Below are 269,020 nucleotides of genomic sequence, written 5' to 3' on the forward strand. Positions count from 1 at the left end.
TTTCTGGGTAGAGTAATAGGGTGACAATTTTTTCCTATAAATAAATACTCTTGAAAAACCAGTATACTTAAACAGCAATTATTTTCAGATGCCTTCAGAAGGAGTGTGAGACAGCCTAAAGACCTGGTTGGTTCCTCTGAGGTTGTCTGAGATCTCGTTGTACAACTACTGTTTTACCTTCACTTGCTTTATACACCTGCTTAATGGGACAGAAGTATTTTGGGGTATCCATTGGAGATCATCAAGATTTGAATACTTTGTAATTACTTTTTTTCTGTTCATCTCTTTGATTTGTCTTGCAATGTGCAAACTCTTTTAGGAAGTCACCAAGTTCCTTAAAAGGGGAAAAGTAAAGGACTCCAAGCCAGTCACATCATGTGAAAGTTGACATTTAAAATCTCGTGTTAAAGAAAAGTACTGAAAGCAAAAAGTGCTGAAAGTTTCCCATTGCCACATGCTGGTTCCTTCTTTCCTATTTGCTGTGGGCTCCCTGGCACCATTGCTTCTGCCAGATTGTCACTTCATATGGCCAGTGTCAGGAGGAGTGGGAATTATGTAGCCTGGTGGGCAGGTCCACGCTCAATAGGAATAAATGCCATTCCCACCTCTGCGTCAGACTCTCTCTAGGCCATCGCTGTCAAAGGCTGATGTGGTTTGGATATGACGTGTACATTCACCTGGTCTTGCGTTCTCTCACAGTGGCTTGGGCTTCTGCACTCCCACCCTTTCCCTCTCTTTGTTCATAAGCAGGACATGAAATGGTGTGTTTGCAGTGGCTGCTGCTGAGCTAGGCAGACGTCTCTCCAGATTTCAATGCAACAAGTTCAGAGTCATCTATGTATCTTCCATTTAGCTGTTCATTGTTGGAGTCATGATGGTACAGGTACACGGGGACCTCTGTGATTGACGTTGCAGTGTAGGAGGTAGATCGGGTGGAACAGTGCTCTCGGCGCCTTTGGCCCCACTGGGTTTTGTACTGCATCCATTGCCTTTTCAAAGCTCCTTGTACCTGTTAAAGATATGTTTAGTTAGGGTGAGGCACGACCTAGACTCCTAAAATTGTAGCAATTTTAAAATTTGCTGCAGGAAATAGGGAAAAAAAAAAAGAAAAAAAAAATAGGAAACGACACCAGGTGTAATTCTATCAGATTGTCTGCCTCTCTCCTTCCTTCTCCTCACAGCTCCAGGAGCAGAAGCAGTTGCTCAGGTCCTGGCCTTAGGTCCCTTCCTGTGTACCCTATGGCAGCAATTTTACAGTTTCTGCAGTGGTCACTGATTGTGATGAGAGGGTAGGTGCTAGCTCTTCCCATAAGAGGTCAATGTGCAGACTGCTGCATGGGAACACAGTAGGATGCTGTGGTAGAAGAGGGAAGAAGAGGAAGGGATGAATATTACAACCCATCTGATGCTGCACCTGGATCCGTGCCCTTGGAATGGCAAATGCGAAATGATCATCTTGCTTGAAGAAACTTAACCTGGAGTAAAACTGGCCACGAATGGCGAAATATAAATACACTTCAAGAGCTTGCCAGGGCTAATTTTTTAGAGAAACAGCTGACAGATTAGTACAGATAAACTGAGATTTTGTTTTGGTAATTTATGAACAGGTTCTGCACTGGCAAAAAAATAGCACTGGTCATAGCCCTCTGCATAGCAGAGAATTTCAGCTTTTAGACATTCATCTTCTAGGAGAAAAACATTTGATTCAACATTTACGTTCAGAGTCATGTTATACACTGCACTAGGATATGACTTAAACTGTTGAGTTCTGCCAGGGAATAAGAAGCCCTTCTCCAGTTGCACGTTCGGGTGTGCTGGCACTGGCTAGTTCCTTCCCAAAGGAAGTGCTGAGACATGAGCAGAGAGTGGGCAAACCCTGGCCCTGTTCATTCAGTTCAGCTATTCCAGCCAGCCAAATGTGAGAACAGGAGCAGTTTGCCGTAACAATGTGCTGTAAGTTACCACCCCTCTGGAGGCAGGAGGATGCAGGTGATGTGCTGAGGCTCAGCAGAGTCCCGGAGCTCCGTGCACCTGCTGTGGTGGGCACTGTGTCTCATTCCTGCTCAGGGAGTTGTGCGAGGTCCCTCCCTAGGCTCTGTGCAGAGCAGCACCTTTGATTCATGTAGATGAGTCTGAACAACTTTAATATTTCCTATGTCTTCACAATCCTAATCACTCCATTAATATGTATATAGTAAAATGCTATCTACTCCCCACCCACAGCTGCCTGCCAGAAAGCTGCTTCATGTCACATAAGGACAAGGCTTCATAAGGAATTGCTGTGAATCCGAGATGCTTACTGAGTGACTATGCAGCATGCCAAGAACGGATATTTCAATTGCTTCGGCTTTTTGTTTTTAAGCCAAGGCACAAACCAAGGCATGGGGATTGATGTTATAAATCCTTACACATGTAAGTAGTTGCACTGACTTTGGAATGCTACTTTCATGAGTAAACAAACATTGCTGGACTAGTCCTTTAAAAATAACAGAAAATTATATCAAAGAAAATTTTCCAATACTAGCTCTTTTTTTGCTATCATTTAGCTCAAGGCAAAGTAGTTAGGAGTTCTTATCACCTGAAGAAATATATTCCTGTTCACCTTCTCCTAACACATAAAGAAAACAAATGGTCAATGCAGATTAATTAGATATCAAGCACAGAAAAGGCATATAGTTACAAAGGAACTTTAATTACCAGGGCTGTGAAGAGAGCTTATTTAGGCACTGAAATAGGTTGCCCCGGGGAGGTGGTGGAGTCACTGTCCCTGAGGGCGTTCAAGGAAAGGTTGGACGCGGTGCTTAGGGACATGGCTTTGTGGGTGACGTTGGTAGTAGGGGGATGGTTGGACCAGATGATCTTGGAGGTCTTTTCCAACCTTTATAATTCTATGATTATTATGCTAATATCAAGATTTAAGAAAATGGATGCATGCACGGATGTTTCATATCACACCCATGCCAAAGTTTATTAGTGAGAAAGAATTAACAGCATGAAAGAGTAATGCAGTTGTAGCATATGATAAGGAAGTACAGGAGGTAAAACCTGTATAGATTTTAGACTCTTCAAAATTGTCTTTTTAACATTGCAGTGCTCCATACGAATATTGTGGACTGGTCAGCCTAGAAGCTATGGGGAGGGACTGGCAGAAGAAATCTTCATAAAGATTAAGTCAGTGAATTTTCCTAGTATCATAAAGGGGCTGGTTGCAGGTGGCAACACCATGCACTTACAGCCCTCCTGTACTTCCCCCAGTTCCCCTTCCCCTGCACCCTGCACAGACCCCAGGGTCAATGGGAAAGGCTTTGATTGCTTTTTCGTGGGGAGAAGAGACACTGTGGGGGTAATGAGCTCCTGCTGAGCTCTCAAACTGCTCGCATTAAAAAGGCTCCATGGAGCAGTGAGAGCACCAGGTCAAAGCAGCTGTGTTTTTAGTCTCCACTGCAGTTCTGGCCCATACCGGAGTCTGGCTGAAAATGGCTAGCAGGCTGTAAGAGCTGCTGCACTTGAGTAAAACAATGTGTTAATCTAGATTTCAGCCCCAGTTCCAAGGATCTCAGACGATCAGAGTTCAGCGCCAACTAAAACTGTTCATGCATGGATTTAAAATGTGTAAGCAGTATTACTGAAAATCACATGCACAGCCATAATGTGTTAACCACAGAGGCTCCTGCCATGCTTTCCTCTGTCATTGCAGATGAAGGGAAGAGAACCCTAGAGAAATGAGGAGTCTGATTTTCTTTTTCTCTGCTCTTCAATACTTTAAAGGTTTTCCTGTTCTCTATTATCCATTCATGCCTCTTTGGCACATGACTGTTTTTTTTCCAAACAGACTTTCCATTTTGTTGGCCAGCCGTGCAGTCTAGAAGTAGTCTCAGGCCTGGAAATATGGTCTGGTGAGCAGACTGTTGAAGAGACCCTGTATCATCTGCACAACACTGTTGTTATTGGACAGAGAAACTACCGTGCTGCTGGACACTGAGATTTTATATGAAAATGCATGAGAATATCTATAATTTATTATAATTATATATATATTATATTATATCATATAAATTATACATATATATAATTATAATTATTAATTTATATGAGAAATCTATAATTTATTAAGTCCTGGGGAAGTCCATCGTTTATGTGTTCTTCCACATGCATGCAGACATTAGTACAACTTCTTAATAGTATTTTTACATTTCCTTCTATATATAGGCTTATGATAATAAAGTGGAGCTGGTGATGTAGCATGCAACAAATGCAATATAAAACACTGTCAGGTGGTACTGAGTTTAGCACTGTTTGTCCTGGCAAATTTCATATATTTCAGCCTTGAAGTTAAATATTCCACTAAAAAAAAAGGCAAATCCCTGAGTATCCAGTCTCCTGTGGTATTGTATTTAATCACAGCATCACAGAATGGCTGAGGTTGTAAGGGATCTCCAGAGATCATCTGGTCCAGCCCCCGCTCAAGCACGGTCCCCTACAGCACATTACCCTGGATTGTGTCCAGATGGCTTTTGAATATCTCCAGGGAAGGAGACTCCACAGCCTGTTCCAGTGCTCTCTATATCTGCAGCTCATCTGTCTGCAGGAATAAATGGACTTGGAAGAAAGGGGTCATAATCTTTTCATTCTCTTTTCTGGCACAGCCCAACACAGCTACTCTAGTATGTGATTGCTTGATATTTATTGATAATGTGGTGATGCAAGTAGCACCAAACTGTCTGAAGCTACATGAGAGAGGCGTCAGTGTTGGCTCTCTGCCCACCTTAATGGGAAATTCTAAAAAAGCTTCCCCTGAATGGTGAATAACATTTCCTATAAGAAAACAATGTCAGGGTTTCCCAACATCTCTGTTGATGGCCATGTTAGACAGCCTGCATGTCTGCAGCAGATACAACAACTTTGAAAATTGGAGTAGTGGTGAAAAGAACTCAGGCACCAACAAAAAACACACTCAGTATGTCTGGGAAACCTGAACCCCCAGGGCTGTTCGTTCTTACTGCCTGACCCTGATGAACATTTCTGATCAGCCACTCCATCGAGGAGTCATTAATCCTCCATGCAGTCTGCAGACTTTTCTTTTTTCTTCTCATTTTGGGCTCTGTCCTTTCCAGATGTGTGGCCTCAGTGATGCCTCACTGACAATCAAAAGTGGATGTCCAGATCACAGCCTTTCATAAGGAAGAGTTTTGTTGTCTGTGTGTGTATGTGTGTGAGTGTATGGACCACCATATGTGTCAAAACAGCTTTTGGAGGTGACTACGGGTTTGGTGACTATTGCTGTTATTTGGGATTTGTATTCAGACTGTGCATCATCAGTCTGTATAAGGACCACTGGCTGTTATTGCAGCTTCCTAACAGCAGCTCAATCAAAGCAGAAGTCCATAGAGTGCAGAGTGTCTCTGAGGTTGGATAACTGAATATCATGTATGAATACGGTGTATTTACTTAATCCAAATAAATATATTATGAATTCTAAATTAAGTGTAATCCACTACTTAATAAACAAAGGAGACCCATGCATTTATTTCACACTGCTTCATTCCTGGAATGTGGCATTTAATTTTCTGCCTAATGTTCTATAGTTAGTTCATATGACAGGTAAACTCCTTTGCACCCTGAAATCATATTTTGAATTAATTGACATGCATGTCTACCATGATGTTGGCAAGCAGATGCTCCAATTATGTTAATTATTGGGTAACTTGAAGATTGTATTACTGAAGTTGTAAAGGTGGATATGTTTTTCTATCATTGTGGCTTTGCCAACAGTACTTTGTAATTAGATACGTGATTAAAAATATCTAAGAAACAATCTTTAAGATATGTTTTCTGTTCATTTTTCTTGTTGCTTTTCTTCATTTTAGCACTGCTACAGCCTTTAATCTAGGCACAAATCCATATGTTTTCATTAGAGTTGGAGAATTACAGAGTAATTGACCTTTTACCCTAAAGCTATAAAATATAAAGCAAGTATGTTTTGCAAAATCTGATCTAAAAAAGTTGCAGGTGACCCTGGGGGGAATGAAGGAGAAAGAAAGTAATGCTGAAGACCAGGATGGGGGGGTAACACATTGTTTGGAGGCAAGTGAGGACATACTGGAACACCGCCTGTACATAGCTCTGCAGCCATTCCTACAGGGAGACGATGTTTCAAAAATTGCCTGGCTGTTCCCTTGCTTCTTCATGCCAGTTCCTCCCTACCAGAGGGAACCAAAAGTCTTTCTGTATTTTCAGGGCACAGAGACTGGACTTTAACAGAAAGTGATGACAGTGAGGAAGGAGGAGAAAGGCGGTGGCAGCCTGCAGACTCTGGGGACAGATATTTGGTATGGAAAAAGAGTTGCACATCTCCAACTTTGCTTACTTGGACCCATCTCTGAAATGAAAGTGCAACTTTTTGTAACATGATCTTTAAAGCTACCAATTCATTTTAGGTTTTGATGTCGTTAACTACTCATGTTTTGTTAATACTTTTTCATGTCGCCTGAGAAGCCATGCTACAGAATTTCAGCAGGACGCTGCTCATCGTTTCTACTGTTTCATTTCTCTGTACATTTATGCAGCGAGCCAGCCAGAAGCAATGCATAATGATGTCAACAAGAGATGGCAGAATTTAATACTCACTGCCATCCCAAAAGTTAGCAAACCAGCTGGTAGCACCTTATCAATAAGATAACTTGCTTCAAGTCACCATCAGAACATCACCATGGTCACATCATTGCTGGAAATTTGCTACTTGCTAATAACATACAGGGATAAACAGAAGCATAAGTATCTCTCTAGGGTGACATAGAGTGTTAGCATCACAGATCTTGCTCTGTGTCTAATTCATCTGCTTTGGATTCAAAATTTATTTTTCAAAGGACTTTAAAGCTTTTCTAAGCTAATGTGGGAGCTTATTTCACTATAGCTAAATGCTCCTGGTGTAGTGAAAGAGCATTTTTCTGTTCAATATATTTTGGAAATGGCTTACTGTAGGAATTTAAACCATAGAATCATAGAGTGCTTTTGACTGGAAGGGACTTTAAAGGCCATCTAATTGTCACGGGCAGGTACACATCCCACTACATCAGGTTGCTCAAGGTCTCATCTGACCTGGCCTTGAACACCTCCAGGGATGGAGCATCCACAGCTTCTCTGGGCAACCTGTGCCAGTGCCTCACCACATTCAGAGTGAAGAATTTCTTCCCTATATCTAATCTAGATCTACCCTCTTTTAGTTCAAAAAGGTTATCTCTACACTCTTTGACACAGAGTCCCCCCCAAGCTTTCCTGTAGGCCCCCTTATAGGTACTGCAAGGCCGCTGTAAGGTCTCCCTGGAGCCTTCTCTTCTCCAGGCTGAACAACTCCAGCTCCCTCACCCTGTCTTCACAGGAGAGGTGCTCCAGCCCTCTGATCAGCTTTGTGGCCCTCCTCTGGACTTGTTCTGATACTTCCATGTCTTTTTGTGCTGGGGGCCTCAGAGTGCTCCAGGTGGGGTCTCACAAGAGCAGAGGGGGAGAATCACCTCCTTTGTCCTGCTGGCCACATTTCTTTTAATGCAGCCCAGGATACAGTTGGCTTTCTGGGCTGCAAGCGCATATTGCTGGCTCATGTTGAGCTTCTCAACAATCAAGACCCCCAGGTCCTTCTCCTCACTGCTGCTCTCAATCCATTCTCCACCCAGCCTGCATTTGTGCTTGGGATTGTCCCAGCCCAGGTGCAGGACCTTGCACCTGGCCTTCTTCAACTTCATGAGGTTCTCACAGGCCCACCTCTCAGGCCTGTCCAGGTCCCTCTGGATGGCATCCCTTCCCTCCAGCATGTTGACTGTACCACACAGCTTGGTGTCAGTCAGCAAATTTGCTGAGGGTGCACTCGATCCCACTGTCCATGTCACCAACAAAGGTGTTAAACAGTGCTGGTCCTAATACTGACCCCTGAGGAACACCACTCATCACTGATCTCCACCTGGACATCAAGCCATTGACCACAACACTTTGAGTGCGACCATCCAGCCAATTCCTTACTCACCGGGTGGTTCATCCATCAAATTCACATCTCTCCAATTTAGAGACAAGGATGTCACATGGAACAGTGTCAAATGCTTTGCACAAGCCCGGGCATATGATGTCAATTGCTCTTCCCCTACCCACCAATGCTGTAAGCCCATTGTAGAAGGCCATCAGATTTGTCAGGCACAATCTGCCCTGAGTGAAGCCATGTTGGCTGTCACCAATCACCTCCTTATCTTCCATGTGCCTTAGCATAGTTTCCAGGAGGATCTGCTCCATGGTCTTGGTGGGCACAGAGGTGAGACTGACTGGCCTGACTGGCCAGGGTCTTCCTCTTTCTCTTTACAAAAATGGGGATTATATTTCTCCTCTTCCAGTCAGTGGGAACTTCAACAGACTGCTACGACTTCTCAGTTATGATGGACGGTGGCTTAGCAACTACATTTGCCACTTCTCTCAGGACCTATGGATATATCTCATCATGTCCCATGGACTTGTGCACCTTCATGTTTCTTAGCTGGTCTCAAATTTGATCTTCTCCTACAGTGGGTAAATGGCTATTGACTTGTTTTAAACAACTATTTTTACACAAAACAACAAAAATGATGACAACAACAACAACAAAAAACACAACATAGTGAAGTGGACCTAAAACCACTTGTAAGTATGTAAAACATTGATTCAGCTGGAGGAGAAGGGGAGACATCTTTGACTTATGCCTTTTTATTTCTTAATCACAACTTGAGAAACATTGACCTTAAAAAGGTCAGTGCTAATCCTCAGAGGAGGGAAGGGAGTTGGCAGCCCTGCAGGCTCCTCTGCTCTGCAGTGCTATTGGAGACAGTACCTTTGTAATATTTAATATAGAATAGGAGGGGAAGTGCAGTGTTTTAATCCTTCACATTGACCTCTACCTTGTGTGATATTGCAGATAGCAGGGGGAGAGTTCCATATCTGTGCTGCATTTGGTGCCATTGGGTTTGTAATGGTAACTCTCGTGACTCAGAGACATTCAGGTCACACTCCACACAGAGCTTTGAAAAATGCAATGGTGCTTGTATATACAGACTGAAAAATGACTTTCTGTGCTTTCAAAATTTGTACCTCTACACGCTTCATTTTGGTACCAATAAACAAAGTGACTATTTTTCAAGTTTTGTTCACTCTGTTCTATTTCACATATATCTGTTTGAAATATGTGTGAAATTTCTGTGGGAAATACACTCTCCATACTTCACTTACCTCACCATTGAAGAAGCAGAATATAGTCGCCACAAGTAAGCCCTAAAAGAAAAAAATTTAGAGATCAGAACATACATATATATACTTCTTCTTTGTTTGGAAGTTTGGACTTGAGGGATGAAAGAAAAAATCTTTAGTCTACTTCCTCTGCATTGTGGACATTTCGCCTAACCTGCTCCTAGCTCTTAGTTATGTTATTACATTGATTTTTGTGTTTTCTTATCAACACATTTTACCATTTTCTTCCATATTACTGACATTTCTAGATGATCTATTCCAGCTATAAAGTTATTTTTGTATGAGAGGTCTGGAGAAGGAAAACTAAGTAATATGTAAGATAGACGTCTTGCTTACAATGGAGTAATCCCCTGATACTGGCTTTGCTGAAGAGAAGGCAGAGGAGTTGTCCTACATGCTGACACTTGTTTGTGAGAGTGCAGTTACCCAGTTAAAAGACAAGGGAAACCCAGCTGTGCCAGGAAGGCTTTAAATTGAAGTGTATGTTAGGATAAGTGGACTTTTATACTTGCAGCATCGGTATGTGAAAAGAGGTATTAGTGGTCAGAAAAAAGGGGAAAAAATAATAACAATAAAACAAACAACACAAAACTGGGTGAATTAGAAGGTAAGGGGGAGGGGGGAAAAAAAAGCGAAAGAGAGATTGCAGATCCTAGCTTGGACCTAAACTGCTTTAAATTAATTTAATTATTGCCATGGTCATTCAGGTATTTCATTACCTCTATAAGATTAAACAAGGCTAAGCCAAGAACATGAGGTGAGGAAGTATAAAATAGGTAAGAGAGAAAATTATTGTGCATAGGGCCTGCCCATCAAAACCCCAAACCCAAATAAATCACGCAATTACACTTAGTTTTCTAAGCAGCACTAGCTGTTATTAAAATAGCAATACATAGCAACACTGGGAGCCACATGCCTTCGTATTAGATTACTTAAAGCAGTTATTATAAACTAAACTTACAGCAGTTTATGAAATTGAGGGAAAAAAACTATCCAGTACAATAGCTTGTATTCCCAGGGGCTGCTTTCAAGAGCTTTACAGCTGTACCTTTTTTATAAATCCTCATTTAACTGATTATCAGTTAAATTGTAGCTAACACTTCGTAAAATGTCTTGGACTCTCAAGTGAATATTATGGACCGCAAACTTAGGGTAAAATAAATGTTGTAACAAAATGCTTATATATCGGGAACACACAGAGGCTGGTTCAAAGAGGTGCTGATCACCTGAATTTCTGCAATTATTTTACTCTAATAAATTTTCTTTAGTACGTAACGTGTAATTTGGCATGACTTCAAATGTAAAGATAGAGGAGGAGGAAGGATAGTTGGAGTGATAAAAAGAAAGAGTCTCTTCATGTTTTGGAAAAATGGTATATTCGGAAATCTCAAATCCCAGAACACAGTGTGTAAAGCCTAATAGTTTTTCGCTAACCCCTGGTTTGAGAAACACCACAAAGTCAGCCAAACCTTATTCCTCTAAAGCAGAATTTTGGCAGACCACAGATGCTGACATCCAAAATTTATGCAAGGGGAGCAAACCTTGCACTTTCCTGTAGTGATTATGCTCCTGCACTGTGTGTGCTACGTTAATTTGCACTGTCTTGCAAAACATCTGCTGTTCAACTGCATGCTATATGGTCACATCAGGGGTTTCACCATTCTGCTAGAATGTGTCTATATGAACAGCAACCAGCCACAATGGGGAATGAGATGGATTTTGATGTCCTCTAGGATTAGAGAAGCTTGATGGATGTCCCATATCCACACAGCAGATATGAAAGACATCAGAATGAGAGAAAGAAGCAAAGTAACTTTTCTACTTCTGTTCTTCAACAAAATTGTTGCCCCTTTATTCAAAGAATTCTCCATCAAAACCCCAAACCCAAATAAATATTGTGAGGAACAGAAATGGACTGATCACTATGCAGGGCTGGTAAGATAACCTTTCTTGAAGTTGGATGAGGTTTCATGGCAGATGGGAGTCTAACGATTCTGAAGGAGAATAATGGATAACCTATATGGCATCTGCCCATTTACAGACAGCAAACTATGGGATCAGTCAGCCTTCTGTGCAAACACAGAAGTGATGTTCACACAACTGGTGAAAATTATTAACATGAGAACGAAAGAAAACATGCAGCAAAGATCTGGAAGATTAAAAGTGCAAGTAAACTGCTTGTTGCTTTTAATTAGAGTAAATACTAAAATGGTCCTGTGCCTTTACAGAATTTTAAGCAATATCTCAAGACAGTAGGATGCTTAGCCTCACTAAGAGTTGCCACCTCACTGTGTTTTATGAAATACATATATCGCAGCTACAACATGAAGCTCTGGCACTAATAGATTCTTCAAGCCTACTCATTTCTATCGTGCCTTTATTCTAACATCCAACATGCTTTCCACTAGAGTCCAAAAATGCTGTTACATGAACAATTATTTCTATTTCTATTTCTATTTCTATTTCTATTTCTATTTCTATTTCTATTTCTATTATTACTATTTCTATTTCTACTTCTTATTTCTACTTAATTTCTTCTGATTTCTACATATATTTTTCTCATAGTTCAGAGTACTATGTATATCTCCACTTGCAAAGCTACAGAGACATCAGTAGCAGATATCAGCTTTGCCTCTTCTGAGCTAGGAAGGCTTGGAATGCTGATAATTTTACAGGGGATTATTATAACCTGTAAGAGACTGGATGAAGGTTGATCATGCCATGCAGGGCCCACAGGTTAATTCTTCTATTTCTTTGACATATGTCTTCTGTATTCTCTCTATCCACTGCTGTATTTTGCTCAGGGTGCAATCCTTGCTAAGAACAAGATCTCTAGGTCAATTACATCTCTCTGACACTGTGTGGGGTTGATAAACTGACCTGTGACATACTGCCCACTGACAGGAGGGTACCAATGGTTGTAGGACTGAAAGCAGGGACAAGGACTACGTTTATTTTGAGATTGAGGCCTTTAAAGACTGTTTCTGAAATTCTTTATTTTATTTCTGGAACCATGTGAAGATCAAATGAACATGTCTTTCTAGTGAATCATACCCAAGGGACTGCTCAGAATCAGCAACTCTCAGATCTTCATGAACTTTATTGACCCCACAGTGAGTTTTTCCCTGTGTTTAAGTCCCAGTATTGGTCCAAGGACATTCTCTGCTTGACAGGTATTTGACTTGTATTTCACTCTCCTACATTTACTGTGGTTAAAAACAAACAAAAAATCATTATGTGGATACTGCAAATTTCTATGGGTTACTGATACCTCATTTGTGTTTCTTCTAGCTTATGTCTCCAAAAAAAACAATAAAGCATATATAAGTATGCTTACTTTTGTTATTCCTGAGTTTCCATGACTTTAGTCTCTGCTCTAATTACACACCCTATAGGCTTTTATGAGATAATATATTTATTATCAATAGTAGAAGATAAGGGTAGAGGTAAATGTACAGATGGCTATTGTATAAAAGATCAGTTTCTGTTTCTCTTTGTGGGCTTTGGTCCATGTCCATCTGCTTCTGGATCTGAATGGACAGAAAAAAAAATAAAAAAATAAAAAAAAAAACAGTCAACAAAACAAAACATGGCCAAGTGCTTCAGTGAAGTGTTTCCCATTCTCTCTCTCTCCCATTCGGAAAAGAGCTTTGAGAAAAACAATGCTGTGTTCTTCATCATTTTCATTCATAGTACATCCATACAGCACCTCTGAGGTAAATGATTACCTTAGGAATTGTTCATTTATGTTAGATTAACAACAACAACAACAAAAAAATAGCATTCAGCTTTCAAAAAAAAAAAAAAAAGTCCCAAAGTTTTATTGGCTCAAAATTTTAGAAAAATTTGAAATTACTAATAATACAAAGGAAAAAAAAGAGAAGAAGAAAGACAAATAAAAGAAACACTTAAATTCTCAAAAGCAGTCCTATTACCTTAACTTTGCACAGGAGAGAATGTTTCTGTCTGGTTTGACATTATAGAAGATATTTATTTCCCCTTATATGGAGAAACAGATGAAATGAATTCCTTCTCAAATGGATTGAAATATCTTAGTATTTTTAAGAGGTTACTTTTAAATGGGTTACTTTTGTCCTTCATAAAGGTGTAATCAAGATTATCAGCTGGAATTAAATTTACAGCTTGGAGGCAGGGTGGGTATAGATGTGTCTCAAACCCATGCCTGAAAAATGCAAAATAACTGTGATACAAAGGAGGCCCTCATGAACTGGACCTCCTGGCCTAGCAGGACAGGAGCTGCTGTCCTGAGGGTGCTGCTTGGAAGCTGCTGAGCAACACCTGAGGAGAAAGAAAGCTTTGATTATGCTCTATGTAATAGAAAAAAATCTATTGTTTGCCAGTAACAAGGCCATTATACCGAATAGCATTGTCATTTCTCATTAGAGACAGAATTGCATGTTTATGGCCGTAGTAAGCAAGGTATGGAGAACATAAGTAACCTTATCTCAGCCCTGGAAGTGTTCAAGGCCAGGCTGGATGGGGCTTTGAGCAACCTGGTCTGGTGGGAGGTGTCCCTGCCCATGGCAGGGGGGTTGGAACTGGGTGGTGTTTAAGGTCCCTTCCAACCTGAGCCGTTCCGTGATTCTATGATTAAGCACTGTAGATTTGTGGGCTGTTTCTGTATCACATCAAGCAGACCTCCATGTCTAGGTCTTCTGTGGCCTAGTGACAGTGCCATGTTAGTCTCTACAAACCCAACTACAAGACGCTGGAGAGAGGGTTCAGTAAGAGGGGATGATTGGTGGAACGAGCCCATAGGCATGAATGTGTCAAATACTGGGCTCGTTTGAGAGCATTTGGCTGAGGGGGCCATACATGGGACTAACTGATATATCATCTTCCCACTGCTCCTTCTTTCTTGTGAGGCCTCTGTTATGGACCAACAACAGGAAAGTGAGATACCAGGATGCGCTCACTGGTAGCAGGCCTACTTGCAGAAGCTGAGCACCCCATCTCTTTGTACCTGGGACTCTCAAACCTGGTGGGCCTGCTCGGTGGTTCCTGAGGCTGGGGGAGACACCTGTGAGCAGTTACACACAGGGAACAGGGCTGCTGCTTCATACCTTCACAAGAGGCACCTGCTTGCCCAGGTGCGCCATTTCATCTTTGCTGGGCAGCATGATGGGACTTTTCTGGCTTTTGAGCAATGAATGTGTTCTCACATCAGAGGTGTGCAAGAAGCCAGTGCATCCCATACCGTAATGTTTTACACCCCAAGGAAGATTGTATCTTTCATATGCTTTCTGCATCATCTAACAGGATTTTGAAAATCAGGTCCTCTAGGGAAAGTCTGCAACTTGCTGTTCCGGAGTGCAAATGTTTGCTTTGTGGTGCCTACGTTAGGAGTCCTGTTTAATTAGCTGCTGTGTGCACCTACAGCTTGCCTCTCTGTGCATAATTTATTCCACTTAATGGCTGACATATCTTTCTTTTGTCTGGTGTGATCTTCATTTCAGCACAGCCTGGAGGCCAAAGAGCCAGTATTGGTGATGGTGAGGGGAGTTAATAATTGCTCCTTTTACAGCATCCATGAAGGGCTGGCTGGATGTGCTGTAAAAGTACACACATATATATTTGCAGCACAACAGCCAGGTTTTGATTTTTATCACTTGTTATGCATCTACTCTACAGATCTACTAAGAGGATTCTGGTCTGTGTAGTGAAAGATACACACTGAGCAAGGTAGGGTAGATATATAGCATCTGTGAATTGCTCATATAGCCTTATTTGAAAAAAAACCACTTTGGCTGAAAATGGCATTAATGATAATCCTGCAAAAAGGGCAGGACAATTCAAAACCAGACAGGCTCCTGTTATTCAAAAACGACTTTAGCAGAGGAAACCTAGCATGTAACACCTCAATGTATTGTTTTTCACCTAGGAAACATGTTTGCTGAAAGAAATACTATTACATAGTTTCTCGTGTGAGTAAATTCTCACTCACTCATCATCTTCAATCATCTGAATTGTAAAACAGACTGCAGTGCTAGCTTGCACCATTTCTATGTGCATGAAGCTGTAGCTTATATGCCAATCTATTGTGGTCACTTAAGGCAGTGATGCACTGTTGAAAATCTGTCTCTCTGTTCTAGAAAAAGCATAAAATATCATCCTTTAGCCAGTGCAAAGATGGAGAATGTATTTAATTTTCCATAAAATAAAATAAAATAAAAATGCAGACACGATGCCTGCTTGTGTATGACTGACATACCACTGGATGTAGACAATAATGGCTGCTGCTAGTTTATGGAGAGACAGGCAGTAGTTTATGAGAGTGCAATAGCTAGCAGGGAAATATAGCCATTACACAAGCTAATACAACACCTGCTAATTACATAATCAGTCCTAGAAGAAAATGAGCACCGGAGGAGAGATTATATAGCTGGCTATCCTAAATATGCATGCAAGAAATGCCTGGGAAAGGGTTAAGGAGGTTTATTTCAGAATACAATTAAAAATCCACTCTGGGTAGAAAAGGGAGTACCACCATTAGCTGCAGTTGGCAGCCCAACTTCATAAATCTCCTGAAATGCCAAATTTTACCTGCTTCTGGATGCACACTGATATTATCCTACAGAGCTTCAAGAGCTCTTCTGCAGGGTCAGGCACTACGCCTACACCAGCATGCCCCAGCCAAGGCTCTGCATCGTTGCCCTGGCTTTTCATGATATTTTGCTTTTGTTGCTGGTTGCCTTTTAACCCAAGTTTGGTGACTTTGTATTGCAAAATGATCATCATTAGGATCATTAATTAACATTTATTTTGTAGTTCTCTGGCAATCTTGCAGGAGTTGGAAGATATTTTAAGAGTGAAATTATTGTTACACTCTGTCTTATCTTAATGTACTAAAAGTGTAAGCAACTTGTCACCAGAAAACTTTTTTGGAGATATTCCGTTGTAGCTGTTGAGGTCCCTGAAGTGACAATGCAAAGTACAGGTAACAAAGCAAGAAAGAGATTTTCTCATTGCTGTTAATCAGAACTGTAAAATAAGATGGCATATGCTGCAAAAACAGACAGACCTATCGCTTCAACTATTCTATGCATGCAGCATCATGCACACTCACAATTTTGAAGGGATACAGGTGATATGCAGAAAATAGTCTCAGATGACAGGATGCATAGATTTTGGTAGCATCTTTTATCACCTCTTTTAAGGAAAAAACACCACTGAATTTTTAGAGTTGTTTACTTACTACAACTGTAAAATAACTTCTGCATTTTGCTTCTGCATGAAGGGAAACAAGAAGTGGGTAAATGTGATCACCCATGTTGTCCACTACTCACAAATGTATCACAAATCTGTCTTTCCTGGTCAATATAGGACTGGATGTTACAGAGAGTAACCAGATAACCAAGCATTTGAAGTAATTTAGTTTTTTTTTGGTTTTGTTGTTGTAGTTTTTTTTTTTTAATAAAAACAAAAACAAGCCAGCCCTATTGAATGATGATATATTTTCAAAGCATTTATGAATTCAAAATGTCAGTGTTACATTTTAATTTAAACTATTTAATAATGTAATTTTAACTCCTGAATGAAGCTTCACTGTCTTCTGTGTATTGGCATTCCCTCTGTACAATGGTTTGCATACACAGCTGATTTTAATATTAATCTCACAACACCAGTTTCAGTCAATTTCAACACTTCAGCAGAAACAGTGCTTTGAACATAAAAGCCCTCTGTGATCTCAGTTCTCCCTACTTTGTTCAGAAATAGTGCCATTTGATCATTTTTGTTTCATTATTCATTGTTTCCTCTATCTCCTGGTTCTTCTTTATACAGTGATGCTACTTGTGTTGAGGCAGATAATCCAGCAATGTGAAAGTGGTTAGAAAAGAAATGCAAAACCACAGTCACTCTCAGTTTCAGTGCAAAACAACTGGCATCAGCAGCTTTGGCTAAATTAGCTTAACAGCAAGCACCTCACCACAGCTGAAGTTGCTATTATATAACATACCTGGTAATGCATTAATATATGCATGATGTAGTCATATATTTCTCCAGCAAGGCGGTTTTCTGGTCTCCAGGGAATAATAACAAATTGAATTCCTAGTAAGGGCACCAGGATTAATGTGGCTCTGACAGCTTTCATATACATGTTGGACTCAGCACGGTGGGTGTCTCTTAGCTTTGTCACCAGAACTCGGACAATGTTAAGCAAAAAGAAAAAATTGACCTGTAAAGCAAAGCCATTATATGTGAAAGCATTCAATTAAATAGGCATTCAAACTGAAAATGCAGGACAAATAAATGACTTTAAAACAAAACTTTCTAGCTTCATCATTGCTCATAATGGGTGCCCTCTTGGAAGTCAGGCCTTGGAAAGTACCTGAATATCTTCAGAAAACAGATGTTAAGCTGCTCTACAAGCTTTCCTGGAGACCTGCCTGAATGGATGTTTAGGACAGGCACGGTGTTTTAATGTTGATGTGGTAAAATTCAGGATTTCTAAGAAACAAAACACCTCATATCTATGTTGCAAGGTTCAGTAGGGTGGATGAATTGTTCCCAGAGTAACCACTTCTCTCTTCTTACCGGGGAGGTCCCCAAGGTATCTTGCTTTGGTCTGCACTGAAGATGTCTACAGCCAGGTGAGACAAAATCCCCAGGGCATCCCTGGACATACGGAGCCTGCAGGGTCATGCACATTCTCTGAGGAACACGCTCTGGCTTACGTGGGCCACTACTTCTGGCAAGTTGGTTCTTGAGAAAAATCTAGGCTTATCCTTGCCTCGATGGGACTGTAGGGATCCCACAGTACAAGGCCCACAGGTAAAACTTAAAATGAGTTGGATCACAGAAGAAATGCCAAATAACTGAGAAAGTTTTGCCTGTGACCATTTTGGTCATCTATTCTGAGTAGCTCAATATTTGATTTCCTGAGTTATTCCAGCTGTGGGTGCTTAGCACATGTATATCTGCTCTCGGCCCTGGCTTCATAGCTCCTTGTGGGATGTGCTGAGAGCTTGTGATGGAAGAGAGTTGGCAGACACCGGCCAGTCATGAGCCCAGTAAATACCACAGGTATCACAGGCTTTTGCTCCAGTGTAACCAGTTCACTTTTTCCCAATCTGTTACAATGTTATCAGGCACCTGTCCTTCTGAACATTAAGAGAGTTTTCTCCAAATTATTATTTTTTAAATAAGTATCCTCTTATTGCATAACTAACATAGATATTTTAATAGCCCCAAATCCATAAATAAATGAGAAATCTCACTTGGATCTTTCAGAACAATAAACCATGAATCAGTAAGTTTCAGTAAAGCATTTCATAACTTCTTAGCTACTGAGAGACCTTTCAACTATTTTACATTTGTGCTCTACCGGAAAAAGGGAATAATGAATGACTTCTGAGGTCCCATTCAGCATTAAATCTAAACCTTATTCTCCATCTTCCTCTGACTTCCCTCACTCTGCTTAACCTTCAGTTTTAGAATTTCTTGAAGTAACTGTGAAAGGTGGAAAGAAGACTCTGCAAAGGTGAAATTCCTCAGCTCTTCTGAGTCAGGCTGTCACTATGAGATTCTTGTGCCCAATCAAGCAGGACATTCTGTGAACACTGACATCTTTACAAGAAAAATAAAACTGGAAATGGCATAAGAACAAGCCAGAAATTATAATGCCTTATTTTTAAAACAGTTAAAGATTGTTCTTTTTCCATAAAAGCAGCCCCTCCTCTTTTCTTTGTAGCTAAGATACATACTTGTAGCTTGGTGACCACAGAATCACAGAATCATTAAGGTTGGAAAAGACCTCCAAGATCACCTGGTCCAACCATCTGGGTGACACACTGAGATGAGTTTGCGACTTGGGTTGAATAAAACCTTTCAGAAAGGTCAGTGTTACAATGCCAACCATCACCACTGGCACAGAACATGCTATATGTGTACACATTGCTGAGCTGCACCTTGAATCTCATCCTGTGTTGCTCCTGACAGCCCACTACAGTCCCTTTCCTGGCCCTACCACTGGACCATACCTGTGCAGAAACCAGTAAAACTAGCACTGAATAACCAGCTTGCACTCCACTCAGCCCAGCAAAGGCATTGATGTTTCATTGATGTCACCTAAATGCAGTACATTTGTCACAAAAATGTTACAATGGAGTCGAGTGACCACGTGGATTTTCAAAAGCAATTAATGGTTCAGTTTGCTTTAAAATCTGGTTATTTTCTGGGAGGTCTTTTTACAGGTCCCATTTATGAAAAGTATTAAGAACCTGTCCTGAATAGAGAAAATCACTAACTACTTTGACATTTTGACCAGAATACTTAAAGTTCAGAAATTTATATTCTCTACACGTTAGCAGCATTTCTAAAATAATTATTAAACTGTCGGTTTCAAATAATATTCTTACCAATAAAGCTGCCATTACAGGTCCATGAACAATATAAAGCAAGTAAGTGTCAACACTCATCCAGCAGCTGGAAGGGAAATACACCATTAGCATTTATTATTTACTCAAATAAAATGTGTTACACAATGAAATAATGGTAAATTCCTTCAAAATCAGACATGGTACTCACTTGTCATTGAAGTATTTGGCTCTTGCAACTGCATGAATAGATGCTGGCACTAAAGGGAACCCTGAAATGATTAAAGGTATAGGTCAGACTTGGTGTTTTTGATTTGAATTTCAGGTGTCACTCACACTACCAACATCTCTTGTCCATAAAACACATATATGTGAAATCCCAGCTTTCACAAAGAACTGTAATCCTATTACACTCAGAACTCCAGCATGGTGTGATGCTCCAGGCAGGCCAACAGAAGAAGCCAAGTCCATGGGCCATGCTCTCCTGGAGCTCCACAAAGCTCCTGCCAGGCTCCCCTGTGCTACTGTGGCTTGTGCAGGAGGGAGTGTGAGCAAGCAGTGTGAGATGGAGGCAGAGATCATTTGGTTCTCAGTACGGCATTCCCTCAGGAAACCAGGGATACTTGTTATAACCATGTAAATTGGGATTGAGAAAGACAGAGGCACATTAACTTGCATGCCAGATTATGGAGCAGTAAACAACAGAGAGGGGCTGCTTTTTGGAGGCCCACACAAAGAGAAAATGTGTGGAGCCAGGACATTCATAGGAGTGGGGATTTTGGATAGCTTCTGCAGATTCCCATCCCCTGTGCCATCAAGCACATCCCATGCAGGTTTATCTCGGCAAGGAGGGGAGCTGGGGATACTATAACTTCACATCTCCCGCTTTATCTGTGAAGCCCAGCTGATGTCTCAGGAGAAGTCACTGTGTTGCCAGGGAGCTGAAGAGGGCAAATTTGCATGAGGCCAAAGGCTTGGGAACATGCCATGCTATACTGAACACCTCAAATCATAGAATCACAGAATCATAGAACCATAGAATCACAGAACATCCTGAGTTAGAAGGGACCCACGAGGGTCATAGAGTCCAACTCCTGGCTCCACACAGGATCACCCAAAAAACAAACCATACATCTGAGAGTGTTGTCCTAATGCTTCTTGAACTCCAGCAGGCTTGGTGCCGTGACCACTGCCCTGGGCAGCCTGTCCCAGTGCCCGACCACCCTCTCAGTGAAGAACCTTTTCCTAACACCCAGCCTGACCCTCCCCTGTCACAGCTTCATGCCGTAAAATGCTTGTTTCCACCCCGACATTTTAAGAGTGGCAATGTGGTCCACTCCTATCGATCTTCCTTCAGCTTGCTTGTATGCAGTCTCCCTTTCCAATAGGCTAGAAATCTGTAATAGGGGAACCCATGCTAAAATACTGACCCCACCTTGTATAATCCTACATATGCAGACAGCTGGAGTCATCTACTGCCTTGTCTGTCCTTTGCAGAGGGCTTTGTGGACACCTTTGGTGTTACTGCTGCCTGCTCCCTATAAACCATGCATGTTTGTTCCGACCAGTGGATATTCTGTAGTTATAAGAAAAACATGTGAAAATGTCCTGCTGATACAGTGATTAGTCACAGACGGAGGAACATGGCTCCTTGTTTCTTCAGGTGTTAGTGATTTCATAAACACTTTTAGATGAGGCAGAGAATCCTTAGCCAAATTCTCGAGTATTCTTACCGCAGAGCACAGGCCAGACAATGCTGGAAAGAGACTGAGGTCAAAAAAGTATATAAGTAGGACACTCTGTGGTATCCAGGTATCTCTAAGCAACAACTTGTTGCTCTACTTCCAAAATAAGTTTTTACTGCAGTTGTACTTGAGAGGACAATGCAGCTGTGGGAGAACAAAGCAGATTGCCTTCTCTTTTATATATTGTTAGAAAATGATTACTGCGCTGCTGGCTGCAGAATGAATTTTTAGAGTGATGATGCATGGTAGAAAAACAAAAAGCTCAGAACAAAAAGAAAGGATTTTCCAACCTCAGGGTGACCTTATGGGATTGACAGCTTAAGAAAATCCTTTTGCTTTGGAAATGAATCAAGTCTGGGGCAGTTTTGTTGATGGACAACATAGACTGAAATGCATTTTTAAGGGACCAGTCTGTAATAGAAAATAGTCTTCATCTGAAAGCTCTGGCCTGGAGTATTGTGAGTAGAGTGCACGACATGATGCCACGGGGCCTCCTTCTTCTGTTAAATGCATTAGCCCAGAATATTTGGCTCAACAAATTCACATGCAAATCTGAGGAACGCAACGGAAAGTTTTCATTAATCAGTTGCAGGGTAAGAATCTCTTGACCATCTATGGCTCAAATTTCCAGCTGCAGGCTAGCTCATATAGCTAGATGTCATTTTTCCCTTGTCAAGGGTCAGAAAGCAATGAGCAGTAAGAAGGGGAGTGCCAAGAAGGCCTGTTGGGCCTTGGTGGCCCAACATGTACCTTATCACTCCAGGGGTCCCACCTATATCATGAACAGTGAGCTATGTAGAAAAGGTTCCACCCCAGCCACCACAAGAAAAGGTATGACATATCCCTTGAGGTCATGCCAAGTCCTCTATATAGAATAAATAAATAAATAAAATCTGGCAATTATGCTTAATTGTATTTCCAGTTGAACTGACAATCTGCTTCAGCTCTGTCCAAATACATGATTCCCTCTTCACTTTTATGGGGATGAAGCTGCCTGAAGCACCCAGAGTAGACTGTAGCTGGATGCACCCATCTGAAGCTGTTTTCTTGCTCTGTATAAGGGTGATTTCCTGACCTGCTGAAACAATAACAAATGAAAAGGACATTCCCAGTAGCAGCAGTTGCCAGAGAGGATGTCACCTGAAGGCATAATTCTTGAAATACATCTGTCCATGTCAGATTCCATTCAATCATCTGCAACCTTTTGTGGAAGTGTTTTATATTTGCTCAGATTTTTTTTTTTAATAAAGCCATTTTACAAATGTCATTAGTGATTTTTCGAAATAAAATAATACAGATCTTCTTGCATAGGGATTAGTTATAACAATGAATAATGAGTATATTCATCTCATGTTGTACATTCACCTTGATCTTTTGAATTATAATTCAGAGCACAACCTGCTCTGGTTGCTCTGCATTGCCCTTTGGAGAAATGTATCTCTCTCTATTGATTAACATAGCTAGATGCTTAAAGTTAGACCTAATGTGAGCACTGCTTCTGGAAACAGTGGAATTACACTAATTTATGCAAATTTAAGGGGTGGCCAGATAGCCCTAATTAGATCATATTGCTAATAATGACTTCTACTTTAGAAACAAGGTGCTAATGATTACTTTTGTGTGGCAGTATCAATTTAGTTTCATTAATAAGGCTGCAGACTTCATAGACAGAGTTGTGTCCTTTTTATTAACCTTTTCTCTCTCAAGATATCATCATGCTATTCCCACAGTGACCACCCTATTTACTTTCAGGGCAGTGCTGCAGATAGTGATAAGCATCTTATCAGTTATCTTCACTGAGTTACCCACCATGATGCTCTCAACAATATTTCAGCTAGCTCATAAACTTTAACGGCAGGCCATCTGTCCCAGTTGCATTAAATTGCACTGCCTAAAGTGAATGTTACTTTAAAAAAAATACGATAATGCCCATTTTTCTCCTGCATAATTCAATATAGAATGACAGTACTTCCAGAAGGCTTATGCTGCAAGACATGAAAACAGCAAAAGTTTTATCTGGAAGGAAGTGTTTGAAATTACTCTTCAGGTAGGGCTTCCATTTCAAAAGTAGAGCACTACCAGACTTTGTATATTCAAATATTCTGAACTGTGAAAACTTTCAGATAGCACAGTTGCTTGCTCCACAAGGGCTCAGTTACTTGGATTGACAGAAAAAGCCCAGAAACCTTAACTCAATTTATGGTTCTTCAGGAAGGTTTTTAACAGCTGGTGATGTTCCATAGAATTTTCATTCCAAGACCATGACAGCTCCCTCTCTTCTCAGAAAAGATGCCATTCTCAAAAAAAATAAAATAAATTCTTACATGCTTGGATACTGTTCTCTGGCACTATACTCCATATAAACTAGAAAATTGTGCTTAATTTTCTAGGTATTTAATGCAGGTATCCAGGGAGTACTGTCTTGTGCTATAAGAGGAAAATACGTTACCAGTCTTTTAAATGAAAAATCCAAATAAAGGGGGAACAACTTTCTATTTTGCTGTTACCACCTATATAAGACCTGGTATTGGATGCCCAACTAGCAGCTGATGTCAGGGTTTTAAAGTTCTTCAGAACATTCAGAACCAGGTCATTTTTCTCCCATCTAATTAATTCCTAATTTTCCTCTGTCTAAGCAGAAGGGCTGTTTTTTATTTTCTTGCTGGAAATGAAATAATGTTGAACAGGCATAACATTTGCAAAGAGGATGGAAAATACAGAGTAAATTCTACATGCTTCAGTCTGGAATTGCAAGAGATAAGTGCCAGTGAACATCCCTAAGTGCTGTGGGACAATGAAAAAAGATCCATCACTGCTGCTTGGCCACACCAGTGGGGTTTGAGATATGAGGCCTGGCTAACCAGAAATTGGAATGAGGCCAGAAATTCACAGTTCCCAAACTGGGAAAAACCTATTAGTAATGATTTTCTGTCAGCGCTGGTGTGGACTGGATTTACAATAGTGACTTAACTGTAAAAGAGATTGCACTCCACTCTAATATACTGGTTGTATTTACACGGCTTTTTACTGGGCCAGGCAGTCCAAAGGGTAGATACCCGTTGCTGCTACTAACTGAAAGGCAAGGACTCCCTCAGTGAAAAGAGAAGAGATCTGCATACTTGAAGATGTTGAACCAGACTTAGTCATGGTTTCTTGGGTGGAATGCACGCGACTACATATAGTTTGCATAGTGTGTGGGTTTGTAACCTCTGTCATAGAATATCACTGAGATTTGCTTCAATGATGACTGTACGGTTCTCTGAAATGCTTTAGAGATCACTGCTGTAAGACAAAATAAAAGTAGAGACGTTATCTACTCCTGTGTGGGTAAAATATCATCTGTCAAAGCATATCCGATATTGGATTCAGTTCCAGAGAAGCTCTGGTTCCTCTTTGTATGTACCTTGTTTTTCACTTTGGGAGACGCAGATATTGATTTTCCTCTTTTTCCAGAATACTTTTATAGGCAATGTTGCAGTTTAATATTTTTGCATGTAAAGTGACAAAACTAGACAAGTTTTGTTCAGACAACAGATGTGCTTCGATAAAAATCTATTTATCTCCCAAAGCTTTGCTTAACAAAACTTAAGCATTTCTTTCAGCAAATCCCAAGATGCAGCAAATAATGGATAACGACTCCTGCTGATTTTCATGAGTCTCTAGGCCGATCCAAATAAATGCACTCAAATTTAGGACCCAAGAACTCAACCCTAGGCTATGATCTACTAGCGTAAATAAAACAATTCAGGTGTCTAAGTGCTAGAAGAATTCAAACATCTGAAAGAATTCACTAGCTTGCTATAAATCACGCCATACATACCCCAGCCCAAGAGGTAATACCAGTGCAAACGCTGCTCCTCAGCAAACACTGCCACCACAATTAACGTGTGAAGGTAAATCCCTTCGCAGAGCATCCAGAAGTAGTTGCAGCCCAGCATGTACTGGTGAAAGAATTGCAGCACTTTGCAGCTTACCTGTGAGATGAATGAGAAAATGTGACACACTTGACCAGCATTTTGCATCTAAGCAGGCAACGATAAATGTTAATGCTAACATTTGAAAATTAAGAATGCTAACATAAGAAAACAAAGTGAAATAAAAATGCCCAGCTCTTGTTGGGTTTGTTCAGCCTCTCAGTGACAGGGATTTTAAACTTTTGTAAATGAGACGAATGGAACAAACAACCTTCACAGAATTGTAAAAAATGTAACAGCACTCCAAAAACTGCTATGTAAAAAAAAAAAACCAACAAAACTTTCAAAAGCTGTCTGATGATTTCAAGAAGTGAAACAGGCAACTTGATCTAGAAGGACAAGAAAAAACAGTAACTTGGAGCTCCAGTTTGGATTACTTCTTTCGCTTTTAATCAAACTTTTCTAAGGCTTGCTCAGCTCTCCCAGTCGCTCACTCTTTAAGTGACACCCAGCTCTGAACTCACTCATTTGGGAAGGATAAGTGCCGCAAGCAGCAGAGGTATTTTTGGTAGGGTACGCAGGACACTGGCCTGGCCTCTTTGTGATAATATAGCTTTACTTTATTTTGTCCAAATCATGAAAATATACATGGAGCTAAATGGAGCTGGTGAAGCTGGCAAGTGGTTCCCACTTGTGGTTCAGATAAGCTTGCAGACATACAGTGAGAGATTGTGGCTTTGAGTTGCTGGTGGAGAGAAACATGCCGTGTCCATTCACCAGCTGGTGTGGGACAGCACCATTCCTCTTCTGAAAGGATCTGATGTCCATCCACTTTCACCGTGTCCCCAGCAACCAGGCGGCCCAGGAGGAGCAGGAGGGTGATGCTGTGCCCGCAGAGAGCTCCTCAGGGACCAGCAGCAGCTACGCAGAAATCTGAGGTCACTGCAGTGATGGCAAAGTGTCAGTTGTCACCTGTGGCCACAGGAAAATATTCCTTCCCCTTCACTTCTGCAGATTTTCCCAAGCTAATTACCTGGACTGGAAGCAAAGTTTTTAGGACTGACTTGTCTCTCTGAAGTGACATTTCGTCCATTCAGCAAGGAGAGGACTGTGCACTCTGTATTTGTCTGAGGGACTCAGGGTGCCCCTCTGGACCAGAAAAGTGTGTTTGAGAGCCATACGATGCACCATCTTCTATTGCTGAAAAACATTCCTGAACCAATTGCCAGAACATGGGCCTTTAGTTCTGTAGTTCTGTTTCAATTTTACAGTTCAGTTTGGTGCTCATGAAAATACAGAAATATTGATAGGATAGGTTACAGGGTTCAGAGAGGAATAACTTGAAGGACTGTTTGTTTTGTTTTGTTTTGTTTTTGCCATTTCACTTTTTTTCTGCTCATCACACAGGGCAAAGCAGTCATGTTTTGTTTTTTTTTTCCCACACTGTGTCAGAACAGTTCCTACAGAGTATGCTGAAAAAAAGGTTGTACAGTGGTCTAAGAAGGTTAAAATAAATAAAAAAAAAGGATGAAGAAGGATTTGCTCTTTTCTGATGGCCAATGTGTCCATTACGGTTCTTTAATCATGCTTGGACTGTTTTTCACATGTCTGGGTCAATGTTTCTTGCCTGGCTCCCTTGCATGGGCATGATGCAGCCCCTCAGCTGGCCTCTGGCCTCCCTCCATTTCCCACATCGATCGCCAGTCCTTGCAAGGACTGCTGCCTGGCAGGAGCTTCCAAAAGCCTGGCCATGCTCAGGTAGCCCTCTCCCTGACATAAGCCAGCTCTATCAGTCTGCAAAAAATTAGTGAACTTTCTGAGCAATGACAGCTGTTCCCCAGACAGGTCCGGTAAGATCGGCCATGTCTCAGGTTCGTCCAGGGCCGGTCCCGTGGTCCCCCGTGGGCTTCTCCTTGGAGAAGCTGCTCTGAGCACTTCTTTCTTTCCTGTGCCCTCCACATGAACTATCACTTGTGGCTTTAAAAATAAAATGAAGTACCTATTTTTTAGAGTAATGGCTATGCAGACAGCTCATGACTCTTTTAGTAATGTAATCGCTTGCTATGGAGTAAGTTACAGACTACCGTTGGCAAGACATGAAGGATGTGCATGGTTAGTACTTGGATCCACATCACATTAATTTTAGAATGAATCTGAAAAAGTTAACACAAATAGTTTAAGCACAGCAATGCACTGAGATGAATTATGTTAAATTTCTATTAATCAAACTACAGTGAAAATTAATCTTCACTTTGGATGAGCTAAGAAACGCAGCAGGCCTCAGCTGTGGCTAAGGTCAGCAGTAGAAATATTTTCCTACAATGAAAAGAGAGTGTTTTTCTTAGATCAGAGCATGTAAATGAAAAGAACCTGTTACTGATGAGAACTGGATTCATACATGGTGTGAACAAAACAAGACAAATGTAATTGCACATCTCAGCATACATTAGCCTTAGCCAGGAAAATTGCAGAACTAGTAGGTTTTATGAAGTGTTTATTCTTACAGAAACGAGTAAAATGAAACTGCAAGATGATACAGGAGCAAATCTTCCATCACCACCATGCTCAATAACTTTTTTAAATAAAAAAGGTCTAGGTGTTTGTCTTCTGTTGAAATCAAACATGTTTTGTTGGCAAGTTCTTTGAGGCAGAGGCTCTGCACTTATGTCTCATACAATGTGCAGCAGTCAGATCCAGGACTCAAAGAATTATCACAACACCAATACTACTACTTCTACTACTACTGCTACTACTAGCACTCATGATGGAGAGTAAGATGTCATCATCTCTTGGTGTGTGGGTGTGCAAATGACTTAAGCTACTGGTGTTTAATTCACGAGCAGGGCAGGCTGAAAGGAAATAGCTGGTCCTTTCTCCTGCAGCTCTGTAAATTTGTTGCTTTGGCTGGTGTGCCTGTACTCTCAGCAAAGGAACAGAGAAATGCTCCTCCTGTAAAGAGAGTGGAGACAGACAGCATTATGCTGCACAAGATGGTGGTCAATTATGCTGCACAAGATGGTGGCTGTGCAGCAAAGGAAAGTGGGATACAGTTATCAGGAAATCCCCCAAACCAGGTAACCAGCTCAGAAAGCAGCTCCTTTGTGTTTCTGGGAGGACAGGCAAGAATGAGACATTATTTTTGGCAGAATGCTGCCTGTCAAGAGACAGGCTCTGTGAGCAGGGAGGTGGCCTACTGCTATTTGTTCTCATGGCACTGATGAACACAAATGTTCAAGAAAGTTCTTCATAGATCTGCAGGACAGCACCCAAGATCTCCTTTATTGTTTATTTTCTGTCCTCATGAAAACAACCTACAGTGGTCCTAAATAGGTCTGAATTGGCCATCTGAGCTGGCAGTCCCAAGCACAAATAGAGGCTGGGGGTGTTGGTTGATGAGAAGCTCGACATGAGCCAGCAACGTGCTCTTGCAGCCCTGAAAGCCAACCATATCCTGGGCTGCATCAAAAGCAGCGTGGCCAGCAGGGCAAGGGAGAGGATTCTCCTCCCCTACTCTCATGAGACCCCACCTGGAGCACTGCGTTCATCTCTGGAGCCCCCAGCACGAGAAGGACATGGAAGTCTTAGAAGTTAACATGGAAGTTATTAGTCAAGAGGAGGGCCACAAAACTGATAAGAGGGCTGGAGCACCTCTCCTGTGAAGACTGGCTGGGGGGGGGGTTGTTCAGCCTGGAGAAGAGAAGGCTCCAGGGAGACCTTACAGCGGCCTTCCAGTACCTAAAGGGCCCCTACAGGAAAGCTGGGTAGGGACTTTGTCAGGCAGTGTGGTGATAGGACAAGGAATAACAGCTTTAAACTAAAAGAGGGTAGGTTTTAGATTAGATATTAGGAAGAAATTCTTTACTCAGAGGGTGCTGAGGCACTGGCACAGGTTGCCCAGAGAAGCTGTGGATGCCCCATCCCTGGCAGTGCTCAAGACCAAGCTGGATGAGGCTTTGGGCAACCTGGTCTGGTGGGAGGTGTCCCTGCCCATGACAGGGGGTTGGAACTGGGTGATCTTTAAGGTCCCTTCCAACCCAAACTATTCTGTGATTCTGTGGTTCTGTGATAAATTCTGGCTAACTGCTCAGTGGGAAAGGGGGCCAATAAGAATATGGTCAGGCATATTTTCCTGTCTTGCAAATATTGCTAAGATTTCTGTAACTCTTATGAACACCTCAGCTGCAGAATGAGCTAATGAAAGAGCTTCAAAAAGATGTTGGAACAATTTCATGGGGAAAAAAGAAACCAAAACCAAAACCAAAACCAAAAACAAAACATTCTCCTTTTACAAGAAGGAGATAGAACTGATGCCTGTGATGTTTTTCAGGTTTTATTAGTGTATTATAAATTCTGTTAATATTGCAGACCTGTCAGGGGAATCCCAAAGTTCCATCTGCCTGTGCAGGACCCTGCAATGGCACTGCAGTATAATTGGCATGACACTCTCCTTGGCTAAGTTAACAGCCCCTCACCACAATGCACATGCAAGTACATGTCATTTCCATGTTAGGACTCTCCCTTGGTATTGGTTGACGGTTTATGGACAGAAAGCATCAGCATTAATCACCATCGCTACCCATTAGGGCAAATCAAACCAAAACCCTCAGACCACATAAAGGACAGAATACTGCTTTCAACAATAATAACAAAATGTAACATAAAATTAACTGCTAATTGTTTTTGAGCAGGTCTTCCTAGTAATTCAGTTAGAATAAAACCGCTAAGATTTAGCATAAGAAAGGAAACTCGTACAGATTCCTGTGTGTCCATGTTCCTGCAATGGGTGAGGGGACCGAGGCTGGCATGTTGGAAGGTCTGTGTTTCACACCAGTCCTTGCCAACTCTGCAGAGCCTGGCCTATGAAAAATGAGGGCAAGATAGCCTGATAGTGTGCATAATGAAGCCTCTCTTCTCAGTTATTCTCCATCTATTGAAATGCCCCAGGCTGACATTTGAAAGAAATAAATTGATAAGAATAGGCCAAATAAGGTTATTAATTTTCAACCAAGCCAGCTACATGGGCCATCACTACAGTTGTGCATTTCTTTGTTTAAAGGGAAATAAGCATATTCACCCTCTCTGAAAATCAGTCAGTGAGGTTCCTCTTCACTTCTGCAAAACACCCCAGTGCACAGCAGCTCTTCTCAAGGAGAGTTCATGCTGCTTGCCACAGAGGCCAGACATGATTTATTCCAATTCAGTCTGAAGGCAATAAAATGCATTCTCAGACATTCTTAACTTAGCATGTTGAAGGAGTAATGCGAAGTTTGGTTATTGACCTGCCTTACACATTATTTTTGCGGTTATTAGAACACTATTCTATGAAAATGTTCTTTAATTCCCAGTATCCATATGTTACACAAATAAGCAATAAAAGGACTTTCCAAAGCAAGACAGTGCTAAGTATTGTAGCTGTAAATCACCGACTATCAGAACATCATACCATTATACAATATATCTACTATGAGTCATCTGTTAAATTGTGTTCCAGTCAGAAACCTGGCACACAGGGGCTCAGGCTAAGATTAATGTTTTAATATACTTTTAAACCATTTACAGAACAAAATGTACACAATTGTTCAGAGGGATCCTAGGTTTTGTGTTACAAGAAGACAAAATATGGAATTATGCAATGAGAGATATTTTTAACAGCATCCCTGTCCATGCCTACACTCCAGAGAAGCAGCCAGCCCAGAATTAGGCACCTCGGACAGTGATTAATCCAGCCTCATCCATGCATCCTGCCATAGCGATTGCTCTCCTGGGGCTGTAGCTTTGAATACTTCAGGACAGGGCCGAGCTCCCATGGGGTCCATGTGGTGCACCCAGCACTGCTGGTGTGTGAGGGACACTGGTACCGCAGCAAGCAGGGTGCGAGGCGGAGCAAAGGGCAGCCTCCTCGTGCTCAGCTGGTTTAATTAGCTTGGTCTCTGAGCAGGCACCGGGGTTGTCAGAGGCAGGCAGCTTTTCAGGAAGGAATCTCAAAAAGAAACTGGACTGACAGAGGCAGTCAGGGTAACCTAAAAAATAGTAAACACTTGACCTACTGTTCATTTGGACTGGAAAGGAGTCAAAGCACTCACAAGATCCACTGCCATCTTTTCACAATGATGGGAGGTCATCCTCAATGAAAGGGGTAAGAGCTTGCATTATTTCAGGCACCTCTCCTCCACTGTCACACCTGAGCACAAGTCACTGGACAAAGGAGGCTGGGACATGGAAGAAGTTACTACCCAAAAATGCTCATGCAGTGCCTTGAGCTGGTTTTGCAGCCGTACCCAAGCTCTGTCTGCTCTGGACATGCTGTTGTCACGCCCTGAGCCAGTCCAGTTTAATGTTGCATGGAGTACCTCTAGCAACCTATATAATTATACTTATGCTTAGGTTTGAGGTGTGAGATGTAGGCCTGTATTTCCTGCGGACTAGATGCATATATAAGCTTGATGACATGGCTATAACCACTCCATGATCCCGTTAAATGCTCCAGGGATTTTCTAATGCTACAACTAGGATCTGTGAGATGAAGTACAGATACCTAGGTGGTCTCTCCTGTAGTCAAAAGATACTGACTCAGTACGGCTGATGGAGATTAAAGCAAAAATTAACTCATCCTAAATGAGATATCCAAAATAAGCGAGATAGATTGTGCCTTGAGTGTGCTTATGTCTACCTTTGGCTAAAAGGAGCATGGGGTGAGTAGCTCAGCTGTACATGTCTACACTATAGGTGTCCAAGTGTAAGTAAGCCACACCTGAGCTTAAACACTTATGGATGTTTAACTCTCTAGATACATTCAGACTCTGCTCCAATGTATTTTCTGGGGTGACCTGCTGCCAGGGGTTGGTGTTAGAAATCAGTCAAGCACAACTCCACACTATAAAGTACCAACAGCCTTCCAGAGACTACTGCTGTTCACTTCTCAGGGTAAAATATGCACACCTTTCTTGTACAGCCATTCTGAGTGAACATCATGAATTTGAGCACAAATCTATAGAAGATCCACTCATCCTGCACATACAGCCAGAAAGTGCTTTGCTATGACAAGCTCATGTGAAACCCCTGGTGGCTCCTCATGGCCACTGTGGCCAGATGAGAACTGCTGGGTCAGCTGAGGAGAGCAAACTGGAGAGGTGGCTTCCCCTTCTGCATACTAGATAGCCTTGTGAGCTTAATGGAACTGCTAAACATACAGCACGTTAGGAAGGATTTCCTGGGAAACAACAGCAGGAAATTTAACGAAAGGTGTTACACAGCAAGACTGGGGATGCAGAGACTTTGCTGATGTTGGCAATGGTTTTTCTGGGTGTGCTCACTTCTCACTGCCACGGTGGAAGCACCTTCAGGGTCCACAGACAGTGCAGATGTGTAAAGACTTGGCAGACCGACAGGTTAAATCAGACTTTTCACGGGGACATTTAAATCTGCAGTTTGGTCCCGATCCATGCTGAGTGTGTGGGTCTTCCTTACCTAAGCAGAAAAGATGCAGCCCAAAGACCTGGGAACAAGCCCCAGCATCTGATGCCTTCAGCTTCAGGACCGTGATGGATTTTGCAGTACGAGAGGCCTTCCGGAATCACATTTCTGGAGGAAATATCACTCAGCCTTCTAAATGAGTGGTCACGTGTAGGAAAAACACTGCAGAAATACCACCCAATGGGCCTGATGGAGTCTGGGTTATTTTGACAAGAAACACCTTGGGGCTGGGCTACATGAAAGCTATCATCCCTTCCTCCATGATGCTGTACCAGTTTTTATACCTGAGCCTACTAAAAGATACTGCTTTAAAAGAAGGGAAAGCAACTGCAGTGTAGACAGAATAATTATTGAGGAAAGCAAGATGAGGAAATCTGTCCCAAAATAAATACTTATTCTTAGTCTCTTAAACCTTTTTTTTTTTTTTCCCTTCCTGATGCCAGCTGTTAATTTGATGGTGCTTTCCCATTGAGAAAGCAATCATAATAACTTTGTTGAGAAAGCTCAGATCCTTCTCAGAGATGGTGGCTGACTGACTTCTTTTCAGTCCAGATATAGTTGTTCCATACAAACCACAAGTGTTCTTCACAGAAGTGTCATTTCTGAATGCTGTGAATGTCCTTTAATCATCCGTACTTCATATTCTGGGCATGGCATGGCACATCCCATCAGTGAATCTGACACCACCAGGATTACACGGTACTTTGTTTCCTCCATTACTCCGGGAGTTTTGAGCATATAAACAAGAATATAAAGACCTTGGGAAAAAATGATGGGAATTACTGCTCTGTTTCATGCCATTTAGACCCTGACAGCTCTGTCTTAAAATGAATGCAGATATTATTCCAGCCTGAAAATTTGTTGGAGTTCTTTGAATATTGGCTGCTTCTGAATTCACAATGCCCCTTATTCTGCATTAATCTAATTGAACTGCATGGAAGGGAGAAGACTTGATCTTTCTGAGGATGGAAGAAGAAATTTGGATTTACATTTGAATTACCGCAGTGTTATGCCATTATTACTCATCCTCTTGAAGGTGAATATACATTCCTGAACCAAAGCCACAACCATTCTCTGCCTCTGAGGAGGGTCACTCCCCCTTGGAGGAAACCTGCCTTTGTTCACAGGCACAAGAGAGCAGCAGATCTCCAGCAGGAGCTGGAGAGCAGGAGATCCTGTCCCTGCACATCCTGCACAGTACTGCTCGGTTTTCCTCACCTCTGTGTCTTAGCAGGGCTGGGCAGGATTGGTGAGGGAGAGACAGTGAATGCTGTGAATTATACCCTGAGAAATGCAATTCTGAGAAAAGAAGCGAATTATACCCTGAGAAATGCAATTCTGATGATGCTAGAGAAATGCAACGGTAGCAGGATGGTTGCCTCCTGAGGGACAGTGATAGTGAATGATGCCCCTCTTATCTAGACACATGCACATCAGGGACTGTGCCTGTCTGCACCTCTCACGGGCTCAGCCACTGCACTGATGAACCTCAGAAATGTGACGTAGTGCTTTGTGGTACAATTTGGAAATGGTCCTTGGCTCCTGATCTCCCTCTCTTTCTACTGATTTCCCATGTCATTACCCGTGACATCCTTTTTTCTTAAAAAAATAAATATATATGTGTGTATATATATATATATACATATATATATATAAAGATGTTAGGGACTACACTGGTTCCTGTTTCAAAAGACAGTTTGTGACTCTCCTATGTATGGTATAGCATTTACTGTGTCAGGAAAGACCTTGTACCAGTCAAATACCTGCTTTACTCTACTTTCCTGGCAAACGCTAATTACGAGACAGGCAGCTGTCACTGGGGAAACTGGGAGGGGTGGGATACCTGAATTCTGAATGCATCAGCCTCAGCTTGAATGCTGGTGTTCACGTACCAGCCCAGGGAAAGGAAAATGGATGGGATTTGGTTATTTATTTGAAATGTCAAAAAATATTATTTTGGGGCACCTGTAGAGTCCTAAGCACAGCCTCAGTCCTTTGCTTGTAATTGATGGATTAAAGCATTTGGTTCACTTGCCCACATAGGCACTTGTGCTCACTTGGGAGCAGAACAAAAGGTACCAGAATTTCATCACTGAACACAGCTTGGTGAGACACACAATTGGTGGAAACCCTTCGAGTTCAACAGAGCTTGCAACTGGCAAAACTGGAGACCAGCTGTGTCTCTCTTTGACTTACACAAAAGCAAGTAATACATTTTATTCTCCCCAGGCCAACCTTGCTGAGCCAGTTTGTACTAGTGAAGTTAATACACAAATATAATTTGCAAATGCACAAAATCTGTACAAATTTGTACAAATTCACATATATCTTCACATATAGCCTTCATGAAAGGCTCCTAGGGAAGGCAACCACAGTTTTCACAAGAACATTGACCCTTTGTAGAAGATACACTAGAAGACTCAGGAGACATGACCACTAGGCGCTGGTCAGTAATTCCTGCTACCAGTTTGGTCTTTGTTCCCTTTTGCATGTATACAATACTCTAGAATAGCTTTCAGTAATCTCTTTGGGGCTACACTGGCTGCAGAGGCCCCTGTAAGCAATCTACCTACAAATAGGATGAAGAAAAAGATGTACTAAGATGAAAGCCTCTGGAGATGCTTTGAGAGTGACAGGAAAGCTCTGAAAATAGTTACTGCAATGAAGAATCAATTTAATTTAACAAGAATGGAGCCTCCTGAAGCTTTACCCCAAGCATAGCACGTGAAACAACTCAGAGGATCAAAGTGCCCTTCTTTGTGGAGCTCTACCCTGATGTCTCCCTTGGGGACTGCTGGGACTACTGAGGCAAACACAAGTCACACAGACCAGCATTTTTCCGTTTATCTTCCTTGGTATCAGCCATGGATTTCCCATTTAAGAAACACACATTTTAAAAGCCCCAAGGCTCTGCCAGTCTACATCAGAAAGAATTGAAAACAAGATACAAAATGTGTCAGTAATACTGAGGAAGATAACACTTATGTGGTGCAAAGGCCTAAAATTAACACTGTTCCTGAAATGCTGTGAATCTCCTTTGTCTTCTTGGCTCTCATTCCCTGCTTATTCCTTTGAGAATAGGGAAAGTCAACAGTGTTGAAACCCCATAAATCACAGTAACTACATTTTGTACACTCCATCTTTCCACACAACTCAGCTTTTTACTTCCACTGTTTTACCCTGACAGGGAGGAAAGCCTAATATGACTGGGCAGTCATAATTTTCAGTTTAATTAGTCACTGGTGAGATTATTGACAGTGCTTTAGTGTCAATGAGAATACTAATTCTTTAAAAATTATTACTACCGTGGCCTTGCTTTATAGACAGAAATGCTAACGGGAAATGCTTGGGAAAGGGAAGGGACTGCATGCTGCTGGTCCTGTTAGAGGGAGGAAGAACACACTGCTTCATCAGGTAGAGTGGTAAACCAGCTCAGGATCTTTAAAGTATACAAGGAGGCAAGAACAGGCATCAGTGTTTCATACTCCATGTCTGGGGCATTTTCCATCTCAGCAAGAGCTGAGCCCACACAGGGCTCCCAGGAGCTCCCAGGGGAGCACTGCTCCTTGATATTGACTCTGTAAAACCAATTGAATTTGAAACTTTCACGCCTCACAGTTCCAGAAGCAAGGGGGAAACTCCTACACAAAAGATGAAGCAGCTACAGAACTGCCTCGAGAAAGAACGGGTATTCTTTCCATTAGAACAACAGAGGGATAAAAATGCAATAAGATCTCTTAGAGCTCTTCCTTAAGCATTTCTAAATACTGACTTGTGGCCAAACATAGTCCCATCTACAAACATATTGGTGCCCATGGAGCTGATCAATCATTTGGTTTCTCATTAGCAGAGCTATCCCTCCAGTCTTTAGCTGTATCTTCCTTTATCTCCATCAGTATTCAGTATTAAAATTACCAGTCTGTGGAATAAGAAAAATGACAAATACAGATCTGATATATGAGGCTGAAATTAAAAGATTAGGCAGCAAGATTTTTATTTATATTTCCAGACTTTTTAATAGAGAACATAATGTGTTGTTCACAGATCACCCTTCTTCAGTATGTCATTCCCAAAAAAGAAGATACACCTTCCTATAAAATCTGTTCCAGTAACATTATAATTAATGCAGTTGCTACTTCAGATACAAGATGCAAAAAATTAGCTCACACAATGCTTTTCAATATATTTATGCAAGTGTTCATGTATGTGTTCCTGTTTCTTTTTGTTCAAGTGCCCCTGAACCTTTTTCTTTGCTTCTTGTACAGCCATCTGGGCTCACATCTTCATTCTCTTCCCTAATTTCAGATCCAGAAAAATCTGAGAGAGAGAGAGAATTACATAACCAGAAAGCAGGAAAAATGAGGAAAAAAATAAAATTAAGATGTATTGAGAAAGTGGTTTGACTTACCATTTTACATGAGTAGAACAATCGTAACAATCTTTGCAGCAAACTGTATGTAAGGATGCAATATGAGCTCTCCTCATGTAAATGATTCTTTGGATTGTGTCATGTCTTTTGTATCTAGATCCAGGGACAATGGTGTTGCAGATGAATTTCCTCTTTTCCTGTCTTTTCTCTTGGTTATTTAACAGAACCTTCTTTCTTCTTTGCAAAGGGTATGGATTTGTTGATATCCTTGTAAGTATGTATTCATTGTAAATCTTTTCCCATGACATTGCATATTTAAAATCCGTTGTGAAACTTTAGGCAGGAAAAAGAAGCAGGAGATACTGGGGTGGAAACACATTTATTATTTTGCTGAGTAAGTACTATCAACTTCATCTTTGTATATGGCCATAAATAAATGGTATCTGTGACTCTTTGAAATTCCTTCTACAGACTTCAGTATTTCTGTGTATATTTGAAGTAGGAGCCACACACACACAGGCCTGTCAAGCTCAGAAGACACACAGGAGGAAAGTGGATAAATGCAGCAAACTACAGAAAGTCACAAGTAGTTGTCTTAAAATGGACTTAATAAAGCAGAGGATGTAGCAGGCATGGAAAAATACAAACTATAAAGCCTTCATTTGCTCTGTTAATCAGCTTTAAAATAAAAATGCTATGGGAATCTACCTGGTGGAATCTTTTTTTTTTTTTTTTTTCAACATAAATTTGTCTTCAAATACTCATATTGAGACTAGATGTGTTTTCACCATGGCAGTTCATTTTCTTTTCCCAATCATGTATTTACAAGTCCACTAAAATAACAGAATACACTTTCTAGTCATGCTGGTAGACACATTGGTCTGGTTTGAGCACGTTGGTTTGAACACATTAGCAAGTGAGGTAAGACCAAGCAGTGAGTGTACTCTCATCCCATATCAGAATGAAAAGAGTAGACTCCAGGTCCTCTTTCCCCCGGTTTTATATCTCACCTCTAGACAGCAACTCTCTGCTGAGCCAAACACATACAAATTGTGTTTGGAAGAAGAAAGTGCAAAATAAAGCCTTTGTTCATCAAAGCAATTAAGTATGTGCCTAGCTGAACAGCCGAGGCCAGGCTTGCTAACCCAACATCAGTGAAAGGCATTCACTTGACTGATTTCCGTCTGTTGATTTCTTTGGGATCTGGAGTGCATTGAGCAGCCTGGGCCCTCTCTGTAGTCTGGCCCGTGACCTGAAAGGTGACTGCATGCATCAACCTCTGCACTGCTCTGGGGCAGCTCTGGCTCCGAATGTAATCACTTCTGTAATCCTATAGTGCCCACTGCCATAGCAATGGAGGTGGGGGTTTTCATCCGGTGACGCTCAGCGCCCCATCATCTGTGCTGTGCCTACGTGGCTTTAACAAAGCCTCTGAGAGGTTTTTGTCATTGACTTAACTGGGGACCAGAATTCACTCCAAAGAAGGATCTAGCCCCAAGGCACTGGATACAGATTTTTAATGAAATCTTACAGGACAGGAGTCCTTGCTGTGACCTCAGCTTTTAATTGAAACCACTTCAGATTATTTACTTCTGCTGTCAGGAAGTATCATTCTTAACCCTGAGGTAAAGATCTTCAATTTAGGTGCCCGATACTATGTGCCAGCATTGTATCTTCAAATATCAACTGTATTTTCACTTCATCTCTTGCAGAGGACGTGCACAGTTGATGCTATGCAGTAAAGGGAAACAAAATGTGTGATATTTTAATTATTCTTTTGCTGTTCTATTTTTTTAATCTCCACATGGTCCCTGGAACTGGTGATCTTTTCTTTAGTCTATATATTTCCTGCTTTAATTAGCTTACTTAACTGGTAGCACACGTCTGAGACACACATGCGATCAGATAATATCAGGTGCCAATCTTTAATTGCTTTCACAAAATTGGAAGCAGATAAATGGTTGAGCCATAATTGAACGATCTTATTAGAAGACGAGCTGATCAGTGTTGTGACATAACTTGAGAGATTCCCAGGCTCGCATTAATTTCTCATCAGCCAGGGCTGTGAGCACAAAGCAGTGGCTCTGTTAGAGAGCAAGATCAGAGCTGGGTGACTGAGATCTGCCATGAATATTTATCAGCTGAGGGTTGGCTCTGTTTGTACTGCTATCTAAGAGGAAGGAGCCAAGCTACCGCTCTGATTTAAGAAAAAATGCAGTGAACAGATTTTGAGGGGGGGTTGAAGAAAGCCATATCCCTCTCCAACCCTGCCATGTGTGCCTGTGAGAAAGGCCAGTTGGCCAGCCCAAGCATCTCTCTTGGGGGGGCTTTGCTGGGAAATGTCAGGTAGCTGCTGATAAGAGCAGTGGGGATCTGACACAAAATTGCATGAACAGGCAGGCTGGAGCAAGTCTGAGGCTTTTTCCTCTTGTACCAAATTCAAAGACTTTTATTGCTGGGTGAAAGATCTGAGAAAGGTCGAGTGAGATTCTCAGAATCTGTGCCCTCTGTGCCTGTTTCACCAGATGGCTATCATTAACTAGTGAATGGGTATGCTTGGTTTTGTGGCCATAGCAATTTTATTTGGGGGTTAAGAGGAAAAGAAGGAGTCATGCAGTACTTACTGGATCCCTCTTTACAAGGCCTGGGTTAGGCACAACAGCGATGAGGTGGGCAATTGTAAACACGGAGTTCAGCACATAAGAAAAAAACAAATTCTTATGCAGTGTTATCCTTTGACAGCTGAGGCTCCTGAAAAATATGTAGCACACAATGTAAATTAGTATTTTTCCTCTGAAGTCACTTTAACAAGCTCTTTCTGGCAACAGTTTCTCAAGAATGCCTTTTGGCAAGTCGTAATTGGAAAATACATGCCTTGCATTGCAGCCATAACCTCTGACAAATTTCTTTTGTTTTTGTTTTTACACCTGTTTAGTACCACATGCTTTTTAGACCATGGTGTAAAGAGTCATCTGGCTACTTTCTCAGCCCTTGATGCCTTTCTTTATTTCATGGTAATCAAGATATTAAGTGCTGAAGCAGAACCCTGAGAATTATTAGATGCATGTGATGCAAGCAGTGAACATCAGGAATACTGCTCGATAAGTAACCGTTCCCTGGAGACTTGATTTCCCAAATATTCAGATGAAAATTATTTGCTACGTTAGGAATTAGTGGCGAGGCAGGATGGGAACATTGTGCTTGAATCCCCTTAAATTTCAGGGGGATTTGGGATAGTATCCTGCATGTTTCGATGGCAGCTGAGATCCAAAGCCAGAAGAGGTTGTTTTCCAGCTCAGAGGGAGCAGCAATCAGGGGGTGGAGGGATCCCTGCTATTGTGGGTAGCAGAATTTCACAAGTTCACAGAATTCTTGTGCAACCAAATCGTGACTGCACTTTCAGATTTGAACCCTCTTGCCTTTCTAATTCCTACCCAAATCCTCACGCCAGCTCCTCGGCTACCCCTGAGCAGAGAACAACGCCTCTGCAGCACTCCACACCCGGGAGCTCAGCCCAGGTCTGGCAGGAGGTGATTGCAGAAAGGCAAGTCGTGGAGTTGTTAGATAATGCTGTGATGTCTGCCTTCAGTGATCACTGAGACTAAGCAGGCAAAACCTGTAGGTAAAAGAACAGCTAAGAAGAGCAAATATTGCTTCTCAGTGAGGCAAGCCTCACCCTCGGCAGTAGCAGTCAGTCTTTTATTGTCTGAAGCTGTACGCTGGCTGTGACTTTCAGCTGCTCTGTGTGTGGAGGCTAATGCAGAATGCACTTTTTCTAAAATTAGAGAGCTAATCTAACCAACTGAACTTTTTTTTCTGCTTATTTGCCTGTTTTTTTCTTTTTCTTTTTCTTTCTTTCTTTCTTTCTTTCTTTTCCTTTTTTCTTTTCCTTTTCTTTTCTTTTTTCTTTTCTTTTCTTTTCTTTTCTTTTCTTTTCTTTTCTTTTCTTTTCTTTTCTTTTCTTTTCCTTTCCTTTCCTTTCCTTTCCTTTTCTTTTCCTTTTCTTTTCTTTTCTTTTTCTCCTCCTCAGTCACGGGCCATTTATCCTTACTTCTCTTTGCACCTTTTTTCTGAGTCATGGGATGGAATTCTTCCTTTAGCCTGAGATTCTCTTCCTGGTTATGGTCACCATCATCCTGCAATGCTCATCAGTGTTGTCATTTTCCTTATTCACCAAGAACCTCTTTGGTTCGGAATGTCCAGGAGATGGAGGCTCCTGGGACTAAGAGGAACAGTATCTCTTTACATTTACCCTGATTTTGTATTCTTTCAGCATCATCTACTGTGAACTGTTGAGCACAAGATATGGGGCTAGGCACTCCTTTAGTTTGACCAACTGTAGGACAGGATGTTGGGCAAAACAGACTGTTCTTTGGACTGACCTTTCCTACAGTGTGTTATTGTGCTTGTTCCACCTGTATTCGTCCCTACCACAAATCTAGCCTAATTTTCCTTTTCGGCTCCTTGGCTCTGGTAGTATTTGTCTAGTCCAGGTTCTTCCTTTCTTCCCATTCTCCATCACCTTTATTGAAACTACTGGTGCCACTTGTCTTGAGACACTACCATGTACGCTTTACCCTCTCTCTTTCTCTCGCAGTCCTGGTAACCCCCAACCAGTCCCCAGTAAAATAAAATTTCCCTGTCATTTAGAGCAGCTTCTTCAGCTCCTAGCCACAAAGACAGCCCTTGTCTGTCCAGGTGCCTCTCTGTGTGGCCACTGGTATGGAGGGACAGCCTTTTGTGGTAATTTCTGCCATGTACGTGGGCTTTCACTCCCATTCTTGTCATTCCTCACTTCTCCTTTTGGCTTTTCCCAGTCTTACTCCTCTATGAAATTGGACTGTCCTTCCATGCACGTTGCCTTCATCTGTTGTCCATGCTCCTTTCCCTGCCTGCTTTCCTCTCCTAGTTTTACTCTTGAGTTGTCCTCATCCTTTCCTCACAGTCTCTCCCACGTTTCTTCCTTGATTCCAGCTTTCATGTTAATGATCCATCTGGATCATTAAGTTTATATTTCCCTAACCTCACTTTTTTATTTGACTCTTAGTGTTCTCCATCGAAATGGCAACAGAACCCTCCTGACTTGGTCTGCACTGAGAAGAGAACTTCCTTTGCTCTGTCCTGCCTGCTGCAGGGTTTTCCCGCTCCAGCTGGCTCGTTTCCTCCTGAATCATGCTTGTCATTCATTTGCCCTTCCTGGTCCATCGGCTGCTCTCAGTCTCATCTTCCTGAGATATTTGGTTGCTGATTTTCTCCCTGCTTTATTTTGATCTTGTCTTTTTCCTCCCTTCAAAGTCCATCCTGCCAGCTCCCAATGCCACCATGCCCCAATACTTCTGCTTCTGCTCTGCTTGTGCAATTTTCTCATGGAATGTCTGCAGTGAGCCTGAATTCTGCCTACAAAACCGTTCTCTTTTCCCTCATCTTCGCCATCCCCCACGTAAATGCTTCTTTAATCTCTTATCTTCTGCCCAAATGATCTGTTCACTTAGTTTTATTTCTCAGTCCCTCTTTTTCCTTTACCTTTCTATCTCTGCACAGGACTGCACTTCCCCCTCCCCCTGGAAACTGGAAATCAGTTGCAAATATGGAATACACTACATCCACTCCCATTTTCTATACTTCTCATTTACTTCTGTAAGCCCTTCTCATCCAGTGCCCTTCAAAACATCAATCTTCTCTTTAACATCTCTTTCTCAGCTTCTCCCCTTACAAAGGAAAGTTTGTCTTTTCTAATTTTCAGCTGCACCTGTGGTCCAATTTGTCTTACCAGTTGTAGAGGGTAACTACCCTCTATAATTCCAACTCCTTTCTCCTATTGATCTCTTATCTCATTGAAAACAAACAAACAAACAAACAAACAAAAAAAACAACTCCTGTCTGTAAATCGTCTTTTTCAGTTCTAGTCTTTCCCATCTACCCATCTTGCCTTGCCCATGAAACTATTCTCAGCAAAGTTTGTAATATTTGTAATACTACCTTCCTAGTAAAGCCAAGCTCATCCTCGCTGCTGGTTTTGACAATCATCTGTAATGTTCTACTTCTCTGATCTCTCTTAGCTCAGACTTTTGGTGTCTCCTTCAGTTTTTCATGTTTCTCCTGTGTTTCACTTTTCTCCAATTTTTCCTACCTACACACAGACACTCTTATTTTGAGTTCCTGTCTCCACTTCTCTGTTGCATTTATGATATCGACCACCAAGGGCTTTTGACATTATTTTCTTTATAGATCTGCTCTTTGAATCTGTCATCAGTTCTCATTCATGAATATTGAGAACACTGATTTTCACCCCCAGCCAGTTATTTTCCATCTCCTAGACACATGTTTAGTCTTCAAACAATTATTTTCATGCTTTCTACTATGTTCTCCCTGGGGAAAACTACAGCAAACTACTACAAATCATTCTTCCATACATTATTTTTCTTCAACTTTCTTTAAAAGCCACAGCAACAATTAAAACTGCAAGTACATTCACAACACATCATCTATTGTTCTGGCAAATCTAAACTTACTGTACTCCCAAACTATCTTTACAAAAATGCATTTGTTTTAATAATTCAATTGGAAGTGATTTGGAGCAAGAGTCCTTTTTTGCTTTTGCATTTTACCTTAGAAGATAATGGGGTGTCAGTCTGCAACTATAAAAATATTGCAACACTGTTATGGTGCATGTTACTGTTAGGCAATCCACTTCATGAATACTCTGTCTCCTGTTATAACTGAGTATTGCTTAGCAATGCTCATCGCTACTGATTCAGTATTCCCTTCCAAACTTACTGCAACATCTGTGGTGCCAGATCATTATAACTCTAGATACCCCAAACTGAAACAAAAATAAATTTCTGCCAGGAAAGACTTATATGTGGGAAGAATTTTCTCTCACATTTTGAAACAGCAACCTCTGCAAGCTATTCATTGCTGCCTCTGCAGTCAAAGGCTACTGTAAAGCTCTGAAACCATCTCTTGCTATTCGATCAACCATCTGATTGGCAGCTTGCCTTCTACTGAAGGTCAAATAATCTATCACTGCCATATCCAGAGGAAATAGGTGAAGGTAACAAGAAGCCTGCTCCCATGCAGCTTTACTCTAACCTTCTTATGATCTTAGTTTGGTTTCCTCTTTGTCCTCCCATTTTGCAGTGCTTTGTTTTAATTCCCTTTTCTACTTCTTCCTGTAATCTTTGTGTCATGGATTAGTCATTAAAAGCAAAGGATAAGTAGGAGGAAAAGGAGGAGAGAGGAGGTGTGCTGCTGTCAGGAAGGCTGTTGCAAGATGAGTCTCTGAGCATGGCTTGGGAATGGTCAGGATTGAGTCCATGACTCAGAGCTCAGAGTGAGTCAACCTGACCTTGCTTTGCTCACTGCAAGGTCTCAGAAGAATGGAATCACCTTTCTGGACCATTTTGGGCAGCTGTTTAAACCAGATCCTGTCCTTACTGCCCCAAACAACTCTAGAACCTGGGTTAAAGATTTCCAATCAGATTAAATTTTATTATTTATTCATTTATTTATATCCCCAGTTTTCTCAAAGCATTACTGTGGCTGTGGTTTTGTGCTCTGTATCTTAGATGGGAAGGGAATTCATCCATTCATTAGCCAGTGTCTAGCTATCTCTATATTCCATTAACACACATTATCACAGACACTCATCAAAGTACTCCTCTGGAAATTAGCAGAATTCATAACCTGTATTTTTGATTCACCTCTTTGAGCTTGTAGTCTTACAGACTCTTCTTATAGCCTATGCAGAGTCAAGCCATTGCTTTTTCCTGTTTTTAACAGGCCTCTCAATTTACTAAGCATACCCTTTTCCAGCATGTATGGATACCCTCATCTATGGTGTACCTTCTCAGGGACCAGCAGCAGATGAAGTAACCAGGTAGAGGCTTTGCATTACACTACTAAGAATGACTATTAGAAAGCACATAACCTGAACATACCCATGTATCTATGAGTCCACCCAAGATATAAAAAAAAATCCTACCACACTTCTGCGGTGACCCAGCCAGTAAAATTACTTGGAGTTTGATTTAATTTGTTCAGAATATCCAGGTCCCCTTGACCCCTGATTTGTGGCTTTTCACTGAGTAATAGGGCATCTCAACCTCTCTTCTGAAAATATCCTCCTTCAGTATTAGTTGGTTTTGTACCCTCTCTCATTAAATTTTTTTCTCTTCTGTCTCAAGCCATTGTTTTCTGTTTCACTTATTCCCTCTTTGCGTTTTCATGTGTATGTACCAATTCTTTACTATCTCAAAAAGGAAATAAGTCCTCTGCAAAAAGATGCAAAAGATCCAGATGTATTTGGCACCATTAAGCTTTAACTATTGGCCTGTTTAGAGATACATTTCCCAGATTTGCACCTGGATCTATCATAATACAAATGCAACGAAGATTTCAAAAGACAGCCATGGTAAATATAGATCAAAGTTGGGACCAGAAATAGGCTAAGGTCCCTCATGTAAGATTTAGGTTAAATAATACACGAACTATCTTGCTACAATTGAAAGCAATTACAATTAAATTACAATTTAAGCACTGTAACAGGTATCTTGTGGAGCACCTTTCGTTGCAGATTTTTAAAGCCAGACGACCATCCCTTGTGCTCTAGATATAGGGGTTCTGCAAGGGGACTTTTTATCCCCAAATTTCTGCTATTACTATGCACATGTAAGCTGGAATTTTGTGTTTGGTCTGTGATAATGATTCTACAAATCTTCATATATGTATTTGTGTCCAAAAGCACATCTCAGAAGTTCAGCTAATGAAATTGATGATATCTCATAATCCAGCATGTAAAGTTTGTCATGTTGTATTTCACTTATGCAGCAACACATTAGATCTACCAATTCCAAGACATTTAACATATGCCAGTTGATCTAGACATATCAAAAGTCTGCACATCTAGACATATAAAAACTCTGCACTACAAGAGTCATAGGAAATGTTTTTAACTAAATGGTCATAAAAGAATATGTACTACATGTACTTCATAATGATTACTTGGCTTTACTGGTGTTAAGAAGTTGAATGATTACCAAAATACCCTTTGTTTTCAGTTAAGGCTACAAGATAAAGGAATAGAAAAAAAAATGCCAATTCTTCCCTTTACAGACTTGGAAATTTCAGTATGTGAAAAACTGCTTTGGAAAATAAAGATTCTATGGAGAATGTATCCTCTTTTTGAAAACGAGGCATATACAGATTCATGATTTGGCATGAGTGGGAAGGTGTTAATTTAGAACCTGCTCATAATTCACAGTTACTATTTTCATCACTAAGATCTGAAAAAAATGTATTCGGTGTATTTATTATATTTGAGCTCCAAGTTGACAGATTTGAGACTTTTTTTTTTAATTTTTCCAGAAATATCAACCAAATAAAAATAATAAATAATGGCTTGTATACAAAACTCATGCTCTTTATATGTCTGCTGGGAAGATAATAAAGTATCTTTAGAAGTATTCTACACTTTTGGATCGCAAATATGTCTCTGAGCTTTTGAAATAGATTGATGGGTAACAAATCAATATCATTTATCTTTCTATGAGAATGATGACAAATAAATAAAAACTGTATTTTGAATGCTCATCAAGCTCTCAACTCTGTTGACACTCGTGTAAAAAAAGCTTAATGCTACTGTCACACAGGCCAGCATAATCAACAAGCTTAACTTTAAATAATTTCTTGCAGCCTAAATTGCAATCTCTTAACAATACAGTCTTATAATGACAACAGTGATGGACTTTAATTACCATAGGCTGCCATTATTGTGCAACTATTCTTTTTTAATCCCTATAAAGAAGATCGTGGATTAAAAAAAAAAAAAGTGTTCCTTTTACCTTGTATTCCTGACTGCTCAAGGAATGACTGCATTCTTCAGAGAGTTTGGGATTTTTCTATGTTCTCGAATGATATGATCTTTTAGGCAATAAAATTCCAGCAGTTTACAAGTCTGTTTATTTATTCAGAAGCAGTTGTATTTGTTTCTTACATTACTCTTGCCTTGTTTCCCAATGTGCAGTATCCTATCAACTTGGAAAACTTTATCTGGCCTTTTAGATTACATTGTAGTTATCTCCAGATATATTCTGCACCTGGTGGGTGCTTCCCTATCTCTGGTCATGAAGTAATGATCTCACTCTTACTGCAAATAACAGAAGCACTGTGGCTGAAATCAGTAAGATAATACAATCCCACCTGGGCCATTTTATTGGATATGTCATTCTATTGCACCAAAGTATTTGTGAATGGACATCACAATCCCATTTTTTGGAAGTCTGGAGTTCACAGTAATGTTACAGTAAGGTAATGACATATCTTAAAAAGTTTGCTTAAAAGAATATACCTTATGCATGTCATTGTAGCTCTGAATGCACAGTAGTTCATGGCCTTGTCCGGTGTTTATTCTCCAGTATTTTCCCCACAGTAGTCTCCCAGTGCCATCTAATATAGACATGTTTACAATGACTGGCATTGCGAAATCCTCTTTAGCTAGAGTGTGGTTTAGTTATGTCTAGATACTTCAACATTTCATGTGATTTGAAAATAAAGAAACAATTGGAGACCTTAATCTGCTACAAATGTGGTGCCTTTGGTGTCTTCCAGTGTGCTTAGCATCTCCCTGAGCTGAAAACAGATTGCCCCTCATTACTGATAGTGACTGAAGTTGTGACTACATGTCTGAGGGCAAATCTGAGCTCCCTCCACTCCTTCACTGCTATAATAAATAGTGTGCAGACAGGTTCACTAAATGACAAGACTGAAATGCTTGAGTTCCCACACAGTAGTTGCAATACTTTCAGCAAATATCATTTTAGTTTCCTTTAAAGTTCTAATTTAGCAAATTACTATTTTTCCTTTGAATGACAATGAGAGGCTACATACTAGTGCCAGATTCATCCATAGCAATGAGTCCTTGTAAGCACCTGCCCAAGTCAGCAGATCAGTCCTTCAGCAACAGATGAGGGTATTCCTGTCCTTTGGGAGCTGGGGGCTTCAAGCTACTGCTCTGTGCAGTCACTGCAACTTCCAGGGGCTGGGCTGGACATGCCCTCCAAGGAACAATAGGCAAATGGTAAATGAAGGGCCTTACCACATCCACAGTTATGCCATTTCCCTATGGGTTGCACTTCTACACAATTCTTGATAAATCTAACATAATGATTTTGGCTACATATCACTGGGAGATGTCACAGTGGTGAGAGAACACTGTGCTGAGTTCATTTAATTATTTATTTATTTATAGACAGGATTATATAAAAAGGCACTCAGAAGAGCTGGCCATGTCCCCTTCCAAGCTTTTCTTTGGTTACCACATGAGATCCCTTAACAAAAGAAGAGAGAGTGTTTGTAAGAAACACTTACTTGAAATAGAAGAAAATTGCCAGGGAAATCAACAGGGATGTTATAGACAAAGCATGGCCAACTATCGCCATATAATAAAGTATGAACGCCATCTGCAATTTAAAAAAAGAAAAGTAAAACATGAGCAACTTGCAGGCACTCATTTTTTTTCTCATTGAGGAGGAATCTACAGAATCAACATCCTATTTTGTACTTCTTTTCTTTAAAAAGTTCTTTTGCAATATTCTTTTAATAGCAGCAATACATTAAATAGTATGACTCAAGGTCTAAAGACGAGATAAGTGTTTCTTACATAAGTTGATGTGTTTCTGCTGCACTGAAGTCACTGGCAAGATCCTTGCTCACATCGCTAACTTTCCTGAGCTCTAGGGGAGCACAGCAGACATAATACACTTTGATTTTCAAACGCCCATGACAAGTTTCCACACCAAAAAATATTAAGGAAAATGCATGTTGCCACAGGATTGGAAGAAAGGTTTTATCATCTGAAAGCTGCTTAAACAGCAGGGAGTAAAAGTTTAATGGTCACTTTCGGATGGAGATGAGTCAGTTAGGTGACCTCAGGACTGGTATCGGGGCTGGCTTTTTGTTCAATGGATTCATTGATGACCTGGGGATGAGAGGATGCAGAGAAATCTCTAAGTTCCCAAACGATACTTAGCTCTTCTAGATAATAGTAATAGATTCCAGAAGGGCCTCAGATAACTAAGCAAGGGGACAAGAAGATACTATGTGAACTTCAACATAGATAAAAGTAGGGATAAGCAATCTAAACCCTGCTTAAACAACGCCAAACTCAGAACTGGCAACCAAAGTCAGGAACAAGATCTTGAAGTCATCCGGCCAGTTCTCTGAATCATTGTCTCAATCTGTAGTGACAGCCAAAGAGTAAACAAAATGTCAGCTATGATCAGGAAAGGCACTGAGGATAGAGCATCATTTTGTCTCTATTTAAAACTTATATCCCACATCTGAAACGTGTGATTCTGGCCTCCTCACTTTAAGAAAGACACGTCACAGCTGGAAAACATGCAAAAAACTCAACTAAAATAACTGAGGAGGTAGAGTAGCTGTGTTATGACAAGTGGGTGCAAATGTCAGATTCTCCCTATTGGAGAGTACAATTCCAGTGACTCCTGGAGCTTATGACTAAGGTCTGTGAAGTCATGAAAGCAGTAGATGAGCTGAAAACAGTTCAGCAGCTCCAACCACATTAGAACAAGACATCCAGTGACAATTCTGGTTTTGACACTAATGTGAACCTCACCATTGGGCAACTCAATAGTCTTGCGTTGCTGGAAAAAAAAAAAAACACACACAAAACAAAACAAACAAACAAAAAAAAACAGGTAATCAGGCTTTCACTTTGACTAATATCACTGAAATCTAAGATAGGCCTATGCATATTTTGTATGCCAACAGTGAAGCAAAATCACAGGACAGCGCCTTGGCTGCAGAATGCTGTGGTATTTAAATGTCATACTTTGGTCTCAGCCAAGCTGTTAAGCATCATCCAGCTGTCAGAATACTGCGGGAGGCTAATGGCATGCCAAGATCCACCAGTCCCTTTTTTTTCTGAAAGCACTAATATACTATCAGCCTGTCCTGAAAAAAAGACTAGATAGAAGGTTCCTCTCTTGGATTTATCTTCTATTTCATTCATTTTTCTTTTGTTATGCAAGAGTGATTTTCCTTTTTCAACAATTAGATGAATTTTTTAAGATCACCCTCCTCCATGAACAGTTTGCAAGTACTAGTGCAGCATTTTGCACATTGTTTCTTTATTACTCCCTCTTTGCATCTTTTGTGTGTTTTTGGCAAAGGAAGAAGAACAAAGGGATAAGGAATGTTTCATACAACTCTTTTATTTCAAGCATACTCAGTTAATATCTGGCAAGCTTCTAATTGATTTCTGTAGTCCTAAATTTTGCTGATAGCTTTTTTTTTTTTTTTTTCATTTCCAAGGCAGCTTAAAGTTGCGGTTGAAAACAGATATGAATAAAATTCAGAAAACAAAGCTATTCTACTTAGCACAAGTGCACATCTTCTTATCTAGCTTATTCTTCAGCCATTGCACAACTTTGGAATCAGCTCCTGCTTTCATTAACCTAAGTGATATGGTGGCCTAGTTCTTATTTACAACAAAGTATCACTCACCAAGATTTATGGGAATCCATGCATATTAACTGAAAAAGCTCTAGGTCTCCTACTTTCCCTCCACAATGACTAACCACAACATTGCTAGTGTCCACAAAACCCCTGAGAAGGCAGATCGGAGAGCAGAGGTGAGACAGATTTCTGAATACAGAGTAGTGGGAGAGTGCATGTGACATTTCTTCCACTGCATACTAAGTGGTCGCTATATGATATTAGATTGATATAATTTTAAAGCCTGAATTCAATTTACAGAACTGTTCATAAATGTTTTGTCTTATTTCTGCCTCTGCAATCCATCTCAGAAGTATAGCACGTTGGTATTTTCAGTTAATTTCAAACAAGCAACTATTTTATTAACCTGTACACTCCTTGAAATGGCAACCTTTGATGTTCTTTCTGATATATAGGACTTATGCTGATTCACCAAATTTTTAGTTTATACACGTTTTTTTCATCCTGGGCTTAGAATACTTGAAACTGAAACACATAATTGATCTTCCCCCTGTCTCTCTAGAATTCTTGTCTTGAGGAAAGAGAATCTTCTGATAGAGATACCTCATACTCAGTTAATTAAACTATCTATAAGTGCATGAAAATACTCTAGAAATGAAGCATACTCCTGGTTTTTGAAGACTTGGACTAAAGGTCATAATCCAACTTGGCATTTCTGTAAAGATAGATTCTTTCTGCATTTTCCATTATTATTATTATATTTTTTGTTTCAGAAGAATCTCAAGGTACATATAATTTTCCTTTGTCTATCTGCACTTCGCTTGAATGATATTCAAAATTCTTCTTCTGGAAGGCATGGATAATAGGCAACAGAACTACATTTTTTGCCTCCTTACATGGGCCAACATCTGGAAAAATTATATTTTTATGGGGCTTCCATTTAATGCTTCTGTGAGCTGAGTTTTTTACTAATACTCTGTCTGACACATAGGTGAGCCCCATTTTACCAAGATGATTCCTCATGCTGTAAAAACTTTTAGAATTCACCTCCTGCCTAGTCCAGTAGACTTTTCCAAGGCCCTTTATGCTGGATCATTACTAAATATAACCACATACTGATTTTTGGCTGTGTAAAAAAAGATTCTCCAAGACAAACCCCAAATCAAATCACTTTCTGACTCTTTTCCCTCCACAATTCCAAATAGTCACAAATTATTCTGTCACAAATCTGTAATCAGATTTTCCTGGAGCTCCACTCACATTTGAGAAATATGTTTATTTTCATGAGCTTCTCTAACTTCTTTTTTTAAAGCTTTCTCAGATTTCTCTCTCCTTGTTTCTTTTGGTGCTTTTAGACTTTGTTCTCCTTTTTCAGCTTAGCAACTCAATTTTGGAAATACTGATGCAAATGCTTAGTTTATTAGTGTAAATAGTCACATTGACTTCAATCAAACGATTAAAGTAAAATGTGTTCAGACTTGTAGGATTTTCTGGCATGATGGTACCTTCATAAATATTTCTTTTCAAAGGGAGTGAATATAGAGCGATGTTCTTTGGTTATGAAAAATAATCTTAACATATCTTAGGATTTCCAGCCCTGCAGAGATGGTATCTACAGCTTGGAAGATACTTTTTACAGAAAGCAAAACTGAAATTTTAAAGGATCATTTTACAGCTGTTGGACAATCAGGAAAAAAAATCACAGGAATGAAAAAATGCATTTGAAAAATACAGCAAAACTGATCACATGAATTGCTACTAAATTATCCAGACTGTAGCAAACCTATATTTAGGTTTGAGAATTCATCAGATAATTTTAATAGGTTAAAATCAGGAGGACATTGCTATTCAACTCTTGCGCAACAAATAAAGCTAAATCATTAAGACAATCCTGACCTATTCATATGTGCCTTGCTGCTAGCCCAGCCTAAAGCCATTCCCAGACAATCACTGAGTTTTTAACTGTAGCATACCTTCAGTTTTTCAGAGGTGAAAGAGTTGCACAGGGTGTAGTTGGACCAAGTGCGGTTGCTCTCAGGATGGCGGAACCAGTTTCCAGTTTCATCGCAATATTTTGAAGCTCTTTCTGATAATAAAGCACAATTAGAGTTATTTTAGCATGTTACACATTTTAAAAAACATTAAAAAGAATTAATGTTTAGAAATAAATTGCCTGCGTAACAAAACCCAAAGGGTTTTCAAGTTGTGTGATTAATATACATTTTTCTGTTTCATTTTTGTCTCTCACAGAGTTATCTGACACAAAATTTGTCATTTATGTGTCTCCTGTTGTCTTGAATGAATGCACTAGAGTATATATATCCAACTTTCATTCAGATGCAATTATTTCTGTGTTAATAATTCATTTAAAGAGGCCATTGAAAACTGTTCAGACCTGACACTCTCAGTAAGATGCTGGTATCCCTACACAGACACTAACAGACTGAGTCCTGCAGCAGTGTTTCACATATTAAGGGGAATAATTGAATAACTAGTTAAAGACAGTGTGTAGTAAAAGAGTAGCAAGCGGTGCATGAACTGGAGCCCAGGTGCTGGAGATGGTGATAGCCCCGACACCAGCGGTGCGTTTGCACAGACTGGTGGAAGTGTGCTGCCCAAGCTCCATGCCAGTGGTGAGCAGGAACACTGCTTATTTCCCTTTGAGGCTGCAGAGAGAGAAACAGGCTCTCTGTTTAAATAATCTGATGTGCATTTAGCTCCTCTACGTGTGTCTCTGCACCACAGGTGGCTCTGACATCCTCGCCAATGTGCAACAGCTTCATGCTTCTTTGCACGTGTCCTTTTTTTGTGATCGCAGCACCATCAGGATAACTTGGAGGGATGTCTGGAACCACAGATGTATGCTGTGCAGGCATCCTCCTGTCCACATTTGCATTTCTGTCTGGGAAATCCTGGACGTGGAGCCACAAACAGTCACTTCTAATCACCTGTCAAGTCTTGGACTAATTCCTCTGGCCTTCCCTCAAGCGCTGGCCATGGGGGAGTCAGTGGAAAACTTGTTTGAGTAACAAAAGTGGGAAATGGATAAGATCATAAATTATTTGATGTTCTCGTAGATAGTGACACAACTGTTTATTTATGAAAAGCACAGTGTTTCAAGTCTGACTTTTTGACATTCTAAAAATTCTTTCTTGACAACCCTTTGTCTACTGTAGTTTTATAGATATTGGCCCTATATATAGGTTATCAGCATTTCCAGTCAATTTACTTTTAAAGAGCCTACTACCATTTGAACTTACACATTTTCACTGTTTGTGTCGAACATCTGCATTTATTTTTCTTAATCATTTCTGATAATTAATGGTTCTAGTAATTTGGAAGATTCATATTCCCTTTTTACATGCTAAGAAGAGCATTTGATCATACTGGCAAGGTAAGGATCGTACAGAACAAGCTATCTTCCTCTGACTAGAAGTACGCTTTGCATAGTACCGTTGCAAAAAGAAGACAATCCTCCAGAACACAGCATACTTTTGAAATTACTGTGAGTTTCAAATCATTGTTTTGGGGGACCTGCTGAAAATCAATATGTGCATCAACAATACAAAGAGGAACAGTACATGCTATCTCAGCCTTCCATCACTGCAGCTTGGAGATAATCTCAGACTGCCTGTGTAGCAATGTTCCCATTGTACTCTTTGCCAGATATTATCTAAAGCTGGAAAAAGTTTTCAGTCATAGATAAAAGATTAATCGTTACTCTACCATGGAACACAGTGTACAAACATCATGCCTACTATCCCATACACTGTGCAGAATACGTGGCTTTTGTTAATATGCTATAAAGCATAATGGTAATACCATCCATCATCTCTGTACTTTAATGCCTAGGTAGGCACTCTGCCTAAGTATAATGTGACCTTTGTAAGCCAGAGGCAAATCTGTTGCCTCATGCCTTTCCTTGAAGCCAGACAAACACAACTAATCTTAGTCTGGAAGTTGCTATGGCCCACTGATTTCTTGCTGTAATGTCCGAAAAAGGGACTGGGGGATCAGAATCCTAGATCATGGGGTCCTGTTGTCAGAATATGCAATTGTGACATACCCACTAAATATGGTATGTGTCTTTTTGAAATATTTAATTATGAGATGCTAGTTAGATTGGAAAAACGGTGTGGGCTAAAGTTTATGATACAAGGGACGTTTTTTCATTTCACTGTTCTCTCTTCTTGGTAGATCACAAATAAAGAGGATCCATTTAGGTACCTGGGTGTCCATCAACTGTGGTGCCCCTGAAGTATGATGGGTTGTCAACAGACTGGCTTTTGAAGAAGCTTCATATGTGTTTCTCTTATGATAAAATAGATGCTTGACCTTGTGCACTATAAGCCTCTGTACTGTCCAATCCAGTGACTCACACTGGTACAACATTTCTATGGTTTTATAGTATAGAGAAATGAAGCAGTGAGTATGTAACTCAACCACTGTTCTACTGCAAGTTCTTCTGTGGTGGCAGGTTTGTGATTAGGAACTTGGGCACATGTTTTTTATGCTGACCAGAACCATCTGTAAAAAGCTCTGAAGAAATAGCCAAGAGTGTAAGGATGGGTAAGATAATACTAGTAAGGCAAAATGGAAGTATGTGCTTTAAAATTATTGAAATACTCTTTAAATAATTTTTTGGGCTCTGTCTGTACCCTGTCAGCCTGGATAGCATACCATCAGGGTATCACATTATTCAGAGTGGAAGAATGGTGGCATTGTGTTGGATTCATTTCACCTAACTTTAGCTATAAAGTTATACAGGCTTGCTGTAGTTAGCTGAGAAAGACAGACACTTCAGGAGTTGTCTGGGAAAACTGGATGAGAGAAACCTTACCCACAACAGAAGTTTCATTGGAGTGGTGAGGTGTCTAAAAATATTAACCCCTAGTAATTGTTTTGTATATGTCATTGCTTGTGCTACCAATGGTGCTTTTATGAATCTTATTTTCATAAAAACAAATAGGTCAATTATATGTAACAAATATCTTAACCCAATAACTTCGGAACAAACATGAGTACTCACAATCATTTTGCTTGTTTGTTTGTCTGTTTTTTTACAATTAGCCAAAGCCTATGGCTAGCAGATGCTAAAAGAGTGAACACCAATTTTTTAATTGCTGAGTTATACACTGGAAGTAAAAAGAAGTTTTCCTCTGTTGCAGTGCATGCTCAGCACATACCAGACACTGGATTATTTGCCATTGTTTGGATTGACCTGTACAGTACTTAGTTTTGCAGATGAGAGAATAGCTGATACTTCTATAACACATCTGATTTACTTCCTCAGTGAAATATTTCAGAAGATTTTTTTTCAGAAATGAAAAAATCATCTGATATAATACAACAGAGACCCTAAAAAAGTTCAGTTCCAGCATCCTAGTAAGTAAAGAATTCTTACTATCATCAAAATGCCTTATTCTGCAGAATTGGAGTCAGTAGAATAAAGTCAAGTTGTGCACTGGGGGGATAAGAAATGATGTTTAAAATGTAGCTGTTGAGATTGACATATGGAGCATGACAGAAATACACAGACGGGCAGGAAGCAAAAGAAGCAGCCATAGAATTCAGATTTGTTTTATCTATCCTTGTCTATATTACTTCAAGACAAAAAAACAGAGCCAGCAGAAATCCAGAGCTGGCTTTTTAGGTGGAGTCGACAAAATGAGATTTAGTGGCAGCAAGAGAAGGTCTATCCCCTCCCTATGCCTCTCAGGGTGCTCAGGCAGCTCCTGGGGACTCCTGCTGCTGCTCCTTGCTCACAGGGACTGTTGTGGTTTAGCCCGGCTGGCAGCCAAACACCACACAGCCGTTCGCTCACCCTCCCCCCTCCCTCTCCGGGATGGGGGAGAGAAACGGGAAAGTGAAGCCTGTGAGTTGAGATAAGGACAGTTTATTAAGACAGGGAAAATAATAACAATAATAATAATAATAATAATAATAATAATAGTAATAATGTGTACAAAGTGATGCACAATGCAATTGCTCACCACCCGTTGACCGATGCCCAGCCTATCCCCGAGCAGCCGGCCCCCCCACCCCGGCTAGCCACCCCTATATATTGTTCAGCATGACGTCAGATGGTATGGAATACCCCTTTGGCCAGTTTGGGTCAGCTGTCCTGGGTCTGTCCCCTCCCAGCTCCTGCTGCACCCCCAGCCTGCTCGCTAGCAGGACAGAGCGAGAAGCTGAAAAGTCCTTGGCTTGGTGTAAGCATTGCTCTACAACAATTAAAACATCAGCATGTTATCAGCGCTCTTCTCATCCTAATCCAAAACATAGCACCCTGCCAGCTACTAGGAGGAAAATTAACTCTGTCCTACCTGAAACCAGGACAGGGACATCGCCACATTGAGGCATGCCGCCGGGTGGTAAGGGGCAAATGATGGATTGGGCACGAAGGAGGGGAGACTGGGGTTGGGAAGCTGCTTGAATTACGGGATGCCCGTAGAAGTGGCCTCCCTGCCTACTTGGAGCTGCAGCAGCTGCTGAGACCCAGAAGGTCTCTCTCTCTCTGCTTTGTGGTTTATGGCCATGGTTTCTCATCTGCAATGACTTCTTCCGTCGGCGTGGCGGCCTACTCAGCTGAATGCTTTGTGCATTTTGCCCGCTGTGAGCACGATGTGCCTGTGCCCATAAGTCCAGTCCCCTGTGGTCATAGGGTAAGGCTGTCACAACACAACTTGTACATTCAGCTGCATTGCTGTATGTGGCTGTGCCAAATTCATCCTGACCAAATACAGGACGGTGGCAACATGTCAGTGCCCTGCCACAAGCCCCACAGGCTGTACTCGGCACAGGGCAATGGTCTGCCCCTCGCAGTGGCCCCAGTCCACCTGCCATGATGGAAGGCCATTTACATCCACAACTTATTTCCCTTCTATTTTATTAGCAAGAGTATTACCAGCATGAATTACATACTATATATTTCTATCAAATTCAATTCCTATCAATTTCAGCATGACCTGGAACCATTTCAAATGGATTACACAAGAGATTCACTTGAATAAAACATGAATATAAATACCATTCAAGGGAAACTGTGCACGTTGCCTGAATATGGGAGTACAAAGCTCAGCCCTTCTCAGAGCCTCAGTCAGGAGTGGATGAGACAATGAATTTCTTGCTGTCATTGGAGTTAAACCAGTACATCTCAGTATGCTTTCCCAAAAAGTTGATTTGTTTTTATGCATTTCCACATTGCACACAATGCTCGTTGTAAAAAAGAGATTGCTGCAAGAGGCAAGTTGTTTATCGAAAAGGACACAGTTGTCACAGCGTGTAGAGAGAGATTTCTGTTTGTTAGCTTTAAGGTACTCACTTTAACAAGATAGAGCTTCATTGGGTGGGAAAAGAAATGTAGGAAGCGCCAGCTAATGGAGCAGACTAGGTTATCATGGTCTTTCTTACCTCAACACATGGATTTCTGCCTAGTATGAACGGATTTAAATTCAATGAAATAAGTAGAGTTACATTTGGTTAAATTAGTTGTGAAGTCAGAGAAAACTAACTGAGCACTGAGCATGTTGGTTCTTTCTTTCCCTTTCATTGTGATTCTGAGTCATTTTCTCCAGAAAATGATTTCATCTGATTTATTTTCTAACAGACTTTAACACACACTCTTGGCTTGGATACTGAATGTTGAGGGTTCACATACAGTGAGATGTTATGCAGCACCCACAGATGCAGATGGGAGGAAGATGTGATCCTATGCTGCCAGATAATGTTTGACTTTTCCAGTATGAATGGCTTAAGATTCAAAGCACAAAAAGAAAGCTGAGTGGTATTTTGTTCCAGGACTTGAAGCTATACCTGGACCCAAAGAGAAGAAGTAGACATCAGGGAGCTGATAGGCAGCAGTTCTGCAGGTGTCAGTGCAGCCCAAAGCAGCATGGTGTAAAGTACTTGTTTCAGAAGTCCATGAGTTTACTTGCATACCTAAAATATATGCTGAGGTGTTTGATATTATAGGGCCTTAATGAGAAGGAAGCCTGACAGGCACTGAGGTTTTCGACTTGTAAAATCATTGTTCCTTAGGATGAATTTTCTGCTTCTCAGCAGAAAATCTGGCTGCATTATGTTTAACATGCAGAGGTTACTGAACGAAATAATGACTTGTGAACAAACTTGGTAGACTTTTCTCAGGACAGTTGAACCTGCACTTTTGGCCACTTCCAAGTGGCAGCCACTTCCATTAGCAGCTGAAAGATTTCTCGTCACCCCTACAGTTTCTCGTCTCCTTCTTGCTTTATTAAGCCCTGGTGTGACAATCAGCCACCTGTATGGCAAAGGCAGGCTCCGTGCTGGTTTTATGCTGCAGCTGTTTCCTGGGGTACTCAAAAGATATTCCAGGAAAGCAGCTCTGGCTGAACCAGGAGCTGTCTGAGACACAGAAACACCAGCCAAGAGACAGACAGAGGTGCCACAAAGGATCAGAGGAAAGTGTGTGTGGGGGAAACGCTGAGTGTGGGAGACCACAGGTATTGCTCCTACACAGGACAGCAGTGAGAACAGGAGGAAATTGATGGACAAGGCTTTTTATCCCCTGTGGCTTCATACAGACAACAGGAACACTTAAAAATAAAAAAAAAATCTGCAAACTTTAAACCACAGCAGAAGGAAAAAACACAGTATGTACCTGTTGTCACAGGCAAGACTGCAGCATACATTTGTACACTAAGGAGCCATTTTCAGTCACCCCAACAAGTCACAGATTTCAACATAAATAAGCATTAATGACTGAGAGAGGTGCTTCTCCATGGATGGCTTAAGTGTTACTTTGAAGAGTGCTGTTGGAATGGAGTGATTAGTTCAGAACAAGTCGCTGGAGACAAGTGGGCAACCAGAAAAGCCGAGAATAAGTGGCTGGAGAGTGGCTCCATAATCACCCCCTCTCATTGTGGGATGAGGACCTGGGAGTGGTGAGGGGACTTCTGTGATTACAGAGCTGTCCACCACCTGCTTTTGCAGGAATGTATGGAGTATACATAAACCAGTGCTGTTGGTATTGCTTTTTTTTTTTTTTTTTTTTTTTTTTTTGTTCCCTAAAGAAAACATGGAAGCAGGGAAAGCAGAAAACTTGTAAATTGTTCTATTCATCAAAGCTAGTAGCCACTTGGGGATGGTATCGTGAACAAAATGGGGGCTGAAACAGAAAGTACTGACCCCATCCAAGAGGCACCCCTGCTATGAACATAGGAAAAAGCATGTGTAACCTCAGGATCCAGAGCCTTGAACTCTCTGGATGCGGGCACTTCTATTTGAGAACTGAACCAAGTTTGGTCAGTTCTTTTACAGTGCTCTTCTGGTATCTTTTGTACAAATAGCTTAATGGTTGAAGCAGTTGTCCACTGGAAAGGGGGAGGTTCCTTCATCCAAGTTAGGATGCAGGTTTGAATCCTCTCAATCTGGGGCTGATACTGCAAGTTTCCCATTTCCAGGGTGAATTCTCTAACTGTGGATAGCTTGATTTAGAAAAAAAACAGGAATATCAATAAATCTGTTATTGCAAATAGGATTTAGTGAGATACATACTGATCCTACCTGGAAACGCCTCTGTTTCTAAATAGATAATCTCAACAAAAATAGTTTTAGCTAATGGTACTTGGTAACTTACAGCTATGCAATAGTATGTTCTTTATTTTCCAATTCAACACATAAATTTTGTTTCAACCTTGTTCAAAATGTTTAGTTTCATATTTTTTAACTGCAGTTGGTGTGCTGTGTTTACAGATGATTGAGGACATCGTGGCATCAACCACTGCCTATAAGCAATATATCCTGAGAATGGAACACACAACGGTGTTTTTCTTCAAGCAATACCCTCCCTGGAGTTTTACTTCTATCTAATATTTCCTCATATCTGTTCAGCAATATTTGTCTCGTTTTCTCCTTTCATTTGTCTTTTTAAAGATTCTTGATTTACTTCTTTTCGTAGTCTACACGGCTGCTAGTATTTGTATGAAGAATTCAATGAACAACTGAAACTTTGAGACTGAAAGAACATCACTTCTGCTTATCTTCTTCCATAAAATATTTTGCAATAAAAACAGAAGATTCTGATAGACGTTTCATGCCTATGAGTACTTACTTTCAGCATTTTCTCTTCATTAGAAAAAGTCAGAATGAGGTGTTAAAAATGTTTTGAAATCATAAATAAGTAGTTAATACTTCCATATTTTAATAAAATGGGTTCCATATGTACAGCAGTCAAAATTACATACATAGAAATGCATATAAAATACTGTAAAATAAAACTATATAAATTAGGCAATCCAAAGACGTAATGTATTTTCATCTCAGTCAAACTCTCTGAAATTTCACAATGATGCAAAAATGCATATGGAAACATGCTTCCACTCAATGGCATGAATGTTCCTCTGAAAGATAAGATGATAAAAAGAAATACTGTACCAGTTGGGTCAAAGTCTGGAAAGTAATCTGGACAGTTCTGAGCAGTGATTCTGCCAGCAGGTGTGTCGTCCCAGCACAGCCAGCCATCCCAGGTTCGGTTGCAGAACAGACCTGGACATTTAAAGGAATTCAATAGTCAATTCAACAGATTTGTTCCTTATCCCATTCTGTTCTAGCCTCCCAAGGAATATTGCCATCTGCAGACAATAAAGAGCTTTTGCAGTAAAAACCCTTGCTATTGCTATGCTTTGAGTGGCATTCAGGTGCTAAAGTGTACTTGTTTTTTGCTAAAGCTGGTTGAACTGAACTTTGAGTGTAGGATCTGATCCTACACATTCCTGTTCTTGATTCTCAACATTTGCAACAGACAGGTACCTGTAAATTCCCTTCTGTAAAAGTAGCATTGTTGGGGCTGTATCCCCTACAAGGATTGACCCAGAAAAGGCAAAGTGGATGAGAAAAAAAAAGTCTTTCCTGCCAAACTAGGGAGGCAGAATACTACTCTCTCTTGATTCCCATTATGTAGATGTTACGTGGTCCACAGAAATTGCACTACAAGACTGCTTGCAGTAATATGACTTCCTCACTTGTTGTGGGTTTATTCCAGTAACTTGTTAAAAAAAAATCTTGGTTATTTTCCATTTAAAATCAGTTTGTGTTGCAGAAAAGGTATGGAAATAGTGAGAAGACACATCTTGCCATTTTTTGCACTGGTCCCAAGGGAATTTCAGAATTGCTGCTATGACCATGTAGGTTGTTTTTGAAACATCCATATGGAAGGTACCCAATAGCCATTCACATTTAGTAAAATATGGTCAACCAATTCTAGCTGCACTTGGAATTATCCTCAGATAGTCCTTCTTATTTAGACTTTCTTAGAAAACATAATATTCACAGGAGATTTACAAAGCTGTAAAAAGATGTCTGGATTTTTTAAATTTGCACTGGTAACTACTGTTTTAAGTCAAAATAGCTGTGGATTAAAAATGGAAAACATAAATCATTCCAAATTAATTCTTTCCAGATTAGATGCATGGCAAAAAGCATATTTTTATGAGAACTTCTACATTAGCTAAGATTTTATGCACAGATATTTTGCCATTGTCAAGTTAGATGTGCTAAACACTACTTGTTCACCTCATTAATAAACTGTTGTATCAACAATTTGTTATCTTTCAGGCACTCCCATGTTCTTCTCTGTCTTTGAGATAAACTTGAAAGACTTTTAGGACTCATTTTACAACATCAAAGAAAAAGAAGAGTAGAAAATGTTTGCAACTTGAGCTTGTTTCTGAAAGACAGTGCAGGAGGGGGTTGGTAGGGATTTCAAGCTTTAATTTTCAATCCTTTGGCTTGCCTTATAAAGACAAAAAATCACTGACATTGATCTATACAGTGTGGAATCTCTCTTTCAGGGTCAGAAACAAGATATATATATATATGCATCCATCCATCCATAAATAGGCACACAGAAATATATGGATTCAAAATACATAACATATATGTGCTTTTGAACTCCTGCAGAAAATTAAATGGTCTAAGTCATAAACCAGAAAAGGTAGAGTTGAACATCATGTTGTTGAATCACTGGCTGAAACTATTGCGTTTTTGGATGGACAGGGAGCGTGGGAATGCTGTGCTGTCCCAGAGGGATGGTTAGGCAATTCTGTGTGCCTGAGCTGCACATTTCATTACTTCATTATTGTTTAAGGTAATCAATTCTACCTTGAAATGGACAAGATAAATGTGTGCACACAATCCGTGACGTTGGCTCTGCTGACACAAGGCCACAGCAATGCTGCCGCAGCTCACTTGTATTACACCATCTCCTGGGCTCCTGGGGATGGGATACCGTGCAGCTCCTGGCAGTTCATTGCCATCAACTTTGAGCCCCAGGATGATGAAGCATTTAAACTACATTTGTGCAGGTCTACAGATTGGCTACATCGGGGACTGCAGACGTGACAGAGGAAAGTTAGCCATGTCTGGGCTGGCTCTGTAAAGTTGTGCCAGATCCTGGGCTTTCCTGGACATCTCAGTATGAGACTCCACAGCTGCTTGTGACAAAAATGCATACCCAGTGTATGTTTTCAACTCATATGTTGGGCTTTTCTTCTCAGGAGACACCCCTACAGTTGCCCTTTGCATTAAGGGAATTACCCATTTCATACCGTGCTCCCTTTCAAACTTACAGCCAAGAGATTTAGACCCTTACTCACCTCCAACCCTTTATGAGATATAGATGTTGGAGGACTGCTGATGGCCCTGTAATTCAGTCATGACTCCCAGAAGCAAGTCCACAGTGAAAGCACAACTTCAGTAGTGTTGGCATCGTTCCCTATTCACCTATTATCTTCATTCTGAGTTATATATGAATTAAGTGCATGTTCCTATGATCACAGCAGTCTCCAGTGGCATCACTTAAATCCAGCTGCCAGTCAAAGGAATGCAGGAGCTGCTGGGCTGTCTCAGATAGGTGCTGGTCTCCTATTGCTGATCTCCTGGGACAACTCTGCCCCAGAGAAAAACACATAGAAGTTCACAGCCAGGTCTTCACGTAAGTGTGCTGGAAGGTACAACACAGACCATTCTGGAGAGTGGTACTCCCTGAGCAGGAACACAGAAATTCAAGCAGCAAAGCCCTGAGACAGAAATGCACTTCCCCTAGTTGATGAAGGTATCGTCTGCATGGGAGGAAGGAAAAGCTGTTCATTCCCTGGGGTCATTCTAATCTTTCTTCTTTCTTAGCATCTAAGAGGATGGAAAGTTAGTGTGGACTTGACTGCTGCGTGCTGGACAGCAACTGAACCCCAAGGAAAACTATGGGTTAATATATATAACAAAAGGCTTCTTTATATTGATAAAGGCAAACATGGCAATATACAAACAGAAATTTTAAATCTTTTTTACCTTTTTTCCTATATGGAGGTGCTCTGTTCATCCTCTCATAGCATTTGAACTGTGAATCTATTATCTTCTGTCGTATGACTGAATTTTCAGTTACTACAGGCTCTAATGTAGGATCAGTATAATTTACAGTAGCAGTAAGACTTGGAACCATTCTCTGTACAGAAAGGAAAAACAGTTAGTAACAGTGAATAAACCAGTAGGATACAATAAAAAAAAAAATATCCATTATGCATTCTTCAAAGACCTATTTACACATGTGTTTAGTATTATGTTAGACCTTCTAGTGCTTGCAAAGTAAATGTTGAATTTTTACTAAGTTCACCTCACTGTAAACTCAGGATTTTAACCAAGCCCTTTTTCCTGGCAAAAGGGAAGACCACTAAATTCTTGATAAAGTCTTTAAAATCTTTTCATTTAGTTTAGTGATCTGCAAAAAATCTTTGTATGAATCTGCCCAAAGTTACACCCATGTATTTCCTCTCAGTGGTGCTGATTTCTCTCTAGACTACTCAGACAAAAATACCTCAGTGCCACAGTCTAGAAACTAGCTTTTTTTTTTTTTTCTTTTTTTTTTCCATATTTTCTGTCATTTGCTTTGAGCTCCTTCAGCTGTTAAGGTCAAGGCAGAGTTTAACCCTCACAGCCTGAGCTCGGTTCTTAATTAAGCACCTAATCAAAGTGTTCCTAAATTTGAGAGCCTGAATGACAGTCCTCTTTGATCAAGTGGCCTCTTCTGGATGTTTCCACTCTGAGCTGCCTGGAGGGCATAGAGAAGGACCTCTAAGGCAAAGATCTCAGGTAGAGAGGTCAGTTATCTTTTCTCCATCTGTCCCTCTTGCACAGCCCAGGCCTGTGAGCCAGGCTGGAAATGAGAGCGTGGAGCTCCAGTTAATGCTCTTCTGCCTTAATCCTGTATAAGGACACTTCTCTGCATGAAGGTGATGGGAAAGGATTAGTTCCTCTGCTTTCCCAAGCAAAATCAATGCTTCTGTGGCACTTTTCTTGGGTGACCCTTTACTTTTTTACTGCAAAGCTATACTTAAGCCATTGTAAACAAATACAGAGTCATTTACAGCCTGCCCCAAAGCTTAGGACTCCTGTAAGCACACAGGCTTGAAGTTCATGTGAATCTTTCTTATTTAAAGCCTGGATTTCCCTAGACAAGTCATGTAAATAATGTAACTAAATATTTTTAATATTTTCTTCATATGAACGGATGTGTTGAGGACTTTCAGGGGCATGCTTCAGATTATATCGATTATATACATTTGAGTCTGTGAGATTCATATTAACACCAAATGCTGTTACAGAAATCTTTAAGTAGGCATTTACAGTTCAAACAAAAAAACATGACAGGTTTTTAAAGTTCAAATATCACCCTACTTCTTAAATTGTTGCTTCCCTACTTTTATTGCACATCCAAAGCAACTGTATCTCATTAATACATTGATTTCTTTTCCATTAGCACAGCTAGAACACCTTTGTAAAATACATAGCAAAACACAGTATGTTTGACTTCGGTGAAAAAAAAAAGTCATTACTTTATACAGGTATTTCTGTGCCAAACCATCTCAGTTTAATCTTTTTATGCTCTTTTATCTAACCAATTATTTTTTCATAATTTAATCCAATCCAATTTTTCCAATTTAATCCAAGATAATGTTATTTTAATTTTGACCTGTATACAGCTACTATGTGAAGGCTGGAAGACGCTGATGGTAGCTTATCTCATTGTTCTTAAATAGGAGCTTGAAATAAAAGGGGGGGGGGATGGGGTGGAAGAAGGAAGGTATTTCCTGGTAGAGACAATTTTATAACAATTTAATGTGTACTTGTGTGTGTATATGCGCATGTAGAGATAAATTTAAACAGTGAAGTATTTCATCTGGCCATACAAGTGAAAACATTAAGAATCTAGAAAGCCAGAACAGAAAATACAGAAGCAAAGCCAAACATATCTGGGATCCCTCATTTATGGGAAGATTAAAGGGGTTAGCAGGTGTCCATGAGGATTGTTTAAAAAACAACCAAGCAATGTCCCAAATCCAGCAAGTAGTGCAGGAAAGTAAAAATGACATTCTTCCTTGGGTCTGTCTTTGTGTCCATGTATAGCCACAGGCTTCAGTGCTTCCCTGAAGTGATTCATAGATAGCCCACGCTTATTTTTTTTTTCATTCTTATTTTGAATAATACCTTAGTTACAAACAGTTTGTATTTAAGAAAGGAATAATGCTATAGTCAAAGATAACTAGGGGGACTCTCATGTCACTGTCTCTGTTCTTGATGATTCCTCTGCTATTGGGGGCCAGTCTGGGAAGGCACCTCTTTTTTGAAAGCATAACCATATGATTATGCTTGGAAAACATTGCCAATTTTCTTTCCCCCAAAGCATTATTTTTATTTGATTTTTGTTTTCTTCTAGGAAGGAGATGATCTGTTCTTCAGATCTGTTGGACCAAACAAGATCAATTCACACTGATTAAGTGACCAGAAAGACCGGGGTTGCTGGTCATAAATACCATTGCAGCTTCTCTTGTTTTATCTGTACAGAATAAAGCACAACATAACTATGAAATAATTGGCAAACTTCAGCTACAGATAGAAATTGCAAGTACTTTCAAAGTGCTTTGGAACATCTTTCCCTCCCTTTAACTTGTTTTGGATCATCTTTTACCCACCATTTTTAAAAGGACAGACTTTTCCCAGAAGATTGCACAGTACAGAAACATATAAATTTAAATCAAAAGTAAAATGTCATCAGAAAAGGAATGTTCTATTTGTATCTTTTAGCTGGTGAAGATGACACAGTTTGTAATGAGGGGTGATAATTCTGTGGGGTGGGATACAATACAGAACGAAGACACCTTACTCTTCAAAGTCAGTTTCATAACTTGCTGTATGTAAGAGACTAATTCAATTCCTGAAGGAATCGGCTCTTACTGGGTATAGATTAATGAGAATACTTTAATATTTGGAGGCAGAGAGTTACTGTGGTGGTGGATGGGATGAACCTTTTGGAGTGTGCCAAAATTATCTAAAGTGCTCAACCACGTAAACATCTTACTACCTCTGAGCAAAGCAATCATGGCCCAGATTAAATTGCCAGCAAAATTCCTATTGCTCACATTTGGGCCAGGAATTCACTCAGATTAAAAAGATAGATAAGAATGTGCCACTAAAACTCAATGGAAATTACTTCGTCGGGGGAATCACTTAATGGCCTACAGTAAATCTAAAGCAACTTAGATAAAGAATGAAATATTACTGTTAGATTACAGCTGTCTCTTATCTCACTTTTTACTTATTATCAAACACAAAGAATCAGATTTTCAAAGTTAGTTGCGCACATATTTCCAGACAACTTTGATGTAATTGTATAGCTTGTGTGTGCAATCAAATTACAGGGTTATACATAGATGTGTTACTGGTATTGTTCATCTGTGATATGCCCTCCAAATATACTCTTTGATTGTTATTACTCATTTCTGTTTGCCTGGACTTGAAAAACTGGCTGTGGAAGTTTGAACAGTATTTAATTCTACCTTAAAACAAGATGACCATTTCAGCTGACTAACAAAAAATAATTCTGCTGGCTTGCAGGAGGGTGAGCAATCATACCTCTGTTTGCAATATTAGTGTTTTCTACCATGTGCAAGAGAATCGCGTGTCCACCACCACGCCGGTGCTTGGGGCCTAGCGCCTGACCTCCCTGAAGCCAGGGGCAGTCTTCCCACTCAGCTCAGTGGGGTGATGATCCAGCCAGGTACTCCTTCTTGGGGCTCAGTCAGACAAAGATGTTAGTACAGTCCTGATTTGCTTTATTATTCCGGTACTCCTTACCTTAGGGGTGAGAAAAGGGCAAATGGGGCAGAAAGAAATATCTGGGTCAATATTCTCTTATCGGAGGTAGAAGAAGCCTGGGCTTGGCTACATATGGGGAAAACTTCATGTGCAGTATGCTAATGGGAAAGACTGGGAATGTCCCATGAGACTAGGTGTATATATCACACCTCATATTACATTTTTTTTTGATTATATATACTTACATTGGGACTTAAGTTTTAAAACATGTATTTTTACCATTAAAATCCAAGACTAAATCATTTCCACCTGTTTAGTACTTATAGTGTAGATAAATTTTGAATATTCAGCATTCATTACTGCAAGTTAAAAACCTTTCCCATCCATCCACTGGTTACTTCAGATGGAAGTGTAAATGGTGTTGATACAATAAAAGAATTCCTCACTCATTTACAAATATTCTTTATTAAAGAGAAATAAATAATTCACAACTTAATAATCAGGATGTGGTGTTCAGAGCCTGAAAATGATTGGTGTGATTTCTTCAGATGAAAACTGTTTAAGTGATGTCCCATGCAGCAGTTTAGCAGCCGTACATATGATGTCACTCCTAGAAGTCCAAGTAAATGACGTCATACATACGACCACCAAGCCACCACCTGACAAATGACTGTTATAAGGAAGTGAATTATCATGACAAAGAGAAATAACAGGCTGATAGCAATGCTGAAGGTCACTTTATACGTAGAATTGGTAGAAAAAAAGCAATTTGGATTCATTATTAAACTATGCAGAAAATAGTAAATAGTGCCCCGGTTGCTGTAAGACAGATACCTGCTATTAACATATGCAAGACTGTGTCCATTTCTGCAAGAGAGAATCCAGATAAAGCAAGCATAAAATTAACTTTTTTCCCATAAAATATTGGATACGATCCACAAATATTTTTCTTCCACCATCAAGGAGCTTGAACTGTTGACTATACATGACACGATGGAAAAGAAGGTATTTGTAGTTTTCCTTCCTTTTTACTCCTCCCCCCCCTTCCATTAAATGCAGCAATTTTGCAACGTTTACTGTTGAGCTCAGTCAAAATATATTTCAGATTCTGGATGCTACAACTGTTTGTTATTGATTTTGATAGCTCAAAAACACACTTGGCACATTTCTCTTAAAACTGCTATGTTTAGTCACCACTTTGTGGGTCACTAAACCCCTGTCCTTCAATATATCACATCTTTGAGTGAGAGGTCAGCATGACTCAGCCTAGTTGCAGAGCCCCCATTGTACCTTGATTGTGTTTGAAACACTTTTCACAGCTACGAGTGTCAGGACAGAGAAGAAAACCACTGTGATGCCTTAGGAAGGTCATTAGCAGAAGGTACTGAGTAAACATAGCAATGACTTCTTATTCATTATAAATGTGCCTAGAAACAGCAGACAATTTCTCTGGGAGCAGACAATTTCTTTGGGGAAATACCTCAACATGACATGTTTTGCTTAACCTCTGAATTTTACATTTTTTCCCTCCTCAGTTGCTGTTGAAGCAAGATGGAAACATCTCACAGTTAGATCCCATACAATTTATATTGCCGATTTTGGCAGCCGTGTAAAGCAAGAGATTATCATCTGCAGTAGATGAGGACAAGGCACTTTTAATGAAAAGCAGCTCACGACTCTCTGACAGTTCTTTTCCATTGCGGCAGTCAGTACTGCTCACACGAGGAAGCTTTACTCTCAGGACAGCCTGATGCAAACTGTGGGCGTAAAGGCAGGCTGCAGAATGCTTCATAGATTTTGTCTTCAGCTCTAATTGTGTTTTCAAGAGACCTCTTTGGGGCAATCAGCTACATTCTTATTTTATTAAAAAGCAAAGAGAGAGAAAAAAAGGTCCTGCTCACCCCAGAACCTCAGGTGAACAGAACAGAGCAGGGCACTCCTCTCCCTCCTGGAAAACTGTGTGCAGCCTGTGTCTGAAATTCTCAAAATAATTCTCATCAACTTTATATCATCAGCAAAGTACTTTCCCAAATCTTTCTTGCATGAGAAGAGCTGTGGAATTTGCAAGTCCACTTTCTTACAGCTTGAAGCAACCCATAGCTACATAGGAAAATATGCACTTCTTCAGCACCTCTTCTGCCCTCTGAAGGGTGGGACCTGCTCTGGACCAGATGCTGGAAGAGTGTTTAAGCAGGAGGAGTCTTATGCATACATTATCTGCATACATTATCTGCACAGACACGGCTTTTAGAGACCTCTGGTGAAAGCTGGACAGCAGCAGGAGCTCAGGGAAGGACATGGACATGCCACCTCACTGGTGAATACATCTGACTGGTAGCTGTGAGGGATCGGACGCGTGCGCCATGAGCTATGCCCTCATCACAGTGGCAAATGTTTTACTAATTGGCTTCTGGAGACTCCAACCTACTAAAGCCGTGCTCCAAAATAAGCCAGTTTTTGCAGTTACCTAAAATTACATTTAGGCTTTCATGTAATTAATGTTCCATGTTTTATGAATTGAAATTATTCTCAAGCCTTTCAGGATCTGACACAATGCACTAGACCGTGTATAGTTTAGTGACCGAGGCTTGGTAGCAATTTGACAGGTTTGGACTTAATGAAGCTGTACAATTTGTTTTTTACTCAAAATGATTTTATTTTAAAATACAATCTTGGTCAAATTGATCTAATTGAATAATGGTGTGGTCTTAAGCTACAGCATTCATTTTGTCCTTATTGAGCACTTTGTGGTTGGCTCAGGACAACAAAATCGCAATATGTGAGAAAAACTACTGCATCCATCCTCATTTACAGGGCAAGACCAAACTACCATCTGTAGAGATGGAATTCTCACTAGATGAGAATTCTTACTTGACAAAATGAGGTAGAAAATACAATTCCCTTTTCTCAATGTCCTGCAAAATTGATCAGTCACACAGGAAAAAGACCCAGGCTTGTTTCCTCGTCCCTCTCATTCTCTGCAGTTTGATGCCCCTGGACACACCATGCTGATGTTCTGTCTTTCTTGTGGAGAGAAATGTGCACCTAGGAGATGAACTAATTCCTCCAGCACACAGGGGCTTGATGAAACATATCTCAGTCACATTCTGTGGCTCTCAATAATTACTGAAAAAATATTACTAGGGATAAAGTTAACTAAGAAATACTCCCTGAGAAGAACAGTTAACATTTCTAGTGGAATTCACTTTGAATTACAGAGCAATATCTGGTGATGGTGGAAGCATTGCCATCACTGCACATCCAAAAGCAAGGGGAGCCGTCAGAGAGAGAATTAAAAAAATCTTCATTTTTAACAAGTGAGTTTTGGAGCAACTAGTGCTTTAAATATTTTTGTTTGGCAAAGGACAATTATTATTGACCTCTTCATAGAAGGATAAAATGCTATCTATTCTATGTAAAAATTACATAGGTAAGAGAGATGGTTTCTATCACAAGGTACCAAAACCACTTGAGGACTGGTCTAAACGCTGGAGATTGTGGGGAAGGGACCCTATGGACACCTTGTAACTAGGGTCTAGGACAAAACATGCAAGGAGAGATACAGGACTGGCACTTACACCAGAACAAACAGCATAATCAGAGGGCTTGCAGCCCAGAGGGAAAGCTAGGACCACATTAGGCTGTGTTGCTTTGGAAGAATTTGCATTCATCAGTGCACTGGGAGTGCAGGACACAGACAATAGGACGACCGTAAACTATCAGTGCCACCAAAAAAGAGAATCTGGAGAATGGTTTGCAGGGTGGGTAGAGGAAGGGGCAATAACCCATATCACAAATCACTCTGATTACTCCACCTTCCTCAACCTCAGACAGTGGCTGACATGGAACTCCCATGGGCTTGTGGCACTGGGAACCAAAAAGTGATTAGAAGATCCAAAAGAGCAGGAGCGGTCTTTTTGGAAGAGAAAAAGAGACACCTTTTTCTTATTACAGGCCACAAATAAAATGTAAAAAATGAATGCCTTCTATGAGCTACAGGTGAAGAAACTTTTTGGAAGGATGGCTGCTGCCAAATATTTTTCATATTTGATTTAACAGCAGTGTTCTGGCAAGTGCTATCAAGAAAACAGTTTGCTCAGGGTCTCCTTCTATGACTGTAACTTATCCCTTACCAGAAGATAAATTGATCTAAGAGGTGTCTAACTAGATCACAGTATGGCCACTGCAATGGAAAAGGATGGAATATTGAGATTGGAACAGTGAAAATGTAAAGAAATTTGTGCTTAAGTTATCCAGACAGGCCCTCTGGCACACAGATGTCTAAAAGGAAGGGGATGCAGATCTCACCGCAGAGTTTCTTAAAGAAGTCCTAGCCCCAGAACACTGCGTTAAGGAGCACAGAACCAATACTACATGCATGATACCATGGGTAAGAGATTTAAAAAATTGTGGATAACAGGGGAAGGATCAGCCCAATCCTTCAGGGCTGACCTATAAATCCATGCTGTAGGTCAGAACACCTCACTCAATAAGATCTGTTGACAATTCTAGTTATCAGGATATTTACAGTCCTGTCATTTGTCTGAGGAAGAAAAATAACCTGGAATTGTTCCTTCAGTTGGCTTCACTTTGTTATAGGAAGAATTGCAGTTCTTTGCCAAGGCTCCTGTTATGCTATGTAGACCAGCCAGGATTATTCAAATACAGAAGGAAGCTGATGTCTGTTGGGCTCTTTGGCTTAGAGAGATCTCCGAACATGCATGATGTCCCAGCCAGAGCATTGCTACGTGCATCCCTTGCAGGGCTATATGTAACAGCCACAAAATGCCACAAAAACCAGAATACTCCGATATGCATCAAGGGAGAAGATTTTTGCCAATCACAGGGATGATTCCTCAGATCATTAACTAATTCTGTGTTAGTTACTTTTGAGACCAAGTTAGCAGAAATACGTCAACTCTCCTTTGTTCTTCCTCCTGCTCTCTAGTTCTTCTTTGGTTGAAGGTCCTAATCCTGAACTATGAATTCAGTATTTTACCAACGTGAGGTGTTCTTTGCTGTTCTGTTTTCTCCATGATCTCATTTCACTGTTTTATTCCATTGTTCTCTTACTGTTCTCTGTTTCCCTAACCTACTTTTTGTTCACATAAATGCAAGTGGTGAACAGCACTGCGGGCAAGTTATGCTAGTCTGAAAGAGAAGGAGGGACGCAATCCAACAAACAAATCAGGGAGAGCAGTCTGCTGTTCCCCAATCTGTCTTATAGCCCCATTTCTACAATTTATACCCGGAAAGGGTGTGAGCTGATGGGGAGACTTCTACATTTAGCTGCTGGAAGAGAAGATGAGAAGCAGAGGGGTGTGAGGAGCTAGCCAACAAAACACAATCAAGAAGAATAAGACATGAACCTTTCTTCAGGAACAAAGAAACAAATGACTGGGGAAAAAGGTGGCATCAGGCATGCAAGTGACTCAGACAACACTGAGGCAGAGAGATGCTTATTCCCAGTAACATCATTCAGACATATACTGACTGCACTGCAGCTGAAGATCTGAGTAGTGTCCTCATTTCTGACTACCTGCAATGTCTTTGATTTTATCATAACTGTGAAGCATTTGAGGTTTCACAAGCAGAGGTCAGAGAAACCATTCAACTTACACGAGACATATTTAGTCAAGTAGAAATTAATTTGCTACATATTTAGAATGATAATTACCTGGTCACATTGCAGATATTGGAGTAACAGAAATATTGAGATTAAACAGTTGAAAGTAGTGTTTGAACCAAATAACTAAACTTTACATTGTAATTTGCCATTTCTATTGCTTTCATTGCTTTTTTTGCAGAGTAACCATAAACAGTGAAAATTCACAATTACTTAAGTCAGTAAAAGTCTCACACAACAATGTTAAGGAAGTTTTCAAACAAAAGTTTCCAAGTCAATGATATGCTGTAGTCTGTACTACAGTTCTTACAAATAAGAAAATGAAAAATCACGTGCATTACCTTCTCATACTTGCAGTTCTGTTTCACCAAGGAACAGTAGCTTCAATTTCAAGCTTTTATGAGGTATCTTGTTTCGAAACTTTATAAACCTTACTTCAAAATTTATCAGCAAAGGAACTCATTCCTTCTGTACTCTATAACAAATATAATCCAGTACTCCTTATTTTTCTGAACATCACCACAAGTTTAAATTTGGCAGGTGTCATAAGCAGTTCATTTTTCTCGTACTTACAATAAGAAGGATAATCGGTAAGAAGCAACTGTGGGTTGTTTTTTTCATTGTGGAGTCTTCCTGGAGAGACACGTTGTAGCTGACCCTTCTGGGAATTAAAGAGCAAAAACAAAACCAGCATTAGACTTTATTTGTTATAATAAATTCCTATAGGTAAATAGTGGGTTTTCACACTACCCAGTGCAGCTAGCTCAGCTGAACTGTGGGCAGACACATGGCAGAGTAACCCTCCAACATCAAAAATGACTGCTTCAGCCACACAAAGTACTGGAGAAATAGAGCATGGCCAGGACTCCACAGGCTTGGAGGGAACTTGATCAGCAACTTTCTGTTATTCTTTTTTTTTAATATATCAACACCCTTCTCTCCTTTCTAGGAAAACTATCCATGGGTCACCTTACATCATCATACCGCATGGCAGTTGTGTGAGTTAAAGTGAGCGGAACTCTTTGCATTAACACATCCTTTGCAGTTTTATAAAAACAGAACTTCTGCATTAGAATGAGAAACACGGCTTTTGTGAAGACACTGTGCCTACTAATGTTGTAGAGACTGCTCGGAGTGTGTGGACCACAGGTGAGAAACATGTCTATAGATCACTTTCTGTCACAGTAAGAAAGGGATCTGTCTACCACACCCTTACTCTTGAAGCATCTCAAAAATTAAGAGTGAGGTGTTTTCTACCTGAGCAAACAATGTAGAGAGTACCCTACATATCTAAACCCCAGAAATTTAATGGGAAAAAGGCACACCAACTTGGATGCTTAGTCTACTTTACATGTAGTGAGCAACACAATCACTTGTATAACATTTGTTTCTGCCACAGAACTGTAACAGCTTTTTTCATCTTGAATGGAATGTCACCCATTTCCAGAGGGAATTAAAATATGAGACAACTGTCCTCATCTAAAGAAGAAATACGCAATCTCAAAATGTAATAAAGGTGTGTCACTTCCACAGCAATCTAATACATCTGGATGTGATCTACAAATGGGAGTGTTGCAGTCATGTGTCACTGAGATTACATAAACAGAAAATGATGGAAAAGAGGGTTTAGAGGATTTGCCTCTGATAAGAAGTGGTCTTGTTACTGTCTGAGCCTTGCCAGAAACATTCTGGTGTGCCAGAGGTAATGGGACAGGCAAATGACACAGAAATAATACATAATTATGCTGTCAGCCATATATTCATATTTGATCTGCAATAACAGACAACTCAACTGAAGCAAAAATTGGACAGCTAGATCTGAGGAAAACGCCTGGAAAACGCCATCTTCTGTATACTATTTCCTGCAGTGTATATTGGTTAAAAACTGCCAAAAAAATCCATGGGCGTATAAACAGTGGGCCTTGGTCAGCTGCCCAATGAGCAGACACATATGCATAAATATGTGTATCCATACAATTACGCACTATAGTATAAAGCATTCTGTAATGTGGTGTAAAGCCAGTCTTGCAGGTGCCTCTATTCTTCTTGCTAGCCTTGTTACTTCTGCTGCACTTACAGGGATGTACTAAACAGTAGGTAAAGGGAGGACTTTGCCCTACAACCAGTTGACATTTTTAAAACACACACCACTTGCTATAAATGGCACAGAGATGAACACGATGTTGTGATCTAGAAAGCGTAAGCCAAATCCATATCAATTGAAGTTAACCTGTGATAATTCTACTTTTCCTGCTCTTAATGCTGGAAGTGCTTGCAGCACTATGTTGAATTACAGCTGTAGCTACAGGTAAATTTTAGCCTAGTGAGATTCTGTGAACATTTGTAACTATGTACTGAAGAAGCTATTTAAAATACTTCTTGCTCCCATACCTCCTAATTAAAAAAAAAAAAAAATCTGTAAAATATTTAACACATTATTTTTCCCCGTTGTCAACTGTGATGACTGTGCCACATGATACTACATGCAAGTAAATGAATAAGAATTATTTCCCACACAAAATCTTATATAGTCTTGGTATTTCTAGTCTTTCTTCTTCGAGCCAGCTCTAACCACAGGAATGGCTGACATGCTACTTAAAATCCAGTACCTCTTTTTTCTTCCTTTTTCATAGGAGTCTTTTCCAGTGACAACAATTTTAACAAGCTAGATTTTAACAATGATAGTATAAAGCTCCTGACTGAGAAGTAGCTTTTCTCTACTCAACCATATGAATGGGCCATAGCACTACACACGCTTGGGTTAGCATCAGTATTGGATGAAGGATAATGAGCACATTGAAATGAAAAGGCAGGTACAGGGAAAAAGTGCTGATATATAGGCAGGGCAGAAACAGCGTGGAGGCAGAAAGATTCACAGAAATGGGAGCCCCAAGAGATGGACCCTGTCAGACTCTGGACAGAAGGGTGGACCACCTTCACCACAGCTCTGCCCCATCGCCAGAGATCCAGGCTCAGGGTTGACATGACAGGTAAACTTGGGTGTGCAAAGCGGCACACTTAAGTGCCTTGAGTTTGAGACTCTTGTGCAAAAAGTATGGCTCATTTACATCTATTCCTGTTGCTGCTATGGGCAGCCTCCTTGCAACTGAAGGAGGCTGGGAAGCCCAGAGCAGCCTTAAGCAGGGCATAGCTGCACTAGAACTGTGCTACCATGAACACACAGGGAGAAATCAGAAACAAGCCTGGTTCTTAGCACATACTCGTGTCACGACTCTACCACATTCTGGCTTTGGTATCTGTCTTTCGTCTTCTTCTGGCTGCTTATTGCCACCTGACTTGTGCTACCCCCACAGCCACTTGATAGGACCATGCAATGAAGTAGGTCAGGAAATTATTTTTAAACTACACTTTAAAGAGAACATGTGTTTGCTTGTTTCTTTGTTATTTACCAATAGAGAGGGAGGAAAAATAAATTCTAAAATTTTAAGCTGTTTTATGCATAGGTATTTTAGATGATTCTTCACTGCAGATGTTTCAAGGTATTCCTGAGGATTTCCTGAGACGATGCTTATTGCAATAAACATCTTGATTTTTAGAGAATATACTGATAGCTATTGGGATCACTGGAGCTAACATGAGAATGGTTATTATGTGGATCAAATACCCCAAATTTTGTTTCATTTGCTGAAGTTTTCAAGCAGGTTTTAGGTGCTGTCCCAATTCATGTTTCTCTACAGTTTATCTTTTTTCCTCAAGTCAAGCAATATCCTTGCTTGAAGTTAAGATAATATAATGTGCTTCATACATTTAAGGTTCAAAACATCCATATGTAGTGATTAATCATAGGGACACTGTTAAAGCCCAGTACATTTCCATGATTATATTAATTCTTCATCCTTTGTTGCTTGTAACAGTTATGTATGAAATCCCAGTCTATTTTTTAAACTAGAATATTGTTCTCTATTTCTTTGTTAATGTAGCATAGTTCATTATGTGCTAAGATATTCCTCCTGCCTCAGCTATATAGTGGACATGGACACCTTGGGATTAGTCCTGAAGCTCATCTAAGGACCAGCACAATATCCCATTTGGTAATGGCACCTTTTTTGGCTTTGTCCTGATTTTCTCAGTTGTAATATTAAACTGAAAAGGGCTTTAATTACAATTATAATCTGTTTACCCAAAAGGGTAACAACACTACTCAGTCATTTGCACAGTCATTTGCACAGTCATTTGCACAAGTGGCCTGAGATGGCCAATAAGGAGGGTCAAATTTAGTCAGAAAGTGGTGTAAGAGGGAAGATTCAAGAGAGGGCAGCAGATCAACATTTATTTGCTGAGGTCTGAAGAAAAAGAAAGAAAGGCTTTTTGAAGGATGAACTGGAAAAAACTCATTTAATTATTCTGCTCTGATAATTCTGCAAAGCCATATTTCACAATACCTTTGGAAGAAGAAAAGATTTTAATAGCACAAAACAGGACTTGGAGGATTCGTGACAAAGTACAGAAGAGTGACGTGAAAATACCACTTTTTCTGTGATTGTCTTACCCCTCAAGACTTCGAAAATTCACTTTCTACCTCCTTTCTTGGCCTGCATGTTTTTTGATGGCTTCCGAACCATTGCTGAGAAGTTTTCTCAAGGCGAATAGCTGTGTAGCCACCTCTAACCCCAAGGTCTCTAGGATTTCAAAACTAGCACAGAGGCTTGTAGATCCTCTTGGGGAGAATCTTGCCACCCAGCGCAGGAGGACATCAGCCTGCTCTGCCTGCATCAGTGCTGGAGCAGGAGAAAAAAGGGAGAAGCTACTCAAGAAGACACGGGCAAGATAGCAGCCCCTGTTGATGAACATTTAGGGAATTTGGATCCTAGGAGGAGGTTGCAGGTCCATTTCATAGAATTGTAGAATTGGCTTGGAATGGATCATTAAATTCATCTAGTTCCAAATTCTAGTTTCATGGGCAGGGACACCTCCCACTGGACCAGGTTGCTCAAAGCCCCATCCAGCCTGGCCTTGAACACTTCCAGGGATGGGGCATCCACAGCTTCTCTGGGCAGCCTGTGCCAGTGCCTCACCACCCTCTGAGTGAAGAATTTCTTCTCTATACCTAAGCTAAATCTACCCTTTTCTAGTTTAAAACCATTACTCCTTGTCCTGTCACCACATGCCTTTGTAAAATGTCCCTCCTCAGCTTTCCTGTAGACCCTTTTAATGTACTGGAAGGCTGCTGTAAGGTCTCCCCAGAGCCTTCTCTTCTCCAGGCTGAACAACCCCAGGTATATCAGCCTGTCTTCACAGGAGAGGTGCTCCAGCACTCTCATCAGTTTTGTGGCCCTCCTCTGGACTCGCTCCAACAGGCCCATGTGTTTCCTGTGCTGGGGGCCCCAGAGCTGGATGCAGCACTCCAGGTGGGTTCTAGTGAGAGTGAAGTAGAGGGGGGGAATAAACTCCCTTTACCTGCTGGCCACACTTCTTTTGATGCAGCCCAGGATACGATTTGCTTTCTGGGCTGCAAGTGCACACTGCCAGCTCATATTCATTTTTTTTTGTCCACCAATACCCCCAAGTCCTTCTCCACAGGGCTGCTCTGGATCCACTCATTGCCCAGCCTGTATTCATGTTTGGGATTGGCACAATTCAGGTGCAGGACCTTGCACTTGGCCTTCTTCAACTTGATGAGGTTTGCACAGGCCCACCTCTCAGCCTGCCCAGCTCCCTCTGGATGGCATTCCTTCCCTCCAGCATGTCAACCACACCACGCAGCCTGGTGTCATCAGCAAACTTGCTGAGGGTGCACTTGATCCCACTGTCCATCTCACCGACAAAGATGGCAAATAATACTGACTTCTGAGGGGCACCACTCATCCACTAGTCTCCGTCTGGACATTGATCCATTGGCTGCAACTCTTTGAGTGCAACCATACAGCCACTAAGTGGTCCATCCATCAAATCTATGTCTTTTCAATTTAGAGACAAGGATGATGTGGGACTGTCAAATGCTTTGCACAAGTCCAGGTAGCTGACGTCAGTTGCTCTTCCCTTATGCTCTAATGCTGGAATCCTGTTGTAGAAGGTCACCAAATTTGTCAGGCAGGATTTGCCCTTAGTGAAGTCATGTTGGCTGTCAACAATCATGTGCTTATTTTCCATGTGCCTTACCATAATTTCCAGTTTGCTTTTGTTTTGCCAAACACACAGTCTAGGGTAAAAAGTATTAAAATTCTCCTCTTATTTCCAACTGGATATTTTACCACCAGTTTCCTAATTTAGGCTATTGCTTTGGGCCAAGAGTCAGCCGTGCAATCACACTTCTATAATCCCAGGTCCTGTGCAGACCAGTACCGCAGCACAGCAGTTACAGCCCCTTCAGGCAGAGGAAATACCATGAGTGTGATCCCAGCTGCAAGAAAGAGACAAAATCCCTCCTATTTTTCCAAGCACATTCTCTATCCATTAGCCTGCAATGATCTACCGGTGGTTTAACTGCCACCATGATCTTCTGACAGGCCATATTTCTGAAGGAAATGGTAAGCTTTGCTCAGTTCTTCCTAACATGCCAGAAAGCTGGTGACCATCTGTCCCAGGTGGAGAAATGAGGTTCCTTACAATGTTTAGTTAAGCATCTATGAAGCTGAGGCAAGGCTGAAGATGTATTGGCTACCTTTACACAGCTCTTTGATCAGTATTTTTGTCTAATCCTCCTGAAGTTTTCATATGAAAACCTTAGAAATATAGGTTCCATATTCTCAATTTTTGGTGTTGGGCACCTAAAGGTATTGCTACATGAAAACTGCAGACACTAGGTCACTTGCTAGATCTTATCTCATTCCTTTGGTAGTCTTGAAGATAATGTCATTATCAGGGAGCCAAATGACGATTGGTTTGATGACTATCCAGTTGTTACTCAGGCAATTAATTTCCATTATCTTGCCTGTTGGGGAGGGTGAATTGCATGTGTAGAGCTGAGTGGGTGCTAAGTTCACAAGTAGAAACTATTAGCTATGGCAAATAGGCAATTTCAGAGCTGCACAGATCAAGTGACCAAATAAATCTACTTCATCGATTCATTTGGATTACATGGGAGGTGCAATGTTTGAGGCTTCATTTTCCTACTGAAACACAGTGAACAGGAAGGGTCTGTTTTACCTTAGGTTTTCTTTAACCAAATCCTTGACAATAAATTGAACAAACAGAGGAAGAAAGAGAAAGTAGCTGTAAACTTGGCTGTACTTACTTTTGGGGTAATCACAAGTTTTGAAAAGCTCACACACTACACATCTGGGCGGTCAAGGTGATCATACACACTACAGAAAATGAGGAAGATGGCTCTTATTAGACTAGATGACAGACAACTGTATTTTGAAAGAACAAAAAATACAAGAAATGTGCTTTGAATGAGAATTATATACTGTGCTTTTGTATCCTCTAATGGCGGATGCAAAGGGACAGGATTCGTATCACATAATAGTAGCCAAGAAAACTACTACTTTTTTAGTACTTAGGAAGCTATCCCTCATCCCCCTCCTGGCTGTTGGTCAAGAGCTTTTATGAGGCTTAAAAGAAAGTGGAAGGAATGAAAATTTCACAAAGGGACTAGTAAAGTGCTTTGGCGGATTTCTTGGTACACAGGGTTTGAAGTACTTACAAAGACTGGATTCTGTTGTTTCTTTCAAATGTACTCTGGGAAGGTGTAAAACATGACATATTTTAGCCCAGGACATATTTTAGCCCTCCATTAATGGAGTATTTGAAGCACTTCTGGAGGTTAGCCTCCACAGGACTCCCTGTCCCTTGTTGTACTTTCAGTTCTCTGAAGTTGGTAAAATCATTCTGTTTTACATAGGAATGGGTGTAGGAACAATGTATAAAATCCTATTTTGTAATCATAGTAACGGATCTCCGGTTTTGGCTGGACATGAAGCTATAGCTATCCCAGGTAAAAGTCATCCTTGTTTTTTAAAACAGAAAGGAAAAAAAAAAAAGAATAGAATGGAATGGAATGGAATGGTATGGAATTTAGAACAGAACAGAACAGAACAGAACAGAATAGAAAAGAATAGGATAGGATAGGATAGGATAGGATAGGATAGGATAGGATATTGTAGAATTGATCTTTAAATATAAATGATAGACATTTACAGCTGCAATAAATATCATAACCAATTGCTTTGGGGGTTACTGTGCCTCAGCCACATGTCCCTAGCTTTTCCTTGTGCTGGTGTTGTGAACACATGTCCCACACAGCTACTCCAGCAGAAGTTGAACTCTGGAGTGCCCTGGCATGAGTGATGTTTTCTGCCTCTGCAGCACTCTGGACTTCCCACAGGCTCCAGTGATACAAGCACTGGTAAAAGGAAGGGTGCAAAAAGATGTTGTTGGCAGGAGAGGGAGAGGAAGAGGAGCACAGATGCCCTGCTACAGGTCAGTTTAAGCTTTTGTGAAATAGAAATTAAAAGAAAAACGACTCTGGTACTTTTGCAGTGTAAGGACCAACAACGTGCAATTACACTTGTACGCAAGCCATAATGGAGTACAGGCAATGGATCACACTGTCTCTGGAAAATGAGCTCATCCTCTTTAGCCTGTACTCAAAGTATACACTCTTAAAATAATCTCACTGTAACAAAGCCATGATGGTTCATGCAAGAATTAATTCAGATTCTCAGCAACTTTGTTCATAGCAGATGCTGAGGCCTTTTTCTTTGTTTTTTACAATCAGATTAGTATTGCTAATGTTAAATAAAATCCTTAAATATCTCAAGTATGGCTTATCATTTTAGTAGCTCTTTTTTTCAGTAGTGGATAATAAGATAAAAACATTTTAAATATACTTTTTAAACAAACAATCAAACAACAACATCAAATTTTTAAAGAAACCCTACTATGTGCCAGTAAATGTTGTCACGTTAAAGTCAAATAATTTCTAGCTATAGAACAAAGAAGAAGAAAAAGATGTGAAACAAAGCATATGAGCAAGGTCTATAGAGTAGCATTTCTGCTACTTTATGAGTGCTTAAATAATGGGGTTAAATGAAGCAGCTTTGGCTAGTGGTCTGCCACACAATGGATGAAAGCAACCACACTGCACAAATGTCAAGTTCATCACTAAACATTCCTTAAAGCACAGTATTTCCTTGCCATTTCGCTATGCTGTGAAGCTGTGGTTTATGGTCGCACACAGTAGCATAGAACAATCTTAGTCTTTTAAGCACAGTAAGAAGAGGTGTTTTTTAAAGTGCTTGCAATTTTTTTGGAGATATCTACAGCAGTGTTTGCAAAAACAGCAGGTATGCTATAATCTAATCTTGGTGACACTGCAGCTTGCACACCTCCAGAAGCTTGGGATGAATATTACCATGCAGCAGAGCAGTGACTTCAGTGGAGTTGCATACATTTATGTCAGATTAGAATCTTTTGCATATCCTGAAAAATTAACTCAGATAGTTGGAATGAATCCATATCTATCATTCTCTTAGTTTTCAGAGTACTTATCATCTGCAAAATAGCATTTGAGGCTAACATTAATAATATTAGTATACAGAGAAAATTCAAAGAGAATTGTGAGGGGTATAGCTAAACGAGCATTGTTAAATATACTGAAGCATATTACAACAGGTTAAGTCAAAACTCTGTGAGGGAGTTAAAGAAAAAAACACCTGCTTGGTTGTTCTATGATTCTCCCAGACCTGCATCATGACTGTACTGTACATGAGACCTAGTCTGTATGTACAGCACAGTCCATGCCAGTCAATGCATTTGGAAATATTTTAACATGTTCAGTGGAATAACAATATCATGACAAGGCAGTCCTAGATGCACTTTGAAAGTACATGTGAAAAATTTAAGAGAAGCAAGAAAAAATGCACGATAAGGGTTGAACTTTTTCCAGTTCCCAGATTCTTTCTGCGTCACATTAACAGAATCTTCATTTATGTGGATGAGTACAACTAAACATGTGACATTCTTCCTTCTAGGATCAATACTTTTTTGGATTGATACATTTTTTTTTAATTATTATTCCATCCATTGAAAATTTGTTAAAAGTTTTCTTTCAGCTTCAGCATATACTGGAAAGAAAAACAGCTATTTAATATTTACTTGTGGCCAATTCTTTTTCAATTTTCCATTCAAATCCTTCCCCAGGCAAACTCCCACTGGTCCTTTTTTTCATAACCATACATTCCTATAGATTATTTGAAGTAAGTGAATATTTTATGGGGTGGGCAAAATAGCAAGAAAAATATTATACTTTCTTATTATGTCACTGTTTTTATATAAATCATATGAAGTGTGAAAAATCATGTGACTGGATTGTTATAAATCAAATGCACATGACACACATTTAGAGCATTTTGTTCCCATTTTGGCATAGCCTGTAACAGTTGGATGTAGGTTTCATTTCTATCCTGACAAAAATGAGCCTGTGTTGAAACACTAACACTTTTTTCTCAAGTCTGGTTCTAATTTTATAGCAACTCTGCTAATAATGATTAGAAATCCTGAATATGATTTTAAGTCAGAATATGTTACCACTGATCTGGAAGGGCTGTTTCTAACAAGATGTTTTAAAAGACCTAACAGAGCCAAAGAAACTTCGGGGCATGCAAGTCATCTTGTGACAGTCTCTGAAGAAAGCTTTCCATGTTTGAGGCCTTGGCCAACTTTTACAGACACACCAATTGGTCTGCTTGGTGAGATATTACCTCTGGTGGCAAATCTTACCTTACCTATACTCTTAAACTATTGAGTCTACTGCAGCACTGATATTTCTGCTACCATACCCAAACTACAATAAATAGATGTGACCCAAAGCTGTCATTACGTTTTACACTATTTTTACAAACAGTGTAATGACAGATGAAGATATGATGATGTAATGATGCACATATAAGAAAACATGGTCGTGACTTTTACAAGTCAGTAAAAACAAAATTATCTCCATCAATTACTGTGGAATAATTAAATACCACAGCTGTAGTGCTTGACTACGATGTTTTCCTTGCCAGGAATTCCAGCACTATTACTGTAAAGCTTTAGATTGAATATTAGCAGTCTAAATTCCTAGTTTCGATTAGGAAAAAACCTGCATATTTTTCACTATGGCATTATGCATTCATTACAAAAGTTTAACACAGCAATTTACATATGATAAATTACTATGAACTGCTATTTTACCAAGAGGTAGTTATTAGCCATTTAAATTAAAATCCTGTGAAGAATTCCAGACTAACACACACAAAAAGTCTTTATTTCCATGATAAATACGCAGGCAAGTTTCATAGTGTACACACCTGCTCGGGTTAGAATAAGGGGAGGAATGGGTCTTTTCATCGACTTGCAGGGAGGAGATTAGCGTTTTCTTTACAGCTCATCTTTTCTTCTGTAAATTAGCACGGAAAAGAGATGAGGGAATAGGAATTACCTGAACAGTGAGAGAAGCCATTATTTGTGTAAATCACTCACATATGCCTGGAAAATTTTATAAAAAGACTTGATTCTCTGTCCCAAACGTCCTTCCAGGCCTGTACCCGAGGCATGGATACAGCAGCTCTGGCAACCTCTTAAAAAAACCTTAAAATTCTTCTGCTCTTAAATATTCATAAGCTCCACCTGTGGAGTTCAGAGTCTCAGCAAAGACCTTGCACAGATCTGCACACACTGGACTACCAATGGCCAACCACCTCTCACAGAAGCTTTACTGGTCCCCGGGTATTCAGGTCTTTGGAAGTTACTTTATTTACTGGCACACCAGGTGCCAGAAAATACATGTGAATGTAATGTTCCTAAAAAAACATCAAAAAAAAAACAAAAAGCAAACAAAAAAAATCATGAAGTAGGAGGAACCCAGTACAACAGAGAAATAAGCCCTTTCACAGCTGGACTGATAGGGACAATGCTGGACCCTGTGATGGGCAGACTACAGGCATTGGATTTGTAGATGTTTGATTGCACCTTTCTGCTAGGATGAGCTACCACAAATGAGTTCTTGAGGATTTAGTGAATCTTTGCTTACATTAAGCTGTACTTAAGAACTCTTTCTATCCTGCAATCTGAGGACAAAAGGAGCTCAGAGTTACAATGAGAATTTGGGCAGCCTCTCAGACTGCAGATAGACATTTTGCTCTTGCTGCTTACTATGTTGGGGGCTGTCTCAGTGCTGGATCCTCCCGAATGTAAAGGTTTTCACCATCTTCAACAAAACCTGCAACATAGATGCAAGCCAGCAGGACTGCTTTTCTGTGAGCCCAGGGTTTTCCTTCTTCCGTTATACTTGTTAAATGGAGCTCTGGGACAGCTGTGGGAAGCTAACCCACTCAGTTTCAAAAGGAAAATGGCACGGCAGAACTTGGAAATGACTTGTTATTGTCAATATTGGCAAAAGTGGCTCCTCAGAACCTGTTACATGTAATACAGATCATTATTGGCCTCTTGGCACTGTCACTGTCCCACTTACTGTGGTTATTTCAAATTCATTTTCTGATTTTCCTTTCCTTTCATGCATCGGTTCTGTACATGAGATTCTAGTCAAACAGAAAATGCATAGCCTAATTTTGTCTTAGGGCATGGGTGGGGAGCAAGGCCTGCTCTGAAGCGTCTAGTGAGCCACAGCCAATGAGACACATGGTGGTGGGTAAATCAGCATCTCGTCTGGCTTGTACCTGCTCCACTGTTAGGACTGGAAGCCTGCGGGGCCATTGCAATTCTCAAGCAAATCAGACAAGGCCCATTTATGATCACTTCCAACATAATGTATTTTTTAAGGCTGCCAAAACTAACTCTGAATGCTTCCCTGTGCCAAGGTTTGCTTTTGGTAAAATCTTGATACACACTGGCTAATGCCTGTGTTTAGCAGGGATTTATTTTGCTGGGGCTGTTAAACTGAATTTCTGGCTCCATTAGGCAAGGAATTCAGAAGCAAATCCAAAATGTCAGCTGAAGTCACTAATGAGGATTAGCTTCCAAGTTTTGAGTCAGCTGAAAATACAGAGGCAATTTTGCTTTTCTGAGCACAGCCTGGACACATGCAGGTGCCATGGGGCTGTTCTTCAGTTTAGCCTATAGAGCACTTGGACGCTTTTGGACAGCTAGGAATAGGGTTGCCCCAAATATTCCTATCAAATCCAGCTGCTGAGATAAAAGATAATCTGGACTACAAATGATAGAGTCAAATAGGAAAAGAAATGCCTCCAATATAGCAGCCAAATTGTAAAGCTTTTCAAAATAAAAACCTGGAAGTAGTCTGTAATTCTCAGCAAGATTTTTCCTGTTAAACCATGGGTTGCCAATGTTAGCATTTATTTCACTGGCAACGAGTAAAAAGACCTGAAACTTTAGCCTCTCAGTGCTGTTAATAACTTCAAATATCCATCCATGATCAAAAGCTTCAAGTGGAAAAATAATAGATGGTCTCTTCCATAAATTACATTGCCAGATAAAGTGCCTTCATATGGAAAGTACTTTATATAGCAGACAGAGGACAAAAGGGAAGCTTATTTGGATGAGCACTAAGATCCAGAAAAGATTTCTGATGGCTTTGGAAAGAAGTCAGCACAGTCTATTCAAGAGCAGCTAGGGCTGACCTTGCTTGACACCCCGACTGTCTCGTTGAATCCATGTGTGTGTGTATACTTCTGAAGGGCTGTATAAAAACTCAAGATACAGGGAATTTAAGACAGCTTAGCTTGTATGGGCTCTGCAGAGTTTGTGTCTTGGGGTTTTTGCCCTCCTTCCAGTGTTGATTTGGCCTGCTGGTGATGCAGAGTTCAGGATTTATTTGCTTATAAGCAGCTTGTAGCTTTTGCCTAAAGGTTGCCATGCATTCATCCTGATGAGGCACTTCACCTTCCTATGCAGTATGTTTTTCAGACAGCACCAGTTTGAAAAGCACCTAAAGGGTTATTTTTGATGAGTTATCCAAGTCACCAAGGTAGTGAGAGGCCCAACTCTCTTTGGTTTCTTGGAGTAAGATCTAGTCCTGCATTTGATTGCTCAAACATTGCATATGCACAAGCAATAAAGCAATGTAAAATCCACATATTACTATTTGTGGACTGCAAACAGCATCTGGATTCCTTTACTGAGAGAAAATTTTTCCACACAGTTTAATTGTTTTTTGCTTAACTCACTTGATTTCAGCATGAGCAGAATAATACCACTTTTGGAGCCTCATGTTGATCCCATTTGAGCAGGTGTTTCACAGAGCTACAAGGCAAAGATGTCACTAAAACGACAAATGAACTCAGGAGTAGAGTTAGCACTCAAGAAGTTCTATGTTTGAATAGCTCTGCTGCCTGGATCTGACAGGGAATGGGTGGTCTTGTTTGGGAAGCAAGGAATGAAAGGGTCTACAAAAGCAATCTCTTTGTAGAATGAGTTTTACACGAGAAGCTGATATTTCAGCTGTGGAAAAACATCTCAACTATTCATATTTAAGAGCACATCTCACAGCAAAGAAGCAAGCAGCAGAACTTGTTTTTTCATGGTTTTATGTCCTAAAACCTCTTCTTTCAGCCCTTGTAGTCATAGTACCCTTCCTTAAATTTAGCACTTTCCCCCTACCCTTTATTTTCTTTTCCAGCTGGATCCTTTCCAGAAGATGCTATTCACACCTCTTTTAAATATATTCATACTGCAAGCCCATACTAACAGCACAGAGGTCCATAACATATGAGGCTGGAAAATCTTGTGCAACATTATAATGATTTAGCTTGTTGTCAGTGAATATTGTGCTAATTGCTTTCCATATCTATTTAGTAAAACACCTGTCTGAAATTTATCTCAGAAGTTTAACAGCATATATAAATGGCTGTATTGTGTGTCTGCAAATTCCTCAGCCTTTTGCTACAAAATTAGGCTAGGCTTATTGAGCTCTGGTTATAGATTTCTACTCCAGGAATCACATCATGCTTAAATCGTTTGACTTTACTTCTGCTCTTAATGAATGGAGTCAATAATCCAGATTGAGTTGCAGTCAGTGAGGAATCCCACATTTTTTTTGAAAACAAAAAAGCCGATACCAATGGCAGAGTATCTGAACAATCCTGCTGTTCCTATGATGTGACAAATGAGGGTTGCTTCTTGAAATTTTACGTAGAACTGGTGCCCAACCATTTGTCTATATTGAGTAATTTTACTAGAGTAGGCTCCTTATTTGACATTTGAGTTGAAACAATGGTCCAAAATCAAATAATCTGCTCATTTTGCTTCTGCCAGTAACGTAACATGGTTTCATACCATGTCTTTCTTTAATAATCTAGTCTACGTTCAGTAAAACTATCTTTTGGTATAGCACTACCAATGTCAGTCTAACTAATGAAAAGATCGGTAATCCTGCTTTTTTTAGTTCATTAGTGTTAGACTGCGCAACAGAAAACAGATGTTGGCTCAAAAGTAGTAATACCTGTGACTGTCTCATGAACTTGTTTTTTGATAATGAGCAGCACAAACAAGACTTTATTTTCATGAAAGAATTTATGACCTGAATTCTGCAAGAAAAAAAGTCAAAAATACATGGGAAAAAGCCTATACATGAAACGAACCACAGACATCACTTTTGTCTTTAAAGTCAGTGTAAGACACATTAAGATAATATATTTCTGCCATTAATATGGTTTATTATAATAATACAGATTTTAGGGTGTTGATATCTGGTAAAAAATACAAGGAATAGAGCAGATTATTCACCATGACCTACTTTCAGACCCAGCCAATGACAATTATAAATTCATGTGCCCACAACATATTTAGGTTAGACTATTAGCTTCCATTCAGGGAAAACAATGTAGTACAATTGCGAGAGAAGGCCAATGCAGTGAAAAGATTTGTCAGAGCCTTTTTATTTAAGTCATGTCACTGAAAGAAAAAAAAAAAAGTCTTATCGAGTACTAGAAAAGCTCCACTGGAGGTATTTGGGATTGCTCTTTACCAATATAGTTTTATTACAGGCAGAGAAAATGCACATCGCTCTTGCTAGTGCTGTACTCAGGTGTTGTTTGCTGTCCCCTTGCGTGACTGGATTTCACCTGAGCAAAGGTACTTTCTCTTCAAGCTACTTTTTCTCCTCAACTACAGAACAGGGCAGAAATACAACTGAAAATGTCCGCAAAACTTTTCTGCAATACCACAAGAGAGAATGTACACATATGTTCTGTGCTTAGAATGCAATTCAACACAGGTCAAAAACTGTGGGCAACTGCCTACAAGACTTCAGGCAACGCCTATAGTCTAACATAAATTAGCACAAATGCTCATTGTTTTTCACTAGTAACTACAGGGTTTTACCGTGCTTTCAAATCAATGGGTATGTACAGAACATGCAACCATCAAAGAATTATCAATGAAATATATAATTACACATATAAATATGATGTAAATATCATACAAACAACTACTGTAGTGGACCAAGCTTTTAACCTGTCTTCTGGCAATATTTCTACAGAGATCACTGAACCATGTCTGCTCCCTTTTCTGCCATAAATTTGGAAGCTTATTTAAATGTAAAAAGCTCTATTAAATGCAACAACACTCTTTCATGATTCCTTTGGTAGCATTAAGGGGTGAAATTTGAGTGCTCTGGAAAACTGGAGAGCATGTCCTAATTGGACTTTTAATCGAAAGAGATAAATAGCAAATGTCACTCCATTTAGAGCAAGCTCTGTAAGCTAACAACAAATCAAAATACACACAAGTTGAAGTAAAAGATGTCATTTTTTTTATTTATTGCTATTGACCCATATGTTTGTCTGCAACAGCAGTTGTTAAAGATACTTTATAGGTCTACAACCATGTAGTCCTGGCAAATGATTGCCTCCAGCTCTGAAAGTATTGCAATCTGTATCCTACTCTGTGTATAGTAATTTCTGGTACAGCATAGACACACACCTGTAGTAGTCACAGAGCACAGACAGACCAGCTTCTCCACTATTTGTCTTGTACCACATTTCTGTTCTCCCATGCCCTCATCTTCAGAGCAGAAAGAAAGAAAGGGAAATCTACAGACGCTGTCCTTTTGGAATGAGCCACTGCAAGGATCTAGATGGAAAATTCTGAACTTTGACCTTGAGATACAGGTGCACCATTAAGCTAAGTGTGTCTGACTGTTCGTTGCAATGTACACCATGAAACACTAGCCAATGGAGTTACATTGTTGTTTTTTTTGTGTGTGTGTGTTTGTTTTTTTCCCTCTACAAACATTTGATGGGGAGACATTGAGCCATGCATCTGTCACCTTTGTACTGTACACTCACAGGCAGTGGACTCTGGCTGACAAACTGCAAAAGTCAGGAGAGGATTTCCATGCATAAATGAGAATCCATAGCAAAAGCTGCTTTTGCATAATCAGGAAGATTGGGCTGAAACCCAAATAACATCACACCAGACTTCCATAGGGAAATTCAGGTGCATAAGTCATGGAAGATGACAATAGAAAGACAGATGCTTGGAGCTCTCACAATAGGTCCCAGACACTACCAGGGCTTCTGGTAACGAATACTGAACTAACTCCTTAGGCTAATGGCCAACAGGATGAAATACAGGTTGGTATCCTGATACTGACAATGTTCCTGTCTTTAAGAGGAATGTACACCATTAATGTACATCACACCTATTTGCTATGGTCGTATTTCAGGAGATGTAAGCATTACACACATGGCTATTGTATTGTATGTTAGTGAAGTGACTGATTCCTAGTCCACCAAGCACCACACTGTTAGTGGTATCCCTTTCTGCCTAGGCAGCCATAAGCCTTGCAGGGACAGCAGAAGCAGAAGGGCAGCTGAAAGCCACCTACACCCTGAACAGTGAGGCAGGCTTCATCACACGAAGGTGCTGTGATTTCTGATGACATCTGAAGTCTCCTCGAGGTTAAAGAATACCGCCTGACTGTGGGTAAGTTGCGTGATGTTTACTACTATTGTTGGGAAGACTTCCCTACTGAAACTCTTTCCTCACTAAGGGATCAGAGCTGGATGGACAGTGGTCACCTGCCTGTATACCAGGACGGAAGAACTTCCATCAGGATGTTTAATTGAAGGTGCTCCATTGCATGTGAAATAAATCATCTGTGTTTTGTCTTAATGTAGAAAGCAAAGTGGTGCAATTAGTGGTCCTGCTTTTTCAAAAGAGCTCTTACTGATACCCCATGTACATTAAAACAGCATGTGTCAAAGCTCTGAATATGAATCCTATGCAATTGAATTTTCCGTCCCTGATTTCTCAGAGGAGTATTAGTCTCTAACCTGAATTAATAACAAAATTAACTATTTTTATATTTCCATCTTATTTAAGCTATTTATTTAAGCTACCATTTAAGTTATAAATACCATATATACCAAGTAAATTTTGAATAAGAATAATACCTCCTAGCTAAAAGAGTAGAAAATTTCTTTTTATGTGATCAAGTTCTGTTGATTAAAACAAAAGACATAAAGGAAAGCTTGTATGAAAGCAAAGATTCAGCTTGGAAGATTAGGATGTTTTCAATCTCTTTTGAAACAGAGTAATGATACTTTTTTTTTTTTTTTTTAAATTTCATTTTCTGTGAAATATAGAACAAGACAAACACTTGGTTCAGCTGAGCTTATTATACTCTGAATTTCCAGGCATTGCAATTCCTAGGCATTTGGCCCTAGGAGTTGATAAAAATCACTGTGTGCAATTTTTCAGATATATGCCCATCATGAAAATACCAAATTCTTACAAATGTAAGTAAATGCTAAACACAAAAATGTGAAACAAAATTTAGAGACTATTAAAGACCAGCTTTAATTTTTTTCTTGTTCCTGTATTGAAGCCTGTGCATTATTCAGTAATTTTTAAGTAATACACATCTGAACCTTCTTATTTTTCAGATAGAAGTAGCTGAATCCTTTTGCTTTGAAACTGGAGGAATATATTTCCCTTTGATTTCAGTAAGCACAGGTCCCAGACTTCCTGCAAACCAAGGCCTATTCATTCTTATTATTCTTTTAGCACACAGGTAGGATTGAATATGATATCAGGCTACACGTGATCAAACAGTCCTGCATTATACACTTGAGCAAAAACAATGTGAGAAAGATGTTTCATAAACAGACTTGTTTAAATGATTATGTTGATCAACTCAAATCAAATACTTACAGAATTATTCAGTTAAATGTTACTGGGTTTATTTGCACTTTATATGTTCCTTTCTCAATTTAAGGTAATTTCTCTGAAACGGACAACATTAAACTGGTAAGAGACTGATGCTCAGATTGCACATGAACCACTGTCATCTCATGGCATGTTTGTCACCTCTGCATGTTGCTGTACAGGTCAGCTGAATGCTCTAATTGCTGCATTCCTGCAGGGCCTGTGGTAATAAGACCTGAATTCAGTAGCATTTCCAGGTAAATAATGTCAAATGTGTTATGTTCCTATCATTGTATTTTGGAATCTTAGTAACGTATTAGACTATCAAACACTGTGAATTACAAACAGGTTGGTATTGTCTGTGCTCTATTGTCTTGTCTCTATTAATCTTACCTATCCTAAGATATATATAAATCAGTCTTTTCATTCTCATTGTGAATATGGTTACTTAATGGGTTTGCTTATTGTATCTTTTTACAAGATGCATCTTTTTTATTTTTATTTTTTCCATAAATATTGATTGGAAAGCCATCAAATTTACTCTGGGGTAGTTAAGGAGTTACTGGCAGATAGACAAAAGTGATTTAAAAAGCCCTTCTGCATGTTAAGGGGTCTTGATTTTCTTCTAGGAAACTTCCGTTTGGATTTGTTAATAATCTGTGATGTATACTCAGTGCTGAGATTTTAACTGCCATTAAGTTGCTCTTTCAGTTTTTATTTTCAAAGGAAAGATGATGACTACCAGTCCCTCACACATGATGGTGCTATTTTGGAGCTGCTCTCAATGCTGGATACTCAGAAATACAGAGCTCCATCTTAGCAGAACTCCTGAGTGTTTTATCTTTATAAAGAGTCCCTTTTATCTTTGTACTGAGTCCCTTTTACAGTAGTTGCAGTGACAGCTCTTTGGAAAAACTGCTTAACTGGTAGGACTCATTTCTGGAAGAGCAGGACTGTGTTTTTTTCAGGCAGCAAGTCTGCATCTTTCTGTTTGAACAGGAGTTATTAACCATTGCAAGATAAGTGATACTGGCAGCGTAATGAACATTGGGGCATTACTGAGAGTTTTTGTGCCTGGATAGGTAGCAGCGGTTCAAGCAGACATTTATAATAAATATCTCATATGACATTTAAATTATAGAAATAACATTTTTGGATGAAATTATTTGGCAACTTCATTTTTAATATTAAATTCTTTAAGCTGATCTCAGTTTGGGAATGAGCATTGTCCAGCAGCATTCATAATGGTTGAACACCACCTCTGCCTGCTGAACTTCTGAATTTGTGAAGGTGGAACAAAGATTGAAAGACATGCAAAATATCTGAAATATGGCCAATTTTCTGGGATAAGATTATGTTCTGTTTATTTCCATATCGATGAATATGTGCACTTAATTGAACTGATCTTTAAGTGAAAAATATTTTGAAGTAGATTCATTTCTGAATGCTGTTTCAGGACTTAATTCCAGGTCTCAGTCCTTAATTATATTACATACTGCTGATTAAACAGTAATAAAATTTTGGCCCAAAAATGTAAATGAAATGAAACAACTTTTTAATTGCTATCAATTTTAAAGTTGTAAGAAGATTTTTTACTGATTTAACTTCGGCCTTACTTTAGGCCAATGGTGCCATTCAAACAAAGTCAACATTTGGTATTGATTTCAATGAAAAGCAGTTTGGAGCAGACAGAGGAAAAGGAGAATGCTGCAAAGAAAGGCCGGTCTCCCACAGTGAGCAAAGCTGACAAAGAGACAAACACTTTTACTCTTCCGAAAACGTTTTCCCTGATAATTGCATTTCTAAGCTGGGGCACACAACACTGCCCACACAACTATGCCTTGCTTGAACCACAGTTAATAATGAGGGCTTGGGAGAAATCTAACTATCCTGTTTAACTGAGGTCTTACAAATTTTAGCAAGATCTTCATACTGACTTTCTACAAAAAGTTGGTCTGCAAGAACTTTGTTTTCCCCCTCCAAATTCTTTCCACACATTGTATGAGCTAACGCTCCATCAAAGCCCGACAGAGGCTGCAAAGCCAAAACAGAGATTAGTTCCTGCAGTTTGCTAATAGCAGGGGATAAGCTATTTCTGGGGATACAAGATTCTCTGGGGGTTTTTCTGGGGATACAAGACAGATGAGTCTGTGTGAATCCTAGTTTTCTTCTAGAAAATGGCTTTCAGAAGCCAAACTTTTATATTGGCAGCTTGCCAAAGTTTGATGTCAGCCATGAAAATAATCTTTCTTATTCTGAAGAGATAGGACAAGAAAGCTTGTAGATTATTACAGTGTAGTATCAAAAAGAACAGTTATGATTTCTAATCCCACCACTGATGATAAGTTGTTTCTTTTTGCCTGGGTACAAATAAAGGATTTTTTCCAGTTTACTATCTATGACTTGAACAGGATGTTGCACCTGACTTCAAGATAAGTCAGTAAAAAATAATGGAAAAACTCCCCAGTGAGCTCAGAGACTGAAAACAAAGTCTAAAATGGGGATGAGGTAGTACTGTGATAGTAATGTTAAACACTCTATCAATACTGGTAGTTACATTCTTCTGAATTTATATGACTGCTTTCTATATTCAGATGTGCAGACTGTCATTCCTGCCTTGACATTTGTTTTTTAATAAAGTCATGTTAAATCCCTGCTTTCCTTGGAACTAAAACAGAAGGTTTATTGTACTATTGGAAGTATTCCTAACAACAACTGCATTTTCAAAAACAACCTGACAGAGATGGTCAGAAATATGTCTTGCTTATGTACAGCAGGCTGCCTCAAGATTCTGGTCACTATGATCATTTGAGGTATTAGAACATGGGAGTCAGCATCATTTTAACTCTATTTATGGGCTTCCAGCAGTAAACATTTGCTTTGGGATGCATGCCAACACATTGGACAGATTGTGTAATTATTATCAAAAATGCATTCTTGCAGAACACCTACGGGACTTGTATACCATGTTCTTTGAAGTTATGAAAGCTGGCGGGACAATGGCTCTCCATCTATGGCAACAGAAGGGATCAAAGTCTAGTTGGGTTTGCTGTTTTTGGCACTCAGGAAACAACTATGTTAGATAACTGTATGCCTCTTCAAGGACAGCAAATGTCTTTGAACGGTACCACAGCAGAATTACCAGTCCAATATTTGGTTCCCATTTATTTTATGAATGAAGGAAAATGGTTCAGGGAAATGGAAAGTCCCTTTTTAGTGTATAGGGAACTGAAGCAAGATAAAACTTTGAAAATTCCTCTCCCTATGCCCTCCCCCCCAGTATAGTCAGAAGACCTGAACCACAGCTTTCTGTGTTATGTAGAGAGGTGTTAACTCATTTTTCTTACAAAAACAAGAGTATCTCCTTCATTACTCAAAGCCATGAGGAAAGCAGAAAGCAATTTGCAGGGTTGGCACTGAGGATGTAAAATACGCATCACCCTCATATTCCAACAGCCTTGAGGTTTGCACAATTCTTCTCCTTGCCCAAGGAAAGCAATAAGCTACTTCAGGACAAGAGTGATATTGGGGCATGGTGCTAGCCAGAGACTTTGACTGAGGAAGGAAGGACGGTGGGAAAGGTGGTATTGTTCTGATCTTTTTTTTATCATTTACAGACACCTGTTCAGAATGGGAAAAATAGAGGACATGATACACAGAGTTGTGAGTTTTAACAAGAAATGTAAAACTAAGACCAAAGTATGTTGAAATTGCCATTAAACAATCTGCTTTTATTTAACTAAACTTAACATCTGCTACACATAGCATTGCTATGTTTTATGCAATATAAGAAATTCCTGTAAAATCTGATTTTTATGCATCCTTGGAAAAAAATATTCCAGCATAATCTTTAGAAGTCATTTATTTAGCTAACAAATATACCAGGGAGACAGCTGAGAGAAAAAAAGTTAAATGTTCAAGTAAGTATAAGCCATCTGAGAGACAGGCTCACTTTGTTTGCACAAAGTGGAATAAAAACTGTTTTTTTAATATCAAATGTAATTATTATTTTTTTAGAGCAGCTGATATGCAAATTTTTAGTTTGTTAATTTAGCCAAATTAACTAAAGCTGTTTAAAATTCACAGAAAAACAATACTTATTCTACCCCTCAAAATTATACCAAAAATAAGCAAACTGCACACAATATTTTCTTGAAGTCCCAGAATTAATGAAGTTTTGGTTCTTATTCATGTCCTAAGATTGATCACAATCTGCGTACACGGATTTTTTTTATGCAGAGACGTTTATTGTGTCCCATGCAGATAGCCTGTATTCTAACAAAGAACTTATGTGACAGTTTTCCCTGAAACTTGTGAGGAAATCTATTGACCCTTGAGATACATCCAGTTTTAGATAAATGGACAAACAGATTCAAAAGTTATCAACAGAAGACAGACAGGTCCATACACGTACAGCCAGGCAACACCATCGGAGAAGCCTTGGTTCCCAAGAAAGAAGTCAAATATTGCATTCTCTATTTATTATTCTAATTTTGTACAGATTACTTTTTACTTTCTGGGTCAATTTTTCAACTGACTTATAAAAGTACAGTCAAAAGAGATTATAAGTCTATCTGCAAACTACATAATGTTCACAATTGTACACATATACCTATCTATGCTTTTAGCTAGCATTTTGTCTGTAACGTTGTTGAATGTATTGAGATGTATTGAGGTATATTTACACAAACTTGTTTGCAAGTAACAGGGATACTCTTAAAGAAGCTAATTAAAACTTCTTCCTGTTCATGGTTTTTGTTTTTCTTTTCAAGTACAGTGACACTTGGCATACCTATCTGGAATCAGTATCTTTCTTTTTACTTTGCATATTTTATTTATTTTTACTAAGAATGACATAAAAAGTGCAAGTGACATAACTACTCCTTACTTTGTTTCCAGATAGTCTCCCCACTTGCACCCTTTAAAAGAAATGTGCTACTCAGATGATTCAGGTGGGTTTTGGTTAGTTGACTGGTAAATCTCATGGTCTCATTTGACTGATGTAATTTCTCACACTCTGCAAAACCTTATTTTTGTTTGGTGAGGCTGAAAAAGGCACATGAAAAGACTTTGGAAAGAGACTGATTTGGGGCTAATTGAAAGGAAGGGATCCATTCTCTATTCTGCATGCAGAAGTTGTAGTACAACTTGCCATTGCAGGGTGAGGCACAGATGTCAGCAAGACTCTTGCTCTTTTGGACATGACATGAATAAAAACAGTACAAGTTCCTTCTATACATCTCTCAATCACATTTAACTGTTTTCCTGCAGAACAGCAACTACTGCTTGCACTGAAACACCTACTGCTGGTAAAAGTTGCACAAAAGCCACCAGACTAAAGGAAACATAGAGCTGAGCTAGAGCAACAAATTCTGAATTATGAATCTTGACTAAAAACTGTTTTGTCTCCAATGAGTGGAATATACGAGAAAGACTTAATTTCTAAGATGCAGTCAGTCCTACTGCTGGCAAAAGAAATAACAGTCCAGATCAACTATTTTGCTTTATATACAGAGGGAAAGAGATGTGTATCATGAGGAGACTCAGTGACAAGATGATCCAGCTCTTCTCCTCATCTATAAAATTTACCTCTTGCCCTGGTTTCTTCCTGAACCACGTAGTAGAGAAGACTAGGACCATCAGCTAAAGAATGCATATCTACGTATGTATAGGTTCGTGCCTATATGGAGGCAGCTGATCAGTCCTCTATCCCATACCAAGCAGTCCCAGGAAAGAGATGCATAAGGGGGGTGAAGGAGCACAACCCATGCCATGGAGGTGAATGCCAACAGTGAGGCCACCCTGGGTTGCCCACCATTTGGCACGGCACCACCACGCTACAGCAGGATGGAGAGCCTCCCACCCACAGGGGACCCAAAGCAAGACAGAGAGGATTTCCTTCTGGCAATAGATCAAAGAGAGCTGAAAAGAGTCCCTCAAGGCATTCATTTCTTATTAGATTGTTAAATAAATTTGCTCTCTTTTTCATTAACATTTCTTTCTAATTCATCTGTTTGAGGTCTCAAGATCAGTTTGTTTATAAATGTAGTTATACAGTTATAAATTGGATAACTATTTTTTTTTCCTGTATATCCAGGCTAAAGTGAACCGCCAGTACAGAAATCTTGCTTCAGAGGGTTTATGAAATGCACTGACATGCTTTATTCAATTTCCTGCCAGTATATCTGTCCAACCAAATTGCACTGTTCAGAAGCGATCACAGTTGAATGCCAAAGCCTGTAAAAAAATAAAAAAGAAATCAATGCTACAAGCTTTAAAAAAAGTACCAGTCTTGCAGTCCCACACAGAACCTTTGCCTTGGAGACATAGGTGTGAACAATCTGAAATGTAATGGGACAGACACTCATCCGTTATCTCAGATAAATGGGAGTTAATCCCATCCACGCCAGTACTATCACTGCATGTATAGATACACTTTTTAATCTGAAGAGAAAAACAGCTAGGCTAAAGCACACAATCTGGAGTGCTTGATCCCTTAATTAAACCCTAGCTATATCTAAGAATATGCGTGTCCAGATTAGTGAAAGCATGATGAACAGTTCTCAAATACCCTCCTTGGAGCTTAAGTGTGAAAGGCTGTTGATAACTTTTGAATCAGGCTGTTCCACAGCCTAATTTCTTCATTCCCACTGAAATGTTGAGCATATTTTAATCCATTCACTATACACTGGAGGATTTTCCCAGCCAAGAGAAGGAAATGGCTTAAATATATATGTATTTTTCCCAGAATAAAATATAAAGTGTGCTAGACGACCATCTTGGTTACTATAACCTATCTTATCCTAAATCCTTTTAATTCAAAATCCCTTGGAATTCACCTAATTGTAACATATGTGTGACTTTATGTTACTGCTTATTACTATGTCACACAGGAGACAGATATACTTGGCACAGGAAGTCAGTGCATTGGTTTCAAAACAAGCAAAATCTTGGCAAACAGAATAGCCTAGAAATGTATAATACCAATGACATGCAAATTAGTGTCAAAAGTTGGCAATCACAGCAGGCACCGTTATCTCAATGGTAGGAAAACCTCTGTGACAGTAATTGATTTTGGCAGAAATGTGACGGCCTAATGTTACTAAGATTTGATATCCCTTCCTCTTTTAAATATAGATTCTCTTGCTTAAATTTTTAATGCTACCTCTGAAGTCCTACATCTTTGACTTTAGTAACACTTGTAATGCTGGTACACCCTTCTTAGACACAAGCAGAAAAGATAAAAACAAAACCCTTCCTTCTTTAAGGAGATGAATGTGGAAGTTGGAGACTTGGCTTCAGCACTTCAGTGGACCAGCAGCACTGTCCTGACCAAGAATAGAAAAAAAAAAAACAACTTGCATGCAGGGTTGCAAGAAATTTCTTCTCAAGAACAAAAAAAAAAGAGGCTGGCAGGAACAGATAATCCAAACCACCACTGCATCCCAAAGCTTCTCCTCTCTATTGTGAGACATCTGTGACAGTGTCTTTATCCAGAGATAAGTGTGCAGGCTTAATCTAATGCTTAATGAAGATGATTAATCAACATAATAGAACTTATCTGCAGTCTGAACTGTGACACAGTGATTCATGCTAAATAGCCTTTTACTTCCCAAGCAGACACATCAATTTCAATGTCAACATTCAAGGCATAAAGATCATCTCAGCATGAGCAAAGGTAGTGGGATCTGGCCAGCATTTCTTTAGTGGTGGTACTGCAGACCTATCCAGAGTAATCAGATATTAGAAGAAGCACAATCACCTTCAACAAAACTTCTTCCCAGAACCAGACTGACATCACTAGTGATACAAATTACAGTAGTAATAAATAGATAAAGCTGTACTGTATTGCTTTATGCTTTACCAAAACTGCAAGTGGGAAAATGTCTCTTTCTCTCTGAGGGAAAGTAGAGCATCATACAAAAAAGAAATGCTACTTCTCCTCCTGTAGCTGTTATTTTATAGTATGTAACATTTCTGAGCAATTTAAAATTTAGAGAACAAAGTGAATATGCTCAAATGATTATGCTAATAAGTTTGGGCCTGATCTTTTAGGAATATCTTATTTATAAAAGCATATTTTATCCCCCTTCCCCTGGCATGTCCTATTCCATTGTCTCTGAAAGCACTCTCAAAGGTTGCCTGAAATTAAGAGATGGACCCAGGAATATGAAATTGTCTTCTCTGAAAGATGCTTGTAAAATCTTAAAACTTGGTGCTTGGTATTAATTTTTTTATTTTTTTATTATTTTTTTAAGGTGAATATTAGAAGCACTACAACTTCACAGGGAGATGGCTGTATCTAAGCTATGCATCCATCGATCAATTCACAATCAGTTGAGACAAACAGGTACTTGTAGAACATGATTCATTCACATTCTATTTTCAATGTTTATTTTAGGTGATACAAATTGTTACCTTTATATGTCTATTTCTACATCATCTACAAATTTCAACACTGATCACATAAACACTAGCCCATAGCTCTGATGAAACTGCAAAGAGCATCTCAGAAACATCCGGAACATCTATGCAAGTACTGCCCTTGCTTGGTACAGGGAAGAAATTCTTTACTGTGAGGGTGGTGAGGCACTGGCACAGGCTGCCCAGAGAAGCTGTGGATGCCCCATCCCTGGAGGTGTTCAAGGCCAGGTTGGATGGGGCTTTGGGCAACCTGGTCTGGTGGCAGGTGTCCCTGCCCTTGGCAGGGGGTTGGAACTGGGTGATCCTTAAGGCACCTTCCAACCCAAACCATTTTAGGATTTTATGATTCTATGAGAATTATCACAGAAATGTTAAGATCAGTTGATGGAGAATGGGAATATCTGGGATTGGAAGCAGTGGAAAGAACAACTAACAGAAAAAAGGCGATGGGAATGGATTGTGCTGATGGCACATACACTAGCAGGTCACCAAGATGCCAGCACATCTACATGCATCTTCTCAGGGCAACCAGCACCAAGGCAACAAAGGACAGACTGAAAGAACATCCTAACACAAAGGCAGCCTACATGCAGAGTAAAGCAAAAACTCGGAGATGACAGTGAACAGAGTGGGAGCCATAAGATACCCACATAAGGTGACGAATGTTGGTGTACAAACCTGGATCATTTACAGAGGTGGGACAAGTCAGTGATGAAAAGTCAAAATTGCCGTTCACTCCTAAAGGGTACAAACAGGCAGACCTATTATTGGGAAGGGTTTCTACACTAAGAAGCACCCTGGTGAAGTGAGGAGGATTCAACAGCTGCCATCCCTTGTCCTTCAAGCAATTGCAAGAAATCCTGGACAGACCACCTGCCTACCATGTGGTGTCTGCATGCTGAACAGACAAGTTGGGCACACACATATTATTGCTTGTGAATATGTGGTATTAGAACGTGACTGAGTTAAACATAATTTTATGTGAAAATAAAGCCACGTTCCCCTAACTTGAGGTCTCCCATTGGGCTTTGCTATGCTGAAATGCCACAACATTACATCCTATATTCATGAAAATCAGTCTCTCTCAATTGGTTCAATTAATAATTCATTGTTCATACAAATAGTGAGAGTTTCAGCAAAGAGGATTAGCTAAAACCTATGTGTTTAGCATATATGCATCAGATGTAGGTGATATATTTCCTACATCTTGCTGTATCTGACTCAGAGTACACCCTTACAATCTCACACGTCCTAGTCTAAGCAAAGACATGAAGTATTTTCCGTTTGCTTGTAAATGGTCCATTCTGAACCTGATAGACTTTTCCACATAAGAAAGCTATAGAAATATTTATGTTCCTGAAGGTTTTTTTATTTCAACAAATTGGCATTGGCCACCAAAATAACGAGGCAGAAAAAAACATTTTGATAAAAATACCCAAGCAACTTCAGAAATAACAGAATGACCCATTATCAGTTATGTCTGATTCACACTAGAAATATATTTACATTCCCATATATGCAGTTATTTAGGAGACAACAAATAGATTACAGCAATTTACTGTAACGCAGTTTTATAAGATGAAATCCCTCAAATAAGCTACCTGTAGATCACACATGAAGAAATGATTGCACTGCACCACCAACCTCTACTGTCAAAGGGTCCATCAGTAATTTGTTTGTTGGTTACAGTAAAAAAGCCCATTTCATTTTAAAAAAAGATTGTGCACGATAGAAGCCGGATTTCTATCTAGGATTTTCAATACCCTTTTGAGCTATTTGAACACAGTTTCTATTCATTCATTTCACCTGTTCTATTATGTTCCTATTGGAAACAATTTCTATAATAATTACATTTTTATGAGTGTTGCCGGAAGGAAGCTCTAATAAGCAGCCCAGATTTCTCAGTATTAATTCTCAAGGTGTATTATTCCATGATATTACAGATAATTTAAACAAATACAAAGATATGCATGACTTGGCAACATTCTTATTTATGCTTTGATACTTAATGGTGATGAAGTCATTGTACTGCAATTATACGTTACATGATTTTTGACGTATTCACCCTTGTGTTTCATGAATCTATCTATTTTCAGCTACAATGCATTAGTGGCCACAGTGGGATTTGCAACACTGAAAACTAGGGCACAGTGGCAATGATGGCATTACATTTTTCAGAGGTCAAAATGTGCAAAGAGGTGAAGACAAGATCAAAGATAACTTCAAAGGCATCTTTTCATTCCTCTGGGATAAATACAGTTGGATATTGTACTGGTACAGAAAAGAGCTTGCAAATTTCCATTTACAAGGCTCTTCAGGGCCACTTGGGGTTTCACCACTCTTTCTTATGGTTGAAATTATAGTACTAGCTTTTCCAGAGCATGCAGAAGCTGCTACATTGACGTATGCCTAAGGTGTGTACTGTAATCCCAGTGAGAAAATTTAGTCCTACCTGTCTAGGCACAGTTCACATTTTAGTTCATTACTAAATGTAAATGAAATGAGTTCATTCTCATTTGACTCTCATACGTTCAAGCCCTTCTCTTGGTATCTGTTATTTGGGCAGATAGAGTTTGTAAAAGTTTGCTAGCAATTTCTGAGGGCACAGTTTATTATAGAGAGGTCTACTTATGGGCTTCAGAAGTGATTCTGTTTCTAGAGTATTGAACTGGAATATTAAAAACATGGTAGTGTCTGGATTTTCAAGGACTGAAAAGTAGAGTTTGACTGTCAGCATTCTTTAAAAAAAGAAAAAAAAAAGAAAAGAAAAAAATCTCCTTTCTTATGTTACTTTCTTGTTGTTGCTGTTCCTTTCTTGAACAAATGATCCTGTCTTAGAATAGATCTAGTGAAAAGGATAACTATAACACTGAACTTAAACATATGGCCTGAAAACATCTGAACAAATACATTAGTTTTGCCTCCAGTTGGTTTTAAACTTCACTTCAGTCAGTCAACTGAGATTTCACTAGGTGAAACATAAAAAAACAGCAATCTTTTTCTCTCTGTTTAAATCTCGTGAAATTTTGAAAACAAAAATTTAAAGAAAAATATTATAAGACATAAATCACCATTTACTACTGCTATTTTTACTTGAGATTCAAGTGGTCCCTTTCTGTGCTCTATAATATGCTGCGGACAAGCAGCTCATGCTGCAGCCAGCCTGCATGAGTAGGCAGCCTTTTCTGGATGCTTTGTTTTTATGAAAATAACATTTTCAAGCTCTATTTGCTGCAGATGAAGAAGACATGAGAAAGCAGAACAACATATCACAGTGACTGAGCAAATAGTTGTACATAAAGATATTGGCAGCTTTCAGGTTTGCTTGCATCTCATGGTTGACAGGTGCAAGTGCATGGTGTTGAGTATAGCACGTTCTTTCAAGTACACTTGTGAGACATATCTGTGAATATTTGAATGGTTTGTGAACAGCTCTTTTCACTCTGTCAGATCAGATCAAGAGCAGAGGTAAAGACTGTGCTGCTAACTTGTGGTAAAATAATACTGGAATAAACCTGTAGTATCTATGTGTTGTTTCCTACATATTTGTATTATTTTGTGACACACTGCTTATATCTATACCTACGTACCTATGAAATCTGAGTCACAACTCTATTGATACATAAATGTACAGATAAGCAGTGTGCCACAAACTACCACAAATGCACAGGAATCCTCTTATTCTGGGTTTCTACATTTGTAACTGATATTTGTCTTCACTGCCAAATATGCTTGAAGAGTGGCAGAAGTTCAGGTTGCAAGGATGCCATCTTTACCTGGATATTACTCATAATCCCAGGGAGAGTCACCTGTCACCTGCAAGCCACGCAAGGCTTGGAAGAGCAGGATTTTGCAAGACAGAGCTGATGTGAGCCTCTACTAGCAAAGACGTGTTCCAAGACCAATTCCAGGTCCTCTGTTACCACAGACCTGGGCTCCAATACTTGGAATTTTCCTTAGACACATAACTCACCTCAGTATTCTTCAGTGAAGCCTGGTTCTGCATTCCCAGTTCTCCCCCCAGATGCATGGGAAGCCATACATGAGACAGGAGGACATTACGTGCTTTAGGAGATCCTAGCTGTAAATCTCTCAAGAGATGTCTCAAAAAAGACTGCCCCAAACCTGGTTTCTAGTTAATGCCTTTCTTGCTAGTTGGAATTTGTGTCGTCTGTAGAATATTTGTTCTATACAGGTTGTTGACTTAACCTCAAAGAATTATCTAACTCCTTCACTCAGAACTTGTGCTTGCCCTTCACTGAGCTTGGGAACAGGGTTCACATCCTTTGCCTTTAACAGGGACTATGGTGAGGTATGGCAAGAAAGATGAGACAATTATTTGATCACAGGCATAGGAAAAGCTTCTTGATTATCCAGGTAGGAGACAGCTTTATCAGAACTTCTACCCAGTTACTTCAATCTTTGTCTTGAAGTCAGTGGTGCATAGTATACATGAATATTAGAAATATGCACCCTCCCTTATCTCCAGAGAGCAGTGCTTTTCTTTTATCCTGCTAGAATTTAATTAGGTGAAACATTAGATTAGAATTCTATAGCATATAAACTCAGCAACACAGTTTCATCTGTAATTGGCTCCATCTCAGGAGAATTACAGGAGCCAAATATGATACAGCAATTCTTTTCCTGCTTGCTAATAAGCGTGTATTAAGCTGAAGCACCATACCAAGAATTAGTAAACCCTTCCTAACCTTCTTTCCTATTTCTGAGTCTTTATTTTTCTCTTCAAAGCCAACCTCTGCCTTTCAGAAATGCCCTTTATGTCAAGAAGTTGCATTGAGTGAAAGGCAAATGCTGCTAAGTGACAGCTCTACTCCAGAGAAAAGCAACATCCATTCTGGAGTCAGCCGTTGCATTTCATGAATCAGTCAAGTGTTCTCCTAGGAGCCACCAGTTCAGTCAAGCTCTGGGTATATTTATTTCATGTAAACAAGGGAACATATGTTGTTATATTAAATAGCAGCAGTGGCTGCTTGAACAGACTGCAATAGAAAACTCGTACTTTAACTGCTCTTGCCAATGGGGCTGAACAGTGGTGTGAATCCTGCCGTTTCTGCTACGGAAACTGCAAGACCAGGCTGCCTTGAACTCACATTAGCAGAGACCAAGAACAAGTGGCCTCAGGTCTTGGTTCTATAACTAGAAAAAACTGAAAAATCAGACACGAAAGTCAGTTCATTTTATTTATGGTTTGACTGAACAATAACAAGTCCCAAGAAACATAAAAATAGTGCAAAATGAATTTCTTGTTAGTAACGCCACCATGAGTTTGATTCATTCTCACTATCTCTATTCTCAGTCCTCAAAACCATAGACTTAACCTGTGCCAGAACCGTGAGCATGGAAGGTAGAACTTCCATTCATATCAGCTCTGTGGGAATATGCTCAGCTTCTCCTTTTAAGAGAACAAATGCTATAATGAAGACCTATTCTAGCTTTTCATATTCTGATTACTTGCCGGTAGTTTTTCTTAATGCCTTTTCATATTCTGACAAAGAAGACTGCATGACAAGGAGCAAATCCTACTGTCTTTACTCAGTACTGAAGCAAATCTCAGCAGGAGTTCAGAGAAATCTGTAAAGCCTGAAGAGAATTTAGCCAAGAGCATTTTAAGGCGTCAAATCTGAAAGCACTTTTCTATCTGTTTAATATTATGAACATGAGCAGCCGTCAAGATTGCAAAAGTTAGTTTTGTTGTTGTTGTTGTGTTTTTTTTCTTTTTGCCTTGCTTATAAATTTAACCTGCCCATTTTAACTGAAAAAAAAAAAAAAAAAAAAAGCATTGAGCTGCTAAGAAGAGGGAAAAATAGAAAGCTGCAGAGTATAATTATATCAATTCAGAACAAGCCAGAAGCAGCACACAGGGCTTTTTTGGATGACTTTTCAAACACAATATGCAGACTATGTTCTCTTTTTACAGAAAGTTTTCAAAAACGTGACTTTTTCTTGGTTATGAAAGAACTGGAATATTTTCAGAAGTCTAATGTTCTGCATAGTAGAAAAAATATTCTGCATATTATTCCTAAAGCACAGCACAGATCCTACACATATTTATAAAGGTTTATCTGAGTGGTTAAACAAGGACTATATTCAGAAATTAATTTCATTCTTACTAATGTTACAGCATTTGAACTATGATTTCTGATTCATCTGAACAATTCGTCACGTAGTTCCCAGACAAAAATCAATTTAGCAAAACTAATTCATATTTCCCTGAAAGAGACAAGACAAGTGATTACAGGAACACTGAAATAGAATAGTCCTCCTGCAGCAGGTGCAGCAATCACAACTTGGATTTTCTTTTTTTAACTTTGTGAAAGAACTGGTTGGCTTTAATTTGACCAAAAGATGTGGCAAGTGGTCTTTCCTTTTGAATAACTACACTTAATGAATACATATATCAACTACTTTTGAACTATGGCTAATAACATTGTTTAGTTTAAGTCTTTGTCAGTATCACATGGCCATTTTTAATAGCTACTCATGAACTTAATTTAAAAGAATTATGTTTTCATTTCTCCTTCCACAGTATTTTCAATACAGTAGTATTTTCATTGTCTGTATGTCATCAAAAAAACTTTGTTGGTGCAAATTCCCCTACTCTCTCACTAATCTATGCCAGTTGAGAACTTGAAACCATAAATTCACTCAAATTATAATTTAACCAAATACATTTTTGTAAGAACAGATATACAACAGATTGCTGCACTATCATACTGATTACTGACCTTCTAGATTTTTTTTAACTATATGTGGGTTTGTAAACATAATGAAATACTGTAAACGTTTACCTGTTATTATTACCAATCCTACTTTGCTATTTAAATATGGAATTAGCAATATAGTATCTGACTAAATCCTTAGTGATAAGGGACCCTCTCCAATTGGCTGGAAGCACTCAATAAAATTAATTCAAAAATTAGTAAATGAATCTTCATGGTATGAAGCTATTCAAATATGCTAATTCTAAACTAATCTGCTGAGAGTGTTTTGGTTCCAGTTTCAACAATCAAATCCATAAGCAAATTATAAAAATGGAAAACAAGAAATAAGGGGTCCCAAAAAGTAAAAGATATTGCAAATTGATGTCAGGATTACCCTTATGAATACCAATGTAATATTTTTGTCTTCTTTTGGTGCAGAATTATTAATCCATTGTTGTTGTCGATGATGAGGCTGATGAGCACTAGTATTCCCATGAAAAGTTGAAAAGAAAGGAACAACCTAAGCATTTCCAGAAAACCTGATGTTATATTGTTGTGCATGATCACACACACTTGGGTGCTCCATGTACTGTTGGCTACTAATCACCGAATTCTCTAAATTCTGGACTTGTGCGTGATGTCAAGTCCTCATCTACATCCACCTTTGAAAAATCGAGGAGTTGTTTACCTCCTACATGTACAGCCCAAAGCCAGCCAGTGAAATATTTGTAACTGATAATGTGGGCAGATCATTTAGTTTGAACTTGTCTCCAGTCAAACAGCTCTTTGCCTTGCTCTTGCTCTTTAAGCCCGTTAACAGCAGGACTGCCTGCCCCACTCAGCCTTGCCCAGGGGGTTCTCTGGGGCATGGTTCCTCCCTGGGGAAGAGCTGGGTAGTGGGATAAGGTAGATCAGTGAAAGGAAGGATGTGTTCAAACATTTAGCTACGCTACCTCTAAGGCTTACTTTGCTTCCCCAGTGGTCTTATTTTACACTCTGATGAATACACAGTAAGAATATGAGCCAATAATCCTTAGAGAACTTCTGAATATTTGAAAATAAAGCAAAATGAAACAAAAAGTCTGCCTTATCCCCAAAAAAAAGGCTCCACACTTCAGTATCACTTTCTGATTTCACCAGCTCAGTGTACTCATAGATCTGAAAATCAATCCTGGAGCATAAATTAAATGAACCGCTTTGTTTCTGGAAATAGCTTTTCATTCTATTAATTTTCCAATTTGCTATCTCTCCAAATGATAAAGACATTTAGCTCATGACTGCTTCTGCTTCAGGGAGGAAAGCGATGTGAGCAGGATCAGGATATGAGTGCTAGTGGGCTATTAATTTCCATTAATGTAATGACACAGGTCTCAAAATCTGGACCATAGCCCCACCATGATATCTGTGACACAAACTGGTACAAAACTCTGTTTTAGAGAGTGCTGATTCACACACAGAACACAGACCACATAGGAAGACACAAGTGGAAAAAATACAGGAAAAGAGTACAATAAAACAAACAGAGCTCATAGCTCATCAGATGCTTGCAACTACACAACTTATTTAACTGTGACATTCAGTTCTGGTTGTTCAAGTTGTTCAGTATTACACACAGTGGACTCATTTCATACTTGCTTGAAACAGTGTTATCCACAATGCCTTTATTGTTACTGTGCTGCCTTAGGAGGCCTGAAGGATGCAGAGGCTACATTGAATTAAATCAAATACATAGTCACAACTTTTAGCTGTCCTGTTGTGCATTGAGTTGCTTCAAACTACAAAACTGACAAAGCTGTTTACAGTATTTTGCTGAACTTCCCCTAATTTGTAATCAACGTGTACACAGAAAAGGGCAGGTCTTTGAAAAAGAAACCATAGACCTCACAAAGGATTTCATAGTGAGAAACGCTCCCAAAATAAATTTAGTCATATATACCTCCCCTGCATCCAACACAGGAAGAGTTCATCCCTGTGCAGCTATGTCGCCCTGCCAGACAAAGCTTTCTCAACTTCATGAATTCAGGTTACTTCATAAATTAGAATTCATGTCTTGCCCCAGAACCAGAGCCAATGTAAGGTGTGAGTCACCTGCTTTAGAAAGCAATCTCATAAAAAGTAATCACCAACAGCATTACAAACATTTCCTTGTGCCAGACCTGCAATCCTCTTCTATGAGGTTCGTTTCCAAATAAAGTCCAGGATAATTTCCCTTAGCCTACTCCTAGAAGAGCACTGGAGCAGACAGGGGAATGAGGTGAAAGGACTACAATTAGATCTGCTCAGGATACTACCCTCCTTTTGACACTTTTGTGAACTTTGTGGGAATCTGTGGAGAGGGATAATATTAGCAAAGTATGTCCGTAAGCTAAGTTTTCAACAGCTATTGATCTGTTCCTTGTCATTCAGCCCACAGGTTTCTGTGTTGTAAACATCCTGCTTCTTAGGGCCTTTCTCCCTGCACCTAAGCACCCCTGCAAAAGGAAAAGAATGTGTCTCAGCAGGTTAAGGTGAGGTTTCAGGTGAAAAGGGAGGGCTGAGAGCCCTCTGAATAGGTACAAATAGGTGAAATGAGAGCAACAAATCTGGCTGCTCATTTTTAAAATGCCTAAATCCTTTTTCCAGAACAAACCCTAATAACAGCCCACTGAAGTCAATGGTATTTTACAATGATTTGTCTCAGTTTGTACTTGTAATCTCTAGCACAGCAGGGAAAAATATGTCTTTATAGGTCCAACCAACTCCTCATCTACGAGACTCGCTCTCACCACACACTCATGAAAACTCCGTCCTTCCCCTGGGACCATCACAATCTGAATTCAGACCCAGTGCACATTTTAAGAATAGAATCACTGGAGTATATTTCAGCACAGAATACTTAGATCAATATCTTGTAAGTCTGGTACCCTGTTATTTTTGAATGTTGTAAAAATACATCACTCTATCATTTAGTATGTAATTTTAGTACTAAATATGACAGCAATAATTCTAGGAATGAAAGAGGTATTTACTATAAACAAATCCAAAGAATAATAAGATATATCATGCCCCAGAACACCTTTTTTTCCATCAGTTATGCACGCATTACTGACATAGTGTAACAGGAAGCTATGAAGTGTGCACCATTTAAAGAGACACAAGTGGCAGAAGTGACACCTCTGGCAAGTCAGAGTCCTAGATCAGGACGCCAATACTCAAGGCAGGTGCGCACACACACACACACACACACACACACCAACCTACAGGGAGAACCCACCAGCCGGTGGGCTGTTGGCCTCAGCAGATGGAGGTGTGCTCTGCTTGAGTTGCTGAGCTGCTAGAGGAACGACGTGAGGATGGTGAGCAGACTGACTAGCACCAGTGAGGATGCACATATTAACAGGTTCTGCAAGGACCAGAGATGCAATCCCACATTACACAGGAGGAGGTACGGCCAGAGGCTGAGAATGGAGACTTCTAGCATGATTGGAGATGAAAGCTTGTGACTTTTGGCAGCTAGGATGTCCCTCTCCACCTGTAGATGTTCACTGTGAGAACCGTCAACTTATGTATCATCATCACACAGGAGGCCAAGAAGAAGAGGTAGGCATCTGCTACAGACTGCCTGATCAAGAAGATGAAGTGGATGGGCTTTCCATAAGTAGCTGGAAGAAGCCTTATGGTCACAGGCCTTCACGGAGGAATTTAACCTTCTTGATAGCTGCTGCAGAAGCAACGTGGAGAGGTACAAAGTATTTGTGAGATTATGGAGAGGGCTGAGGACAATTTTTTAAGGATGGGTGCTGGATGGGCCTCTACTTTTGGGTTGTTTTGATTGCAGTTTGGGAACAAGAACCAGACCTCTGTTTGGACACTGCATATGCACTGTTGCTTTCAATAGGTAGTAAGAGGGTCTGCCTACCACAACCTCAGCTGAATTGTGGTGTCAGTCTGGCAACAGAAAAGAAATCTTAGCACATGGCTTGAGGTGAAGGTTTATCTGAACAGGAAGAATGCTGTACCTAAACTGAGAAGGTACTGCAAAACTGTTCAAATCAACACAAAAACTTTATCAAAGAGGATGAGACAGATGGAAGGGGAAGGGAACATGCCCTTACCTAAGAACTGGAAGAAGTGAGTGTTAGAGATTTAAAAATCAGAAGGAGAAGAGAACTAAAGAAGTCCAGGGGAAAAGGGACTTGGAAGTAATGTAGCCAACCAGTACCAACAACAGGACGTAATGGATGCTAACATTAAAACAATCTGACCATTATGGCTTAATTAAAGAAGAAGGCACAACAACTGAAGGTCTGCAGCAAAAAACAGAAGCCCCAAAGCCACTGTCTAGCTTCTGCTTTCCCACCACACTGACCTGTAAGTTTATGTAAAGGCTTGGCATGGGCCCACAAAGTCACCACCAAATCTTGCTGAGGTTCCCCTCAGCACTGGGACAAGCTCCTGTGATAACTTTTCAGCCGCTGCCCCAACATCAAGGCCAAAGAGGCATCCACAGGAAGCTGCCACTGCTGCTGCCTCTGAAGATCCAGCTGCTCCTGAAGCTCTGCCAGTCTGGATTGAAGTAGACTGAGGATTGCCACCAGCTGTGTTTGGGTACCTTTCATGCACAGTTTCCATGTCCTCCCACTTTTCTCTCTTCCCTCTGTAGTGCATCCTCAGCTGTGAGACTCCAGTATGGCCTCCTGGTGCATGCCCTCTTGACTACCTGCAGCAGCATGGAGACAATGTGCTGAAGTAAGGAAAAGTGCAGCTCCTACAACCCTCCTCTTCATTTGAGGAACCTGCAAAGGAGAGAAAAACAAGTCTGTCCATCCTTGAGTGACCTTTGCAGCACAGCCCCCAGGTTTTCAAGGACCCATTTTGGGCAGGGTGGTGTCAGTTGTTTCTGCCCTGAACAGCTCATGTGAGGGGCAAATGGATTTGGGCTCTGATTAGGGTGACCCTTTCTCCCTTAGCCCTCACAACAGCAGTGGGTAACTGGTAGCCTCCTGTGCCCCAGGAGACTGTATCTTGTGACCTGCTGTCCTCTGCAGCAGGGGAGGGGGAATGAGAGGTCTCAGGCACTACAGTGGTGGCGAACAGCACGGTGAAGAGTCGGTGCTAATCAGTGAGAGTCGTAAGACAGTCCTATAAGGACATCCCTTCCCCACCTTGATTTTTAGCCTGCTCTGCATGGAAAGTGAGCCAAGAGCCTCCTGATGTTCCACAAGCCATGGACAGAGGATGAAGCCTGATGTGCTCATGTGCTATACATACTGTGCACAACACTGCACTGGCCCTCTGTGGCTGCCACACAGCCAATTCCTGTCCACACAAAAGTTTGCCTTCATCTTCCTCTCTCATTTGGGCAGATGAGCAGTGTCCTCCCACGAAACCCCCAGGCACCACTGCCACAACAATCCAGTGCCAGGCAATCTCTGGTGACTGGGAATGGGTGAAGAAGCAGGGCTGCACCATTTCTGCCTGCACTCAGCCACAGACCGAAGGCAGGTGACCCTGGGACTTTCCAACAGTATGTGTTTGTGGAGAGAGAAAAGAATGTTACCGCAGCTGGGTAATACTTGTACCCCTCCATCTGCTCAGCACTGCAAACTCAGACTTCTCTCACAGCTTACATTTCTAGAGGAATTTTATGGTTCTAAGTGTGTATTTCTATGCTGTGACAAAGCACAGCAGCCCTGTTATGCAGGTTATAAACATTTTTCTTTGCCACAGCTCTGAGCCCAGCCCACCCCTAACTCCATTTGAAGCCTTGTGCACTGCCTATTCTTTAAACCCAGACGTGCATAAAACAGTAATTCACTTACCTGGTTTGGGATCTAGAGTCCTGGTTCATCACATTGTTGCCAGTGGCTGTGGTGGGTGCGAGCCAAACATCCCTAAATATACTCTGTAGATACTGGGCAAGAGCTGGGAAGAGATGGTATCCTGGGGTGGCACCGGAGGGCATGCTCTCCTCCTTGCTGTCTTGCACGGTGGTTCTGGCACCCAGGCTGTAGGAGTGCAGACCAGCAGGAGGCTTTGTGCAATGCTCCCATCCAAAAGTATCTTTGATCTCTCCATAAGGGGCATGTCTGCTGTTTCAGCCCAAAGGGACAGTGCAAAGTTCCATCTTCATGAATGCAGCCTTAATTTCATTGGCTGTAACGTGGCACTGCTCACCAGTCCTCTTTTATCTCCCATTGCTCATGAGGAGCAGCCTCCTGAAATTGCCACAGAGTTATACAGCTTCTAGAGAAACTTCTGGCTCTCTCACTGCACAGATTTCTCAGAAGTACCATTTCCCTGAGGACCCAGGTCACATTTTATTAGTTTTCTGAGACACAGTAGGGGCCATACGTGTCACCAGTGCAGGAAAGGGGAATAGAAAAAGAGGGACAATTTTAAAAGGCAGTAAAGGGAATGAAGGGATCAGTATGTGGCTCAGCATAGAAGGGATATTTCCAACCAAAAGGATAGGTGGAGGAGGCTGGAGCAGTAGTCTCAAAGGATTGATAGCTTGATGTCAAGGGCTAAAAGGAAGGCATACATGGCTTTATCCTGTTATGGAGGACAAAAAGTGTGTCATTATGTCTTGGCAGCTGCTGATGCTTAATAAGCATTTAGTGAAAACACGGATATTAGGTATGACCTTGGGGACCTTGCAGATGTACATCCTTATGTAGGATGCTTTGTTCATGCACACCAAAACTACAACTGAGAACGAAACCAGGCAGGACTATGGGGCAGTGAGGGGGGAGGATTAGCCTCAAAAATGCCTGACTTTTCAAAGAAAATCACTAGCATAGGTAAAGCCCCACTCATCTTCCTTCTGAGTAGAAGAACATCATCAATCCACCCACCTTTAATTATCAGAACAAGAAAACATGAAGGCAGTAAAAAGCCAGGCTTTTTGTATGTGTGGTCATTTTCCAGTACCCAGGGAAGTCACTGGCAGCAGACCCTGTGTTTCACACAGAATATTTCTTCTGAGGCTAGCATCTACTCATCATCACTGATCAAACTGCCTGTGCCACAGACAAAAATATGTCCAGGGAAATGGATTTGTCTTCACAGTGTGACAATGGCCATGAGTACAGATATAAACCCTTGTTGACAACACTGATTAATGTAAAAGCAGATCTGGAAAGTCATTTCATTCATGTTCCAGCAGCCAAACCACCCTCACAGACAAAAAAGAGTTCAACTCTTCTCTTCGTCCTGAAGATTCACAGTTCACTGGCTAGAGACAAAAACCCACATGCAGACATCCGTTGCTTTAGGATTAAGTCTTTTTTAAGTCAGTATAATTTGTAAAGGACAGAGCAGGATTTTGGACTCTGGTACCATGAAGCCAGTTTCTGCATGTTCTGACTAGCAGCCCCATTCAGGAGAACATTATTCATAAGAAAATCTAAATGCATATTTAAATGTAAACATGCACAGAAGCCTCACTGCAATTAAGAAAGCCAGAAATTATGTAAGGGACACAGATATAGGACTGCATTTTAATGCTTTCCTAAATTGAAACCAATGGGAGCCAATTTTAACAGGACTATATTGACCATGAATTGGGCTATTACTCTATATTTTTGAACTCAGCATTGTTTACTGTGTACTTCGTGTTCTTCTCTCATCATATTTATTCTGGAGACCTTCCCTTGAACATGCAGCATGAAGGCTTGTAAGCACCAATTAATAGATAAGTAGAGGAAATGACAGATGGCTTAATTTAGAAATAGGAAATATTTAACATTCACATACAGCAGCACTCAGGCTCTGTTCAGTTATCTCTCCTCACCATCATTGCTTTCTGCATGCATGGTAAGTCTCATAGTTAAATATACCTGCCTGTCTTAACTAGGAGACGTGCATATTATTCATATTTGTTTAACCTGAGCCAACTTTTAAACTACTGGCAACTCAAGATGCTAATCGTAAATGAAGTTACCACACTCTCATACAGTCCTGGATCTCTGTCAGAGCTCTGCAATTCAAGACACGATTTCCCTGTGTTAGATCAACTCAAGATCAACTAGGATTGAGAAGTAGCAGCAAGCAGAGTTTCAAAATACTGTTTTTATATCGATTCTTAATCGCTTCCCTAGACGAATACTGGCAACCATTTTGCTCCCACAATTTCATGTCACTGGGAATCTTTATTTGCTAGATAGAAATACTCTGTGCACCAAAGCAACAGTTAGCCTGTGACGATGCTCAGTGAAGCTTTGGGAATTCAGACGTGCTTGGGCAGAGCACAGTTCTTCTCAGCATGCCTCCCCCTAGTCATTAGGAACAGTTTACAATGTGTCTGAAAGCATTTGTGGAAAATAGCTATACAAGCCCAAATTTAAAATAAATAAGTAAATAAATAATGTCCAAAACCTAGCATCTGAGCATTAATAAAAGGTCAGAATTTGGTGCTCAAAGTTTAGAAGGTTTCTGCTGAAAATAAAACCAACCAATTGCAGTTAGGGTCTAATTTGCTTCATGGCATCTGATGGGCATTTCACTTTTCTCTGCCATGTGTTAAGTCTCTAAATAAAGATTTGCATTTCCAAATTGTGATAAAATAATATAAAAAAAAAAAAAAGCTTTAAGAACAGGATTCAAGGGTAGATCTCAGTCCAGGTTCTTCAAATCCCCATATTGTGTGGAGGTAAGATCTGGGTTTCAGTTTGTACTGCATTTCATTTCAATAGTAGTATCCAGTACTCCTCTTTCCAAGAAAACAGACAACTTTTTTCTCAGGTCTATCCCTTTCATCAGCCTGCTAAAGCCAGTGTTTTGGTCTTCTACACACTATTTACACACCCTAGATGCTTACTCAAGATTTGATGGAGAGTTGGTTACTGAGACGGACAGTGAACTAAGAACAGTGTTCAATGAATGCCACATACTACAGGACATTTTTTTAATTATTATTACTTTTTACCACCAGGCAAAGTGGCACACAGAGGCCTGACCGAGGGACTTGAATTTGCAGATACATATTTACAGCCAAATGAATATATTTTAGAAAAGCAATAAACACAATTTCAGGTTCACTTTAGCTTGGGTAAGCTTAGAAAGGGGTATTTCCATTTATCAGTGCTAAAGCTGATGAAATCTTCCTTTTAACTACATTCCTGATACCAGTTTTCTTAAAAGTTTGATATACTCGGTGCCCACAGGGCTGTAAAAAATGATAAATTTAGAAATGGCTAAAACATTTCAGGCGGGTTGTTGACAAAGCAGTTGCACAGATTTGCATGATTCTGTCATAGCTGAGAGCATTCGAACTGCAAGGAGAGCTATGAAGTCTATTAAAAAATTTAAACTGACTTCATCTGAAGCTAATATTGATCCTATATGACACTAGTGAGAGACCACTTGGGAGAAGGGACAAAAGTGAAGGAAATGGATTTGATATCTTCTACTTATTGTCACTGTGCACATCTGAGGGGGGACTAAATTTTTAAGGAAAAAGTGTCAATTTTCATCACTTTGATCCAGGAGGAGTACAGATGAGCACCCCAGTGCCCATTCCTAGCTCCATTTAGCCAAATGACTTCCTCATGGACATGCTATGCTTGCAGGACTTGCACCTCCATGGGGGCCAGGAGCTCACCCAGAGCCCTGTGGTGGGAATGGAGGAATGTCCACATGGGACTGGGTCAGCGGCAGCACACGTGTGGTGCTTGCATCAGTTCAGCAGCATAGCTGTGTGACAGCTCCGGCAATGGGCAGCCTGTGATTGCTCATACAGGTCATGAGAACAGCAAACTCCCCCCACATGCTTGCTTTTTTATGTATTTTGTGATACCTTCTTTTAAAAGTTGCATAATTCCTGTACATTTTACTGCTTCCTAGAAAGAAAATCACCATTTTAGGATTATTCTGAGAGAATACTGAAGACACTGAGACCTTGCCATTGTTTTCCAGGCAATCCAAAACACTTCCAGAACATTTTTTCTTTCTGTTTTCAATAGCAGAACATGGAACAAAACAGAGAATTTCAAGCTTTTCATTTTAGCCTGGTAAGCAGAGCCCAGAACGGTGCTCAACAGTGGAATGTTTGTGAAAACAGAAAAATGCTGCTGAATGGAACGGTCAAAGAAACCGCTGAAAGAAAATACCATGAACCTTTTACCTTTCTGAAACTAAGCATTGATTTAGAAATTCTTCTTTAATAATGAGCAGAAAGCACAGTCATCAACTTGTCTTGGGATGAATACTGAGTTTTGTTAACCAAAGGACATAAGCGGAGAAAAGAAAGTCAATTGTATCTGAAAATAAGTTTATCAAAATTGGATAAAATTCATCAGACAAATCACTAATTCACCAAGAGTATGATTTTTAGTTCAATGAAACTATTGCAAAACTGAGTTCACTCAGTTGTATAGTCTTGGCTGAAAAAAATGGGTAAGTGTAGGATTTTGACCTTTTTTTTTTTTTAATGGTATTTTTTCTTCACTATTTGCTTAAAGGTGCTTAAGAAGTCTCCCCTACCTCTGCCCACCCTCCCCTCCCACACACACAGAAAAAAGAAGTATGGCTGCACACATCACTATTTTTAGTACAGTGATAAAAGAAATAAACATAAAAATGTCTGGCCTCTATTTCATGGCTAAGGGAAGGATACTAGGTATTACTGTCTAGTTGAAATGTCCTGCAAACTGGAACCCAGATCCCATCCCTTTGTAACAAGGAATAAATACAAAAAGCCTGGAAGAAGATCTACCTCTGAACCCTGTGCCTGGTGCCCTTTTTCAGCTTGCTTGGAGATGTTGCTCTCATTCCCTAACAGTTTCCTCATTGCTGGCAGTCTATTTCAGAAGAAAGACTGAAAAGTTCATGAAGGGAGACTCAGGCATGACTAGCTTCCCTTACAACTGTCTGGCAGTGGCAAGCTGGTTTATCACTGCCTGGACGGAATGCATTGGCAGGGAGGGGTTTGTGGTGAGGAGGGGTACAGGGGAAATGGCGCATCAATAGGTAGGGAAGCATATTTCAGTGTGCTGCTATGGAAAGAGCTGGTCTATACAGCCAACCTGATACAAAATAAATGTTTTCCACATTTCCAGTCTTCACTTTTACCAAAAGCCCCATCTTTCAGGAGTGTGGTGCGCACTTCAGCACACACCATGCAATTTTCTGAAGTCCTGTATTTTAACACCTCTGTTGGAAAGACAACACAAATGAAGACTCAGACTAGACTAGCATTTCACCGGGAAACCTGCAGCCAGCCAGACGAACCAAGAGACTAGGTATGGCACAACAGTGATGCAAACATACCCTAAGCTATTAATCTTCACTGCTGTTGCTGATAGTCACAGGGGTGAGTGACTCACTTCAGCTGTTCTTGGTGCCTTCCTTGGACTGCTGACCAGGAATTGGAAGTGCCACCTTCTGGTAGGCACTCCTGGGGAAGCAGTAGTGAAAATCCCCAAGTCTTTCTTTGCAAAGAATTAAAACTTAAATCAGGGCTTCTCAAAAGTGACTTCTGATTTGGAGTGACTCAGTCTTCGGACAACAAACGTGGTCAGCTGACTAATGTTAGTTACGTATGTAAAACACATATTGGATTGAAAATGGAACTCTGGATTAAAGCACTGCCCTAAAACCAGTAAAGAACTGCCTCAAGTAATTTTGAGAAATTCCCTCCACTACTGAGTCACGGATATTTTTTTCTCTCTCTCTTTAATTTGTTGGGGAAATTGAAAGAAGACTTCCTAGTACTGCCATGACAGTGCATTTAAATTTGTTGTCAACAATGACACTTTCATTCTGAAATAAATTTGCATGCTATTTGTAGTTGTCCTACACATAGCAATTTTAAAACTTTAACCTGTGTTTTTCTATTCACAGGGAAAAAGAAAAAAATTAAAAAAACATATTTCTCAGATAAAAAACAAAATGAGCAAACAAAAAACCTCAGGAATATATTGGATTTTGAAATGTAAATCTGTGGGATGGGTAGTAAATTCAAGTGTTCAAGGATATTTTCAGATGAGTATTTTTTAATTACACAAATAATATTCTTCACAATTTCCATACAGAGAGAGGTTATATTTCACAAAGGAAAATCCAGGAACTTGTGGTGGATTGGCCAATCCAAATTAGCCATTGTCCACATACCTGCACAAATTTACAGAATGAGAGTGACTGACTCCCTGGGCACGCTTGGCAATTCCCAAATAAGTCCATCAAAAATATGTATTTCCATGAAATATTTTGATGTTAATGCAGTAAAATTTTCCTAACATAGAAACACTTCATCAAAAACGTTTAAAACAGTCCTACAAAGACGTTTTATCCAACTGTTTCATTGCATTACAGAATAACAATCTTTTCTTAAGCCAAACCAAAGTAGTTTCATTATAGGCTATTTAATCTCTAAAAGAACTTATTAGGGAATTATAAAAGAGGAATTTCAACAGGTTTATTTTTTCAACAGAAGATGAGGTTTAAAAAACAGCACAAGCGATGCTGAAGAAAGAGAAAACACTATCACAGCAGAATAGAAATTGTTAGGCTACCATCATAGGTTTGCTGTGCTTTTAACTCAGAATAAATTAATTTAGAGTAATCTGCAATTGTAAACAACTTAATTGAAACATTATTCTATAGCTGGCTGACTGTTAGAGGAGATACAGCTGTGTTGGAAACATGTCTTATCAACATGGTATTCTGATGTTTGCAGCACTTTAGAAGATACGGAACTATCATTAACTTTCCCTTTTTCTGGGAAGGTGGATTTGTGCTTTTTTAAAAAAGGGAGAAAAACTATTTTACTTAGAATGGCATAGCACAGTATTTTTATGCCATCTATAAAATTTAGCAAAGGATGGAAAAGTTTGTGTTTCTAGCAGGGAGAAGTTCCATAAAAACATATAAAAAAATGTCTGCAGTGATAGATTTCAGAAGGAGTGTTTACTTTAAATATTATCACAATAATTCTTGAAAGTAAAAGTGCAGATAGGGAATGAGATTAAAAAGAAATGCTATGAGAGGGACCAAGTCTAAGAAAACATATTTTCCCAGGAAAATTAATGCACTAGCATATTTAAGTGAAATATTTTAATACTGTCAGGAGTTGATTTTATTTTAAATTCTATAAAAGCTTTGAAATGTCACTTCATAACTGATTTAACTGGTTTGCAGAGCTAAAGTCATATGCTAGAAGGAAAGTTGAATTTATCCAGATCAGCCAAGTATTACTGGGATCTAGGAGAATTCTGAAAGAACTCAGAGTACATATTTTTTTAATAAAGATAGATGTATTATGGTCAGCAGCATACTTTCAGCCCACATTGAAATAACTAAAAAACAACTTCTGTTTTGAATTCACAGTTGGTATTTTGCTCTTTCTTTTACTATGAAGCTATCAGAGCTAATATACTAAGGAAGTTACAATCATATATTGTTTTAAACTTGTAGACTGATTCCTTGATTCCTACTCTGTCATTAACCATTATTTTTATTATTGTAATGTCCAGGAGACTTAGTCATAAACCACTAACCCCTTGTGTTCAGCAAAGTAAAAACATACAAAGGAACATCTGATCTATGCAGCCAAACAAGTACATCACAAGAGAAACAGTTCAACAGAGAGGGACCATGGAGTACAAGGAAGAAGGTCTCAGCACCCTAATCTCTGCCAACCTCAATAAAAATCACAGGAGAGGAGGTTTCATAGATCAGCAAAGTGGGTATTCACCAGGGACCACTCCCAAGGAGGAGGGGCAGTATGAAGGGTTTCTCCCAACACCCTACCAGTGACTAAGTGCATTGTTCAAATACACTGGGATTATTTAGAAGTAGGAGAGGCTGACTAATAATGCCTGAGAAATGAGACCATCATGAGACTGTTAAGACAGGGCAGGCTAGAAAAGCCCCAGAAGTGAAGGAAAAGAAACTGTGAGCCTGAAGAGGCTGAACTCCTAAAGGTATACAGGAGCAGGGCTGATGTCCCTGAAGTGGATAGAAGACCTGTTCATAAAAAGAGGAAATAATATGACATTGGAGAGATTATACAAGTCAGCCTAACTTCAATATCCACAATGATACTGGAGTACAACACTATAAAAACAATTTATAACTACCTAACAAATAAATACACTGATAAGAAGCAGTCAGTGCAAGTATGTCAAGAAGAAATCATATCAAGCCAGTCTAATTTCCTAACTGGCTATCTAGCAGTAAAGACAGCAGTTGGTGTCAAATAAGTTGATTTGAATATCACTTTTCTAACAGTCCCCCACAACATTCTCATAGGCCAAGCTGAGAAACACGGTCTAGATGATAGCACTGTAAGATGGATGCAGACCTACACAAAAAATAAGATTCAAGGAGCTGGTACAAAGGGTTTCCTGTCAACACAGAAAGACATATCAGTGTTGCAGGAGTCTCTCCAGAGCCTATTATTATCTCATTTTTTTCATTATAAACTCCCTCCTCACCAGTGTGTGAGGTTTTTCACAGAGTACTATGCCTCCTTTTGAGCACAGATTTTTTTTTTTAAGAAAGATGGAGACGAATGTTCAGAGGACAGCAACATAAAAACTGAGTTTGAAAATGTTCTCTCATGAGGTGCAGTGAAAGAATAAGATGTGTAGATTTAGGAAAGGAAAGACTCAGCAGAATTTTAAAATAACGAAAAGAGATTAGTTTTCTGTTATCCAGCAATGATAGGCTGAGGGACAATCTGCTTAGCATTCCACAGCAGCAATCTGGAGGCACATCAGGAAGAGCACTCCAGGTGTATATTTAGAAAGTACTCAAATGGGTACCCTGGTGCCTTTATGGAAAATCATATACTATTCTGCAGCAAAAGTAAGAGGGGTTCATTTGCATGTGACAGAAGACACAATAGCTTTGGATCCAAGAAGTCAGTTGGTGGCAAACTACAGCAGAGGTATTGCTTTGTGGCTGCACAGGAAAGGTCATCGCTCACAGATACCATGAAGGAAGAATCTTCACATCCTAGGCAAAAGCCCAGAAGTGAATTCAGGCTGGAAGTAGACATTAGACCACAAGAAATGGCCTATGGGGTCACACTGACGATCCATCTAGCTCACCTCTGCAGTCTGTTCCTCATTTCTTTTTCCCTCTCTCCCTCCCTCCCAGTATCCACAGTTGTTTGAGAAAGGAACTTTACAGTAGATCACCTCCTCCCTGTCTCTCCATTCCCCGTACTGTCTGCCTATCAACCTGCTGTCCACATCTGATCTCTTTTTGAATCTCCCAACATTGTCTGCTCTTCACAGACTCCTATGGCAATTGTGAATTTCCACAAGTTCACTGATTGCTTTTATCTGTTTTAAACTACTGCTCATTATTTCCAGTCTTGTGGGACTTAGAACTAGCATTAGAATAGTTCAGTTGGAAAGGATGCACAGAGACCATCTAGTCCAACTGTCCCACCACTTCAGGGCTGACCAAAAGTTGAAGCATGTTATCAAGGGCATTGTCCAAATACGTCTTGAACACTGATGGGCATGGGCTACCATCACTCACCAGGGAGCAGAGGCCGGCTCCTTCTTCTGCACCTCCCCTCCTCAGGAGGCTGCCCAGAGCCACGAAGCTGCCTCTCAGCCTCCTCTTCTTCATACCAGACAGCCCAAGTGCCCCCACCCTCTCCTCACAGCACAGGCCTTCCAGCCCTCTTACAGACTTGGTGCTCCACTCTGGGCGCTGTCAGGGCCCTGAACATCCTTTTCTGTGGTGGAACCCAGACCCGCACACAGTCGAGGTGGGGCTGCACCACGCTCAGTGCAGCAGGAGGGAGGATCACCTCTTCTGGCCGGCTGGCTGTGCTGTGCTCAGGGCACCTCAAAATGGGGTTTGCCCTCCTGGCTGCCAGGGCACGCTGCTGGCTCACGCTGTGCCTGCTGTCACCGGCACCCCCAGGTCCCTTTCTGCTGAGCTGCTCCCCAGCCACCCGTCACCCAGCCTGGGACTGGCATTGCTCCGTCCCAGCTGCAGCACCCGGCATTTACCCTTGTTGAATTCCATGCCACTGATGACTGCCCAGTGTTCCAGTCTGTCTAGATCCCTCTGCAAGGCCTCTTGTCCCTCCAGGGAGTCAACAGCACCTCCCAGTTTAGTGTCATCAGCAAACTTGCTAAGGATGCACTCCACTCCTGCATCAAGGTCACTGATAGGAATGTGGAACAGGACTGGCCCTACAACTGAGCCTCTAGAACACCTCTAGTGACCAGCCGCAAACCAGATGTAGCCCCATTCCCTACAACCCTTTGAGCTCCACCATCAAGCCAGTTCATCACCCCATGTAGTATGTACCTCTTCACGTCACAGTTGGACAATCTGTCCAGAAGGATACTGTGAGAGATAGTACCAAAGGCCTTACAAGGATTCAGAAATATTACATCTGCCATTTTCCCCTCATCCACTATGTGGGTAACTTTGTCACAGAAGGAGATCAAATTACCAAGACAGGGCTTTCCCTTCATGAACCCATGTTGACTATATCTGATAAGAACTTTGTTCATTAAATGCCTTTCAATATCCCCCAGGATAATCTTCTCCATAACTCTTCCAGGTACTGAGGTTAGACTAACAGGTCCATAGTTTCCTGGGTCTTCTCTGGAGTCCTTCTTGAAGATGGGTATAACGTTGGCTAGTTCCCAGTCAGCAGGGACCTCCCCAGACTCCTGGGATCTTTGGTAAATTCTTTATAAGGTCCAGCTTAATGTCTGCTAATTCATTCAGTACTCTGGGGTGAATCCCGTCAAGCCCTATGGATTTATGAACATTGAGCTGGGTCCCTTATAATTCTGATGACCACAAATGGAAAGTCACTGCTCCCCTAGTCAAGGTCCTCCAACTCAGAGAAGCAGGCAGCCCAAGATCTATAACTAATATTAAAAAACGAGCCAAGAAAGGCATTAAATTTCTCCACCTTTTCCTCATCCCCTCTTTTAGGTGACCATCTTCACCAATGTTCTCCTTAGACTTCCTCTTGCTGTTGACGTACTTTAAAAAAGCCTTTTTCTTGTCTGACACCACACTGACCAATGTCAACTCAAGTTGAGCTTTGCCTTTTCTTGATTTCTTCCAACAAATATGAACTGCGGCTTTTTAATCTCCCTGTGAAGCCTGACCTTGCTTCCAGAGATCATATATTTCTTTTCCTGCCCTAGTTCCAGGAGGAGTTCCCTGTTTAACCAAGACAGTCTTGTGCCCTGACTACTTGGTGACTAGGAGTCTGGCATTCATCTTATTAACTGCCTTCATGATCTTGTAAACCATGAACATCTACCCAATGCTTTCTCCTCTGCAAACAGAAGACTTTTCAAACATTTAGGCTTTTCTACAAAAGGTGGCTATTTCACCTGATTTAGGTATTACACTACCTTCTGCTGGGTAATAGATTTGAATGACAGGAAAGACAGGACCATAACCTACCGTTTTTAAAGTTACGGGAAAGATTACATGCTATGTTGTAGATACACTAAGCTAAATGACAGTTCAGCTTCCACATTTGCCATATCATTCTGTATTTCAGGTAAAACCAAACAAGCAGAAATGCTGCCAAAGCCACAATCATAATGCCAATGAATGCTAATCTGTCTGTTGGCTCTGTTTATCTTTGCCATTGTCTGGCAATCTCATGTCAGAGGAACAGTTCGTATAATCCATTTCAGTACTATCACCATTGTGGCTGAGCACTTAAAGTCATTTGCTTTTGGCCTTATGTTTACAATACCAGTTGAATCATATTCTTAAATAACAAATAGTAATTTGTGTTGCTTTGCTAAGGTCACTTAGCACAAGGTCATTGCAGTATTATAACCAGGTGCAGAACTATACCTTGATAATGGGAGTGAAGCTAAGTGGACAACAGCCCTCCCCCATCAGTATGTTCAGTTCAGCCAGGGAACTTGTCCTCTGCATTCCCTGAGCATTTCATCTGATTCTGTTCACGTCTGTTTTCATTGTAGTTTTACATTCAGTTTCACTACATATTTTCAGTACTTTGGTAAGCACTTCTCGTATTATTCTGTGATTATACAAAAGGTGCCTTTATGTGGTAAATGACTGGCTCAGTACACAGGGGGATGAGACACCAACATATATTTATCTTAAAACTTGCAAGAGACTTCTTGCTTAATGAAAACCAGATCCCAAAATCTGATACGAGACAAAAACACTAGGAAAAGAATATGCAACTACCATTAGAAAACACCTCACAAAATTACTGAAGTATTCACTCTGTTTTATAAAGGGTCTGGCAGTGAAATAGATATCCTTACAATGATGTATTAGGATAACACTGATGACCCCAGTGTAGAAACAAACCCACAATTTAAAGTTTCAGTTCATACCACTATGGATGGAACATCCATGAAAGCACAGGTCTTTGTGGACAGCTGGCCCAGAGGATTGATGGGGCTCTGGCTTTCCTGATTAGCATCACTGTCAGCTCTATATCACATGTTGTGGGAGAAGACTGCATGCTGTGCAAGTCCCCATCAGCAGCAGGAGTTTAGCCTACAAGAGGTGGTAGTGTAGTTTTTCTTTCTATCCATATTGTGATGACAACTGTAGCAGAGCAGCTTTGTGATGGCTGAATGCACAGCCATGACACCATATTTTGTTTATCTTTGCTGTCCCTTGATAAACGATGGATGAATACAACAGAATGTGAGAGTGTCCCTTAGCAGCAGTAGCAGCTTATAAATGACATTAAAAGTCTACCAAAATATCAAGTTTCCATCTCTCAAAATTATTAACTTGAACGCAATTAACTAACTCCATTGTACTTAGGATCATGAAGTGTATACATGTCACAGGTTTAATTCTACTTTTTTAGTATCTACTTTGCAGATAGGACTGCATCTTAAAAGTATCTGAAATAAGAACTTTAAAATTCCCAGTGACACAAGTGTCTCACAATACTCAGTGATTTTGTGCCAGTTCCTAACGGTTGAAAGAATTTGAATTCCAACCTCATGGTGAAACACCTTCAGCCCTAAGGAAGAGCGAACAAGAAAAGGGCTCAAATGGCTGACAAGAATTGAACCATCACACCTTACACAATTCTAAAATAAATGGGAAATAATTTTCTGTCTTCAGAGATAGCAAGTAGCTATTAAGCTAATCAATTGTATTGATGCTTTAAAGGTCCACAGGTTTACACAAATATCAAGGCTAAAATAAACCAAGTGAATAATTCAGAGTTTGCAACTGGCTAGTATATAAAAGCAGATTTTATTTCATGTTAAAAAAAAATCCCAGTGATCAGGCATTAAGGAATGTCTACACTGCAAGAATATAAAGGGAATCAATACAACGTTTTTCATTCTACTATTAATATAAAGAAAGAAAAATATCATTCTTCCTGGCACAAGATACTTAACTGTGGATTTTTTAAAAGGTATGGGGCAGGCAGGTGGAAGAAAACACAACTATGATGCTGCACAGCAGCTGCAAAGTTTTAAACAATATCACACAGCTACAGTCCTAAGCTTAAAAGTCATTAATTGAACCTTAAATTACCAGTTGTGTCCTTAAAAACAGAAGCTGTGACAAATTTACTAGCAATTATTTCATCCAACAACATTTTGAAAGGATGAAATACACAAAACCAACCTGTTGTCCTAACATTCTGTGTATATTATTTTTACTGACAATGTTCTATGGAATTTCATAATGACAAAATGTTTGGCTTTGCAATCACACAAAACTATCGCTAAACAAGTTTTGTGTTAGCTTGAGACTCAGCACTTTACATCTTTAATCAATCTTCAAATTTTAACCGCTGTTCATAACCTTTGACCCTTGAGTTATGTGTGTCCGTAACCTACAACACTGATGGAAAGACACACTGTTGTAAAACTAAATATGAAATAATAATAATAATAATAATAATAATAATAAAAACGTGATGCATTTTCAAAGATAGGTGAACATTTGTTGGATTTCATGGTTTCCAGAGTCCTGCCTGGCAGAGGCTTTTGTTTTGTGGGAGTTGGTCTGAATCCTTATCTACTCATCTCTTTCCCAGTCAGGGTTGTTGTACGCATAGGATCTTGTCATCTTCTGTGCTATGAGTGAAGACTGGAAATTTAGAAATACATCTGTCATTTGCTGAGACCTGTAAATGCATTTCCATGCTCAAGTTCATAGAGATGCACTAACAGGAAAAAACACTGAAAGAGCTAGGGAAAGAAAACTATGAGCTGATGTCAAGCACTGGTGTCCTCACCTAGAACTGGAAAATTTTCTCTGATTCTGACTCTGGTGTTGTTTACAAGCATACACTTTCTCCATTGCTACTTACATTGGGGAAAAAGGAACCAGACAATAAGGCAAGAGTCAGAAAAGGATTTAGATACTCAGTATCCAGTTCTAATGAAGGTATTTTGTTTTTGTTTTCCTCATAACAGCAGACCGCCCCCCCCAAAAAAAAAAAAAAGTATTTTCTAGAAGCACCTAAACTCATACTCTTAAATGCTTCACCAGTTCCCACAATACCTAGAACTGTTGGCCTGTGCCTGCCCTTGACTATATAATTCTCGACATGTCTGAACTACTTGGTGTCTGTCTTACGTCAAAGCTCAATCAACATTCAAAAATTATCAAATCCTCTGTCAGAGTCCACTGTGGTTATATCTGTATTTGCAATGGAAGTAGGGCCAGGGTATGGGTGCAAGCATTCTTTCTCTTGCAATCATTTTTTCTCATGTCTGCTGGAAGGTATCCTAGTATGAATTTGACCCTTATCAACTAACACTCTCTTTGAGATTTTCTTGGTGCAGATCACAGGGAATACTGAATACAGCCCAAAGTCATTTTTGGTAGGCACTTCAGGAATAGCTATGTGGCTCAATGGGGAAAAGAAATAGGAAAAACACATTCAATTTCCTCCTTTTATCCTGAGGACTTTGAAACCTAAACACATACTTTCTGAGTTTGTAGACTGTAGGCTGGGATATTTTGTATTCTCCCCATGGGAGTATGCTGCTGTGAGGCATCTATAGTCAGGTCACCTACTCGGAAGAGATGGTGAACCACTTCCATAATCCTAGATAATTCCTACAGCTTATATTATTGCTCAAAACAGTAAACCAGAAAATGTGCACAAACTGAAATCCAAGACTCAGTTCTAGTGTTCCCACATATACTAATATCAGATTCATGAAGGCTGGATCACTTACAGTGAATTAATTACACAAATAGAGGAATTCTCAAAATTTATAGGGTGATCAATTTTTAGTTAGGAAGAAAAAAGGGGGGAAAGAATGAACAGATATCTATGTATAAATAAAGCACCTCAGCTGCAGATCCCAACCAGGAAGTGGTGCCTGCCTGCACATTCTCTGTACACTGACTGAACCTAGCCCAAATTTTGAGCATCATTTCATGATCAAGGTTTTCCACACAGTCTCTAGTACCCAAGTTACGACTTAATGGACTGGATGAGAGGACAGTTAGATGTTTGGATGGTCTGGCTCAGAGTTTAGCAGCTAATGGGTTATGTACTGCATGCATGCCTATAGCAAGTGGACTACCACATGGCTCTGTACTAGGAGCAATATTAGACTAGAGATCTCCTGAGGTCTCCAGCCTCAACTAACCTTTGATTTTGTTGGTGTATGACTCCTGATTGCATTAAAGGTAAAGTACTACCATATAATTGTGTGGGCTTTACTGAAACAGTACAGCATTCTTCTGGTTTCCTTTGGGTCGCAAAGTCTGAATTAGAACCACCTTATTTTTTTCAAGACTCATCTGAATTGTTCATTTTCACAAAGAGGACTGGAAGTGCTAATTAAGTAGATGCATTATAAATCATCAGTTTGGATACCTCAGCCATCACAGTCAAGTTAAAATAAATTATATGCATTATTAAAGGGTGAATATCATCACACCCATGTTATAACTAAGGAAGTCTCCAAAGAGAAGACTTAATTTTCTCATTTGCCTAAAGAAAATGAGATATATTCCCATACCACCAAACATGAATTTTAAAACACTAATCCAATTTATCAAACTTTAATACTTAAAGGGTGGTTAGAAAGAGCATAAGAAAGTGTTCTTAGGAATTTTCACAGATCCTTAAGGTAGTGAAATGCACTAATATTAGCACATGTAGTACAATTTACATCTAGGGCATAAACAGGCAACTCTTTTACCAATGAAAAGCTAACAGACATAACGTTTAGGCAATAAAAATAGTTTAAGCTTTTTTTTTTTTTTTTTTTACTGAATTCCAGAGTGGCCAATAATGTTCCAGAGTACGAACACCTACTATTGGCCACAGGAACAGAACTGTCCAATGTTATCACTTTCTTAACTGTGCTGTTACTTATATTACTTGCCTATGAGAAAAGAAGCAGGTCCAGCAATACAGAAGGGCTTCTCCACAACAGCCATGAGGCAGTTCATTCAACCAATATGACAAGTACACAAGTATTCGGTAACCAATAAAAATATCAGATGCAAAGTGTCAATGGGAGAGTCTGCACTGTACTTGTTTTTGGTGAAAAAAGAATTGCCCTAATGTTTTTTTTTCAGCTGCAGACTGCAGGGTACACACTCTGGATATAGTCTGCAGGGTGCTCTGTGGGTTGTGTGCTGCAAGCAGAATCAAGGCCTTACAGGTAAAGGATTAAAATAATCGTGCTGTTTGAACACAGCAAGCAAGCAGTTAATTGTCGGGTCTAAATGAAGGAACTGGGATGCCCTACGCAAAACGTTTAAACCAGCAAGCACACGTTGAACACAGGAACCCTGTGAAGAGAGGGCAGTAAAGAGATGTGTTTCACATTTGTTCTTTTCTTTATGAAATACAGGCAGTGAGGAAAAGATAATGTCAGCTAAGGTAGCAGTAGATGAGACCAAATAATTGCAGATGACTGAATGCAGAAGCTGCAGGATGTACTTTACCATCAAGTGGGTACTTGAGAGGAGCTATTTATGTATGAAGTGTTCCCTGAGAGAACCCACAGGAAAAAAAAAAAGTGCCTGAGCACTACAGAAGCAGCTGGAAATCACGATGGAATTCAGGCATGGTCTGAGGGCAGGATGAAGAGAGGAAAATGGCTCTGCAAAGACAAGTACCTAAAGAGTATGGCTGAACGTTATCATGGGGATGAAGAGACAAGCATTGAGAAAGGCATGAAAAATAATAAAACTTCCAGAATGGCTTTGTTGCTCTAGAAGACAAAGATAAGGAAAAGGAACAAACAGAAGATGCACGACAAGGGGGAGGAAGAGCTAGTGTGCACAAAGAAGAGAGGACAAGAACAGCGGGGAGGACTATAAAAGTAGTTAGGAAAAGGATAATACTCTGAAGGCTGTGAAGGGGAACTCAAAAAAAATGCACTTTAGGGTCTCACTGGCCACATCTGCATTAGTATCTCAACTTAGAGCAGTAAAACAGTTTTGAAACAAATCTGCTGAATATACACTTAGTGCATGTCAATTTGGTGGTCAGAGCTGCTTGGGTTTGTCCTTTAGGAAAAAACTAAACCAGAAATTGTGCTCTAAGTCTAAAAGAAATGCACACCTGTCCCTGAGGAGGATCTAATGCCCCCAATCCGAACAGTGGGCTCTCACAAACTCCCGTCACAAACTCCTACCACACATGCTGAACCTGTGCCATTAATATGTTCTTACCCCAACAAGTGTTTCTGCCACACTCTGGGGTCATTCAGGTGCTACAACATGAACTACGTGCTGTATATCTGCTGTCATATTTGTCATCAACTGTCAGACTCTGACTCTTTGAATCTCTGGTTCTACTTCTTCCTCCAACTTCTACAGTCCTAGCTTGAAATCCTTATTTAAATTCCCTACAACTACACTTACTGTCAATATAGATGGTGATCTATACCTACAACCTTACTGATGCTGTTCATCCACACTTTCTGACCCCTTTGACGACAAAATCACATCTTTATTCATCTTTTTCTGTTGGTCTTCATCTCTTTTGCAGTGGTGAGGTGCAAAATTCCAGAAGATCCAGCAAGCTGCAAGTTATCCTGTGCCATGAGAAGACTTAACGTATCTCCAGCAGCAGGCTAAGCACTGGCAGTCTCAGAAGGCTGCATCCTGACTGATGCAGGGAGAGGATAGATGAGCATTCAAAGGGATGAAAATTGTTCTTGGAGAGCATGGGCAACAACAACTCTTTGGGGACAGCATGGCAAGAGTGTCTCTGTTCTGGGAAGCTTGAATAGGTCTCCTGGTAAGAAACATCATCAGTGCTGTTGCCCATTTAGAGTTCTGTGTTCTGGGATATCTGACATCAGAAGCTCCCCATGTAGTCCCAGCCTGTACAAGTGCCTGGCTCTGTCCCATTGTCTGCTCAACTGTGCAGGCAGCACGCCATAATATAACTCTGTGTCCCTCTTGCACTGTTCGGTGGAATAAAGTTTGGAAAACGGTCACTGTGATTCCAGTCATCACTCTTCCCACAGCAGAGCTGCCCTCCCCAAACTGGTAAGCCACTGGTAGGTGGGAGCAGGACACTGCCAGGCTCCAAAGAGCTCTCTTGTAAAGAGATACAGGCTCCAGAATTTGCGTGTGATGATAGCAAAGCCATGATCTCAGCTCACAATGAGGGCCTTCACGGAGCCCTCCAAAGTCTGGAAGCCACTGCTTGTTGTCAAGTGTCTCATGGAGGACACTCTCCGTAAGATCTTAAACCCCTCTAAGGCCCAACACCTCCAATCAGTGAAAAGCAAAGAAGTCTCAGAGACCAAGTCTCACTGGCGCGTCACACCAAAGAAGATTCAGTAGACTGGGAGTCAGTTCACTCAAGGTATAGGTGCTACATCAGCAGGTTTACGTCCATCATCTCCCCTAACACCCCAACCCAGTACTGCCTTTACATTTTGCTCCAAACAGGAATAGGGAAGGGGTCATCATGAGACGTCATGGTGGTATTTGGAAAGGGAATGGGCAGGAACATAAAAAAGGTGTGTTTCAACGTGTGAAGTCTCTGTGGGCAAAAGTGGTGTCTGGATTATTCATCTCCCATTGTCAATCACCTGCCTGTACAAGACAGATGAAAAGAGAGAGTGCAAAACCACAGAGATGTGCCTGCAATAAATCAAGCAAAGGTCTGCAAAAAACTTTGAACCCTGTATGCTAACAAGTTTGGTCAGGGGACTAGAATAACTCTAGGCCACAGTAAAATCCCCAAACATGCATAAACACGAAGAATCCCAAAACATGAAAATGTGACAAACATAAGCACCGACTGCTTTGATCTGCTCATTTGCTCCTGTTGTGTCAAATTACTTGCTAAGACAAAGATATCAGTACGAGAACTGGCAGGTTTCTCACTGCAGCAGATGCAGGAAACGGAGGGATAAGTTCGTTGTGTGTCAGAAGCAATGGTAAAAATGGGGGCTTTTTGGAGTAATGAATAATTCCTACAGCTGCAAAGTGTAGCTGGCAGGAAAAACAGCTGTAACTGCTTTTCTTCAGAAGGCATTAAAAGCACACTATACTTATCTGTTTGTTTATGCGGAAGGAAAACACAGATCTACACCTGTATCTTCTGCAAACATCAGCCAGAATGAAAGTCAACAGAGTTACATGGACATACATCAGTTTTCTCATTTCAACAGTCCTGTCAGGACCAGCTATATATTATGAAAGGTTTTCTTTTTTACAGACCTGCTGGGAAGTGATCAAATCAATTTGCATGCCAGTATCAGGAAGAAATGTGTATGTGGAAATGAGTATGTGGATGAAGGAAACTGACGGTTGGCAGAGAGCATTGAAATGCCAGCTGTAATTATAAAAAGAAAAACAATTTTCACATGCATTTCAGAATTTAGTCATAGAGCTGTGTGCATCTTCATTTTATGAGCTTTCCTATTATCAGGCTGTGCAAAACAGTGCCATGAAATTAACAGTCAAATACAGGCCCTAATCCTGGCATAAATAACATTCCCACAGACAGTACTGGGAGACTTGTCAGAAAAGTGCAACCAGAACTTGACCTCTAATAATGAATACAGTGTTGGTGGGTCTCTAATTATAATATCTCATTTAGCTACCACAATAAGGGAACTGAAGCAGTAAGAAGCAAAGGGAAGTCAGGCAATGCCAGATGGCTCAGTCTTTGCAGCCATTACTCACAGAAATAATATTTGCTCATACAAGAAGCCCCACAGCATTCGCTGGAGTGCAACACAAGTATTAGAGGAATTTAAGTTTCATGATAAATCTTTCTAAAAGCACGTTGTGGCAGGGAATCAATCTATTTTTCCAAACATACTTTTTTTTTTTTGGGGGGGGGGGGAGGGGGTCACTACTTTTCACTTACTTCATCAAGGACAAATTACTTGTTTCAGTGACTTTACAGGTTCACGATTAAAAAAAAACCCTTAATATAGAAAATATACTAAAAAAAAACTTTATATAGAAAAGCTTTAAGTATCATTTTAAACTAAATAGCTAGCTTGCAGTCTGTGTTTCCTGTAGTATTAGAATATATCCTTTCAGCTCATAAAGAATGGTAGTTCACTAAAACATGGGTGTTCAGTCAAACAATATTTTAACCATTGTTAAATGAGTTTCTATACTTTGTAAGCAGTTTCCTGGCATAAGTATTTGGAAGTGCTCAAACCTTATTTGAAGCCCACTGCTGTCATCAGGAATCTTTTCTCTGACTTAGTAGCTTTTAGATTACTCCTACAAGGGATCTGGACCAGCCAGTATTTCTGCAGGAATAATGGGACCAACCAACACCAAAAGCAATGAGAAAACTCTTGTTGACTTCATTGATTGTGGGATTAAGCCCATAGCTCTGGACAGTGATAAAATTCTGCTAATTAAAGCCAGCACAGCTGGCAGAAAGAGACTTTAGCGGACTGGCATTTCCCAGGTATGGCTGAAAGTTGGACTGCCAAATCCTTGTTTATTGGCACAAGTCTTTGATTAGAGATGTATGCGCCATTCAGTCAGTTACATCCTTTAAAACTGTAGAGTTTTATAATTTCATAACTTTTTTTTTTCTTAGAGCATCATAAGAAAGAAGGAAAGTTACAATGAAAATTACAATGTCATAAACATACATTTAGAAAATTAAAAGGGAAGCACAAAGGAATTGAAGTTCCTGTTTTCAGCAGTGGGAGAAGGCAGATCCTGCTCCTTCTTGTTCCACAGAAACTGGCAAAATAACAACTCCCAAGAAACAGAACAAAACCTGTCTACCTGGCTTCTCAGTTGCCAAACAAAGCAAATAGGAGAAGGAGTGTATCCTGTTCCCCTGTGATACAGAGATCCAGACATTCAGTAATGCATTTTACTTTCCAGTTGAGTAGACAGCAGGAGGTCCTCTACTATTTCCAAAAGAAGACTGGGAGAGAAGAGAGACCTTTCAGTCCAGTTTCTGATTCTCTCTCCAATTTGTTCTGAGCTATGTCAAGTAGCACAGGCTGCTTTTGCAGAACAAAAAAAAAAGTCCAACTGGAGTCCAACTAACTCTGTCCAGGAGTATGATAAAGATCCAGCGGTTTGTGGGTCCACTCTTACCCCAGGAGGGAAAGAGCAGACGATAGCTTTGATTCTAGGTAGTGTACCTCCTGCATAATATACTTGTAAAAATTTCTCAGTTGAAAAACGTTTTATGCATGAGATTCCTGGGCAGGTTATCTCTGAATATAATAGTGCCATAAATGTATAGTCTATTTTCCGGGAACAGAATTTTGGGATGAAAAGCTCTATGAAAATGTCTGTCTCATGTTCCTGCTACTTGCACGTACAGACAGCAGCTGTTGACGTGTCCTTTGGCCAGGGTTGCATCAGGTTCATCAGAGTTAAGCTATTTCTGATAGCAAACAAAGCAATTCATTGCCATGAACATCTGAATTTTGACCTCCTTGGTAAAATGTAAGGAACAACTAATAATACAGATATTATGCAGAGTATGCACTGAGCATAGTTTCAAAAAAATCTGTGTGAGGGGCTCATCTCATTTGCTACGCATAGTCAGAAATACTGAAGAATGGGACTCTTCTTGGAATATTTTTCATTACTGTTTGCTATATGCTAAAACAAAACAACAAATCAGAGACTTCTGACATGGAACAGGACATACAGACACCCACTGCACCTCTATTGCATGGACACTTTCTGAGGTTGTGTTGTTACTGACAGCAAAGAAAATAAAGCCAGCTAGTCAGAACCAATTGTAATTAATTAAGAAAGCATACATTCATAGGAAGACTTATATTATCTTGTTTGTCCTATGAAATCAATTATGTGTATTCAACGGAACTACAACCACAATGCTGTCATCCCACTAGCAGTACAAGAAAACATAGTAACTAACAAGTGCAGCATTTTTAGTAAATACAAATTCTAGGCACATTTCTTTCTTATTACATTTGAGTATTCCAACTACTGTGCAGTAAACTTAAGTTTTAGGCATGATGTCACATTCTTAGTTCTTTTTCAGAAAACTAATAGATACAGCAGCAGCAGAAAAGGAGAGAACAAATCCCATTCTCTTCAGTGAGACATGAACATCAAGATATAATTGAAATATTACCTGATGAATTCATTCAAAAGAAATGTCATTCATTAGACACAAGAAACTCTGTGTGCAGTAGAATGGCTCCACACTTAAAATAGGACTAGACGAGAAATGCAGAAGTTACCATTCCTAACCTTGTTCAGCTCCTCAGCACACTAGTTATTTTATTTGCTTGTTTACAGTCAAACTTACAGCTTAGCATTAGTTAGGCTGCAAATGCACTCCCCAGCAGAGTCTGCTATAGTACAATCAGAATTCAGCAGCGCTCTATTTCGTCCCAATGCCTATACAATTACCATAGGAAGGTATTTTATTTACACAGCTGTGATGTGTTTTTATAAACAGGCTGATACTGACTTTCTGACAGTTCATGGGAAACTATTGTAATGAAAAAAAAAAACAGCAGATACAAGTTTCAATATATTTCTTGTCCTGTTTACAGATAGAAACTCAAACTACTGCTTTTGTCTAGTTACTCTGGAAAGTGAACAAAGCTTTTTAAGGACAAGCAGCCCAACAGGTTCCTATCTGAGCAAGGCTGCACCAACCACTGCTTTATAGTCCTAAAGCATTATGACCAGTCCCAAAGCAACATGACCAATACTGGATAATACGGCTCCTGTGTTAAACATCACCTAGTACTTCTTTTAAAAAATAAGCGCAGTTCATTTGCAAAGCAGAGACAGCTTCTCCATCGCTTTTATAATGGCATTGGTATGACAGATAACTGCTGTCATCACTTCTGCTGTCAACACAGGTCCCAAGTGGAAATGCTGGATTTTAATCTTAAACAGCATTTGTTTTCCTCAGGTAACTACATTCTTTATAAGAAATGCTTTCTCCTCATGTCTTATCGATAATGTCACATTGGACTTACCTCACAACAGCTTGTGCACAACAGATGATCTGATCTAGCAAAATCCCCCGTCATATTTGTTTGGCATATTGCATCAATGGAAAGTTTTAACTTGATCTGTTAGCTGAGGGTCTTATGGACTGCTGAGTCACACATGATTAATTCTAACAATATTTTAATTTCCTTCATGATTAGGTAACCAATGATTTGAAATGAGATTGGATGTTCTAAACTGAATCAGAATTAGTGGTGTTTTTTTTTTTCTTTGATGAATTAATTGTAATTGATTTATGAAGTGGCACTCTCTAGGGGCCTGACTTTGTAGTGCTTACTGATGAGGCTAAATTCCCATTGAAACCACTGAGCAATTTTCTTCAATAAGCACTGAAGGATCTGTCCTTAACACTTAGAAGGTATAACTAGCTCTGGCTTTTGAGCAGCTCTTAGGACTACAATTATAAACACTTCAGAGCTATAATCCTAAAAATGTATTTTCCTAAGAACCACAGCAGAATTTCTGAGTAATGTGTACATGAAGTTATCCCAAGAGTTTTATGTCTTTCCGTTAATAAAATATTTTACCAGCAAAATAAAGGCAGAAAACTTGAGTTGGAAGTGGGCAGTATACTCCTCAACTCTTCTCCACAAAAAAAACTGTGAATACCCTATATGGAGGCAATTCGGTTATCTCCATAAAGACAAAAGATACTGCTGCTGAATAGCTGTTCCTCTTAGTCTTTTTCTTGTGACTTCTAGATGAGCTCTCACAATCAAGGTTAGGAAGCTGACTGTCTTTGAAGGGATAGGAAGGGATCCAAAGTCACACCAATGCAGTGCTTTGTTTTTTTTTTCTTAATTGCTTGCTTCCCATTATTAAATGAGCTATTTGTATTTTATAGAGAAAATGGATAAATACTACTTTTTCCAATAATATCATTAAATAATATTCAGTTCTGTGTTTACGATGAAGTAAATTGCAACGTTTTTCTGATTTCTTAATCAAGGTGCTGGCTTTTCAGTATCTTCTTTATAGAGTTATTTATCAAGAAGCAAGTCTCTGAGAAATTAAAATGTTTTAGAACCATTTCACTGAGATAATTCCACATTGTTTTTTAAAGTAATTTTCCAAGTATTTTTGACAAAAAAGCCCCTTAACGAAAGTGGCTGCAGTTTTAACTCTCTGATATGAAAACAACTTTAAAAGGCAGTTTATCAGATATTAGTACATTTCCATTTTGAACCAGCTGTTGTCTGCACAAGAGTTATAGCACCTGTCATCTTCTGATGTCATTAGGCTGCTATGTAAGGATTTGAATGGACTTTTCTCGGTTGACATCAGCGGGTGTTGAATCATCCATGAAGCCTGAGTCCTGTGAGAGCTGAGGTTCAGCAGACTAAGAATGACCCCTAAAGACTGCACGCAACTTTGGTTTCAGTTTCAAAGCTTTAAGAGATTACAGCTTTTACAGGATTTTTTCTGCAGGGGGAGTAACAGGGTTTGCACTGACATTTCATAGCAGTATCTCAAGGATTTTAGGAAAAGGTGGAATATCTGCAAATTTTCTCTGCAAGAAGAATTTTTTTGGAGCACCATTACTTCAACCACTCTCTGAAGATACGCAAGAACCCTTTATTGTTTATTATCTGGATGTTCCTGACTGCCTAAAATAACAGCTTCAAGACAGACTTTAACAGTTTTCCATGTTAAATTAGCAGTATCACCTTCTGTCTGAAGCCAGAGGCACTTGCACAAAGGGCTGCTGGTCAGCAAGTAGTCAGGGGTCTAGGAAACAACAAGGAAGTTCTGCAAGGCCAACCCAAGCGCTTACAGCAACCAGAGGTCCCCAGCCTCCAACCATGTTACCAGGGAGCATAGGCAGAGGGTCAACCACAGCGCTGAGGACACCAGAGTTCACCTCTTCCATAGACGCCAAGAATTCCCAACACTTCTGAATGAACGAATGAGAACTTCCAGTGGTGAGTTTGGTACCTTGTGGTAAGCTTAACTTCCTCTACCATGCTGTTCCTGACAGTGCCAGGATTTTGCTGGCTGGTTACTCTGTGCTACATTAAGTTGTGGCAAATGCCGCTTGCCTAGAGCTGCTTGTCTTGCAGGCATGACGATACTCTCCCAGCTGAGAAAAGAGGACTGACCTGAGACCTCAGGAACTAGGTGAATACTCCAGTCCCCCATCTACTACAGGGGACTGTGAAAATTCACACTCCCTGTAAACTACATTACAAATTCAGCAGATGGTGACACAAATCCTCTGGTCAAAGAAACCCTGTCGTAAGCATCTATGGCACACAGATGAATACCAGACAAGCTCCTATTGACAGGAATAGTTGTTTTCTTCAGGCATTGAACCAGGGATGGCTAAAACCAAGAATATAAATGTTGCAGTTTAAGTTTGAAAATGAATCCTGAGTAGTAAGTGGTGTAAAAATTAATCTCCTCTCTTAGCTGGCGCAGAGGGAGCTCTGCAAACACACCTGCCAGAAAGGCATTTGAGAAGCTCTGAAGATGGTCCTACTCAGATGCCGTACAGATTGAAGAAGCTTGTTCCACATCTACAGTTTCTGCCTAAAAAACATTATTGAGCTTTCTGTCACAAGATGAAAGCAGCTCTCCATCATCTGGATGTTTCCTTTGCTTAGGTTTCATGTGATTTAGATATTATTCTTAGAACTGACATTTAACATCCACAGTATGAGGTGTGTTTTAGTATTCTAAACATTCAGGGAATAAGTATCAAGCTCCCTCATCCAAATGTTAATTTGGTTTTCTGAAGAGCATCAGGACGAATTCTGATCAGTATTTCTGCATTTCTTTCCAAGCTGAGTTTTAATACCTGATGCGAAGATGAAAGAGCTGATCTAATGCAGAAATTATCAGCTGATTTAGAAGGTCAGCATTACAATGGATAAGTTGTCTAAAATCAGATTTCCATTTTCAACCTTTCATTGGCCTGCAAAATTGGATATCAGTTCAAAAATAAGTAATACATGTTCTCCCAGGAGGCTCCAATCTGTGGAGTGAAGCTGGCTGTGCAGCAGGATTTCTGACTTGTGAAAAAGTTCAGGGGGGTTATTTAGTTTTAGTCTGAATCAGAAAAAAAAAAAATATATATTTTTTTAATTTCCTATGAACTGGGAACTCGGAGTGTATTCCCTTTTGACACCCCCAGCACATGACACTTCCTACAGGAAACAATCTGGCTGCACCCAGCAGCTGCTGGCTGAAATCAACACTCATTTCACACTGGCTCATCCTCCTCCTTGTCCTCAGCAGCTGCAGGAGCTGCTCAGGTTGCCCCCTGGGCCAGCTGGACCTTCCCCCCCCCCAGAGCTTTGTCTGCTAGCAGCTACACCCCAGTGCCCGATTTCACAGCAGTTATCCCATATCCCTGATTCTCACAGGTACACCCAGGGCTTTCAGGCCCCAGGCTCTGTCCAGTTGAACTTGGCAGTAGAACAGAAAGACAGGGAGCCCTTAGCCCCTCAGCTCCTGGGAGCCCTGAAAAACCACTGCTGGGTCAGGCTATCCAGTGCACCTGAATGGAAGGTCATTTAACATAAATGCTTGCAGAGATGCATTTTTGATGCAGCAAAAAAAGCATCAGTTCCCGGGTCTCTGGCATGCAGAGATCATTCCTACTGAGAATACAAGGGAAAAGAAGCAAGAAGAGAAGTCGCAGTGGCAGGCAGACTTCTTGCACAATCTCTCCACCTTTTACCCTTTCTGTCTCCCCATGATCTCATTTTTCCTGAAGGCAGAAATCCATACGGATATGGCATAGAGAAATGGGTCCTTCTCACTATTTTTGCCTGAGTGGTGAAATACACTTCCACTAAAGGCAACACATTTTCTTTGCAGGATTCCAGGGTCAGATTTATTCCATCTTGAAATAACCCACCCATTCATTCTGCCTTTTATAGCTTATGATAAAACTCCTGCCAGAGTCTTTGATTTAGAAGTATAGAATGCTACATTTCATGGGGTGCTTTTAAGGCTTTGAGTTCTGATTAATATTTGTGAGATGCACTTAAAAAGATGGATTTACACATGCACGCTGTAGAACAATGCTAAAGTTGTTCTCTTCAAAAGTACAGCCTATAGAAACAGAAAATTATTAATGAAACTTGTGAATGCACACAAAGCAAAATGTAGCACATTCAAAACACCATGACGATGTTTATACCTGCAATTTAAAATGCCCAAAACAGCTCCCTGGTACTAAGGTGAGCAACATCCAGCATGAATACTATTAAATTGAATTCTCTTTAAAAACAGGTTGCTCACTTCCCAATTGCCTACTGTGGATGTCCTTGCCCCTCGCTAGTTCCCAAACTGCACCCTGTGTTCCCTGGGAGAGGTCTATGTTGGCCAGAAGCGAGCCAGAGGCTGTGCTCCTGCTTTGATGTGCGACGCTGCTGCAGTGCCCAGGAGCATCATCTGAGATGTATCCACATTTAAAGTCTTAAAAGCTCTGAGTTACTTAATTGTCAGAACTGTGTAAGTACTAACCAAGCATGCAATTTTTTATCATACCAGGAAGTAACTGGAGTGTGGGATACATAACCTGGGTGGTTTACTAATGATGATGAGTCAAATCAAAGCCATGTTTAACTATGGCATACTGTGTAGGCACCTTAATTCCTGTCTTTCAAGTTTTTTCAGCCCTGTGGGGGCAATTACCCCAAAAAAATACTAGGTGCTCTTCAAATTGACAAAGGGTCATGAACGCGCCTTCAAATTTTCCAAGGGAAAATCATTATTTCACCAAGTGTTTTGATTTTCCATTGGGAGATAGCATGATTCCTTTAGGGAAATCTAAATACTTCTGGGTGGGGTGCACAGGGGAAAAAAAGAGGTATATATTTCTGTTGTTAAATGACACATTTCTTGTCTGATTCCTTTGACAATTTTCTACAGCTGCCTAAGGTGCTGTAGTCTCATGTCAGCTGAGCTCAGCTTCCCCATGCCTGCATTTTCCTCTATGAGCTGATTCCATTCATCAAACCATTGAAAAATTTTATTTTGGAATATCAAAATGTTTTTCATCTGCCTACTGCTGACATTTCTCATTCAGAACTTTTTGTTCCCTATAAACTTCTGTTTATATTCAAAATTAACAACATTTTCCACCATAATAATTTCAACTGTCTGGCAACTTTCTGACGTCATTTCTCTTATGTCTGATGAAACCACAAAAGGAAATTGACTTCTCAAAAATGATTCTATTATAATGTTGTACAGTGTTTAAAATCCTGTTTTCTGTTACACCTATGACACTTGAAAACTCAATGATGTCTACCTTCAGCACAAGTGATTTTTCTCTTATGACAAAATCAATACCAATATTAAATTATGTCACCTATAATTAGTACAGAAGCTCCTGCAAAATTTTCCCCTATAAGGCACAGATAGACACAGACACAGATTTCTAGGTTGGAAGAGACCTCAAGATCATCGAGTCCAACCTCCGACCTAACACTAAGTACTCCACTAAACCATATCGCTAAGCTCTACATCTAAAAATCAATGATCAAAAGATCATTAGATGGACAAACAAGAAGGCAGCAGAATGGACAAATGAGATCAAGTTTTGCTCTCAGAACTTTCAACAATCTATTGACTCTCATTTCAGTTCAAGAAATAACTGACAGGCTTAATATAATTAAATGACTTGTGTAAAGTGATAAAGCAGGTCAAGAAGACAACACAAATTGCATTATTCTTAATCCCAATCAGATATTATGGCATCTAATATATTCACTTGTGTCTATGTAAGCACACAGGGGTCCTAGACAAATTATCCAGCCCTGCACATTTAGCTAGTCATTAACAACAACTTTTAGGCTTTTATTGGACCCCATGACATAAGTTAGAAAAGTCATTTTTCTTCTGTATAGCTTTACAAGCACACAAGCATGAACCCAAACAGAAGCCTTCTCGTCTATGCTGCCCATGATCCTTATATAAAAACGTAGGAAGAAAAACCTCTTGCCATGATAAATTCAGCACGTGGCATTTTGTATAATTCAGGTATGCTCATTTCCCTGGTACCACCATATACAAAGCCTGCAGACTCCTTTTGTATTCTTGTCAGAGCAACATCTATAATTACACAGTAAAAAGCATGACTATGATGAGTGACAGAAACTTTACACTAGGAACACTCATTAGAAACGTATGAGCCCCAGGGTCTCTTTTTATTCCATTAATACTATACTCTACAAAATGTCAAAGATTTTATAACCTATTCCCTAGAGAATGTTCTCAAAGTTAGGCTACCTGTATTAGACATTCTACATCTATTAATTTTGACTTCCTGCTTTTTATCTTCTCCTTATGAATTTTTTCTTTTGCTCACTTCCTCCTTGCAATGAGATTTTAGGAAACTATTGCCACATTTTTTATTTTTTTTTAATATTTGTGCCATTTCAAATAAATTAGTCTGTATTATATGACCCGGTCCAACCTGAACATAAATGCTACTACAGAGAAATCTCTACTATAATCAAAAGAAATTTAATCTACACAGTTTGTAGAGAGGGAAAAATATTTCTTATTATCAAACTGAAAACAAAGAATTCAGTCTAACTAACAACTAACAGCAAGTTTAACTACAATTCTTAATATAATGATTGCTGTATATATGACATACATGTATATATATATGATGACAGTTGTATGCAGAACTGTTTAGCCTGCACCATCATTTCTCTGTATATTACCAACATCGAGAAAAAAAAAAAAGTCAGGTTTTCTATATAGCCATTACACTGGTAGCCAATATAATATGCCAGCATTAAGCAAATTTATATAGTCCTAATCTGAAATCCTAAACTATTTTTCTCTTAATTGTTCTGCCACATAATATTTATCTGTTAAGAACTTAATAAATTGTTATAAGACTGAGTTTTGACACACAATAAAAAGAAAGTTATGGATAACATTTTTTTTTTTCATTGTAATTTTACTGATCCTAAACTGGAATATGGTCAAGTTTCCATTTCCCAGATTGCGTTAATAACAAAGTTATATTTTTTAAGGCTGATGATGCCATGTGGGATACAGAAATGTGATTAATGAAGTAACTCAGTAGTAACATTTCCAGAAAAAAAAATTTCAATCGAAATCCAGATAACTTAACAGTCACAATAAAAACATTATTAACTAAGGTTTTTGGTTTTTTTTTTTTTTGGGGGGGGAGGGGGAGGGGGAAGAATTATCATTAAAGTTATGTCCCTGCAAGTGTGAAGCAACAGGTTACAAGCAGCACTCTTCTGCAGCTGCTGAAGTGTTCTGCAGAAGTCCTAAGGATATTTTTGTTATTTTGATTAAAACTTATCCTAAGAGGTCCATGTGAAGCTGCTGTGTAATTAGATGGCTGGAACCAAAAAATATTGTGGGTTTAGCCATGCTTTATACCACAAGAGTATAACGCAGTCCTGATGCAATATAATGCTTTACAATGGGGCTAACAAATAAGAGAATAAAAGGAAAAGAGAATAGAATAGAGACTGGAGTCAAGAAAATATAACCCACATGGGGAGATGAGGAGTCTGTCAAATGAAGAGGAACAATTCCTACAGAGATATGCATGAGCAGAGCATATAGGCAGACCTGACAGCGTGGAAAGTGTTACGCAGACAGACACTCCAATTTATGGACACTTCAGTCACACGCTTTTACGGAAGGCACCCTGTTTGCATACATCTCTTCAGTTCTGAATAGCAAAAAGGATTTTCTAAGTCAAAAGAATGTCAGTTCTGTTAGAGCTGCACCAGTGTTCCTAGGCAAGACTATGTGATGATGCAAGACCTGAACAGGGAACAGTCAAACCTATCCTGGCTTAGTCTCTTGGCCAGCAAAGGAACACTACAGTTCAAGGCTTCACAGCCACATCAGTGTGAAGACACCTTTACCACGAGAGACAGAACGGTCTCTGGCAGATAAGAAAATTTAGCCCCATGCATGTAATCAGGGAGCTCCAGAATTATACCAACAGAGTACTTCAGAAAGGCTGACTTCAAGAGGCTAATTATAATTCCTACAAGTTTTACTAAAATGAAATTCAGAAGGTACTTTTGTACAGCTGTGCATCATTTGAACACAACTGCAAAGCGATATAGTAATGCTCATGTTGTTTCTAATTGAAGTTTTGATGTGAACAGTTTGTCATTAATTAAGACTCAATTACAACCAAACACCCAAAACAGACACCAGAAATACACCACAACTTCCCTTCTGATTGTAAACCAGACTGGCTCTTAGTGCTGCAGGGACCGAACGACCAAGAGCTACATGCAGTAAAATGGTGGTAAAGCAGTAGATGTCTTGACATAACTCAAAACTGAGGCAGAGCAGGGGAACCATTCCTCCTGGACTGCAGTCCAGCCAAAACAGCAACTGCTCAGGGTTGAACAAGGCCTTTCTTTCAGCATGTAAACTACATAGGCGCTTTTGATTTCACGCAATTAAGTCCCAAGGATTGTTTTTCCCAGAACAAATCTGAACAAAAAGAGAATCTGCACAGATCTTTCCTTTCCATGTGTGATCTGAAACATGAAATTCCTTCCTATTCAGGACTTCACAGACCTCACCTTCCTTCGTTTCTGAAACCAGGGAGCCACATTCCTGCCCCAGTTGCAGTCTTAAAAATCGGTTCTGCGCCTTCTCAGAATCCTGTTTTACCCCACATCAGTTGCTCTCATGGAAAGAACTAATACCAGGAAAGTAAAGTATTTTTAGCCGACTTCAGTGTGACTTAGCAGCTGGAAACAAGAACAGCTTGTTCCACAACAACACCACACTGTACTCCATATGGACACTGGTTAGGAAAGTATTGGTGCAACCTTAAATAACTTTCTTCAGCCAAATGCGCTTTCCAGGAACTTTTGCCACCTCCACAGCTCCAACCAGGCTCCACATGCCATGTAATATCGGTTGTAACAGCTTCCTCACACACAGCTGTCAGCAAGAAAGAGATCTCACATCAGACGGGGAGCCATCCTGTACAGAAGCAGTGGAAGGTACTGCAGGCCATCCGCAGGTGGTACGGACCACATCATAAGCATAGATGCAATGAGATGCAGAAAATACAAAAATGTAACAGGAATCACACTTAATTAGGTTCTAGAGAGAATAAAAAGACTGTTCACAATATTAAAGTGAAAATGCACAGAATCAGAGACTTGCATACCTGTTTTTAAAACTTATACAGGATACCTTACACTTCTTTGTAACTGCCATAAGGCAGCAGTAAATGCATCAATAAGGCTCTCTGGATGTAAGAATTAAAACTAATTTTATCTACTTCTTGAGTGTCACAGGCGTTCCACAGCCACCCATCAGAGAAAACCTGAAAACTAAACAAAAAAGCTCCATGCTTTACATTTATGCTGAAAACACTTTAAAAAAATTCCCTGTCTAAAATTCATCACTTTATTTGCAACCTGTTTCCTATTTTTTTCTGATTCATAGATCCTCCATTCTAAAATAGATTTTCTTAAAAGTGTTTTGCCTTAAATTATTGAAAACTAAACTGAGCTTTTACTTTTGCTAGGATTTTGCATCTGACTGCCTCATCAACAGTAGTTAAGACTCACCTCATATTACAGCTATGAAGCAGGGCTTGTGTGTAAAATGGGACTCTGAAGAAGAACAGACCTGACTGTTGAGCCTGGAACCAGGGTAGGGATGTGGCTCTCTGATTTAAGAAACCAAGGATGATATTAGGGCTTAACAACGTGAATTCAAATAGCCTGAAATCAATTGAATACAGGCATAAGTATCATCGTCATCACTAAATCAGTCAACTTGGTTGCCATTGACTTTCTTGTTGTAAGGAATGCTTTCATATTGTCTGTAGAGTAACTTTTCCAGCAAGTCAGATATATTAATTAGGTTTTGTTTAACTGGCTGTTAACTAATTTAATATGCTGGTAATAATTTCGAATACTGTGCTTTTCTCAGAATGAGCAATTAATAATGTAGCTCTTTCCATTTTAACTAAACTGGAAAAATAGAAGAAAACAGTATTAAAGTTGTATGTACTATATTTTGACTTGAAGCAAGCTGACTGTATTGGTCACGTAACCACAGAAGCACAATGTTTTACAGTATCTAAAACTGTATACTGTCAACTACTTTTGAAATATAAAGCTGCTGTGGGATACCAAGACCACTCCACGGTGCAGTATGCCTGCAAATAATACAAACTTTGGCTCATCAAATCCTGAATTTACACATCATTAGAAATCATGCTGTTTTTGTAAGTTATGTATTCAGATCAATAATAAGTGGACATATAGGCATATGCATACATATATGTGTATATATATATACATATACGCACACAAATTGATATAGCTGTTGAACAACTCATAAGACATCAAAGGAGAAAAGCCATTATTTTCCAGCCTTATCAAATATTTGATTGTAAGATTTCATGTAAATTGTAAATATGTTGATGTATAGATATTCATTTAGGACACACTTTTGTCACTCCTTTCTGTTGTTATGCCTAACCTGTATGTGTAATGTTATTGACCTCTCTGGCTACCATTTCTATAAAGCTCCACCTTACCTTTGTGCTAGCTAAAATAAAAACCACGTCTAGTATTTTCAGTTTTCAGTCGTCTTAATGATAACTTTTTAAATCTCTGACCTCTAGGCTGCTTTCCACTTATCCTGAGAAAAGATGAAGATTCATTTATTCTTTGCTGGTGTTGTGGGTTTTATGTCAGCATTTGTCAACCTACGTCAAACAAAGGACCGCCTTATGTTTTTGAAAAAAAATCTGTAAGCCATCTTGAAAAAAAATACTTTTAATTTTTCCTGTAAAAACACTCAAATTTTGCATTTTCATGCATTTTCCCCAGGTGGTTTCTTTTGCATGGGTGGGACTCATGGTCCCATGGCAGCCTACCACTTCCTCACGAGGGGAGCGGAGGGGCAGGCGCTGAGCTCTGCTCTCTGGGGACAGCAACAGGACCCGAGGGAATGGCATGGAGCTGGGACAGGGAAGGGTCAGGCTGGGTGTTAGGGAAAGGTTCTGCACCCAGAGGGTGGTCGGGCACTGGGACAGGCTCCCCAGGACAGTGGTCATGGCACCAAGGCTGTCGAAGTATAGGAAGCATTTGGACAGCGCTCTCAAATATTTGGTTTGGGTTTTTGGTTGTCCTGTGTGGAGCCAGAAATTGGACTTGACGATCCGTGTGGGTCCTTCCCAACACAGGATATTCTATGATCCTTTGATTCTATGACACTGGTATGGCTTTCTTTTGCTTTTGAAAAAAAATGCCACTTTTACACATCACCTTTTATAGTCTTACACAATGGCCTGTAAACCCCAACTTAATTAATAAACACAAAAACAGTTAAAAGTCCACACTATTTTTATAATGTCCTACAGCAGTATACAACATGCAAATAACTCCTAAAGAGTCAAGCTAGCTAAACTGTTCAAGAGATGTATTTTTAGATGACTCCTGATGCCAAGTTGAGACGTACAAAAAGCCAAAGCATCATCAAACAACAGGGAAGGACAGATCACTTCTGTTTCTTCTGTACTTCTATTTTTCAGAGAACTTTTCACATTATTAATAGTTTGGAAGTGGCAAGTTCTTCAGTTCCAAACCTTAAAAATATTGACATTAACTCTCCATGTTTTTCCACAGCTCATTTTTATTAATAGTCTAAGTGTAAAACTACTTGCTGACTGCTACAAATGAACACAATAGAGAACTCATTCTGGTTGATTACCATCTTGAAATAATTCATTTTCCTTCTAAGACAGGTCAGTCAAGTGGCAGCCAACACTCCCTTTCCATACCCTGGAGAAAAATCTACTTTAGGCCCAAAATATACCTTCAGTGGGATTTGTCTTTCCGTCACATAAGCAGACTCCGTTCCCTCAGCTGGCTGGGGCACCTTGAGAGTGCAAAGCATTCTGTACAGCTGAGCAGGAGCCAGCAACTTGTAAGGGCACAGTGTCTTGAAGATCTCTGAACAGTACACCGGATTAAAATAAAATGTGCTGCCTCCTTATACTTGCTTATTTTTATACTAGCAGTAAAGTTAATTGGTGAATTTTGTATGCATGAACTAAATGATGATAGAATCATTTAGGTTGGAAAAGACCCCTAAGATTGTCTTGTCCAAATATTAACGTAGGGCTGCCAAGTCCACCTTTAAACCACGTCACTAAGCTCTACATCTACATGTTTTCGGAAGACCTCCAGGGATAGTGGCTCAGCGCAACTGAACGAACTGCTTCTGCCCTCTGACAACATGCATGGCCTAAACCCGTGACAACAGAACCCAGAGAAGTTTCAAGAGGCAACCTAAAGACAATATGAACCTGAATACGCAGAGCTATCTATCTAAACCTATTGTAGCAGAATATGCAGTCATATTTCAAGCTCATATTATTGCACAGTAAAGTTAAAGAGCACATTAACTTCTCTCTAGTGATCCTGAGTTTATTTTCAACCGAAATTTGCAATTCAATGCAATCAATTTCACTTTGGCTAAACACTTTAATGTGCTCTGATAAAAACAGGCAATTGATATTCTAATTCTGTTGTATTAAAACTAGCTCTGTATTACGAACACACATGACAAAATATAGCAAGCACTACGGCTGCTACATAGAGGAATTTCTTTCCCAGCTGTTTGTATAAGTTTGTATTGAACTTTTAATTTCAAAGGGTTATAATGTAGGTCATAAATTACACCTTTTAGTAACAAAATCATGTTAATTTCTATCCAGTGTTTTTGAGATAAATAAGTGTGGTCTTCTAACACTTCACAACAATGTCACACTATAATTTACAAACCACTGTTGCCAATATTTTTTACACATGCTCCAGTTAGAAGCATTCAAATACATGAAACGTTTCATGTTCTAGGGCAGGATCTAGGGCAACAGAGAAAGAAGACTGCAATTCACATTTTATTGAAACTGCATGGACAAAGAACATACAAATGTGCAATGTAATTACAGGAGATGGATTCTATACTCTTTCATAAAATCTTTTCTGATAAAGTTTCAAAAATTTCCTGCCTTCTGTTGACTGTATCAGAGAATGGCACTGGAGGACTGAAACTTTTTGCAAGTTCCAATGCTGGGAATTATTCCTGAACAGGAGATTTACCAATCTCCTAAGTAAAGATAAGTAGTGTCCTAATTACCATCAACAAATGATCAGAATCTCATTTTTAACTGCTCTCTGTGTTTACCCATCAACAGTCCCTGCACTACTGGTTCAGTATTGATTCTGGATAAAAACTACTATCTAATGAACCCAATAATACACTTTTGTATTCTTTGCTGATTTTCCAGAGTGATTTCAACTACTTTGAACCCAATAAACCTACAAACACTGACAAAATCATTGTCTGACACGTCAGGTCAGCTCAGCATTTTACCTTCTCAGACTTGAGCAGAGACATAGCTTTCATTAATGGCAGAGGCAATTCTGCTTATAAGAGCAAAGGTTGAAGAAATACTTGGCACTACATTGCCCAAAGGAAAACCAAAATAGTGTATACACAAGCCCCTTCATCTGTGTGTTTCATGACACTTTCTTAGTGTCTAGAGCTTCACTCCATCTTGTTTTCCAAACCAATTTTCCACTGCGTATCTTTACCATCAGAACCAAAGAAAAAATAGGAATATAAATTCAAATAGGAGTATGTTTAGAGTTGGTTTTGCTTTTTTTTTTGGAGGTTTTGTTTGTTTGTTTGTTTCAGGCAGATTGTCCTATTCAAGGCAAAGGTACTTTGCATTAGATTATCACTTATGCATTCTGTCAAAAGTGAGTGGGATCACATTCAGGAAGATTAACAGATTCACACTGATGAAGTACTGCACTACATAAGACATAACTATTGGTCTTGTAGTTGATAACTCTTTCTTACACATTACACCCACTAAAACTGATTTCACCAATTTTTCTTCTCAATTGAGGTTGGACCAATTATCATGCAGAATGACAACTTTATTTTTGAATCAATTACCTGCTATGTGGTTTTATGCTGTTATTTTTTCAATCTTTCTTCATAAATGAGAAGCTATTAAATTTGTACAAATATTTTCATAAATGAGTTGGTAAACAGGCAACAATAATAATATTGGAGAGATTTCCATAGAAATGAGCTCATTACCTTTGCTTGTTTGGGGTGAAATAGCTTTAAATGGGTTTTTCATGTTTGTTGCCAACCTGGTAGTCAAAGATAGTTGCAGAAAATGTGGCTAATAGATAAACATGGTATAAAGTACGGAAGGCTGAACTGTTCAGTTCTTTAGTTAACCCACGCCTTGTGCAATTCCTTATCAATAAATCAATAATGAGATCAATCATTTCTATTCACAATTACACACTCTGGAGCAAAAAGTTATTAAAGACTTGCCTCATCTACTCTAACTGTGTTGGTCTTAGTGCTGAGTTCAGCTGGAAGACCATTAGATACTCAAGGAGTGACCAAGTATCAAGTCAGACCTGTAAGCAGGAACCAGATAGACCATGTCTAAAACAAAGATCATCACGTACCTAATTTAGTCTAGCCAGTATTAGTTATTAAATGCCCAGAGTGCTTCATATTACAAAAAAAAAAAAAAAAAAAAAAAGGCGCTAGCTCAGGTAAATATCTCTAAACCATGCGTTGCTTTGCAGCTGTGCCATCAATAGCTTCTATATTTGTGAGTCAAGACCACACCATTTTCTGTAACAAGAAAAAGCAATTGAAAGGTGCTTTAAGTCATAAGGTTCAAAAGCAAAATATAGGATCATATGTTGATTGTGAAGTGATACCACTACACTCTTGAAGTATCCATTCTTTTAAAAAAAAATGTATTTTAAAGGATATAAAGCATGAGGCAAATTTGGGGGGCATTTACAGAAACAGAAAATTAGAAACAAGACCAGTAATCTACTGTGTAACCAAACGCCAGTTCAACAATCCAATGATCACAAATCTACTTAGGGTGTCACTAAATACAGATGTGTTTTTAAAGTGTTATAGTAGACCAGAAAGGACAGAAGGAAAAAAAAAGGAGAAAATAAACACTGGATTACAGCCATAAAGTCACTACTGACTGCACAGTTCCCTCATTTTCTGTTAGTTTATCCAGCACAGCTATTTACTGCAACCCCTCTCAAGGCTCACTCTCCACAGTTCAGCAGTCTGGAGAGATTTTTTTTTTGCTGTGACACATCTTAAAGCCCAATACCCTTTCTACCCTATCCTTCCTTAACTTCACTGACTCATAATTCAATTTTGGATCCTTTTCAAAACTACTATTCTCACTTCAAAACTTTCCATGTACTAGCTCCAATCTATCTTCTGGATCTCTTCCATATTTTCTCTTTTAATATTAAGATTTCTTTAGCACTCATGATGGCTAGTATCTAGTATTAGTTTTCTGCCATGTCTTCTCCATTCAGACTGGCCTACTTTGTATCAAAAACCTACTTAGTTCATCCCACTGTCTCCCCTCCTCTCTCGTCTCTTGGCTTTGCTCGCAGTTCTCTTTTCAAAGATGCTCTATAAAAACCTTTTCCCTCCTGATTACAGTTCCTAATTTCACTCAGTGCCTGCTATAATTTCTTAATTAACTCTGTAACTATATAATTAAAATTTGTCACATTTTCTGAAACATCTGGCAGGAAAGAAGTACTCCAAATAAACTTGTAGGTTTACTGAATAAGTTGCTATTAACTACTGCCTATCATGCTAACTAGCTCTGTTTCGATCAACGTTGACTACATCTTTCTCCTGGCTCAGATGGTAAATCTTCTGGGAGAGAAATGCCATTTTGGTTTGGTCTTTGAAAAGCTCTGAAAAGCAGTAACAGTCTCATTTAAGCAGACTGTAATAATGCACACGAATAAAGGTTTCCTATAGAATTTGAGATAATAACGCACTGAGGTGCTTCAAAAACTGTTCCTTTCTTCAAAACAGACTTCAGATTGCCTCAGTATGTGGGGTGTCGGCCCTACGCACCCCTTATTAGCACAGCAATAAAGGGTACCTTGTATTAGAAAGAAAAGAAGTTTCCCTACATGGACCTCCTTCGGTACTTGCTTGGCAGTGCTTTGTTCTGCACCTCTCTCAGCTACACCCCAGAGCAAACTCCACCGTAGGAAGACTGGAGACGTCCCTGGGGAACTGTGGAGGTTCCTGCGCCGTGCTCACACTCCAACCTGTGACAGACACGCCAACCAGACCGCCGACTTGTTAAACGATTGCAGCAGAACTTGGGTTATGACTGCAGGCAGCCCTTGTTACCAGACACCTACTGCTTTAATATCAACAGAGAAGATGAGTCATTAAAGCAACCCCAAGCATCAGTCAGCAAGTGCCGAGACAGACACCTCTGACTGCGGTGACACCACATGCTGCGACAGCTATGGGAGCACTGCCATGGCTGTCCTCTGCATCCCCAACGTGCTTCTCAGATGCTGAAACCCCACCCCTGCTATAGGCTGGCATGGAGAAGGAATTTTGCCCTTTCACTTTCCTCCAGCATCTTGCTTATTTTAGGAGCCTTCATCAGTGCATCCAAGTCTGACTTAGTTTATTGGGTTCTTTCCTCTGACCCTAGTCATAAAGCTCCTCTGAGATTTTTTTCCAAACAGTAGCACAAGTTTTATAAATCAGCACGGTTCATACATTGCCACTCATACTCAGAAGGGCAGGTATGAAGTTATCATGAGTTTCAGTCTGGTACAACTAGGGAAAGTTATGGTTGGTAGCAGATAACCTGAGATGGTCTGTTTGCAGACTCAGGAATGAGGATGACTTTGTAGCTCACACCTGGTTAGAATATCATCCTTGCAATCCTCAGACACATTCACTTAATGTGGTACTGCTTTTCAGCACTCCCATCTGAAAACCTTTCCCCATACTCTTGCTGTAAAAGAGATTTTCCTAGCCCTGGAAATATTCTTTCGCTCTGTATATTCACCAGCAATAATCCACCATCATTTTTACTTTTGCCTTTTTGGGAGTTTTGCCTCTGTAAAGACAGATTGTCTCAGGCTGAATAGACAAGGGTGGAAGAAATTATGGAGATGAATTCTTTAGATGATTTATATGTAAGAAACACAGTATCGAGTAAGCACATGTAAAGAGTATTAAAAGAGTTGTATGCCCTTTAAAACAACAAACTTGACACAATTTGGGACGATTTATACATTCAGAACAATTTTTCACTGAAATAACAGAAGGAATGAAAACAGTCCAGTACCTCAGCCTCACTTTTTAAAACTTAACTCCTCTGAATGACCTGGTAATCTGATGCAAATTAACTGGATAACTGACTAGTCACCCTATTAGCATTTAGGGTGTGGCTTGACCTGCTGCAGATAAGCACAAGACTACCTTTATCCCTGTGGCAAATCCCAAACTTCAGAGCAGTCAAAATGCTTCAAAAACCACAGTCTATGCTCTGTTGGACACAGATCTGTCAATCCTGTTCTGTGCAAAGAGGGAGTTAGACCTATTGAGACCCACTCAGCTATCAAAGCTGTTTATTTCAGGCCCTGTATTATTCAAAACTGGCTGTGATTTTTTGAGGGTTGTTTCCAGTCACATTGAACTGGAGCTGGGTTCTCACACTTTGCTTTTCTAGGGAAGGTAAACCTGGAGGCAAACCAGGAGACTGTTCGACTTGAAGAACAGATGTCCATAAATGCTTTCTCAAGCAGAGCAGAGACACCCCTGGCTACTCAGTATTCTGATTCACTACACATTCCCAAACGCTTTAAGCAAATTTGTTTTCCACTTGCAGTCAGTCTGTGAATTATCTGCGTGGTTTCAGTCGGGGTACTGGCTAATTGAATGGACAGCTGGTACCTGACACTGATGTCAGTGCCAAATGCTAGCAGATTGAAGCACGTGCCCATTCAAACTATCCATCGACATCATTTCCGTGTAGAAATATATGCAGACACACATATGCAGAGGTGGTTCTACAACATCATCCACTTCCCCAGCTAGCATTGTCAAGGTTATTTCTTAGGAAGAAAAAAATGAACAGATTTCAAAAATGAACAAGATGTAACAGAGGTAAATTAAATGCAAACAGTAAGATGTCACAATCTCTATCATCTATTGCTCAAATTTAAACATGATGTCCTAATCCCCACATTCCAAAAATTAGTCCTTAAGTTAGACCAGAGTCCTCAAATTATAAACCACAGAAGTGGTTCCAGTAGGTGCTGTGAAGCTGCAGCTTGTTATAAACTCCCTCAGAAAATTGCTCTGAACCAATGGGGGAAAATACTCTCTCTCCCTCTCTCTCTTTCATTCAGATCCCCAAACACAGGTTTTTTGCAGTTTAGGGTTCCAAATCAGAGAGTTTTGACTTATAGTCATCATATCAACATAACTTCTGCATATGTTCATTCTGTGATAATTTAAGTTCTACAGAAAAATGCTTTTAAGATGAAAATTATTATGAGAGATTAGCACTGTGTTAAAAGGATGCCACCTACTGGACATCTCATCCACCTCCAGTGAAAGACTGGAAAGGTAAATCAGTAGGTCTGAGGATACTAAGAAAGCCTGCTTTGTAGAAAAGCTCCCTAAAACTGAAAATAAATAAATAAATAAATAAATAATAGCTCTCTGTTCTCCTTAAGCTCAGGGTTTCCCCAAAGCCTGGGCTTTGGGTTTCTTGGGTTTCTTTTTCTGACAGCCTACATTTTTTTTTTCCTTTTGTAGAAGTAGGAGTAGCAATAGCCATGTTTCATGAGCGTTTATCCTTCATATTCTTCCCTTAACTCTTCCCCTTCTGGTGCCTGTACTCTTACTGACAAGGTTGTTTCTTAACAATCTGCTCACCAGTTTTTTTCCATTCTCCTCTCTGCTTTAGGCTAACAGGCACCGTCCAGGCTTCCCACTGAAAATAATTAAAAGATGCAATACATGTGCAGACATGCAGAGATGCACAAGCAAACATGATGGAATTAATATCATGCTTTAGGGAAAAAACATACTGTGCTTTAGGCTGTCCTTCATATTTTGTGATCAAAAAGGAAAGTTAAAATGGTTTCAGCTTTTAGTTTAAATTTCCTGTGGGTTTTGTTTTGCTTTGTTTTGTTTTGTTTTCTTTTGGTGAGATTATTTCAGCCCTCTTACTTGCGGTTCTGCCGCTACATTGTTCTTCTATTGCTGGTTTTGCTTTTTATTTCAAATATTAGAATAGAATAGAATAGAATAGAATAGAATAGCACAGCACAGCACAGCACAGCACAGTTGGAAGGGCCCCACAGAGACCATCAAGTCAGCCTTCAGGGCTGACCACAAGCTGAAGCGTGTCACCGAGGGCATTGTCCAGCTGTCCCTTGAGCACTGACAGGCACAGGGCACCACCCGCCTCTCCAGGAAGCCCGTCCCGGTGTGTGACCACCCTCGTGGCACTGACATTTCTACTCACGCCCAGCCTGGCCCTCCCCTGGCACTGCTCTGAGCCCTTTGCACCCTGCCATCATGGGAAACCAAAAATGGGGTTTGCCCTCCTGGCTGCCAGGGCACGCTGCTGGCTCACGCTGCGCCTGCTGCCACCGGCACCCCCAGGTCCCTTTCTGCTGAGCTGCTCCCCAGCCACTCGTCGCCCAGCCTGGGCCTGGGCCTGGCATCGCTTCGTCCCTGTTCTTTAGTAGGAAACTGTTAGGTACATAGGGAACTACTCAGGCTCTACCTAATGCCCCTTGCAACTGTGTAAGTGCAAAATACCAAAACTGCCATAAGTTTATAAAGTCTCCATGATTACATGTAAGTACAAAGAGGACTTTACATGAATCAACTGTTTTCATGTAAGAATTAAGGCCTTAATATAATAGCAGCATGATGTACAGTGTGTGACAGACTTGGTTTATGTAGTTTAAAACTAGGATATCCATAGTAGGCATAGTGATACTTCTTTTTTGTAACTGGAAAAATTAATTGGTGCAAAAAATGATGCAGTAACAGCATATATCCATCACTATACAATTTCTTCCTCTCACCCATATTGGGAAGAGCCTATTGATTTGTTCAGTGTCCACTCCATGGGAACTCTGTTATTTTTACCATGCCATTTCCACTACTCCAGCACAATGGTGGTAGCAGAGGAGCACAGCAACACAGCAAATGGGCGAGCAGTCACATTTGTGCTGAACTCGAGAGCAGGCAAACATGTGCGTGTCCGAGCACAGCACCCAGCCTGCGATAGCAAAAGGAGAGGCAGGATGCAGTCTTTTGGGTTCAGTGCTGTTCTGGCCTGGGAACATGGCTTCTGGCCCAACCAGCACCAAAGCAACCTGGTTCAGAGCTGGTGGGCTTGGAGCAGCTTAGCTGGCAGAGGCACATGCCCATCTCACATGTCTACCTGGCCAAAAAAATGCAGAAAGGGTTGCTGGCAGCAGGCTCCCCTTGATTACAGTTTCTGAGGTCACCACACACAGCCTCAGTGCTGGCAGCACCTCAGATCAGCCCAGTCTCCTCATTAGACGCTGAGGAGATTAATTTTGTGTCATGCATTTTTATTGTATTTTACCATTCTACTTCCAGGCAGAAAAGGACAGATGGTCTGACTCCAGTCAATATAATCATTGATTTAAATGTATGAATGTATGACTAATTTATGGAAATGCCCATTATACAGTCATTGTTTCCCAGTAACTGAAAAAGTTCTGCCCAAGGGTGGCAGAAATTATGGGAAGAAAAATGCAAAACATATACTTTTCAATTACTAGCCAAGTAGATTGGCTCTAAGCAGGGTGGCAAAACAAGATGTGTAAATGGATGAGACATGAAACTTCTTTCAGAGAGGAGAATGTACAGCATGCGTGCAGGCCATGATTTAAAGAGTATCTCCCAGCTGCAGAAAACTCAAATTTGATCTACCTCCAGTAGTGCGGGAAAGAGACTCTTGGCACAAGTTAGCTTGTACAATACTTTTAGAAGTACTGCATTCCTCCTACCTGTGTGCCAGTGCTTCTTGTTATGTTTACTTGAAGAGTTATGCTCACTTAGCATGAGGATATAGTGGAAAATTGTTTGGAAAATGCCACTTTAATAAAATGATAAGATGCAGCTGAACTATCATCTTTTAAGAACACTTACCACCACATTCACCCCCTTCTTGCCCTCATGCTTTGACCCTTCCAAGGGACTTCAGATGATGCCTTGTCGAAACATCAAAACTGAAGAGATTCCTGCTCAGGAATAAGTGTGCAAGTTAAGCAAGGAGGAGAAACAGGAAAGGCAGTTTCCCATGAGATTTGTCTCTCAAATGAATGTGTGGAGGTTTTCCTGAAATATTTTCCCTCTCTTTCTAAAATACTATCCTTCTCTTTTTAGTTTTACTATCCCCTGTCCAAACATTAACTGGGGGTTTTCATGTAACTGCACGAAAACAAGCCATTGTCTGGGATTGAGCAGAATTTGAGGAAGTCACTGTACCAAACAGGATTTCACCTGCATGATCCTCCTCTCTTTGTTCTGCATACATTACAGCAAATATGACAAACTGTAAGTAACGCTAGAGGTGTCTTAAGTGTGGTAAACAAACATCTTTTCGATTTTACAGTATCCCTCATCCTAACTACCCAAATAATAGGTCACATCTTGTATTATTTCCAGACACAGCAAGACTAGCTGGTGGCACACCGGGCACACTGACAGGATGGCTGGAAGCTAACTCATGCCCTAGTGCTACTTCATTTCTGCTGCAGTCTGTGCAATCGACTCTTTAAAAAAATGCCTTAAAAGGGCACTGATGATGAACAACTGAGGTGTACCTCAAGTATCAGGCTAATGCTGATGTTCTACAGAGAAAATGAGAGTTCTTCATGGACTAGCATTAAACGTGAAAGCTTATAGACTGGCTGTCATACTGCCACCTTCTTTAAGATTGACAACGTTTAGCTGTTCAGCATTATAAAGACCACTTTAAAATTTGCTCTCAGTAGTATCTTATGTAAATCAGCTTTGCCTCTCCAAAATTATTATTTGCTTAAATGAAGTCTAAGGCTTTCACATTTCTACATTGTTTTTACTTTCCACATTTCTACATTGTTTTTACTTTCCCCCTTTGAATAGATGAAAGTTTTAACAAAAACTCTGTGTTCAATGATGTCAATAGATCTTTTAAACAAACAAAAAAAAAGTATTTTCCTGTCTTTGTAAATTACCAATACCCTTATTTCATACAGAGTCTCTTGGAATTACACTAATAAAACTACATGCTTGTAATAAAGTCAGACAACTAAAGATTCTTCAGATTATATAGATAACTGAAGTTAGAAACTGTATGGGGAACCTTAATTTAGCCTTCCTGGGGACAGTTACTGTCATTTTTAATTACTTGTCCTCACACTTCCTTTTCCATTAGAATCCTTCTTCATTGGGTTCCCCCTTCAAGTTTGTACAGAGATCCCATTGTTTCTATTTAGCAGATAGCCCTGCAAACTCTGCCAGTTCCAGTTCTTTTGGGGTGACTAAGTGCTTTCAGCCCTTTCCCCTTTCCCCTTTTTTTGGATATGTTTGGATGCGTCCTTCGCAGACCAAAGTAATTCCCTGAGCCATAGAAAAAATTAGGCTGGAATGGACCTCTGGAGATAACCTAGTAACCCCCCTATTCAAAGCAGGCCTAACTTGAAAGTTAGACCCAGTTATTCAGGGACATATCCAGGCTAGTTTCAAAACTCTGAAGGATGGAAATTCCACAGCCTCTCTGGGCAATCTGTTCCAGTGCTTAACTATTCTCATCCATCTGCTCACTGAAGATTTGGATCTGACTGTGATTTAGAAATGTCCCCAGCAACACGTGATTAACACCATCAGTTTGAGTGCCATTTGCTCTGGTAAAAGAGTAAGATATTCTGCTATTTCGAGGCCTCTCTTCTTCGATGTATCTTGTGCAGATGATATGTCAGCAGGCGTTTTTGAAATACTGCCTTCTGGATGGTGTGTTGGAAGGCATTAATTAGCTGCCCTCCTTGTCCTATCTGACCTTCCACTACCAAATCGTGCATCTAGCATAATGAGTATGCTTGTTAGAGAAGGCTTGGAAGTGATGTCATCTAGCATGAGTGGGTTGTTTTGTTCGTGTATCGTTGCGTGATTGTTCTTGTGTTGATTTGTTCCTGATTCACTGCCTTAAAGATCTTTAATAAGTATGCATACATGGAATACATTTTTCTTCTCTATTGTCATCATCAAGTACACCCTTTCCCATGTCTTCCTCATTTTTCTAATTAATGTCTTTATTACCAAGAGGCTCAAAGTAGAGATAACAGTTATCAGGTTGCAGCACGCACTTCTGGTGCTGCCTTGTAGGTAGATTTTGCAGCAAGCAGTTGACCTCCTCTGTCTTCAACCACATGGATACTTAGTATTAGGCAGGCCTGCCAGGGAACATTTTTTCCAGTTCACTTCCCTTAATGTTTTGGATGGGTGTTTGTTTATTTGTTTTTGTTTGTTTGTTTATTTTTAAATCAGATTTAACAAATAGCTAAGCTTCATATCAAAAAATTAATTCTGCAGGAGCATGTACTCTGGAGATACCTAGGTCCTTATTCATATACTTTTATCTACATAGAATATTCTTTTATCCTGATAGTTTTGTTTTGTGCCATGGGTTCAACTTTTTTCTGTTGTCAGCCCCCAAAACTGTACCCCAATATTGATGGTAATTTGCATGACTATTCCTTTTGATTTTATTTAAAAGGTTGCATGTCTCACCATTATTAGCCTCCTTTCCTCCTTTTTTTTAAAAAACGAACAAACAAACAAACCAAACCAAAACAAACAAACAAAAAAAAACAGGAGCATTGCCGATGACTGCTTTCCCCAGAGATATTTTTCAGCTACATGCATTGAAGGCTTTGCTCTCCTCAGTTTTCTTTGCATACATCTTCTTAAAAACCTGGTTTTCATTTTTCCTTGCACGACACTCCCATGTTTGCTGGCAACCTGCTGGGTTTGTGCCCCTATAGTATGTTTCTCTTCAAATGTGTTTGATGTTTCTCTGAGACTGCATATGAGTGATTGCATGTAGATGATAAAATGTGGGAGGTCAGCAATCACCATTACTGAGGTGCCCTCTCATCTGCTCTGGATCTCCTATGCTCTAGCCATTCTAGTGATATTATAGGACATTTGAGTGTCCTCCATTAACACACACATTTTCTTTTTTGCCTCATCCTATTAGAAGTTTCCAGCATCTCATTTTCCTCTGCAGAAACAGTCTTTTTAACAATCTGTTCCAGCTGGCTGATTCGCTTACATCAAAGGACTCAGTAGATCCTCAACTTTCCTACAATTTCTTCTCTGAATGCAGAACTCCTCTCTCTGAAACAGGATATTTCAAATCAGTCCAACTGTCCATCCACACTTCTTCCATTTGCTTCAGTAAGTTTGCCCTTATAGACACTTATAAATGTTCTCAGCTGTCTGTACAAAAGAATATGAGAAACAAAGGACTTTTCTCCTCCTTTGACTGAAGTTCAGAAAAAAAAAAACGTTCCACCAACTATGCCCATGCGTTAAAAGAAGCATTCTGGACATTCAGAAGATGTACACTTCTTGTCTTTCTTCGTAAAAGGAACATAAATTTTTCTCCGGATTCAGTCCATGAATTTGGTTTAAATTATTCCCAGAAAGACAGCAGGACTTAGCCAGTGAGTTTTGATCACATACTCAATGTGATAAACTAGAACTGCTCAAAATAGCTAGGTTTTCAGATAGCTCCCATGTCTGCACCCAACCCTCTAAAGCTGGGCATCAGAAACATATACAGAATAAATATAATCATCTAAGACCAGTACATCAGTGTTTTAATTCTGCATGGTGAAAATGTTTCATTACTAAAAACTAAAAAGCATCACTAAAAACTCTAAAGCCCACCGCAAAGATCTATATCAGCAGGGCTGAACTGCAGCAGTGGCAGGTTGACATCCTGTACATGTTGAAGTCCAGAAGGAAAATAAAACATCACCAGAAATCTTCACGGATATCTCCTGATAGCATAAGGCTGGTGAGACTCAGTAAGGTTGTGCACGACCAGGGCGTTGTGACAGGTATTGCCTCCCTCACCTTGATCTGTTCCATTATGAACTTTCTTTTCTTCCACTTCTGTCTTCTCCCAGACATTAGCTGCTCCTCTCAATTATTTCCATTCTCCATTCTTTTAGTACCATTTCCAAGCAGACCTTGTTCCTAACAAGGTTTCTGCCACTCCATGTGGCAGACTATATGGAAGGACTTTCTTTCCCTGGTCTTCAGTTTGTCCCATTCTAAATTATTTCACTTTCCTGGCTTCGTGACTCTAGTATATTTAGTGGGGAGGGGAAGAGAGGAGCAAGAAAGGGAGGCGGAGAGGGAATTCTGTCTCTTCCAGTACATCTTCTTCCTATCGTCCTGGTGTTCTGCCAGAACCTATCCTTACTGGCCCCTAAATGCCACCTCCTGGGAATGTCAGTGTTTTTCACGTATCAGTTTGTCCCTCACCATCTAACTTCTTGTCAAAGAAGCTTGTCCTTCTCAACTGTTTCCTGTCCCAAACCACTCTTGCTCTCAGTACTACCACCCAATCCCTGTTTCAGCATCCTTCTACCACCTCTGAAATCATTCCCATTTTCCCCACACTCCCCAAACTTTCCTACATTCCACTTTCTGCTCATCTTTTGTGCTTTGATCTTGTTCTATCTGCCCTCAATTAGGCGGCATAGACTGCCTTTACACTGCCTCAAAAATCTGACTGGAGACCAAAGCTCTGTGAAGATCTGGGCTGCACAAGCGTGGGTGTTCTTAGACAAATGGCACAAGGATCAATCCTGACTCAGAAACCTACTGGCAAGTCCATTTCCCACCACATGGCAGCACAAGAACTTCTCAGAGAAACAGAGCACCCAGAAGTTGCAGACAAAAGCAAAACAACACGTCCTGTGCTAGATGAGGTTTTCAGAGATTATGATAATTATCTGGCTAAAATTCTCCAAATAAATCCAACAGATTGGTGAAATTTCTTAGCCCAAAAGATGAAAGCTCAACAAAACACTAAGTAGATGAAACCAGAGGCTTCTGACAAAAAGTGTGAATCTGTACAAATTATTTTATACACTGCATATGGATAATTATATATGCATATGTGTATATGTACATATATAGATATGCATGACCACGTGCATATGGACTGCCCAGATGGACTGTGCTTCTATAGGAAATGCAGTGCTGCCCAGAGTCAGCCTTTCTATAGTCACACAGTGCAAGGGGTGCACACTAGGTCAGAGGTATCTCCGAAGACAGCTGACTTTTCTTTTTTTGTAACTACACCCTGCAAATAGGGCTGTTTTCTCTCCCAGCATCTTCTCCAAGCTGTTGCATCTTTATCCATCTAAACTATGCCCATCCCAGAGTGCAAGTTGCTTATTATATTGTGGTGCATTTGTTTCCTTCAATTTAAAATAGTACTTTGTTATAAATACCTATAGAGAGATCATTGAAATTCCCCTCATCCACAAAAATATTTTACAGTGAGAAGCAAAAATTTGCATTTCATAAAATTTATTAGTTTCCTTTTTCATTGAAAAAAAAAAGACCATTTGTAACAAAAAAAAAGTTCTGAATATATTTCATAAAATGCTACACTACAGTAATTTGCATAACTAACTGCCTTTAATGATTACACCCATCTGATTCCTCAATGTGGAATTACATATGAGAGCGATACCACAGTTCATCACTTTAGCAAGTCTCTTATCAATGATATTCTCTGATGTTGCATGTGGCATGGCTGTAACATATTTGATGACCTGCCTTATAATAAATAAGATAATGACCACATGTTGACAGTTATTTAAGTAGAGAAATGACAGGCGTTCATACTAACAAAACACAGTCCCAATATTTTGTGAGAGTATGAAGTTACCTTTAGTTAACAGCTGGGGTTCTACAGGGTCCTTTCTGTACATAGTACATACATACCTCCTGCTGGCTTAACCATACTAATTTCTCACACTGCGCAGGCCATTACACCCTACTTCTTTTCTTCATAAAGGGGAAATAATGCTTTATATTTCACCGTGGACAAGTTGTCATGGTTTTGGCTGGAACAGAGTTAATTTTCTGCATACAGGCTTGTATGATGCTGTGTTTGGGATGTAGGATGACAATGATGCTGCTAACACACGGATGTGTAGTTGTTGCTGGCAGTGCTCAACCAGAGCCAAGGACTCTCCTTGCGTGGCTGACACCTGTCTGCTGGTGGGGAGGAGTGAACGGATTCCTTGCTTTGCTTTGCTTGGGCACACGGCTTCTGCTTTACCTGGTAAAAATTGTCAGTATCTCAACCCAGCAGTTCTCACACTTTTACCTTCCTGATTCTCACCCCCATCACACCTGGGAAGAGCGAGCAAGTGGCCGTGTGGTGCTGAGCTGCCTGCTTGGATAGGCCACAGCACTGGTCTAAAATGCAAAGATTTGTGTCAGTTCTATCGCTGTGCAGACAACTCAAACAGCTACAGCAATGACAAGCGGGCACATCTTGGGTTTTTAGTTTGGATATAGATCTCATAGTGAGTTATCACTGATGCTAGGTGAAAGAGAATACAGTTATGTGAGGCACAGCAAGGTGAAAGACAGTTATGGGGTGACAACCTACAGGTTTTTCAGTGACGAATTCTGATTACATTAGGCATTTCACTGGGTGAACACATTCCAATCAAAACACTGCAGATCTGACTGCCAAAAAAGTTAGCAAGAATTTAAATACTTATAAACCCAAATATACATGTTTTCTTTTCAGTGCCGAGGTGACTCCAGTCTTTAGGAAGCACATACCATCAAATACCATCAGATGATAGAAACAACAAATAAACTGCAGAATAGAAAACACGGGGGCTGCATTATCTGTGCGAACATATGGTAACAATGATTATTATTTATTACTTGATGCTGCTTCAACCCAAAATATACTTGGCATCATTCAAACAGAGGAAAATATTGTATTGTAACACAAACAACTCAAGGGCTCAAACGAGTCAAGCCATTGAGGAGCCTGTAGTAAGGGAAGTGGCCCTCAGAACACCAAAGGAAGTCTACTTGCACCCATTTGTTCCCCATTACTGAGCCGTTCTCGAGACCAGGGCTTAGATTTCCTAAACTGCAAGCATCACAACTCAGCACAGCCAGGAGCACATGATCAGTTGTTTATGGGTTACTCTCAACAAATGTTCTTAAACAGCCCGATGCAAAGCACAGGACTAACTGGAGATGCTCTCAACTGGTGAGACTAAACTACCCTTTGAGTCAGCCTCACACTAATCCTGTTTCCCATTTTCCTTTGCTAGAAATACAATTCCTGGAAGAGTTGCCATATAAAATCTTAAGATTCAATAATTTACTCTGACGCTTGTATAAGCAACTAAACCAGTATCAATGATCTGTCATTATCAATACATTGCATATGTAAAATTAAGCACTGGAAAACAAATCTAATTTCCCCTGCTACTACATAAGTAAACAGAAGACAATGCTTTCTATTATTTTAGTAGATACTTTGTAATGTAACTTTCCAGAAAGTCATCTCTACCACTAAATGCACAGGTGCATATACCATTCAAAGCATCACTTTCTTGAATGTTTTTCCTTTTCTGCAGAACACTTCCTGCTCTACATTTTCTGTTATCTAATTATATTTTTCACTATTTCACCTATTTTTTTTTCTGTCTAATCTACTTCGCTTGCTTCTTTCTGCATCCCATACCATCCAGTGTTCAGTGTTTAAACGCCTGCAGCACAGCTGAGGATAACAGCAGAGAACTTTCTCGTTCACTCATACCTTCATATTGTTTGGAGAGTCCAGATTTGAAGACAAAAGAAAATGAGGATTTCATTAGGAGCTGGCCTGGTTAGTGTCAACAGGTGTTATTACCTGCAGAGATCCAGCTTTTAGGTGCATGAGGAAAGTCAGCCGTCATGGATACCTTTCTCACTACCAAAGTATAGAAAAAAAAAGTTTCTCTAAGCAATTGGGCAAAGTAGTGAAGGTCTAAGCATCCTCTCCCCTGCCCTGAATATTTATGGTTGGATGAGATCGCATACATCGTGTTTAAGAGTCAGAAATATGCACGCTCGCAGGGTGTTTCGGGCCTTGTATATAGTTTGAAGAAGGACTGTCATGACAACCTGAAGAGCATCGAGCATCCTTTGTTCACCATGCTCCAGTGGATGAGAGACGACAGCCCTTAACACATAAAGCGCTGTAACTTTATGGGACATCATTTGTTCCTCCTCTGTGATGAACTGCATTCAGTCATCCAAAGATGCCTACCATCTGCTTGCTAGCTGATATACAGCAAATTACCCCATCATGTTTCAATGATGAAAAGGGAGAGCGATGTATGAGAAGAGCCCAGGGATGAAGCAGTTACTCAGCCACACATAAAGAAGCCAACAGACACATGAATGAAGAAAAAGATCAAGAAAGCAAGCTGGTACAAGTCACACGGTGATAGCTCTGCACAAAAGAATATAGCTTATGTAGAACATCACCTATTTACTACTGCTTCATAAGAGAGGTAAAGTTAAATGGAAACATCACTTTTGGGGGTCACATTTCTTCTTCACAGATCACTTAAATCAAGACAGCTCACTTCGCTACGTGAAACTGCTGTGGTACACACATCCTGCAGGGAGGCTCCTGATACAAACAATAGCAACAGAATACAACTGCAGAGTTATGGGCGATTTGTCTAAGCAGTTAACACCCGTTACCGATACCGGCTGGAGAGAAATCAAAACTACCAGAAATGGAGTCACCCATCTGCACACACCAGAGCTGAAATGCTACAGTCACAGGAACTGTCTCATTCTGGAGCATGCCTGGGAGAAACAGAGGTGGCTAATTCACCCTATGAATTTATTCAGTCTTTGATTACCTTTCTCATTCTTCCATCAAGCCTTAAGCAGCGCCACGGATTACAGCAATTTTTGTTATGTGAGCACTGAAAACTAAGTAAATATTTCTCCATAAAAACACACGTACTGAAAATTCAGTTGACCTTTGAAGAATACTGTGCCAAATGGGGAGTCTCAATCCAGTCACTAATAAAAAAGTAGAATAGAAGTTCAGTTTCTTTTTCTTTTACAAGTAGATCTCAGCACAATCTTAACCGGGGAGCGCTGACACCTTTCTAATAGCAACGCTGCACTTTCAGAAGCACTTCAGATTATTTAAAAGAGAAGGCTTTTTTATTGTCAACTTAGTTGTGAGACGACACCTCTGAAGACAAGACACAATTCATCTTGTCTCGAGCAACCTCCAAATATGTCTGTGAACTCACTTGGCATTGCCTGCAGAAGTGTCCAATTTCTAGGACAAAACAACAGAATAAAAATCTGCTTTTCCAATTGCAGAGGGGTAGTTCAGCACTTAGTAGCAATCCAGGAAGAAAAAGGCATTTCAAACACACATTTTTAAATATCAGCAATTTTCTAACCTGTGCTTTTGTCCAAGCTAATAAAGACATCACAAATTAAAGTTAGTGTGTCAAAGCCACCAACAAGCATACGTCATATCTTTATACTCCTTTAAAGTACATGCTGCTAGAGCTACTATAAATAAAATATAGTTAAACAATGGATTCAAAAATGCTGCAAAATTTATCAAATGTATTATTCATCTAACTTTTAGTAACAGTAAGTAACATTCATCAAAAGCCTTGGACAGAGTGATACAGTTCCTTTATAAGTTGTTGAATATGACCAAGCAGAAAATTATTTGCTAAACAGTGTTACATGAAATTGTGACACTGAAATGTGACACGTGAAACTGAAATGCATGTATATTTCCCAAAAGACTACCAGAAGCATAGTATAAGCAGCCAATTCTGCCACATCTGTGCCGAGTCTTTTATCCAGCATAACTGAAATAAATGATGGAATAGCCAAGGTCCAAAAGCTTATTCTAAAGTAGATGCCATTCACTACTACCTTTACTGAATGACATAGGACTACTGTGATAAAACAGGTGCACTGCAATCATTTCAAGGTACAGTGGATAAGATGCATTTGCATGAATTTTATTTTTCAGGTTTTTTTTTTGTTGTTGTTTGTTTTTGTACTGCATGTAGAGGTAAGAACACCAGTACTGCACCATCACTCCATCTCCTGGACCCAAGAGAGCTCCTCCCTGTAGATTCCTCAGGTCTGTGGTGCACAGCTTAAGCTGATCCTCCTCTCAGGAACCTGCCTTTCAGGACTACATCACTTCAGTCTGCAATTTGCTAAAAGCCATTGTTAGTTTGCCTCTCTAGAACATGATGCTGAGCCAGAAGATATTTGGGGAACCACAAAAAAATCCAAGGCTGCATTGCTCTCAGCTGTTTTATATCTACAGCGCTATTTCCTATCACCTATGTCAAATCACTCCACTTTTGCCTTGTGGCTGAATACCAAAACTTCTTGTTCTTCCTTCATTTAATGGTAAGTCTCTGTGTATATCCATACAAGTCAGCACAGGCAGACCAATGGAGCTCTCTACCAGAGGGGAATCAGTAACCCCAAGTCCTCCCCAACCCCGGGGACCCATATCCTTAACTAAGAATCACCTCCAATGCAGGGAACCAACTGAACGGCTCATGGGCTCACCAGTGAGGCAGCAGCATGGCATCAGTTTGCTCAGCAGATCACCTGAAGTAAGACTTGTCCCTCATCCTTGGATATTGCTGGAATTGGAAAGGTGTCCAGCTGAAACACTCCCATAAATACAGCCTTTGGCATAAGGCATGGATTTCCTAGGTGTAACTGCTGGATGAACACCAAGCTCAGTGCTGCTGATGAACTGAGATATGGCCAATCTCACTGCTGTCGGCATATTGTATCAGCTAGTGCTACACGTGAGCAATCCAGCTTGTCTTTCCAGCTCATAAGTAAATCCAGCTCAAATTTTATCCAACATGGAGGACAGTTGCAAACATTGTCTTGTACACAGGCTCTCCATTCCTTCCACCTACCAAATCCCACCATCAAAAGGCATTCCTGTAGCCATAACTGTTAAAAAACATTAACAAAAAGCTTCAGCACAAAACACGTGCTATTGACCTTCAAGCATTTTTTTTTTTTAATTAACAGTGCTATTTAGCCATGTGGTCTTTCACAGCTGCTTCACCTGCTTCAGAAGAATGAGAACTACCCCTTAAGGAGATTTACATCAAGGCTTTCTCTGCACCAGAACTACTCCTTACAGCACCCATATTGCAGCAAGCATTTCCCATACAAAACTCCACATCTACAGCATGGCACCATGCCGAGATCCCACCTGAAGCAGCGCAATGACACAGCCACATCAGCCACCCAGTGCTTTGCCACCAGTGCTTTGCCTCTCGAGACTGGGCTGTTGGGGCACGAGTCACGCCTGGGATGGTGCTTGCATACAGAGGCTACCAGCAGCCAGACCCACTCCTTCCTAAGTCGGGAAGTGACTAAAAGTAAACTCAAATGGAAAGTGGGTGTATGACCAAAAAACAGCACAGAACAAACAATATGTAATTATGTGCTGTTCTTTGGCAGGCTATTGCTAGTAAACACTGAGGTTAATACTGAAGTAAACAAGATCAGAGGGAAATAACATAGGACCTTAAGGCACTGGTCATCCACTTTTGGGTACCTTTATGTAAGGATCAATTAACGCTCAATCCTGTTAAAAAGAGCTCAGTGTACCCTTGTTAAGTACCAAGCACTCATGCTCAGACATAGGTCATCCGCTGGCCTACTGCATGGCCTTCGGCAAGATGCCTCGGTCTCTACTATTTACTGTGCAAATTTTTCAAGGGAGTGAGTTTTACTCTGTGCTTGTACTTCTGGGCAGCGACCTGCCTAGATGCCACTCTGACACAAGCAGTGGGAATTGAAAGTACTCGGCACATAACAGGATCACCCCAGAAGGCCCATGTGTGACCTATGCTAGCATTAACACAAGCTTCAACATTGACTTCAGTGGCAATAGCTAGGACCTGAACACCAATTATCAGAAATAAGACAAAAATGAGCTTACCAGCTTACTAACATATAGAACTGGTGGGCATTTGCAGAACTGAAACTCATGGTACTTGCTATAACAACCTTCAGGCAAGCATAGCTCAATTAGTTACTCATTTTTTCCAAAAACTGTATCTGTATGCATCATTTTTAAAATAACTACAGAACAGCCCTTCTTCTGTACAGACTTTTCAGGAACTCTAAGCTATTGTATGCTTTTTCTTCTTCCATTTTTGCTTATACAAGATTAATGGAAATTATTGGTAGTTATTTTGGTCGTGCCAGTGTTATATGACAGGACTTGCATATAAGCAAGTGCCCGTTTAACTTCTTACAGGATTATGCAGTAATACTTCAACAAGGTTTTTAGAAAAGATGCTTCTGTTTCTTCATCTTCCCTTCAAGCTTATGAGCTGTAGAGAACAAAACCCTAACATATAACTTTATTGTTTGATGTTTCTGTAGTAAGTCAATTATTTAGCAGTTTATTTGTGAATGTCTTTGCCATAAGCAACATATACTGCATGAATACCTCTGTTGAAATGTGGTATATATGCAAACTGCAATCTAACTTGCATATGATCCTTTCTGATGAAACTGTTCATGAAAATCTGACTATAAGACAAGTGTGAACTGACTGTTCCTCTTGAAAACACAAAACAGTTTATTATATTTTATATATATTTTATTATAATATTATATATATTATTTTTAAAATTATTAAGACCTGTGTGGCTATCACTCAGGATTTTAAAGCACTGCTACAGAGAGCTAGAAGTACTATCACTGTCCAAATTTAAACACTGCCACTTGAATTTCTAACCAAAGTTGGCTGGTGCTCACTATAAATGAAAATCAAGACCTATGGTGAAACCCACTCTTTTTAACTGGGATTTTGCCATTGGTCTTAACAGGGCTACAGTTTACTCAAGATTTACAAAGTTAGCACACTTTAACACTTTCAGGTAGGTACTGAAACACATTTTAGCACTTCCAGAATAATTTTGTGTCAGCCACTGTATGACAACTACAGTAAGCACCACAGAGGTAACTTAGCAAAGGTTACCGACTTATAAAGTCTGTCAAATGTCTGATTTTTTTTCAAAGGAAATACTAGCATTAATTTGCCTAGTTCACAGTTATGCTTAGGATTCTGAGCAGCGACTTTGAATCCCACTTTGGCCTGACACCACCTGCAGTTTGGGTTGCTGGTAACATAGGATGTCACCCTGGGCAGCCCTGGGGCGGCCAGACAGGAGGGTTCTGCACCTGAACACCATCCTACCGGCACCCAGGGGGAGAGAAGCAGGAGGAAGAGCTTTACTTGATTCAGTGCCTACGGAATGACAACACGCGTATTAATGCGGTGACTTCCTCAATTCATTCTAAAGTCCTTTAGTCAGACTACGTAACTGTTACAGCGGGGAAGCACACTGTCCTGTGAGGAATACTGTATTACTGCTAAGTTCAGTGGCAGCCAATGTACATAGAAGCGTGGCAGGAAGGCATCTGATAGATACTGACAACGCTGCCTTTAAGAGATCTGAGGATACACATCTATTTGCTCTTTTTATGAATGATTTTTTCTTCCGTTCATCATTTCAGCTACCAATAACATTCCGCAACTAGAATAAACCAGAAGTTTTTCGCTTGCCTTTACAAATCGTCGACCACCTTCACCTCGTCAAAAAGCCCGCAAGAATGAAATCAATACAAGCAATTTACAGACAAACCTGGCAGGCGTTTATATTGTCCTTGGACACGAACTAATAGCCTCATCCATCAATCTACCGCCACCAGCGGCAGCCCTCAGCCCGACGAACGCCGCTGGCACACCGCTAGCGCCCAGTGACAGCGACAGCCCCGGCGGCAGACCGGGGGCAGACCCCGACCCCCGGGGCCGCTCCGCAGCCTCCAGCCCCAGCAGCGCCGCTCCCTGTCGGCAACCACCGCTCCGACCTCCTCCAACACCCCGTCTTTTTTTTTTTTTTTTAATTATTATTTTATTCCTTTTATTTTTCCCTTCTCCCAGACGCACGCCGCCCGGGCTCGGCTCCCCATCCCCTCTCCCGCCCCGCTGCCGATCTTCCCCGCGGCGAAGTTGCCGGGACTTACGGTGGCAGCGCTCCCGTCACCTCGGTCCCTTCTCCGGTCACCTCGGTCCCTCACTCCTCGGACGGGCGCATGGCGTCGTCCGGCTCCCCGACACCCCGCAGCGCTTCAGCCGCCGCCCGGGAGGCGCTGCCCAGGGCCGAGCCCCTCCGGAGGGGCCGTCCCTCAGCAAGCATCTGCCTCCTCTCGCCCGCGCCGTGCCCACACCCCCTCGCACCGCTCCCACCCCTTCCCCGGGGCTCGGCGGCGGAGCGGAGCGGGGCGGCCGGAGAGCGCCCGGTGGCGGCGGCGGCAGCGCCTCCCCCGCGCCGCCTCCCCCCGGCGGGGGCGCTGAGGCGAGGCCGGGGCAGAGGCGGAGGGGGGCATGAGATGGCGGGCAGGCGAGGCCGGGCCCCGCGGGGGAGGTGGGGGCGGCCCGGAGCCCTGCGGCTTCCCCCCCGCCCCCCCAAGCGTTGTGTGCCCGCCCTGAGGGAGCCCCGCGCCCCTCAGGCTAAGGGCTGGGGTCTGAGGGGGGGTGTCTGCCTCTCGTCCCCTGAGCCGGGGGGACGCGGCATTCACCGGCCGGCAAAGTCATCTAAATGCCCGTTTCGGTTCCAAAAGTTATGTAAGCCTTTAAAACCAAAGGAGAGATCGGGGAAAAGACCCTTGCCTGGCCGCCCGCAGCCTCCCCACGCTGCTCTAGAGGAAAGCGAGCCAAAAATATAAAACCACCAAACCCACCCCAGCATCGTGTGAGGGCAGGGCAGGAGTCCCCCGCTGTACCCGCCCCGAGCTCCCCGGTGCTTAAACATCCCGGGGCCACGGTGATGGGGGGCGAGGATGGCTGTGGGGTCACCGCCGAGCCCCGGCAGCAGGTAGCAGGGCGTCCTCCCGGCAGGTGGAGTCAGGAGGCAAACCGAACCGGCTGAGAAGGTGCCACCGCCCGGCTGGAAGGCTTTCCCGAGGGAAAGGGACTTTGATACCGGCCCTGAAGTCGTCGCCTAGCTTTCTGCTGCATGGAAAGTTAGCTCCGACTGAAGTGCTCTCAGCAGCTCTTTTAAGGGGTAGCTCTGGATGCTGCCATCAAGGAAATCTGTCCTCCTCGGGGTATGTTCCTGGGTGAGGGACAGGGAAAACTAATAAAAGATGGGATGCTCAAGGAATACTGATCTAAATCATCATCCCTTTCAGGTTTAAACTTTCACCGGGGGTTTCACCCTTTCCCTTGTGAAGACAGCAAGGAGAGTCAGTGAGAGCTGCTTTTATGAGCTCTCATAATGCCATGATTACTTTGCTGTTCACAGCTTTCTCTGGCAGGAACAATGAAGCTAGGGGAGATTTTCATTAGCTCCATCAGGTCTAGATCACCAAAACAGCACCACTGTGGGCCAGCAGTGGCCACGTCCCTCTCACACCCCAGGTGCCCTTAGGTGAGCTCAGACAGGTTGGTTCCAGTGCAGGAGGTGGAAGAAGAGCTGAGAAGCAAAACCATCAGCCAGAGGAGGAGAATCCTTCTTCCTTTCACTAACAACAAATTCAATGAGGAAAAGTAGCTTTTATATATGTATATATGATAGCTTGGAATATTTTCTCTTCCCGAGTTTTTAGAGGAGGCTGAGAGGGTGGGTCACCAATTAGGTGCAGATTGCTTTAAAAGATACGGAAAGCAGCTGAACATGAAGGCAGGTGATGGGCTCTTTTCCAGTGGTTTCTGCCATAGTCCCTCTGTTTCAGTTTTTTATGTGTTGTCTGGCTAATAGTGTTTGTTCTATGATTGGAAACGTCACATTCTCAGCGACTGTTTTTATACTTATTTCAAAACAGATTTTATGTTGCTCTGTTTTCTTACTGAGCAGTGTTCATCTGCTGAAGTATAAATCTGTCATCCCATAATCTCGAAATAGTTTCTCTAAGGTGTTGGTTTTTTTTTTTGTTTTGTTTTAGGGTTGGGGTTTTTTTTAGACAAACTCCCATTTTGTTAACCATTACCTTGCACACAGAAGCAACACTTCTTGTTCTGCTCTAAGCAATTCCATTGTGCCCATGGGACTGCAGGCATGAATAGTTACTATTTGGCATGCATGTGCGGTGCTGATCAGGCCCATAAATAACCACTGGAAAATTACTATTAATGGTGCCTTGATGGTTTTATTTCTGTTTGTGCTCAGGAGTCATTACAACACTGGCTTTGGTATAAAAGAGGTGCCTGAGCTACTGTTTGATGTTGTGAGGTGATGGAGTTTCTTCATACAGGAACAGTTAAGAAAGTCAAAACTTGGTTCTAAGACTTCGGTAATTTCATTCTGTTATCAAAAAAATATATATTTTTCCATGTAGTCTGGGAGGTTGTACATTTCTATATTTCAGCTCAGAGAAGGTGAATATTGTTACATCTGTTTGCAGCACCTTTTTTTTCTTTTTTTTAATATATTTTGTCTACAGTTAATTGTACTACAAGTAAGGATGCCACTTGTGAAACATACACCATCCTAATTTTCTTTCTCAGGTGCAGAATTTGAAATGAAAATCCAAGTTCCCAGCTGGATTTATAAACTTTCCACAAGTTGTACAGAGACATTCCCACAAGCTTTTGTGGCTGCCTGCATTGCAAACTATTTGGAGATGAATATTTTCCCCTCACGGTTTGTGTATCTTTCCTAAGTGGCATGGCACACCCCATAGGGACTGCCTGGAGCACAGTGTCTTCACACCTGGTTTGTTTGAAGCATAGGAAAAGTGAGCACTGAGCTGTCTCTAGATGACCATGTAGGCATGCTGTACCCTTTGATAAGTAGATAATAAACAATGCATTTCAGTAAGCACTACACACTTAATTTGGATGACAAAATGGAAGGAGTGAAAGAATACATTTAAACAAAAGCGGTAGTAAATTTGGCCTAATCTAGTTTGGGAAGAAGAGAATAGGAATTTGCCATTAGCTTCAGCACAAGTTAGATCAGCCCATTAAGCCTTCTTGAGAATATTAAGTCTTCTGCATATGACCGTGTAATTACGACTCTGCACTCCTAGAAATGACTTGATTGAAAACTCTGAGAATAGTTACAGCACTATCAGCAGCAGTGCAGGCTTCCTAACCCTGCCTGCCTATAAATGTCAGCTCTGCGAGCATGAAATTCATGGAGTCGGTATAGCTGCCATTCAGGCTGTGCAACCCCGACCAGATACTTTCTAATTTTCAGAAAAAAAAAAAAGAAAAAAAGAAAAAAAAAAGAGGTTAATACGGAATTAGGGATTTGAAGAACGACAAATAAACAGCTTTCTGGAGCTACTGCCAGTTGAAGAGGTCTGCTCCAAACATGAAAGGTGATACCAAGAGAAGTGTAGAAATGCTCAAGTGGCTGGAAGGCACAGGAAAGACTTAGACTAGGATTATTAGGGGAACATTATTAGGGGTGCTGTGCCATAAAAGGCAAATGTAAGTTAGGAAAGTTGTTACAGGAGGGTATGTATGTACAGTTGGTGAATGTGGGTGTGTAAAACCAGAGGAGCAGAACAGAGATGTTCCAGCTGAGGCACAAGGTGCAAGTTATTCAGGAATCAGGCTCAGATGCACTGCACCACTTTGAGTCTGAGTTCTACGGGGTGCGCATGGCATGAAATGTACTGCCACATAACGCAAGACATCTTAGAAATACATTTCCCCCTATTTTCCTTCTCTCAGCAAATATAGACAATACTAATCATCACTAATCTGCATTTGAAATTCTGCAGTAGGTGAAGCAACTTCCCACAGGACAAAATACTTATAGTGCCTGACACTGTCATTTTGACCCAAGTGTATTCTCATGAAACATAAGAACCACCGTCCTTGTGTAAGCATTAATTCTGATTATGCTACGGTATAGACACTTATTTCTAGTCTCTTTGAAACCTCCTCCAATGTGAAGCTCTAATTCTCCCAAATAAATTAATAATTATGGAGAAAGAAGGCTTCAGGAATGCAGGAATGGCTTTATTTATTTATTTATTGGATATGTGATAGAGTTAATTCATGTTAAAAAGACCAGAAGAGATGTGTGAAATGAACAAGAACACATCTGGACAATTCCTACAATGGTATGGACACAAAGAATGATTTTTAGAAATATTCTGAGAGAAGAAATGGTGTGATTGGGAAACAACTTGGTGAAGTGTCAGGAGGACACCTTATCTGGGTCACAAACAACTCAGTGATGGGAATTTTCTGTGAGTTTTATTGCTAATCCCAGAAGCCATCAAGTCATCCAGGAAGTGTTATTGTTTTGTTTGTTTGTTTGAAGACAGCCCTTTTTAAAATTAGTTGATTAAGTTTAACTTTGTTAGCTTTCTTTTTAAAAATCTGAAAAGCAAGATGTACATGTTTATTCAACATCAAACATCTCAAATTTTCTTCTATCACAACAAGTTTATTTCAATTAGTTTCTTAACATACAATAGAACATGGGTAATTGCACTCACGTTGCTTAAATTTCTAGTTTTAATATTTGTTACTTAATTTATCCAAGTATTGATTATTCAGTTTATATCTCAGGACATTCTTAGAGGATCTCCAAAATATTTTGGAATAAGGAAAAAAGAGCCATGTGCCTCTAACAGAGAAAGATATTATTATTAGTATTATTATTAGTATTATTATCATTATAAAATTTCTTCAATCAATAATTAGGAAAGAGAATTAAAAAAAAAAAAAGAAGAGGGGAATGAAAAATACAGGAACATTAGTTGTATTCACATTTCAACAAGGAAAAAAATGAGTAGACTTCCTAATGTAGAAATTTCAGTTACGATTATTTATACTGTATTCAGTTTTCTATATAGAGGAGACTTTTAATTTAAGAGATAGCCGTATGTGCTTTCATTAGCAGAGTACTTAGTAATTATAAATGTTGGTGGCCGCAACACAGTGTGCTTTGCTTGCTCTGTACAGGGGAAGGAAAGGGAAAGCAAACAGGATGATGAAAATCTAGGCAATGGGAAGGTTTCCAAAGCCTTAGCATCCGATTTCCTTGGACTCAGCAGGTGTTCTCCAGCTTCGCTCAGAAGCTGCTGCTCTGGGCCTCCCTAAGCCAGTGACTAGGTGTACATGAACCTGGGGAGAATCTCAGCCAGGCATCAAAAAGAAGAGCTTTTCAGGAGAATAAAGTGCACCAACAGCTGCTAGAAATGTCTTCCCTAGTGTATGTACAGTAAGTATACAAACCTTCTCTGGAAACTATTTCAAGAGCCCTGCCATATTTCTGCAAAGCACTGGCAGGCATATTTCATAAATCAAGCATATTTGCAAGGTCCCATCAACATAACCTTTACATTAGTTGATTCACTAATGTGTTTTTAATATGAGAAACCTCATTATTTGGAGTTGCAGAGAATGTCAGGATCTATCTATTAATACTCAAGACTCATCTATGTACTTTTATACAGAGAAAAAAAAACATATCTTTGTAGGAATATGTATCATTTAGGCTTTATTTACTTATGTTTTAAGTAAAAGAAGTGCTTGAGCTCATATTGGTACTATGAATACAGGTGAATTTTACCTCAACTCTTTATTTTGCTGCCTGCTGTTATTAATAGACAGAAATTTTTATTATGTCTGTTAAGTCTGACCAGCATGGTATTTTAAAAAATCTCATCACCTGGAAAATATAACTGTAATGGGCACATACCTGACTAAACCCAAGCTCTTGACAGTAAGTGTAGTCTTAATCATTCGCATTATCGTCATTAGTTTGTCACTCAGTTTGACATGTCTAAAGTGAAGTCCTGCCCCTCCAGACAACCGCATCTCCTCGTGTGCTCCAAGAAAGTTCTCTTGCAGCAGTGGGAGGAGTGGCTGACATAGAGTTACTCATATACAGAGACAGTTGCAAGATGGAGGCATTAACCATAGTCCTTAGGGGGAAATGCTACTGTCTTTGATCAATAAAAATACCCACCAGAGTTTTAGGGCTATATTTGCATGTATATACATAAGGTGCCTTATGTATATATAAGGTGCCTTACACATGGTTTCTCCTAATATTGTATAGTACAGGAAGATGTTTCACCTACCTTTATGGTTTATTATTCAATGTCAAAGACACATTACAAAAGAAATCTGGATTTTTTCTTAACTTCAGACAGCAGTTTTAATTATTTTATGTTTCAGTCACTTACAGATGCTATTGATCATATCACTGAAATACTCAGTTGTTTTTTTTTTTTAGTTTTTTTTTTAGTTAGTTTTTTTTTTTTAGTTTTTTGTTTGTTTGTTTGTTTCCGGAACTTTTAAATGAAGATGAAATTGGTATAATTCATTTCAAATTGGTAACTTGTTTCTCTGGCTGTGCATTTTAATATGAGAAGTAGGAACAAATTTACATCACTTACAGATAGCTTTACAATTCAGGGCTGTTTGAGCATAGGTGTAAATTACATAGGAGCTGACTGCACCATACATAGGTGGACAGTTTACATCTTCTGGGCTACTCAGTTTGTGAACTTAGCTCTAATCAACAGACTGACCAGATGCAGCCATTTCTAAAGCATTGGTTCTAGATTTGGTTTGCACTTCTTTTTACAATGGAAATCCAAATAATTTCCATGCTTCTGCTCTTTATTTCTATTCCAAAAACATATTTATACAATAATGAGAGACAGTGCAGCTGAGCTGAAGAGCCAAATGTTCAGATGGTTAAGAGCAGATACCTCTGTATTGCCTCATAGACTTTGCTTTTTCTTGACTCTTCCATCTGCAAGTAAAGTGTGAAATAAGGATTAAATTTCTGCCTTTCATCCAATATCAGAGTTATAACCAATGTTAATCTTGAGAGTTTGATTAGCATGAGAAGACCAGTAATTACATTTATATTTAACCTTGCTGTAAGGAATGTGGAGCCTAACTCTGAGCAGATCTGTAAATACAAAGCACATAAAGGCAGTAAATGAGAGTATTTGCATCTCAACTGACTTAAATTTAGGTTCTGATGACCAGGCAAATAAGGGATTGCACATGTTGTGGACTAATGCTAGCCTGAAAAAAGGAAGTGATAGGAAAGCACTAGAAACAAGGTGTGTGCTTATCATGTTGGTTCACATAACTTACACTTTCACCTTCTCATCTTCAGTGCTATTCTCTTCTCATCTCTCTTCATACATAGACACAAGCACCTAGTACACACTTATTCCAGCTATGTTATTGATGCACCATCTTTGGCACTGGCTTTCCAGTAAGAGTTGTCCATTTAAACCTCACCAGACAAACTGTTAACAGAAACTACACATAGCCACTGAGGGCCAGATGCTCAGAGTGAGCCACAAATTACAGAACCCAAGTTTTGAGGAAAATGGCTGCGCGTAAAATTCTTGCTCACCTTCATCTGAACCTAATGATTCACTTTGTATGGCAGTCCTAGCTGTGCCTCTGAGGTCTGCATTAATTGCATCTCCCTTTCTCCTGATACATAAGTGAAGTCATATACAGAGCTCCTACATCAGCACCGTAATTCTGAAAAAGCACTGTAAAGTTGGTCCTTCTTCAGCCAGTTAGGCGGAGAGATGTACAGATGTACACACAGAGGTGTCTGGCTCTACACATTAAAATGCAACAAGGTCTCCCGAAGGAAAACTTATTTTCTTTGGCACTTTTTCTATTCCCATTCTCGATATATTCTATGGCTTTAAACACTGTCCTCTCCTTAGTTCCTCTTATCATCCTAAAGTCCTTGCAGTTAGTCATGTCTAAGATAATCCTTTATATCATGATTTTGAACACATTGTTATTCCAAAAGGAAAAAAAAAGTGTTGGAGAGGGCGGAGATGCAGGAAGTTGGAAAGGGAGGAGATGCAGGAGTTGTCACCCTTGTAGGTCCAAAACAATCATTTTAGCTATTGCTGTATACTAAGAAGCAAGAGTATTGGAAGTTTTCATTCAGAGGTTTGCCAATGCATTTCAGTCTTGGCCTGCAATATCTTCTCTGTTTGAGTTCTGGACCTTGGCTCTAGAAGAAATTGGCAAAATGATTCTTTTTTTTTTTCTTTTTTTTTTTTTTCTCAGAGACCAGGAAGTGAAAAAAATGAATTTTTTACATAAATTACAGATGTCTCAGCCAATAAATTGCAATTGGAAAATAAATCTTCTGCCATAACTTCCTGTGGGATGTGTTTTTAATACACTTTAAAAACTGAAATCTGTTTTAAACTGTTACTTTTTTGCAGCCATGTACTAAAAATAAAAATATGGCCTCGTTTTCAGTACTGTTATGTTCTGAGTTGTGCTTCACCTCATAGGGGTCTAGCAAGGTTCATTTTTTCAAATTCATCATAGCTTGATTTCCATCACTTAACTTGCAGTTTTATAAAGGAGTGTGAAAATTATTGAAATTCAGATAGCAAGTGTACTAGGGGCTCTCACCTCTCTCTGCACCACTCAGGCACACACATGTAGACCACTGCATCTTTGTTCTTTGGAGTAATATTATCGATCCATAATTTGCTATTTGTCATTCAGCTAAATCTTACCAGCTGAACTGTGAACACAAAATAAATGTGATCAGTGATGGCAGCATATTCAAGGAAGGCTGCAAATCACATGAGAAAATGTGTGAGAGAGGTGCCTAAAATTTCTGGTCCTAGTTTGAGGATAGAATACAAAATCAATAGTTACAGTTTTCATACACTCTTTCTAAAGAGGGTGAATTCCAAGGACAGCATTTGGGATGAGATAGGACCTGTTTGAAAGTGTATCAATCCAATACAAACCCTGATCCTTTGTGCAGGTTAACATCATCTATCTGAATGTAACCTCACTTAATTTGATTTGCTTCTATCTGACCACAGTCTCAGAGATTATTTTCCCAGTAATTTACTCCTCCAGCTTTCAGCATTGGGTGATCATTAACAAATCTTTTTGAGGCATGGAATTGGGCTAACTGCATGTATCTACAGGATCTGGTCTTCAGAAGCTGAGTTGGAAACTGGTGAACAGGAACTTTTAATAGCCAAATAAAGTGTTTAGCACTAATATTATTTCCATATTTATTAAACTATAATGAAAACTGAAGCATCTGTGATCTTCATTCTTTCCAACAGTGTTGCTATTTACAGAGTTCTGCAAGAGTATCAGATGGTGTGTGGTATGAAATGTGTTTCAGATGACCCAATTCTTGTTAAAGATCTAGCAAATGAATGCAAAGGTGCTTCTAATCCTTTCCAAGGAAAGTCAGACAGAATATAATTCTCCTCTTCCCAAAATAACTTTAGTCGCACATCAGCAGTACCTTGTATATAATTTAGTAACAGTATGTGCATGGCTTTCAGTGGGCTGAACTTTCTGTTTTAAGTTCTTTCTACTTTACAGTAAAGTAAGTCATTCCTGAGATATACTTCCAGCTTCTCACTGATTAAATGAAGCTTTTTCCTGTAAGGTGATGGACTCTACTCTTTTAGCTGTTTTTGCCTTGGGTTTTGATCTCCGTGGAGGGTGAGATTTAGAATGAGGAAATGGTTAGGAGAGACAACTACAGGAGAGGGGGCTACACAATTTGTTCAATTTACCTTTTGTTTTTCAGTAGTTATTATGAAACTGTTAGAGATCTTTGTGCCCAGAGGAATGCCATTGTATCAAGATGAATTTTCATACCACAAGAATGTGTTTAGTTCAAATGATATAAGACACAAACATTGGAGGTTTGTATAGTGCGACCACATCCATGTTCTGTTGGGAAGGATTTTGTTTTTTTACTGTGTTCACAACATTCAGGGCAGGAGATTATCTTTTGATTCACCAGCCATTGTAAAGAGGGTGAAAGTGCCCCAGCAGGATATAGCCATCAGTCTAATGGAGCAAAATGAAAAATGTCCAGCTGGGATGACTTAGTGGAAGATGACAGTGAAATCTTTGTGGATCAGTGCTAGATAACCTCTGAAAAACACAACACTTATTTAGTTGCCTAAAAGTACATTTGGGTGCCTTACAGAGAATAGGACAAGAGCATAACTTCTGCAGTCCCTTCACTTCTGTATACAGAAAAGAACTGAGAAATACAGAACTGCAGAGCAGAAATTTGCTATACTTCTGAGTACTGATTTTTCTATCTCTAGCAACGAGGTGGCAAATGAAATTGGTTGAAGATTTTGATTCGAAACTGGCCATATCTTACCAACTTGTTGGTAATGCTTCAAACTAATTGTGTACGTGTGCTTTATTAGGTATAGTGTTACCGAAAGAAGAATCCTAGCAAACCAACACTGAAGTTGCCAAATTCACAGTTTGTGAGGAATACAAAAGGTAGATGCAGAAATGGACAAAATAATATGTTGAGAAGGAAGACTGGGGAGAAGAGAAATCGTGTTCCCTTCACCTTCTCCCATACTCCAGGTTGATGGAATTTAGTCATTTTGTAGTTATTGTTCCCTAGTAGAAAATCCACTAGGACTTGTTTTCTTTCTGAGTTTTTGGAACATGTCATATATTTCAGGTTTAGCTGTCGGGGGGGAGGGGGTCTGGGCCAACAATACAAATACTGTTCCCAGTGCCTCAGCCAGACACCTTTGACATTATTCAAACATTTCCGTTATATTATTTCCATGACAATATTTCTTTAGAAGTGTATCTTTCAAAATGAATGAGCATTTTTGAGACTTGATATAGAAGTAATGCAGGATTAAAATTCATTTTGTTGAATCAAATGATACTTCTTTTTGTCTTAAAATAATAGGACCGCAGTTCGCGTCAGTGACAGCCCTTGTAAGTTACCACCAGAACTCAAAGTAAGGTCATACAGAGAGTCTCCTCTCCCAATTCTCCTGAAGCCCGTGCCCAGTTTAAAACTGACTTCAAAACATGGGAACAAAACCAATTCATCAGTCAACATTTTGTTGCTTCCTAACTTTGGGATGGAATCAAAACACTTTTTCTCATTATTTCTAAGAGATTTGATGATGTGTGATGATGCCGGGAACTCAGCTGTTTGGGCTTGTCATGCAGGGAAGTTCATCTGAAGTAGCTGTTGTGCTGAATATTCACTTCTTACTGTAGACACAATGATTTCCTCTGAGACTCATTTAGACCATGTAAAAAGCAAGATTGTTCTCTCCGTTTCCAAAGACCTGTAATTCACCTGGCACAAAGGCATTCTCTGCACACGCTAAAACTGTCACTAAGACACCAGCTTGGAGGAGTGACTGCACGGTAATTTTTTGCCTTAGCCTCCTTTCTGCTAGTGTCTTTTTGTAGGTGTTGGCTTCAGTGACAGGGCACTTCATACATGTTCAGTGCTTGCGTGCAAATTACCACCAGCTACGCTGGTATAAAAGCTGTGTAAGTCAGAACTGCTTCAGAATTAAGAAACTATTTGGTGTTGGCTTTTGTTTGTTTTTGTGCAGTTTCTTTCTTCCTTTCTTCCTTTCTTTTTTCTTTTTTCTTTTTTCTTTTTTCTTTTTTCTTTTTTCTTTTTTCTTTTTTCTTTTTCCTTTATTTTATTTTATTTTATTTTATTTTATTTTATTTTATTTTATTTTAATGGTAGGAAATTCTCTAGCTATGTATTGTTATTCTTTGCTTCTTTCTAGCATTTTTCCCTTCTGTTCAGTCTCACTTTCTTCCTCCCTTTCTCTGCTTTGATGTCAGATGTTATACTTCTGAATTCCCTCCTGAGCAGCAGGGTTAAATTCTGAACAATATTCCCCTCATTTTTAGCATGTTCTTCCTGCAGGCCAGGCTACCTGATTGATTTTTAAAAGCCAGTTTGTCCAGTTGCTTATTGGAGTAGTTCTCTCACAAGTAAGAGTGCAGTTTTGTTTTTTATATTAATGGCATCTAAAAAGTTTTAGATGCCATTTTAAGTTTTTATACATAGAGTTCACTCTGTATTCAGGCCATGTTTTCAGATCCCAACTCCTCTGCTATTCCTTAATTATTTGTGTTAAAACTTTCCTTGCTAGATGAATAACTATTCAGCTGTGCCTTAGGTTGAGTTTTGTGGGGATTTATGGCAAAGTTTTAGTTGAAACTTTGAAGCTGGGAAGATCATTTTGACGTGGTAGTGTTCAGCTCTCGTGACTGTTTCACTCTTTGCTGTCTTTCAGATTTGGAGACAGGAGTTGAAAGTTAGTAAGTACTCCGCACAGATGTCAGAGAGATACTTGTCCTTCTGAAAAAAAAAAGAGTCAAATTCAAATAAATTGTAAACCTCCATGGAGGGTTGGAAGGAATCTCCCTTCTCCTGCTACAGTGAGAATTTCAAAAATTTAACAATAAATTCATTAAAGATATAATCTCAAGCAAGTTTATTCTACCTTTTTTCACTGCCTAGATGCTAACCAAACTGAACATACATGTAACCTTTCTCTGCTGTCCGTTTTTGTACCACTTCCTCACCCTTTATCTTCTAATACTGAAGGCCAGAATGATGCTGAAATTGAGATCAGAGAGTCTGCCTCCCATGTTGCTTAGTTATTTTCTTACCCAGCAGTTCTGTAAAGCTCCAGATAATGTTGTTTCTGACTTAGTGTCTTGATTTAAAAAAAAAAAAAAAAAAAAAGAGGATGGCTTTCACCCACATCTGAGACTCGCCATGTTTTCTAGGTCACAAGACTTGAGCAGAACAAGTAGGAAAAATTTTCTCTTCAAGTAGCGCAAATATTAATGTGCTGGGTGAGGCAGATTAAACAGGACATAAGATGTCAAGTATTAATAATGCAAAATGGAGTCTAATATTATAACATTATTGCACATGTTCATGTATTTCAGAGTTTAGAAATGTCTATAATTCTCCACACAACTTGAACTGTAGACTACAGGATATGCTTTTTACAAATAAATTCACTTCTTGCAACTATTTATCTCCTTTTTTTCCTTTCCCTAAAAAGAGCTTTACCTCATTTATTGTCAGCTTTGGGAGAACATCTATTTTCTGTTTATAAGACCAATTTCTTTCACTCCACACCACCAAATTTCTGCAGCACTTAAAGTGCTACTAAAGATGTCTTTGCTACCTCTGAAGAATGATATATTCTCCTTGCTGCTCTCAGGGAATTTCTAGATAATGCTTAGCAATCTGCTTAAACAGCATTTTACATGTTGGCTGCTAATGGTCTGTTCCATGTTTTCATGAAACATCTGAGATCTGAATAGAAGAAAGTCTGAGCATTAATTGCAGTGCTTTCTGCAATTACAGCAGGCTGTAGCTGAATGTTGAATGCATCAAGTGCTTTAAAAACCAAATCGCTTGAAAAATCCAGTTCTTTATATGTTCTGTTTCCTGTATTCATTATTGCTTGGAAATTAGAGAAATAACTGCTATATTTAAAAGCACCACTTACTCCTTACAGCACTGACGACAATGTGTATTTTCTCATCCGCTGCCTGGTGCTCTAGGAATTAGGTTGCTTCCTGATTTAATGATTTCTGAGTGGAGAACAAAAGTGATGCCAAATATGCATTTTAAAGTCAGGAAGATGTACAAACATAATCTAGAAACCTGACTTCATGGAGCTGCTTCTTCCTCCGAAAATTTTCATGCTCTTGGAAGTAAAGGTGGCACCTCTCCTTTCAGCAGAAGGCTTGGGACTGTGGAAGCTGACTACATGGGTGCATTTCCCTGTAACGCTTAAAAAGATTCCTGACAGGCAGTGATTTAGAAATCATCCTTGTCTTCTCTGTTTCCTCACCAGACAGTTAAAGGCAGCTTCATACTGAAGAGGCAGAATATAGCAGCTCCTTGTTCATCTTCTTGCCTGCTTTAGCTCACCACTCTGAAGTTCCTAGTCTGGACATGCAATAGGGGATCCTGGAGCAGTCCAGGAACCTAAAAGCCTTTTACTGATTCTATTTACTGCATCTATTTTGCAGATTTTGGTAAGCTTTTAAAATACATTTTTTTTCAATTTATTTTTTTCTATTTTGGCATTCACAGACTGAAAATACATCACCTTTCATTTTTGTATATGATGTCCCCAGAAAATCTTTGTCATTGTACTTGAAATCTTTTGTTTTTAATTGTCTTTATGCACTTTTCTCCCCTTAGCATCCTCTGGAGCTGCTTGAGATCAGAAAGAAACACTCTGCCTTCAATGTAGAAGCTCTTGAGAAAGTTAGGAATTAAGAGAGAGAATCGTATTTGTTCATGGCCCAATTTTTTTATTTATTTATTTTTTTTCCTACACCAAGGTGACTTGTGATTCCTGACCCAACTACCCAACTACTCTGTGTCCTGCTGTGGGCAAAGTTAGCTTGGAAACCACAAGGGAGAGCATAAATTGAGGAGAACCCAAGAGATGCTTCAATCAGCCTGGCAGGTATTTGCCTCTAGAGGTCTCCCAACACTTCTTGCATTTGAAAATCCAAATGTAGCACTTGGTACCTCTGTCTTCAGCATGTGCTCTTTCACTTCCTTGTCCTCCCCTGATGCCCAAGACCTCCAAATTAGCTCTGTAGCATTTCTGTTTTATGGTTCACAAATAGAATTCTTTCTTGTCTCCATCTAACATCAGAACCTGTCAGCTTACCTTAATACAGCTCTTAGTGGAAATTTTGCTGTTATAGGAGCTACTTTGGGGGAAAATACTGGGCACTGCAACCAGTTTGTGTCATAATGGACAAATCTGGGGATTAGGAATAAACATTTAACTGAGGTACTCCATAAGCATACTTACAAGCAAACCATATAAAAACTGAGTGGATTTGAACTGTCTTTTTTATGACGCTTGTCTGCAGAAAAAAAAAAAAAAAAAAGAAAAGAAATGCCAACAAACATTTGTGTAATGGTCTTGCTCTGCTCCTTGTGGCATCTCAGAAAGTACCAGCTGAAAAAACATCTCTGCCAAGCTTCTCTCTTCCTCAGTGCTGGTGGGTGCCAGGCTCTGTGGATGGGATTGAGGAGGTTTTTCACTGGGGTTAGTCAGCTTGCTTCATGCTATTGTTCTGTAGAGGTGTCGTGACTTCACAGGAGTTTTGTCTAATTTGCATCAGTATAGTGAGAAGGCAGACTCACTCGCTGAATCAGTGCAGTTTGACACTTTCCCGTTACCCTGATCCACAGGCAGACTGAAGCAGAAGGGGGTGACATGCTACACCCTTCTCCATTTGCAGTTAGACCCATTTTCCCACTCAGAGGGGAGAAAGCGGCTGCATTCAGGCTTGCCAGCAGGAGCTCAGCGGGAGCTGCTGCCTCTCAGACATGAGATAGAGGCAATCAGGTGCTTCCTGCAGGTGCTGTGGAGCTGCCTGGTTTGGATTGCTTCCTCCGGCACCAGCAGGATGCTGTCAGTCGTGCCCCAAGGAGAGGCAGCAGGTCCTGGCCAGCGGCCAGCAGCCTGGCAGCAGCCAGCATCCCTCAGCACCTTACCCCTGGGAAGGGAGAGGAATCACTCCACGATCTGAAATGCCCTGTATAAAAGCTTAAAATAGCCACCCTTATTTACACCAAGATGACCCCAGAGGCCTCTGGGCAGTACAAAAAATGTGGAAGTATTAATTTAAAGGGCAGTTAGCTACAGAATCAACCTTAACAGCAAAAGCTTTTTGTGAAAATTGGAGGAAAACAGGAACATACAGTACCTCAAATGTACAGCAATGCTGTTTTATGCCAGCTGATATCTGATGGACCTCAGGCCTGAAGAGAGATTGGCTAAGGAATAATTATGCAGGAGAATGGGAAAATGTTGTTGCTAAATATATTTTCTGATTCAATGGAAAATGACCAGAAATTTAGGGGCAATATTTTTTTTTGTTTGTTTGTTTGTTTTTTTCCATAGGGTGTGATGTGTTTAGAAGAAAATTAATTCCAAAGTCATTAGCAGAGATACAATAAATCTTTAAAATAATATAATATTCTAGAAAGTTTAGAGAATTCAAGTTGTAAAGAATGAAATTTGAAATGTGTTTGAGAATCAGTTATGCTAGGAAATACCCAGATTTTTTTTAAATTCCCATTAAAATATTCAGAGGCATATTGTGATTTTTCATTATAATGACAATAAGTCAAATGATTTTATAGCTTAGGTGAAAGGATTTTGGTTTGGGTGTTGACCAAAAGGAGACCACTAAATTTGCAATATTTTCTGTTTTAACTCAAAGCAAGTTTCATTAAGAGAAAAAAATGATTCAAACCTTTCTGCAAACAATGAGAAGCGCCAGCTTAGTCCTCTTTAGGAAGCTAACTGTAGTGAAGAATTATCTTCTTTCCACGGTCATTTAGCTTTCAAACTAAACAGAAAGCAAGGAGGACCATGGCTGTAGCTTTAATGAGACAGCTGCTTCTTTTTGAAGAACTCTATGCAACTATCAAACAGCAGTCAGATCCAAAAAGACCAGCAAAGAGCCACGAGGGAAATTTGTTTAGCCTAAAAAACACTGAGAGAAGACCTAGGAAAACAGTAAAAAGGAAAGCAGATTATGATCGCTTGCTTACTTGTTGCAGGAAAGAAGTAAGATATCATGATTTTAAATTTAAGTAACCAAGATTTAGGGATGGAAATGATTTCTGATGGTAAGCAGGTAAAGCAGAGGAATAGATTGCCCATGTTGGTGTCACATCTGTCTCACTGGAAGGTCTGAAGAATTGGTTATACAGGCTAAAATGGTCTGCACTGCAGGACACACTGAGCTCCTAGGTCTGGGTGTGAGCCCTTGCTGGGCCCCAACTCTATCTCAGAGCAAAATAATCATCATCTCCCTCCTTCTCCAGTCCTGTTTTCAAAGCAAAGTAAAACAAAGCATGCAGGCCACACAAAGGAGGCAAAATGACTTCCAGCAGATGATCTGCGGGGGAGGAGTGAGAATGCTCATCATGGGCTGTGTCTGTTTGTCAGCCAGTCATGGATTAGGCAGCAAGATGAGCAGGGGGACTCCTTCAGATTCCTTTCAGTTTTATTGTGGAGGGATCTGCTGTTAAAAATAATCGGACACAGTTTTGAGCTGGCATCCGAGCTGGTTAGTTACCTGGTCACTCTTTCATACAGACTAGGACTGGAAACCGCCCCACATTAGGACAACATTTATGCCCCATAATGAAACTGTTCAGAGGCGAAAGCTTATTGTCAGTTGTAGGATTAGAGACACAGTACCAAGGGGACTGCCTATCACTCTGACCCACCAGTCAAGGAAAAAATTATTGTGGGGCTGTGACAGCCCCACGGATGCAGCAATAGGAACAGAAGGCATTTAACTCTGTGAATTATCGCAGGTGCTTGCCTATCTGAAGAGGCTCTCAGTAAAAAGTGTTTAACATTCTCCCGTTACAGTTCTGTCTCTCAAGTGTGAAATGAAGTCATTTTGACTGTTCCAGTGGAGATGGGAAGAGATGCATTAAGTTTCTTAACCCTTTCTTTCTCTGCTCCCTCTCTTTCCCTTGTTAAACTCAGCTTACCAAGCTCCCCACCAACTTAGAGGGGGGATCATGTGAGATATTTGGATACTTCAGCAATGGCCTCAGTCCTGTAGGATCTTTGGAAATATCTTCAAGACTTTGTCTTTTATTGTCCTGGTTACTTCAAGAGTTCTCTCCAATCCTAGCTTACTCTTGGGAGACTAAATTGAAAACTTGTACCACAGCAGTGACATGCTGTCTTCAGAACTGGTACCTGGGGTATCCGTATCTGATGTTGGTGACCTCTCCAAAACTTCTCCACTGGTTAGAAATGAGGCATAGAAAAACACTCAGAAGACTCAGACAGGTATTTCATCCCATAGCTTTCTTTTTTAAAACATCTCCCAGATTATTGTGCACTGTATGTTAGACAAAGGAAAAAATAGTCCTATCTGCCAGCACAGTTTAGAAAAGCTGATGACTTTAAAGACCTTCAACAGAGAGAGAGAGCTGCTACTGATAAAAACTTGCTGTGACTCAGCTATGCCTTGCGTGAGAGCAAGTCGTTTTGTTGCTTACCGTTGATTACTGAACATGAAACGTGCTGAGGTCTTCCAAAGGTCTAAGAACTTGTAAGAAGTGAATGGTAAGAAGGGGGTCTGTTACAGGAAAAAGTGGCTTTAAAGGAAAGATTGATAAAGTTTGAAATACAGTTAAAGAGGCTTAGATTCATGTACATAGTAAATAGGCTATTGTTTAACTTATTCTCCTGTAAAGCAAAGCAGCACTCAAGTCAAGGGTAAAAACAGATGAAAAGAATTTATTCACTCGAGGATGTAAAAGTCTTACCCATTTCTGTGTACAAAGCAGGAGAGTTTATCTGCTTTTCTGTTACACCTAAGAGTAAAGCAAGAATGGAAACCGAACAAAGCAATAAAAAGCACCACCACCACCACCCAAAAAAAAAAAATTAAGTCAAAATCAGTGTTTAAATATATAGATATACTTAATGAATATACATACAAAAATATCTCATGCTAGGCAGAATAATGCAGCTGGGCGCAACCTGGACAGAGAGCAGCCAGGCCTGAGCAGCTTGGTGGACAGCAAGTGTAACTCCTTGCAGCAATGAAAGCATGTCCTGAGCTGCATGGGCAAAAACATAACGAGCATGCCAAAGGAAGGGCTGAGTGCTAGGAGGCACTTTGGAGGCCACTTTGGGAGTGCCATGCCATGCCCAGACTGGCCTCCTGTTGGTGGGCTGGGGGGGTGTCACAAAAGAGGAAATGACAAAGTAGGGAGTCCAGCAGAGGACTGCTGACATGGTCCAGGGGCTGGAGAACATGATTTGCAAGGGCAAGCTGAGGGAGCTGGCTTTACTACTCCTAAAAAAAAAAATATATATATATATAGAGAGAGAGGGACCTAATATCTGTCTTCAACTAATTCTAACTAACCTAAAAGTGAATTACTGAGCAGACAAACACAGACTTTTCTCAGACTGACACAGCAGGAGGGCAAGAGGCAACAGTCACAAGCTGTAAAAAAAAGAGAAATTCTCACTGGTTGTAAGGAAGAATTTTTCACAGTGAAAGTGGTTAAACCCTGGAACAGATCATTCAGAGAGGCTGCAAGTTCTCTGACCTTGGAAATCTTCAGAACTCAACCAGTACAGACCCTGAACAATCAGGTCTAAAGTGGAAGTTACCCCTCCTGTGAAGAAGGACTTGAGCTAGATGATGTCCCTTCCAAATTAAATTATTCCACGAGACTATGGTTCCGTGGTATTTGTCTAGTCTAAAATGTTTTTAAACATTTCTGATGATGGAGACTCTTCCATCTCCCCAAAAGATCTATTGCAGTGCTTCCCAAAGAGATTGAAAAAATAAAAATAAAAATCAAAGCAACTGTGTTTTGACTGGATTAAATCAGCTTCTTGAAGTATTTGGAACCTTTACTTTGCAATGCTGTGATAAAGCCTGGCAGACAGAACGTGAGCCTGAATACACTATATTTCTTGTAGCTGAGTTGAAAGAAATGGAAATAGTTAAGCATTTCAAATCATACAATCTAAAGCAGTGGTTAGCAGCCCATTTCTTGCTAGAAAATGGGTATGTCTTTCAAACACCTTTGGCAGCCCCTGTATTAAAGTTTTCCGATATTAATGTTAATAATGATATGTCTGTAGAAAATATGAAATGATTTCATGGTCATAGTTCTCTATTTTTGTACAAGAAGTAAGAATATGTATTAAATATTACAGAATACCAGATATTCTAGGAACTTAATTACCACAGATCCATTGTTGTATCGCATGAAAATTGTTAGATCTGGACATTCAGGATAAACCCAGAAAGTACACACTTCTGGGAGAAAAAAAAAAAAAAAAAAAAAAAAAAAAGCACATAGAATCCGAATCTGAAATATTACAACTTTGTGCTCATTTTTGTTCTCCGTTTTTGCCACTGCATGAAATGGTATTGTGGTATCTAATTTTGTTATGCTCCCAGGAGTACTAACCCATCTTTCATAAATTCTTTCTGACTTTTGGCTAATTTTGAATGTATTGCCCACCTTCTTGTTCACTTCATTTTTCTATTTATTTTAAAACTAAGGTTGATCAACCTCTTTCTCTGTTAGAAGTAATCTTTTATTTATAAATTTTTGTCTGAAACCTGTAATTTTTTCCTCCATCCTCAGTAGCAGGCACACACTTACTATCAGCTCAACGCTCCCCAGAGTCTAATATGCAGTATTTGTATTGAAATGCCTTTTCTAAACAATACAGAAATCCAGTTGAACAGAAAATAACACTGCAGAATTTATGAGTTGGTATTAATGAATGAAGTGTGCATCTTTTTTAAACATCAGGGCCTACATTCATCAGATAAAAGTATGGCTCCTCTTCTTCTCTTCCAAGTCACATTTCCACTGTTGGTGACTGTGGCTGACAGACTGTTATTTGTCTTTTCTCACTGGAACTATACTAGATTTGGACAGGATCTAGCCTCATATTTTCAGGGCCCCAACGACATGCTTAAATTTAAATAAATAAATAAATAAGTGCATAAAGAATGGCAAAATCAGCTGGTCAGTTCCCAACAGAAATCAAATGGGTTTTGTTGATGTTTTTTTTTGTTTGTTTGTTTTGTTTTGTTGTTGATGTTGTTCTAACAAATGCAGCTCTAACACTTCCAGCATTTTATATATTATTCCAGTTTATGGCTTGATCTACTGTAACATCCTTGTGCCATGAAAAATTTTGAGGATAAACTCACTCTTCACAGAAGTATGGTCTATGTGGGGTAAGCAGCACATTACTGTCAGCATTGGTAATATGAGGAATTGGTAAGTCTAAATCCATATCTTACCTTTGCCTACTGTTTAAATCCTTTTTTTGTTGTTGTTTTTTGTTTTTCTGAGGCTCTTACATATTTAGATTTTACATTTCTTGGAATTGTTTTCATGAACAGGCACAAATTTAGCCTAACTTTTAAACATATACCAAGACTAAAGGCAAACAAAACTTACTGTTTTTGAAATGTCAGAAACACAGGTGCATCCTACAAGCAGTGAAATGTATCCTTTTCAGGGTGTTGTTCCATAGTTTGGAGAGCAACTAAATAAACAGGTATTGGCTTATGGACAAAATCCTCTCCCCTTAGTTTCTAGGCAGGACATGAAGTGACCAGAAAACCAGTCGGTGTTTGCCTCAGAGGCTTTCAAGCAATTTCATCGTAACCTACCGCACTCCAGGGGGCTTAATGAGAACACGACTATGTTACACGCATTCCCTCATATCTCCTCAGAACTGTTTGGTGTATTTCTGTGAATGTGGCTCTGTCTGGCTGCAGAAGCTTTCCTGAGAGCTGGTTCCACTTTGCAGCAACATCCCACTGTAGGTCTGCTGTGGGGAATGCTTGCACCTGCATGGAGAGGCAGAGCACAGCATACAGAAGGCATTGTGTAAACCGAATGTTTCTGCAGGTTTTAAAATTCAGCCCTGAACACAACAAAACTGAGGATAGAGCATGGGATTACATTGATTATTTTGAGTATTGCTCAAGTTAATTCAGAGTGACTGGATCTCGTTTCTCATGAAGGTTGCATGAGTCAGACTTGTCAGATCGAACTACGTGTAAGTATATAGACATTTTTCCAAACAAATGCAGTTGACAGTGATTGTCCAAGTCAAAACATCACAGATAGGACACCTCTCTCCTGATTTTAAAAGTTTGTTCCAAACAAGCATCCTAGCCAATTAGTACAGATTCTCTTACAACTTATGAAGTGAAACACGTACATCAAAGCTGTGATCTGACCCCCTTTAGGCCTACTTTCCTATGAAATAAGTTGCAATCCAGAGCCCTCTGACAAGCTCTTGCATGCCAATAAATGGGGCCCACTCCAATGAACCGAGACGTGGGTAGTCAGTGCTCTTTGCATAAATTCTGCTGAACTGCAGAGCCCCTTTGACATCAGGCTTATTTTGGTTTATGGTCTTTTTTTTTTTTTTTTTTTTTTTCCAAAGCTGGTTTAAGGCACTGAACAGTTGTTCAGCGTTCCTCACTTTGTTGTATGTGTTCTCTCATTTTTGGCTTAATGTGTTGATTCAACTCTTAGCATCTCCAGCCTGAACAGCAGGCTCAAAGGCTTAACTAAGAGATTTTGATTGATTTCAGCTTCAGCAAGGAAGCAGCAACACTTGAGCAGTTGCCCAATCTTGTAAGCATCTGTGGAATTGCGCAACACAGTTGCTTTTACAGGACCTGGCTTTTTGTTAAAACACCTAGATGTATCCGTAGGGATGTAACTGCTCTGGCAGCAAAAGTCTCCTTCTCCCAGCGCAAAGAATTCTCTTTAGTGCAGGACAGGAATTTGTAGGAAGTTAAGCAGTAAAATACACATCTGGTGGCGGTATGCGGGACAGAAATCCCATTACTCCCTGCTGCCAGCAGTACAAGGCACGGAGCCTGACTTCTCGACCCTTGTGTACTGAGGGAAACATTCAGACTGCATAGCTTTGTATTCAGAGCTCTATCTAGGTGCTCTCAGTCACCTTCTGTTCGTTCCTTATCATTTCATTTCACATGCTTTCACATCCTTTTTCCACAAGTACTTCTGAGATTTTCTCCATGCTATTGTCCTCTAATGAGCCCTCCGCCATTATGGTTTCCATTCTGTCCTTCAAAATGCTGTCATCAAACCCCATTTATCACTTATTTTTCAGTTCAGGACACACTGCTATCTCAGGGTAATAGAAAAAATAACATAATCAGGAAAATATTAAGAAAAAAAAACTCTAAAAATCTGTAAATGTCACTGTATTTTCTTTTGCTTTGGAAATTTTGCCTACAGCTGGTGCTCTCTCTTCATTTCCTCTATTACAGAGTGCCTTGAGAGGCCAGGACCCATCTTTGCTGTGTCAGTAAAATGTCTTGTACATCTGAACCTTGATCCCAAAAGGTGCTTAAGACTTTGGTCCTCAACCAGCTTTGGGATTTATCATGTGTCTTAAATGTTCAGTCAGGAATAAAGTGCTTTACTAGATCAGCAATGTATAAATAACAACTAAAGCTATCCAGATCTCAGCCTCTGTCCTTGCCTTAGCAACTAAAAATTACTTTGAAAGTGAAATGTTGGATATGGGTTAAAGATATGGAAACTGTTGATATCAGTCAGTCAGGTAGATAGCAAAGTCAGTCAGTCAGGTAGATAGCAAAGGAGGGTTCTATCTTGTTGGGCTTATTATATTATTACTAAATATATATTAATAAATGTATATATTAATAAATATAATAATATTTTAAAATTGAAATATTAGATGGGAATCCCTTTTTCTTTTTCTCCAAGTTAAGGCTGTTTTCAAAGACTTCAGATAAGTGGGATCATATAATCTTGTTCAATGGTTTTATTCTCTTAGGCTATGATAACTATTGTCATTATATATTTTTATGGAACATGTACTAATAGAATTACGCAGAGGTGATTTTATCTGGGCAATGTATATTTTATAAGCTCAGCTCTGTATGGATATTATATATGCTATTACATCCTGTGGTCCCACACAGCTTACTATGTAGAAGCTACAAATTAGGTCTGCCATGCTTATTTTTTTTCTGTAAACCTTATCTACTTCACAAATGTTAGTTACCCTTGTCTCTCAAACTGTCTACTGTCATTAACATCATTTCTTGTACTCAGAACAATCTGTACTTTGCTTGAAATGTGTTGTTTCTGTTTCAGACTTGAAGGAGGCAGGTGGTTCTCTTTGAACATAGGAAAACGTTCCTCCTTTTTCCACCTGTATTATCTGATCTACTACAAAATACAGTCTAACAAATGTTGCCTTACAAGGGTGGTTTATTCAAGCATTTAAATAACAATTATCAATTTCAAAACTGCTTCAAAACTATTTTTTTCTGAAAGTCATTTTCACTACATGTTTATAAATTTTAAAATGACTGGACAATTAGTAATGCTTTGTTTAGCCCTCATTCTTTTTTAAGAGAGGCATTTCGTAAACAAAATACTATGAGAAACAGACCGTTATAGACTACTTCCCTCATTCGCATTTTCTCTCTAGTCATAGATGCCGAGAATCTAATTTATACTCCATACTGATAAGACACAGAGGTTTTCACATATTCAATGTGATTCAATTATAATGTACCTTTCCAAGTATGCAGACTAGTCTGCAACCCCTTGTGCAGATTTCCACTCAGTACAGGCCAGGAAGCAGCTGACCACTTTGAGAAGGAACACCAGAAAAATGTCGCTATCAACTTTCTATGATTCCCTTTTTAAATTTAATTAACTCTGGTATTTCTGACAACACTACCTAGACAGTTGTAAAATCTCACATTTAAATTGTACTTGAATATTGCTGTCATCCTTCAAAAAAAACAAAAAACAAAAAACAAAAACAAAAACAAAAACAACTTTCTGACTATTTAGAAGAGGCACAAAATATTTAACTTCATGTAAGATTGAGCTTCAGTACATTTTAGCTATCTACTCTTCTTTTCTGAAAGCTAACTGAACCACCATGTTCTAAATCCCACTTTGTTGTGAAATCTAATGTCGTGATGGCATCATACTGCTCATGTTATTGTGTTTGATGTGGGAAAAAAAGATGGTGAACTGACAAAAAGGTATGCCTTTGAAAAGCCTTATTTCTTACGTTACATTAATTTTAACAATCAAATATCTTTCAGCTTCCATTTGCTATATTTACTCACTGTGTGCCACATCTCTCATGTCTCTCTTGTGTAAGCATCCTTCTGCCAGCTGATTCTATTAGCTAGGTGCAGATTTGATGGCATTGACCGAAGGAACACATATAGATTCTGTTTCTGCAGATCGGGTCATATTTTATCAACAATTTTTAGGTTGAAATGGCTGAAACTATACTGCAAGGCATCACAAAATTTACTTACTTTCTTCTGCTTCTCAGTATTCAACTATTTCCTTTTGGCTTTCAGGATCAGATCACCAAACAACTGTAAATCTGAACAGCCTCATCAACTGCAAAGGAAAAAAAGATTGATTTCTCATGCTCCTGTTTAAATCAGAAAGAACAACGCAAATTTTCAGAGCTTCTGCCCTCTGCTTATTCACTTGACATACTTGAATCAATAAAGGGACAAATCTTGCTCCCTAATGCAAACAGTAACATTGAACATAAAGGAACTAATCTCAGATTATATAAATTGGAAAGGATACCAGCCTTGAACTGCTGCAAACAATGATTTGCTTCTTTTTACCTAACAGCTTTTGTTGCTATCATATCTTCAAATAGCTATTACGGTGTTGGATAGCAATACTGTCTGACTGACTCGTCTTCTCCTCAGGTACAGCTGTATCTACACCATGTTTTTCTTCCTGCCTGTTCCTGTTGCAGTTTTCTAAGCTACTTGTTTAATGGTATGCAAATACCTGAACGTTTATTGCAGAGGAAGGAAGTAATTAATTTCAGGGGTCAGAGGATTTTATTAGTTTGTTTTGTTGATTCATGAGTTTATATACGCATTAGCTGAGAACCAATTATTTATTACCTGCTTGTTCCTCACATGTTGATTTATTCATTTGCAATTCATTTTATATATCGGGGGTGTTTGCTTTGTTTTAATATAAAAGATACAGTGAAGAAATTTTCTCATCAAGTTGCTCTGCTCTATCTTTGGAGAAATCAATAAGATGAGGTGAAAATAAAAGGCTGTGACTCACTGGCAGATATACATGGAAGAACGCCACTTCGCAATGCATTCTTTTTAAACTGACTTCTTTAAGATGCCATGTGGCTTGATCTCCCCACAGCTTCTGCTTGGTGACCACAGGCAAATTCCACAGAAACCAGCAGACCACAGTACTGCTAGACCAGGATGCCACATTACTGTTTGCTCAGATTTTGATTGCGTTTACATGGAAGGACTGCAATACCCAAGAAGCATGAGCCTCTCTAAACTGTGGAAGCTCCAAGTCTCCCCCAGCTTGTTGTATGCTGAGAGGCTGCGGGCTGGGCTGGGGGCTGCAGGCTTTATTGGTGCTGTCTGCCTGCTGAGCCCGTAATGCTGCAGGAGCACTGCTTGCCCATTTTAAAAGCCCCAGAGATACCTAAGGTATCCTGGTGTGCCTTTAGTATGGATGAATTTGCTACGTGCATCTCCATGGGGTACTAAGTAATTTCATTTACTGTTTCTTTTTCTTTAGCTGTTAACACAAAATGCATTTTTACGGTAAAGCTGTGTAATACTTTGAAAATTGTTGTTTTTCACCATAGATCATCTAGGATCACATTGCTCCTAATAAAACATTGACGCATTGCCTGCCACAGTGTTGGCAGTCTTTGAAAAGACAGACTAATTGTTTCTTGGCCTCTCTTTAGCACACCACAACCCGCCCTTTGATTGATTTTCTGTATATCATTGTTATTATTTCATGTGATTATTGCTGCTCAGAATTGAGACTGACCAGTTAAAGACCAGCTGTGTTAAGGACCATATATTGTACAGTAATGTATGGATTCTGCCTCCAGAGGTTCTGCAGAAATTAGACATTTTAACCAGTATTTTTGCTTTACCTTTCAAAGGACTTTAGGCTCCAATCTTAATAATGAACCATGGATATTTTAACTCCTGCTTTGATGTCTTACAAATATTTTCCTTCTAGTTCCTTGATCTCATTTCTGGCTTCAGTGAGATTACTTCACTCCTCACATTTTCTATTGAGGGTGAATTACTCCTTTGTGTATCTTACTTGTCCCACAGGTTCTTCCACTCATCAGGTATTCAGTGTTTTTGCATCTCTTCTTCTTGATCCAACAACTGGGCTTCCTATAATTTCTTGAATTTTACTTCAACGAAGTTGATTACCAATCAAGAATGCCAGGAGTATAGGACGTGATTAGGCACATGGAGATTAGACACACAGAAATATGTGTGCTTAGTCTATACTTGTATGATCAAGATACTCTGCAAAACTTCAAGTAGGTCTTAGAGCAGCAGTGCCAATTTCAGTGAGAAACCTTATAAACGCTATTAAAAATGCTACAAAGAAGGGTCTGATATAGCACAGCAGCTGGTTCATTCATGCTGCCATTTTAAAAGAAATTGTGACAGTGAGGAAATAGAGCAAGAAGCAGAATATATAGTATAGTAAGACACCAGCTAAGGCTCTCTATTATTCAATTAGATTCAGCACCATTGATTCTGGATGCATTTGTACCTGCTTTTAACAGTTTCAGGCATATTTCTTTAGTATCTGCAAGAGTCCTTTTTTTACTTAGAGACCATGTGGGATAGATTTTATTCACATTTTCCTCTAGACTTTCAAAAGCATTCCAAATCATTGCCTGAATTCCACAGCAAACAAGCATTTTCTTCTGAAACTGCAGACAGCTTTCAAAAGGGACAGGCATGCAATTGCATGGCTTGCACGTGCCATGCAGATGCACAATTGTATAGATTTATTATATGCATGTATATTCTGTAGTTGCAAAGCAACTTGGGTGTTTGAGTACCTAACTGCCATTTAGATACCTCGGGCTATATGAAAATTGTATTTATTTATTTATTACACGATATGTGTTAAGTGGAGAAATCAAAGATATTCTCTGATGTTAGCAATCCAGCATCTTCCACAAACAGCTATTGATTTTAAATAGTCTACTTGAAGAAAAAAAAAAAAAGATAGCAGAATGTATAGTATCAGTACTGCTATATGTCAGTACTACGATTATTGCCAGGGCTATTATGATTTCCAGAGATAAAGAAATTGAGCAATATGGAAAATCAATGGGAAGTCACTGAAATTATTGCAAAAAGACACTTTACAGAAGGATTTGCTGTGCAGCTCCTCCAGACTTCAAGGCTGGCTGTGGCTCTGTCAGAGTCAGAAGTGCATCCCTTGGCAGTGTGAACTTGCAAACAAGTCCTGTAGGAGGAAATGGATACACAGGAATGCAGTCTCTAGTTCTGACTAATGAGGGAATAAATTAATTCAAATTGCCACAGGGAAAGGAGTTGTTAAAATGTGAAAGGTCTGAATTTCTTTGCTTATGTGAAGGCAAGATAATGTATTTTATACCTGTAATTACCTCAACAGAATCCTGATGGTAACTAAGTATGAAGGAAAGGCACTGAACATAAGAAAAAATGGGGGAGTGGAGAGTTATCCTTTCCTGTGTTGACGGAATTTGTTATGGCAGACAGTTGTCTCTGTTCAAAGAAATAATCTAGATATTCATGGAGAGTTGGACAAGAAGGTAATGAAAATACTGAGAAATTCTGGAAATATACGGTCTTTGAACATCATATTTCTGAATGGTCTTTACTTCCTCATCTCAAGCTTCTATTCTACAGTAACTCTGTATCCCAATTAAGAAAGGGAGTAATTGTTATATACCTTTGAAGCACATGGGGTATACGTGCAATGCAGAACTGTGATTTATGTTGGTGCTCTCTGCTGTAGCTCTAATTTTAGCACAATGCAGCCTTGCTTCTACTTTGCATGTTTTGTGACAGACTCAGCTTGAAGGAGTGTTTTAAGGTATTTAGTCTTTCATTTAATGAGGGAGTAGAGCATGCGTGGTCTTCTGTTACAAGTTGAGGATTTTGATATCTCAGCAAGTGTTCCAGTCTCCTACATTTACAGCAGAGGAAAAAATACAAGTGAACTGCAGGCTCCCATTGTAATTGGTGTATATGTGGCAAAGTTACAGTCTGTGCCCAAGGCAATCCTCAAGACATATGTGAGAAATATTCAAATGCTGAATGTCATTTGTTGTGTTCCAGTTTGTCACGCTGTCGTGTGATCTGCGTCGCTTGCTGATTACACTGGTGTTAATGTTAAGTTGTGAGGTCTGAGCCTTGCTTTCAGTGAGTTATGGAGATGTGCACATGCATTACAGTGAATATGGAAGTTCAATAAAAAAGAGATTACCGATAAGCAAGTCTGCCCTGCTTCTGCTTCCAAGTTGTAAATAGCTATCAGAAACTTCTTCCTCTGGATGAGCATAATGAGTCAGACATTTTGCTTACGGTTAATGAGATTATACAATAGTTTTTTATTAGGTTAACCTCCCCAAATAGAGTGAGAGAATCGGTCCATTTTGATAAAGCCTCCTGCCTCTACCTACCATTTCCAGGCATACTACCAAAAACTTTATTGCAAGGACTAAATTTAGCGCTAGCGGTTTAGCAGATCCCACTTCATGCTTTATATTCCATTTCAACTCTATCTAAGTTAAAGAAATTCCTGAGAATGACCATCATCTGAACACAGTGTTATCAGCACCGGCAAAGTTTTAAGACTTTTGGCGTCAGCTTCAGCCTCTGAAAACTTTATGCTTTCTTTTGAGCTGTAAGCTCTTTTCCAAGTGTCACTCATGCTCTTCTCCCTGTTGGGTCTGATGGCAGGGAATTCAGTTTGGGTTTTCCAACCCAAATGTTTTAATGCATGATACTATATAATCATACTTATTGATTGCTGTAATGTATAAAGGCATTAGTAGATATCTAGGAACATATAATTGTATTTTGAGCTCAGATGATTAAAAAACCCACTTCTTATCAGTACTAACAGAATATTACTATCAGTCTCATTGTTTTTTGGAGATCCTTAACCTTCAAATACCACATTTTTCCTTGCCCATATTCTTACTGTTCATTGCTTGCTTCATTTACAGTCTGGAGCTTTTTATTCAATGTCCCGATAGTGACTGAACACCTATATGCTTTATGACTTTAGACTAAGAAGTGAAACTCAGTCTAGTATTAATTGGTTGACCTTTTGCTGTACCCACTTATAAGGCATTAAGTTATATTCCTGAGTAAAGATTTGATTAGCAATGATCAAATTGGGACTGAGCTCACTGGAAGTGCATAAAGCATTTTTAATCTGGACACGTTTCGTCTTCATCTCAAATGTTTATGGCTGGTTGCCTACAGCTAAAAGAAATATTTTTCCTTTTGAGCTTTTATTAGGTTTGGCAGCAGAAGAGACTTTACAGATTTACCATAAAAATTACTCCTATTATCAAATTAGCCAACAATAATCTCTTACTCTCTCTGATTAGGGTCCTAAGAATCAATGACCAAGTTATAACCAGGTTCTAGGAAAATACTGGGTAAGGTGGAAGCAAGACATATTTTTTTTTTCCTTCTTAGAGGAAGTCGTGGACCAGTGCACGAAAAATCCCTGCTTCATTTAAACGTATGCAAATAAAATGGATGCCTTCCTTTTTTCTTTATCAGGTCATTACATGAGTTACTAGCTGTAAAATTGGCAGACAATTAAAGAGAATACTTTGACAAGTACTGCAGCTTAAAGACTCCAGTAAATTTCCTGTAGCGTTCACTACGGGAGCTGATTCAAATCACTACACGCTTTGGACACTAAGTTTGGGACTTAAAAAACACTGAAGCTTGCTGGCAATGGTCTGTTATAGCTGGCCATTAATGCTGATACTGACAGAAAGATTCCTTCTTTAGCTGTAACAAGTACTGTTTTTCAGCAGCATATATGTAAATACATAAAATCCATTTCCTAGCATGGAGAGGATATAGGATCAGTTTGCAAACATTCATGCCTACATTCTGCACAAACAAGCTAACATGCAAACTAGCTACACTTCTGTGCTTTTAACATAGATTATTTCAAGTGAACAATATGTATTGTAAATACAAAGCCAGTAAGTGCTTCTGCAATAATCCATTAATATTAGATCTGAGGTATCTTGTGGTTCTCCCATTTGTGAAGCTACAGCTAGGCTAGACCATGACAGCAATAAATGGATAGTTTCATTAACCAACATGTGATTTTTTTCAAATCAAGTCTATGGTGTTTTCCTAATGTCATTATTATCATACTTTCTGAGGGATAATCTGCTTTCTCTTGTTAGACAGAAGTCACCCTCCTTGCTCAGCTTTAGCTGACAGGTTTTGACAATGCCATAGTCTCCATCAGATGCAGTTATCTGTGTCTTCCTGATCTCTGCTCAGGAGCACACTGAATACACTCTGTAGGGTTTAGCCCATAAGGATTACTGAAGATTAAATTTGCAAAACTGATAAAGCTTCTCAGCCCTGCTCTCTAAGCTCAAGCCTGAGAGGTGCTGAGTAGTCCCACTTCATTTGAGGAGTAATGCTGTCATTCACAGAAAAGTCATTTGGAGATTTCAGGTTGGAAACTCCATTTTACCTTCTGTGTAGCATTGTCTACAAAAACAGTCAAGTTCTGGCAGAAGGTTCCTTCACATGTAGTCCCTTCAAAGGATAAAAATGGAGCATTATTTACCAAGTGTGACACTATGTTTAGAAGAGTTTTTCCAAATCATCATCATCACCAAATATTGTCTCATAAATCTCTAGAGGGCACCAAACAAATGCCTTTTACTTATGTCAACTTTCCCCTTCTGTTTTTTGAGAATAAATTGTACGTAAATCCTTCGCCCTATGTTGCAAGCTGTTGGCAGAGCCCACTTTTCTCTTCTGTCATTCTTCGAATATTTAAAACTATTACTTCCTGTTCTTGAGATTTATATCCCCTTGTTAATCATTTTAACCATATTGGAACATATTTATTCATTTTAACTAAGCAAAAGTAGATATAATTATACCTCAACAGATTTGCTGTTTCATTTTGCAGACAGGTAATCTGATTTGAAGAAAAATTTTAGACAGCCACGCACTTTCCATTTAAGAAAGACTCTTAAGTAGAAAAAGGGACAGAGAGAAAAATAGACCTGATCAGAAAATGGGAACAGAAACCTGAGAGTGGGTATGATGGAGGATAAATAGGACTGAAAAGAAAGACAAATAAGGCTGTGGGAAAGGGCCTCAAAAGAAAAGATCTAAGTGACACTGGTTTCCCAGATAGGTTATCCATACCTATGTTTGGATATGGGTCCATATGTATCCAGTTTCTGACAGACAAGGGCTGTGTGTTCATTTATGGGTCCCCTTAGATTCTTATTTCTTGTGATACCGAGTTTGGAGCTTCTTTGAGTGAAACTGTGTGTTCACTACACTCAAAGTTCTCTTTATCCACATCCTCATCCATTCTTTTCAATAAATGAAAACCCATTTCTTGCTGTTTTAACCTTCACAACCCCATTTACATTTTCTTTCCTTGCTACTCTAGAAAAGTGTGGCTTTTGTGGTTATGGCTATTTAGACCATGATAAAGGTGCAACATCATCTTTGCCAAGTTGCCCACAGTCTCTAGACACCAACAGAGCAGTTCCAAAACCAGCTTCATTCTTTAATTACTTCAGCTGCCTGCAGGCTCATATAATATAACAGGCTAAAAAATACAGCAATACAAAGACCTTCTACAGAGCTCTGAGTAGTAGGTGTGTGTACTCACATCAGTCAGAAATCATGGGATGAGAATAAAATTCTGTGGAACTGCTTTGTTGAACATGCTAGTGCTTTGCCTTTCCTGAAAACCATAGCAAATTTAAAATAAGTCCTCAATAAAAGGGGACACGAATCTGGACTTCTTAGAGAGCAGTGTGTTTTATATGCATTCTTCTTGTTCCTTTCATGGTTGGAGCCAGGAGAGCATATTGTATTTTAAAATAATATTTTCCCTAATGTAATAGTAAAAGGATGGAAAAGAAATGGATTTTCCTACACAGAAAGAAAATTGAAACTGAGATCCACATGCAGTTATTAGATAGCAAAAAGTTAATAATAAATAGGCACTGTTCAGAATTCTTTATAAAATGTCATTAATTTATAAATCCAGCTTGAAATATGGTGAAGCTTAGAACCTTTGGGACACTTTTATTGCTCCTATTTAAGTGAGGACAAGACAAATAAACTGCTATATGCATGTCATATATATGTATAGATAGTCTATTGTATAACATAACTTTTTCATAGCAGCTTATTCTGCAACAGGATCTGTGAAAACACTCACAGATTTCTGAGCACAGATTTGAGAATTTTCTTGAAAGGAAAAAAAATAAAGTCACTCTTTTTAATGTTAATCTTTCTAAGCATATTTGGACATGTTTTGAAGAGGAAAAATCCTGATAGATTCTTTTTTTTTTTTTTCCTTCTTGCTAAAAAAAATCTTTTCTTTTTTAAAAAAAACTTTTCTTTTTTATTAGCTCTAGTTAAAAAATAAAATCAGAGTATAATATTCATCCATTCATTAATGTTAAAGTCATTTATATCCATCCAATAACACTTTTGTTAATGAAATAGATGAGGAAGTTCGGTCATTTCTAGTCCTCAGATACCATCATGCTATGTCTACACTCAGCAGGGATGTCAGCATCAGTTTATAAAGAACCTGTGGCAGGATGGGATCCAGAGAGGAGAGAAGAGCTGTGACACAAGTGCATGTAATTCAGCTCTGCAACCCAAGTGGTGATAGCAACATGATCACTGCTTCCGATGCTAAGAGTGGTGCTTTGAAGGAAAACGTCTGATTCCAGGTCTATTTAACAGATGGGCTTCTTCCCTAAGAGCGATTTTCTAGTGGTTAGAACAGTGAACTAACAATGCTTTAAGGACATCATCTAACTATGAGGCTAACCTGATACTTGAGTTCAAAGGCTCCAGGTGTGCTAGAAGCATTCACTCAGACAAGCAGATGAGAGCAACCAGAGAGAGAGAGGGAGCTTGTTTTTGTTATCTTTACAGTGTCACCTCATCACATGGAACAGTTTTCCAAAGCCAAGAGAGATCATAATCAATGTAGCTGCTGGCTGGGGTTCCCATATGAGGTAGGTTGATTGACTGTATATTCTTTCTGATGAAACGGTTGTGAAATTAAAGCTTAGATCTTGAAAAGATTTATGTATTTTGAAACAGACATTGGCACTGAGGAGAAATGCTGTTCCTCAGCGAGCGTGGAACAAGGCCTCTTCAACAAGGCCAAGTGCCGGGTCCTGCACCTGGGGCGCAACAACCCCAAGCAGAGCTACAGGCTGGGAGATGAGTGGCTGGAAAGCTGCCTGGCCGAGAAGGACCTGGGAGTATTGGTTGATAGTCGGCTGAATATGAGCCAGCAGTGTGCTCAGGTGGCCAAGAAGGCCAACAGCATCCTGGCCTGTATAAGAAACAGTGTGGCCAGCAGGTCTAGGGAGGTGATTGTCCCCCTGTACTCGGCTCTGGTGAGGCCACACCTCGAGTACTGTGTTCAGTTTTGGGCCCCTCGCTACAGGAAGGACATGGACGTGCTCGAGCGAGTCCAGAGAAGGGCGACCAAGCTGGTGAGGGGTCTGGAGAACAAGTCTTACGAGGAGCGGCTGAGGGAGCTGGGCTTGTTCAGCCTGGAGAAGAGGAGGCTCAGGGGCGACCTTATCGCTCTCTACAGTTACCTTAAAGGAGGCTGTAGTGAGGTGGGGGTTGGTCTGTTCTCCCACGTGCCTGGTGACAGGACGAGGGGGAATGGGCGAAAGTTGCGACAGGGGAGGTTTAGGTTGGATGTTAGGAAGTACTTCTTTACTGAAAGGGTTATTAAGCATTGGAACGGGCTGCCCAGGGAGGTGGTGGAGTCGCCATCCCTGGAGGTCTTTAAAAGACGTTTAGATGTAGAGCTTAGTGATATGGTTTAGTGGAGTACTTAGTGTTAGGTCGGAGGTTGGACTCGATGATCTTGAGGTCTCTTCCAACCTAGAAATCTGTGTCTGTGTCTGTGGGAGATCGCTGTACTCTGGATTGATGTCAAACAGATTGGAGAGCAAGGTGCAGCTGCTGTCATCAAAAAGCCCAGCTAACTTGTCCTTCTCGTTCCTGAAAATTGACTGAAGATCACTTTGTCTTCAGGCATCCTGTGTTCATGTAGTGCAATTTTCCTAACAGGATGATCTTTAAAGTAATGACATTTATCCACCATTTCAATCAGCATACTTCAGGGCTGTGATTGTGCTTTTAGGCAAACATCAACAAGCATAGGACAGATACACTGGAGGATTTAGATAAAATACAGAGTCCTGGAAGAAGAAGTGTGGCTCCCTATAAAATACACAGGGAAACACTGATGTCTTAGGGTGGAAGCAAAGCATCCAGCCCCCTATGAAAGAGCCACCCATAAATATTGAGGATGTGTCTCACAACACTGCTGCTTCTGCTTTGCAATAGCCAACCACTGTATGGATGATGGGAGTTTGATTTAATTATCTGAGGTAGTTCAGAGACAGCTTTTTACCCTGCAGATGGATCAACAGGTTGTCCATGCAGGACACTCTTTCCCTTCCCAGTGGATTGCACCTGCAGTACAGAAGGTGTAAGGTTCATTGGGACAGTGTGAGAACACACAAGAGGGAACCTGGCACTGGAGATTAATGATTAGGAAGAGAATCAGGAGGCTTACATTGAAAAGGAAATATATGAGATGGGTTCTTGTATAAGATAAACTGCTTGAGATGAGGGATCTCCATTTTCACGAGTGAAAGTCAGGGAGTTCACATTCCTTTAGTCAGGGAGGTGTCCAGGGAGTTCCTTTCTTAACCAAGGGGTGTCTGTGATGACAATTTAGATTTTAGGTGCCTTAAATTCCCTTAATATTGCATTACAGGCAGTGGTATGGAATCTAAATGTAAGGCTTATATGTCTTAAGGTTTCAGCATCACATCCAGTAAGCTGAGACTAACAAGTGTCTGCCACTACCATCCAGAGGCTTTAGCTTAAAATTTCTGATTGCATCCCTAACTGTGCAGTCATGAGGCATAGCAGGGGATTCAGATGTGCTCTTCAGCTGCCAGAGACACACTCGAGTGAATTACTAATCTCCCCAGACACCTGGTATGCAGATAATGACTTTTGCATGTACAGCCTGATCATCCACCTGGGTAAAGCGTGTCCTTCCTCCCTCTTCTGTGGCAGGGAGACTTGAAAGCTACTGCTTGAAGCTCCTCTGTCAGTATTGTCATGGCTAGATCCTCCAGAGTACTCACAGTTGGGCTGCCTTTTAACAACCATTCCTTCTAAAAAGCAGAAATGATGAGTTCAGCAACATTAGTCTAAGCTGATAAAATTCACGGGCACAAATGGCAGTCCAAAAGGATCCTTCAAAGCAGCAGCTGAGCTATAATTTAGGATATAAAGCCTGGTGGCTTGGCTGCATGAGATTTCTGACTGTTGTGGCTTTGGCCTGCTCTTCCAGCCACAAGCCAACACTGCTGCTTAAGCTGGGACACTGAGCTTTAAGGAAGAGGAGCACTTCAGCATCATCAGTGTAGACATTGGGTAAGAGAGATCGAGTTCTAGGGCCAGCAGGATCCTGCTCTCCCCTCTCCTTGGTGGTCTGCCTCTGTCTTTGCTGGGGGCTCCCTCTGTCTCCAGTAGCAGCCTAGTGCTTCACTGGTATTCGCTCACCTCACCCACAGCACACCACGCTGGTGAAATTGCAGCTTTTTGTTCCTCAAACAGCAGTGCTGAGTCCTGCAGGTATTGTACAGCTGTGTTAATAGGGAGGCAAAATTCATGAATGGCTACAGCCATCTCCAGCAAGCCCACGCACCTAGAAAGGGATGTCCTGAAGGTCTCGTTTTGTGTGTGTGGCTGTAAGTCTGGATGAAGGAAGAGCCCCCAGAAACAGCAGGCCAGAGAGTTGAAAAGAGCATGTTGAGAAAGTGGTGTGTGAAAATGTCCCCAAACTGCTAGGCTCCAGAGGCTGCTGAGCCTGCAGAAACCAATAAAATCACACCACCAAGAATATGCTGAACCTCTACGAGGCCATGGACATGCATCAGTGTTGACAAGGCCTTGTTTAACCTACTCTGCATCCAAGTGGGCAATGGCTGCTCTATGCAGACAGCAGACAGAAGGATGTACACGCCTAAAAGAAGGAAAGGATTCCCTCAGAGACATTCTAAAATCTGACCTAGAAGCCACTGGTGTGTCAGTCCAGCCCTCCACTTCTAAATATACATTTGGGGATGGTCTCCCAGTTCTTGCTCGAGCTGGGTAACTGTGATGAATCCATGAGTGAATGAGGTCCTTCTATCTCCTATCAGCAGGAAGGGAGCTTCCAATAGGAAGAATGAGAACTTCCATGTGTCTCTTCAGAAAATAGAAAGGCGAGGACTGTCACAGTTCCTATAGCTCCCCTTGTAGCTCCACTTACCTATCTATGAAATATGGTAAAATACCATACTTGGTCCCAACATTTACACTTTGCCATTCAGACAAATTTGACATCCTGTAACATTATCGTTGCATCAGAAATGAAGGACCACATAGCTCAGGTAGTGGATAGACTGTTTTGCTTTAAAGAGATAAAATAGCTTTACATTTCTTGTGTAAGCTTTGTGTTTCTTGTTGCTCATGTGTGTTTGACAGGATGAGAAGACTTTACAAGGTTACAGGTCACATATATGAGTACACAGGGGAAAGGAAATCAGTAGACTACTTTTCAGGTAGTCATTAAAACAGTTTATAGCAAAGAGTCCATTAGGCTTCCCTTAAAACACCCAATTCTCCTCTGCTTTACACTTAGCACTGGCACTGTCCCTGAGGTTCAAAAGGGTTTTTGCTCCTATTTGTCCAAGGAGTAACTGTGGTCCGTTCCAGCATTGCCTTTGCTTTTTCTGAGGTTCTTATATTTGTCAGGTATAGGTCAATAACTGACAAAGGTGGAAAGTCCATCAGTCTTCCACTCCATATAAATCATTTGAAACCATGGAGTGTTTTCTTTGGCTTCATGGTTGTTTTTGTTGTTTCATTTTGTTTTGTTTGTTTTGTTTTGTTTTGTTTTGTTTTTAAGATCTTATGCTAGCTTTTCTTTTCAAGTGCATTTTGAAGAGGAGGCCATCTTCAGGGAATTTTGCATGAGCTTATTTTATGTTTGTTTATCAGATGTTTTCTGTAAGAAACTGCTAATTAATTGCTAATTGATAAAAATGAACAGGCTGCCAGAATTCCCCGAAGCAGCACGCAGCAGCTGAAGCCAGCACTTTGGAGAAGAAGCTTTTCCAAGGACTCTTGGTCTAATGAATCCATTGACCCAATAGGTCAATTGCCTCTTCTCATTCATGATTTTGTACCTTTTTTCTTTATACCTTACATGTCTCCACATATTACTAACCCCTGATGCAGCTGTTGTAAACAATGAGGAAAATAAACCACTCATGTGGTGTGCTTCTAAGGAACTTGGAATTTTGGCTGAAAGGTAAGATTTCGATGGGTTCTGTTTTGGTGGTACTGTTTTGATTACTTGGCCCCATTGACCAAATGGAATATGTAGCTGCCAAATATTTGATCTCGACCCTGTGTCAACAGATAAAGCACAAAGACCTTCTAAAGGTACAAAGCTCATCTATTAATAAAAGTGCATTTCTATTTTGTTGTTTTCCCTCTCTAGTAGAATTAAATGACATGAAGCCACTCCTATAAGTCAGGCTCCAGAGAGACAGAAACCTTTCCAAGAACAGCTGTGCCTTCATTGCAGAAACATCTATCAAATAACATCACGGACTCAGCCTTTTTCTTTTTGATTTAATAGGAATGAAATCACTGCAATACTAGACTGTCACAGGTTCATCAGCTATCCTGGACTCTGACTAAGTGTTCATTTCTCTGTCTGATGAAGTGTTTCTGTCTGATGAAAAATAACAATAGGAGGCCACCGTTTTGAGACAATGTTTTGTTGCACTTAATCTGTCTCATCAGCATTCAGATTCAAAAGCCAAGAAGACTTAGTCATCTGATAAAACCGTGTAGGTACTTTGTGAATAAAAGAGTATCTATACAAGTTTAAATGTTTATTGCATCTGGGCCAAAGAGTGGATCTATTTGGCTCCATTTTATTTTAAATAAAAGAGGAGAATTGAGGGAGTGATCAGGCGTGACACTTATGTAGAATCATGTGGGTGATTTTTTTCTGATTTGGTAAGCAGGAAAAGAACAATTCCTGAAGATCCAGCCTGCAAATAAACTTCTCATCTTTCACTCCAAAAAAAAAAAGAAAGGTAAACTTTCCCCTAAACATTTTTGCTTCATTTTTCAACATTTCAAAGTTAGGTAAATTTATTGTCAAAATGTCACTTCAAGAGAAAAAAAATGAAATATAACATGAATTTACAAATCATTTTCATAACCCATATTAGCTTTGTTTATGAAAAAAAAAAAGAGTTGAATAGAGTTTTTATTCCAGATCCAGCTTTATTATAAATCTGCTGAATGTTTCTCACTACTAGGCCTCATTTTCAGTTATATAACTTTTCTAGAATTTAAGTACTTTAACTGAAATTCTGTTTTTGAGCATCAACCACAGATTTAATATTTTAATATAATTTCTGGGAAGATACTCTTGCCGTTTTTTAATATGCCCATTGGTGGAAAGTGTACTATCTCAGTTACCTAAAAAAGGTTGAGATTGTGTTTTGGGGTTGTTTTTTGTTTGCTTTGCTAGTTTTAGAGCAAAGAATCGAAACATGGAAAAGAAGACCCTGGGATATAACTTTTGTTATCACTGCTCATATTTCATACAGACTAGGTACATACTAGGTTTCCTACAGAAATTTCCCTGAAGAAAAAAAAATGAATAAGTAAATAAAACTTAGAAAGACTTTCCCTGCTGGAGCACACCACCAGTTGTACTTCATTCAGATGCAGAAATAAGAAGAGCCTTTCAACTCTTGTTGATCTGTCAATCTCAGCACCCAAGGCTCACCTAATGCAGAAAAATTGCCTAATAAAGAGGGGAAAGAGACAGACCTAGGAAAGGGTCAGTAGAGGGAAGACATATGGCTCTCTAGTGACAGTTAGTTTGCCTTTCCATGGGAGAAAACCCAGATTTTCCCAAATTCATATTTTTTTCCTCTTGGCACTTATGTATGTAACTTGTTCGCAGAATATCTCTTTCTGTAGGGCTGGTCCTCAGGGAGGATGACAATGTGTTTCTGAGGATTCATTAGCTCAAGCAGCAGTGAATCAGAAAGCTCCTGCTGAGACCAATATTCATCAATACAAGTAAATTTGGGAATTTTCTACATTTTTTCTCTGACAAACAAGCAAAAGATGACATGCCCATGTCCTGCAACTCCTTTATCTTTAACAGCTATTGACATTTAAAGAGAGAGAGAGAGAGAAGAAATATTTTTAAAAGCATAGAAAGATGAAGAAAACAAAAATTTTGGAAATTGCACCATACATGGTCATTATGGTTTTGAACTTCAGGTCTCCTGCCTGGTGTGGAGCTGTTTGGGGAGTGAATCAAGGTCTGTTCAAATGAATCTTGCTTAATTTGTTCAAGAAAATGGATATTGAGCAGAGGATCGAGCTTTATTAAAGGAAAATGTGTCCCTGTATGTCAACGGATTGTGCCCCAGAGAACTGGAGCCTATTTCTAATTTTTCCACTGAGGTCTTGTGTGGCCCTGAATAAATCAGTAGACCAAAGTTTTCTCAGGCAGTCTCTACATTACTAATTCTCCAGCTGTCTGACTTGGGAGCTATGACTTATAAGAGCACAGAGACATCACAGCTGCAGCTGGAGACTCTGCAATTTTTAATTTGAACATATATATTTCTAAATAGAACAAAGCTCAATGCAAATTCAGAATGCAGTGCTTCAAACAGGATATTCAAATTGATAAATATTTATCTTTAATCTCTCTGTGCCTAAATTCTCCCTTCTTATGTTGGGAATAATAGCATCTGTCCCTATCCACCCTGCCAACACACACACAGAGGAGACGAATTATCCTGTTGTGAGAATAGGGGTCAAATTCCATCTGTAAGATGTGAAACATCTGTTTCACATGTAAAGAAGCTCCTGGCCCTCCCTGTCCAAAAAGATAAGATTGCAGCTGTGGTCCAGGACAGCAATTCGGAGAAGTTCAAGGAGAGAAGCTCAGTTCTTCAGGGCTGAGAGGTGATTTTCCTGGCAGGAAAATTACTTGACCACTTAAGTCCATTGAAATCAATGCAAATCTATTGACTTAAGCAGGCTGGGGCACAGAGAAGGAAAGTTTCTTCCTCAGGCTCCAGATTATGAATTTTTGTTTACTGACACAGTTTAATAGATTCATGTTGGATACATCCTTTTAATCAAATGTTTGATTCTGAATGATCTAGTGGGAGCTGGATGTAACGGTGCAGGGAAAAGGCTGAAGCTGCCTCTTGAGAAGTTGTGATCTAATCTGTTGTTTCCTTACGTTCTGTTATGAACACACATTCTGCTGTAAAGGTCACAAAACAGACCAGAAAAAGAGTCATCCTGCTGTCCATACCAAAGTTGCGTGCCACTTCACTCTGAGGACCTAATTATTTTCAGAACAAAAAAGGGTACCAAATAAGGCTCTAGAGAATCGGTCTGTTTTAGATGGAGAATGATCGCATGACTATTTTGTTTAATGAGCATTCTTTACAAAGATAGGTTTAAAACATTATGTCGACTATGCTGGAGGTCCAGATCCCTGGTTAATCAACAGAACAGACATATGGGTAACAGCCACATGAATGAGCAGCATGTGTCTCCAGAACGCTGAAGCTAGTGAAGAGGATTAAAGTTTTACTGAAGTTGCCTGCTTCATTTCGTGATAGTTCTGCTTTGGACTACGTGCAGGTCAGAGACTGTATGATTCATCTTCATTCTTTCCATACTTCTACTCCATAATATTGCTACTGATACACTCTGTGAAGTTCAGTTAATACCTAATGGCTTGTCTTACACTCCACTAATACACAGCAGTGCTCAAGCAGTGGTGAGGGCAAGGAAGGAAGGCACCATGCCACTTCAGTCAGCACAGAGGGGAAAAAGAGAGTCTTTTATTGCCAACCACCATAAGAAGAGAAGAAAGAATTACAGATATAGCTGAAAGCAGAAGGGAGAAAAAGATGTGCTCTGTTTCATTAAAGGCATCAGGAATGTAAAAGCAAAATTTCTCTTCCTCTGAGGCAGGATGGTTGACTCTGCATATTAGGTTTATCTTCACAAAAAATTTGCAAAGCTCTGTAGGCTTTTTGCAAAACCCAAATAATAAAGGTACAGACCTAGGATCATTTTAGCTGCATTATTAAAGCTTGGATCATTTTGTCTGGCCAAAAGCCTGGATTTTTGTCTTAACTCTGTAATAAACAAAAGCCTGGTTTTGTAAGATCAGGTTTACTTGATAACTGAGTTCTATTTTTACCTGAACTACACAATCCAGAAAGGATTTAACTCACCTGTGGTGTACTACCCCTCTAATATTTATCTGCTTGTGGAAAGGATGTCATGATGCTGTAGTACGAGTGAGTGGTGTTTGACAAATTAGAGACATGCAGGTGTATCGGTATGCCGATATTTACATGCCTCTGATTTTGTGCTTGGTTCTTTATCCCCAGCTGCCCATGTTGTCTATGTGACTGTGTTCACTTTATATCTGTTTTTACATGAGTTAAGAGCTTCCTTTTGCTAAGGGCTCTTGAGTGCAGGAAAAAAAAAAAAAAAGAAAAAAAGAAAAAGCACACCAAATTCTCATCATCCTTGCAATACGGATGGAGTTGCTTGCTCCTTGTTCTCCAGGTCCCTGGTGAGGTCCTGGTGTCCTACTCCCTCACTGTGTTGTGACCTCTCTTGCCCAGAGCCCAAGCAGTTATACTGGAGCATCTTCTCAAGGAGTTGTGTGTGCTGCAGCGAGAACCCATGCCAATGTAGCTTGAATTATGAATAACTGCAGACCTGAAGGAGGGGTTGGAGAAGAGAGGGTGGGTGGGCTGCTGCCATGTGTCTTCCAGGTGGTGCTGTGTACCAAGATCGTTTCTGGTGTAAATAGATGCAGAGAAGTAGAAGACTTCAGCTGTAGTAGGTTGCTCCCCTATGGCATCTTGCTTTCCCAAGGCTGTTGATCCAGGTAGTTAGATGGATGCATTTGAAAGGTCAAACAATTACAGAATGGGCAGATTTGCAAAATCTGCAGAGGTTTCACAGGATGCAGAAATTTCACTCAGCTTTTCTCATGTTGCCCACTGTAAATAAGTACAGTGCTGATGTTAAATTTTGGACCAGATATCATGTTTGGATCCACTGTTCCAGACCGGGAACATCTGTGGATTCTGTTAGTAAAACAGCTGCTTTATGCTGTGTTTATTTTAAAAGTCTTTACCACTATGATGTGGGTCCTTGTATCATGGACAAACTACCTTTGGTATATTTAATAGGCTATAAATTGTATCCCGAAGGTTGATGTTTTGTTTACAATCAATTTATAACTAGAAAGGCATTTAATGAAAGCATATTGAGATTTTCTGCTGTTATAATCTGTGACACTCTGTTTCCCGTACGCTCAAGATGTATGGCATCTGTTCTGTTTCCAATGTGAGTGGCAGTTTTACAGTGCACAGAGCTGCTAATAAAAGGTTACTGTTGACAGTTCAGTCACAATATAAAGTTCTTACAGCTTTTGAACATGTAAAGATATTTAATTTGTTTTTAATTATCATTTTGGTGCTTAACTTGTAATAGGATTTTAAAAAATAATTATTGTCTTATAAAGCAAACTGGAATAACGAACCTTAATTTTGGATGCTTCCCTGGAAGATTCATCAGTACTGCTATACAGCAACTGGGTTAGTCTTTAATGAGGACTGCTAAGGAAGTTGCGTAGGGGGAAAAAAAAAAAAAAAAAAAAAAAAGGAAAAAAAAAAAAAAGCATAAAATAAGTCATTAGCAATAAAGTATCTGGTAAATAATAAGCCTAAACATATAATAATAATAATAATAATAATAATACAGCAGTACAAGGAGCAGTGGACATAGTGTGTCTAAAACTGAGATTGGCAGGACAGTGTGGGCTGCGTGCCCTTAACTACACTCAGCCAATCAAACCCGACACCAGGATTTTTTCCAGTTGTTAATCTATCCAGCTATTAAAGAGAAACTAAAAAAGACCAGAGATCTTGATTTCACCTTCTGTAGATCTCCAGATGATGTCTGTGTTTTTAAACCGCTGAGGACTGACATCTCAGACCAGGCTCTGTGCTGTCCCCCATCTGCAGAGCACAGAGAGCACATCCGAGAGCAACACTGGCCTGACTTTACACTGAGCTTGTGGGGTTGTCCCCATGGCCAGGGTGGCCAGCTGGGGCTTATTGCAACCTGGTGTTTGTCCTATGTCTGTTGTTTATCCTTCAAGTAGTAAAGCCTTGTTTTCTGGGTATCTCCCTACCTTTCTGCTTTAAGCTGCACGTGTAAGCCATCTGAAAAGCTATTTCTGGTTATTCATTTTCTGGCCATATGGTTGTAAAGTGAAAGGTGTGATGGAGTTATGCATCCCCCTCCAGGCCCATTATCTTCCTAGCAAAAGGTTTATCTTTGTCATAAGTTACCACACCAATATTCCCTATCTAACTCAGAGATCATAGAATCATAGAATTGTTCAGGTGGGAAAAGGCCTTTAAGATCATCTAGTCCAACCTTTAACCTAGTACTAAAGTCCACCATTATACTATGCTACTAAGTTCTAAACCTAGACATTTCCTGAAGACCTCCAGGGATGGTGACTCAGCCACTTCCCTGGGCAGCTTATTCCAATGCCTCACGAACTTTTCAATACAGAAACTTCTCCTAATATCCAGCCTAAACCTCCCCTGGTGCAACTTGAGACCATTTCCCCTGATCTTATCACTTGGAGCTTGGGAGAAGAGCCCAGACCCCAACTCTCTATAGCCTCCTTTAAGGTAATTGTACAGTGCAATAAGGTCTCCCCCTGAGTCTCCTTTTCTCTAGACTAGACAACCCCAGTCGCCTCAGCCACTCCTCATAAGTCTTGTTTTCTAGTTCCTTCACCAGCTTTGTAGCCTGTTTCTGGACAGACTCCAGCACCTCCATGTCCCTCTTGTGGTGAGGGACCCAAAGCTGAGCACAGGACTCGAGGTGCGGCCTCACAAATGCCGAGTACAGAGAGACAATCACTTCCATAGTCCAGTTGGCCAAACTATTTTTGATTCAAGCCAGGATGCCATTGGCCTTCCTGGCCACCTGAGCACACTGCTGGCCCACACCCAGGCAACTATCGACCAAAACCCCCAGGCCACCCCCACCAGGCAGCCCCCTCTCTTTGCCCAGCCTGGAGTGTTTCATGGGGTTGTTGTGGCCCAAGTGCAGGACCCATCACCAAGCCCTGCTGAACCTTATAAAGTTGGCCTCAATCCATTGGTCCAGCCTATCCAGATCCCTCTGTAGAGACAGATAAATAAGCATCCTAAATGGCATATTAGATAAGTATATCTTTGAAAAGCAACAGATGCTTCGAGAAGTAGATAAGGGGCATGCTTAGAGGAGTTCAGTACTTAAAAGTGGAGATCTCGGTATCACCGAGTCAAATAGCAAAATTGAAAGGAGCAAGCTAGATGCAAACCAGTCAGTGGCTGTTTCATCAGAGAGGAAATTTCTTCCATAAATATGTTTTTGTCATCTAATCCTGACAGCATGACATGGGGCAATTTCTTTGTGCAGCCTAGCAATGTGAAAAAAAATCATTTAGAAATAGAAATCAGAATAATTTTCCAAAAAAGTATCTAAACAGAACTTCAAAATTTTGAAATTTGTTCATTTTTTAACTAAAAAATATTTAACTCTTTTCTCCTTGGATTCCTGAATATTTTTGGTTGAAGTTAGAAAAATGATCTTTTTAAAATTTTATTATTTCTAAAATAAACACATTATCAGTAGGCCTAATAATGTGAAAATTCTTAAAGGATTTACACATCAACTGCAGAATATTTCATAATGCCACAAAATTAGAAAAAGTTAAAAATTACTGGAAGAGGACAAAAGAAATCTAAAGTACTCTTATGTCAACAGTGGACTTGGCAGTAGCAGCATCAGTAACACAAGGACTGCAGAATGTGTTCTGAAATGAAGAGGGGACGCAGGGTAGTTAGAAGAACTAGCCTTTAATGCCTGTTTCTTCCTTCATATAAACATTATAACATTCATTGGCAGTACATCTTCTGTAAGAGGTCACTTTGGGGATCACATCACAATCAGTATCCCAAAGACAGTTCTTTATTTCCATTAAAATTTTCAGTAACAATTAAATTTCATATTAGTCTTATCATGCAAAATAAGCTCCGTACCACTTTGGAAAATAAATTCCAAAATGAGTTTAATTGTTTCTAATCAATGTCCACTTTTATTTTCAGTGCTGTTTGGACCTCCTTCGACTGCAGTTATTCACAGAGATATATATTTACACTCTGCTACCATGGCTAGGAGCAGAGATGCAGGCCTAAAATGTAGAGGTGAAATATATTGCTGTCAGTGTTCTTTTAAAACACTCTTATTTTTATTCACCATCTGTCATATTGGTTCATAGCCAATATCCAGCAGCGAGTTTTATAACTTCTTTGGGATTAATGGAGTATTGAAGACACAATGAACAGTTTCACAGTTGTTTAACTTGTTGCTTTATTTCTCCTTTTGCCTTAGTATTTTCATCGCATCCATTGTTAATAATAACAGTAATAAATGTGTCGGATGCAGCACACATTACCATTAGTAATAATAATAACACAGTACATCGCAGATTTATGAAAGAAGGAGGCAAAGCTAGTCTGGCTAAAACTTCACACAGGTTCAGCAGTCTTGATGCTCACACAGAGCAGTCTGTGGCTTCTGGGGAGCCAAAGAAAACCAGAATTGACTCTCACACAAACACTTCAGCCCCAGGTCCATTCCCTGCCTGTCTCCAGCTACAGCCAACAGCAACACAGCTATTGTTGCCTGATAGATTATCCAAAAAAACTGAGCATCTTTGTCAAGAGAAGCTCTTCTGATCAGCAGAAATCTGCTGCTTATACATACCATTCCAGATTTATTGATTAATAATATGGAAAAACAAAATCCTGGTAGATGACCCACACATAATAGGTAAAAAAAAACAAATAATAATGCAGCACTTATGTGAAGCCTCGCCAATATGAGACACCATCCCTAAGAAGTATGAAAAACCACACTGTATTTCTACAAATGAGACATTTATCTCATTCCACCTGCTTTATCCAGCAGCTGGTTCAGATAGATCAGTACTGCTCATGGTAGTTTCAAAGATACGAGCAAGCCTTTGGAGTTGCCATCAACTTTGGGGGACTTGTAGAGAAACATTTGAAAATATTTTCAAAGTATATTCAGACTGTGTGAGATTCATAATAGCAACCCAAAGGTTTAATAACCATCTGAGATAAAGAATTATTTTGCTGAAAGATGGCCTGTGCACACTGTAACACGCATCATGTTCTGTGCCTAAACTAGAGTTAGCTGCTTCACATTTTCTCAACCCTAGAAAGCCCCTATTCTATTTTTTATAATACTAAGTGTCTAGACTCCACAATACCTCCAAAATTTGCTGGTCCTCTGTCTTTCACTGATACAATGTAGTATTATAAACCCAAGGCATACAAAGGACTTTTTTGTCTGCAATTAGTGAAAATTTTTACAACCCTCTATCATGTTTAGGAACTGTCTGAATGCTATGAAACTGCCAAGACTTGGATTTCCCTCTGCTGACTTTAGAATCATAGAATGGCTTGGATTGGAGGGGACCTTTAAGCACCATTTAGTTCCAACCCCCTGCCAAGGGCAGGGACACCTCCCACCAGACCAGGTTGCCCAAAGCCCCATCCAGCCTGGCCTTGAACACCTCCAGGGATGGGGCATCCACAGCTTCTCTGGGCAACCTGTGCCAGTGCCTCACCACCCTCTGAGTCAAGAATTTTCTCCAAATATCTAATCTAAATCTCCCCTCTTTTACTTGAAAACCATTACTCCTTGTCCTATCACCACAATCCCTGAGAAAGAGTCCCTCCCCAGCTTTCCTGTAGGCCCTCTTTAGGTACTGGAAGGACGCTGTAAGGTCTCCCCGGAGCCTTCTCTTCTCCAGGCTGAACAACCCCAGCTCCCTCAGCCTGTCCTCAGGAGAGTTGGTCCAGTGCTATGATCATCTTCATAGCTCTCCTCTGGACTTGTCCTAATAGATTCATGCCCTTCTTGTGCTGGGTCCCCAGAGCTGAATGCAGCACTCCAGGTGGCGTCTCAGGAGAGCAGAGCAGAAGGAGAGAATCCCCTCCCTTGCCCTGCTGTCCATGCTGCTTTTAATGTAGCCCAGGATACGGCTGGCTTTCGGGACTGCGAGCGCACACTGTTGGCTCATGTGGAGCTTCTCATCCACCAGCACCCCCAGGTCCTTCTCCTCAGGGCTGCTCTCAATCCATTCTCCACCCAGCCTGTATTTGTGCTTGGGATTGACCTGGCCCAGGTGCAGGACCTTGCACTTGGCCTTGTTGAACTTCATGAGGTTCTCACAGGCCAACCTCTCAAGCCTGTCTCTCTTTAACAGAGAAATCAAACAGCAGGCTTTTCTTTTTTTCCTTGTTGTTGTAGTCATTGTACTTTTCTGCAGGTCACATGAGGCAAAATCAATTCTAGAAGACTGATACACACAGCAAAATGTCCTCACATACTGCCCATAAGACAAACATTTAAATGCACAAACATTTTCTTGTGTCCAAAGTCTAGCTACTAAAGGATGACCTGTTAAAGGGGTTGATGTGATTGCTGATTACAATCTTCTCTTAAATTATGATTTAGAATTGGAAGTCTGCTCTGCAGAAATTTCTGTAGAATAGAAATGTATTCAAAAAATCCAGGAAATTCCACTGGGCTTGTAAGACCTCAGCCCCCAAACTGTGCTTAGCACAGTCATGTGCTTGCCTACGTCTGTATTCTCGTTCAGTCACCTGCTCTGGGACACAATACGAGAGAGGATATTGAGCTGTATAGACCTAAGTCGGATCTGCTGTAACCTTTCATTCTTGTCAACCTTCTGTTAATTCCAACTTGTGATGAAAAGGCCAGCATTGCAAAACTTCCAGTATGGTAAAGTATGATATGCTAAAGTAAGAAATATTATTTATTATATAAATCTCTATATATTATATAGAGATTATCTTTTATAGGTAATTAACATCTATATGGGTAAATAAAAATATTTTTAAATGCTGTAGGAACACAGAAGCATTTTATTTTGTTAATTTCAAAGAGTTTCAATTAATTTGACTTAGACATGTTCAAATGTGAAATATATTAGATTGTATGCCTATAACAGTACGTATCAAGTTAAAATCAGCATTTAATATACTGTTAATGTAAAAAAAATACAAAAGAAACATTAAAGCTTCAACTTTTTTCAAATCTTTTTGTTACATCTTACTTGACAGCACATTGCAGTTTTGATAAAAGTGCACATTTAGTCAGAATTATTTAGTGTTGATGTGCTTTGGATCAGACATTATTAGGATCTACTGTTAATGAAACTGTTTCTGGAGGTGTTTAATCTGCCCAAGCTTGGTGCCTAATGTTTGTGTCCAGCTTGGAAGTACTCTTTCTTTACTGAGAGACAGGGAAAGAGCTTTTTCAGGTTGTGATTCAGTGCAGGAACCTAATTTAAGTGCTCTGAATTGACTCCTGGATCCTCTCCACTATCCAGTGGCTATAAAGTGAGATTAGTCTCTTCAACCTTGGCACATGGATTAAATGCTTCATGTGAATATCCCTTTATGCCATTTTCTTAAGTTGCTCCACACCATGCCTGTATGTTCCACAGGCTAAATTGCCACAGGCTCTGTTAGCGTTAGTCTGTAAATGATTACAATCAGGATTACTGCCACAAGAGTCCATAAATCCTCCACAGCAAGACTCTCCAGCTGTGCTTGTACAACTCCCATTGCAATCAAGCCTGATTCTTGACTTGAATTTTTAGGCACTGTAACAACACAAGAAATAATAGCCTCTGGCCACTGCCTGCTGATGCTAAACTCAGGGGACAAGGCTCTGCAGACAGGAAGTACTAAAGTGCCCCATTCTCCTAGGATAGCAGTGACAGACCTAAGCTCATATCTATCCAGTCCACAAAGACACAGACAAACTCTGTGCAAACATGGGAACAGCAATCAGAAATCTATGTGGCTGAAAGACTTCAGTCAGCTTATGTCATCCACTAAGCTGTAAAAATTACCACAGTGAACACTGTTCTCTGCCAATGCTGGTGGGATCTGGGGAGCTGCAACAGTTCTCTGGCATGATGTTGAGTGAAAAGACATTCACAAATTTTGACTAAGTAATCTGGAAAAGTCTTCAGTGCTGAGTAAGATCATTTTTTTGTTAAGGCTATTGCAACATCTGCTTCCAACAGTGCATTCAAACATAGACAGAAGGTAACAGAATAATCATTTATCAGCCCCTGGCTTTCTTCACCAGGTATAAAACAACTGTTAACAATATGTACAATGACACTTTCAAACCAGGAAATCTGTCAGTGGCCTTGCGACTCTTTGTAGATCAGCAGAGAAAACACTCCAGCAAGGCTCAGAATGTCAGCTGCACAAATGAACCATAAATGAGCTCTGAAAAATTTGTGGATGTTTTAAGAGGACCCTAAACACAAAAAAATATGACAGAAACAGGCTCAGTTTTTCCTGCAGGTTGTAGCCTACTAGCACCTGTTCAAGCAATTTCCTTCTCTTGCTGAAAGGAAAGATTTCTCTTACTTTTTATGGCCCCAAGCACAGCTCTGCTCCTTAGCAGCTGCAGGCTGAAAGTAACTTTACAGGCATCCACAGACAGGCAGAAAACTTGCAAAATCAGCCAGCTCTGGAGCACACAATACAGCTCTGAGAGTGAACCAAGAATTACACGTCTGAATCACAGCAACAGCCATGGAAGGTGAATTGCAAATCAACTAGCGTCTTGGATTTGCTGTCACATTTATGAAAGAAAGCATTCATCTCCAGCTCATACCAGTTACAGAAAACAGCATAGCTCACTTTCTAGAGGCTTAGGCACACTTACTTTTTCATTTTCCACATTCATTTCCATTATCTGAGAGTGGGCCTATGCCCCCAGATAAAACCACATTAAAACCTCTCTATAGACCTCAGATAAAACTATTGAGTTTTCTTAGTTTGAGAGAGACAGTGGGAGGTCCCTCTTTACATAATTATTTGTTCAGCATGGAGGAGGATGCCAACAATGCTTTCTAGAAATTGAAATGTGTGGATCATTACAATTTAGAGTAAGTTCTTGCAGAATTGAATACTACTGCATGCCCTTTTAGCGAGGGTAATCGATTTGGCCTGCTGCTGTTGACATGATGGCTGTAGACAATGATGGAGGTGTGTGTTGCCTTGCTGTGAGGAGATTCCTCTTAGGCATTCATCTGTTGACAAGGTTTCCCACAGCCCTCATTTTCCTTTTCATCTCTATGTGTGTTACATGGCAGTTCAGCTTTGTGACTCTGAAAATGGTACTTATTGGCTGTGTTAGCAGAAAGGTCAAGCTCTGCATTGACTTACTTTGTCCTGAATATCATGAGTTTGTAAGAACAGTTCATATTTTACCCTTTTTACCTAGGTTGTTTGTTTCATGTAGTAAGACAAGACAGGAACACCATGTCTATGGAGCACAAAATCATGCAAGTATTTTCTCTGGGAGCCTCTAACCCACCATGCAGAGAGGATTAGCAGCACTGGCTACTGCATGCAAGTGGGAAGACATTGGCCTGGCACAATGTTGAAAATTCCTCATAACTGAACTGTTTAATGGTCACTCAAGGATGCTACATTGATGATGTTAGTGATACATTAATGTTTTATATCCCCCCCAGCTGCCAGAAAAACTGAGCCTTGTTCTAATGAAACTTCAGTTAAGATACACTTTTTTCTTTCAAGGGAAACTTTATTTCATCCTCTAAAAGAAGTCTTGGAGAACAAACATGATGTCGAATCAATCAAGATATTTACAAGTACTGTTGTATCAAATTATGAAAGGTTAATGTAAAAGATACTCAGAATTTTCCCCTTTTTGGGTCAAATAACAGTTTAAAAAGGATAACGCAGAATTAAATAATTGAGAGAGACTGGAGCACACCATTTCAAAATGTTCCATGCTTCCTCATCTTTTCTTTTTGTATAAACTTGTGTTGAAAACATGTTACTGGAAATATGTCTGTTTGATTTTCACTAGATTAATGTAAGCTGTAGGAAAAACGTTCCACTGAAAAAATTCCATCTACTTTGTTTCTCCTTCCCACTTGATTGGGACCATCCCTAAAGCACCCACCCGGCTATTCACTCACTAAACAAAACTCTCCTGAGATACGTCAGTTTAATGCATGTACAATTTCTCTAGGTGTTGTATTTCAGCTAGCAGGTAGAGAAAGCAAAGTGATAAGCTTGATTCATGGCATAATCGGTTGTTGATTTCATTATAGTGAATAATGGTTTATAGCTACTGCTAAGCCAAGTAGTGGTAGATTGAGAGGACATTTTCCCATAGTGCCGACAGTCTCCTCCCATTGAATAGATTGTTTTAACTGAAGTATGTCCATTATTAAACATCTCATTGCATAGAGAAGATTGTTTCAGATTAGTTTTTCACTTAAAAAACTGTTCTGTCTTCAGTTTTGTCAAACAGATTTCCTTCAAACGTATAGAAGTAATTTGTCAAACAAAATGTGGTTATTTTCTTTTTTTTTTTCCCATATTAAAGGTAATGTCAGAATCTTTGACCTTTCAGGACTTCAGAAGACATATGACTGATTGGAGTGCTTCAGCTGTAGAAACAATCTAAAATCACAACTGCTTCATTTTTAGTGATATGTTTTGATAACTATGTTATTTGAAGTTGTCCACTGTCTGTAGATGTCACTACCCTTGTCAGGTATTAATGCAGGTGGAAAGTCCAGCCACACATTTTCTTGATATATGTATTTAAGGGTGTGAACTCGTTTTCAAAATAGGTCAAGAGCAAAACAGTAGCAGATGATGTAACTGCAGATCCTGATTTGCACTTTCATGTTCAAACCACTAGATATTTCTCTTCCTGCAAAGACAGAAGCATGTTCCCAACTGGGGACTTCCATGGAGAGATAAAAAAAATATATTTGAGTTTAAAAATGTACATAAAATTCATACAGAAATACCTTTGCAACCAAACACCGCTGGAATAGAAGAGTTTTGTTCCTTACAAATAGATCATTGTAGAACCTGCACACAAGTAAACATAACAAAATATATCTTCAAACCCCATATTTTTTTCCAAGTAAAATTCTTCTGTTTCTTTCTTTTTAAGTGGTCCTCATCTGTTATAGACAAATAGAGGTGGAAGAATTTCTGCTTTGAAGTTATATCCATTTTGCTTGCATAAGCCCAAGAACATTTAGAGCTCATCAAGGCTACATCAAAGAGTTTTATCATGTTCATGCATCAAACAGGTAGTGACAGAGCAGAACTTTTAAGAGCAAAGTCTGTAGCTTCATCTTTGTTTTTATATTTGAACAGAACTTTCAGAAGGAGGAAAAATAAGAAGTCCTCTCCTTCTGCAAAAGGAGAGGACTTGTCTTCAAAATAAGTTTTCAATCCAACCAAAAATTAAATACATCTATTTAAAATAACCCAATTAGAAAAAGGAAAGAAGAATTCAGCTTTCTAGGATTAATATAAACATTGAAGAATGATGAAATAATGTTCTTTTTATTGAAACATGAAAGAATGCTTCGTCTTCCTGTTTAAACAAACAGGTTTTAATAGTCTCCTAGTGCAATCCATAGCCTAAGTGTCTACGTGGGTGCAATCCTATGGTACCCTGCAGTACCCATGAAAGCAAAATTATCCCTATATGACAGCTTACTGCCTTCTAAATAAATGATCCTTTCTTTCAGATTGTTGCTCTTGAGAAATCAACAGTCACCGAGCTCCAAAGCCTCTTCTTCCCTTAGAAAAAGACCTTGGATAAAATCGAAATGAACATCTCAGAGTATTCTTTTATTTATTTTCCTTTTCTGCCATCATGGCATTTTAAAGTCATGTCATTATTACTGACCCAAAGTTTAGTGCTGGGTTAGTTGGTTGGTTCAGGCAATTACTTTCTGTTTTAATATCTATTATGTTCATAAGAAAGCATTTTGCAACCCCTCTCAGTTGCCATCTGAGTGCTGAGTGTGCAGGGGACCTGTTTGACATTTATCTCTACTCCTTAACGTTGATTAAGAGATCATGACCTAGATAGCAAGATGATTGTGAATAAATTCTGGCAAGCTCCTCAAAGTCAAAGGAAAGACAGCCATAGGAAGTTTGCATATATGCTGAAAATGCTTCTCCTTTTCTGACGGTTTTCAGAAGACTTGTTTGCAATTAAAACCGCTACTGTTAAAAATTTAGAATTATTTGTTGGTTTGGGTTGCTGAGTTTCTTGCTCCTGTTCACATCCTCTTCTATAGTGTTTTAACCAAAGATAAATTTAGAGGCTTCCTGGAGTACTCATTTTGTCTCTTTCTTTTCCTTTTAGTTTTGCAGTAAAAGATAAAATAGACTGCATTTCTTCAGTTTGTAAAAGAGAATGCAATGAAAGTTACAATAATGAACTATAAGATCATGAATAGTAAAGTGAAGGTTATTAAGAAATGCCCATCCATTTTGTCTTGCATTATGAGAGTTAGGTACCCGGTGAAATTAACAGCAGACTTAAAACCAACAGGAGGAATTACTTTCCTATAAAATGTACAATCGAATTATGGGGCTCATTTTTCCAAGATATTTCAGTGGCCAAGAGTATTAAAATATATAGCTCCTCTGACACTTACTAAACCCAGTAGATCACATTCAGCTTCTAGTTTAGAAACTTCTGAGCGGCTGGTTGGACATACCTCTCTACAAAATGTCTGTAAACTTCCACTGCTGCTCACTGGTGGAGACCTGAAAGTTGAGTATGATGATCTTTCGTGTGATGTTGATGGAGAAGTTCTTATATTCTTCTATTTACGGCTCTTAATGCTATGGTGTTAATTTATATCACATATTGCTTTTCCTTCTGTGTGAAAAGCAGAAATACTGTTACCCTCAGATCTACTTTAACCTCTTTTCACAAGGGATTCACTTATGAAGATTAATTTAATACACATTTATTAAAAATATATTTTAAAAATCTAATTTGAATCACTCTGTAAAATTTGAAAATCTATTGCCTACCTGAGTTTAAACTGTTCAGAAAACCGAAACCACCACGTTAGGATTAATGCTTTATATATTCTCATTTTCCATGTGGTTGGGCACAGAACTTGTCACTAATTATCACAGACGTATAGCATGGTGTTAAGTGGAGCCAATACATAATTTTCAGCTTGCTTCACACTTTCTGCTTTCAATCAATTCCCTTTGACTCCTTTGGAAAATCTAGATTCAGAAATCTTCTAGTACTGATAATCATGTAACTAAGATGCTATAAATGAACCTACAAACCTTACAAAATGCTGTTCACTTTATGTGAGTAACTTTTACTAATGGACAAGTAAAATGCCATTGATAGTTTTCATTTTTCCTATTATATTCACTGCATGCTGTTCTCCAGGCTTCTAAATGTTCCTGAAGGTTTTGCAGGCTGCAGTAAAGAGCTATGTACAGTCACCCTGCAGTCTACAACCACTCCTAATTTCTTCAGTACTTGCTGATTCAGATATCCTGGGTTTCCCTGAATGCTCTGAGCGAGGATCCCAGCAGAGGTGGCTCAGCTCATACATTAAGTTGGTTCTGGTGCTTGTAGAAACAGCCCTGCACCTGTGAGTCTTTTATAAAGCACTCCCCACCAGAGCGGTGATGGTACTCCTAGAGCTGTCACTTCTAGGGCATACCGAGCCTTCAAAAGAGGGGAAGTGAACCTGTATGCTTGTGGATGTAAATTGGTGCACAACTACAATTTCTTGAAAGGTGTAGACGCAGCTGTCACACAAACACGTGACACGGTTTAGTCACGCTACACAGCCCCAGAGCTGCATTCAGGTGGGCACCAAGAGGCCCCCAGCATTCCCTCCAAAAGGAAAGAAAATGTCCATGTGCTTTGGCAGCACTAAGCAATGGTCACCTGGAGCCACCAAGCTGCCTCGTTCTCTTCCCCTCCCTATCCTGACATGCTACAGTTTGCATACTTTTTGCATAATGTCTGAGGTCCCCGAAGGTAAAATCACAGCCTATTTTTCTGTAAGATAAAGGCAATGATGTTTAACACATGCAATTTCACTGAAGCTTTATTTCTAGCAAGGGAATTTTGTACTTCAGCTGGAGCAGTTCTTGGGTCTTTTCTACTGTCATTTATAAATGAGAGTACTTAAGCTGGTGATCAGTCATGACCTCTGATCCTCTGATGGTTTTGCAAAAAAATCTTCATCAATGAGGTCAACTAAAGTGATAGTTTCTTATAAGAAACTATGTTTAAGCATACACTGGATTCTTAGCAGAAATTACAGCTTACAATGAGAGGTTAATTTCTCCTTACACAGGGAGTTGGATTGTGTCATATTACTTCCTCATACAGTGTTTCTGACTGCCAGATTTCTGCTACATTTGAGGGTTTCCCTCAAATGAAATACAAGTTTATTTAGGAAAAAAAATCATTAACAGGATAAGAACATTTGTATATGTAAAACAAAAACTTAAAGATGTGTTGTATCTGTTCCAAGACAGTAAATTTGATAGTTGCCAATTAGGCTTAAGTGTACCCAAGATAATACAGAAGAATCCACTTTCATCTGCATCTGTCTCATTTGTCCTAGGATTCCACAAAAATTAATTTGGAACAGATTTCTGGCACATGCAACCAAGAGGAGAATACATCTACTCCCAGTAATTGCTTGATGTATGTTCCTCCACCCTCTGTCTTAACTTCACTGTCATATCACACCTGCGGCAAGACAAATTACCAGCACATCCTATAGGGCCAGTAGTCTGGCAAGAACTGCACAAGTTTCAGAAACAGTTGAAGACAGTGGTAGAAAGTATACAGCAAGATACTTAGTGTGAAAGAACTGCTCAACAGGCTTGAGGAGCTCAACTATAAGCAATAAAGGTCCTGTATTTTTGAAACACAGGTATGAATTTTTCATACGGACTGGATGGATGGAATTTTTTAAAAGTCTTCCTTCAGAGCCCCTAAATTCTTCAAACACAACTTTCAAGGCAGCGATAGTCAATGTGCAGCTGCTTGCTGCCCTCAAACCACAGACACAGGGAAAACCCTCCTGGTCTGTCAAGAAAATGTATCAGGGTTATGCTGCCTGTGTTGGGGTGGGTGTGAAGGCAGTGGGGGAACAAGGACAGGTGAAATGCAGAAAAGGTTTTTAATCATTGTTTTGCAACAGTAGAGACTCGATGTAGACTGTATATACAGATTTTTGAATAAAAAAGTTGCAGTCACTTCACTGGTAATGTATGTTATTTGTTCCTCATTTAGGCAAAGCTTAAAAATGCAAACTGCCCAGGAGTAGAAACTTGTCCCGTCTTTCTATACGTACAACATCAGAGAGATCAATATCTGGAAGACTTCACAAGCTTGCATAAATTAATGGAAACCAAGAGTCCTCTTATAGATTCTCTCTTATTCAGAAACAGGTACCAAACCAGTAAATCAAACTTTTAGTTTTATGAGTGATTTTTATTATTATTATTATTATTTTGTTATTATTACCTTGAAGACTACTTTTTTCATCCATTACCACAAATGGATGAACAGGGATGGCAAAGCAGCACGTCACTTCTCTGAAGGCAGTCACACTAATTCATGTCCATTTCTCAGGCTCTCAGCATGAAAATTCACTCTGTTGCTGGCAGGCAGATGCATCTATTTTAAAATTACTGTAATGTTATGCAAAGCTTGAGTAGCTGTTAGGAATAACTGTGGTAGGAGAAGCTAATTCAGTGCTTTTTATGAAATAAAAAGATACATTTTCTTCAAAATGAACATATATTTAGAGTTCGGTAGTGCTGTTACAGTGCACAAAGTAAATCTTTCAGGCCCAGGTCCCGCAGCAGGAGGTAGGTGGGCAGATACCACAGCCTGCATAGGGCATGGATGTTGGCAAAGAGAAGATCAAGAGGGAACCACGTGAGCAGAGAGTCCATTGGGGGACCTCTGGGGCTCTTCAGTAGAGACTTGGGCTCTGCTTTTCCATCAGCAACATTTTCAAATTTTTGACCTGCATGGGTATCGTTTGTTTTGGGAACTGCAGGTCTGAATCTCAAAATTCAGTGTACTGTTCACCAGCGCTAATCTGCACTACCAACAGAATTGACAATTTTGTTGATCACACCTATTTTTTTCTTTAATTTCAAACTTTACAGTAGGTAGAGAAGCCATCTGGCACATACAACCTGTGATTTAATTAAGCATCAATTGCCCTGAGAGAAAAAATCACAGAATAACTGAGTCTGGAAGGGACTTCCAAAACCCACTGCCCCCAAAGTCAGGGACATCTAGGGCAGGTTGTTAGGGCTGTTTTGAGTCAACTTCTGGATGTCCCCAGGGATGTATCTTCCTGGTCCTATTCCACTGCTGACCCTCATTCAAATTGCAGTTGCTATTAGATTCATTTCACAAAGAGTTTGCAGTCGCTGTGACTAAGTCTGGTAGGGAAAGAGAAAAGGTAAACTGTAAGAATGAAGTAACAGCTCATCTCTCTCTCTCTCTCTCTCTCTCTCTCTCTTTTTTTTTTTAATTAAGGTACATGGCATAACAGTAAAATGACAAAAGAGGGGGTTTTGAGAAGTCTCTGGTTATTCTAGTCAGCATAGCCTGCCAACTTTAACGATTAATTTGTTTCTGCTTTTCTCTGAAGTGAGCTGACAACTGAGTTTCCAACACAACCCCAAGAATACACTCTCAAAATGCTGGCTAAAATTCAGGTTCATTTGACTGTGGTTTCACTTGGGCATTTTCCATCTCATCCCCTTGTTATAGCTAAGACCCAAAAGGTTTGTTTTTGATGTTGCAAAAGGAATTTTTAAATAAATTGCTGACCTCTGGCATTTGAGCATCAATAACAAGACCTCTCAGGACTCATCCTCTTCAATAAGTCGATGCAAGAAATGCAAAATTGGATCATGCATTAGTGTGAGCAAGGTCAAGGGAAAAAGAAATTATAGAAGATCGTCCATATTCTGTTAACCATCTGTTAACAATTTTTTTTTCTAAGTTTTGCCCTACTTTCAGTGCACTTCGGTCTATACTCTGTGCTTTCCATGTACACTGTCTTTTGGAACCTTAAAAACAACTTGATTTTTTTTTGTGTGTGTCGTTTCTTGATAAAGATGGTCTCACAGGTCAGTTTTAGAAAACCATTGATTCTTTACCAAAACTTTTACTGTTCTGTCAAGGCACAGCCCCACATTTCTGAAACAATTCTCTAACATGCCCATCAAGCCATAAGCCACCACTGGTGAACAGATTGAAATCTCCTGTGCAATGCTCAACCATCTGTAATCTTTATGCAGAGGATGAAGCGTGAGGTGTAATTTATCTTGTGAACCCACAGTTGTCTTGAGAAGACAACCTCCAGAACATTCTTCCCAACTCCCATTCCCTGTTAGTAAATAATCCAAAGGTAGAGCTGTTCTCCACAGCTTCAGTGTTGGTCTGCAGCTACATGGGGCATTTGAAAACATTTGGAGGGAGATGGGGCAGCCTCAGCATTGGGAAACGTCTCTCAAGCAGGAGAAGCAACAGGGGCACTACAAGACTTGACAGGGGCATCAGACAGCCCGTTATGTACTTCAGGGGATCAAAGGCCTTCTCTAAAAATTGATTTTGATGGGAAACCAAGTATTTAGAGAAATAGTATTTTCATAACTACTGCTCATGTTCTGCAGGCAACTTTGATTTCTTTATTCCCTAGAAAATCCTAGATGTTTCAGTTTTCAGCCAAAAATATGACGTGAATCTAACTTTCTAGATTTTTTTATTATTATTTTTTTTTTTACTGAAAAATGAATTTTCCATTGGGAAAACAAAAAGACACTTTTTTTTTCTTCTATTAAAATTCTGTTTTATATAAGAAAAACAGTACCTTTGCTTTTCAAGATAACTAGAAGCAAAACTAAAATCAACGCAAATAGGAGCAGTAGAGCTTGCCTTACAAATAAGGCAGTAATACTGCAAGGAAAAGCTCTTCTGATTCTGTTAAATGCAGTGGTATTGCCAGCCACCGTGCTACCACTAAAGAGCTGGATCACTTTTCTCGGTACTGCCCTTTACATTTTCCCTTAACCTTTTGACAACTGGATTATGTTGTCACTTTTCTTTTCAGAAGAAGCTATTTCATTGCTGGGTAGAATGACTACAGCTTTCTGTCCTAAAGTTTTCCATATATAGAAAATGAATCCCTTCGATTCTGGTCTGCTTTCTCTCACTGTCTAAATATACACTGCTAATTTCTGTCTTTTTTGCTATCAGGAAATCCAGGAGACTTGAAGCCCTTCATGCAGAAAGCAGGAGCTGAATTACATGCGCAGCAAGGCACAGAGATGCTGCAGGCCAAGGCCCTTGCCTTTCCCCCTCCCACTCCACCACTGCCCTTTGGTAGCTCTGCTCTCCCACCCACACCTCACACTATCCTAGAATCATAAAATGAAGGGACCTTAAAGATCATCACCTCCTAGGAAACTTTTCTCTCTCTCCCTCACCACTGAGGGGTGTGGGGAGCAGCAGGTCCCCAGTTATGTGGCCAAGGGAGTTTTTGTTTTTCTGTTGTTCAGTGTAGGAAATGAGTCAGAAATACAACACCTAACCACAAGCATTCAGGCAGGGCAGAAATGCGGCCCCTGAATAGTCAGTCTGAAAAGTACCTGTGCAAAACTGATTCAGGGAAAAGGATGGGCCAGATGAACCCTTCCAGCCTTCAGTGCAAGTCTGGGATCCTCCTCCACCAAACCCCAGCTAAGTGCTCCCCAGACCCCTACCCCCAAAATCTAAGCTCCTACTGCGTGTTCCAGCATCCTCAGTTTAAACACAATGCATCTCTGATCTCAGCCTGGAATTGCCTTTGTGGAAAAAGCCTGCAGGAACTGGCCTTTCTAACTGGAGAGAGTTACCTTCTCTGGCTTCCCACCTGCTGTAAAGCATTATGGGACACTTGACTGTGTTTTCTGTATTTTGTAATTGTACCATTGGAGAAAAGAGAAATGTGATGGTGAAGGAAGTCAGTAAACCCCTCACTGCTTCTGATCCCGGATTCTGGAAAGGACTAAAATAAAATAAATAAAATATTTTCCAAGTTATTATTTAAAAATACCACAAACATAGCACAAGCAAAATATGCTGACAAAGAGCTCTTTGATGGAAAGAAAGGTCCTACACAGACACCAAGGAAAACACTGGGGGTTAACACTCCCTCTCTGACACAGCAAGAGCAGGTTATGTGCTTTGCCCAGACTGTCCTTTCAGTGCAATTCGTACCTGCACCAGCCCTGGCAGAGATGCTGCCCCAGGTCTGCTACCTGCATGGGAACTCTTTCTCCCCAGGCTGATAATGTAAATTCATTCCAGCATCCAGACCTTCTATGGCATTTAAACTCTGCTGGGTAACTTTCACCAGTAGCTATTTTCCCTTCCCATTCCCATTCCTCACCTTGTCAGCCTGTGCTGGGAGGGTTGTGAGCTCAGGAAAGAAAACCTTTCCTTTCCCTCTGGACCCCTCCCCATGGTAATCACTGCGATTAGCGCACAAGAGAGGAGTATGAGCAGCATCCTGCTTCAGACACGTCCGGCTGCTCTTCACCACCACTGGGAAGGAAAAATCCTCAGCGAGGTGATCGCCAGTGCCTGGCTTTCGGTCACAATCCCCGGGACCCCACCTTGCCCCACTTGGCCAGGACTTATTCCTCCTGGAGGTGCAACTGTCCCTCCCAGCACGTTACAGAAATATTATTTACAATTTCAATTCTTACTATTTATAGTTATAATTATTTCAATTATTTATAATTTCAAAAGCCCCTTCTGGTCTTTTTATTTCCGTCTGCTTGGGTGCATATGGTGAGAATAAAGCATCTGCTTTGTTGGGAAGGAGGACGACATATAGCTTACAGCATCCAATTTCACAGCCTTTTTGAGAAATTAAGTTGTATTTTTGGGGTAAAAGAAGGTGCTCATAATATTCCATCCTTCTGGCTGTTTTTTCTAAGCAGTTGCTCATCAAAGAGTCTCCTCCGTGTCTCTTGTTGTCTTCCCTTGTTTCTTCTAATGGAAAGCTGCTCTCACCTCTCAGCCAGGCTGAGGATATTAAGTACATCCAAATAATAATCCTTTTCATAGGTGCAGGTGGGAGCTCAGTGCTCCAACACACTGCATTTGCTAATAGGTTTATGCTGCATGTACTGTAATCATATAAAAAAAGGCAGGATAATAATCTTCAATGCAGTTTGTGGGATCAGTCCTGTAGCCTGGAAAAAATAAATGTATTTGTGCTCCTCATAATACCAACTTGACTAGATTATTCAGTTAAACCAGTACCAACCTTGTATGGCAACATTAAACTTGGACTCTGGATTATCAGGAGGAATTTGAGTAGAAATGAAAAAAATAATATCCTTAAATTTAACTGTAAGCCTGGTCGAAGGATGAGTTTTAAATAACAGAAACTTTCTACTGCTACTTGAACACTGGATAAGGAAAACTACACATTTAATCATTGCAAATCCAAGGATTAATAGTTTAGAAAGTTGTTTATTCTTGGCACAACACATGGCTAGAAATCTAGTGCAATTTCATACAAATAGACAGCTTGCAGCATTTTAACAGGGTTAAATGAAATTATCTCTGAAGTAACAGTCTTTTAATATATACACAGGATCTATGAGTATGTCCAGTGAACTGCAAGATTTATACGGAGATATAAAGATACACCATGATTTAAATTAAAACCAAAATGAAACAAAATAAAACAAAACAAAAAAACCTTCTACCATAAAATCATAGAATTAAAGCCTCTAGGGATTCTTGCCATCTCCCACAGACTTTGTGCTTTCTTTTCTGTTAAAGGCATATTTCCCCTGTCCTGTTTGTTTGAATCAAATGCCATGGTGCATTTCATTTTATTATTTTATTGGGCACTCTGGTCCCAATTTTCTCATCATGTTCTTTAAGTCTTCACTTTCCCTTTGCAGCACCTATGTTTGCAAAAGCTGGGTATTTGAGGAGTTGTTTGGTAACTGTACTACCAGAAGCCTTCAGGAAACACATAAAACAGCAGCAGCATTACTGTATTGCCCCATCTAAATTTCCAAAATGAGACAGATAAAATTCCATATATTCTACACTGTACGTTGCACTCCAAATACACATTTCTGTCATTCTCGTAATTGCACCATGCTTTCCATGTACTTCCATTTCAGCCCAGAAACCATCTTAAAAATCTAAGAAAATCATACAGGCATTCTAATCATCTTCACATTTTTTATTTTCCAGTAGATGACAAAATGAAAACAGATGATTCAGGGAACATATGTTTTTCCAAAACACATGTTGATACCCCTCAGTAAAATGAATGTGATAATGAAAAAAATTCAGCAATAGGATACTGCAGGCAGATGAGTGAAAAGATGGGGACGTTCTTCCTCTCTGATTTCTTCCCTGTTTTCAAAACAGCAAGCCAATTGCCTGCTTCCACTCTCTTGGAATTCTTTTTTCAAACCTCTAAATCATGAAAAGGAATTGGCATATTCTTTCTGTTTCTGATAATTCAGTGGCAACATTATCAGCACCTGGTGTTTTGTTGTTCCTGAGCTCCTGATTGCTTCTTGAATCACTTCAAAATTTAATTGTACCACAAATAGCTACTGTGTCTGGAAAACATCTGTTTATTCACTTTAGCCATCTCCCTGTAGTGGGCACATAAAAGTTTTCCTCCTTGCTCTCCTGTAATTGAGTTTTTTATAATGAAAAGGTTTCCTTATTTCTTATCACACATAGATTTGGTTAATATCCTCTCCCCATGCATCGATATCCTTATAAGATGTGGTTATTTTACTAATCTTGCTATCCTGTTTCATCTTTTCCCCAAGCTAGGAAAGCATTGCCTTTCTTCTTAAGCGGCTGGCCTCATGACTTTCCCTTTGGCTTTAGAGTATTTCTCATCCAGAGTTCAATTCTGATTCTGAAGGCTATACAGTCTTGCTATGTATTGATCACAGATGTTTTCCTGCTATCTATCAAACCATTCTTTTTCCTTTATTTTTGTATTTTTTTCCTACAACCTATTCTAATGCTTTCTTTACCATCTCTCCACAGGTGTCCCACCTGGTACCAATTTTCTCATAAACATCACACAATCTTTTGAAGACTCCAAGCACTTTTAACTACTGCCCAGTATTCCTGTCCATAGTCTGCATCTCACAAAGACTGTGTATTGTGTCTGTGCCTCACGTGCTTTAATTCATTTTGCACAGTTCTTTGTTGTAGCAAATCATATTCCTACAATAGAGTGAGCTCACTTGCAGCTAGCTCTCCTTTTTTTTCCACTATCCTGATGTCACTTCTATGTCCTGAATAAAACACTGTATTATGGTATTATGCAACCTGATTGATACCAAACTATTTCAAGGTACTCATATATGCTTTTGAACGTTCCCATGATCAAATGATACAATCTTCACAACCACATCTTTACACTTGGCAAATGGCATTGCTGTGCTGTTATTTCTGTCCTGAATGATCTCATTCTGTGCATCTGGATCCCATGCACCTTCCTTCCCTTCCTTAGGATATCACTCATCCAGGGAAATACTGGCAATCGAAAACATTTTAGCTTCAGTTCTTCAGAGAAGCCACCTTTTACTTTATTAGCAGTGAGCTTCATCAGAATGACAAAAGTCTTTTCCTGGCATTACCCTTTGAACTACAGACGGGAGTGTAGAGACAACTGCAAACCCAGTTCCTGCTGACAGCAGGATCACCAGCAAGAAAGGTCCTGTTTCTCACTTTGCAGTTACTTCTCCATTCCAAAATAGTGGCAAACTCCTAAGTTTCAGACGTCTGTTTCTTAGGCCTCTTGGTCATTCACAACTGTGACGAAAACTTTAAAAGGTTCCTGGTTTATTCCTGGTTTATGTAAATTAAAGCCCCCAGATGTTCCCACGCCCCAGTATTATTTCAGGTTATTTGGGACAGAAGATAATGTGGATATGTAGAGCCTCCATTTTTTCAATTTCAGTTTTTATTGCAGAAGGGTTCAACAATGTCCACAACAGCCAGTTTGCAGGGATTTGTTCCTTCATTGTTCTTCCACACGTCTGACCTGGCTAATTTAGGGAAAATCTGCTACAATACAAAGAATAACGAATAGGAATTGATAACCAGTTACCTAAGGATTATTTCAAACATAGACCAGCATGTGCTTTTGCACAATTCTTTGTGCTATTCACTAACTGAAGAACTAATTCATTCTAACATAAATAGGTGTAAAGATGCTAAACATTCACAACTCAGCAAAATGTAAATAGGCAAACTACTAAGCTAAAAGAGGAAGGACAAGCAAATTTAAAACAAATAATAAGACAACCTGACATTTATTAAATCTGTGAAAGCAAATTTAATCACAACTTCATCAGTTGGTACCACATATAAAGTTGGATTTGGTTATAAGGAGTATGAGGTACCTCAATGTACTAAGGTACCTCCCTTTGACTGAAAGAGCAATGCCCACCTAGGAAACTGAACCTAGAGCTTAGCTGTCATGAAGTTAATACAAGTTTCCATGCTGACTGTATTAGAAGTGTTGCTTAACACTAACAGAGCGATGATCTAAGCAAGTATCCTGCACACTTGCCCAGAGTGGACCTTCAGTGGATCCCTCCCAAGGAAGGGCATTTCAGCAGGCCATAGCAGAGGGAGGGCGGTGATCTCTGTGCCTGAGAGCACTTGGTCGTCTTTCAGGAGTTGAGTAGCCCTGCTGATTCCTCCACATCTCCAACCAGACCCACAGAAAGACAGGCACGTGTCCTCCTCACCTGCCCCATTTTGTCTCCTGACCATAGGATGCCATGGGGAGGGAGGCTGCACGCTGGCTGCGAGAGCTCTTCTCAGCAGCTGTGAAAACACAAGAATAAGTAAATGAAATAAAAAAATAAAGGCTCCAGGAGCCCTGAAATACCCCAAACGTACCCGAAACCTGCCTTCATCTCAGGAAGGGGCACGACCAGCAGAGTTCTGGGTGGTGAGGGAACGGGCCGAGGGCCTTCAGCATTCTTCTGTGGGGACACCTGGTGGTGGCCGCGGGGCTCTTCCAGCCAGCAGAGTGTGTCCACGACAGGCAGCATTGCCTGGAAAAAAAAAAAAAAAACCACCCAAAACACTTCGAAACAGCACTCACTACCCTCCAGAAGGCCCTTCTTATTCTTCAAACAGAAGCAGCTCATGTCGCTCAGAGGAAAGTGCTTACAAAGAGGAATACACTCTACAAACCAGCTGTGGGTCAGTTGAGGCAGTTTCCTCGCAGCAGACTTTCCTCGGTGACTTGAGCATTAGGTTTAGCAAATGGGACACCCTGGGAACACAGTTTGTTTGGGAAACTGTTTAGGGTGGTTAGGCTATACAGTTTTCTTATTCCAATGCACTCGGAGGATGACCTTTCAAGTCGAGGATTGGAAAGTGTGTGTTTAGGAAATGAAATATTATAAGATATTCTTCTTTTTCTCATCTAGTTAAATCATCTAAATGTGGAAACTAGAGTTTGATCATTTGTGCCAATGTAGCTTTTTTAATGGACTGTACCAGAGAAGCTGAGTCTTGTGCCCCACTCCCCCCACCCCCTAGACCAGAGGATGTCCGTCACCCCACAGGATCAAAGAAGACACTGCATTTTTCTTATTATTTTGTAATACTTTGGAAAATAAATAATAATTCCTGGTAGTACTAATTTTATAAGTGCCCCTCCCCCCCCCCCAACTTAAGTATTTCCTCTAGAAATGCCGATTCCTGAAAGCAGTCAGCCATATATAGGATTTACTCACTTTCCGCTAAGACCCATTACATTCCTAACTTGAATAAAGCCACACTCATGAAAATTGGAAAATATTCTTTCTAATGAAAGTTGATAAACTCTAAGCCAGATACTTTTTATCTCTGATCTATAAATTCACACAAAGCCATATTGTTAGTGGCAGGATACAGTGTTTAATTTTCAAGAACTGAGTATAAGATCAGTATTGAAACAAAGCCAATATTTTCATGGGTGTCTGTAATTAAGTATCTAATTTCTTGTTTAGTTTTCTATACATGAGTATTTAGCATCCTAACATTGGAAATAAATTAAAACAAACACAGTCTGTGTCTTTATCATGAATCAAAATACCCCAGTATCATAAAATTAGTATTATTTGGGTTTTCTGTCTATCTCCTGAATTAAGCAAAACTGAAACATTCTGATGAATATTTGTCCCTTCCAGGCAAACAGGCAGAAAGAGTGATTTATTCTTACAGTAGCTTGGATAAAATCCAGAATGGCAGGGTTCCAGCTTGCTCCACCAACACTCAGAAAGTCCAGCTGATTTCAATAAACACTGATATCTTAATGCTTACTTTCCATAAAGCCTCATCTGTGGCTTTTCCAATGATCAAATTATTTCAATGAACTACAAGTTTGTTGTTTTGGGGAATAGAAATTAAAGGATTCGTAGTAATGTTGGATTTTTCCCCTCTACTAACAATAATTCTGAGGAGGAGCAAATTCTAAAAATGCCTTGCCTGACAAGTTAATCCCAACATAACCCTATATTATGAAACCTCGGGGTTAAAAAACCACATGTCAACAAGCACAGCCCACAAGGAGGTCACAGGTCCCCTTGTGTTTAGGTGACATTAAATCTGGGTGTAGCCCAGGCTACCTCCCAGGGGGTGCAAATTCTCTGTCTTGCTGCTCTCCTCCTTGCCCTTCTAGTCTTTACCTGTCGTTTCCATTACAACTGCAACTACTTCACCACGGGGACCCTCGCTCATCCCCTTTGCCTATTGCCAGGGCAGAGGATTCCCAGTCCCAGGATGGGTCTCTAGGTGCTGCTATAACACCAATAATAATAAATGCTCTTACAACTATTTTTCCGGATATTAAATTGATACCAAGACTCCCTGATGTCTGTGACTCCTCTGAAAGAAATGGACAGAAATGTGACACTTATAGTCAATTGTGGTTCTGACGCTGCAGGACTGGCACCTAACCCATGCTGTATCTCACCGAAGTGACCAGCTCCCATTGCTAATACCAGGGCATGAGGAGGGTCTGTCTGTCCCAAGACTTGCAGCCCATGTTTCAGGTGACTAATGCCTTGACCCAACAGAAACATCAGATATATATGCCCCTTTTAAATGAGTGTATCAGGAATTTTGCAAGTTCCCTTGAACTTAGTGTCTCAGGGAGAAAAAAGAAAAGAGTGCTATTTCCAGTAGCTTTACATGAGTCTCTCTCCTTGGTAGTGTCAGCAAGAATGCTGAGTAGTGACCTCAGAAGACCAGAGTGTGACACACAAACCAGCCATTAAATCTTAAGTAGATGAGGTAGGCCAAATGTCTCCAGTACAGATTTCGCCCTTGCTTATAATATGCACACCTAGCATCTCTTAGCTCTAGGGCAGTCTCAGCATTATAACAGGAAAACTGCTAATACAGCTCAGCTCTGCTGCAAGGTATTTTTACCCATGACTTTGTGGTTTAAGCAGCTGCAAATTTTGTATAGCATCCCTACCACATATTTATTTTTTAATGCTGACTATCTTGTGGGACTGGAGTGTGCTTTACCAGTTAGGTCCAACACATTATAAGCTTGAACTTTCAGACCATGAAGTGTGCAGCTACCTTCTTTAGACAGAAAGAAAGAAAAGCAACAAATATAAAGAGAGAGGGAGATGGTGTCACTCTGACTAAACAGGGAAAAGCAGATATTCAGTTGCTAGTTATGAACTCTTACCTTGCACTGGAGCAGAAACATCTCACCTGCATTTGTAAAAGTATTTTGAGACTGATAGGGAAAAACAGCTTATACAACCTTGCATTATTATCAGTATAGTTATTATTACTATTATTAATTCCAATAACAAACCAACATTTTGTTTTCTAGTCTCACCATGTGCTGATGATGTCCCCAGTAGACTTATTGCCATATTGTTAAAAAACAAGCTTCTGGGCCAACTGTGTTTTAAAGACCAACAATCTAGCCCATCCAAATAGTGGTGTGCAAAATGATATCAAATGGTAGTTGATGTTACTCTAGGGAGACACTTGGAAAAGCATAACCACAATACTTCAAAGTGATCGTGGCTAACACCTAGTTACAGCCAATGTGAATTCCACTCATATAATATGGAGCTTCTAGTTCATGTAACTGAAACTAAATCAAATTATGGAGACTGCCAGTTTAGAGGGAAAATATAATCACTGTGATACAAGCAGTGACCAGTGGAAATCAATGAGAACTAGACGTGTTTATTATTTCTTGCTGCTTAGGGCTGACTACTCCCCAGGTTTTGCTGGTGGTGTTAAGACTCTGGAGGTGTTAAGATGCTCAGGAGAGCAATCAATTTATAGGAATATCACTGAGGTCAAAACTCACCATAAGAATTTTTATTGCTGTGGATGGAGCACAGCACACAAAGAAGGCAGCATGCCCTTAAAACAACAACAAACAACAGAATGTGACAGGTAGGAAAACAGACAGTTTTCTTTTAAACTACTTTGTCCTAATGTGAAAAAACAGTCATACAGCCACCACAGAATACTTTTACTGTCTACTTTTCCAGGCAGTTTTAGGCATTAAAGAAGCATTAAAAACTCAAGTGGAAAACTGAGAAGATTTGAGGGAAATTTTGTTGCTAGATTTCAGTTTTGTTATTATCCTTTATATTACTGGGAATGCTTAGGAGCAATAAAATTGACCTACAGGAACAATTCAGTATTCAGTATATGTTCCTATCTTGTCTCTGCAGAGGGCTAGGTCCCTTCTGAGGAGAACAGAATTCTCATGTCAATAATTACCAAATAATCCGCACACAATTTTTTCCTAGCTTCTCCACCCCATCATATATTCACCTGTTCAGAGATACAGCATGAAATGTACAGCGTTCACAGAATTTTCAAGATTGTTTCAATGCAACCTAAAACACAACAGCTTCCTGAAATTTCCAGTTCCAGTTCAGATTAGACTTAGTTAGTCCCTGTCTTTGCTAATACCTTTCAACAACAACTGCTAGTGGTTTAAAAATATTATGCCTATTTCCATATCTGTGAATCTTATATATTCTGTTTTGCTTGAATGGTTTCTCACTCCTGTGTTGAACAAGGCAGGAGATGACCCTTCCTTTTGTCCTCCCTGAGCTGCGGCCAGACATGGAGGCACCTGAGCCCTCCCTGGGGCAAGGCCAGAGAGCAGGCCAGGTTTCACCCTGTGCTCCCACCCCATTGTAGACTTCCACGTTACTGGAAGATGGGACATCCATAGTAAGCACAGCCCAAAATCTGGCTGCCTCAAAGCCTTGGTTGCCCAGCACTATGTGAAATCTGCAGACAACTTCCCGCTCTACTCTGCATTGGTGCGGCCTCACCTCAAGTACTGTGTGCAGTTCTGGGCACCATAGTACAAAAAGGACATGAAACTGAGGGAGGGTGTCCAGAGAAGGGCTACAAAGATGGTGAAGGGCCTGGAGGGGAAGACATATGAGGAGCGGCTGAGGTCACTTGGCCTGTTGAGCCTGGAAAAGAGGAGGCTGAGGGGAGACCTCATTGCAGTCTACAGCTTCCTTGCGAGGGGGAGTGGAGGGGCGGGCACCGATCTATTCTCCTTAATCACCAGTGATAGGACCTGCAGGAATGGTGCCAAGCTGAGGCAGGGGAGGTTTAGGCTAGACATCAAGAAGAGGTTCTTCACTGAGAGGGTGGGTCGCACACTGGAACAGGCTCCCCAGGGAAGTAGTTGCTGCACTACGCCTGTTGGAGTTTAAGAAGCATTTGGACTATGCACTTAGTCACATGGTCTGAATTTTTTGGTAGACCTGTGTGGTGCCAGGAGTTGGACTCAATGATCCTTGTGGGTCCCTTCCAACTCGGGATATTCTATGATTCTATGATTCTATGATTCTGTGGTAACTTCTGTTTGATGTTGGCCATGTGTTGTCACCAGGAGCACAGGTGGGGCATGGAGTGGTGACCCAGTGCCCAGCCAAAGGACAGCAGGGGCCTGTGCTGCCTCTCCCAACACACCTCTGAGTTCAGCAACCTCTGGCTCTCACCCATGGAGAGTGACTCCTGCTTGGAGCTGGCAGCACCCACGTGCTGAGTGTGAGCCTGGCTCATCTGCTGGCCAGCCTGGAGGTGGTGCTCCCCTGTGCCGCTGAACATTTACATCTCCCAGCTCAGAAGCTGTTTTATTTCTTTGACCTCTTTCATGAAAACGTCATCTTTCCTGCCTAGGGGCTCATTGGTTCTTGCTGCTTCCTCTGCTTTCAATGAGGTTATAATCCTGGAAGTGTGAAATCCTCCTCAGCTGTGAGCTGTGAGGAAGTCCTCAAGGAAACCAGCAAAGTGCTTTAGAGGGAATGCAGGAGATAAATGTAAAAGGCATTAGTGTGACAAACAGTGGTTTGGGTTTTAATAACTATTGATTTATTTTTTATTCCCTGTGACTGAAGATGACTCACCGCTGTTTCTCATTTTTAATTAATAGAAGAATATATAATCATAACATTTATTCTCTCTGTGAGTAGTCCTGATTATAAGCAGCTTCAGAAGAAAAGGCAACAAATCAGACCTGTTCGATCCCGTTCATGAGTCTGAAATGCGTGTTTGTCCAGAGTCCATAAGAGGCTTTCCTCCCACTTGTGACTCTACATGGTGGTGTTTGGTCAGCTCATGGACACTGGAGAAAATACCCAAAAGCTGATAGAACTCCCTTTCTTCACTGACTCCAAAAGCTTCAATCATCCCCCAAACTGGTGTTAATTATGCTGTTCAGATAAGGGGCAGGCTCATGAGAGCTGTTCTCTGAAGGTAACCAGTACAGCACCAATAAGAAACCCTTTTATAACCATTAGGAGAACTCAGAACTGCTGTAAAAAGTTTCCCTCTGCTGCTTGGCGACAAGCAGGACTTGCCATGCTCACAAAGGTGTCCTTGCATGCACACCTACATTTCTGAAAGCTGCAGCAATCAGCAATAAGATCAACTAATATTTTGGAAGGAGAGACTCATAAGAGGCATTGTCCTGAGGTCTGAGCCATGCTCAGAGCTGTGTGTGTTCATGCAATGACTAGACTATCTTTGAACTCTCTCCCTTTGGCTCTTAGGTCCATTTGCAAAACTGAAGTATGGAGTAGCTAGCAAGTCGGAGGTGGAACATGCACAAGCGTTGATCACAACAAAGAGTGAAGCCACTCATCTGGTGAGCCAGATAACTTCATCCCCTCACTTATTCATGGTAGTGAAGCTTGTTTATCTGGATTTGTTACCCAACGCTTTTCCTGGTGTATTAAATTGTTTATCAATTAAGTGATAATAGAATTTTATACTGTTGTGTACATAAAGCAGCACCAGGATGCTGAATTGGTCACTGTTGGACTTTTAATCCTTGATTTTCCCAATGGATTTAATTTTTCATAAATATTAATAGTTCAGCAGTCTACTGAGAATCAGCGTGGCAGAGAAAGGCAACAGGGAACGGACCCTTTGCTCTGAAATTGTTGGGGAAACACCAAGCACAAGTGCTGATACCTTCCATCTGCTAAGGCCATAGTGGCTTTGAATTAGTTGAGGGAGGAGACCATGTATTTCTTGGATGAGAAGAATATGTTAAGTAGAAATCTCATCTGATGACAGATCTGTCCTATTGGGGTCATGTTGATGAATCTGCTCTCTTTTGTTTCCTTTTTTTTTGTTTGTTTGTTTTTGTTTTCATTTGGTTTTGTTTTGTTTTTAGCAGATTACCTGAGGCTCTGACATTCTGTCTTTTCTCCATACAGCATCCTGTTTCCTGGAACAACCGAGCTCAGTTACAACCTCAGTTGCATCTGTGCATCCCAGTGGTTTTCAGCTAACTCTGTGACTCCTGCTTACCCAGATAAGGGGAAGCAGATGGAGACTCTGCAACCTCAGAAGAAGTGCTGCAGTGGTGGAGAGGGTTCACCTTACTGCCTGCAGTGCAGAGAGCCTCTACAGAGGCACTGACTGTGACACAGGACTTTATTGTGTCCCAGTGAGGAAAAGGTGTTTTGATGAGAAGAAGTAAAAACACTTGTAACAACCACAACACTATTTCATGGTGTTGTTTTCCAGGGCTAAAGCTATTTATGTATTTAAAGTCACACTCCACACTTGCTACGTGATGTGTCTTATATGTCTTGTAACTTAACCTGCTACTGCAGGTTCATGTTCTGGTCCCCAATGACAATAAAGCAATATAGCTGATCGGGGATAGTAGAAACACTCAAAACTATGGATATTAAATTCTTATACACCATAGAAAGCCTTACACTTGACAGGGCATGAAAGAAGAGAGAGCAAAAGGGTGCAGAAGACTCTCACAGTTCCAGCCCCATCTCTTCACTTAAAGGAAGAGATGATACATAGTAGGTAAGGGAAGGAGCAACTGAGAAGTGAAGAGGGTGGATTTCCCTGGAAATGCTATGGAAAATGTTGGTTTAATATAATTCCTGTATTTTTTGACATTGTCTTGAAAGGATCACAGTGGACTGAACGCAGTATTGGTGAGCTTGGCCAGATGATCTGCTGTACATAGAGAAGGAGCAAGCTCCAGCACCAGTACTGCTGGCGGAAGACAATGCAGGGGCTCTCCCCACCCCCAGCCCACCTCCCGCTGTGGGATTTTACACAGGAGGAGATGACCAAGGCCTTGTGGCTTTTCCTGTTGGAGCATGAACATCCTCCAGGAAAGGAAGTGGTTGGTTTGTCTAGACAAATCTCATGCGGACAGAACCCATGAGGTTCAGGCTTTTAACCCTTTGAGAATGTTTTGTCAAGCACCAAGTTACAAAGTTTTATTAGAGAAAAGACTGGGGACTTTTGGCTGGTTTTGATTCACATAATAGAGCAAACTTTTCTGACCATTTTTTAAAGCACCAGTGCTTTACTAGGTCGCATTTACTCATTCAGCAAAGATTATTATAATAATGTATTCTCTGATTATCCTCTTTTTTCATGATTATTAAAACAGAAGGCTTTAAACACAGTCTCTGTGCATTTAACTCCTTTGCTTTCCTGTGCTCTACACCTTCCAGCATTGTGCCCTTTGAGGAGATTCCATCACAGCACTGCCCTTCATGAAGCTTCTGGGACAGCCGTGTGAATCTTCTTTTCCTCTCCTTAAATTTCTGTTCATTATGGATAGTAGCAACACCTGTGGCCATGGATTTCAAAGCATTTTCTATTTGAAACATCTATTATTTGCATATATATAAATATATGCATATGTATGTGCATATATATATTCTTCATGAGTCTGTAAGAACACAAAATTCAATTTGCTTTTCTGCTGTAATCAAGAGACCTGCAGCATCAATGTTTCTGTTGACACCTAGTTACTGGTAATAGTTGAGAAAATGTCTGCTTTTATAAGAGAATGAGGGATTTTTCCTGCGTTTTGTAAATCTAGAAATACTCAAAACACATTAATGCAATGTAACAAAGGCTGAGAGAAAAATCCATAAGGTCATTTAAAAAATAAACCCCTAGACATTATTCAGAAAACTAGAATAGATTTTTTTTTCTAATCTTCCAATCTTCGATACTCTGCTTTAGTGTTTCAGTGTTTTTTATAACAAAGCTAGGCTAATATCACAATACATATAAGTTATTAAAGCTGAGAATGAATGTGCTTTGTGTTCAGGCAGACTTCCTTTGGCATGAGGAGAACATTTTTAGCAGATCCGTGGCTCCAAAGCAGCACTGGTTAGCCTTTTTCGTGGACTTGTATTCCACACCAATGTATCTGCATTGCATGAGCTGAGAGAAAAAAGGCACTGCTCAGCAGCTACGACTTTGACACTGGCATTGGAATGATGAGACCAGCTGAGAACTGTACCTGTATCTTGGAGGATAAACCCAAAGTTCCCAAAAGTCTAGGAGACCCTTGATATCAAGAATGCGTCTGAAAAGGGTTGTCAGTGCTGTGCTCTGCCAGGACAGAGCTGCTGATGGAAAATTCCTGTTGAATTGGTTGCAGAAATCTCTTTTTCTTCGAAGAATCTGTGTTTTGACATACCCCAGCTGTGGATGAGTCAGGAAATCCCAGGCCAAAAAAAAAAAAAAGGCTTTCTAATTCTCTTTTTTTGTTTGTTTTTTTGTTTGTTTGTTTGTTTGTTTGTTTTTTGTTTCCTGATTCCTCAGAAAAATAGGGTTAAGATCCCCTTTGGGCAGAAGTGGGGATGGGGTGTAGGTCCCTCTCTGTCCAGAAGCACTTCTGTGTCTCAGCCAGGGGCTCCTGCACAAGCATGCCAGGTCTGGTCCTGGAGCAGGGCTGAACTTTGCTGAGCAGTGCAGAAACCTGGCGAGTCACTTCCCCATCTCCCCACAAAACCCAGATGCTCCAGATGTGAACTCACTGCCCTCAGGCAGAGCAGCATCAGACCGGGACCCATGGCAGCAAACCCTGTAACCCTGAGGTCTTGGGACACTGAGGGTGCTTCCTTGAAGTTTGGTGAAATACATTTGCCTGCTGAGCATTGGGTCACCCAGGAGAGCTGTGTGCTCAGTGCAAGCTCCTGGAGCCCATTTGCATGGGCTGAGTATCCCCACCGTGCCCCGGGGTGAGTCCACAGTGCCTGACCTCCTCCAGACACCTGCATCCTCCTGGCATCTCCATGTGCCTTTCAACCTTCTCTTCCCTCATGAATCACTGCAAGCACTTCTCTAACTGATTTTACTTTCAGAGCTCTTCCTTTTGCTCCCTCCCTCCTGCTGAGGGTGTAGCTCCTAAAATGTGGTGGGTTTGATTCAGAGCAAAGGAGGAGACAGCTTACGACCTGGTGGCAGCTGTGTGACTTGACACACCCAACAGACACGAAGAGGAATAGGATGAATAGGAGCACTTGAAGTGAAATGGGGTCTTCAGGCAGAGCTCATCCTATCCCTGCAGCACAAAGTCCTTCCCAGCATGAGGGAAGTTATTAGCCTCTGACTCCTGCTCGTAAGCACACTCTCTAATCGCCTCCACTTTGACTTTGCCCATCAGTAACTCCTCGAGATCCACCTTCAATGCAGAAGCATATTGACTGCACTTTCAAAAAAACCAATGGATTTTCTATATCTACCCAGACAGTGATCTATTCAGAGAGCATCAGGTGGCTGCTTAAGCGTACCTTTTCCTGTTAGACTCTATGCTGGGTAGTGCTATTTCTTCGAGAGATAGGAGGGCAGCTTAGGAAATAATCCTGCAGATACAACTTGAAAATAATCTACTTTGTTGAAAAGGTTCAGTAGCAGTCTACTCATATGAAAGCCTGGGAATTAGAGCTAATACTCTTCCTCCCCTGTAACTGCATTGGCTCCTGGCGTGCACTGATGTATGTGGGAAGAGAATAAGAACCCAATTATTCTCTATCTGAATGACACTATGTCTAATCACAGGCAGGACGTACTGAGGGCACAGAAAAGCCTCGGGGATGTGCTGATCAGTGACCTGATAAAATATAATGACTCACGTAAAGCTGTACTTGGAATATTTCTCCCATCAAGTCCATTTTATGTGCTGAGCATTTATGATAATACCTGAGGTCTAATTTACCTACATCCCTTCATAGTCTCTTTCACCTCCCTCCAGTGAGTCAGGCTGTTCAGCAAGTGCTTTTTGCTGTGCCTCCTGAATCAAATCCCAGACATCTCCCGATGCATCCTCAGCAGATTCAGCTGAGCAGACTCCCGAGTAAAGTTAGGTCACATAGTGAAACTCTTATAAAGCTCTGAAACTTGTTATACAGCTGTTGATCATCCCTGTACCTGGGGGGCGGGAGGAAGAATTTTCTGTTTTACCACAAATCTTAGCATTGCAAGTAAGTTTGAAATCTTTAACTGGAGAGATCACAAGGGAAACTCAGCCACAGTTTGTAGCCCCTGGGATACAAATGGCATCATGCTATTATTTTAGGAATGCTGCATTTTGGTATGTTCCTGTTTAACAGGTATGTTCTTTTAACAAGGCAGGTGTCAAGAATAGCTCCTACAGTCCATTAGAGATGAAGCACAGCAAAAAACAATGATAGCATTTAACAAATCCGGTTTGTTGAGCATTACTCCGGGGGCCTAATTTTTAAAATGTAGTTGTCATCTGTCTTCATTCCCTGACCTGTCTTTCTAGCTACTGCCAGGGACCATCCGGCACTCAGGCTTTCAGCCTCTCAGCTACTTTCTTTCCACATCAGCTCCTCATTGCAGGGTAAGACCCTTGTAATGTTGCTTTTACCAGTGGCCTTTCTGGGAAACAAGGGCTGATATTGGTTAAAATATCTATTGAGTTTTATTTTTAAAAACGTAGCTTGAGTGCCTGAGTTGACTGCCAGCACACCTCCCTCCAGCAGCAGTAGTGGTGAGGGTGAAGGGGCAGGGGAGTGTGGTGGCAGCAGTGAAACACCCAGGGAAGCAATGGGAGCACCCAGGGCCAAAAACTTCTGAATTAAATTAGCTTTGCTACTGGTTGCAAAAGACGAAGAGGAAGATCTGGGGTTTGTGTGTGGATTAGCAGAGAACAATTAGTTCTTCCTTTCAGGAATGCAAGAACCTTGAGCTGCCTGTATAATGAATGAACTGCTAAGCTCTAGAGGATGTATAGCCCACAGTCAAACGTTTCTGACATGGAGGAGACCAGGAAAGAAATTTTGCATTAATTTTAAGCAAGTCTTGCTCAGGATGAGGGAATAAAGTGACTTTATTTATTTATTTATTTATTTATTTATTTCTGGGAAGATTTCCAGAGCTGCTAGTGAGGAATAGTTGCTTTCTGTCCAAGAAAAACCGTGTTTTATATAGATTTTCTTAGAATTGCTTTCTTTTAATGGTGATTTGTCTATGAGGTTGCACTACATGCTAATACAAAGTGTAATCTTTCATCCACCAAATGGATTTACTATGTCATTTCATCTTTCTAGGAAAGCAGGATAAATCATATGTATGTGTATGCATACACATACATACATACATTATGTGATCTGAAACTACAGAGAAATTCTTTGTCTGCCCCAGAGTTTCACAGGGCTCCTTTTTGTTCTTCCTGAACAATAAATCCTGTTTAGATTATGGCAGTCAACACCAATTTCCCACAAAACCTATGTTGTTTTCACATGTGAAGTGCAAAATTCAAAACATGGCAAAAATATTCTTAAGGAGCAATCTTTCTTCTGTTATTTTCTTAGTCTGTGGAAAAAGAAGAAAGGAAAAAAAAAAAGCGAAAACTATGCTTAAGTCCAGAAAATATCCGTTTTATTTTTATTTTTTATTTTTTTTTAATAAATGTAATGTTTGTGAAATAAGTTCAACTCTTAAATTCTGCATGCATTCCAAACTGAAGCAGATGTTCTTTATATTAAAGAGAGAGGATGTTCCATTTGGCTCCTTATTCCTAAAATGCTCTACACTACCGCATTGTCTAGAGCAATGTTGCAGGAAAGTGACAGCTGCCTTTCCATAAGAGAGTTAAATTTTTTTAGCCTACCTAGTGTGATGTTACTGGAACAAAGAAATAAATATCAGCCTGCCTTTATCAGATCTGCAGCTTCTCTCATTAGTTTTCTATTTCTTTTAATCTGGGGATCATCTTCTTTTTGAAAAGGCAATTTGCTCATTTTACCAGATGATATAATGTATATACATTGACAGTTTATATGTGGCTGACATAAAAACAAGGTTTAATAATGGAAGGGAAAGAAATCACAGGATTTCAAAAATAAAAACGTGAATATGTATATTCACTATAATGTATACAAGTTAATACAGCTAGAAAGGAAAACTTTGAATTGCTTTCAGGGAGAAGTCCAATGTTTCTGCTGGAAGAGGAATGGGTATCTAAAGCAACTCACAGACTGCAACTCAGCTAAGGTCATGGTGCCTAGAGCAGATGGATGGATGCTCTGGTAAACACCAGGCATTTAATTGGACACAGGGCAGGCTTATGGGGACCCCCACGTTTGGCCAGATAAATAAAAAACTTTCACATCTCAGTCTCCCCCACCTCAAACAGCCTTCAGATAAGGTGGAAAACACATGAGACTCTGCTCGTTTGGTCAATGGGAAATGGGCTTGTTGCCTTCCTGGTCTACTCCCTTCCTTCCTCTGCTTCTTCCAGCTTGCCTCAGGCTGGTAGTTAAAAGCTTTGTGGAAGCGCATAGGTTTTGTGAGGTTATGGGTAGTAGAAAATAATAGTAGGGAAAGAGAAGACTGAGGCATAGGTCATGGGATACACAACTGGTGGCAGGTTTAACTTCTTAGATTTGGTGTGAACATGTTGATGAGCTCTGCAGACTGGGGAAAAATTGTAGTGTAATTGGGTAAAGTGCCAGATTTGTTATAAAACCTTAGGTGGATGAGGTTTGTACTGTTTTTTGTTTGTTTTTTTTTTCTTTTTTTTTCTGTTATTTCAAAGGAAAAAAAATAGACCAAAAAAAATCTTTTTCTTATATGTGTGACACTGGGAATTAATAATCGCACTTGTTTTATGGTCCACTCCAACAAGCTTAGAAAGTGAATAATCTGTAGAGATAATAATGTATTTTTAAGGTAATGTCTTATAAAGCAATCTTGCTTGCAGAAGTCATTGTTCTGATAAATCATACAAGTTACTTCAATCACCTGCTGTATGTGAAAAGATCAAAATAAATCCTGAATGTGGAGCCTAGACTCTGCTCCATGTCAAGTAAAAATGCTATTTTGACACCAGGCCTAAAGTCTGCTTTTTGTGTGGTCTGAAACAGATTTACTCCTGATACCAACTTTCTGCTGTCACAGGTTGTCACATAAATGAATGAAGGACCTGTGCTGAAGGCTCAGTGTCTCATCTCAGTCTACATCATGTACAGTAATGCTTCAGGCTTTTCATTTTTTGACATGAAGGAATCATAGCTGATTTCTGGGTTGGCTTTTTTTAATTCCCCCCCCCTCCCCCAACATGACTGAGTCAGTCTCCTAGGAGAAAAAGCTCAGCCATAACCTGCAGAGCATGAGGCATCCTGAGTCAATGCTTCAGACCCTGCAGTTGCAGAGTTGTGGGGAGGAAGTGGCAGACAGTGTGTTACCAGCACATAGTTCATGAAATGGAGGAAATAGCATGTTTTCCCCTCTCTCCCATTCTTAAAGAATAGGAGTCGTTTGGCCTGCCAAATGCATGGATATCTGCTATCTGCGTTCTGTGTTCTGCACAAATTTAGGTAGACAGATAAAAATAAAAGATTAGTTGCTTATTTTCCCCAACATTCAATGTATGTTATACATTCAAAGGAAAATATACATTCAGATGTAAACTAATATCAGTGCCAGAAATTTGCATTTGTAAAACAGATGAGAGCACAAGTATGCAGTAGAGGAAGTGAAAAGGAAAAAAAATTGCACGTGTGTGGCACTGCTGAACAGGAAAAGTGTAAAATGCAGGAGGGACTATGCAAACATTGACACTGGAAACACCAAGGCTCTTGCAATGGCAATATCGAAAGTTGGAAGGAAATAGACTCACTGAGCATGGTGTGGCTTGGTGGGAGTGTTCAGTGATCTGTGTAGATCTCTGCCCACATGGTCCTTCTGAAAGCATCGCCATGCAGATGCCCCTTGGGAGGCAGAAGCGTGTAGTAAGCACCTAAGTAAGAAGATGACCTTAAGGATCCAAGATCTCTTCAAGGCTCAGTAAGGTGCAAATGGACACTTGATTTTAAAATTTGCTGTTTTGCTTTTGAAACTTGACAGAGTTTTGACGTTTTGCTATTGAGCCCAATTTGTACCCATCTGGAAAAGATTAAGCCCTTCATCTTGTCTTTTGGAAATAAATGAGAGCTTATGCAGCTGTGGTGGCTAGGAAAGAGAGTTCGCTTGGTGGCATGGCTCTTCCTACACCCTACACGCTGGAAAAGGTATGCTTTGTTGGGTATGGTTTTATTGTTTTTTTATTCCCCAAAAAAATGAATACTTTTTAAAACTTCCTCTCTTTTAAAAGTTTCACTTTATTATGGTTGAAACTTGCATTCCAGCATTCAAATAGTTATCTCTGTGGTGTGAAAATGGTGCTAAGCTTTCCCACCTCCCATAAAGGAGCCACCTTCTATGGCATCCTTGATCTTGTTGCAATGTCCTCTTGTCTTCCAACCTTTACACTTTCATTCTACCTTTATTGTGAGGGAGATCTTGGTAACAAAAAGGAATTAGGTTGGGTTATTGCTATGTATGGCTGTGTTTGGAGCAGAGCAGAAAGCCCAGGCATGAGAGCTCCCCGTGCTATGCCATGGGATGCCACCAATGTCATGTTCCCTGCAGACACAGAGGGAAAGTTGCACCCGGCATGCTGCAGCTCAGAAGAAACTCCTGTAAATGCAAGATATTTATTACCCAGTGCTCACAGGGCTGAAGTATTGATGAGTACTGAGTCAGAGAGATTCTGGGCTTTCTTTCAGGGTGTCTCCTGAAAGAGCTTGAAACAGTTCTGACTCCAGCTCTTCAGGGTAATGTGTCTGTGCTGCTGCTTTTGATTAGACTTACTAGGGAGAAACAGACATTGAGAGTGAGATATACCTAAAGAAGTTTACAGAAGAAAATCATTCAAGTTGTGGAACTATTCTACACATAAGAATTACAAGCAATGCTCAGGACCCAGCTGGGATCTAATCATTGAGTGTTAAGATTGATAGTCTAGTGCAGAAACAATGAAGACACAATGTCAGAAATTATTGTCTAAAAATCATATAAAAAAGAACTAATTCCCACCTTTCCAGTTTAAAGCAGCTGCTTATCTTCCTTTTAAATATTTTCAACTTCCTCTGATGTCTATGATGATATTGTATTCATAGGCATGCTTATTCTTCTTCTAAATGTCAGGATGCTTATTCTAATAGGGTTGGAGCTGAAGACTGTAATGGGCATAAAATGCTTTCTTATGCCAAAGCATAAATAATATTTAGCTGAACAAACACCAGCAGCAACCACTCCAGTAAGTTCATCGTGCGCATACACACGTGCGTGGTTATACAAATTATTTATTGGACTAAACAAAAATACCTGAGCTTCATTCACATTGAGAAGCACGGTGGCAATAGCAGGGAGAGCTGCAAAAATAAAGGCAGAGAGGATATGTGTGGGCACCACCCTGTCTTGGCGAGGCATGGCGGGTCTCCATCTACCAGGTCTCTCCCTGGAAATGGTATAAAAGAGCAAAGTCACAGGTTTCTGGGACTGCATTATTATAAAATTATCTGATATCGATTGCCAGTAAAAACAATAGAGATAAGAGCAGGGGTTTTGAAGGCTTCAGACCTGGGGTGGGTGGGAAAGGTCTTTCCCATGCTGGTGGCCTTGCACCAGGCAGCCCTCATCAGAAGGAAAATCCACCTGAGGTACTCGGTGGAGCCCTGCCTTGTACCATGCACTGACCTCAGGGCACTCTGCACACAGCAGGGTTGGCTCAGCACGACTGTGGTTTTTGTTACGTTCCTTGATCAGCTGTAGCTGCCACTGCTGCCAAAGTCGGAGAAGCATCTTTTGAAATAGTTCAGTCAGAGGAGACTTGCTGGCATCTCGACAGCAGGTGATAAGGGCCTGCTGGTATAGTCCTGCATGGGGACGCTGCAAGAACATTTGTTTTCTGAAACAGTTTTTACAATTGAAAACAGAATATATATATATATATTATATATTATTTATATATAATTTCTACACTTTTTCCCTTCATACAGATTCTAGGAAATGTAGTAAATTAGGAAATGCTCTAAATATAACCTATGGGGCACCAGCACTGTGTTTCAGTGTTCGTGGCTGTATTGAGATGCCACACGCTTACAGCTGTGTAAGAACTTGAACAGGAGAGGGTTCATGTCATGTTGGCAGTGGCTGCCTTACCACCTGGGGACAGGGAACACCTGTCCAAGAAGTAGGATATGGTGGTGGAAGTGGAGGAGGAAGAATAGAAAGATAAGACTATCTGGGAAAGAAGAAAGTTGAAAAATATTTCAAATACTCCAAATTTATCTTATTGCTGTTTGTGACACTTTCTGAATGTATTTTTTTCTTATGTCCTCGCAATTGCTGACAGGTGGTGACAGGTGGTGACTCCATCATGCCAAATGAAGGATAGTTCTTTCAGTAACAGATATGTGCACAACAGAGCAAAAAAATGCATCTGATGGAGATTTCCTGTCCAACAGCCGGGCTGTGTGCACCCTGCATGCTTAAAGGCAATAGAGAAACAAGCAACTCCTTCCTTTGAGTGTCAAGGAATAGAAAAGGGGCAAGAGGGAGAAAAGAAAGGGTAACCAGGCCGAGCACCTTTCATTTACATGTGTGCTGCCATAGGAAAACTGCCTGGCTTTGTCACGTGTCAGGGAGGTCCATGCTGCAAGGGGGATGCTGCTCCCGAGTAAGTAGCTGCTGCTGAAATCTTTGTGCCATTCCCTCCCTTCATCTGCACAAATGTCCTGCATTTTGTAGCCCTTCCAAGAGCTGGACTCACATTTTGTGTACTTTTTCTGCATAGGTAGCTATGCATTGCCTTTGTCACACTTACAGCTGCAAGAAAACGAGAAACTGTTGTTGCTTTCTTGGCAAGCTCCCTCTTCCTGATGCTCATTGTAAAAGCAATATGGCACAACACAGACAATGCAATGATCCCCTAGATTGCCTGGGGGACAATGTCTTAGAGCTTGAAGGCTCTAAAAGTGTCCATGGCTGGCTTGGTTTTCAGTTTGACAGATCGAGACTATTTTGAAAATGGACAAAAAGCAGTCAGAGGGAAAATGATCTTCCTCTGGTATTGCTCTTGCCTCTAAGACAGAGGAATGAATCTGAATGGAGGAACGACTGCTAACACGACAAATTAATTTAAGAGGACAAATTCAACAGCCTGCAGAAGCTGGGAGGAGAGGTGCCCAGGAGAAGCATCCCATTTGGAAAACCAGTTCAGCAGAGATGAAGCAGTATCAAAGAAGCAGCACCATTCTGCCCTCCCCTGGGGTAAAATTAGGATCATGCCATAGTAGCTACTCAGGCTGCACAAGGCATATACTGAAAAACCAGAAAGTCAAAGAGAAATAAAAAGTTAAAGCAGAACTGGTAGCTATGGGTATCTACAGTTGACTGATGCAAGTAGAGAGGGGTAAAATTAATCTAAAATAGAATGGAGCAAAATTTGCTGAAAATAATGTTGGCTAAATGCATAAGATGGTAAGTAACAAGCTAAATTTGCACCTATATCTCTCTTATGAAGGGAAGGGAGAGAAAAGAATCACCAGGAAGAGGAATAAACTTTAAGGACCTCTTTGGTGTAGCTTTCACAGAAATATTAATAGTGATTGATGTTTAAAGAGCTGATGAATATTTAGGAGGCAAGTCCACACCAGGAGAGGGAAAGAGTAGCTTAAAGACTGTTTAGGCGAACATTCCTTTATGGAAATGGCCAAACTGTATCTGCTTGAATAATTATTATTTTTAACCAAAAAAAAAAAAAGAAGAAAAAAAAAAAAGAAGAAGAAGAAGTTACATAAATAGCAAGGTCCCAGAAGACTTGAGAAGGACAAATGGACAAATGTCATTAAGGGAAATAAGCTTTTCAAAAGTGGAAGAAACTGTGGTCTGGAGAATTACAGCTTACGCAACTAAGTTTTGTTACCCAGAAAGATTCCAGAGGAAATTTCATTCCAAGAACAGTATAAATTATTTGAAGTTTAGAAAACATAAACCAAAAAAAAAAAAAGGAAAAAAAAAAGGAAAAAAAAAAAAAAGGAAAATTAGATTAATTTAGTATAGAAAAGAGACATCTAAGGGAGCCCATAACTGAGTAATATGAAGAGAGTTTTGGGTGGTTTTCTAGGTTGCCTGTGGGGGTAGAGCAAGGAAAAAAAATTCAGTTTAAACAAAAGCAATGAAGACACATTTTAGATATTAGGTCAAACTTTCAAATGTTAAATATATCTAAGTAGTGTCATTTGTAAAATAGAGTTCAATTGGCAAGTCCCCAAGGATGACAGTGAAGTTTCCTTGGTTTCACACCTCCCAGCAGTGAACTTTGCCATGAGTCCCCTGCAGACCTGGTTGGCAAGACTGGCTTCAATGGGTCGTCCCTGCCAGTGGCTGCTCAACTTTAAATGGGAGCTGATGTTTCTTAGCAAATCTCTCTTAGATTTGAGCTTGCAAAGCTGACAGTTGTAAAGCACCCACTGGGAATGGTCTGGATAGAGGTGAGCATGCATGGGTCAGAGAAACAACGCCTGCACATCCTACCTCAGGAAAGCAGGACAGCCCCGCACTGTGCAAGCCTTGAGCTTAGGAGAAGCCCCAGGGGTGGTTCTTGCAAAACACAGCATCCCTTTTTTGGTCCTGAAACATTGCTATATGTGATGCTGATGGGTTCCCCCACACTGCTAGAAATGAGAGTGACCCCAAGGTTAGGCAAATCAACACATCGCTTAAAAAAAAAAAAAAAAAAAAAAAAAAACATTAAAAGAGTTACAGTTTCTGTTAGGCAAATATTCCTACCATGTACAGAGTATGCAGGGTAACGGGTTTACCCTGACCCAGATACAAGAAGTAACTGAGGCGTGGGCACAAAATGATAGTTAAGCCTTGCCTGTGGATTTACATCTAATTTAACAGTGGAACTCCTCCAAGGGATGCCAAAAGCTGAGCAAAAGGTGAGCAGCAGCAAGGCACATATGTGTGGTTACCAGGTCTGTGACAGCCTTGGCTGTCTGAAGAATGTGATATTTGTGCATGCGAACATGGGCTGTGCCGGAGCACCAGGCAAACCTGCAGCTGGAAGAAGGCCACGTGAATGGGGGGACTGAGATGGAAGGGAGATCTCCAAGCACGGCACAGCTGACTGGAAGAGACCAAGTTTTTGCCCACTCAAAAAAACAAAAACAAAAACAAAACAAACAGAAAAACTCCCACATCTTAAAATATCTTTTATAAAAGGGCTGAAGTCTGTCTTAAAACTCATATGGACATTTTACCCCCACCTTTTCCTTCTGGGCAGCTGTTCCAAAGCCTCCCTGGCCCTCAAGATCAACACTATTTCTGAATCTCTATCCTAAACTGTCTGCAATTTATTTATTCTTTGTTTTTCTTGTGCCAACACTGTCCTTAACTTACCATCACCAGGGAGGAGCCACATCCCGTCTCGGGCTTTGTTTTGCTCTTAGTCTGAGGAAGGCAAGTATCCGTCGTTTTGGAGCCATGCATGGTGCAGTGATCCCCATCCTAATGCCCAAAGAAGCTGGCTTGAAGAAACAGGGGGGGATGCAGCCGTATCAGGGGGAGCCTTTCTAAGCAGTAGAGCAATGATATTACTTCTGGGGTTACTCAGACTTTCCTGGAGGATATTACAAGATAAATAACAAATTAAGAATGAATCTCCTAGACGGAATAGATGGGAAGTAGCAGCAGTCCCTGTGCTGAAGCTGAGAACCAGGAGAGGATGTGGTCAGTAGGACAGGGCATGTGGTTAGTAGGAATTTGATCCAATATGCACATCCAGAGCAGTGTCTCTGTAATTCTCAGGAAAGATGCAGCATGCTGCCCCCTCAGTGACTGACAAAGACAAATTAGGACAGAGAAAAAAAGCTGTTCTGCCCTGCCTCTACCTCTGCTTCACAGTCCCCCTCAGACAGGTGACACACAGGGAGAAATCAGCAGGGAAGAAATACTGTGTCCTCCACTGACCCTTGGCTTTATCCTACAGATAGGGCATTCCTGTCACACTATCTGCATCACTACGAGATTTAGGCAGAATCAGTCGCTTACTACACGTTTTTCCATGAAATAATAAGGTCAGTCTGTCAATTAGATTTATCTGATGACTTCTATGAAACTTGGATTTTCTCCTCATCTCTACCTCTTGCCAGCAGCATTTTTTACATTTCCAAATGTTCACGCTTGGCTGTTAAAAATTCATTCCTAAATCTAGATATAGGTACCCAAATAAATGCAGGCTCAATCACAGAGCTCTCGCTTCTAGAGAGGGGGCTGCAATGTGTTGATATCTCTGAAACAAAAAACACTTTTACTTTGTGAACCCATAATAGCATAGCCTGACTTGAGGCAGCTGCCTCAGAAAATGTTGCCCTGTAGAAATAAGGCCATTGCTAATACAGTGAATGTATTAGTCAAAAGATTCAAGATAAATGTTACAAATCCCAGATTTTTGAAACCTTTCTCCAAACTGAAACTTAACCTTTAACTTAAAAATAGAAGACTGCGTGTGTTTGGACAAAGAATGCCTAACGATATTTTTCATATTGACTGTTTAAACAGGGAGTGCATCTGTGGTTTTGCTCTTTTCGCTTAAAGCTTGGGGAAAGAACAATACAACGTACATACATGGAGAGAAAAATCTGCAGAGCCATCACATTTATTTTTTGGTGATGTCTTAACCAGGTGGCAGACAACACCAGTGAGAAACAGCTGACAGTGCAGAGACTGGCAGCTGTCTGTATGAAATATTATGAGTTTTGTGTAATCTGCTTTGGCTCATTTCTCATCTCATTCTTCAAGAACTGCCACATGCTGAACCTGCACAATGCCTGCAGTGGGCAGGGTGAGCGCAGAACAACTCCAGGGCCTGAACACGAGGACTGCAAGTCCCCCAGGTTCAAGATGGCAAGTCGGCAAACACAAATTCTGTTTCCTTACTGTTTGCTCTTACCCTTTCTGTGTGATTACTGTTCTTCATGAATGAGAGGGGAACACTGTAATTCTTCAGCAATTCACGAATTAAACAGAGTTACAGTCACAGAGCCATACACTTACCTGCTGTGAAAAAGAACAAAATACAGCATTTTTTTTCTTTATTTGCCATTTCTTAGGAGATAATACATGTCCATTGCTGCGGAACTTATTCCAACACTAAATATATCTTTCAATGGAGGTTTGGCACAATTGGTTTTTAATGTAACTGTTTGGAAAGACGGAAAGGCAGAGGAGAGAACTTGGCTGACCTAATATAACTGTAACATCCCATAATACCTCCAGGATAAAATATGACTAAAGCAACTCCTCTGAAATGCAGGTTGAAGACTGGCTGTTGGAGAATGTGTTGCCACAGTCGAGTGCCATAACGTTCCCAGGAAACACTTAGGTATTCAGATAATGTCTCGACATGTCAGTGCAAGAATATATCTGTATTTCAGTCATAGACCAGCCTTGCTTAGATGCAAATACAATCTGAACTGGACTCTTGCCCACAGGGCTGGACATTGGCCAAGCAGTGAACCCCAATGGGAAGAAAATTTTAAAATCTTTCCATCCTTCAACAAATAAAGATGTTCAGGTGAAGTCTGTAAGACAACCTAGTCAAGCTCCCTCCTCATAGTACCCAGCACCACATTGTGCCTGTGCTGTCCATTTTGAGGCAACAGGCTTCTAAAGTGCATTTCCTTGTGCACGGTGTGCGTAGTAATTCTCAGGCTCTCAGAGCACTGAAGGCAGAGCCAACAGGGTCTTCATGCTGCACTCATCCTGAGAGCCCATTTTTAATGTGGAATACCTGCTTTTGTATGTATTATTTCTAGAGATGTTTACAGAGGTGCCAGGGCAGTTTGAGTGTGTAACAGTCTGAGTGGCTATAATATTTTTGGATTCTTTTCCTTTAACCCGGTTACAGTGTGAGATGCAAATGCACGCTGGGTTAAACTGCTTTATCCCCATTTGTGAATCTGGCACAGTGGCTAAGGATCATGGTCCAAGAACAGTAGCATTCCCAGGCTTTGTCCCAGAGCTGTTCAGCATCAGTGAGTAGGTGGTGACACTGCATTTCTAACACCCACTTAGTGTTAGCAGTGAACAGTGAGACCAACACAAATGCTTTAAAAAAAAAAAAAAAAAAAAAAAGCAAACCAGAATGACTTGTTTCTAAGAACTATGACTAGAAAGAAGAGCATGGGAATGTGATCTTTTCACAGCTGAAGGGCAGATCAGATTCATCATAAACCGCTTCTCATTCTGATCTGCTTCTTCCTCATCCATGAGAAATTCTCAGCAGTAGCATCTAACTTAAACTGCCAATGTTCAGTCTCCAGGAGGGAGCACAGGCAGTTGCCTTGGTGTGGTGAGTAAATGTTTCCAGTATTTTTATGCATCTGATAATGTAAGAGCACGTGCCAAGAAGCAAAATCCAGTGAGGGTGGGAACTCCTTTCTCCTATGAACCTCAATGCCACTGAGGCTTTCCTGAAGGATGGAGAAACTGAAGCCAGTCCTCACACTGTCCTTGTAGCAAAGCAAACAAACTGATAAACAGTCTCTTTGGAGACTTTTAGCTTTGCATTCAGCATCAGAAAACAAGACGTGGTGGCTTCACGCCGCTCCAAGCACTGGCCAGGACATGACTAACACTGCAGGTTTATGCTAAATGCAAACCATGGGTTATGAAACAATTTCTCATCCGCCAAGTCCGGGTACACAGCCTTGCTGCATCTTGACATTGATCCTCTTTTCTCCTCCATCCCCAGATTTCATGAAGTTCGAACTGTACTGCACAGGTGGGGCACCCCAGGCAGCCTCTGGCCAGGACAGTTGGCATTGCAGGGACATGGAGCAGCTATGCTGGCTGTGTGGGCACAGTTTAAGTGCATTGCTGTGGTTGAATGAAGCAGATCTTTCCCAGAGTTCTTGACCCTGTTTTTTTAAATAGTACAGTAAAGGTCTTGGCCCAGTAAAATTACTTTCATTTGATAGCAAACTCAAAATTCATTTATAGACCTTCCCCATCTTCTGCTGAAATCACAAATATAATAAAAACTGGCTCACATGAACAGTGTGTGCCCAGTGGAGCAGGTCTGAATTTCTCATTTCCTTTCTGCTCCTACTATAATTAAAATAAAATGTTTGATCTTCTTTTGGGTAACATTTGGAGCTAGTTTTCTGCAAAGGTTTGATTGGATCCTTGAAAACATTTTATCCTACCATTGTACAGTTGAAAAACTATCTAGGACAATCTTTCAAATTAACAGTATATTCCTCTGTGTTTGCAGTGGAAAGTGACTTTTCTACAGCTGAAATGGCATGACAAGTATACGTAGAAAGAGAAAACTGTGTGCTGTCAGTCATCTGCTAAGCAGAGAAAGCCCTGCAAACCTGTTGGGCACGGATAATACTGTGCACAGAACGGAAAATTAAGATTTAAGGTGGGGATGAAGAGCAGGCTTTGTTTTATTTATGCATTCTCGGGTGCTGAATGATAACTGCTAAGCTTAGGTAAGTAAACATCACAGGCACAGGGAAGAAAGACTGAAACACTCCTGTGTGATGATGGCCTGTTTCCTGCCACTCTCAGAGTCGTGATTGCCCCCTGCCACATGAGTCCATCCACTCTTCAGAAGCTCTCCACTACGTGAAGCTGACTGCCCATGGTGCACAGATGCACACTGCCTCTGCCCATGCCTGGTCCACCCACCTGGCAGCATCTCCCACTGGTACTGCTGGTCAGTACCAGGGTATGTTACTGGTTTGGTCCAAATTTTTTTTGGTCTTATGGAAATATCTATACTTTAAAAAATGGACCTATACTGTAATGCTTGGACCAGCCACCAAACAGAAAAGCTGTGTTGGTATCGGCCCTGTAAATTGCTTGATGTGATACTTCAGAAGGTCTTAGGTGGGAAGGATCACAGGAGATGCCCCTGAAGGGGTCAGACACAGAAAAATAATGAATCATTGTAACAAGGTCACAATTGTCTTTCCCTTATTGCCAGCTCTCCCCTGCAGAGGAGCCAGCTCAGCACTTGAGGCTCCCAGGGCAGTTGTGGTTTGTGGCAGCAGCACTTTTCCCTGTCAGTGGATTTTTCTCTCTTGAAGGTGATTCCCCACATTGACTCACAACTGATTTTAAAAATGAGATTCTTCTAACTCTGAGACCTTATTTGAAAACCTAAAATGTTACCATGAGAGGGGCAGTGATATCGTCATTACATCCAAGGGTCAAAACTCAATGTTAGGATGTAACCCATGTCCTGGAGAGCAGATCCCAGCTGTTCAGGCAACTGTCCTACTACTTATTTTATTGTTTCATTTTGAAACTAGTAAGGCTTCTCGACCTAACATTGACCTACCATTTCCCAGCAGAAGGTTGTTAACAGCAGCATTTATGCAATGGAAAGGAATTTTTAATCTCTTGTTTGTCATTTCAAGAACAAATTGAAATTATCACTGATAAGCCCCATCTTAGCTTGATGAGACATTTATAAAGATGGACAGATAATATGTTACCCCTACAACTACGGAGAAAAAGTGAAGTTGCTTAATAAACTTTACTTTTGCTCAGTTCTGCTGCAGCATCCAAACCAGCTGAGGTTAAACAACCATTTTGCTTGATTTTGAGAATGTGCTGCATAATAATAAGGCTTGATTTCCAAAAGGGCCAGAATTCAGAACTTTCTAGATATCAGGTGCTTTCAAAATGCCCTATTTTTTCTTACTCAGGAACTTGGAAGTATGTCCATCCAGATCTTCCTTGCATCTGCTGTTATTTCACTTGTGGTATTTTCCCCAGGCTTCCTGTAAGTCTGCAAAGTCTGTGTTCCGGGATACAACCCCTTTCCTATAATGGGATCAACATCTGAAGCTGCACAGCTTGTGGTTCTTGCCTTGTAGTGCCTGTTTGCCTGCACCACCGATGCTTGCTCACAACCCTCCACTTGCTGATCCAAGGAAAGAGCATGGGAAATGCAATAGCCAGATCCTACTCTCCAAGAAACTCTGGTAAATGTGTTCAGGAGCAGGACCACGGGTCCACTTTTACATGGTCCATAACACAGCATCTTCTGCTCCCTAAGGCATGAGAGGCACAGTACCCAACCCAACCAGCAAATCTATTCAGCGGTTTGTTGGTAGTGCCTCCAGTAGATCAACACCGCTTCCTCTGCACACAGAGAGACTAGCCTCCTTGCATAGGGTGTGGGCACTGTGTCAATGTCCCAAAAAGATAAAACAGCAATGAGGACTGATTATATCCTGTGAGCTTAAAGGTTTAGAGATTTTTGTTTGTTTGTTTTTTTGTTTGTTTGTTTATTTATTTATTTATTTATTCTCTCAAAGAGAAAGCTGAGCATTGACTTCCTTCACGTCTGTCTTGGATTGCTTGGTGAAATTCTCCTCAATTTTATGACATTAAAGCAGGGGTATAGTTTTCCCTGCTCTGGGGTGATAAAAGCAGAATATGGGTCTGGAAGGTTAAGGGCTGCCTAGAGGAGAAACTGCCGCCAAGGCTTTCCTGTTGGGTGCAGGTGTAATGACAGCCTGAACTCTCCAGCTCTCCTTTCCCTCTCACTTATTTTCAGAGCTCACCTGAAGGTTCACTGCTGCCTCATTCAATCTTATTTAATGAGGAAAATAATCTATTTAACATAATTCACAGTCTCAATAATCTGACTGTGTTAATAGAGAATCAACTAGCTAATCCTCATATTAAATTTCCAGTTTAGATTTTACGTTACTTGTGTCAGTTCAAGTCTTTTTAAGGTATCTGAAGATACTGGAGGCTGAAATGTCCTTCTGAAAGATAAAATGTCATTTCTGGAAGACAAACTTCATCTTTTTAAATTTTCAAACCTCTTGTATAACTCAATATTAACTATTTGGACATATGAAGTAAATATGACATTGAAATTAGCATGTGATTAAAGTTTAAACTATGCAATAAAGTTAAGATTTGGCATATCAGAAAACACTCCAATGTTTCCAGACTTAAATGGAAAAATAAAAACAAACTGTTCTGAGATTTCCTTTGAGCAAACGCATCAAAATATGGTCATATTCACTCTTAACCTTTCTGTGAACAATGCTCTGGGTCCTCTGGGTCAGCCTTGCAGCAGCAGCTCCCACTGCCTCTCCTTCTTCTTTTTCCAGCTGTTTTCTTCTGTCTTGGACTCCTAAGCAGAGCTGGCATTTCTCTTATCTCCATGAGCTTCTCCGCACATCTAAGCATGTAATTCTCCCTCGTAACTCCCCCAGTCACTGGCTCCTGGTGTGCTCCACAAATAATAATTCTTGCTGACATTAGCAAACCATGTTGCTCTTCTGGTTGTTGTGGATGCTCTCCAGGTGATCTGGCTGATAAATATGGTTCTGCGAAACAGCTGGCCTCTTACCAAAGCTCCTCTCTGTACTCTCCTTCCCATGCTCTGTATTGCTGTATTATCATCCAGTCTGCAAAATGTTGTCATTCCCTACTGTTTCAACAGCAGCCATGAAGTTTATTCAGTTTTTTAAAGCAGAAGGAAACAAACTTCTTGTGCCCACCCTGATGAGATCAATGATTTCTTTTTCTTTTGCAAAGTTATTCAATTTCATATCACTGTTTCCCTCTTAGTTCAGTCCTTGCACTGTTAGGACATCATAAAACAGCTCACTGAACATCTTCACATTTAACTCAGTTTGCTGGAAGAATTTTTTCAGGGGACCTATAAACGTGAAGTAGAAAATTAATGTCTACTAAGTGTAAAAAAGGACAATCTAAGAATGCAGTACCGTTTGCTACCAAGTGAGAATCAATTCAATATCTGATATTACTGTGAACATTTTTGTTTATCAAAACTCTGGGGTGCCTGGGAAAGCAGGGCACTGCCATAGGAGGCACAGTGCAAGCAAAAGGCAAAACTAAACAAACAAACAAAAAAAACCCACAGAAGCTAAGTCACACATTAAACCACTTGCAATCTGCATAGATATAATTGCTGGGGTAACAACACTCACTGTTTTGTCTGTTTGTGGAGAGTTCCTGCTTATCACATACTCAAAACAAAAGGCAAAGTCGTTACAGAGGTCCCACACCAGAGAGGCAAAGTCTTCTTGTGGCACTGGGCATGAGCTCATTAGACAAAATATCTGGCACCTTGAATCCCAGCCTGAAATCCAAGCACTTCTGTTTGCATTTGTACAGTTGCTGTTGGAGGCTGCAGTTTCCTATCTCCACAGCAATAAGGGTGGGAAATTAATTCCAATTATATTTTGCATACAATATCAGGGGTCCCAGGTGAGGTGCAGTGCCAAATATTTAAATAGCTTAGTCTCTTTGTTATGGAGTGCCACTTATTTCCTTGAGTCCCAGAGCCAGAACTGCGTGCTTTCTTGTTCAGCAAAAGAGAGCAGTTCCTGTCCATTTTAAGATAGAGAAAAATTTCAGTAGAAACAGCATCTTTCTTAGCTTGAAAAAAGCTATGAAAAATCCTGTTTTTGTTTTGTTTTGGTTTACCTTGCTTGTATAAATAAGGATGCTCTACTTCACTTTTCTTTTTCCTGTGAAAAAGAAAGTTGAGAAAGGTTTTCTGCATGGATAAGTCCATTAGTGGCTGAGTGCAAGTTTTCTTGAAGGAACAAATTTCACTAAAGGTTTGCATCCACATGTGAACTCTGATAACTTGTTTAAGCCTGTCCAGTTGGCAGACACATATCTAGAGTTAGTAAGCCATTTCCTCTTCCAGTTATATCTCCTCAATCTTTGACAGATTTCCCAGCTGTACTACAAGCAGAATAGCTGAAATGGATATAAAAGAAGAAGAAAAGGGAGAGGAAGACTATTTCCCTTGTGTTCCTTTGTGTGTCCCTTCCTCTTGTAATAATCATGCCCTACCTTACGCAGCAGTGGAAGAGCGTTATTCTGAGTTGTGCATACCCTGCTTCTGGCATCTTGTGGTGCTTAAGGTATGGAGCAAAACAGCAGGAGCTGGAGGTATAAAAAAGTCACTATGGCTGTGATTACCAAGATGTTTCAGCTTCTAACCCTCCTCAGCCTCTGAGATTAGAACTGTACCCCCTGTTGTCCATCAAAGTCACAGCAACTTTATGTACATTTATGATATCCTGAGGGAGTGTGGCCATTACGGCACAATATTCTGCTTTTGAAAGTAACTGTAGGAACCAATCAGTATTTTAATTTAGATCAACCATTCCCAGGGATTTAATTCATGTTGTGTTATTTTAATCATTTTGGTGTGAAAATTAGTTTTGTCTAGAAGAAGATATTTCTTCTACTTGGGCAGATAAGGTGGTCAACTTTTCTAGAAGCACAAAATACTGTGAAACACAAGACCCAGACTGGTAGATTACATCCATCCACTGATTTCCATGAGAGCAAGATTTCATTCATAACCTTATTTCTGTAGCAATAAACATATCAATTTCTTTACTAAGCTTTATTTAAAAAGTCATTTGTGTAAAAACTGTAACCAGGACATTGTGTGTGCTATTTTTATGGAGGTACTCAGGAATGAATTTGTCATGGCATTATTTTTTTCACCAGAATTTGTTTTTTAGGTAATTTCTCTGTCTAACTCAAATATTATTTGTCCAGGGAATACAGCTGTGACTTAAGCATAATCTAAGAAACCACTGACAAAGCAGCATTTTACATGCAATGAAAGTATTTCTACTTGCCTCCCTCCCCCCCAAAAAATTAAATAAATTAACAAAGACATTGTGTTCTACAGTTAAAATAAGTAACTAGGTGTCTCCATACAAGAATCTGGGCTGAACCAACTTAACTGTCTTCTAAACCAATTTATTTAAACCTTTGCCACCTCTCAAAGCAGGCAGAGGCACGGCCGGAGGGGGGGTTGGTGTGACAGCATAAGGAATTTGAATCACACTGCAGGATGACGCTTTACTTTCCATGGGACAGGGAATTGGTCTAGCAACTGATATGGAAATATTGCTGTAAAAATAGATCTTTAAAGTCTGATAAGGAGTCCTCTAGCTAGCATACGTGTTCTTACCCCCAAGAACTGATTAGCTGTACAACTTCCCTGGCTATTTGTCTGTATTGTGCAATGTTTTGTTGGAATGGATAAAGCAGCATTGCTTAGCAGCTGCAATTATTTCACCTGATAGATTTATGGCATTTGAAAACTACAATCAGTCAGATACTCTCTGGAGGGAACATGTAGTTACTTAGAAATACATGTGAAATATTTAGGGTGAAGTAATTTGTCTGGCACAGGGAACGGTGCATCTCTATAATCTTGTCCATGGTCTGTAACTGCTCTTTGCTTCAAAAGCACTTTTAAGGCTTATTTGACTTGATTAGCAATGTAGAATAAAGACTGAAAATGTGAAAAAGAAGCTGATGCCAAAGGCATTCACTGCAGAAGCCCATTCAAAACATGCAAGCAGTGTGACAAATCCCACCAGCAGAATATATCAGTGTAACAGCACTGACTTCAGGGGAGTAGTAGCATGGAGAACCAGCCTGGAAATTTGTTAATAAGGGCAAGATTAAAGCACACATACATGAAACTTTGTGTATTTATCAGTGGCTGCTCTTCAGCTGTGTGCATTCAAAATTTAGGTCCTCAGATTTCCAGCCAACTTCAGATATTTACACTTCTGTAGATAACACACTTATTTTTCTCTAGTTATGGGAGCTGTAAAGCCATTTTGTTCTGGAGAGGTAGATGGAGAGATGGCAGATACTTAGGTTTCTCATCTGGTTTCTGTCATCCAGGTCTCTCTTTTTTGTGTATTCCGTTGGAATATAATTATGTTACTGACGTCTTTCACTTCCAATGAATAGAATCGTCGAAACATTAAGGTTGGAAAAGACCTCCAAGATCACCTGGTCCAACTGAACAGCTACCACCAATATCACCTACTAAACCATGTCCCTAAGTACCACGTCCAACCTTACCTTAAACAACCCCAGGGACAGTAACACTACCACCTCCCTGGGTAATTTTGTAATACTGAATTACACAATACTTTCAACAGTAGAGACTGGGAAAAAAACAACTAAAACTAATCTGTATGGTGAAGCTGGAGTATTTATGAGGGATGTGTGGATTTATAATTTTTTACCAGAGGAAGACACTGACAATGGGTCTTCACATCTGGGTAAGGGCTGTAACTATTGAGCTAAGGGATGAAACGGTAGGAGTAATATTATTTAGTACAGACTTCACTCCAAGGAAGGGTTCAGAGTGGAGATTCCTAGCTGAAATGATTAGTTAGTATTCTGATGAGACTCACTAGAGTCCCTTGGGCCCACTTGCAGCACACTGTTTGTTGGCTACCTGAAGTATTAGCTTTCCTGCCTCCAATTTGCTGGCAGCTAACCTTTTCAGCATGCAATTTAGGAGCTTTAAGAGTGTCATCTGAGGTTATGGCTTCCTACATTTGGTCTGCGACGAGACTGTTATCCTCAGTGGATCTCAGTCTGAATTTATTTCTCCTTTTGTTTGGTGAATCACCTAGTAACTAATAATGAGGATTTTCAACATAGCTGAAGCTTTTCTGTACATG

At 40.1% G+C, this 269,020-nt stretch overlaps 1 protein-coding gene across 1 annotated transcript; it reads right to left on the minus strand.

The window, feature by feature from the left end:
* Positions 1-295: 295 nt before the first annotated feature.
* CALCR (calcitonin receptor) lies at positions 296-136,996 on the minus strand. The gene is made up of 13 exons (XM_035545380.1): positions 136,903-136,996; positions 73,899-73,986; positions 63,899-64,052; positions 60,989-61,099; positions 52,546-52,658; positions 48,464-48,555; positions 39,721-39,847; positions 25,161-25,314; positions 19,807-19,867; positions 19,638-19,704; positions 17,237-17,455; positions 9,241-9,282; positions 296-1,009 (listed from the first exon to the last, which is right to left on the minus strand). Exons 2-13 carry the CDS (start codon positions 73,944-73,946, stop codon positions 788-790), a joined length of 1,410 nt encoding a protein of 469 aa, XP_035401273.1. The 5' UTR covers positions 73,947-73,986; positions 136,903-136,996; the 3' UTR covers positions 296-787.
* Between the last annotated feature and the right edge of the window lie 132,024 nt (positions 136,997-269,020).

The sequence above is a fragment of the Cygnus atratus genome, chromosome 2 (genome assembly GCF_013377495.2).
Source record: "Cygnus atratus isolate AKBS03 ecotype Queensland, Australia chromosome 2, CAtr_DNAZoo_HiC_assembly, whole genome shotgun sequence".
NCBI classification, from domain to species: Eukaryota; Metazoa; Chordata; class Aves; order Anseriformes; family Anatidae; genus Cygnus; species Cygnus atratus.

Coding starts and splice junctions, on each gene's coding strand:
- CALCR (XM_035545380.1), bottom strand. CDS start 73,946: ATGAAAAAAACAACCCACAGTTGCTTCTTACCGATTATCCTTCTTATT. Junction 61,100..63,898: donor ACCTCCATATAGGAAAAAAG/GTAAAAAAGATT, acceptor TTAAATGTCCAG/GTCTGTTCTGCAACCGAACC. Junction 17,456..19,637: donor CTGTAATGGCAGCTTTATTG/GTAAGAATATTA, acceptor TTTGCTTTACAG/GTCAATTTTTTCTTTTTGCT.